Source organism: Grampus griseus, assembly GCF_964374135.1.
Source record: "Grampus griseus genome assembly, chromosome: 15".
NCBI classification, from domain to species: Eukaryota; Metazoa; Chordata; class Mammalia; order Artiodactyla; family Delphinidae; genus Grampus; species Grampus griseus.
Genome location: NC_139009.1, coordinates 61420078 through 61703424, shown reverse-complemented (window position 1 = coordinate 61703424; position 283347 = coordinate 61420078). Strand labels below are relative to the sequence as shown.

The window sequence follows — 283347 nt, the reverse complement described above, 5'->3', positions numbered from 1 at the left end:
TTGGGGCTGGGTGTGGGGCTGAGGGCTGAGCAGATCTGGGCCCATTCCATATGCAGTTTGGGGTGACAGATTCACATTCATCAGTCTGTGTCTTTAGGCGACAGGAGCAGGGCTTCAGAATCAGACATGGGATCATGTCCTGGCAGGCTAGCAGTGTGACTTTGGGCTACCCAGTCGTGCCTTAGTTTCTCAACTGTAAAATGAAGGTGGTATTAGATCTGTCGATCTTATTAGGACTATAGCTGGCTCAAATGAGATGTGTGCATAAAGGCTACAGAGCCCACAGTGGGCTATTTCCCACACTAGCCGGCAATAGCCAGGTTTGTTTGGCACATGAAAGGCAGTTCAGGGAGGTCATCGTATAATGTACAAAAGAGCTGGTTTTCTGAGAATCCAGGGTGTGAGATCATTCATCGCTTTACTTGGAATTCCTCAAACATGCCAGGCTTTTTCACTCCCTGTGCCTGCCCTTCAAGCCTCTCTCCACGTGACACCTCCTTCCGGGTTCCCCCAGTGTCCTGTCACTAACACCCTGGTAGAATTTGTCACTGCTCCCCTGTCTCCATTCCTCTGAGAGGAATGGCCCCTGCTGTAGTCCATTTTACAATAATTTCTCTATATTTCAGTCTACACCAGACTCATGTTTCTAAGGGCAGAGGCTGTGAATGTCCATTTCTGTATCCCTGGTACTGAGCACGTGGCAGATGGTGGGCGATTGTTAAGTGATGAAGTGTTCAGGGAAGGAGCAAGTGTGGTGTGAGTGGTGGGCAGGGCCCAGCGAGCAATGAGTGTGGAAAGGAAGGTTTGGGCCAAGGTCAGAAGGCCTTGCCTAAGGGGTTTTAGATGTTTGCATTTTGTCTAGAAAGCACTGGGAAGCCACTGGGGGATTTTAGATCTTAAAAAACGGGATGACGTCAGACTAGGAATGTTCTATGTCATCCCCCCCACTGCCCACCTCTTGGAGGCAGGGACCATGTCTCTGTGTCACCACTGTGTCCCCAGGGCCCAGCTCAATTGTTCTTGGTCATGACAGGCACTTGCGAAGCTTCTGTTGAATGACTGAGTGAAAGGATATGGGAGTGAGTGGCTGGCTGTCAGCAGCCGCTGGATGAACTGACAGGGAGACTAGTTGTAAACTCAGATGAATATGGATGGTGGTCTGAACTGTGGGTTGAAGAGTTATTCAGGAATCGGAATCTGCAGGTCTTACCAGGAGGTGAGGGGGAGGAGTCAGGGAAGATCCCAGGTTTCTGACTTGAACAGCTGGGTGGTTGGTGGGGCCTCGCCTTTGAGGGGCGGGTCCTGACAGAGGAGCAGGCTCAGGGTATCATGCAGCCAGGGGCTTCCCTGACAGCCCTCCCTCCACCCTGTTCTCCAGCCAGCAGCCCACGCGCTTCAGTAACCGCTGCCTACAGATGATCGGTCGCTGTTGGCCCCACCTCCGGGCCCTGGGGGTCGGGGGTGCTGGCTGTGGGGTGCAGGGCCTGGCATCACTCGGTGAGTCTTTCCTTGGGACTGGGGTAGGGGGTGATGGGAAGCAGGTGTGGATGCAACACTGAAATCCCAGAGGGACTCGGGGCTGCAGCCTGGGTGGTGGCAGGAGGTGACCTGGGGTTGTTTGTCAGCAGGACCTTGCCTCTTCTTCCCTCTTCCTAGCGAGAAACTGCATGCGACTGCAGGTCCTGGAGCTGGACCACGTGTCGGAGATCACCCAAGAGGTGGCGGCTGAGGTCTGCCGGGAAGGCCTGAAGGGACTGGAGATGTTGGTGCTCACAGCCACCCCTGTCACCCCCAAGGCCCTGCTGCATTTCAACAGTGAGTGATGGGTAGCGTGGGGTGGGGTCCCAGTGTTGCCTCTTACCATGTCTTGTCAGCAAGTAGCATAACCGACTCCCTCTCGCTCCTAGTCAGCAAACACCAGCACTGGGGTCAGATTGACCAGGGTTCTAGTCCTGGCTTTGCCACCAGTGCCTTCTGAGGCCAGTGTGGCATTTAAGGCCTGCCAGCATCTGACCCAAATGGTTCAGTGATATGTATTGCCCTGTGCTCTGTCCACGTTGGAGGCATGAGCTGTTCAGCACCATCTACCATCTACCCCCACACGAGCCTCCAGCCAAGGGCAAAGGCAGAACAGATGGGTTCTGGAACTGGCTGACCTAGGTCTCAGTTCTGGCTCTGATTATTAGCTGTGTGACTTTGGGCAAATTACTGTACTTCTCTTGGGTTCTGTATCCGCATCTTTTTTTTTTTTTTTTTTGCGGTACGCGGGCCTCTCACTGTTGTGGCCTCTCTCGTTGCGGAGCACAGGCTCCGGACGCGCAGGCTCTGCGGCCATGACTCACGGGCCCAGCCACTCCGCAGCATGTGGGATCCTCCTGGACCAGGGCACGAACCCGTGTCCCCTGCTTCGGCAGGCGGCCTCTCAACCACTGCCCCACCAGGGAAGCCCTGTATCCCCATCTTTTAAGCTGACTTCTAAACCGAATGAGTGGGAGGATTAATGAGATAATGTGTGAGCCCCCTAGAACAGTTCTCACACACACACCTCCGCTGGCCCCTGCCTCCCTCCAGCCCCCACTCCCCTCCCAGTCATTCCTCCACCTTCATTAAGGACACAGGTACCCAGCTGGGGCTGCACACGCCCAAGGGTAGACCATCATCCGGGACCATTTGGCCCCTGGCAGGACCTCACGTCCTGAGCACTGAAGGTTCCTCGACCTTCTTATCATCTCCAGGATCCTCTTCTTCCCCCAATTCAGCCTCAGGGCCCCGCCCTGGACTAACCACCAGAACTAACTGCTTGGCCTCCAAAATCATAACCTTTAGAATCCTCTCAGCCTCCTGGCCTTCTTGCTTCTCCTCCCCTGACTTCATGGCAACATCTAGTCCCTTAAGCCCTCTGCTCCCCGCTTATTTGTTCCCTGCCTCCCCCCTTCCAGTGCTCCAGCTGAGATCCGTCAGCCTAACCTCAGCCACTCCGTCCTTGTAATTCATTTCCACATGCCCAGACCATAGCATAGCGGTCTCCTCTGCCAGGGAAGTTGCTAGAGCCCCTGCACAACTGGCTGTTGTCCACTCGTCCTCCCAGAGTCCACCACAGCCTCTGCTCTTTGACCTCACCCTCCACCTTCTCCCCTTGCCCAGTTGAGTCCGGGGCAGCATGGATCTGCTCCCAGTGCTTGGCACACGATTGTCTCTCAGAGGGTTCTGATTCTGTTAATTAGTAAACAGATCAGGCATGGGCCCCCATCTTACCTTTTCCCAGGCATCTGCCGGAACCTCAAGTCCATTGTGGTCCAGATTGGGATTGCCGATTATTTCAAAGAGCCCAGCAGCCCTGAGGCCCAGAAGCTGTTTGAGGACATGGTGACAAAACTCCAGGTGAGCAGCTGTCTCTGAGGCTGCCCAAGACCCCCAGTGGCATCCCTAGGTTGGGGTTGGTGACCTGGGTGTTTGAAGGGAGGGCTCCACCTGTCTGCCCTGAGGGGAACTAACGCAGGTTTGGTCCGCAGGCCCTACGGCGGAGGCCCGGCTTCTCTAAGATCCTGCACATCAAGGTGGAAGGCGGCTGCTAACCCGGGTGGGGGGCGGCAGGGCCCCTGCCAGCCCCACACCAGGGCACCCTCTTTGGACCTCCAGAGGGACCCTGATTTGTACTAGACCTTTGGAGGCCTAGTGTTATCCCTGGCTTCCGGGGAGGGGTTGTCAGTCTCCTGTCCTGCTGGGACAGTGGAGCAAGAGGCCTGACCCTGAGCACTGCCTCTCCAGGGCAGGGGCTTGGACAGCTGTCCCCCGACTCCCACCCCAACCCCAGCTGAAGCAGCTTTCTGGGCCCAGTCAGCGAAGAGCTGAGTCCCACCAGCACTTGGTGTCGTCGCCCTGAAGATCTGCAATAACCACCAGTGGCGCCTCGGCCGCTCGGGCTGCTGGGGCAGGCCTCCCCTTTGTGAGGTCCAGCCTCCTGGTCAGGAGCCTCTGTTAAGCTCCAGGCCAGAGGGTTGCTCCACAAGGCAGCTCGGACTTGGCAAGGAGGGCTCTTCTCTTCCCCCTGCCGTGTCCCAGCCTTCTGTGGGGCACCCCCTCCAGGCAGCCCGCTGGGGCTCTGGGTCCGTATTTTCCAGGGATAACCCTAGGGGTCTGGGGATGCGGCCAGCCGAAAGTGAGAGGTAGGGGGTGCAGCGAGGTAGTGGGGTGGGCGTGGAAGGGCAAGACGTTCGTCCAGAACTTCCTCCCAGGACATCGAGACCACCCCTACCAAGGTAGAGAAAACTTCGAGTTTTTATTGCTGTAGAAAAGACAAGATCCCTCCCAGCCACCACATACCCACGACACACCAGAACTAAATTCAGAGCTAAAAGGTGCATGTTTCTATAACTTCCACCAATCCCAAGTCTCTGGGAAACGGTGTCAGCAGTTCCTGTCCTCCAGGAATGTACTTCTAATCCGGGTGCTTGGGCAGGAATCTGATGGTCTTTGGGTCCCCAAGGCTGTGTGAGAGGGAATCACTAGGCTGCCCTCTGTGCTAGGGCCTGGAGGAGTCCAGAAGGAGGGTGGTTTAGTTTGCTTCCTCGTCTGGCTAGCTTGCTTAAAGATGTGGCTTTGGTAGGGAGCCAGACCCATGGGGCCAAGAATGAGGAAGAGCCCCCGCCTCACTGGACTTGCCTCCCTCCTCAATCTCCACTGGCCTCACAGGCTGAGGGCTGTGTTGGGGGTCTTCTGCCAGGGGCAGTGCTGGGACCTGAGCCAGAACCACTGACTTAAAATGCAAATGGGGGCTTTCACCGACCCTTGCACGGTTCCCAGAGGGCTAGGTCCTGGCACTATGGCTCTAAAGACTCAGGTCTCCCCAGTTCCGCCTCTCAGGACTCCCACAGTGGCGCAAAGGCCATGGGTCCTGCCAACCTTCATTTGGAAAGTTCTTTCAAACATTGATCTAGGTCCATCTTAGGGTTTCCTTCTCTCCTGTTACAGGGTGGGCTCTCAGCCCTAATCATTAGGCCACTGGTCCTGGCTGGGGCTGGGCTCCTCTAGTTTCTCAGTCCTTTCCAGAAACCCAACTTTCTGCCGCAACCTGGCACGGACATCAGCCCTGCTCTGGGTTACCCTGCAACGAGGCGTCCAGAGCTGGGACCCCACAGGATCAGAAGTGTACCCAGCTTTCCTGGCTCCCCACTCAGCTGTGTCCTGGCTGTTTTCATTGTTGATGATTTTCCTCCCGTGGCTTGTTCGGGCCCTGCCCTTTGAAGACGCCAAATACCAAGGGTGGCATGTTGGCAGCTCCTTGTCCAGTCCTGCACGAAGCCTTGTCTGTGTGGCATCCCCACCCCAGAGCAGCTAGTTCCATTGGCTCTTACCTCCTCAGCCCTGTCCCCAGGAGTCACGAAGGAGAAGCACAACTTTCCTCTGTTCTGGGGCCTGGGACGGAGGTGGAGGTCCACTCGGCCTGGTTGCCCTGGGTGTGTCTGTTCTGCTTTGCCAACTGCATCCTCCCTCCCTAGCCCCTGCCCCCTGTGACCCCAGGATGTCTCCCGGACAAAGCACAAAGGGATGCCCTGCTTGGCCTGAGCCTGTCCTACTGAGGGGCTTTTTCTGCCCTAGGTAGCCTCCATCCCTGAATACAAGGCTTTGGGCAGTTTCTCCCTGGGAAGATGCCTGCTGGAATGCCTGGCATCAGTTCTGGGAGAGGTCAGGGTGCACAGGCAGCAGGCTTGAGTGGGAGAAAGGTGGTGCTGAAAGGCCTGACGGTTGTCGTAGTTTCCTTCTGTGCAGTAGCGCCGAGCACCACCGGCACTGGGGCAGCAGAGTGAACGAGACTCCCCTCTCCTGCTGGTGGGGAGTTTGCCTCTCAACAAGTATGGCTGTTTCCAGGAAACCTACCAAGCCCCCCGCCCTGTATTTTCTAGCTGAGTGTGTGAGGGCTGTGTGGGGAGCATATTGCACAGGTCCGTGGGAACGATGGGTCACAGCCTGTACCGCTGCACACCTGGGGCTGACAGACTTGCGTGCCCTGGCCTTCATATGTGCCCTGAGAACTGGCGGGTTTGCGGGCTCCCCACCAGCTTGATGCTATTTTTGCCTCTCCTCAGGGGGATGAGCCCTGCTGCTGAGTGGAGAGCTTTTGTTCACTTGGTCACTTCTCTGGCAAGCACACAGCTAGGGCTGAGGGTGGGGAACAGGGATGGGGAGGGCCTGGCCACCCCCTAGGAGCACCTTATCCCTCACTCACCCACAGGAGAGCCCTCTTCCACATCTCACACCTTGATGAGATGCAAAAGAGGAGTATCTGTGAGAGCAAACCAACACAGGCCCTGCTCCAGGGGTCCCAGCATGTGTAGAGGCCCCATGGGTGATGGCCACTTGGTGTCCTTACCACCTCTCCTTGCCAGCCCAGCGCCTGGGAGGCTTGGGGTATTTGGCTTGAGTGTATCGTGCTTTATTCAGGCTGCCTCCCCACAGCACTGGCAGAGAACAAAGGAGATGCTGTATCTGCATCCCTGAGGGAGAGAAAGTGGGCTACCCAGAACCATGGCTTTTCACTGGCCAGGAGACCACCTAAGGACCAAGGCAGCTCATGGTTTCCTAGTCCCATGAGAGTGGAGTTTGAGCCAGTCCCTCAGCAATTGCTGGGGAAAAAAAAAAAAAAAAAGCGCCACCTCCTTCCCAAGGCCTGCTGCTCCAAGGTTTGACTCTGTCCTTTGCCTTTGGGTCCCGCCTGTCCCCCTGGTCCTGGTCTCTAGTCCTCTGGGCTGCCGGTGGGGAGCTGCCCATGCCCCAGTCCCTCTTGGGCGATAAGTTGAAGATCTTTCCAGAGGGACTATTGGTGCCAAAGACCCAGTTCCTGGTGGACTTGGGGTGAAAACAGGAGAGATGGTGACTGGGTGCAGGGCCCAAGTGCCCAGAGGGGTTAACTCATACCAATGGGATCTGTCCCAGCCCATCAGCCCCTGATGAGTGCAACTTCCCTCCCCCAGGGGCCTGGCACTTCTCTTTTTACCCCTGGTGGCTGTGCTTTCTCACCCAGCCTTGTCCCAGGCCCCATTTCTGTATATATTGCTGTGTATTGTGTGTGTATTTATTCCCGGACAAGTGTGTGCATCTACAGCCTTGCCTGAGGATAAGGTTTAGGATTGGGTGAAGATCAGAATACCAGGGCCAACTGAGGCAACCAGCTCCTAGTCTGACCCCAACCCCTTGGGACCCTGGCCAGTCCCAAGACTGCCCCGACAATCAGGCAGGCTTCCCCGCCACAAGTCCGAGCCTTGTCTGCCACTGCTGGCAGGGCCCCAGGCCTCAGCTTTGCCCTGGCAGGGGTCTTGCATGCAGGGGCAGACTCGCCTCATGGCTAGTGCCAGTAGGCCTGGCTCTAGTGAGCCCTGCTGGCGGGGACCTCCACAACTGGCCCCAGGCTCTGCCTTCCCTGCACAGCCAGGCTGCAGTGGGCCTGAGCTGGGAGAATGGAGCTTCCCTCACCCTGAGCACATCAGGCAGAGGGGTGGAGAGCGTTTTTTGGTTTTGTTTCCGAAGTGGCGCCAGTACCTCCAGCCCCTAGGGGGCCTTCCCTGGCCCCACTTTTCTGCCCCACCCACCCAGGCATCACCATCCCAGCACTTTGCCCCACATCATCCGTAGATGCCCTTTGCTGAATGTACCCGAGCGTATGTATTTAAAAGGACTCAGATGGGCATCAGAATTTGTGGCTCTGTATCCAATAAAAGATGGTGAAACTGGAATCGTATCTGCCTCAGGGAAGTAAATGGTAGGTGGCCACATTTCCCAGTCTGTCACCAAACATTCCTTCAGCTGAAATGCACTGAGGCAGGAAGGAGGTGGATGATCTGAATGGCATCAGTGAGGTGAACTGAAGCATTAGGAAGACCTGTATCAGGACAGTAGACATCATTGCTGGAGGAAGGCCATGCAGGTCACTGACCGTGCCATAGCTTTCAGTGTGTGCAGGCAGATAAAGAGCCTCAGGGTGTCCCTTCTGGCTCTTAGCCAGGAGAAGCCATTTTTAAGGGCAACCCCAGCACAAATATAGCAGGAACAGCACACACTTGCCCATCCCCTCACTGGCTTGGTAACCTTAGGATGCTCTGGCCAGCCAATCCGACTTTGGCCTGATGGAGACCAGTTCCCCATCATGGTCTGGCTCAACTTTCCCATTTTACAAAATGGGGCTGCCCCACTGATTTAATTACTCAGGTCTTGAAACATTTAAAATCAGAAAAAAGAACAGGTGTTTAGGCTTAAACTGTGTGTGGCTCTAGCATCAAACAAGTAGAGGAGAACTTATCCCCACAACTCTGAGTCAGCTATTACCGTTATACAGGTAGAAGAGCTGAAAAAAATTTACTTACAGACAATCAAGTTAGGAGGGATGCCAAACTCCGAAGTCTGGACCTGCCACCACCCCCATTCTGCTTTTGAGTTCATCTGACTTGGCTGGAACTCAAGAGATTTTTTAAAAAATCACTTCCCAGATTTAGGGAGCAGAAGCTTCCTATTAATTACAGGTAGCTGCAGGCCAACTCTCAGAACTAGCAATAAACAAGGAGGCAGTCAGACTGCTGATTTTATCTGTGCTGGTTGTTCTAAACTTCCTCTGGTCAGAAGAAAGCAGAAAGGACCACTGGTGGCCGAACTGAGAAGACCGGGTGGCTCCTTCAGCCTCCTCCTCAATGGACTTACTTCTAAGAAGTCACAAGACTTTAGAAAGGATCTGTCCTCTCTGAAACATTCCTCCGAAAGCCCTCAACCTCAAGATCTTGAAAAAGAGGGATGAAAAGACTGAGCCAAAAGAATACGGAAGTAGAAGGGGGTAGACAAGGTAATGTAATGCATTTAACTCAAACCCAGAGAAACCCTGGCAGCAGAGCCAGGCGAGGCCAGGGCTATGTAAGGTGATGTCAGAAGAAAAGGAAGCAACTCCACACCTCCCAGCCACTGCTAGGACTGAGAAAACAACCAAAGCTAAACTTCCAGACAGGGGCTACTCAGGTGGAGCTCCTCCTCCCCTGGCAGAGTGGACCTACACTCTGCCCAACAATGACTAGAGGCTGTGAAGGACTCAGCCCAAGAGGGAAGATGATTTTCTCTTTTCTACCTGTTGGGTGAGTACATATAAAGCTACAATTGTGAACTGCAGTCCAGACATGTATGAGTACAACTCCTGTGCCCAAATAATCTGCAAAATGAATTCTAAGTCTTTTAAGTTTTATTTAAATAACCTCCAGTGAGAAGAGAGTGGGCCAAATACTACCCCTTCCTTGTAATACCATTTCACCAAGACAGAGTGAGCACAGCCTGCAGGCAGCCTGCAGTGAGAGCTGGGGTGCCTCTCAATGGGGGTGGCCACGACCTCGGCCCCGGCCAGCAGCTGGGGGAACATCCACTGTGGAGCGAGGGTTCTTGATGGTTTCATCTACGGACACAATAAGGCACGCAGCCTCAGAGGCTGCAGTCAGGGCATTGATCCGCACCATAGCTGGCTCCCACACGAAGGCCTCAAAGTTGTCAGCAATGTCCTCATTGTTGATGTCCACGCCATACCACATGCCCCCCTGAAAGAGCAGAAAAAGAGGGAAAGTGATATGGAACTGCTCTCAAATTTCTTCTTGCACACCCTCTGAACGACTCGGATTGTTAGGAATCTTCAGGTTCTCTGAACCCGCTGGCATCTCCCTGAGGAAGGTGGCATTACAACAGGAGCCTGGAAGCCTCTTCCCACCCCTCCCCCACCCCCAACCTGAGAAGTGCTGACCACAGAAGACCTCCGGGCCCTCTCCCAGGCAAGCTGCTGGCTTTTAGGGAGGCCCCATCCTCAGGTCACCTGAGGACTGTGTATGTCAAACCAGGCTTTTCAAGAGGAACACTTTCCAATCCCTTATCTCATTTCATCATCTCACTGCTTCCATTAGTCCCGATTTTACAGACAAGGAAACAGACGCAGAGAGTGACTTACTTAAAGTTCTAACACAAGTCAGAAACTAAGTCACTCACTTAATGCTGCTATCACCGCACTGAGCATTTAACAGACAGCATTTAAGAAACATCTCTAAATGAGTATTTGCTAAACAGCAGATGAACAAATTAAATTCTCAGAGAGATCACAACTTGGAAGTGGTAGAGCCATGGCTGGACTGCTGTCAGCAGGGCCCTGGAGTGCTTCACCACCAAGGAACCCAGTACACATGGTATGTGCTTCCAGGCAGAAGGCCACAGGGTTCCTTTGGTTCCCCTCACGGCACCGTGAGGAGTGATCAGACTCTTGGAAGAAGCACTGAACAAACCCTGGAACCACCAGTCCCAGCACTGGTCTTTCCTTCTGACCTCAGAGGAGGCAGGCAGTTGGTACTGGGTTTGGTTCCAGCACTATCACCTGGGCTGACCACACAGAGCTTGAGTAAGCACAACACACACTCAGAATCTAGCCCCGTCCACCCAGTCCCTGGACCCGGAGGAGAGGAATAACCCACCTGGGCGTGCCGAGCCCGCAGCTTGTTGAGGATGTTTGTGGCATCAAAGCCAGCGTTGTCACACAGCTGGCGTGGGATAATTTCCAATGCCTTGGCATAGGCCCCAATCAATAGCTGCTGTTTTCCTGGAATGGTCCTTGAGTAATCTCGCAGGTACTTGGAGAGCTCCATCTCAATGGCGCCGCCACCAGCCACCACTGAATCATTCTGCAGAGACCAGACCCACCACTAAATGCAAGGGGTCCCCAGGTCTAAGCTCCAGCCCTGGCCAAATTAGGCCGTTCAGTCAATAGGCCCTCCAGCCCAGAAAGAGGGCTGGTTCCACATTCCCTCCCTCAGCCCAAGCCCCAGGAAGCCCAGACATGGACCTTGTCTAGCACATCCCAACTTCAATCTGGTGAACCTTATGGTTTCTGACCATCTTCAAGGTCACCTGTAGCTTGAGGGCACTGGCACAATCCCTGGGATGGCTGACTCTATCAGCTCCACAGCTGCTCCCAAGAACAAGTCTTAGCTTTTAAGGCAGCATGACTTATTTTGAGAGACTGAGGCTGTTTCTTTATCATCTGTGAGACGAATCAGGGCCCACATGCCCCACATGGAAGGACAGAAGTTATACAGGGAAGGAATCACCACACAAATCCACGGTCTCATCAGCTCAAGAGGCAGAGTGAGCTGTGCAGGCTGGAAGCTCCCAGCCTAGTACCTTGATGGCCCTTCTGACAATCATGATGGCGTCGTGCAGGGACCGCTCTGTCTCCTCCATAAACTGCTCAGCGCCACCACGGAGAATGATAGTACAAGTCTTGGCCTTGGGGCAGCCTTTGAAGAAATTGTACCTACACCCAGGGTCAAATCATATTTGTGAACTCCTTTCTGCTGCCAACCTGCTGTGTTCGAACCTTACCAAGTCCTCCCAACACTCAGCAGCTGCTCTTCTGTTCCTCACTAAGGTTCTCCAAGCCCACTCTTAAAGACATGTTCTTGGGAAGGTACCACAGGGGCTTGGTTGTACCACAGGGGCATAAAAGATGTGCAATCAGACTTTAGACCCAACTTGATCTTCTTCCCTCCCAAAACACTCTCTATATCTGAGCTCTTTACACCCCATGAGATATAAGACCTCAGAAGAGAATAATAGCATGTGCTATACATACAGCACACCCCAAAGATGGCAGAAGGCCATCAGGCAAGTCTCGTGAGCTAAGCAAACAGGGAGCCCAGGACTACTGCTCACCTCTCGCCTCCAATCTGGGTCTCTTCAAAGACCTGGCAGCGGCCCAGAACATCTGATGACAGAGCGTTCACACTGGTCTGGATGGAGCCTCCGCAAGCCTGAGGAACACAAGACAACATCATCTAGCAGTGAAGGCTCACACGAGGCCAGAAGTGAGCTTCCTGCCACTTAGTCTTAAAGCCAATTCCCATGTTAGACTGCCATGGTGCCCCGGAGCTCTCCTCACTGGATGACCCACTCTCACCCTTGACCTCCAGGCTCCCTCTGGAAGAGGAGAAAACAAAACAGAACTAAGACACATGAAGGGCAAACAAGCCTGGTTAAAAGGAGATGGTGACCCTTTGTTTCACCCAATACCCCCTCCCCTAAACTAGGGTGCTTTGGGCCCAGCGACTGAAGTCAGGGTCAGTGCTTTAGACCTGAAACATCTTTGGTGAGATGCTCAAGAAGAAAGGGAGGAAACCTGGCCGGAAGCATCCAGCCTGGAGTTTAGCCAGCTAATCATAGCCCTACTGCTAGGTTTCCTTACAAATCAGCTTCCCTGACTTGTTTGGTTAGATTAACTCTTGTATACCGAGCATATACACACTGGAACTGGAGTGTTTCATGGCAAAAAGAGTTAAGAAGACAGGTCTAGATTCACATACCAATCACTCCAGTACACCAGGGGTAAGTGAAAACCCCCCTGGGGCCACAAAGACCAAGAAGCAGCCTGTGAAAGTTTGGTTACCATCATTGTCCTCTTCAGGTCCTCCTCCGGCACTCGGCCAGCACAGAACATGTCCCTGTCAGCAAAGTATTGGGTGGCCACGTCCCCAATGGGGAGTTTGGACAAGACGACTTTGGCTCCGGAGTGATGGATCCTCTCTAACTTGTCATAAAGAATGTTCCATTCAGCATCAACGATTGCCTGATAATCCTGAAGAGACCCAGAAAAGGATGAGGGTGCTTTGGAGTGGAGGTTAGCCTATGTGGTATGTTAAAATATAACACACCCCTGCCAACTAAAATATACTGATTTGTTTGGGAATTAACAGGGATAAACAGAAGAGCCTCCTCTCAGTCCAAATATACAAGGACCCTATAAGGTAACCTAAGAGTCACCTAAAACTTTCAAACACAAAGGCAGAAAGTAACCCCAGGACTAGGAGCTACTCCAGAGCTAGCACTTGCTACGGTGCGAGACCTACTTTAGCCCGGCTAAGTTCTAGCTCCTCTGAGGCACTGCACCCATGGAGTTACCAATGACAAGACCCTTTCCCCCAAAGGCCATTCTGTGTTGGGGATACATTTTCCAAGAATACTTGCTTACAGCTGGGTGACACTGCTACCTCCAGAGACAGCCTTGGTGATATCAATGTTGGGAGCACACCTGTCCCTGCAACACGGGACCCAGTATAGAAAGGGCAGAGTTCACATCTGCCCAAATAAGAGGAATCAAAATACTGGGCTCACTATATAGCTGAGAGGCCCCTGCAAGCCCCTTCCCTGGAGCCAGAGGATAGTATTTCAGCATGTTTGCCCTATCCAAACCTCCTCAGGTCCAGGTCACTGAGAGAGAGCATAGAGTGAGAAAAGAAGTGGACCCAGTATTTAGACATTAATATTTAGGGGGATAGGAGGAGAAAGGAGCCCATAAGGTACCTGAGAAACAAAGCTAAGCCTAAGATGGCCACAAAGGCCCAAGGCTATGGCCCAGAATGTTGCCCATTTCCATGCCACTGCCAGCTGGTAGGGCCTACCTCAACTGTGTGGACTCTGATTTCCGCATTATCCTTCTCAGCTTTCAGCTCGAGCTCAACATTTAAAAGGGCAATCATTGGATTATGGTACTTTTTGGGTTGCATTTCAAACCCAGCATAAGAGAAAGTCTTCTTGAATGCAACACCAGCTACAAGCTGGGACTCCTGTTTAAAAAAACAAACAGTTCAACAGTTCAGTACTGGCATGAAATGAAATCAAGTTAGTGGTGTGCTGCACTAATAATGCGTGTCCATTTCTGTGAACCTGAAAGAGTTAACCATGTTTTTATTTCACTGTTGTAACAAAGTTTTTCCATCATCCTAAAAGCTAGGAAAAATACAGAGCATATTTTGGTTGTGTCTTCAGTATAAGGAAAACCAGTTTGCTTGCAGAGACTAAGCATGGTAAAGGCCTGTTTGGGCTGTTCTCTGAGACTGACTTCCAAAGCGGGTGCCAAGGGATGAACTTTGATCCCAACTCCCCACCTCCCAGTCTTCTACACATACGTACACATACCCCTCCCTACCTGTACTGCACACGAGCACACACATACCTGTGTGCTGTAGCCTAGGTGCTTCCTCCTTCCAGGAGATGAAAACAAAAGGTCCTAAGGGTCAGAAATTTCCTGCAGTTCCCAAGCTATCATTGTGGCTATTCCCATCTTGATCCCTCAAAATATGAACTAATACCACTTGTTCCATAACAGAGCTTGCTGTGGGGTGGATTTAATAGCAGGGCATAATAGAAAGCATGTTGCACTTGGGAGTGGCTTCAGCAGTATCAGAAGACAGGTTCAAATCTCAGATCTCTTTCTTACTAAAAAACCTAGTCATTTCCCACTCTGTAAAGAAGGGTGTATTCAGTAAGTGAAGTAAGTCAGAAAGAGAAAGACAAATACCATATGATATCACTTACATGTGGAATCTAAAATATGACACAAATGAACTCATCTATGAAACAGAAACACTCACAAACATGGAAAACAGACTTGTGGCTGCCAAGGGGGAGGATGGATTGGGAATTTGGGATTAGCAGATGCAAACTATTATATATAGAATGGATAAACAACAAGGTCCTACTATATAGCACAGGAAACTATATCCAGTATCCTGTGGTAAACCATAACAGAAAAGAGTATGAAAAAGAATATATACATATATATGTATAACTGAATCACTTTGTTGTACAGCAGAAATTAACACAACACTGTAAATCAACTATACGTCAAAAAAATAAATTTTTTAAATAGTGTATTCAGTTCAACGACCTATATGTTCTCTGCTAGTGCTAATCTACAATACTAGTCTATAATACTGTAGCCTATCGGTGAAACAGATTGCTACATCATTCAAATCCACAGCCTCCTAAAGGGGGTGATGCCTGAGCTGAATCAAGATGGATAAGCAGAAATTAGTCAAACAGAAAAAAGAAAGAGATGTTCCCAAAAGACAGAGGCAGTGTGGTGCAATCGGGATGAAAAGCTACCTGCAGTTGCTGGAATACAAAATAAGAGGACAGGGACCAGTTTAGGAGAATCTTAAAGGCTCTGCTAAGGCCTGACTCTTATCCTGTACACAATGTGGAACCCCAAAATGCTTTACACACAGAGTGTAAACTGGGGAACTTCACGCTGCAACAAAAAATAGAATGGACTTAGGGGATGCAAGACTGGAGGAAGAGTGACCACTACCAGGACAATGGTCTAGTAAAAGAGACAGACTTAGGAAACAACAGATTGGTAGGTAAAATGAAACAACAGTGATCAACAGGTTGGGGGGAATTGGAAATATTTTTAAGGATGACCCTAGACTTCTGGGTTGAGTGACTGAATAATGGTGGTGATAGCAGCTATGTCAAGGAATACAGAAAATATTACAGGTTTGGAGGATGAGATAATGAGTTCAGTAGCAGTGAGATCCAGGAGTGTGAAGCTCAAGAGAGAGGTAAAGGCTGAAGATATATATCAGGAAGTTTTCAGTTAATCCTGAGAACAAGTAAATAATTACTACCACCATTTACTGAATTGTGTGTCAAGTATTGTGTTAAGGGTTTTACATGCATTTAAGAGATGTGGGACAGTCTGAAGAACATATGTGTGGCTTGGAGCCCCTGGCTTTCTCACCAGATAAGATTAGTTCTGACCCCTAGTTTAGTGAATGCCAGTCTAATCTCAAGGGTTTACGGGAGTAGGAAGGCCCAGGAGAAAATGGAATATTGCTATCAAAGCAGTGTGTAAAGACAAAGTCGGCAAGCCATGATGCAAAGAATGGGCGGAAACATGAGTGGTAGTGGGGGCTGAAGATGGGGAATGGCTCAGATGACCTCCAGATTCCTCACAGCTTTATTATATAAAGAGAACCTCATCCCACTGACATGTGCCATGACAGGAGGAAGAGGGAGGTGGACAGAATGAAATGCAATTTGGAGGGGTAGAAGTCCCTCCAAAGACTTCAAAGAACAAAAAGTAAAGGGCCAGGATATAATATTTCAAGCAGGTCTTGTCCTGTCCAAATCACCTCAGGCTGAGGTCACCAAGGAAGAGTAAAGTAAGAAGTAGAGCAGGCCAAAGACTAGAAAGGTCCAACATGGAGACACCAACATTAAAGAAGGTTTCCAGAAAGATACTTCTGTGTTAAAAAAGAAAAAAGTTATAGTTATGCTGTGCAATATAGTGGCCACTAGCCAACATGTCTCTATTTAAATTTAAATAAGTGAAAAAATATGTTGTTAAGTAGACAAAAGCAAGTTGCAGAACACTATGTATTACAAGTGAGCAGTTGTTTAAGAAAACAATATTTACATTTGTACTTAGAGATGCAGAGTACTTCTGGAAGAAGAGGGACATGGACAGGGACACGGGGACACGGACACACACACACACACACACACACACACAGTTAACTGGTGGCTGTATCTGGGGCAGGAGTGGTGTAGGGGACATTTGTTTTTTCCTTTAGGAATTCTAAACAGTTTGAATTATGTATTATCTATTCAAAATTAATGAATAAAAGAAGGGAGAGGTTGGCCATATCACTTGGAGAAGAATGGACTGAAATGTACTTCTCATATATTTATTGAGGGTTTTAGATAATTTATCAGAGCTAGCCCTATCCCCCTCCCACATTAACAATGAGATTCTTAAAATCAGCCAGTTCAATCTTCCATTCTGCTGACAAGTAAATATAGGTCTGCAGAGGTTACAAAATGCACCTACAGGAGAAGCCTGTAGCAGCAGTATGGGGAACAGCTCCAGTCTGCCTTCCAGCCCAACATGCATTCTCTCTGTTCCTGTACCGTGTGCTCTCCTACACCAAGCTGTCTGAAGGGTCAATGTGAAAGCAAGAGCCTCCTAGGGAGGCCACAGCAGGCTCACCTCTAGGGCTCCACCCTGAACCTTCTTGATTCCAATCATTTTAAGCTGCAGCAAGTCATCGAGCATCATCACCGCATCCACCACCATCCTAGCGAAGAAGGCTTTCTGCTGGGAGATCAGCTTGGAGCTCAGAGCAGTCACGGCACATTTCTCTAGCAGCTTCCTCTGCTCCCTGGGACACAAGGGTGGGACCTGCATCAGGCCTTGAAAGCCCCTCTTACCTGACTCTACTGCAATGTGGAGATAGTTTCTGTTCTAGTCTCTAAACTCAGCCCTCAACAATTTCATCTTCTGTATCTTTAGGGCAGATTATCAGTGACAGCCGGTGACTTGCAGTCAAAGACCTTATGAGTGATAGCTTTTAAACTACAACCTACAGCCTCTTTTGTAGTGCATGGGCTGGGGCACAGCCAGAGGTCTAGCAAGAGCCAAATAGCCCCAGGCCATGCAGGGATTCCACTTGCTTCTCCATTCAATTTGGCCACGGAAGTCAACGGTCTGACAAAGTTCACTGCAAACTTACACTTTATCTTCCTTCTTCACAGTGACGGCAATCTCTTTGATCTTGTTAACCGCCTGCCAAGAACACAAGCTGGGTGAGTCTCTCATGCTCAAGACAAACTGGAGATGTGCGTCCCAATCGCTCCTGCTAGTCCCTAATCTGTCTGCTCCCAAATCTCAAGCATTTCTACTCCACAGCTGAAACAACATTTCTAAGTCTTGTAGCTGCCCAGAAAAATATAAATCTCTATAGTTGAGAAAATGCCCAAAGTTAGAAATGTAGAGTAGGTATAGTTCTGAAGAATCATCAGGGTACATCAGGATTCAGCTCTGGATCTGCAGGTAACACACTAAAACAAATGAATGGAAACACACTACGACACTAAATTAGGCCAAATTTTCTGGCTTACAAACAGCACCTGTGACAACTTTTAGCACTTTATATATTAATTAGGTATGTTATATACGATACACATATTTGTATGTTAAACATGGTATCTTTTCAAAGCCATCTTTTTCAAAAGATATCCGTTCATACTTACTTCTCATGTATGATTTCGTTTTAATGCCACCACCCCAAAACAGAGATAGTAACGAGACAAAGTAAGGCATAGAGGAACTGACTTACCCCAGGTTACAGAATGAAAGTCAAAGGTCAATAAAAGCAAGGTCTCAAGATGTGCCATGAAGTACTTGATAAAAACAAAAACAGCTCTCACCAAGAGCTTATTATCATAGTCTATCAGGAAACCTGAGGCTTAAAGAGATTAAGTAATATACCTAGTCAAAAGCTACTGAATGGTAGAACTGAGATTCCTAGGCAGCAGAATTCAGAAAATGTCCAAGGAACCTTGTTCCCAGTCCCTCCACACCCCAATAAAGATAGTATCCTAAGAGAAATACAAAGGTGCCCAAAGCGCCCAAGTTCACCAGCACTCCCATACCAACTGAGTGGCAGTGCGGAAAGCTCGGATGATGATCTGTGGGTGCAAACCTTCCTCCACATAGGGTTTCACCTGCTTCAGAAACTCTGCAGCCAGCAGGGTCACTGAGGTGGTGCCATCACCGACCTGGAAGAGGATGACAGTAAATTCACGTTTTCTCACGTTCAGGGATAAAGCTCCAAAACTCCACTTTTTAAGCAATCTACCCATTTAAACTGGGGACTGTTTAAATGGATATTAAGCCTTTTCTGGGAAGCACAGCTTTTTGCAACAAGTAGAAGAAAGGTGTTGGTGGATAGGTACTCATCCCATCAAATGGTCCTGGGCCACAAAATTAATTCCCCAGCCAGGCCATTCTCCAAAGAGAGCTGATTTGGACAAATTTCCCCAGAATATGAAATCATATATGTATATTAGCCAAGAACTTATTTATTACGGACAAGATACTATGATGAGTAAGACAGTTCCAGAGATGCTTATAATACAATGCTCACATGTCACAAATAACCATAGTAGCAAGAGGTATGAGATAAATATTCTTTAAGGAGCACAAAATACTACAGGAGTTTACAAAACAAACCTCTAAGGACCAGCTAAGGTCCTTTTTATTTTAAACACTATCTGGAATTAGCAGATCACTAGTCTGCTAATCTTTCTTACATAGCTATTTTCTATGATAGGATCTAAACCTTATTTTTAATGAAGGAGGAAAAGAATAAGAGCTTTCTCTCTCTCTCTCTCTCTTTTAAGAATAAGAGCTTTTGAAAAAAACTAGCTAACCTCTGATTTAGAAGATACTTATTTTTTATTCACTTATGTCCACTGTATAATATAAGGGACTTCAGGGAGAAAAAATGGTTACTGTGGCGAAGGGTTTAAGCCACCAAATTCCTGAACAGAAAAGTATTCCTTTGTTGAAAATATTAACCAATCAAATCTATACTCTTCTCACTTTAATTTTATATAACCCATACTGTTTTACAGGCTACTGGGTCCTAATAGACCTTTTGATATAACTTCAGGACATATCTGTAATACTCTGAAATGCAAACTTGCCTCTCTCAACATTTATTATCAAGACTACAGTGTCAGAAATGGTTTTGAAAAAGGCAGACGAGTTAATGTCACTGATTTGCACACGTTAAGATGGTAAGTTCTAGGCGACGTATATTTTACCACCATAAAAATATTTTCTTTTAAAAAGAAAGGTAAACTGGAAACAGTTTCCAGCCCCATCTTATAAGGCAACCAAGAGATTAAAGGTTAATTTATTTACCGAGCAATTCAAATGAATGACAGCACACAGGCCTGATCTTAAGATCTCAGCCACACACAGTGGATCAGCAGGAATTTTAAAAGACTATTAATTCCACCTAAATATTTTCGCAAGCAATTACTTGTGAAATTATAATTTTAGACATAAAATCAAAATTTTTAAAGAAAGGAGAGCAAAGGAGCAAGCAGGCATGTGTTTCACTGAAACACATAGGCTTGATTTTCCTACCTCAGCATCTTGGGATTTGGCAATGTCCACTAAAGTCTTTGCTGCAGGATGGACAACATCAAGGAGTTTCAGAATTGTGGCCCCATCATTAGAAATTGTTGCTTTGCCTTAAAAGGAACAAACACAAAGTAAAAATGTAAAGACCTTTTCTTAAAATCTGTCTTCTAGTTGGACTTGGAGCCCATATACACATTATTGGGATGGGACAGAGGGGCTCATGGTGGGAATGAACTGATCTTTTTACAGAGTTAGCTCTGTGCAAAAAGGGCCACCTAAAATCACACATTCCAAAGACCATGAACTCCTGATTTTCCTTGAAGAGCAAAGAGCACACCTCTACTGGATGTAGAAAACATTTTAAAAAATAAGAATGAATAATCATTTAGATATTCTTAACAGTTGATACCCTAGTATTTCACTTGTGAATTAATACACTAAAACGTAAGGGGGAATTTGTCTTGGCAACATGATCCAATGGGAGTGACCACAGGCAACTCCGGAAGATTCCATAGTGTTTCTAGGCTAAATCTCTCTACAAGGCAACAGGCTCCTGAGCCAGGCTTCTCTCATATATTCCCAGGGGGCTCAGGATTCAGGACAATGTCTGAAAAGAAACTGCTTCACAGTGAGCAATCCTTCAGAGGTCTTAAAAGCAGTGAGATTTCTGGGCTTCCCTGGTGGCGCAGTGGTTGGGAGTCCTCCTGCCGATGCAGGGGACACGGGTTCGTGCCCCGGTCCAGGAAGATCCCACATGCCGTGGAGCGGCTGGGCCCGTGAGCCATGGCCGCTGAGCCTGCACATCCGGAGCCTGTGCTCCGCAACGGGAGAGGCCACAGCAGTGAGAGGCCCGCGTACCGCAAAAAAAAAAAAAAAAAAAGGGCAGTGAGATTTCTAATGCCAACCTCTGCTAGCCCCAAACACTCTGGGGGAGCCTCCTCTTCTGCAACTGGCCTGAGGAACTCTGCAGACTTACCTCGGCCATCCACAATGAGCTTGTCCATACCACGGGGGCCCAGGGTAGTTCTTACAGCCTCAGCAATCACCTGGCAGGCACTGATGTTACTTACAAGCTGGGGGATGCCTTGGGAGCTATCAGTCCCCTCTTTCAACAGGATAACTGGTGTGGGCTAGAGAAGAAAGAGCAATTGAATGGTTTTTTAAAAAAAATAATCATTCATTACATAAGACTTAAGGAGGGAGAGGAAAAATGCTCTCATCTCCCCAATAACAGAAATATATCTGGAGGCCCTTTTAAACCACATTCCTCCACTGTCCATCCACTATATCAATTCCTTAAACTGCCTCTACCTCCAGAGATAGCATACTTGCAGGTGTGCCAGAAAATGGTTTGAGAAGCACTGATTTAGTCAAAAAGAACAAATCAAATAATGTGTTCTCCAGTGCCCAACTGCATAAGCATAGCCCTTTCAACTTCTGACCTTATTCCCTGTTTTAAGGAATTAGGCCACATCACAGGAGGAAGCAGGCCATGCTCAGTGTTCACCCTCCAGCAAGCATTCATTTATCTGCATTAGAGCTTAATCGTAGAGAAGTAGATGGGGCACTGATGCAAAACATGAGGTGCTAACAGCTTCAGATGTTGTTCTGGAGATGCCCAGGCAGACAGCTTTACCAATGATGTTTAGCTGGAGTGTAGGGAAATGGCTAGGCAGAGAAACAAATGGCACCTTTGTCCGCCTCACAAAATGACAACAAATCTAATTTGTACAGCAATGTTTCCCTCTCTCATGCTGGGTCCATAAAGCCTCCTTGTGACTAATCTCCAACCAGATACCCTAAACAAGTTTTTCTCTATTTTGCATTGGTTTCCAGAACAGTCACTGTTCTCGTAGAGGCTTTATCTGTGGAACTGCTTTAGAAACTCTGGGAAGACAGGGATATCTGCTTATTTTAAAGCGCCTGCTTAGGTACCTTTGCTCCAGTGACCATTAGCAGACAGTAATTCCTTAGCTTAGCACACAAGACTGCTTTCTCTCTGCATCCAAGCCTGTGCCTTCAGAGATGAGCTCATGAACCAGGCCCAGTCTTCCCTGCATTTGTGACTGATTTTATGTGTATAAAACAAATTAAGGATAAATACTGTTGCAACATTTTTGTTATGTTAGTTATGCAAGTGCTATTACGCTATGCTTTGAAATTTATTTTTTCCTGTGGGTTACAATATAAAGTTTGAAAATCACTGCCCATGTCCACTCCTAGGGGGTACTTCAGGTGTTTGAGCAGGGAAGGCATAGGAACGCACAGGGCTGTTTCAGCCCAACAAAAAGGAGCCAGGAATTCACACACTACAAAGTCGAGCAACCCATGAGGCTGACTCCACATTAACTGAGCAGTTTCTTTAAAAATTCGACTCTTTTGGCCAGTGTAGCTGGAGGGTAGTGAGTAAGTGGAAGACTGGAATGAGGCTGAAGAAGCAGGCAGGAACCAGGTCACTACTCACTTACAGACTATCGTAAGGAGTTTAGATTTTAGTCCTACAAAGAAGGGAAGCCCTGGAAAGGCTTTTAGCAGAGGAATGGCATAGTCTAATTTACACTGGGAAAAAAACAAAAAACAACTATAGAAAATGGGTAAGAAGAGGCAAGATATAATGTGCAAATGCATAAAAACAGGCTGGAAAAATGTACAACAAACTCTAATGAGTAAGAGTGGTAAGTAAAGAAAGTTTTGACACTTGGATATTTTGTTTTGTTTCAACTTTTTCTAACAAACATATCACACATTACTTTTTTTTTTTTTTAAAGAATACTGGAAGGAAAATTCCTTCCTTTTCATGGTAGAATCCCAGGTTTGGTGGCAAGAAATGGCTTCTCTATACTCTCAGCTTTCCTTCGGGTTCCTCACAAGGAAAGCTGTGTCCCCCAAAAGGCCCCACCTTCTCCCAGTCCTGCTAAATCATTCCTCAGGGCAACCTCAAGTCACCTCTGGTCCAACCCTGCCCCGGATGAAGCCCTACGTTTTAAATCAAAAACCAACTTGAGTCTTAATCCCTTCCTATTTCCTTTGACAGATTCTTTCACCTCTCCAAGGCTAACTTATCCAATGTTTTTATAAACTTTTTCTCCCTCTACCTCCAAATTGTACCCCCACCAACAAGAGCCACACTGCCCCGTTCTACCAAAACCACCTGCTTACCACTAGGCCAGCAATTCCTCAGAGTCTCCATTCTTCCAAATTTTCTCAACAGCCGTTAACATGAGCATTGGGAACAGGGGATCCCAACACTCCCTGCTCCTTCTTGAGCACGATGTTTATATTGCCATCCATCTTAAAGTACAAGCTTCCCAAAGGTAAGGAGTACACTAATCTCAATGTGTAGAATGCCTAGATTTGGTCACATACGAAACAATATACAGAAGCTTTTGGTGCTGAAAATTCAACTGTTACACATCAACTGACCCTTGAAGAGCATGGGTTTGAACTGTGTGGATCCATTTATACCTGGATGTTTTTTCAATAGTAAATACTACAGTATTACACTATCTGAGGTTGGTTGAATCCTCGGATACAGAGGAACCCCGGATATGGAGGGCTGACTAAATCATATGCAAATTTTCAACTGAGTGGAGTCAGACCTCCTAACCCCCGAGTTCTTCAAGGGTCAACTACACTTGAAAATGCTTTATACAAGTCATGAAATAAGGTGGCAGTCAGTTATTTTTGGAAAAGCATCGGCATCACGGTGATACTAAATTCACTGAAAATTCTTAAGTACAAAGCAAGGAGGGCTTGGAAGCAGCTCACCACGTTGTCCCCAAGTTCCCTACGCTTTAAAGGCCCTACATAAATGGCAGGCTGGGTACAGAGATCATTTAAGGAGGGAAAGGTGGCAGGGCTGGATTGAGCCAAGCCAGGTCAATCAGGATGGGTCCTCTTCTGTCAGTTTCCCGGGGGCAAGCACTGCTATGGAAAGCCCAGCTTCTGTCCCTAAGTTACTTTCCAACCGCATTTTTACTCAAGTAAAGAAACAACAGCAGAATCCAGTAATCTGCCAAGGGTACCATGGAAGCCTTGGTAATTTCAGCTTAATAGTCGTCTTCTTCATCCTCCTTAAAAACTTGTATTAAGCATTATTAAGCTTGACGCTCTATAAAACAACAGGTGTTCATATGCTAAGTCATGTAGTGCTCAACACCACAAAGGCAAGCATACATTCTGTACGGCTGTACCAAAGACTGAGCTTTCTGGGGAACCGTTTTACCTCTCAATCCCAGAAGGCTTCCAGAATATCAAGTACCAATTCAATAAGAGCAAGGAGAATTCTTGGTGACTGAAGTTTCACACACCAAAAGGACAACTATAATTGGTCAATACAGCAAAGAAACAGAAAAGATGTCAGTTCAGGAAAAACCCAAGGTGGTGGTCTGGAGCCTCTTGGTGAAGGGTTTTATCACCAGTCAGAAGAATCTTGGTTCTGATCCCCAGTTCTTTAAAGGCCAACCAAAACTCTTATGGTAGCCTTGGCAGGAAGGTGGATTACAGGGACGAAAAGGCAAGCAACCACCTAGCAGACTAGCTAACATGCTGAGTGTTACTACCTGATGGGCACTTCATATGTATTCATTCATTTAATCCCCTTTAACAGACTGAGGGCCAGAAATGTAATACCATGCTCAAAGTCACACACCTAGTAAGTGGCAGAGCTAGTTACGAACCTAGGCATTCAGTGTAGCTCCAAAGCCCTTACTCTCCACTGCTCTACTATGCTGCCTCTGCACACAAGATGAAGATGACTTCAGGAACAGTAACGTTGAAGATGGACTGAAAAAGGCAGTACTAGAGGTATGAAAGGGAGAGGGAATACAGATTAATGCCAGGTTCCTTCTATCTTGGGTACAGGCGGGATTCACAGGGCATTTGGCCACAATGAACACCTCATAAGGGTCAGTTTGACATCTACTAGGTCAGGGATAAGCTGAGGAAGCAGGAAAAGAACAGAGAACTGAGTTGGATTGAGAGGCTAAAATGAACGAGTGAACTGCCAAGTGCACAGGGAGCAGTATCTTAGGGTTTCGCTTCAAACACTTAAAAGCTGACCCTGTTCAACAGCAACTCAGGAGACACCACCGAGGTGCTTTGGGACCCACGTAAGGTATCTGCAGCTGAGATGGAAAAACGGACAACGTGGAAGCGGGGAGGGGAGGAGGGCTACAGAGACACTCCAGGATTCACCAACCTCCCTAACTTAAGAAAACGAGAACCAGAGTTAGGTGGCCAACTAGAAAAGCCGCCTAATGTCACATCTGGAGGCGCAGACAGGGTCGGACTCAGAGGCCGGGTCTTCCCACCTCTGATGCAGTGTCCCCATCTGCCCTACCTATTCTCCTGGCTGAGGAGGTGGACCTCCGACAACCAGCAGAGCCTGGTACATTCAGTAGGTAATAAATATGCGTTTGCTTAATGAACGAGTGAGTTAATTAAAGTACGAGCCGAGAGGTCTGTTTCCATTTACGCAGCAGCAGGCGGGGAGCAGTGGGAGACCACAGTTGAGACCTTGGGCTCGGCCCAACATAAGGTCCCCATGCTGCCTCTGCAGGTTCTAGGAAGCACCCGCTTCACATCCGCATTTTCCAGGGCAGCCAGAGCTTCCTAGGCTGGCCTCGACCGCGTATGCACGATCAACCCGCAGTCATTTAACCCAGGTCATGATTATGGGGGCTCAGAAAACTGGGTGGCCGATGCGGATTCGCGGCCCCGAAGCACCCTGGGATTTGCAGTCCCCAGCCGGGCCGACCAGAGCCTCCTCTTGAGCCCCCCACAACCCTCATCGAGGGCCCCTGCTCCGTGCCCGGGCCCACCAGAGGGCGGCGGGCCGGGATCACCCACAGACAGGGCTCGGGGGAAGGACCGAGGCAGTAGGCTGGCGGGGGCGGTGGGGGGGGGGAGGTCCTACTGGACCGGCCCCGGCCAGGCGGCGCCAGCTACTGACCAGATGGCAGCGGATGGAGCCAGATGCGCAAGACACCACTCACCATCATTTTGGAAGCCTATTCAGTGGCCCGCTGCTCCTCTTCTCTGCGCCCGGGCCGCCCAGCAACCCCACAATCCTCCGCGCCAGAGAAACCCCCAGAAGCTTCGCCAAGCCGTTGCAAAGGGAGAGGAAGGGGATGGGCCGCTTCCGCCACTCTATGGTTCGCTATCACAGAGTCGGCGTAGCTAGAAGGGCCAGAGGCTGGGCTTCCGCCAGCCGTCTTACGAGAAGTGGTGGTAAAGGAACAGTCAGTCGCTGGTTTTCGATGGTGGCATTCTTTTTGAGCATGTAGGATCCTTGCTCGGCCCGCGTCGCCCACTAACTCTAATTCCATTTCCCTTCTCCCCTCAAACGCCAGCCCAAGGAATGCAATAAACGCAAATATTTATTGAGCGCTGACTGCGGAATAGGCTTTTGCTGAGTAAGAATTTGACGTAAGTGAGCTCATTTAACCCTCACAACGCTATCGCGATGGCACTGAAATCATGCCCAATTTACAGATGAGAGAACTGAGGCTGAGAGGTTAGGTGTCCAAAATCACAGTTGTACAGTAAATGGTAGATAAACAGGCGCGGGCACCTGGCCCCAATGCTCGTTTTCTGGCTCGGCACTGGCCAGCGCTTCCTCGAGGGTCGTGTACATCAGTCTATGTCCCCAGAGCCTACTGACTATGAGAGCGCAAGCGCCGGTAGAACTAGGCAGGGGTCGCCGGAGACCACCTGGGCGCTAGACGAATGCCTTCCCAAAGAGGGGATGGGAAGGAGGAAAACACAACTAGGGGAAGGTAAATCGTCGTCTTGCGAAGCGGCCACAGGGAGGATCCGGCCGAGACCTCACGAGCTGATTGGCCAAGACTTTCGGCGGCTGAGGCGAGTCCTGCGGGTCTCCCACCTGCAGTTCTCCCGCCCCCGCCCCAGCCAGCGAGGTCCTGCGGAGTCGAATCCAATCAGAGAAATGTTGGGGCGGGGACGGCAGTTGCAGTTAAGAGTTAAAACAAATTAGCCCTCGGCCCCACTTCTCTCCACCAATAGGAAGTGGGCTAGGGCACAGGGGCGACAAATGTGGCTACACGAGCAGGCGTCAGAACCAATCAGCCCTGGGCCTCGTTCCGGTGCGCCAACCGGCGGCGTAAGCGGGTCTGGGGGCGGGAGTCCAGAGCAGCTGTCAGGCTGAAGTCCGGCGAGCTACGCGCAGCAGGGCGGCTGGAGGAAGCGCGGCGCCGGGCCGGGCCCTGGAGATGGTCCCCGGCGCCGCGGGCTGGTGTTGTCTCGTGCTCTGGCTCCCCGCGTGCGTCGCGGCCCACGGTGAGCGGCAACGGGCGGGGCTGCGCTTCAGGGTGGGGCTGGCGGTCCAGCTTAAGCCCGGCTCGGGCCGGGGGCCACGGGTCACCTTGGGGACCCCGCGAATTCGGAGCAGGGCAGATTCAGAGACGGGCGCCTGGAGTGGGTGGGTAGTGGTTCCCGAGGGACATGAACTGTGTGCGGCCTGAGACTGGGCTGTGAGTCCTCAGCCCCCCACGTCGAAGTAAGACTCCCTCTACCCCCACTAGCGCTGACTTAGGTGGCGAAGGGGGCGAGGAACAAGGAGCAACTAGCGATACTACAAGCTGGAGATACGTGAGCACTCACATACGTAAACGGGGCCACACATTGCTACACGTGGGTTCACAGGCACTAGCACATACGTACACACCCAACTTGTTTGCACCTACACGAGAACATAAACATACACCCATATACGTACGTGAGCACATGTGTATACCTACACTTGATTTACACAGATCAGCAGATGCAAAGGCCAGGCAAAGATGTATGTGGGGAGGAGGGGAAGCTTAGTGCTAATCCAGGAAAGCTTCCTTGGGAGTGTATCTGTACCCGATGGGAAGTCTTCACTCCCAGGATAAAAGGCCATATATGTAGCCCAGTGCCAAGCCAGTGGAGCTCTACCGGGTGGCTGATTTTGGACAGTAGAAAAGGACAGCAAAAGCCACAATCCATCCCAACGCTGGCACACAGTAGCGACTTGATAGTTTGTTGATTGACTAACAGACCTGTGGCAGCAGCTTCCACCTTTTCACATTCCTCAGTCTCTCTGGGCTAAGGAAACCAGGGACTCAAGTTCAGGTAAATCATTAGACTTTGGTGCTAAAGAGATCCACACCCCAGAAATATCTGGTTATTCTGGCAATTCCCTTCCTCAACACAGTAGAGCTGGAAATAGCCGTTCATTCATTCAACAACCTTTTTGAGCACCAACTGTATCCTAGCCACTATGTTAGATAATGTGGATACAGTATTGAATGAAGTTACAAACTTAGGCCCTTGTCCTAGTGCAGGAGATAGACAATAAACAAAAAATTACAAATACTGTATAATTACAAATGATGTTAGAAGTGTCATTGGAGAACAAGTACATTTTGAATGGGCATAAGGGGAGGGCAGTCACAGGGCAGGTTTCCCTAAGTGACATTTAAGTTATGACCTAGTAGATGAATAGAAGTGAGCCATATAAAGGGGTAGAGGTGGGGGTAGGGTGAGGGAACTTGCAAGAAGCCTTGGAGATGTGAAGAAACTGAAAGGAAGGCAGTGTAGCTTGAACATAGGAAGAGATGAAGTTGGAGGGCCAGATCAAGCAGGGCCTTGCAGACCACAGTTTAGATTTTAAGTGCAAAGGGAAGTCGTTGAAGGGTATTGAAGTGGTGACATGATCATATTTGCTTTAAGATGTTTTAAGAAAATCCCTGGCAGTTATTGGGGGAATGGACCGTAGGGAGCAAACATGGAGGCTAAGATAGACCAGTTAGGGCTTCCCTGGTGGCGCAGTGGTTGAGGGTCTGCTTGCCGATGCAGGGGACACGGGTTCGTGCCCCGGTCCGTGAAGATCCCATATGCCGCGAAGCGGCTTGGCCCGTGAGCCATGGCCGCTGAGCCTGCGCATCCGGAGCCTGTGCTCCGCAATGGGAGAGGCCACAACAGTGAGAGGCCCGCGTACCGCAAAAAAAAAAAAAAAAAAAAAAAAGACCAGTTAAAAAGCTGCAACAGCCAGGACAAGAAATGATAGTGGCTGGACTAGGAGGATGGCAGTGGAACCAGAGTCAACTTTTAAGTTTTGGTGAGAGTTGCTTTATACGTAGGCTACCACATCTCCATCTTGAAATTCCCAAGTCTGCTTCAGAGCAAAGATGAATGAATTAACCCTCAGAGAGGTTAACACTGGAGCTATGTCTTCCTGGCTCACCTGTGTAAGCAGCAACAGCAGCAGCTGTAAATCTCTGGGGTTACTAACTCTGTCTGCATCAACTCTATCCTCTCCAGGGCAGAGACCTCTATCTTACCCACCTGCAGGACCCAACTGGCTGAAGCTGGGTCTCTGGGCCCAGACCTTAACCAGCCCCATTGAAGGCATGGGGTCCATGATCTGAACCTGAACCAGCTTTTTTCCCTTGAGCCTTCTCACCTGTACATTTTACCTTTCAGGCTTACGCATCCATGATTATTTGTACTTTCAAGTGCTGAGTCCTGGGGACATTCGATACATCTTTACTGCCACGCCTGCCAAGGACTTTGGTGGTATCTTTGTAAGTTCAGGGAGGCCCCCTCATCTCTGATCCTGTCTCCACATTCCCCGCACTAAGCCGAGGTGACCCTCATGGCTTCAACCCATACCTGAGTGCTGGGACAGAGAAGGGGGCAGAATCCAGCTGTCTTCCAGGGGCTACAAAGCCAGGAATGGCTTCCAGCTATTCCTCTGGGTATAATACAGACCTGGGCACCACAGAGGGAAAAGCTATCTTCTTAGGGACACGAAGTAGTGAAAAACCAAGGGCTCTGCTAGCTCCACCTCTGAACTACATGACTCAAGGCAAGTTACTTCCCCTCTCTGGGTCCATACCAACTTCCCTTCCTATGTCTGGGAAAGGCAGGGTGGGATAGGAGTAGACAGACCTTTGTGAGAATTAAGTAAAAATGCTCAAGTGTCCAGTACACAGAAATCGTTCCTCATTTCCCTCACACTTTGTGAGAAGCTGATAAGATGGGATGGTCAGCCCAGTCCTAAAGCAGGTGTGTCTTCCCACACTCTCACCTGTCTAAATGTCTTTCAGCACACAAGGTATGAGCAGATTCACCTTGTCCCTGCTGAACCTTCAGAGGCCTGCGGGGAACTCAGCAACGGTTTCTTCATCCAGGACCAGATCGCTCTGGTGGAGAGGGGGTAAGGAGCGGACAGGCATGGGCACAAGGGGAAGGCAGGCATAGGGTAGATTCTGAGATCAATGTTGGTGGTGATGCTTTGAAATAGCTGCTTTTAAATAATTCATCTTTTTAAGGGTCTTTAAGAAACATCTTAAGATTATCCAAGCCTTTGGCCATTTACTTGTGAGCCTTTATCAAAAAGCCTCCAAGGTCCTCCTTTCATCTTCCCAGGGTGGTGGTCTGGGGAACGGATAGCTAGGACCCTGCCTTTCCTTTGGTCTCATCACCACCTCTTCCAGGGGCTGCTCCTTCCTCTCCAAGACCCGGGTGGTGCAGGAGCACGGTGGGCGGGCAGTGATCATCTCTGACAACGCAGTTGACAATGACAGCTTCTACGTGGAGATGATCCAAGACAGTACCCAGCGCACAGCTGACATCCCCGCCCTCTTCCTGCTTGGCCGAGATGGGTGAGGGCTCTTTGTCTCTGGCTGTATCAGCACCAAGCTGGGTGCCATGACTCGGGGAGGTCAAGGGCAATCACCAGTCCCTACCCACAAGCCTCATCTTGGGATGCCCTGGTTGGAGGGCCAAAAAAGTCCTCAGGCTCTGGAACTCCCAGAGTGATGGGGACAGTGGGGCAGAATGGGGTGTCAGGAAAGTGACCATCACCACCTCTCTTCATGCTCTCCCAGCTACATGATCCGCCGCTCCCTGGAACAGCATGGGCTGCCATGGGCCATCATTTCCATCCCAGTCAATGTCACCAGCATCCCCACCTTTGAGCTGCTGCAACCGCCCTGGACCTTCTGGTAGAAGAGTTGGTCCCACATTCCAGCCATAAGCAACTCTGGGCTGGGAAGGGGAAAATCCAGGAATTCTGCTGTTTGGGACTTGGGGATAGCATTTGGGGACTGGGGGAGCCAGGCAGAGGAAAAGGGCTTGGGCCTTGGCTAAGTTAAAGGAAGACACACCACTGGCCTTCCCCCCCCTGGGCTCCTAAGGTGTCTCATGCTATGGGAAGAGGCAAGACCCAGGCCCCAGGTCTTATGGGCTAGGGTCTGGAACTAAAGGGGCCAACAGTAGGTGGTCTGAGAGCCATCTGAGACCTGTCACATCCCACCTGGCTTCAGCCTCCCCACCCAGGGTCTTTCACAGCAGTTGCTGGAATGGTATAAGGAGCTGGTGTTTGAGGACTACATAATAAACCCTCACTGACTTTTTAGCAATAAAGCCTCTCATCAGGGTTGTAACTGTGTCCTAGAGTGAAAGTACACAGGGGTGGGAGGGGCCTTCAAACACTTATCTGGTCCCATGCTCTTGTTTTGAAGGGAGGAAACTGAGGCCCAGAGAGGATACATGACTTGCCCAAGGCCCTGTAGGACCAGTGCTCAGATTGCTAATCTTGGATCACAACAGCCTCCTGCTCAAAAACTTGGGAAGCTGTAGTTCAGTCCCTGAGCAAAAGCCTCATCTTGTAGCCTGGTACTGAGGATCCACACTGGACCTCAGAAGAGCCCTGCTCTTGGACTTTAGAAACATTTGCACAGCAGAGTATAGGCAAGACCAGGGATGAACCCAAACTGGGGAGCTGCAGCTCCCATCTCCTGCAGTCACCTGCTCTATCCTATGCACTTTTGCACCACCCATGTGACTGCTGCCTTCCTGGAGCAGCTTGTCAAGCCATTCTCCACAAAGCATTCCTGCAAAGGCCTGTCACCACTCATATTTTATTGAGAACAGTGGGCGGGTGGGGAGGGGGTGCTGGCTACTGCGAAGGATTAAGAACCCAATAGGCCAGACAGGCAGATTCCACCTGGCTCACGATGCAGGAAAGGGCCTGTGGGGCGGCACCTGCCCTCCCTGGGATCCCTCAGCAGGGGCATGTGGCAGCCCCTCAGGAAAGGTAGGCAGAAAGGAATTGCAGGTGATAGGTTATAATTTCCACAGCTTCCAACCCAAGAGTAAGGGGTAGTGCTAATCTGGGGAGGAGAGGGAGAGAGTCAGGGCTAATCTGAGTATCTAGCCTAGCTCTCCTAGGTTTCTGGAAGACTTCAGTGTTCCTAAATGATCCTAAAGATGGAGACTGAGACTAGGAGAGCCCCTCACTGACCCATGCTCTAGAAGATTCTAGGACATCCTAAATTACGGAGCACAGGCCTTTCATCCCCCAGAATTCAGCCATGCTGCTAGAGTCCTCAGTGGGAGGAGGGTGGGAGGAAGGGGTCATGATGTCCCTCCCAAGGGAGGCAGAGACCTCTTCCACACCCTGTGAGGCCAGGTACTGTGCCAGGGCCTGAGAGGCAAGGCATAAGGACAGATTCTGGGGTCTGGGGAGATTCTCTACTCCCCGGATGTCTAAATGGTGGGTGTGGGGAGGTGAGCAGAGGGAGGTAATGCCCCCGGTTCAGTGTCCCCCACAGAAAGCCTTAGGAAGGTGCTCTGGAGGCCCAGTTCCTCCCTCTTGCCTCTCCCAGCTGTGCTAGTGGGGAAGAGGGTAAGGGTGTCTAACCCCCTCTCTTCTTCAATGGAGTCAGGCTGTTCGCAGGTTGCCACTTTGTGACCCAACCACCACCCCCCCAACAGTGAGTTGAGAAGGGTGAAGCCTTAGGTGGATGAGTAAGTGGGGCCATGGAGCCAAGGGGAAGAAACACTGTTAGGCCCTGACCTTGGTTCCAGCCACTTACACCCATACCTCAGGGGGAGGCCAGTTCTGAGAGGCTCAGTGACAGCGCAGAGCCTGAGCCGCTCAACAGCAGTGTCCTGGGCATGAGGTCTGGCGGGAGGTGGAGGGCCTAGGGTCCAGCCTGTCTTACCCTCTGGAAGAAACAGAGCTGGCATGGGGGGAAAGCAGGCAACAGGAGTGGGAGTTCCTTCCAAGCCTCTGCTCTGGGGGAAGGCCCCCTCTTCTGGCAGGGTCTAGGGTAGGACCACTTCCAGGCAGGATGACATCACACATCAGTCATCTCATCCCCCAGCTCAGCATCTTCCGGCTCTCCTTCCTCATCCTCTTCATCGTCCTCCTCCTCAGAGGTCATGTTGGGTTCATCAGCCTCTGCCAGACATTTGGGGCAGGAACAGACAAACAGATAGTTCTCCCTGCAGAGGGTTGGGGGGGATGATGGTGAGGGTACAAAGTCAGGCAGCCACCAGCACGGAGAAGCCCAGAGCCCGGCTTCCCACCACACCCCCAGCTGGCACCTGAGGATCTTGTGGCGGCTATGGCGGCTGCGCTCCCGCTGACAGCAGTCTAAGTAGCTGATGCAGATTTCCTAACGGGCAGAAGAGAGGTGGGCTCTGACAGTCTGTGCTTCTAACAGATGGGATTAGGGCCTCCCCAACCTCTGCCCTATGTCCAACCATTGCCCCATCCCCAGGAGCCGGAGCTGCCCTTCAGCGAAGGCGCAGGTCACCCTGATCCATTCCCCTGTGCTCACAGCAGAGGCCACTATGAGGCTTTCACAATCTGTGTCTGAGACAGGGGGCTATGCTTGGCCTTGGGCCATGGCCAAGGTCTGTGGCTGGGGCAGAGGTTATCTTGGTGTGAAGCTACTTGCCCTGAAAGAAGTTTCAGTCAGGCTCTGTGCACAGCTCTAAGAGCCAGGACCCCACACCCACACTAGTACCCCACAGTCCAAGCCACAAAGGGCCATGTCCTGCTTCCTTAGATGCTGCAGATTCCTTGATCAAAAGATAGCTGGGGACAAGAACTTAGGCACACAGTTGCCTCTGAAACACTGCTCTGACGCTTTCTGGAGTTATTTTTTGAAGTGGGGTGGGGTTAGAGTATACTCATGGGGAAGACTCATGTCCTGGAGCATGTGGGGATTCAACCCAACAGCCTGAACTTGGGACTGTAGCCACTGCTGCTCCCAATTCCTGGAGAGAACCTGCAAGGCCCACTGCCCACCCACCCCGACAGCTACTGGCCCCCTCACCTCTCCTGGCTTAATATCCTCCAGGGCGGTGACATGCAAAAGGAAGTTGTTTTCTGGGAAGGAGGTCTCTGCATTGGGGACACAGCTGTGATTGCCTGGGTCATGAGAGGCAGGTAATGAGGATTGTTGACTAATAAAAGTAACAGCCTTAACTGTGCAGAGCACTGGGTCCCATCTTTCCTTGTTCTCTGATCCCTGCTAGGGCTAGGCAGGTCCTGGGACCCGTTTCCTATATCCCTGTCCAGTGCTCTTTCCTGAAGAGCACAGGCACTAATGCAATCCCGCATCACTCCCCTCCCCTCCTGCCATGACTGCCCCTTCTCTCCTCACTGGTCAACTTGATCCTCAGATGTGTTCCCAGTGTCTCACAAACGGAGGGACAGGGCTGTGAAAGGGATGCCCGTGCCAGGCCACTTAACTCAGTCCTGTCTGTTATTGGATGTCTGGTAACAGCTGAGCCAGGCCCTCTGAGAGCCCAGTTTGGGAGGAGTAGTGTCCCCAGAGCCTGGGAGGAAGGTTTTGCAGTGAGGAGAGCAGAGGGTGGGAGGCTGGGATCTGGAAAAGACAACAGTCTGAGCTGGCTCTGCCCGCTCCATCAGGTGCTGATGAGACTGCCTTCCAGCCTGAGCTCCTCCCGGGCTATCACAACACTCTCCTACCAAAGCTCACAGGGCAGTGGTGGGGCAAAACCCAGGCTTCCCTTTGCAAGAATCAGAGCTCTGTGCCCTGCCTCAGCACTGGGCCTAGCCCACTGCAAGCTTTTATATCAAGGCACAAGAGTCCAATAAATGAATGAAAAATAATAGAAGGAGAAGGCTGAGGGGAAATCCCCAGGAGGCTCAGCCCTAACCCCACTCCTAGACTCAACTCTACCAGCCCAGAAGGGGCCAAGAGAGATGAACTGCAGCTGTGGGGCTACCCCTTCTCAATGCCGGGACTCACAGCAGCTCTGCAGCACAAAGAGGCCAGATCCTTCACAGTTAAGAAACTCACCAGTTGCTGTAAGACAGTAATATGCAGATGTTATTGCATCCACTTTATAGGTGGGAAAAAGAAACTAGGCTAATAAGGACAGGCACTGGCTCCACTGTCTTGCCACCCAATCACTACTATTTTACCTGAAATTGCTTCTCTGAGGCACAAGCCTTGCTTTCCTATAAATGGTACCACCTTACTGTCCAGCCCTCCCCCACCCCCAGCATCAAGCCTCCGCACGGATGGCGGAGCCATTTCTTGTGTATGTCCTGCAAACAGATCTGAAGCTTCCCATAGGCACACAGGAATTACCTTCCCCAACCACGAACTCAGAGCTCCCTGGGGGAAGACTGTGTCCACTGTCTAACTGACGGATGTCTCCAAAGTTGGGTGAGGCCAAGACTCCATCTCACCAACCTGTCTCGATGTCCTTGTACAGCTGGTCAATGAAGGCGTCCAGCTGCTCACGGTCCTGAGGCTTCAGCTCCAGAGCGTCACAGGCATGCACCCACTGGCTCAGGGAGCTGGGGGTCCCAGGCAGCCATGGTTGGAGAGGAGGAGGCCTAGCTCACAGGGCTCCCCCACTCCAAGCAAGTTAAGTCCATTTCTTTCTCCAGGGAGAGGGTGGGGGTGGGTGGGTGTGTCCTTCCCCAACAGACTAAGTGCTCCCAAGACTCAATCTTTCTGACCCCCACCACTGAGTTTAGTCCAGCATTCTGGCCAGAGTCACACCCTGCCCCACCCTAGTCTTGAAAAGAGATGTGGCTACCTTCCTCAGTCAATCTCCCACCCCAGCCCTGAGGGACAAGCCCAACAGCTCTGGAACATTCTCTCCTAACCTGGTCCCAATTCCTTGGCCATTGGTCCCAACAAGAGCAAAGAGAGACCGGAATCCATCCGGAGTGAACCACTGTGGGGAAAAAGGGAGAAGAGCATTCAGGTTACAGCCACTAGCTTTTCTTCCTGTTGAGGAAGTTTGCTGTGAGTCAGTCCCATCCCAACTCCAGAAGACCAGGTCTGCTCTGGCTTAGCTGTCCCAGTAGGAGACGCTGACCTGGTTGCTCCTGGAGTGCTGGAGTGACTGGGAGGCCATTGGTCCCACCTTCCCCACACTCACCTGGCTGAGTGCTTCCTCATAAAGGGCCTCTGTGAAGAGTCTCCGCAGAAGCTCCAGCTGGCCCTGGTTTAGGGGAAGCAGGGAGAGACTTGCATCCCTGGGGATTTCCCATTAGCACCCAGGCAGGGCCCATAAGACCATATAAGGGAAGGAAAAGGGTGAGCTCTGCAGACCGAGCTTTCTCTGGGGGCAAAGGAAAGCCACAGAATCCTTATCTCCAAGAGACTTGGCAGTCTACTGGCCTGTTCCAACCCAGGGTAGCAAACCCAAATTCCTCCCTATTTTCTAGCCCTTGTACCAGCAGGGCGGAGGCAGCCTGGCTTAAAATGTCTGTCCTCACCACCACCCTCCAGGCTCCCTGCCCCAGCCTCCAGACCAGCTTGACCCTCCCCCTCCTTTCCTCAGATTCAGTGCAGGAAGGCCCACCCCAGCGCCCTTTCACACACCTACCTCCACCTTCAGGCAGCTCCTGCATGGAAGTCTGCTATTCTCAGGGAGAATGCATAGTTCTTTGATTTGAAGCAAGTGCTCAGTACATTGGCAACTAAAATTGTTTCACACCGCTCCCTGACCCTGTGGAACCCCCAGCCCTTCACTTTCCATTACACTTGATTCACCCACTGCTATCCTATCATGGGGTCCTGCCTTCCCACATCAGGGCACCCAGCCCTTCTGTCCTCTGTCATCACCCCACTTCCCAATTTTAAGTCCACATTAGGTCATGAAGTTAAATAGCGGCAGGAATACAAGTCTCTGAACAGATTTTTGGACCCAGGCTCTAACTTCTTCCTGTGGCTGGGAAGGCAGCAAATGTGGAGCTTCCCTTAGGTAGCCATGGACATCCCCAGGCTACTGGGGGGGTGGGAGGGTCATGTGGAGAGACCAACCTTGAATTTGTCCCCCAGGAGTTTGTGGACAATTTCCTCCTCCTCATTGGCGGTTTTATTACAGAACTGGGAGAAGAGCCTGATCCAACGATCCTTATCCTTAGCCTGCAGTGAACAAATATACTTCAGGGTCAGGTTCACACATGCTCACGCATGCATGTGCACACATGGACTCACGGACACCCTCCTCTTTACTGCCACTCCTGCCCACGTGAGAGGAGTAAGCTGTCATTCTAAAACCCCTGCCCTGAGAAACACCATCACACATGAGCTTCTAAGTAGACCCTTCCTGCCCACCCTGCCCACACCCAACCATCTTCCCAGCTGGTGCCAAGCTAGCCAGTTCACGACACTTGGGAAAATAGGAGGATGAGGCTGACGAGCAACAACACTAAAGGGGTCAGAGTGGCTTCTCTCGCTTTATCTAAGAGACACAATCCTGAAAAGGTGGTGCTTATATATGAATTGCTGCTGCACAGGAAGTCATCCATAGATCACAGACCACAGGCAAGATGATCCCCCATGTCCCCTGCTAGATTTATGGTTAGCTACTCCTAAGGTTTACACAGCAAGCAGCTCTCCTTTGGGAAGCCCAGAAGGAACTCTGTATCCAAGCCAGAGTGTTAAGGTGAGAAGAAAACTGAGGCCAAGGGTTGAATGAGGCCGGAGTCAGCTTCCCTGAGAAGATCAGGTGGGCTCACCTGTTTCACTGTGGCCACCATCCGGGCCATCAACATGATGCTTGCAGTCTCAGGGGGGTAGTGAACACTCCTGGGGAGAAAGAAAAAGGTTTGGCCTAGAACTTCCCTCCCCAGTAGCTGAATTCAGGGAAGCCCAGTCTGATTACTACAGAGAATCTTTCCTACCAATCTCATTTATAACCAAAGAGAGAAAGTCATTGGCAAGGACTTGGGCAGGATTTTATATCCCTATGGGCTTCATGGGGCTCTTCCTGGGAGTGTGTAAAATACTGAGAATGGTAGGACTGGCGGCTCAGATTTAAGGCAGGGGGAATGGGTGATAGTTTAGTCCTAAGAATGGAGGAAAAATCTAGGGGGTGGTAACTTAACAAAGATGGCTGCATCCACTAAGCGTGGGGATGGCAGGCAGGGAGGGAAGGATAAAGGAAAGAAGAGAGGAAATGCTACCTACCTCCATGCCTCCTGCAGCTTATTGAGAGGATGCAGGGGGTCATCCTGGGAGGGGCCTGGGCACAGGACCCGATGGTATTGCTCAGCTGCGGCTAGCAGACATTCTGTACTGCAGTACGTCACCTGTTGGGGGAGGTGGAGGTCAGCACCCTAGGATCTGGCAGTGGGGTGAGGCACAGACACCCATGTGGTCTCACCTCCTCTAACTGTACTCCTTCCACAAACAGCCCCTAAGCAGTAGTCAGTGGTATTGTGAGATGAAAAAGCATACAGTGCTCTGGAGACATGTGAGAGGGGCACCTGACCCAGGCTTGTAAAAACGTGGGAAGGAGAGACTGCTTCTCAGGTACAGGGAAGGGCCCCTGCCAGGCTCCTAGGAAGAGGGCAAGCTCCCACCAAGCCTATTTTCTAGACAATGGGACTGGAACAGAGGACGAAACTGGCACAGTAATGTCTTTTTCATGTCTTTCCCTACATTCGGGCTCTCAAGGGCCATGACCAAGTCTGTCCTCACTCCTGTCTCCCCAGAGAGGACTTCAGCTTAGCCCCCAGGGATATTCACCTGGCAGTGGGGACAATTCTGGTGCAGGTCCTTGCGCACAGTGCACAGCTCAGGGTGAGGCAAAACCTGGCCTGGTTTCCCAGTCAGTCTCTGGGCGTTCTCCTCTGCCTTCTCCAGTGCCCGAAGGCAGTGGTCACAGGCTGGGGGAGAGAGCCAGATGTTGACAATTAAGTGTCTTGAGAGCAGGGGCCACATTTGTCCTTTTCACAGCAATATGCCCAGAGTTAATATAGCACCTAGCTCAGAGAAGGTGTTCAATAAAAGTATGAGAAGTGAGTGAATGAATATGTTAAATGAATGTATTTCACACGCATTATAGATGATGCCTTCTTCCCTCTCCGGAGTCCCCACTCCTCCCGGCAGACTCTCTCTGCTTCTTGATGGGACTTAGTCTATGGGGTTCCCCACCCAGCCCCCAAACTGGGCTTTCCCCACATTCTGGAGCCGAGTGACCCTCCTTTCACAGATTTTTCTCTAGCCCAAGAAAAGTGTGAAAAAAGCATGTGACTGGCAAAGCTAAGAGCGTCCTATTTGTTTCTGACCCCTAACACAGCCTTTATTGACCAAGGGGCATGGGGTCTCCACTTGGTAGAGGGCTCCACTTTGGCACAGAGCCCTTCAGCACGACATCTAGTACCTTACAGTATAGGCCACACTGAGTTCCAGCAGTCCTCCCCCAAGGAGCACTTTGGAAGAACCTCTCTGCAGCAGGCTCACAGCCCCAAATGGCCTGAGATTAGACAGAGGCATGGTTCTCAGGTGCAGCTCTCCAAGGGAAGACGCACTTTCCTCCCAACACCTGGAGTCCTAGAGATGGCAGCCGGTAGGGATGTACGTACTCTCTTCCATGCGCAAAGGCTGCTGGGCCCAACAGCCCTCAGGAGTAGGTGAGATGTGCTCACCTCGGTAGCGATAAAGTGCATTCCAGAGAAACTGTGCAGCCACCAGGGGCCGTTCGATGAATATGGTCTCCCCCTTCTGGATCGGCTGTGTGGCAAACAACCCCTTTCCCTAAGAGGGCAGAGAAGAATAGGATGGCCATAAGAAGAGACAGAGGACATAGCTTCAAGGGCCCCTCACCCCCACGTGCTTCCCTCTCATCAGAGGCCTCTGCCTCAGGAGGGTTCACGGAGCATGGTCGGCACCCTCCATAACTGCCTCCTCTGGAAACGCAGCTCTGCCCAGTTTCAGTCGCACTTCTACCAGCCTGTCTAGAGCAGAGGGCTTGGGATGGGAAGAGAGCCACCACATCAGCCATGTCAGACTAATCAGAGAATTTTTAGGATGGCCAGAGCAGGGCCAAGGTTCACAGCAGGCTGGAGCCTCCAGTACCAGCAACTGGTACAGGGCGGCCTTCTCTGAGTCACCCACATGCCCCTCCAGGATCCTGGTCGTGATGCTGCTCCTCAGGGTTGCATAGAAATCCTACACCACGGGAGGGAGAGGCCTATGCAGGAGTATATGCCCTTCTTCCCTGGTCAGCTGGGTACTCACAGCACCTAGCATACATAGTACCTGGTACCCAACAAGTTCTCAGGTGTTACACTGAAAGGAATGACTAATCCTAGCACCAGTCCTAATGCTAACTTGCTGTGAAAATTTGAGCCAGTTGCTTCACTTTTTTGCATCTGTTTACCATGTGAAAAGTGGGTATTATAATAATACCTACCAGGTAGTTTCCAGGATGTAGTGATATAACACAGGTGAAGGAATTTCATGAACTCTAGCTCCTTACTACTCAAAGTGAATTGATGGACTGGGCAGCATGGGTATTGCCTGGGAGATGTTAGAAATGCAGAATCTCAGGCCCCACTCCACACCTGCTGAATCAGAATCTGCATTGTTAAAATCAGCTGCAGATACCCAGGCAATTCATATGCACATTAAATGAGAAATACTGGTCTAAAGCACTGTGGATATGTACAGGATGAAGGATGAGAAAACTGTTGAATTGCCATCTCTCAAATGTGCAAAGGGACGCAGGAGACAGCTTCAGAACCTAGGCAGTTACTGGCCCAGCTGGGCACTTTCTCCCACTCTACAGAGGAGTGGTGCCCCTGCCAACAGTGAACTGTCATGAAAAGAGATAGAAAGGAAATGATTGACACAGCAGTGAAATGTCCTGTCACGTTGCCTCCTGGGTAGCTCCCGGTTTCCTTCTAGCACTGGCACTCTGGATAGACAGGGGCACCTCCCAAAATCAGCAGCAGGATGTAAAGACCTGGACAGGCCCTGAGCACCCCGTGAGCCACACATCTCAATCCTGTGAATAACTCTGGGAGCTCTAATATGGTACAGTGGGGCAGCTGGAACAAAACCACTGGCAAAGCCGTGGATGCAGCCTGGTTGTCTTTCTAGAAGCCCACCTCCATGCCTAGTAGCCCCTGGGACCCACCCAGCAAAATGAAAACCTGGCCTTCCTCTGTGGGACAACAAGATATGGACAGCTATCCACATTACTTCTGACAATCTCAAATCTCAATATTGAATAAATATTGATCTCTTTCTCCCTCCTTCTGGAGGACCAAATGTAGGAAATATTTAGTAAAGCAAAGGGAAGAATCAGAGCTGTTCCTCTGTGAAACCACTTATCCCCCAAACATATAAAGTATTTCAAGAAAAACAACTCTAATTCATATTACCAAGAAGACTGGAGAGAACGGAACCTGAATGGAAAGGGTACAAACTATGCAAAGTTTATTTCCAATTTGAAAAGTTCAAGTTTAAAAAAAAAAAAGATTGTACCAAAATATCTAAGACTATGTAGTAAATTAATTCTTTATTAAATTATTTTCTAGAAAAATATCAAGTGCCAAAAGTGAATTCAAAAGGAAGAAAGCCAAGACAGACTTGCAATGCCAGTACCTGCCTGATGTGCATTAGTACAGCATCCTGGTTGACATCTACCATATTTGGTCAGGTTTCTGTTCTGACTGGTCATGTCCCTGGCATAGCAATTGGTAAAATTTTGGAAATCATTCCTGCCAATGTCCACAGAGGCAATAGAGAAAGTGGTCAAAAACTACCCCCATGTGAGACCCCTAGTCTATATGGTTTCATGAGCGAGCTCTCTCAAACCAAATAAGTAATTCTTGTGCTATTTAAACTATCCAATAACAGAGAAAAAATGGAAAGCCTCTCTATTAAAAAACAAACAAGCATAATTTTGATGTGGTAACCTAAGGAAGATACCATAAAGGAAAAAAAAAATCACAAACTAATCTCACTTTATGAATGTAGAGGCAAAAAGCCCAGGATAAGCCATCTTGTCACCAGGTCTGGGTATGTGATTCTTCTGCAGCAGCAGATGATGTAGGCATGAAGAGGGAAGCCAACTCATTCTTCCAGAGCTGGGGTTTTGATAGAAGGCTAGGACTGGACAATTGGGCAAGGAGAGTGGCTGAAGTGATGAAGTAAGAGGGAAGAAGTAAAACAAGGAGGGGCCTGAGAGATAGGGGTGAAGTGAAAGTAAAGGTGAGTATCTCTGCAGGCTAGGAGCGACGGAACTGAGACACCATCAAACTGTGAAGCAATGAAGAGCACTGGAGGCCTTGGGGTAGAGATGGAGTTGTGGGCAGCTGAGGAGGCCAAGGATATGGGAGCTGATTTACCACGGGAAGAGAGGAACACTCCAGATGCCTCTGGAGTGAAAAGAGGACAATGGAAGGTTGGGTTCGGGAACTGGATGAGTAGGATGATGTTGAGAGCAGGAGACAGATGACTAGAAGGCTGACATCTAGGGCAAGGACCAAGGATACACACAGCCACTACACATGACAAACTGTTCAACCTCATTAGTAAACAAATATAAATGAGAACAAAGCGATATCATTTTGCACAAATCAACCAGCAAAGATATCCAAGAAAGAAAATACTCAGTGCTGGTGAGAACAAAAGGATGTGTGCACAGACACTGAGCTCCAATATCTTTGACCTCAGAGATAAAAAACAAGATACAACATAAGGGTCCATAAATGAGCAGTTGTTGAGTGAACAGTGGTCCTCCCATGAAACAGACTATTACTCAACTCTTAAAAATTAATATGTAGCATTATTGATATTGAAATATTTACTGCTGCATCAAAAAGCAGTTTCTAAAAATACAGTTTTAATATGCATATATTTGCACAAATATAGATTCTGAGTGTTTTACCTTCTCTTTCCTTACATGCGCTTTTTTTTCTACAACGAACTTCTAAAACACGATAATAAAACAACAAAATGTCACCCTCTTGATTTAAACCCTTCAATGCTACTACGGGCTTCGGTCCAAACTCCTTAACACTCCAAGCCCCTTCGTGAAGTGTCCTGGCCTTTTCCCTCAACCCCCACCCAAATCTCACTCATAAAGTTCCCTGAGGACCCAGGCCTTTTTGTACCGCAGCTCCCCCTGCCCAGCACGTCCCGCCCAAAGCTCCCAGGACCCAGCAGTAATGTCCCCCGGCCTGGCGCTCCCCGGCCCCACTGGCGGAAAGGCCCGATTCCACGGGGGCAGGTGACGCGCACGGAAACTCAGCGGGCTCGGGCCCACCGCATGACCGCCCCGGAACCCTGCGCGCGGGGACAGGTAGCCCCCGGGCCCCGAGCCGGGAACGGGCCGCAGCGCCCGAGCGGCAGAGGAGCCTCTAGATTCCAGGCATGGGGTCCGGTGGGGCTGTCTCCAAGGCCGGGCCGAGTGGGGGCACCCCGGCACGGTCCGCCGCGGCCTCACCTTGGCGCTGCTCACGAAGCGGACTTCCACGGCTACCCGGGCTCGGCCCGCCACGCCCACGCAGAAGGAAAACACGTCGCACATGGAGGCCGCCATCTTGGGCGTACCTCCGCCTGCTGACCCTTGACCCCGCCTCGACCCGGGAGGCCCCGCCCCTCACTGGCCCCGACCCCAGCGTGAGCGTCCCCGAGGCTGCGAGGTTTTGCGCGCTAGCCGGTCTTAATTTGGATCTTTTTGATTTATGTATCTGTAGGTTAAGTAGTTCGTTTACTGGGTGTAGCTGGACCTGCCTTTGCGCAGTTTTGCCTCTGTCTCTATCTTCGTGGCCAGTACCAGAGCTTGTGTGTGCGTGTAGTTTTGATCTGTGTACCTGTATCCGAGTTCACGTTTGTGTTTGTTGTTTCTGCCACCCAGTGGTCCATCTTGAGTAAAGCGCTCTCTGGACCCAGTCATGGGGTGGGACAGCAACGGGCTGACTTACTGCTATCCTCTCTGGCCCTCAACCTGAAGGGAAGAACTAGCTTACCCCCACCTATCCATCCTACAAAGTCCGGCGCAAGATTTCCTATTTCCGTAGGCAGTCTGGCAGCGGGACAAACTGTCCTACGAAAGATCAAGCTGGACATGTGTCTTCCTCAGACTCTTCAGGGCGTAGGGACCTTGTAGCCTGGGGGTGCTGGAGGTCTAAGGACCCGTGAAATTGTATGCAGAAGTGAGTCTGCAGATTCTCATTGTCCTGACAACAGGAGAGGGATCTATTCTCTTGTTCAGGACTGACCTGAACATTTGTCCCCACAGCCAGGCCTGACCACCATGTCTCAGTTTGTTCTCTCGTCCTCCAATTGATTCCGTGCTACTTGAAAAGGGACCTGTGTCTGCATCTGCTGCGGTCTCATGGTGACATTTAGGGATTTGATAGAGCACAGTAACTGCTGAATAGGTCACTGCTGGTGATTTAAAAAAAAAAAGAAAAAAAAGTGAGCCCATGATTCCCGGAAGAGGCAAATGTAGCTGTGTTCCTTTAATAGAGCTGACTGGGTCCAGCATTAGGAAGGATTTCCCGGAAGACAGGAACAGGAGGGTTCTTGAAGCTGGACCCTGGCCTCCCTCCAGCTGCAGCTTGGTCCTGGAGGCGATGGTCAACTGACTTGGCGGCAGGTGGTTTCCCAAGGCCACCCCTGCTCCCTGCCTTTTCTCCCTCCCTCAGAAAACTCTGGAGAGCAGTGTGGACCATGCCCTCTCTCACCACCAGGTGGCAGGGCAGTCCTCCTTCCACCAGTTCATCTCAACACCCAGAAGTCATTCTGTATTCTAAATGAATACCCTCAACGGAAGCCCGCCAGGGAATGTGGAGTGCTAGAGAAATTAGCTCTGGAAATATTGGTGGCAGGCTTCACAAGAGTAGGCTATCAGCTACGCTTCTTGGAAAGAAACTAAGTAGATTCCTGGGAAGGAACGGGAGCCATGAGAACTGGTTGTGAAGCAGGGGAATAATAATACAGCAGAGTTTATGACAAAATGCTAGTTTTGGCAAAGGCAGAGTTAAATTTCTCTGTATGAAGATGGATAGGGGGTCAAGTCAAGTAGGTAGACGGAAAAAGATGGTGGTCAGGGTAGCATGTCTGCTCCAAGGAGGCAGCTGGGCCTGAGCTCCTTCTGAGAGTGTTAACATTTCAGACAAAATAAGAAAACTTTGGTAAATTCTGGGAGAGGAAATGGGCTAAATGGTCTGCCCTTCCTTCTTTGCTCTCAACTCCACCATCTCCAATGGCAAAGTCTTCTAGGCCCATATACTGATTCAAGGAGGCCCTCTCTCGTCTACAGCCAGGCCAGGCAAAGATTAATCCCTGGAGAAGCCAGGGGTGAGGTATTACTCCCACAGATGAAGGGGGCCTATAAGCCTTAATAGTTACTGCACACTTAGTACTGAGCCTGGCACACTATAAGTGTTTTACAGACATCATCTCAGTCTTGGGAGGTCTACGTTATCAACATACCCATTATACAGGTCGGGAAAAAAACTTCAGAAGTTCGGTAACTTAGCCAAGGACACAGCTGAAGGCCAAAGTCTGTACCCATGACCATTTGCATTATTACAGCTCCCAGGGGTAGATATAGGAAAGGGGGACCCCTGCTTGACAGTTCAGATTCCCCTGATGCCCTTTGACCTGATAAGCTCTTCATTAAAAATTGGAACAGGGAGGTCCAGTTGGTGCCCCCAGGAAGAACTAGCCCAAACAGCTTGGGTTGAGCCTCTGTCCCAGTCCTCAGCTGTCCACTCCTGACTCTGCATCTTCTCTCTGGATGGTGGTGTTGGAGCTGCTGGAGGGCTCATCCGGGGAGGCAGCCATGGCAGATGCAGCTGGCAGTCTCAGCCTTTGCTGCTTCTGATACTTAACCCTGCGGTTTTGGAACCAGACCCTCACCTGTAATTGAGGCAGTGAGAAGAGATCAGAATGTGACCAGCAGTTCCCACTGCTTCCCCCATTCCCACAGTCCCCACTCCTCTCTGGTCAAAATTTACTCTTCATTCTAAGGGAAGCACACCCTTCCCTCTAATGCCAGTCACCACTCATTCACTCAGCAAATATTTATTGAGCTCCTGATATGAACTAGGCATCACCCTAGGTGACGGTGATAATAGTGAGCAGTAGAGGCATGATCTCTGCCCTCATGGAGCTCATAGTCCAGTGGAGGGAGACTAATAACAAACATGGAAACAAATGTATAAACACAAAAGGGGGTATGAACAGGGGTTTGAGCCTCCCTGAAGAACCAGCACTTAAGCTGAGGCTCAGAGGATGAGAGGCCAGCCCGATGGGAACAGAGAAAAAAGCAAGCCAGGGCAGGGGAACCAAGCTTGGAGCGTCTGAGGACCAAAAAGGAGGACAGCATGGCAGGCACATCTGAGAGAGGAAAGCAAAGGAAGGGAAACTGTGAAGGCCATGGGTTAGAAGTGTCAACTTTGAGCTTTTAAGTGGGATGAAACACAGTCCTATTTACATGTCAAGTAAAGTGCACATCTGGCAGTTGTGTGAAGAATGGATATAAACAGATTTGGGGAGATAGCTGGGGAGACTATTGCAGGGATCTAGTGAGAGCTGGGGCTGCACACTCCCTTCCCTGTGTGATGAGAAAAACAGTCCCATTTGGAACTGGGGGCAATGGAGAGAAATGAAATGATTCCAGTTGTATTTTGGAGGTAGAAGTGAAAAGGCTAGCTGATGGATTGGAAGTGGGAGAGAAAGAGGAATCTAGGATGACTAAGTGTTTTGAGCAACTGGGTGGACGGTGGTGCCATGTGTGGGAAAAGGAAGAGATATGGGGAGAAAAAAAAATCAAGAATTGAGGTTCTGACTTAAGTTTAAAATGGCTACCCACAAGACATCCAAGTGGAGGCCGCAAGAAGGTAGTTAGATGTACAAGTCAGGAAAGAGAGGTGGGCTGAAGATAAAAATTAGGGAGTCATTGGCTTACAGATAGTATTTAAAACCCATGGGGATAGATTAAATCAGCTAGGGAGGAAAATTCGAGGTCACAAAGAGAAGAGTTGCCTACAAAGGCAACCAAGAAGAAAGGACCAAAAAGCCAGGAGAAAAACCAAGAGAGTGTGGTGTCTGGAAGCCAAGAGAAGAGTGTATTTCCTAAGAGAAGGAGTGGTTGCCTGTACTGAGTGGTGGGGTAAGATGAGGAAAGGAAAGCATCTGCTGACTTTGGCAACATGGAGGACATTAGAGACCTTGATGAGAAGGTTCAATGAAATGGTATGTAAAGAATTCACAATGCAATGAGTTAAGGAGTAGATGGGAGATGAGGACATACAGAGAACATAGCCAGTTCTTGATAGGTTTGCCTCTGAAAAGAGCAGAGAGATGATGCAGTAGCCAGAGGGGAATATGAGGTCAAGGGAATGTTTATTATTTTTAATATTTAGTCCCTTGAATACCTACTTAATTTCACTGTCAGCTCCTTATTTAGCATGGAGACATTACATTATAAAGTTCTAGATTAACACCATGTGTTGTTTCCATAATGTGATTTCAAATAGGACTATTTTTCTCAACATATAGGGAAGGGAGTGTGCCAGTGGTTAGGGCCTGTCTCCCCCATCGGCATGGCACAGAGGATGAAGGCCTATAAATTCCTCCCAGCCCCAACTCAGGGTCTTTGAGAGAGTAGTATCTGTCCCTAGGTACAGCCCGGGCCCCACAGGAGTCCCTGCTCTCACCTGGTTCTCTGTAAGGTTGAGCTGGGCTGCCAGCTGGGCTCTCTTCTTCCCCACTAGATTGTGCTGTTTTGCAAACACTTTCTCCAACTCTTCCAACTGCTCCAAGTTAAACATGGTTCGGACCCTCTTTTGGGATCTCTCAGTGTCCTGAAGGTCCTGAGCTTGGGCCCAGTTGCGGGGACCCCAGAGGCCTAGGCAGTGAGCCAGCTCCAAGCCTGAAGAGCAATTAGCAGGAGGAGAGGTTAGCCAGTAACCCCCTAGCTTCTCATCTTAGAGGAGAGAGAACAAGCTCACAGCTCCACTGCCCTGTCTTACCCTTGGCCAGGTAACACAGCAAGAAGGCAGGGTGGGAAGAGACTGCGCAGAAGTAAAACAAATGAGAAAGAAGGGACAGTGTTGTGAGACCGCTTCGGGCTCCATTATTCTTCAAGTGAGTGGCATAATCTTTGGCCCTAAGAGGAGCTGCCAAACCTCCATCTCTCCTTTCCTTTCCTTGGCTACTTCAGGAAAACCCTATGGGATGAGCAGAGAAGAGACCTGCTTCTGAACAAAGAGTGAGGGTTCATCCTTTTTGTTCATTCAACTTTTTGAATGTCTACTATGTTTCAGGCATGGTTCCAGGACAAAACAGAAAATCCCTAATAGTAAAAAAAAGGCAAATAAGTAAAATATTGAGTATGTCAGAAAAGGATTAGCACTAGTGAGAAGAATAAAGCAGGGAAGGACAGGGTTAAGTGTGTGGGAGGGGGAGGGGGATAGTTTGTATCTTTAGAAAGGTAGGCACCTCACTAAGTTGACACTTGAACAGGGCCACTATGTATAGCTTGTGCCCTGCACACAGGTACCCAGCTGAGAGGGTAAGTGGAGTCTGAAATTCTGACCACTCTCCACAGGCCAATTCTTCCTGCCTGACAAGGTGTTGTGCCAGCTTGAAGTTAGGGGGTAACCTTTTCTAATGCACACAAGGGTGCTTTTCAGCTCATAGAGCTGTGGGCCAGCAGAGATGGAGATTGGTCTGCCAGAGGGCAGTACCTGAGTCATAACTCCAAAGGAGTGAGGAAGTAAGCCCTTGGGCTAGCTTGGAGGGAAGTGTTCCAGACAGAGGCCTGGCAAGTGCAGTGCTAAGACTGCTCAGCTCCCACTAGCCTTGGGGAGGCTCCAGGGCTGGCAAACGAAACTGCCCCAGTGAAGGGAGTGAGGCCTGGCTGCCCAAGACCCAAACCACTGGGCTCACCTGGCTTACCATAAACATAAGCATTAATAGAAAACTATGAAGAACAATCAATGGGGCCAGATTTAAAATATGGTACATCCTAACAATGGACCATTCTGTGGCAAAGAAGCTCTGCATGGACTTACAAGGAAAAATCTCTGATTCACGGTCAGGTGAAAACAGTAAGGTGCAGAGCAGTGTGTCTAGTATGGGGGTTAGAAGAATGTGTGTGTGTTTATGTATGTATATATATATTTATTCTCACACATATATACGTGTGTGCAGGTATAAAATACCACTGGAAGAATAAAGAAACTGGTGTCTGGCTGCCTGCGGGGTGGGGAGAACCAGGTGGCTGGGGGACAGGAGTGGTAAAGGAAACTCTTTTCCATACTATATCTCAGTTAACATTTTGAAGTTTGAACTGTATGGATGTAATACCCACGCAAAAACTAACTTGAAAATGAGACAACCATATACAAAGTCGTAAACTGCAATTCAAGCCTCAGGTGTGTGGGGATGTTAGAAAAAGGTGGCTTGGAGTGAGGGCTGTGGCTCTTATTCATGGCACGAATTTGGATGGGGTTGGGAGACCAGTGTTTCTCTCCCACATGGTTAGGAGAAATGCCAGCTGAAGGGAGTTGAGGAGATGCAGGATGGGGGGAACCCAGGAAGTAGGAACCAGGTAAAGACTGTCTTACAAGGATCTTGGTATGGGTCAATAATGCTTGCACTAACTTTGCTTCTGTTTTCCTTCATGGGAACCACGCAGATGCATAAACCAGAGAGCCAAAGATGGCAGAAACTCGTGTAGATGGATGTTAATGCTAGAGGAGAAAGTTACCTCAATGGTTAAAGTCTCGCTGGGATTTAAGTGACTGCGCTCCAAGGACCCAGAGCCCCAAGGTACCACTCTAAGAGCTATAAGCAAGCAGGCGCAGAGCCGTAACCGCGTCGGCTAACTCCCAACAGCTCCTCGCTGGAGGGTACCAGCGGCAGCATCCGCTTCTCCCGTCTAAGACCGGGCCCTGGGTTCGCGACGAGAGCCGCTTTGGGAAAGAGCCTGCGCCACCAAGCATTATCCGAAGCGGGTGTGGGAGGGAGCAAGGGCCTCTACCAATCCCTCGTCCAGCGACGCGGGGCTGGGCCCCCTGCAGCCCTGCGCTGGTCCTAGCTGTCTTCCGAGCCCCCTCTGGCCCGCCCTCACCTCCCGCTCCGCACCCGCCTCACCACACACACATTCTCCCACCTCAGCGGCGGGCCGGGCAGCCTCCCACCCGGTCTGGGTCCCTCTCTGCGCCCGGTATCAACGGCAGGCTCAAGGGTCATAGCGTTTCCACCCACTCTAACAGTGTGTGGCTCTCAAACTCGGGGACTTCTCCTCTACCCTGTGCCCACCGTCGCGGCCGTCCGCCACCTCGTACCTGTGACGCCGAGGCCCTGGAGGCCGCAAAAGTGGGCGGTGCGCAGCCGCAGCACCGGTAGCTGGGGGCACCGCTGGTCGAGCCCCGCGTTCAGGTAGGCGGGCAGCCACGTAGCCGGGTACGCGCTGGGCAGAGCCGGAGCGGGAGGCCGGGCGGGCGCGGTCCAGAGGCCCCCGGCAGCGCCGGCGGAGACAGACAGAGAGGAGATGGCGGGCGCACGGCGGTCGGGTCTGGCCAGGATGGCCTCGACAGAGAAGGAGGACTCGAGGCGTCCGGTTGCACGGGGTGGGCCTGGGCCTGCCGAGCGGCGCGGCAGCGCGGGGGACGCGGGCGCGGGAGACGCGGGCGCGGGAGAGCAGCTGGAGCGCGGGCGCTGGACACGGGCGCCCGAGGTAGCGGGCGGCCGGCAGCCTCGCTGCCCGGGGCTGGGCATGGCGCGGCCCTTGCCCGGACGGGCGCAGGGAGGGGAGCCGGGGGCCTCTGGGCTGTGTGGGCAGCGCGAAAAGAGAGTGAGGACACCTGCTTTAAATAAGGGAGCGAGCCTTGCTGTCCAGGAACAACCGCCACTGCCGGCGAGGTCTCTTAAATTGGACAGGGCGGGGCCGGACTGGCCGGGCCTTTTCTTCCCGCAGCCCAGGCACCGCCTCCCGGGCGCAGCCAACCCCGCAAAGTCCCAAAGCTCCGTGTGCCCCAGCGCCCTCCCTCCTTACGCATTAAAAAAATCCCACCCCCAACCCCAGCCCGTGCTGTCGGGTAAAGGACCCTGAGCTCGCTGTGACTTGCTGGTGATCCTGGGCGAGCCACCCTGCCAGTGTAGATGGATGTTAAGCTTTGCCTTCAAGCTTTAGCTCATCCTCTCACTGTCTGTGAAGCAGAAGCCCCTGGCCACACTCACCTGTGACTGCGCAAGCCCTTAAATTAAAAAAAAAAATTAATTTAAATATCTTGTTTAACCACTGTTAAATGTAAATTTCCCACCTTTCCCTGACTGGAGACACTGCTGTAGTTACCAATTTCTTTTGAGTCTTTCCAGGAACTTTCTGCACCCACATTACTTAGGGCCCACCGGAAAAATCTTTCCTGTATTCAAAAAAGTAGAAGGGTAAAAACATTAATGGTTCCAGATTAAGAAATACTAATTTATTGCAAATGCATGAGAGTTGATGTCCTACAAAACCTGAATTATGTAGGTGTAAGGCAGGCATTTGTATCCAGTTTTACAGTTGGATAATCAGTATTTACCCATGTCCTTGGGCAAGTTACAAGTTGCTGTTTGAATTTCTTCACCTGTAAAATGGATAACGATGGTAGGTACCTCATGGAGTTGCTGTGTGATTACATGAGTTAATGCATGTAAATCATTTAGAATTGGCCGGTGAGCACTATGCTGTGATTGCAGAGTTCTGAGGGATCCCTGCCTTCCAGGCTCCCATAGCATTCTGCCTCCCCAAATCAATGCCTAACATTGAAACCACTCTACCAGGTCGAGGTGCAGTTCAGTGGCATTGTCCATAGGTGTCAGCTGTTTGGAACACCAACATGCCCTGTCTGTTCTGCAAAGTAAGGACTGGAGGAACCTTGCTGGGTTCCTGCCCTCCCCCACTTCCTAATTCAGCAACTACCGGCCCTGCCTTCTGAGCAACCCCCCAGGCAGCCTGGAACGTGAGATTGTGGGCAAAATGATGTGCAAGCGTCCGATCTGATCCCAGGTCTAGGCTTACTGTGTTCTGACCAGAGTACGCAGGGTCAGAGATGAGGATACAGGAATGAGAGCCCTAGGGATGGGGCATGGATGGGAAGGACTCTGTCTTACGTGAGGTCAGACCCACTGGGATTTGGAAAGTTCTAGATGCTCCCCCCTCCCATAACTCCCAAATCTTACACACACCATTCCATTTCTCAACGTGTTTCTTTTGGAGGAGCTTTTTCTCCAAGAAGGAGGGGCTGTGTTACCCCCCCCACCCCACCCAGGACCCACCCAGACTGCAGTGCCAAGGCACCAGAAGCAGGCCTTGTGAGCCTGGATACACACACCCACTTTTTTGGGCCCACAAAGACAGCAGCTTATGCAGTCAGGGAACAGTGGAGCAAGATGATGGAAAATGTGGATTTTGGAGTTGGACAAACCTGGCTTCAAATCCCAACTTTGTCACTGAACTTTTCTGTGACTTCAGATAAGTGGCCTATTCACTCTAAGCCTCAGTTTCTTATAAAATGGGAATGGTCTCTTAAGTGAGAAAATCATACCTAATGGGATTCTTACAAGAGTTGAATGAGATTGAGTTTTTAGCTACATGCTAGCTATTATGGGGAGGAGAGAGGCTATTTACAATAACAGCATGCACCCTGGAATCAGGGGAAGTTGACAAAGAACAAGAAAAAGCTTGTAAGATGGAAGGTGTATGACCATTTTGTTAAGTATGTTTGTGCTGAGTTTTAGGTAAAAAATATGGTCACTGTCTCTAGGTCTGGATTTTCCATACATAATTCACTGTATTTCAGTACATAGTTATCTATATTCTGTTGTTTCACTTATTTCTCCTCAAACTGTAAGCTCCTGAGGGTATAGACATTAATATCCTCAATTTACATGTAAGTAAATAGAGCAAGAGAGGTTAACAGACTGCCTAGGTTCAAATCCCCTAGCTATTTCACCCTTAGCAAAATTTGTTTTAATTTACATTTATTTCCCTGAAGACTGTTCAAGTTGAGCATCTCTTCTTAAGCTTATCAGCGATTTGGATATCCCCTTTTGTGTGAAGCGCCTGTTCCAGTGGTTTCCTTATTTTTCCATTGGGTTACTATCTTTTTCTTATTAATTTGTAAGAATATTTATGTATAGATAGAGATAGATATTTTGGAATCAAGTCTTTTGTTAAATATATATATATAAGCAAATATCTTCTTCCACTCTGCGGCCTGCCTTTTCATTCTTTTAAAGTTTTCTTTTGGTGAACAAAATTACTAATTTTAATCAAGCTTAATCATCTGCTTTTGTGTCCTTTAAAAGAAACCTTTGCCTATCCAAAGTCATGAAGATATTCTTCTGTTATTTTTAAAATTCTTTGTTATTTTACCTTTTATATTTAGGTCTGGAATTGATTTTTGTGGAGGTGTTAGAAAAAAGACTTCAAGGATGAGTCAAAATCTGAATCAATAAAGGAAAATATTGATTGATTTAAATACACAAAAATTTAAAAATTAATTATAATAATGGTTTGTAACTGTACTTTGTTTTCTAAATGATTTGAGACTAACACATTTGAAGAAAATATTATTAGTGTGAAAGCTAGTATTACTGTAATTTTTATTTGTAATTCCAAATCTTGTTTTCTACATAATTTGAGATTAATGCATTTAAAATAAGTATTAGCTTATGTTTTGGGGCACACACCATATAAAAATGTAATTTTGTTACATCAACAACTGAAAGAGAGTAGGGATGGAGCTGTGAAGAAGCAGAGTTTTTGTATGTTATCAAAATTAAGCTGGTATAAATTCAGATTAGAGTGTTATAACTTAGGATGTAAGTTAAATGTAATGCCCATGGTAACCACAAAGAAGATAGCTATAGAATATACATAAAAGAAGATGAGAAAGAAATTTAAACATTTCACTACAAAAAATTGAGTAAACACAAAAGAAGACAATACTGTAAGAAATGAGGGACAAAAGCTATGAGGCATACAGAAAACAGCACGATGACAGAAGTAAGCCACTCCTTATCAATAAAGTAATAATCAATTACTTTAAATTACTTTAAATAGATTGAACTCTCCAGTCAAAAGACAGATTGGCAAAATGGATAAAAATACATGAACCAACTATATGCTCTATACAAGAGACTCACTTGACAAGCAAAGACATAAACTGGTTGAAAGTGAAAGGATGGAAAAAGATATTCCATGAAAATAGTAACCAAAAGAGAATAGGAGTAGCTATACTAATATTGGACAAAATAGACTTTAAACCAAAAAAAAAAAAAAAAAGGGTTACAAGAGACAAAGAAGGACATTATATATTAATAAAATATTCAATACAGGAAGAAGTATAATAAACATTTATGTACCTAATGACAGACCATCAAAATATACAAAGCAAAAATTGACAGAACTGAAGGGAGAAATAGTTCAACAATAATAGTTGGAAACTTTTATATCCTACTTACAATAATGGATAGAACAAATGGAGAGAAGATAAGTAAGGAAATAGAAGACTTAAACAACACAATTAACCAACTAGATGTAACAGACAAATACAGAACACTCTACCCAACAACAACAAAAAATGTAAAAATTTTGTACATCAAAATATGCTATAAACAGAGTAGAAAGGCCACACAGGATGGGAGAAAATATTTGCAATTTTATATCTGATAAGGGATTAATATCCAGAATATATAGAGAATTCCTAAACTCAACAACAAAATAGCAAACAACCTGATTCAAAAATGGGCAAAAGACTTGAATAGACATTTCTCCAAAGAATATATATGAAAGAACAATAAGCACATGAAAAAATGCTCAAATCACTAATCATTAGGGAAATGCAAATCAAAACTACAGTGAAGGGCTTCCCTGGTGGCGCAGTGGTTGAGAGTCCACCTGCCGATGCAGGGGACACGGGTTCGTGCCCCGGTCCAGGAAGATCCCACATGCCGCGGAGCGGTGGGGCCCGTGAGCCATGGCCGCTGAGCCTGCGCGTCCAGAGCCTGTGCTCCGCAACGGGAGAGGCCACAACAGTGAGAGGCCTGCGTACTGCAAAAAAAAAAAATTAAAAATAGAATTACCGTATGATCCAGGCATTCCACTTCTGAGTCTATACCCAAAAGGATTGGAAGCAGGGTCTCGAAGAAATATTTACACACCCATGTTCATAGCAGCATTATTCACAATAGCTAAAACATAGAAGAAACCCAAGTGTGCATTGATGGAAGAATGGGTAAGCAAACCGTGGTTTATACATACAATGGAATCTTTTTTCTTTTTTTCTTTTTTTTACTGAAGTATAATTGAAAATGATCACCACAATAAATCTAGTTACCATCTGTCACCATACAGAGTAATTACAATATTATTGACTATATTCCTTATGCTGTACATTATACCCCCATGACTTATCTATTTTATAACTGGAAGTTTGTACTTCTATTTATTTATTTATTTATTTTTATTTTTGGCTGCATTAGGTCTTTGTTGTGGCATGCGGGATCTTTTTGTTGTGGTGTGTGGGCTCTTCGTTGCAGCATGTGGGCTTCTCTCTAGTTGTGGCTGTGGGTTTTCTCCCTCTAGTTGTGGCGTGCGGGCTCCAGGGCATGTGGGCTCTGTAGTTTGCTGCACGCAGCCTCTCTAGTTGAGGTGTGGGAGCTCAGTAGCTGTGGCGCGTGGTCTTAGTTGCCCCACGGTATGTGAGATCTTAGTTCTCCAACCAGGGATCGAACCCATGTCCCCTGCATTGGAAGGCGGATTCTATACCACTGGACCACCAGGGAAGTCCCTGGAAGTTTGTACTTCTTAATCTCTTCCTCCCATTTCACTCGTCTCCCTCCCTCCACTCTGGAAGCCACCAGTTAATTCTCTGTATCTCTGAGTCTGTTCCTGTTTTAAGTTTATTCATTTGTTTTGTTTTTTAGATTTTATATATAAGTGAAATCACATGGTACTTGTCTTTATCTGACTGACTTACTTCACATAGCGTAATACCCTCTAAATCCATCCATGTTGTTGCAAATGGCAAGACTTCATCCTTTTTTATGGCTGAGTAATATTCCATTGTATATGTATATATACCACATCTTCTTTATCCATTCACCTATGGATAGACACTTAGGTTGCTTCCATATCTTGCTATTGTAAATAATGATGCAATGAACATAGATGTGCATATATGCTTTCAAAGTAGTGTTTTTTTTACTTCAGAAAAATACCCAGAACTGGAATTGCTGGATTGTATGGTAGTTCTATTTAAATTTTGTGAGGAATCACCATACTGTTTTCCATAGTAGCTGTACCAATTTCATTCCTACCAAAGCACATGAGGGTTCCCTATTCTCCACATCCTCACCAACATTTTTTTTTTGTTGTCTTTTTGATAACAGACGTTCTGCTAAGTGTGAGGTGATATTTCATTATGGTTTTGATTTGAATTTTCCTGATGATTAGTGATGTTGAGCATCTTTCCATGTGTTCGTTGGCCATCTGTTATGTCTTTTTGGGAAAATGTCTATTCAGGTCCTCTGATCATTTTTTAATTGGGTTGTTTGTTTTATTGCTATTTAGTTGTATGAGTTCTTTGTATATTTTGGATATTAACCCTTTCTTGCATATGTCATTTGCAAATATCTTCTCCCACTCAGTAGGTTACATTTTCTTTTGTTGATAGTTTCCTTCACTGTTCAAAAACTTTTTAGCCTTATGTAGTCCCATTTGTTTATTTTTGCTTTTGTTTCCCTTTCATGAGGAGACATATCCCCCCAAATATTGCTATGTCAAAGAGCATACTGCCTATGTTTTCTTCTAGGAGTTTTATGGTTGCAGGTGTTACTTTTAAGTCTTTAATCCATTTTGAGTTTATATTTGTATATGGTGTGAGCAAGTAATCCAGTTTGATTCTTTTGCATCTAGCTGTCCAGTTTTCCCAGCACCATTTATTGAAGAGGCTGTCTTTTCTCCATTGTGTATTTTTGCTGCCTTTGTCATAGATTAATTGACTGTAAGTGTATCGGCTTATTTCTAGGCTCTCTATCCTGTTCCACTGATCTATGTGTCTCTTTTTGTGCCAGTACTATACTGTTTTGATTACTGTAGTTTTGTAGTATAACTTGAAATCAGGGAGTATAATACTTCTAGCTTTATTCTTCATTCTCAGATTGTTTTGGCCATTCAGGGTCTTTTGTGTTACTACAAAAACTTTAGAATTATTTGTTCTGGTCTGTGAAAAATGTCGTTGGCATTTTGATAGGAATTGCACTGAATCTGTAGATTGCCTTGGGTAGTATGTCATTTTAACAATACTAATTCCTCCAATCCATAAACGTGGTATATCTTTCCATTCGTTTGTGTTATTTTCAGTTTCTTTCATTGATGTCTCAGTTTTCTGAGTACAGGTCTTTAACCTCCTTATTTAGATTTATTCCTAGGTATTTTATTCTTTTTCATGCAATTGTAAAAGGGATTGTTTTCTGTATTTGTCTTTTGGATACTTCTTTTTTAGTGTACAGAAATGCAACAGATTTCTGTATATTAATTTTGTATCCTGAAACTTTGCCAAATGCATTGATGAGCTCTAGTAGTTTTCTGGTGGCATCTTTAGGATTTTCTATATGTGGTATCATGTCATCAGCAAACAGTGACAGGTTTTCTTTTTCCTTTCCAATTTTGATTCCTTTTATTTCTTTCTATTGTTTGATTCCTGTGGCTAGGACTTCCAATACTGTGTTGAATAAAAGTGGCAAGAGTGGGCATCCTTGTCTTGCCTCTGATCTTAGGGGAAATGCTTTCAGCTTTTGACCATTGAATATGATATTGGCTATAGGTTCATCATATATGGCCTTTATTATGTTGGGGTATGCTCCCTCTATACCCACTTTGTTGAGAATTTTTATTATAAATGGATGTTGAATTTCGTCAAGAGTTTTTCTGCATCAGGTAATCATATGATTTTTATTTTCAAATTGTTAATATGGTGTATCACATTGATTGATTTGCAGATATTGAACCATCCTTGCATTGTGGAATAAATTTTACTTTATCATGGTGTATGATTCTTTTAATGTATTATTGAATTTGATTTGCTAGTATTTCATTGAGGATTTTTGCATCTATGTTCATCAGAGATATTGGACTGTAATTTTATCTTTTCGTGGTGTCTTTGCCTGGTTTTGGTATCAGGGTGATGCTGGCCTTGTAGAATGAGTTCGGAAACATTCCTCCCTTTTGAATTTTTTGGAGTAGTTTGAGAAGAATATGTGTTAATTCTTCTTTAAGTGTTTGGTAGAATTCACCTGAGAAACCATCTGGTCCTGGACTTTTGTTCATTGGGAGTTTCTTGATTGATGATTCAATTTCATTACTGGTAATTGATTTGTTCATATTTTCTATTTATTCCTGATTCAGTCTTGTGAGGTTGTACATTTCTAGGAAATTATCCATTTCTTCTAGGTTGTCCTTTTTCTTTTCTTTTTTTTTTTTTTTTGCGGTACGTGGGCCTCTCACTGTTGTGGCCTCTCCCGTTGCAGAGCACAGGCTCCGGACGCACAGGCTCAGTGGCCATGGCTCACGGACCTAGCCGCTCCGCAGCATGTGGGATCTTCCCGGACCGGGGCAAGAACCTGTGTCCCCTGCATCGGCAGGCGGACTCTTAACCACTGTGCCACCAGGGAAGCCCCTAGGTTGTCCATTTTATTGGCATATAATTGTTCATCGTAATCTCTTATGATCCTTTGTATATCTGTAGTGTCGGTTGTAACTTTTATTTCTGATTTTATTTATTGGGACTGTTCTCTTTCTTTCTTGATGAATCTGGCTAAAGGTTTATCTATTTATTTAGCTTTTCAAAGAATCAGCTCTTAGTTTCAGTGATCTTTTCCATTGTTCTTTTAGTCTCTTTTTATTTATTTCTACTCTGACCTTTACTATTTCTTTCCTTTTATTAACATGTTTTATTTTTTGTCTTTCTTTTTCTAGTTCCTTTAGGTGTAACGTTAAATTGTTTATTTGAGATTATTCTTGTTTTCTGAGGTAGGCTTGTATCACTATAAACTTCTCTCTTAGAACAGCTTTTTTAGTATACCATAGATTTTGGATCATTGTGTTTCCATTTTCATTTGTCTTCAGGTATTTTAAAAATTTCCTCTTTGATCTCTTCAGTGACCCATTGGTTGTTTAGTAGTACTTTGTTTAGCATCCATGTGTTTGCATTTTTTGCAGTTTTAAAAATTGTGGTTGATTTCCAGTCTCATACTGTTGTAGTCAGAAAAGATGCTTGATATGATTTCAAGCTTCTTAAATTTATTGAGACTTGTTCTGTGGCCTAGAATTTGATATATACTGGAGAATGTTCCATGTGTGCTTGAAAAGAATGTATATTCTACTGCTTTTGGATGGAATGTTCTATATATATTTATTAAGTCGATGTGGTCTAACGTGTCATTTAAGGCCATTGTTTCCTTATTGATTTTCTGTCTAGATCATCTGTCCATTGGGGTAAGTGGGGTGTAAAAGTCCCATACTAGTATTATATTTTTGTTAATTTCTCCCTTTATGTTTTGTTAATATTTGCTTTATATATTTAGGTACTCCTATGTTCGGTGCATATAACTTACAACTGTTATATCTTCTTGTTGGATTGTTCCCTTGATCATTATGTAATGTCCTTCTTTGTCTCTTGTTACAGTCTTTGTTTTAAAGTCTATTTTGTCTGATATAAGTATTGCTAACCTAGCTTTCTTTTCATTTCCATTTGGATGGAATACTTTTTCCATTTCCTCACTTTCAGTCTGTGTGTTGTCTTTAGATCTGAAGTGAGTCTCTTATAGGCAGCACATATATAGGTCTTGTTTTTGTATCCAATCAGCCACTCTATGTCTTTTGATTAGAGCATTTAATCCATTTATATTTAAAGTAATTTTTTTTGGTCATGCCGTGTGACTTGCAGGATCTTAGCTCCCGAAACAGAGATTGAACCCATGCCCCCTGTAGTGGAAGCATGGAGTCCTAACCACTGGACCACCAGGGAATTCCCTAAAGTAATTATTGATAGGTATGCACTTATTGCCTTTTTAATTGTTTTATGGTTGTTTTGTAGTTCTTTTTTGTTCCTTTCTCCTTTTGCTCTCTTCCCTTTTGATCTGATGACTATCTTTAGTATTATGTTTGGATTCCTTTCCTTTGTTGTGAGTGTCTTATGGGAGTTCCCTTGTATATAACTAGTGCTTTTTTCTTGCTGCTTTTAAATATCTTTATATTTATGCCAATTATTTTATATCTAAATATAATTATCTTTAATTATTGCCATTTTAGTTACAGCATGTCTTGGTGTGGACCTCTTTGGGTTCATCTTGTTTGGGACTCTATGCTTTTTGGATCTGAATATCTGTTTCTCTTCCCAGGTTAGGGAAGTTTTCACTTATTATTTCTTCAAATAAGTTCTTTGCCCCCTTTTCTCTCTATTCTCCTTCTGGGCCCTTGGATTGTGAATATTACCATGTTTGATATTGTCCCAGAAGTCTTTTAAACTATCCTCATTAGGCACTTCCCTGGTGGTGCAGTCATTAAGAATCCACCTGCCAATGCAGGGGACATGGGTTCAAGCCCTGGTCCGGGAAGATCCCACATGCCGCAGAGCAACTAAGCCCGTGCACCACAACTACTGAGCCTGCGCTATAGAGCCCGCGAGCCACAACTACTGAAGCCTGCGGGCCTATAGCCTGTGCTCTGCAGCAAGAGAAGCCACCGCGATAAGCCTGCGCACCGCGACAAAGAGTAGCCCCCACTCACCGCAACTAGAGAAATCCCACACAGCAATGAAGACCCAACACAGCCAAAAAAACAACAAAAAAAAAATCAAAAAAAAAAACCTACAGGAAGAATTATATTTCAAAATGACACTTCAGAAGTAGCCCTAATTAAAGTCAGGAATAAGATGTATACCCAGTATTGTAGTGTCTATTTATCATTGTACTGGTGATACAATGCCATAAGACACAAAAAGAAAGATGTAAGAATTGGAAAGGAATAGATAAAATTACTCCTATTTGTAGACAATATGACTACAGAGAAAATTCAAGCAAATTCACAATGAAACTATTAAAACCAATCAGAAAATTTAGTAAAGTTGCTGGGTATCTGATCAATATATAAAAATTGGTAAATGTAAATATTATTAGCAAATGTAATAGAAAAATATATCTCATTCATAACTGCAACATAAACTATAAGGTACATAGGAATGAACTTAGGAGATATGTGAAATATTTAAAGAGAAAAGTAGAAAACAGTATTGAAGGACATAAAATAAGACCTTAATAAATGAATGGGAAAACTCAAGGTCAAAAGATGACAACTATTCCCAAAATTATCCAAAAATTAAATGCAATTAGAATTTTAAAAAATCCCAATTATAGAGCTTGACATACTGATTCAAAAACTGTAGAACAAAACACCAAGAGTATCTAAGACAATTTGAAAAAAGTGAATAAGGTAAAGGAACTTACCTTACCCAATATCAACACTTCTTATAAAGCTATAGTAAAAATGTGGACATATTATTTGGTTATGAATATGGAAAAAGAAAAAAGGAGATTTCATTTTTCAAAAGGCATAGTTTTATGACCTCAGGATAAGGAAGACTTGCTTAAATACAAGAAACACAATAAACTTTGATACATTCAAACTTAAAACTTCTGTACAGTAAAAGACACCATAAACAAAGATAAAAGCCAAGTCACAAACTGAGATAATATATGTACAACCCCCAGAGCTGACAGGGTTCAATCAGAGAATCCAAACCACTAGGGGTGGCATGCCATAAGGCATTTATTATGGAAATTTGATCTTATGTAATTATGGGTACTATTTAAACAGTTCACGTACAGCTATTGCTTCTGCATCTAGTACTGAAGCCTCAAGTAGGCAGGGTAGGCAGTGAGGAATGAAAAGTGAACATGAAGTGGGGAGGATAGGGATCGCTGGAACCTTCGAGGAAGAGCTGAAGCTCTCAAGAAGAAACTGGAACTCACTTCTTTCTTTCACTACCTCCAAGCCTCCAACTTCCATGATGCAGGAGATCAGTAGAAGAATCTGGTGTCTTTCATCCCAGAGCTAAAAATGCACCTAGCCCAGGAGTTGAAGAAGCTGAAGGAGGAGATCCAATGAGAGCTGAAAGAGCTGCAGACTTGGCTCTCGCCTCACACCAATAAAGTGAACCAACAGGTCCACAACACTGTGCTTGAACTGCAATAACACCTGACCCTACAGCGACCTTCCAAGTATAAACATAGCTGCTTCACTTCTACCTTGCAAATATCATGGAAATTTCTCCTGTGGCCAACCCTAACCTAGAACCATAGAGGAAAGGGAATTCTAGGAAGTATGATTCCAGCTTAGTTAAGGTGATACAGTCCAAAGCCATCACTGCCCACCCTTTGTCAACTTGGCATCCATAAATACCTGTTTTCACCAGACGTAACTTTCAAATAAAGTTTGAAAGCAAACTACAGCGAAATTCTGTTTCTGCTTAACATGATATACCTATCCCTGTACAATGAAAATATGTCGGATCAAGTGGTTATCCATGTGGAAAAAGAAAAAGTTCATTTCTAACCCTCCCCTGCCAAAAGAAGATACAAAGTCTGTAAGTTCATAGTTTTCATAGTTTGGTGATGTTCACTTCTCTTCTAGCTATGTCACACTGCCCCTGTGATATCCTGTAACAATTACTGATGAATAATGTTAAAAACTTATTTAGACAGTAGAGGGATGGGAAGCCGAAGGGAAATTTTGGTTAAAACACAAAAATATTTACATTGAAATAAGAAGACATTTTCGTCCTCATTCCTGCAACTGGTTGTGTTGTGTTAGCTGATATTTAAAAATACGCTTCCACTCCCCATTTCATATTCCCTGCCTGATGGGGTGACCCTTGTTTCTGCCAATAGCACTCCTTCCTGCATTAGTTTGTAGTAGTTTTGCTGTCGATTTTAATCACAGGAGGTGAGAATACTTGGTAAAGAGACTCCCCATTCCCCCCTTGATTGTCAGGACCAACTACCCCAGGCAGTACAATAACCTTCTTTGCCTGTTGATTCACTGGCAAGAGAAGCCCAAAGTAGCCAGGGCCAGTCTCACTTTACAGCTCAGTGGGACCACTGCTGTGTTTCCTGTGGAAATATTTCTCTTTGGGGAACTAATACTCTAGATTAGCATAGCCCAAAGTTTCAGAGACAGAAAGCAATAATTCTGCTAGAGAAGTACTGTGTGTTATCTCATTTATACTCTGTTTCCTGACTCACGAATCCTTGCTTTGGGAGAAACAGCACCCTATGTCAGTTGCTCATTTAGAGCATATCCTTCATCCTGAAGGGCATTACCCAAGCCCTCAAGGTGTTGCCACCCAGCTGGAACCATAACTGAGTCTTCAATAGACCATTCTACTGTTCTCTCAGGCCAGCTACTTTAGAGTAATGGGGAACATGGTAAGACCAGTGAAGACCGTAAGCCTGAGCCCATTGTTTCTCTTCATTTGCTGTAAAAGAAATTCTTTGGTCAAAAGCAATGCTATGTGGAATGCCATGACATACAGATAAGGCATCCTGTATGTTCACAGATGGTGATTTTGACAGAAGCATTGTGGGCAGGAAAAACAAATCCATGTCACAGTTACTGGATATTCCATTGAGAACAAAGCCCTGCTCCTTCCTTTGTAAACAACCTGCCACCATGTGGCTGATTGACTTCCAAATTGGGAACTCAGTGTTGGCTTCTACTGTTGGCAGGTTGGGCACTCAGCAGTGGCTGTAGCCAGACTGGCCTTGGTGAGTGAGAATCCATGTTACTAAGCCCACACATGACCTCTATCCCTCCCACCATGGCCACATTTTCCATGAGTCCATTATAATAACAATACCTACTTTGTCTTTGGTGATTAAGTACCATTACTTGGTCCCTGCTAACCTGGGATTTCATCATCCCCATTGAATGTGGGGAGCCAGATTCAATAGTGTAAATTCCTACCATTATTTTTGGCCTACAGAGAATAGCCACCACAGAGCTCTTCAAGGATATCAGGGCTCTCCTTGTGAATGTGCTTCTCACAGCCTTGGGGAAAGGAGTGTCCTCTGGACTTCCCTGAGCACATTTTTAGGAGGTAGGTAAATAGGTCTTATATGATAAACCTACTGTAGCATTCCAATCTTCCTTAGCCTTTGAACACTTTCCTCTACTGTATACCAAAGAAGCTTTGGCATTCTAGCTTCCAGATTTCAAGCAGCCAACTGAGCAAATGGTTGGAACCACTCAAGCTAACACACTGAATCAGAAATTTCTACACTAATAAATAAATGTAGCCTAATCTGACTTTATATTCCTTCCACCCCGAGTCTGCACGTTAGGGATCCATATCTATACATTTCCCCAGGTTTCCGTTGATATAAATTGGCAAAGTCATGAAATTATTTTGGTGTGTATCACACCTTCTCTTGGGTCATGCTTTGTACTTCACCCTTTGGAGTCTGTTTGGACTTGAGCCTATAAGCAATGGAGGTAGCTCCTGAGAAAAATCAACACTTCTACTTCAGGGAAGGCCACTACAGGCCCCACAGGCAAGGGAGACTTCCTCACGTAGGGGTGGAAGGGCCATTTCTACTGAAAAAAGTGGTTCAGCAGAACTTAGGGACTCAAGGTCCCCAGGTTCACAGGAATCTGTCAATACATGTCTCCATCCTAACTTTCATGGTCCCACTCCTTCCCCATCAACTACCTAATTTTAACAGAAGAGAATTCTGAGGACACAAGCTGTAGTCCCTACATGGACCTTGAGATGGGAATGTAAAGCCCTGACTCATCATATTCTTTCCCCAAGTTCTTCAGGGCACTTTAGCAACATACCAATCTCATTCTAATTGTTATGCTCAAGCAAATACTTGGTCAAAGTATTGACTTCTATAGGCACTTGATTACGATTGTCTACAGGTGATTTTTTTTCTTTCCTTCTTTCTTTTTTTAAAAAACTTTTTGGCCATGCCACAGGGCATGCAGGATCTTATCTCCCCAACCAGGGATTGAACCCACTCCCCCTGCAGTAGAAGCACGGAGTCTTAATCACTGGACTGCCAAGGAAGTCCCTACAGGTTACTATTTTAAAACGTTTTCTCCTGTTATATGCCATGGAGTAACAGTGATCCCTTTACCCCTGGTAACCCTTGGTGACCCTTGGTAAGTGTCATTTATGCCTTTAGATCTAATTAGATCACAGAATCAATTCTAGACAATTTAGACCAAATTTAGAGAACCCATCACTCACTAAGGTTCTGTTCTTCTTGGAACTATGTCTGCTAGCAAATTCTATTCCAGTCAGGATCCAATCTGTGAAGCAGAGCCACGAGGAGTGACATAGGATAAGGGATTTATTATGGGAATTTGACTTTATGCAATCATGGGAGCTGGTTATAGACTCTATGTGAGGCTGTTACTTCTTTTTCTGGGTCTAGGGACTGAAATCCCCTGGAAAGGCAGTCGAGAAGGAAAGATGGATATGAAGTGGGGAAGCAAGGACGAACCAGGATCCAGGAGGAAGAGCGAGAATGAGCTGGAAACGGCCTCCATCTCACACCCCCTCCAAGCCTCTAACGTCACTGATGTAGGTGACCTGCAAAAGACTCTGGTGTCCTTTGTTCTAGAGCTAAATACATACCTAGCCCAGGAGTTGGGGAAAGTGAAGAGGGTCTGGGGACAGATAAAGGAGCTTTGTGTCCAGCTGCTGCCCCCACCAGCAAGGGGAGCCAGCAGCTCAGCCGCGATGCGTGAGCCACCCCAGGGCCTACCTCACACAGTGTGAACGTGCTGCCTGCAGCGTCACTTCTGCCACATGAGTATCATGCAGATTTCTCCTGTGGCTGAACCTAGCCCAGAACCATGTAAGGAAGGGAATTCTGGGAAATGTAGTTCTAGCTTAGCTAAGTTGACCCAGTACAGAGCCACGAGCCTATTTATATAAAAAGGTTTAAAACATGTATAAGGTAAAACATAAATAAGTGGTACAAGTATAAAGACATTCTTGAGCATGGTAAATATGACAATTAAAATAGGGATGAGCTCCGGGGAAGAAGAAGGGAATGGGACTAGGGAGGGGTACATATACTGTTAATTTTCTGTAATATTTCTTAAAACAACTAGAGTAAAAATGTTTGATAAAAGTGGGTCGTGGTGGGCATATGGATATGCTTTGTATTAATTCTCTATACTTGTCTATAGGTTTGACATGTAGAGAGCAGGAAGAGGGGGAAAATGGTAATCATAATGATTGCTAATACTTACTGGTCGCTTAAGCTTTGCACTTGGATTATCTCACTTAAGTAGAGAACTAGTTTCTTTCTCTGGACTGAGGGAAGAAACATAGCTGTAGACACCAATATTCTGAACCCTAGTCAGGACCCCAGGGCCACCGGGGACCGAGGAAGTTGGAGAAGGCATGTTGGGAGACCCCTTGGCTCCCCTTTCCTCCAACACCCTCGAGAATCCTTGTCCCTTTTCTCCTTTTCCACCTTCTCTTTTGCAGAGTCTCTCCTCATCCCTCTTTCTCTTTCATCTTGCCAAAGGGAGACTTTTTCACCCAGAAGAAAGGTGCTAACTAGGGAATATGGTGGTCATTGCAGCTGAGATGCAGGGCCCACACACATCAGTCTTCAAGTCCAGCCTACAGGAAGAGAAGGCCTGAGGGCCACCTCGGGGGAAGCCCTACACCTCCTCCCCCTGCCCAGCTGTCTCAGCTCCCCCCACACCTGCTTCTCCCCTCATCTGCCCCTCCTGCACCCCCTTGCACCTGACAGGCCAAGAGCAAACAAGTTGTTGTTTGTTCCTCTCTCCCAGGAATGCACAGTGACACAGAAGAGGCACACATTGCTAACACACATTGCACTTTGCAGTTACCTACTGTTTCCTAGCTTTTTCTTATGTATGCTGCTTTTAAGACTTTCTCTGAAATCCTGTGCTCTTTAATTAGACTGAAGTCAACAAACATCTATTTGTTTGAGACCTATTTTATGTCCTGGGTTTATGAGGGGTGCAAAGGAATGAAGACTACCGTTTCTTCCCACTGGGAACTCACAATCTCATTGGGGGAGATTCACAACTAAGTAATGCGACTGTCAAACTAAAAGGGCAGATTCTATGTGAGTATGAAGGACAGAGATTAGCTATAGCTTCAGAGATCCAGGAAGGCTTCTTGGGGGAGGCTTTCCTCTGCAGATACTTCCAAAGAGAGGATAGCCTACAAAGGCAAGGAGTGGGGGAGATTATGCAAAAAGAATGTGCTGTGAGAGAAGAGAGAAGGGCTAACTAGTATGGACCCGTGTGGACTCCCAGCTTTAAGGAGGGCCAAAGGCAGGGGGAAGAAACAGTGATCAGAGAGGAAGTGTAAGGACCGGGGCAAACAACCCTCATTCAGTGCGACTAGTATGTTTTCTACCCACTTAGAGTACTTTAGAGCTGGTTGGGGCCTTCGCAGCCAACTAGTCAAAGCCATTTGTTGTACTGAAAGGAAGGACATTGAGACTGAACTAAGTGGGGAGAGATTTGCACAAAAGGCAAAACTTGGTCCAGGACTCAGCTTCCAGCTCACTGTACACCATACCCCTGTGACAACCCCAGACCCAGGTCAGCAGCTTCTTTGTCATGTTACCCACCAGCCACGCCTACCACAGTACCCAGCACACAGTAGGTACACACATATTTGCTGAATTGAATTCTATTTCTCCTTTATTCCTCCAGTTTCTAAAGAAAGGAACAAGAAAGAGGGATGGGGGGCTTCCCTGGTGGCGCAGTTGTTGGGAGTCTGCCTGCCAATGCAGGGTACATGTGTTCGAGCCATGGTCTGGGAAGATCCCACATGCCGCGGAACAACTAAGCCCTTGAGCCACAACTACTGAGCTTGCGCGTCTGGAGCCTGTGCTCCGCAACGGGAGAGGCCGCGACAGTGAGAGGCCCACGCACCGTGATGAAGAGTGGCCCCCGCTCGCCGCAACTGGAGAAAGCCCTCGCACAGAAACGAAGACCCAACACAGCCAAAAATAAATAAATTAATTAATTAATTTAAAAAAATTTTTTAAAAAAAGAAAGAAAGAGGGATGGTCCTCTACCAAACCACTATTTATACCACAGGCTCTGGGTAAGGGGTGTATCTTGTTGATCCCCATGATTCTGCTGTTATTCCCATTTTATAGATGGGGAAACTGGATCTTGAAGAGCTAAGATTTGTTTTGCAGCTAGTGAACTGTAAGAATTCAAACCCAGGTCCATCTGACGGTAAATTCCACACTAAGAGTATCAACTTAAATGGCTGAAATTGAATTTAATTGAGTTAATTTCTCCTCTGTGCCCCACAGCCCTTCAAGGGGGAAGGATTATTTTTTCCCTTTGGGGGTGCATGGGGGATAGAGCTGTAGTAGAAGGGTGTATGTGTGTGAGAGAGAGAATAAATCCTTTTAAAGACCAACTTGTTTCAACTACTCATAACTGACTGAACTTCCAATACCAGTAGAAGAAGTGAACAAAGGTATTGGTTCTTTTTAAAAAGTCACTGACAGGTTCAGCCCGTCTCTGCATCATCACATTCAAACCTGGTCTGAGGGTCCAGAAACTCAGGGGTGTTGTTGAAATGGAAAAACACAGAAAGAGTTGGGTTATCATGTGTGTCATCTCTCCAAGTGTCTTGTAAGCAGATGGTGTTCGAGGGGGAGAGGATGAAAGAACCACCTAGAAAGCGGTTTCTGTGTTCAGAAGAAAGGAAAATAGAGATGACGGTGGTGGTGATGGTGTGTGTGGATTGCAGGCAGGTGTCAGGGGTGTTGGGCGGGGAGAAGAGGACAGACTTGTCACGGGCCCTCACACCAGCCCAGACCTTCCCTCATGCCCTTGTAACCTTTTTAAGGCTCTTCCACAAGTGGGCTTCTGGGGTTGTCACCAAGCCTCTGCCATCCCCTACTAAGGCTGAGGAGGTCAAGTCTGGGGATGGGGAGAGAACTGGGTGGAAGGGGGCACTGGAAGTCCTGGGAAACCTCACTTTCCAGGCCAGGTGCAGAGGCTGGTCCTTGCCACCAGCTGGGGGTCTAGGAGTCGGGTGGGGGCTCTGGCTGCCTGTTTGTTCAGCCCTGAACTGAGGTTCCTGTTAGGAAGTTACCTTATTTGTGTTCAGACTGATTTGTTTGCTGTTCACACTCACATGGTGAGCTGCCCCTTGGAGTCCTGGCTTCAAACGTAGGGGTAGGCATGGGAAGTGGGAATGATGGCCAGACTCAGAGCCTGCAGGGTCCAGAGAGTACTCTGGGAAAATCAATGTCTACAAGCTCCTGATGAGAAGGTGGGTTGGACCCCACTGGAAGCTCAGCCCTGGCTCCCTGCTTTCCAGAGGAGAACCACATGGGGCTCACCCAGTGAGGAGTCCTAAGGCAGGAAGCCTCGGAGTTTGGCTTCCTCACTCACCGGGGGAAGTGCCTAGTGAGGAACAAAGTATCCTAATGCCAGGCTCCCACCTTGAAATGCTGATTTAGTTGGTCTGTGGTGTGCCTGGGGCACCGGGACTTGTACAACTTTCCCAAGTGATTCCACTGTGTGGCCAAGGTGAGAACCTCTGTTCTAGAGTCTACTAGCTTCTCAAACTTTAATGTGCATACACATCACCCAGGAATCTAGTTAAACTGTAGATCCAACTCAGTGGGTCGGAGTTGGGTCCTTACATTCTGCATTTCTAACACATTCCCGTGTGATGCTGGTGCTGTTAGTCTGGGGACCATTCCTTGAATGGCAAGCCCCTATACCTGCTTTCAACTTCTCCTTCCAATTATCAGGGGGAAGGGGGTGGGGCCGTGTCCCCAAGCTTTCTGCACCTGTTTACTCGGCCCACCCTTTCCCCACCACCTTGCTTGGTAAAGTGATCAGCACACTTCACAGCCTCTCTGGCCAAGGCCAGTCCTCTAGTCATTTTCAGAGTCTAAGTGGACAAAACAGATCCCTTACCCTACCTGAGACCAACCAATTCAACTGGCTCCAGCTGGGGAGTGTGGCAGAGGCATGGAGAGGGCAGCAGCAAAAGCAGCAGGCGCATCCTTCTCTTGTCCTCTTGGGAACTCAGGCCCTATGGGCAGATAGGACACAAACATTGAGTGGTAGGGTATGTGTCCAAAGATGGCTTCCTTCCCGTATGCTCTGTTTGCAGAGAGGCCTTGCCATTTCCCTATCCCCTCTTGTTGGATCCGGGCTAGCCCTATGACTTGTTCTGGTCAGTAGAACATGAAGAAAGTGACACTGTGTAACTTCTGAGGCAGGACCCTATGATCTGAAGTTTTCCCTTTGCTATTTGGGGTGCTCGCCCTTGGGATCCAGCTTCTATGTGAGGAAGACTAAGCTAGTCGTGTTGAGAGAATGAGAGAGTCCCAGCCTCCCAGCCAACCCTGCCAAGACACTAGATTTGTGAATAAAGCTATCCTGAATGTTCCAGTCCCAGCCACCATCTGACTGCAAGCCAGACCAGCTACATAATTTGTGGAGTCCAGTGTAAAATAAAAACATAGGGTCTATTGTTCAAAAATAGTTAAGAATTTCAAGACAGCAAGAGTAGAGCATTAAGCCAGTTGCAGAGTCTCTCTCAGCGTGAGGCCCTGTGCAATTGCACAGGTACCACGCCTATGAAGCCAGGCCTGATTGCAACCTCATAAGAGGTCCTAGTTGACACCCTGTGAGGAAGAAGCACATCCCAACCGAGCCCTGCCAGATTCCTGACCCCCAGAGTTGTGAGCAGGTAAAATAGTTGTTTTAAACCACAACGTTTTGAGGTGGTTTGCTATGCAACAGCAGATAACCAAAACACATTGAATGGTTTACTCTGGCAGAATGGGAGACTCATGAGAGGAGGATGGGGAAGGTCAATGATTTGGGAATCTCATGGGTTAAGACCAATGAAAAATGATAATGCTTGTTCACTAAACGCACAGATCTTTGAAGATGAAGACCGCTTACAGAATGCAACAGAGTCAAAAACTAACTACAATCCAGTGTTTGAAGGTGTCATTTCCCCACAATATGCTGACCTGACGAGGGCAGAGGAGGGCAGGGGTAGGACCCCTCTTGCTTTGCCTTTTCTCTGGGGCAGGCAGTGTGGAGGAGCTAAAGAAGAAGGGTCTTTGGAGTCAGACAGACGTAGGCTCACATCAGGCTTGTGCACATTCAAGCTGTGAGAGTTTGAGGAGCCTCCCACCTCCCCATCTGTCCCCATCCTGCTCCCACTACAGCCTTTCCCACCCCAGAAAATGGCAACATCATCCTTCTAGCTGCTCAGGCCAGAAAACTTGGAATCATCTTTGGATCCACTCTTTCTCTCATCCTCACATCCAGTCCATCAGCATACTTCTCATAAGGCTCTACCTTCAAAATACATCCAGAATCTGACCTCGCCCAGTCACCTCCCCTGATATCACTGTGGACCAAGCCTCCTGTCTCTTGCTAGGATGACTGCAATAATGACCTATCTGCTCCCCTGCTTCCACCCTTGTTCTTCTACAGACTTCAACTCAATGGTTCTGGTAAACAGGGTAAGATCATGTCACCCCTTTTCTCAACTCCCCTGACTCCCCAAGTCACCCCAGGTGGGGGCTGACAAGGCCCTCCACTCCCCTTATTTCTCTAACCTCATCCACGACTGTTCCCGAGTCTCACTCTGCTCTAGACACACTGGCCTTCTGGTTTTCCCTTGACTAAACACACTCCTGCCTCAGGGCCTTTGCACTTGCTATTCCCTCCTCCTGCTTGTCCTTCAGCTATATGCATGGTTCATTCCCTCACCTTCTTGCAGTCCTTGCTACAATGTCACCTTTTAAAAAAAATTTTTTTTGTGGGGGGAGCTGCGTTGGGTTTTCGTTGCTGCGCACGGGCTTTCTCTAGTTGCGGTGAGTGGGGGCTACTGTTCATTGTGGTGAGTGAGCTTTTCATTGCGGTGGCTTCTCTTGGTGTGGAGCCCGGGCTGTAGGTGTACGGGCTTCAGTAGTTGTAACGTGTGGGCTCAGTAGTTGCAGCACGCAGGCTTAGTTGTTCTGCGGCATATGGGATCTTCCCGGACCAGGGATCGAACCCATGTCCCCTGCATTGGCAGGCAGATTCTTAACTACTGCACCACCAGGGAAGTCCCAATATCACCTTCTTAATGAGGCCTTCCCTGCCTTGTCCTACGCTCCTTATTTCCCTATACAGCTTAATTTCTCTCCATAGTACTTATTACTATCCAACAAACATATATTTTCCTTATTTATTTATTTTTATTAGCTCTTTCAACAATAATGTAAGCTCCCTAAAGAGCAGAGGTTTTTTATCTGCTTTGCTTACTGATTTTTCTCTTGGAGCCTAGAACTGAGCTTGGCACAGAATGGTCAGCCCACAAATATTTGTTACATGAATAAACCAATGAGTGAGTGAATGTTACTGATGGTATTAACTTCACCTAATACAGCCCACTTTGTTGGGTTTACTGAAATCTAAAACACGTACTAAAGATACAGTTCCTGGCACGGAACAGAGGCTCGTGGGATGTGAGCAGGGCAGGAACAGATAGATCATCAGCCCAATCAATGTCTGCCCCTATGGCCAGGTGTCCCTCTCAAGGGCTCTAAAGGAGCCAGGTGAGCTGCCACCAGCCTGAGTTTCTGGCCCAGGATTACCAGGGCTTCAGCTTTTACTTAAGGAATTTGGGATAGGGATTGATTTAGGCAAATACATTGCCATATTTCTTCAAATGTCCCTTTTCTAAGCAAAAATAAATACCTGATCTCAAGTTCCTGCAAGCTCTTCTTGCCATCTCTCCAAATCATCTTATAACTAACTCATCATTTAATCCATTGCCTGTCAACCTTTTTTCTGAATTTGGGAACACTTTTCTTTTTTAATGATTTTTTTCCCCTTTTGGACCTCAGGAGCAGAAGGTTGAGGTAATCTTTCCTACCTGTTCATGGCCATTACTATCTGAGGTCCATACCAGATCCCACTCTTCTTTTTGTCTGTCTTTTCCTCTTTATCCTCATCCCCTTGCCAATTCCCCTGCTACCCTAATAAACCATTTGTTATTGACTATCTATGGACACATGTAAAATATGTAGGGCTGTTTTGTATATATGTTTTAAATTTACATAAATGGTAAACCTTTCTTTTTCTTTTCCTCTTTACTCAAAACCATTTTAAAGTTCTCTCTTTGGTGCTCTATGGATAGAAGTTTCATTGCTTCTAACAGCTGTTTTCTAGTATTTCACATTGCAGATGAAAAGTCTGCTGTCAGGTTGATTTTTATTTGTAGAAAACCTTTTCTAATGTTAAAAAGCTTGGAAGATCTTTTTATTTATCATCAGCATTCAAAGATTTCAACAAGATGTTTAGGTATCTATCTTCTCTCAACTTGCATGTCCTTCCAGCTGTGGGCTGCAGGCATTTGGAGGGGGGTACTTTTGGCTGTATTGAGGGTGAGTTTTCTGAGAAGTATTCCAGTGGGGACATCTGACAAGAAGTTAGGTAAGAGAAGGTGTCTGGGCTGGATTTGGGAGTCATCTGCATTTGGGTTCTAGTTTTAAAAGAAAAATATGGATGGATGAGATCAAAGATGGAGGAGAATAGGTCAAGTGGGGAGGTGAGTGGGTGGGGCTGCTGAAAGCAGGGGGTTATCATAGGGTCTATTATTAGGTAAGCAATTGTTTTCTTCTCCTTTTTTATTACAATAAAATATTTCAAACACTAAGAAAGTTATAGATAAAAATATGATAAATACCCAAGAACTCAACATCCAACTTTATAGACTGCAGCTTTTGCTACGTTTACTTCAGTTTTTGTTTTTTTAAGTAAAAGTACATTACGGACACATATGTAGCCCCTTTGCACCTCTCAGCAGTTCCATTCACTGGAGTTAATTACTATTCTAACCTGGTGTTATCATTTCCATTCATGGTCTCATACAATTGCTCCACAGTTACTTACCCATAAGCAGCATACAGCATGAAATGTTTTGCATGCTTCTAAACTTTATATATGTGGCATCATACTGTACTTGTCATTCTTCAGCTTGTCTCTTTCACTCAGCACTATGTTTGTGAGTTTTATATACGTAGCCAGTTTATTAATTTTCATTGCTATAGAGTATTCCAAAAATGAATAGACTACAATTTGTTTTTCCATTATACTGTTAATGGACATTTATGGATCATGTGCTATGTGCTGGATATAGCAAAATTGTAGCAGTGAATCCGCATCTCAACCTGTGAAAAATCACGTATGCTACTTTACAGATAAGGAATATAAGGCTCAGAGCGGGTAAGCTACTTATCCAGGTGACACAGCTAGTACATAGTAGAAGGGCACCCTCTCCTCCCTCCAGGATCCTCTGGCCCTGATCTTGCATTGTCTCTTCTTCCCCAGGGAACTCATAGCCTCAGCCCTGGGGGAGGAGGTGCTTCTGGAGCTTTCCTGAGCTGGTGCTTTTCTGTTGACTGGAAGCACACCTGGACTTGGTACTGGGGAGGCCCTTGTCAGTGCTCATCACCTGGGTAGGCCCAGCCCAGTGACAGAACAGGTACACTCACAATGCTGGCCCCTGGCCTGTGTGGGCAGCTGACAGGACACAGAATCAGTCCTGCTCCTGCTCTGGGGCTCTAGGTTTTTGGAAGGCAGGACCCCGTTTTCTCAGCCTCCTCAGAGCTCCTCATACAGTGCCCTGGAGAATTTAAGCCCTCTGTTCCCTCAGTGCTTTGTAGAGGTCTGGACATACGGTCAGGAAATGTAGGCTCTGCTCTGCCCTGCCCCTGTATCTAACTTGCGTGATGTGATGCAGCAGGCACTTAGGCCTCCTCTGAAGTGGGATGATAGCCTCGGGGACACCATTTTGCTTTTTAAGTGCCTGTCCCTCCTGGGCTCTGGCCTAGCAAGGCCTGGGGAACGCACGTAATAGGAGAGGTTCGGGGTCGGGGGCGGGGTGTACTCGGCACTCAGGGACTGAAGGGCCAAATGGCCGGGCCGATGGGGAGTGTCATTTCTCGCGGCGGGCAGCAGGGAGCGCGCGCAGACCGTGTGATGGGGGCACCGCCTCCGCTGGCCGTCCCCTGCAACCGCACCTGCGGGGTCTCAGCAGCCCCGGCAAGGGCGCGCGAGGAGGCTGTGCGAGGAGGGAGAGGCCCCTCACCCGCGAGGCTAGGAGTTAGGGCCAGCTTGTTGTACACACCTCTCAGAAGCTCCGGGAAATGAAGCCCGATTCGGGAGGTGGCGCGCGGCGCTGTGCTCAGAGGGCAGTAGAGGGGGAAGGAAGGACGTTAGTTAGGTCGGGTGCCTAAGATCATTGCTCTCTGGCTGGTGGAGTCAACGCTTCCTAACTTCGGGGTAGAAACAAGCATGCCCCCCTCCTCCCAGTGGGAAGAGGATAGTCAATTGCAGGAGATTCCCAAATGTTAAAACGAAAAAGGCTACAATTTTCGTCTGGTTCCCTTCCAGACCCTGGGGCGGGGAGGTGGGGGGTGGGGTGGGGGACAGAGGGGGGGTTACTAGGAAATCCACCCTCCTCCTACGCAGTCACACCTAGGAGGTGGCTGTGTGTCGGTGGGACCCATCTTCCTGCTCCTAGACCACAACCCTTGCCAGCCTCAAATGTGCTTCCAGCCAAGACCCTTCTGTCCTGACAAGATGGGTCCATAGACTTATTTTTCTTTTCTGATTCCAAACATAATATATACATTTTGCATAAAAATTAAACAATACCAAAATTACCATTAAGAAAATGAAAGCCCCTCCGTAATCCCCTAACAAAATTACCACCTTTTTTCAGGTTTACTTCTATTCCATACATATACTAACATTTATTATAATGATTTTTACAAAAATCATTGAATCAAAGTATTTTAAACTGTTTTTAATCTTGCTTTATTTCTCACTTAATATATATTGGACACGTCACTGTGTCAGTGTATATACCTCCACCAAATTTTTAACAAATGGTTGCACAGCATGCAAATAGTTAAGCCAGCCCACCACTGATGGGCTTTAAGATGGTTTTCCCTTTCCCCTCATGACAAGCATCCTTATAGGCGCTGTGCTCCCTGCAAGTACTTTTTAGGAGCGATTCTTTTTTTTTTTTGACTGCGTTGGGTCTTCGTTGCTGCGTGACGGCTTTCTCTAGTTGCAGTGGGCGGAGGCTGCTCTTCTTTGCTCAGGCTTTTCATTGCGGTGGCTTCTTTTGCTGCGGAGCACGGGTTCTAGGCGTGTGGCCTTCAGTAGTTGCGGCATGCGGGCTCAGTAGTTGTGGCACATGGGCTTAGTTGCCCCGCGGCATGTGGGATCTTCCTGGACCAGGGATTAAACCCGTGTCCCCTGCATTGGCAGGCGGATTCTTAACCACTGCGCCACCAGGGAAGTCCCTAGGAGAGATTCTTAAATGTGCAATTCCCGGGATGAGAGAGAGGCTCATTTGAAATGGCTGATGTTGCTGCATTGCCCTCCACAGGCTGTACTGTCTATCTGGTCAGTATATCCACCCATGGTGAGGGCAGGTTCCTTGTGGGTTTAGCCACAACCTCTCTTGAGGTGAGGGCTTAACCTCCCAAATCTTGGAGCTTGCCTGAACTGGTCATTTCTGGAGGTTTCAGCAGCTCACTAAGGACCTCATGAGAGGGTGAAAAGGAAGCTTGTTTGTTCAGTTCAGGGGTGTCAATAGCAAGAGAAAGGACTTCATAACCTTTCTGAGAACAGGGGTGATTACAAAGTGGCCTTACCTCCCAAGGGATCATGGTGGGGTGCAGGATGGAGCAGAGGAGCCAGTCAGAGGAGTGAGGAACTGGGTGGGGTTCCCTGGAAGAGAAACTCTGTCACTCCTAAGGGACAAGGGCCCTCCTGGGCACAAGTGCCTCAGGGACCAGCCCACTAACCTTTTAAGCTCCAGCTGTCTGGAGGCGGGGGGGAGGGGGTGTGTGTGGGCAGATCCTGTCCCTGGCCAAAACCACTCAGTTCCAAGAGAACATATAGCCTGACTTTGAAGAAGAGAGAAGGCCAAGACCCACCACAGAGGGATCTTTTTTTTTTTTTTTTTTGCGGTACGTGGGCCTCTCACTGTTGTGGCCTCTCCCGTTGCGGAGCACAGGCTCCGGACGCGCAGGCTCAGCGGCCATGGCTCACGGGCCCAGCCGCTCCGCGGCGTGTGGGATCTTCTCGGACCGGGGCACGAACCCGTATCCCCTGCATCGGTAGGCAGACTCTCAACCACTGCGCCACCAGGGAAGCCCAACAGAGGGATCTTGAGATGGAATCAGATGCTAAATTGGTTGAAAGAGCCTCTGAGCTGGAGCAGCCCTGGAGGGCTTCCTGGAGGAAGAGGTTGGACACTAGATGTGCCTTGGTAGGTGGTGAGGATTTGGACCCTCCCAGAAACCTGAGCAAAGCCATGTTTGTAGGAATAGTCAGTCTGCTCAGGGAACAAGAAGCAGCACGGACTGAGGGTGAGTTGTGGAAGGGCAGGAGGAGCTCTAGCTGGGGATGTGGCAGAAGCCAGTGTAGGGGTGAACCCTACAGCTCCCAGGAGAGGAATTTGTTCTGGGGTCCTTCTGACCTCTGAGTCCCTGGAAACTCTGGCTTAAGAGTCTGAACATGTCCTCCAGGGCTCCTGGAGGCCTATCAAAGGCTCACTTCCCAGGGCAGAGAACTCAGACCTAGGGCGGCGGTTAGCGCCGGGCAGCGCGGTCTCCTGAACACCAGGAGGCGCCATCCACTGCCGCGCGGGTCCGGGGCTGCTCCGCCCAGGGACCGCTGGATTTTCCGCAGTGCTGCTAAGCTCCCTGGTGTTCACTCGGGCGAGGGGCCCACCACTCCCACACCTTCACCTTTGCCTCCTTTTCCTTCCCCATCCCCAACCGGGGGCTCTTTCCCCTCGCCTCACCAGGCAGAAGGGGAAGTAGGGGTTTGAGGACGAGGGTTTGAGCCAGGCCTGGGGGGCGAGTCATGGAGGGTCGAAGGGACTGAAGGAGACCGCGCCTGGGTTTCCTCCATTCGCCCTCCCTCTTTCCCTTCCCCCGCCCTTTCCTCGTCCTCCCGACTCCACCCAAGTCCTGCTCTCTCTCCCGTGCCCTCCTTCTTTTCCTCATTCTCCCACCATGATCTTTGGTACCAAGCCAATTTTTACGGGAGTTGGTCCTCCACGTGTAAGCTCATTAAGGAAAAGATGCAAAATTCATAAATATTTGAAGGAAGAAAAAAAAATCCATTGCTTCCCCCGCCAGGTGCCAGTCGGCCCTGCTAGCTCAGCGCCCCGCCCCCGCCCGCTCGCAAGCCCAGGCGGAGAGTCCCCTGAGGCGGGCGCGGAGGCCCTGGGCGGGGTAGGGGCCGCGGCCTTCCCAACCCGCGTCCGTGCGTCGCCGAGTCACGGCCCGGCCAGCGTCGCCGCGGGCGGAATAGAGGACGGAGGATTGAGGCGGCCGCCGCGTGTTTGTCCAGTGCCCGCCCCCGCCGCCGCCGGCCCTAATCTCCGATACACTTGCGAGTTGGCTTGCTGCCCCGGGGCCCCCACTCCCCGAGCAAACAGGGCGGGCGCGGCGCTGCATCCGAAATGTGGCATTTGAGCAGCGCAGCGGACGAAATCCGGAGCGCGGCCGCTCGGCTGTAATTGCCCTTCCCCGCCCTAATCCTCCGGCCCGGCCCCGCCCGCCGGCTGCGGCCCATTGATTGTTAGCGCAGGAGCCGGGGTCTCGGCCCAGCTCCGGGAGGGGCGCCCCACCCCCTACCCGGGGCCTAGGAGGCAGTCCGGACCCACCTACCCGTCCCCCATGTCCTATCCCTGGCGCCTCTCTCTAGCCGAGGTCAGTCCGGACTTGGAGACGGAGAATGTCCTTGGAAAGGACATCGAGGTTGCCAGGGGTAAATGGGGGTGGGGCGAAGAGGGGAATACCCGCAAACTTGACCCGGCCTGCCAGGCTGAGGGAGGTGAGATCCTAGATCGCGCCGGCGTTTGTTAGGTGAGGCAGGGGGTGCAGAGGACCCACAGGGCCCTCGCTGGGCTTGACCCCCTGAGAGCCCACTATGGAGCTGGGGGTTGAGAGGTCCCTGTGTGCCCCCAAACCACCCCGTAGACCCCAGTGCTTCTGCAGTGGCGGGGACCCACTTCCTGGGGTCTGCCAGAGTGGCCTGAATCTCACTGCAACCGCATTCAGTCATTCTTCACTGAATATGGGGTGCAGAGTGCCAAGTGCTCCAAGCTGGGAAATAGACATGGTCTCTTCTACAAGTTCTTAATGAGAGACGTCAGTGCCAGGGGAAGAGAGAAATAGCGTGATATGGGAGCCTTTGGGGGCAAACCCACTGAGGCCAAGTGATGGCGTTACAGGGAAAAGACTCTGTTCCTCGCTGGGGTGAGTTTTCTTTCTTCCCAGCCTCCCATCCAGGCCCCACAGTGCACCCCTTCCCCTCCCAGCACAGCCACCGCAGGCCCGGGAAATTGAACCTTGGCCTTCTGAGCGACCTCCCTGGGCCTAGGCCCACAGTTCAAAGCTTGGCTTCTCTGTGCGGTCGGCGGCAAGCCTCGGTGCTGTGGTGGTGGTAGTGGGGGGGTTTGGTGGGCAGGGAGCAGGGGCCTTCTCTGACACCCTGAGGCTTAGGGAAGGAAAGCTAGGGCTGGGGCCAGAGGCTGGGCCAGGGTAAGTGGAGGTCTATGGAAATGGAGCACAAAAACAGATATAAGAGAGAAATCAGGCTGCGAGGACTTGATAGCTAGAGGCTCATGCCTAGATGCCTCCCCTTAATGCCCTTGAATGGGGCTGGGATGAGGGTGAGGCAAGTGAGGCACCACTGAGGGCACAAATTTAAGGAGGCACTCCCTTTCAAGGTCATACACTCCTGAGAGGGAGTGTCTCCTTGCTTCACCCTAGTCCCAGACCTGCCCTCATTGCCCTAAGTGAGCGCTCCCCTGTACAGTCATTGCCCATTACCTGCTGATTTGCCTCATAGCCTGACACCACCTTGATATCATCCTTACTATTCACTTGGTTCATACTGACAGTCTCTCAGCTGGAACAGAAGCAGCATGAGGCAGGGACCTCATTCCTCAAAGCACTAGGTAGGCAGTAGGTGCTGAATAAATAAATAGTTGATGGATGAATAAATGACTGTATCTCCTACCCTCCTTGCCCCCAAGTCTGAATTCTTCCCTCTGGACATGGCCGGCTGCAGTGGCCACCCCGGGGTTTCTTGTTTTACCTCGAGCCCCGTTTAATCCTCAGGCCCTCTGCCTGAGAGTGAATTTGCACAATTGGTGTGTGTTTGTTCTTCCATCCTCTGATACTAAGCCCTGCTTCTCTCTCCAGCCTGACGCTGACTCTCTGAGGACAGGGACCAAGCCTGGCCTGGAATTCCTTATCTGCCCTGCAGCACCCAGGCCGGGGTGGCCCTCAATATATGCTGTATGATGAACACCCAGGGCCCTAACACCCATCTGAAGACTTTGTACAAGTCCTCCTAACGCCTTATTTCTTGTTGTGGAGAGGGTGATCCAGGTCACATGTTTCTGCAGTGACAGAACTGAGCTAAAGCCAGAGTCCTGCATCCCAGAAGCAGTGGAATTTCCTCCTCCTGTTTCGTAATTTCATCAGGCAAATTATGAAGGTACAATGCTCTCCGCCTCATGTATTTAGGTGCGGCCTGGTGGGGGCTTCTCAGCTTTCTCATATCATACCAGGTGCATGGCCACCAACTGTAATAAATGTGACAGAGCACGTGTGAGCAGGTGGGCTTGTATATAGTATCTGTTGGGGGTGTGTGTGTGTGTGATGTCTGCTGCGTATGAATGTGTGTGTGCCTGGGAAAGTGTGAGGGTGTATATAGATTCCGTCAGCAGAGGGTGTATACAGCTTCTGTTGGATATGAGCATAGGTTGGTGGGGAGGGTGTTGGCTGGGTGTGTGTGTCTGTTGAGTGTGGGTGTGTGTGTAGTATCTCTTGGGTTGTGTCTATGTGTTTGTAGTGTTTGCGAAGGATGAGGGTAAGTGGTGTCTGTGGGGTGTGTCTGCGGAGTGTGTGCTGTGCTGGCTGGGATGTATGTATGTGATATCTGCTCTGTGTGCACGATGGCTAGAGTGCCTATAGGCTGTTACATGATGCTGCCTTCCAGAAGCCTCTGTGCAAAATGCCTGATGATATCCCCTGACCAATGACCCTGTGCCTGGCCAGAGGCTGCTGCCTCTAGGCCTAGGCTGGCTAAGGAGCCATGCACGGAGTGTCTGGGGAGTCCAGTGTCTCAGGAGGTCAGGAAGCTGAGAGACAGCAGTAACTACTGTGAGCAGGGGCATGGAGACCCAGGCAGGGACAGGAGCTGGCTGCAATAAGTGGACAGAGGCCAGTCTCGAATCCCGTTGAGTATAGATGGCAAGGCCCCACACACCACACAGATCCAGGATGGGGGAGGGGAGCGAACACATCAATCTGGGTCTCGATCCAGTCAACACATTCAGGCTTAGGACAATTCAGAAGAGCCCGGGGAGAAGGCTGAGCTCAGATGGTTAGGGAAGGTGGGACAGAGAAGTGAGTCAGCTCTGAGCGCTAAGGAAGCAGGGGCTGGATCTCAGCCCCACTGCTGACCTGACCAGTGCCCTTGTACAATGTACAGTCTGCCCAAGTGCACACAGTGACCCTGGACCTTGGCCTGGGAACCTGCAACTTTTGCTTACTCTGGGGTAGAGAAGAAGAGGACGGCTTTCTTAGGCTTTGAAGGTGGTGGAAGGCCTGGCTGGCTGAGGAGGGGATGGCTTTGGGGCAGGATAGCTGGAGGCCTCTTGGCTGGGCACACTGACTCCTGGGTCCTGGGCTGACCTTCACAGGGAAGGCAAGGCAGAAGGCACCAGCAATCCAGAACCTCTCTGCTCCACAGAGGGCCAGAATGGCCACTCATTGCCCACGGAAGAGCTAAGACAGGGAATGGATGACAAAAAAGTAGAAGGAGGGCTGACCAAAAAGGGCATTCAGAAAGGAGTTTGATAAAGGAGAGGAGAGAAGCCTCCCAAACAGTAATAAGAGTCACCAAGATGACCCACTCACTGGATTTGCAACCCCCAACTGCTAACTTTTGTCCTCAGTTTTGTCATCTGGTTTTGGGGGTTGAACTAAAACAATTTTAAGGTTCATTTCCCTGTGACTCTAACCACAGAGAACTGGCCTGGCCTCGGCCTGACCCAGTGACGGCTCACACTAGCTCCTGCCCTCAGTCACGGGGAAGCTGGGAGAGTGTGTGCCGCTCAGTGGAGTGGAAACCCAGCCCAGGGCCCAGATCTCGCTGTCTGGAACACCGTGCTCACAAGTGAACAAAGACTTGAAAGGACAGTTACAAACTTTTAGCTCCAAGGAGGGCTGTGTCTTTCTAACTCAATTCTAGAATTAAATTTGGAGCTCACATCTTTAAGACTTCCAGGGCTGAGATTCTGGGAAAGTCCAGCCAAACTCCAGAGCTAATGTGAGTAACCTGCGACCATGTCTTTGGTCACTGAGGCCTTTAGGACAGAGAAGGGCAAGAGGCAGAGAACACCAGACCTTTGGAGGTCGGGAGAACTTGGTGGGAGAACGTGGTGGAGGAGGGAGCCGGCTGCCTCAGCGCTGAAGAGGGAGGGGGGAGTGGTGAGTGAGACTTTCCATCCCTTCAGTGAAACAAAAAAAATCATTTCTCCTATTTCCTTGGCTGAGATTAATGATAAACTGTCTATCCCCTAAAAGAAAATGATAAAGACTCTAATTTTACTTGGAGGCTCAGAAATGCCATTTCTACGCAAAACAGGGAGCCCATAATCAGACTTGAGCGGGGCAGAGCTTTGATAGAAAATGTTTTCCTCTGTCCCTCTATTTCTTCCCCTCCTTTCCCTGTGAACCAAGATGCCCGACAGCTAAGAACAATGCTCAATAAAGTGAAATAATATTTTAGTCAAAATAGGCCGAGACTGCTCCCAGCCAACTGTAAATTAGCATTTTGAGGGCAAATATGCAGACAATTTGAGATAATGAAGCCTGATTATTCAATCCAATGAATGTTAACTAGGGAGCAGAGGCTCCTCCGCCTTATCTCACTCTCTTCGATTTACTTTTTAATCGTTTCACATTGGAACTCTTTATTTGTTTCTCTTTTATGTGCCCCCTCCCTCCCTCTGTCTCTGTCTCTGTCTCTGTCTCTGTCTCTCTTTCTCTCTCTCTCTCTCTCTCTCTCACACACACACACACACACACACACACACACACACACACACACACTCAGTGTCCCTCCCGTCTCTCCCCACCCCACTCCTGCCCAGGCTGCAGGAGAGGACCATCGGAGATGGTCAGTCTGTCCCTCCAGTCCACCTGGCCTTCACGTTGGCTCAGCAAGCCCCATGGAGCACCCACCACGTGCATGGCTCTTTGTGGAGTTGGCAGGGTGCGGGGGACCAGTGTGCACTAAACAGTTGATACAGCCGCTGCTTCTCAGAGCTTAGAGCAAGGCTGGGTACAGGATATGGGAGAGTCACACGCACTTATAGAGGAATATACTGGGGGCTTGTGAGGTGCAGGAACCCAAAACAACAGGAGGAATTCCTTTTAAGGCCTTCAGTCACCCTCCCTGAAAGGTCCGTGGGGAGCCCCCACCCCAATCCCAAGGAATCATGGAAACCTTTCTTAGATTATTCTTCATGCCAGGCAGGACTAACTTCATAATCTGTGGGCCCAGTGCAAAGCAAAAATGCAGAGACCCTTGTTAAAAAATTATTGAGAAATTCAAGGTGGTGATGGCTGAGCACTCGCTAAACCAAGCACGGGGACCTTCTTCTGAGCACGGGGCCTGGGCAACTGCACAGGTCATACATGTAGCTGGCCCTGGCTCCAGGAGCTCCTGGTGGAGGTAATCCAAGAAGGCTTTCTGGGGGAGGAATAAGGCCATTCTTAAGCAAGGAGTGCTGTTCCTGAGACCCTGGGGAGGGTCCCAGCTGACCAGGGCTAGCCCTGGGTGGGTGGAGGGGACAAGGCAGGAACCCCCAGCTTCTGAACAGCTGTCAGCACGGCTGTATTTCCCCTTGGCAGTGCCTGTTATCCAGCCCAGAAATGATGCTTACTTGGTGGTGGAACTAACAGCTCCCACCTGGGCAAGGCTGCCCCCATGCTCTGTTGCTCACCTGAGCCTCGGCTTCCTCCTTCGACCTTGAGCCCGCTCTTTCCCTCACCAGTGCCTTCCTCCAGTTCCTGCCCCTTTCCCCATGGGCTCCTGCCACGCAGTGCCAGGCCCTGCAGCTCCCCTTCCCTCTGTGCTCAGCGAGTGTCCCTCATGGTGTGTGCAGCAGGCAGTCTCCTCCCGAGGAGCCCATGGTCCGCCCCTTCTCCACCCTTCCCCTAAGCATGCCCACTCCCTGCCAGACCTCCTGCTCACTGATGCCCGTGTCCAGCACGCTCGGACACCTCAGCGCCTCTGTTCATCTGGCTTCCTCACCCGGAGGGTCTTCCTTCAGCCCCCTCCCACCTCCCATCTACTCTATCTTCATCCCCTTCTTCATACCCAGCCAAAGAGCTTTGGTGTCAACCAGCCCTGGTTCTATGCCCTATTTTGCCCTTTACCTGTGTGTACCTGCCCCTCTTGGGCAGGCTGTTTAACCTCTCTGAGCCTCCGTTTCCCTGTGAGTAAATGGGGATGTACTAAGCCCTGTCTTATGAGGTAGGTGGGAGGATGGAATGAGCTGTGCAGGGGGCTGGGCCTTGTGAATGTGTGAATATGTTAGCTTACCACTCTGGGAGGCCATAAGGTGAGCTGCCCTCTCAGAACATCTGTACCACTTGGAGTCCCCATCACACTATGTGGCTTGCAGTCTTGTACTGTTTCCTCCATCTGAGTTTCCTACAAGTGGGGTGGTGGACACTGAGAATGGGCTCCCCCAACCTCCCATGTCTCCTCCCTCCTTTTGGCTGGAGAGGCTGGAAAACTAAAATCTGCATTTCCCAGTCTCCTTTGCAGCTAGGGCTCTAGAGATGAATAGGATTCCACCAATCAATTACATTTGTGACATCTGGAAGGTGGATGTGAGGCCGAGGCTGTTTTCTGTCTCTGGTTGTTTCTGGGTATTTGTTTGTTTTCTACAGCAGCTTCACATGGTCCCTTCTCTAGCTTCTGGATGTCAGGAGGCAAAGACAGTGGTGACAACGTCAGTAGTGACTTGATTCTGGTTTCTTGATCTCTGTATTTTAGCTACAGTGGGTTTGAGCCCATTCAAAAGATGAGACCAATAGAGTTTGTAGTGCCACTGGGGTCAGTTTAGAATTCTTCTGGAAATCATGCCTGGGTGTTCAGTCTCAAATTTACTATTCTGGCCCTTCCAACAATTTGGAAAACACCTAATTCTCCATACTAAATCTCTCCTTGGTTAAAATGTCCAAAGGGTTTTTCTACACAGAACCTTGACAGGCACAGGTGCAAACCAGGACTTCTCTTTATCCTGCATACTCACAGCGCAGGAGCTACAAGGTCTCTGCCTCTCAGAGAAAGTCTCACCCTTCACACCTGCAGAGCCAGCACCACATGGGCTTCACGTGCTGGTCATTGCTCGTTTGTACTTCCATTCACCTCCTGCCCTTCCTCTGCTCTGCCCCATGTGCAGGGAGCTGACCCTGCAAATTATGTTTCCCAAGCTGCTCTGTCCATTGGTTTCATGCTGGGTTCAACCAACGTGAGGCACTGGTGGGAGACTGGAGGGTGGGAGGAGGGAAAAGCCCAGAGTATTTCTCATCCTCTCTCTGCTTCCAGTGGCATCTATTCTGTGTAGCCAGCTTCTGCCAGGCACCACCCTCCCCCAAATGGCTCCAGCTCCCAGCTGTTGGCCCCTCGGAGTTGTAGCTCTCACCTGCAAGCCCCAGCCTCTGGCTCTGGTCAATACCACCTCCTCCCCTGATGGTCCAGCTCCGGGGTCCTAGTAGGTTCCTGCAACAGTTAATCTTTCAGTTGCCTCGCCTTCCCCAGTTTTCATCACTTCCAACACTCCTGTAACTGGGTTCTTGAATTAAATCCCCTCTGGAGTGAGCAATCTGGTGTGAGTGGCTTTTCCTGACTGTAACATCATTCCCCATACATGCCAGTAGTGGGGCTGAGGGCCCCGAGCCACATCTTCCCTCCTCAGGGACACAGCCTGTCTCTGGGGCCTGCTTGGCCAGCTTGTCCCGGTCCAGGCTGCAGATGCTTCTGGGCAGGGTCCTGCAGGCTCCCCTTCCCTAGCTGGAGTGGGGGCTGGAGGAGGAGCCAGGGTGAATGGCAGCTTTCGCCAACACCTCACTCTTCTCTTCTTGACATGTTTACTCACAGGCTGTCTGGAAAGTGAGAATCCTCTCTAATGGATGTTTCCCCCAATTAAATAATTAACTCAGAGTGTTGCTGGGCACCCTCAGCAAAGCATCTTCCAGTCCTGGAGGCTCCCCCATGTCAGGCCGTGGCTGCTGCCAGCCAGCGTCTGGCCATAGCAGAGACTAGGGAGGCTGGTGGGTGGAGCCAGAGGTTGGAGAGGGGAGGGAGCCCCAGATGTTTCAGGGCCAGGGTAAGGGAGAGGAGTGCACTGGAGAGAGAAGGGAAGAGGAGTGTCTAGAAGAGGGAGGCCAAGGCTCATAGGAGGGGACAGCCGACAATAGGGTAAGGAACCTACAGGCAAGAGGCTAAGTTTGCTGTGGTTCATTCATACCATGGAATATCACTCAACCCTTAAAAGACATGAGATAAATTTATAGGTACAGACAGCAAAAGATCTCTATGATATCATAAGTGAAAAAAATGCAGAGTTTAAGTACACACAGTTTAATTTAAGTAAAACAATGTGCCATGTGCACATATATACCTGCCCGTCTATGAAAGAGGGGCAGTGAGGTGCAGCACACTGTTCTGGGGTGACCTCTGTGCCTGGGAGTGGAGTGAGAAGAAGGCAAGCTTCTTGTTTTCCTCGGCACTCCTGAAATGCTTGACTCTTACAACCAGAATGTATTCTTATATAACTTCTGTAATTAAAACGAAAAGAATATAGTGAAGAATACTGTTAGGAAAGAAACTAAGTAGCTATATTTAAAAAAAAATGGCACAGAGGAGGATGTAGGTGTTAGATAAATTGAAGAAAATAGATACTTAATCCCAGGAAGTCTAGACTCTCGAATCAGTAGATTTGAGATTGAAAAAAATCATTTTGGCCTCATGTCATAGTGAGAAATAGGTTTTTAGCAGATCCCAGTACACACATGTATATATATCTGAAATTCCACAAAATGATATTTGCATTTAGTACATGTCATACACCATAGTATTTTCTATTCTTTTAAAAATTTCCCTTTAAAACTATTGGTTGTGTGGGCTTCCCTGGTGGCGCAGTGGTTGGGAGTCCGCCTGCCGATGCAGGGGACGCGGGTTCGTGCCCCCGTCCGGGAAGATCCCACATGCTGTGGAGCGGCTGGGCCCGTGAGCCATGGCCGCTGAGCCTGCGCGACCGGAGCTTGTGCTCCGCAATGGGAGAGGCCACAACAGTGAGAGGCCCGCGTACCGCAAAAAAAAAAAAAAAGAAAGAAAAAAAAAAACTATTGGTTGTGATCCTCTAAATAGATTTCAAGCATTAATGGGTTCCAAACTGCAGTTTGGAAAACACTGTCTAAACTGATGGGGCTCCTGGGCCCTCTTAAGAGAGTCTTGGCTCTCAAGAGTCCCGCCAGGTCTGGAGAGGAAGCGAGGAGATTTTTCTGTTTCAAGTCCCTGAGGGAACTGGGAGAGATGTTCTCTGCTGGAGTGACCACAGGGTGGCAGCGCTGGCTGCATTCACTACCAACTCAAGCGTCAGCCCAGAGGTTTATCTTTAAAACAGAATTGAACCATCGCCTATGCTCACCCCTACCTCCCAAGGGGCCCCTGAATCGAAAGGCATTACAGGCAGGCCCCCATATAGAAAGCAAAGCAAAAACTCAAAACACTCCACGGTGAGCAGCCCAGACTCCCCCTCTCCCCGTTGGTGTAGCGAAGTCTTAAGAATGGAACCAAATCCCACCCAAGTTCAAAAGTGGCCTTGGGCAAGTTCCCTAACCTCTCTGTGTCTCAGTTTCTTCATCTGTAAAATGGGCATAGGTAATAATACCTCCTTCCCTCAAAGAGTTTCAAAGATCAAATGAGTTAATACATATAGAGCCCTAAGAACAGTGCCTGCAGTCAGTAACTGTAAGCTATTATCACACTTCTTTCCCTCCGATTGCTCCCACTCTGGAGATGTGACTGGCGGGCGGGCAGCCCTTTAGTGGTCAAATAACTGCAGACATGAATGAAATCCAGGAGAGTCTATTTCCAGCCTTTCCCTCCGGCTGGGCAATGGGCTGGAGCAGTTGGTCGGGGTGAGGGGTGGCGGAGCGTGGCAGGCACCGATGAGGTTGATAAGCCACGAGTCCCGCTCCCTTGTGACCCAGCCTGGGGGGCCTGGCCGCCGACCCCTGACTCCTCCCCCCCCCCCCCCCGCCCCAGGCAGGCCTATCTTGGCCAGCACTGCCCACCCCCCTCCCCTAGCCAGTGGGGTGGGAGACAGACACGCCCTGCAGACCTGGAACGAGTGTGCCAACCTAAGGTCGTTTGGGAAGGTGGGAGCAGCCCGCCACTTCCCTCCTGCGGACTCTGCTCCTTCTCTCTACCACCAAGCTCACCTCTCCCCAGGGCTTTCGTCCTCAGGTCAGCCTCCTTCCTCTCTTCTCTGATCCTGCTAAAAAGCATGCTTAATGCACCTGGCTCCCCAAAGCCCTTTCCCTGACCTGGGTTAAGCCAGGCCCATCTCAGCCATCACTGGCCACGAGGCCAGCACCTTCAATTTCTTCATCTTTAGAAACCTGAAAAAAGCATTCAAAAGGGCTGTGTTTGTTTGTTTTAGCTGTCTTAATGGAGACAAACAACACAAGGGTGGAACAAAGAAGCACCAGAGAACTAGCCCCAGCATTTAAATTTGAATAAATTGAAATTTTTCTCTTTCTGGCATATAGTTTTATGGGTTTTGACAAACGCAGAGAGTCCTGTGACCGCCACCAAAATCAAGATATGGAACAGTCTATCACCTCCCCAAATTTCGTCCTCCCTCTTACTTTACTCAGCTTCTCCTCCACCCACCCGCTTGCAGCAACTCATTTGTTCTCCTTCCCCATAGTTTAACTTTTCCAAAAATGTCATATAAATGGAATGCTAGAGTATGTAGCCTTTTAAGCCTGACTTCTTCACTCAGCATAGCCCATTTGAGATTCAGTCATGTTATTGCATGTATGAATAGTTTGTGCCTTTTTATTGCTGAGTAGTAGTCCATTCTATAAGTATGTCACAGTTTGCTTACCCATTACAGGTGACAGACATGTGAGTAGTTTCTAGTTTGGGGCCATAATAAATAAAGCTGCTATATGTACGTTGGTGTACGGGTTTTTGTAAGAACTTAAGTTTTCATTTCTCTTGAGTAAATACCTAGGAGTAGGGTTGCTAAGTCACAGGCAAGTTATTTCAAAGTAAAGAGAACAAATCTCCTTCCCAGTCCTCTAGCTCCCCAGGAAGCCTCCATTACATTTTTCTTTGTATTTGGCCAAAGATGTGTGTGCGTGTGTGTGAGAGAGAGACACACACACACAGAGAAAACATATAATCTTTTTTAAAGAATAGAAGTGATCAGATAATACACATATTTTGCTTTTGTTGCCTTTTTCACCTAGTGGATCTTGAAGATTATACCCTCTTAATTCATATAACTCTGTCTTATTCTTTTCTATGAGTACTGGATGTACCATACTTGACTTAACAACTCCGTATTGATGATTTCTGATTTTTTTTTTTAATTACAATGTTGTAACAAACATCCTGTACAGGTTTTCCTTGCTGTCTGAAAGTAAAGTGTTCTTATGAAACCTTTTATAAGCTGAAATGGTGTAAAGTGAAGAAGCGTATACCTTAGGACACATCTTGCTAACAGATGCACAAAATAAATGGAGATAAAGCAAGATGCTCACGGACACAGTTCAGAGCGATGGCAGCTGATGCTGAGATGCTGAGAGTAGTTCCCAGGGGAGGAGTTTGGTGGTGCCCCTCTTGCTGCTGAGGGTGCGAGCTGCCTCCAGGACAGCTCACTGCAAAACAAACGCGGAAGGCTATTTTCGCTTTTCACCGTAAAAGGGAAACTCCTCTTCAAATTTCTTTTGGTTAGCAAAAACAGTTGCCAATGCCCGTCTTTTTTAAAATCGTAAGATCGAAGCGGCATGGGGTGAGCTTTTGAAAAGTGGGGGACACCCGTATATGCTTCTTGAGCTGTGGTTTGAGCACGACTACAGGGTAACTCAAAGGTGGAGTTCTTTTTTTTTTTGCGGTACGCGGGCCTCTTACTGTTGTGGCTTCTCTCGTTGAGGAGCACAGGCTCCGGACGCGCAGGCTCAGCCGCTCCACGGTATGTGGGATTCTCCTGGACCAGGACACGAACCCTTGTCCCCTGCATCGGCAGGCGGACTCTCAACCACTGCACCACCAGGGAAGCCCAAAGGTGGAGTTCTTAAAAGAATAGTGTACATCCCAACTGCCAGTTGCCGCCTGCCTCCACTCCTGCCTGGCCCATAGCAGTTTGGCCAGTGCCCCCAGCACACCAGTGAAATGGCTGTCACCAAGGCTAGCACTGGCCCTTCACACTCATCCTCCTCGATTTCTCAGAGGCCGTCAGTGTTGCTGACACCACCCTTCTGTTTGAAACATTCCTTTCGGGGTTTCTGGTCTCTCTTAGGTTCCTTACTTGTCTGATGATCTCTTCCACATTTCCACTTCCTCCCCACAGCCCTTGCAGACATTCAGCATGATACACTCGGCTCTCTCCTGCGCCCCTTGCATCCCACCCCCATCTTCAGCTGCACTTGCTATCAGGCAGCTCCTGCTTTAAAGTCCACAGTTCTGAGCTCTGTTCCCAGCTCTAGTCAACTTCCTGCCCACATTGTGAGCCCAACATCCCAAACCTGACTCAGCATCTTGCTGCCCCCCACAGCTGTTCCTCACTTGCCAGCCCTGGCTTTATTTATGCAGCTGCCATGCTTCTAGGAAACTGGAGGGCTTTGTGTCCCCTCACTCTCTCCTCCTACTAATTAGTCACCCAAAGTTGCCCCTCGCATGATTCTTCCCCTTCTAATTCCACGACCAATCACTCTGAGGCTGGGCTTCCCTTCACAGTAAGGGCTGACTCTTGCTGAGCATTTGCTGTGTCCCAGACATGGTGCAAGAATTACCAAGTGGGGCTTCCCCGGTGGCGCAGTGGTTGAGAGTCCGCCTGCCGATGCAGGGGACACGGGTTCGTGCCCCGGTCCGGGAAGATCCCACATGCCGTGGAGGGGCCCGTGAGCCATGGCCACTGAGCCTGCGCGTCCGGAGCCTGTGCTCGGCAACGGGAGAGGCCACAACAGTGAGAGGCCCGCGTACCACACACACAAAAAAAAGAATTACCAAGTGACTGTAAACCTCACACAGCCTTCAAGAAAGATTCTATTAGCTTTTAAAGCTCAGATCCAGTAGCACATCTAGGAAATGGTGAACCCAGGATTTGGTCCCGAGCAGTCCAGAGCCTGTGCATGCGACGACATCATCACACCACCTTACTCATTGAGATTGTTTTATAACAGATTGTCTGGCCTCCAGACCTCACCATATCCAACTGATAGTCGGCTCACAGATTGATATCCCTAAAGCCTTGCTCTAACTAGGCCATAACTTGGATCAAAACCCTTCACTGCCTCCAAATAAAACCTTGATGCCAGGCTTGCCATACAAGGTCCTCCATGCCCTGGGCGCAGCCTGCCCATCCAGCCTCCCACATGCGCCTGAACCTCCAGTTGTCTGGGTGTGTCCTCCTCAGTCCCACGTTTCCATCTCGGCTCACGCGTTCCTTTGCTGGGAGTGCCATTGTCCCCCATTTCAGCCAGGTCAAATCCATGCCATCCTTTATGGCTCAGCTAAATGTTACCTCCTCCACAAAGGCTCCCACTTCACAAAGTAAATAGTGGCCATAAAAAGAGAATACCTTCAACTCAGACTTCTCTCCTCCTTACCAGCCTCTGTACTCCCACTCTAACCAGTGCTACCTGCTCAGAGGTCTCTTTTAACGACTATGCTGGACTGAAACCAGTTTGATGGAAAAAATTAAAAAGGATATTCCAGAGTCATTTAAAATTCATTTGTTTATTTTTGGATAACAAATAGATTTATATTGTTAAAAATTCTGCAGATAGAAAGGGTACGAAGTAAAATTCTCCCTCTCATCTCCCTGCCACCCAGTTCTTACGCTCACAGGAAACAAATATTATTAGTATCTTGTGCATTTTTTTTCAGAGATAGTTGGTTGTGGTAGTTTAAAAATGTCTAAAAATTCTTTGATACTCCTCCTTTGAGTGTGGGATGGACTAATTGACTCACTTGTGGTAGTGGGTAGACTTCCAAGACTAGGGTGTAAAAGGCATTGTGGCCTTCTCCTTGTTTTGCTCTAGTGGATCTAGCTGCCATGTCATAAGGACATTCAAGCAAGCCCTCTGGAGTGGCCTGCATGACAAGGAACTGAGGCCTCCTGCCAACAGCCATGTGAGGGAGGTGTGTTGGAAGCAGAACTTCCACTCAGACAAGCCTTCAGATGACTGCAGCCCTGGCCCATGACTTGACTGCAACTTGACTCATGAGATACCCTGAGCCAAAACAACCCAGTTAAGTACCCAAATTTCTGGCCTACAGAGATTATGAGATAATACAGTTGATTGTTATTATTCATGGCAGTTATGTTCTATAAAGTCACCAAGAACACTGAATTGTCATATACTAAACCATTGCTCCTAGGGCAAATATAGTTAGGTTCCTGCAAACTTCTGGTCACATTTTCATCAACTGATCAATACATAACCTGTTTTATTTGTGTTTCTGTTTAAGGATACCTTAATTTAACATATATTGTTGATTCATTATCACTGAATTTATGGCCAACAGCACTGCAACTCATGTCTGAACAAAGCTTCTCTCACACATGTGCTTTCTCTGTAAAGCACATCACAGTCTTCTTATGCCTAAGGGGGCCATTTCAAACAGTGAAATCACCAAAAAAAATACAAAAAACATGGCACTAAATAGACCAAGAAAAGGACACTTGTTTACAGTATGAAAGCTGAATCAGAGCACCTTATTCAACCTCACCTGGGAATATGCCCACAGGGCAACTCAAATTTTTGCTGCTCTGTATACACACACACACACACACACATGACCATGAAAGCACTTTGAGTATTGATTTGGGGATTATAAATTAATTTTCATGAGTAGGTGAGTTCACAAATACAGAATACACAAATAAGGAGGACTAACTATAAACATCTTTTGTTTTAGTCCACTAAGAATTGGGATAACATACTCTGCAGCAGGAGATCAATAATATGCATACCCTAATATGTGCACTATGATCCCAGTTTTTGCCGAATAATGATAAACGCGTAGAAGAGGATCTGGAATTAAAAATGCCAGTATAAGTATCACTCACTTTGGGTGAGTGATTATGGGTGTTCTTTAAGTGCCTTCGTTTCATGGCATTTTCTGATTTTTCCTGAAATAAGTATGTATTTCTTAGTTATAAGAACACATAACAGAGACTTTCCTGGTGGTCCAGTGGTTAAGACTCTGCGCTCCCCATGGAGGGGGCCCAGGTTCGATCCCTGGTCAGGGAACTAGATCCTGCATGCCACAACTAAAGATCCCACATGCCGCAGTGAAGATCCCACGTGCTGCAACTAAGACCCGGCACAGCCAAATAAATAAATAAATATTAAAAAAAAAGAAAACATAAGAAAAGAAAACATTTAAAATTATATTGTTAGATGTTGTGTTTGTTCCAATTAGTTACCAAGTTTTAGACGAATATTTTGCTATAAATCCCATATTATTAGACATTTATCTGACCTAAACAATCCCTTTTTGGATATTTAAATGATCCCATCCCATCTCAAACCAGATTACTTTTGGCCAGATTGTTTGGGGCCATATGTTATGTTACCTATTCTATCACCAATTCTTGTCCTTTATCTTCAACTTTCTCTCCCTGATTTCCCAGACCCCACTCAGGTTTCTCTCACTAAGACAAACAGCACTCTTCTTTCCCCAAGAATTCCTACATTCGCTGCTTCCCCTTCCTCACTACCAAATTCTCCGTCCACTGCAGTGCACCTGCTGCCTGTATCCACTCAGCAAAACCATTCCCTCCTCCATAGTCTCCTTATGGCTAAGTCCTAGCCACTTCTCTGTACCTTTATTACCCTAGGACTTCCCACTGTTGCCCCCTTCCTCTTTCTTGAACTACTCTGCCTGGGTTTCCATGTCCACACACCTTCTCCCTACCTGTCTGCCCACTCCTCTTTCTCAGGCTCTTCAGAGTAAATGATCTTGGGGCGTCTCTCTCCTTGGTCCTTTTCTCTCCTCACTCTACACCCCCCTCTCCGGGGAGCCCACTCACCATGGCCGCAGTTACACCTGTATGTTGAGGGCTCCCATCAGGTCCTATGAGCTCCCTGCTGTCACGTCATACCTGAGCTCCAGCCTGTCTGTCAGCTGTCTGCTGGGCAGCTGACGTGGAGGTCTCACATGCACCACGCACTCAGTTTGTCCCATTATCTTCCTCCTCTAGCTTTCTAGTCTGTCCTTTCCACTTCCCGGTTCCAGATTCTCACACTAGGTACTTGGGAGTTCCCCCCATCCCCTGCCCCCCTTCTTCAGACTCCACACAGTGTCCAGCACTCAGGAACATTCAATTAATACTCATTTAATGATTTTAATCAACCACCAAGTCCAGATGATTCCACTGTCTGAATGACACTAAGACCTGTTGGCCTCCCTCCACCATCTTCTACTGCCTGTTATTTGTTTGTTCCTCCATTAGACTGTGGGACCCATCTCGGAGGTGGCAGAGCTGTGAACCCAGGACACTTTAATAAGATGCTACAGGAGAATGAAATCCAGCCTGCTCTCAGGGCACCAAACTGTGGGACCTGGCACAGGGCTTCCCCTTATGCCTCCCTGGCCGCCACCCTCCATCCAAGGGGAAGGGGAGCTTTTAAATCTGCATGTCCTCAGAGTTGCATCAAAAGGGGCAGCTCTTTCTCAACACTCAAAGGCGAGATCCATCCACGCCCAGAGTCTGGTCCAGCAGGCTGCATATCCAACTAAGCCCAAGGAAAGCAGGGGACTCCTGCTTCGGGGAGGTCCCACTCTTGGGTAGCCAGGAGAGGTGGGAGGAGGGGAGGGGAAGGGGCAGAGGGGCGGTGTGCCTCGTGGAGCAGTGGGTGCAGTGAGGATGGCCTCCAGCTGGAAGAGGGGGGAATGAGCGACTTCCTCCCTGCTCGCAGACCTCCCTGGGGGCGGCCTTGCTGGTTGGGGCAAAGCAACCAAATTCAGTGGAGAGATCCAAGTCCAAGTCCAGAGGACTCAGGGAGCTCAGCGGCTCGAAGGAGTTGTAGTTCTTCAAACTACCAGCAGAGGGCGCGCTCAGTTCACCTCTGCTCCTTGCGGGAGGAGTGTGCCAGGCAAGATGTAATGGGAAGGTTCTGATAAACTATTGAATGTGGGAAGCAAGTGCGAGAGAGAGAGGTGAGCTGACTTCCACGTTTCTCGCATGTATAACATCCGAAAGTCAGGAATACAGGAGAGGAGCAGTGTGGTGGTAGTCAGGGAAAGTGAGTGGGGTTCTCATACCTATGGAGTATGAGGTCCTGAGGGACACCCTGTGGCAGATGTGTACTAGGCAATTGATATACAATTCTGGAGCGGGGAGAGATTTGGGGTAAACATGCAGATTTGGGGTCATCATTGTGTACGCAATGGTGCAAGATCTGAAGTGGCTGAGATTGCCCAGAGAGCATGAGAAAGAGACAGTCCAAAGGCAAAGTCCTGGGGAGCCTCAGTATTTAAGGGGCTGGGAAGAGAGGGAGTGGATATATCAGAGAGGTTGGAGAATAACCAAGGGATAATGTGGTAGATGCAAAGGATGAGACATTTTAAAAGTAGATGAGTGTCCCAACTGCTAGTCCTCTAAAGAAGAAGCTGCCAGCCTGGTCTCAGGATCTTTTATGATGTATGGCCCAGAGAGTGAGAAAAGAGAGACAAAACCAAGAGGCTGGAGGGAAGGTGGGACCCTTAGCTTGAGAGGCTAAGTACCTAATAAAAAGAGTACGTTTAAAAAATTAGAGAAAGAAAATCCATGCAGGGTGGCGGGGCGGTGTCACTGCATTGGTGCTTAAGAAAAGCTTTGGGTTTGGGAATGTTAAGGTCTCCAGAGTAGCTCCAGGGTAAAAGAAAATTGGAGGAAGGAAAGAAAAAGGGGCTCTTGGAAAGTATGTTCTTCTAGTAGAATACAAATAGAAATTTCTTCTTGATTTCTATTTGGAGGCCAGATAACACATCTTTGAGTGAAACACATCTTTGAATCACATAGGATCTCAGCTTTATTAGAATTCATTAGACTTTAGCAAGCTAGAAATAGAAAAAAATATTCCTTTACACAACAAAGGGAAACTACCAGAAATCAATAGCATACTTAATGGTGAATTGTTAAAAGCATTCCCATAAAACATAAGACCAAGACAAAAATGTCCATTATCATTGCTATTACTCAACATTGTACTGAAGGTCCTACTTTGACAAGAAGATACAAAGAAAGTCTACTTTTTGGAAAGGAAGAATCAAAATATTATTATTTGCAGATGTTGCTATTATGTACCTAGAAAAGAGAGTTAACTGAAAGACTATTATAATGAACAAGAGAATTAAGTGGCCAATACAATATCAACGTACAGAAATCAGCAGTTCTCCTACAGACCAACAATAAGTGATTAAAAAACATGAGTTAAAAGATACCATTTCTGGCTTCCCTGGTGGAACAGTTGTTGAGAGTCCGCCTGCCGATGCAGGGGACACGGGTTCGTGCCCCGGTTCAGGAAGATCCCACATGCCGCAGAGCGGCTGGGCCCGTGAGCCATGGCCGCTGAGCCTGTGCGTCCGTGCTCCGCAACGGGAGAGGCCACAACAGTGAGAGGCCCACGTACCGCAAAAAAAAAAAAAAAAAAAAAAAACAGATACCATTTCCAATAGGAACTAAAAACTGAAACACTGTATCATGACTTCCCTGGTGGTCCAGTGGACTCCACGCTTCCGATGCAAGGGGCAAGGGTTCGATCCCTGGTCGGGGAACTAAGATCCTTCATGCTGTGCAGTGTGGCCAAAAAAATCCCCCCAAAACTATAAAACACTGTGCATATACACCTTGAAATGGTTAAAATTGGTAATGTTATGTTATTTATATTTACACAATAAAAAATAAAAAACACTATACCTAGGATTTAAATTAATTAAAAAAAGAGCAACACCTATATGAAGAAAATTCTAAAGCATTACTTAAAAGAAGAAAAGCTAAACAAATGGAGAGATACACCACATTCCTAGATACTATTGTTGTTTAGTATTTTAATTATGTTTTTAAGCCACACAAATTAGACATTATTAGAATTATTTTATACAGGCAACATTTGTTTAGCTACATGTTTACCAGTTTCTTTGCTCACCATTCCTTCTTAAATCTCTGATGTTCCTTCTTCCTGAAAAAACATTCTTTAGTACAGGTTTATTCGTGCAAAGCTCAGTTTTTGTTTATCTGTATATGTCCCTAATTCCTCTCATTCTTCAAAGATAGTTTTGCTGAATATATAATTCTAGCATGACAGCTATTTTCTCTTAGTCCTTTGTATATATTATTCTGGTATCTTCTGTTTCCCACTCGTTGTTGAGCAATCTTTGTCAGCTTAATTGTTGTTTCTTTGTAGGTGATAAGACTTTTATTCCTGATTGCCTTAAGAAAACATTTTTTTTTTTTTTTTGTCCGTACCACGCAGTTTGTGGAATCTTAATTCCCTGACCAGGGATTGAACCCAGGCCCCAGCAGTGAAAGCGCCAAGTCCTAACCACTGGACGAGTAGGGAATTCCCAAAAAAACTTTGTATTATGGAAAATTTCAAATATACCCCAACGCAGAGAGAAGAATTTAATGAACTTCCACATTCCCAATACCTGGCTTCCGGAAGCATGTTTTGTTTTTGCTGGAGCACTTAAAGAAAATTCCAGATTATATATGGGTTGGCCAAAAAATTCGTTCGGGGTTTTCCATACGATGCTATGGAAACATCTTATATGGATATACGGGTCAGATTGTGTCTTTTTAAAAATTATTTATTTATTTATTTATTTGGCTGTGTCAGGTCTTAGTTGCTGCATGTGAGATCTTTGTTGCAGCATGCAGGATCTTCAGTTGAGGCATGCAACTGTTAGTTGTGGCATGTGGGATCTAGTTCCCTGACCAGGGATCGAATCCTGGGCCCTCTGCATTGGGAGCATGGAGTCTTAGCCACTGGACCACCAGGGAAGCCCCCAGATTGTGTCTTTGATAGATAAGGACTTTTTGCTTTACTTTAATGTTAATCTCTTAATGTCATCTAATTCCTCATGCATGTTCAAATTCCTCCGTTCCAAAAAGGTCTTTTACAGTTGGTTTGTTTGACTCAGCATTCAAAGTCCGCTGTGCATTTGGTTTATATGGCTTTCAAGTCTGTTTTCATCTATCATAGTCCCACTCCACCTCCTTTTTTATGTCATTTATTTGTTGATAAAAACAGGGTATTTGTCCTATAGAATTTCCCACAAACAGGATTTGCTGATTACCTCTTCATGGTGTCATCTCACTTGTTCCTCTAGCCCTGTATTTCCCATAAATTGGTAGTTATATCTAGAACCTTAATTAGATTTAGGTTAAATTATTTTGGAAAACCTGCATAGGTGGCACTATGTAGCTCCTGGTGCATCATGACAGGAGGCACACTGTGTTTGATTGTTTCACTTTTTTTTAAGAATTGGCTTTTTATTATTTTTTATTTCACTTATTTATTTTTGGCTATGTTGGGTCTTTGCTGCTGCGTGAGGGCTTGCTCTAGTTGCGGTGAGTGGGGGCTACTCTTCGTTGCGGTGTGTGTGCTTCTCATTAAGGTGGCTTCTTTTTTTTTTTTTTTTTGTGGTATGTGGGCCTCTCACTGTTGTGGTCTCTCCCGTTGCAGAGCACAGGCTCCGGACGCGCAGGCTCAGCGGCCATGGCTCACGGGCCCAGCCGCTACGCGGCATGTGGTATCTTCCTGGACTGGGGCACGAACCCGTGTCCCCTGCATCGGCAGGCGGACTCTCAACCACTGCGCCACCAGGGAAGCCCACGGTGGCTTCTCTTGTTGCTGAGCACGGGCTCTAGGAGCGCGGGCTTCAGTAGTTGTGGCACGAGGGTTCAGTAGTTGTGGCTCATGGGTTCTAGAGTGCCCGCTCAGCAGTTGTGGCACATGGGCTTCGTTGTTCCGTGGCATGTGGGATCTTCCCGAACCAGGGCTCAAACCCATGTCCCCTGCATTAGCAGGCAGATTCTTAACCACTGTGCCACCAGCGAAGTCCCTGATTGTTTCACTTTGATGTTAAATTCATCCGTTACTGAATTAGGGAGTGCAAAATGGCAATTTCCTTTAATCTGTCATTGCTTCTCCATTTATTAGCTGGAATTAATCTAACAGAAGCTTTTCTTCATTAACTACTTGATTGAAATGCAGTTGATGTACCCTCAAGGTGACTGATGCGGGGTGTGTATATGTGGGATTATGAAATTATGGAAGTTTCTGTATTCCATGTGCTTCAATATACAGTCATTATTATTTATTATTTTTGATGCTGAAATTATTCGATCTTTAGCCAATGTCCCTTCAAACTGCCTCCCATGATCTTTTAAAAATTCCTCAGGTAGTTGTTGACAACTTCTTTACTTTATGGTTCAATAGAGCTCCTAGGTTCAACTTGAACGTTTCCTGCCCTAGAGCGGGAATCATTCTTTTCTCCAGGGAGCCCTGGTTCCTTTTTGTGAGAGATGGTATTTATAGAGCAAAGTTTGGTCACTAAAGGTGCTTATTGCTACTGAATTCTCATTTCTTCAGAAGACAGAGCTGGAAAATACATGTTATTTTTTTTAAAAAGTAAGCCCTGAGTTCATATTGATATTTCCAATTCAATTTTAAGATTATAAGATTTTTAACTAAACTTAAACAAATTTTAATCTCTGGCTGCTTTTACAACTCGTTCTTTGTCTTTAGTATTCTCCACTTTCCTTCCAAGCATCTAGGGGTGGATTTCTTTTTATTTATCATGCTTGATATTATGCTGTGCATCCATCCTGTATCTGTGTATTCATATACTTCATCAGTTCTGGAATACTCTTCCTCTATCTCTTCATATATTGCTTCTCCTATAGTCTCTCTATAATGCCCTTCTGGGATTTCAGTTAGACAACTGAATATATACTCTATATTATTTTTACATAATATTCTTTTTCATATTCTTTTCCATTATGGTTTATCACAGGATATTGAATATAGTTCTCTGTGTGGTATTATTTATTGATGGAAAAACTGAAGGAAGATTAAATTCCACCACTGGGGAATGTTTAACTAAATTATTATATGTACATAAAATGAATATTATGAAGTCATTTACATGGTATTGATAAAGTTTTAAAAATAGTGTACAAAATTATCTTAAATAATTTTTTTTAAAAGGGCTTCAAATGCTTGGCTTATTTATTTATTTATTTTTGGCTGTGTTGGGTCTTCATTTCTGTGCGAGGGCTTTCTCTAGTTGTGGCAAGTGGGGGCCACTCTTCATCGCGGTGCGCGGACCTCTCACTATTGCAGCCTCTCTTGTTGCGGACCACAGGCTCCAGATGCGCAGGCTCAGTAATTGTGGCTCATGGGCCCAGTTGCTCTGTGGCATGTGGGATCTTCCCAGACCAGGGCTCGAACGCGTGTCCCCTGCATTAGCAGGCAGATTCTCAACCACTGCGCCACCAGGGAAGCCCTATATTAAATAATTTTAAGCAAAAAAATCAATATATCAGTTATATACACACTTATCTCAATTATATATAAATTATGCACAGAAATAAAAGTGTGATCCACTTTTGGAAAAATAGACAAGAAAGATAGACAAGAAAGATAAGAAAAATAGACAAGATTGTGGTCCTTGCAACACAATAGAGCAGTGAAAAATAAATGCAATATAGCTACACAAATCAACACGAACAAATCTCATGACCATGAAAAAGCAAATCTCATGACCATGAAAAAGCAAACTACAGAAAAATACATGCAGTATGATTTTATAGAAAAGTCAAGACTAAATGAAACAACATATTGCTTAGAAGTGGGTACCAGTTGGGACCATGTGGAATTGCTTAATACATATGTGGTAAAACTATAAGGAAAAGTGAAGTGAAAATTCAAAACACCTTAATGTCGTTGGGAATGAAAGGTCTGGGATCTGGGAAGGGCAGCAGGGATTTCAAAAGTTCTGGTTTATTAACTGGGTGGTGGATCCACTGATGTTTGCTTTGTTTTTATTCCTTGTATTTTAAACATATGTAATAAATATTCTTTTATAATTATTCAGTATTTAATAAGACCATATATTTAAAAGAATAAAAGGAAATATATCACAGTGATATTCATTACTGCATCTGGGCATTTTGATTACGTGTGATTTTTTTCCCCTCTTCTATATTTTTATATGTCATTAAAATTTTATACAGCAAGAATGTATTACTTTTATGGTCAGAAAAAAATCTCCTAGTTAAGTTGGAAAGTTGGCAGGAAAAAGAAGACTGTTTTTAGAAATGAGCCTCATGGACTTCCCTGCCAGTCCAGTGGTTAAGATTCCGTGCTTCCAATGCAGGGGACAGGGGTTCAATCCTTGGTCAGGGAACTAAGATATCACATGCCATGAGGCACAACCAAAAATAAATAAATAAATAAAAATTTAAAAAAAAAAAAAAGAAATGAGTCTTCTATTGGAATGTTAAAAAAACCCCGAAAATTTAGGTGCGATGTTTTACTGTCCCTCATGCATAAGAAGAAAACAACATGTATTTTTGTTTTTTGCATGATGGCAATAATATGTACCTCACAAGATTATTGCAATGTTCTCAAAGTGATGACACTTAGAGAATGTTACACAGTATTCTACAAGTATTAATTACTGTGAAAAATGAATTAGAAAGACTAAGCATAAAATTGTTCATATAGAATTTTTTATTTATTTATTTATTTTTTGCGGTACGCGGGCCTCTCACTGCTGTGGCCTCTCCCATTGCGGAGCGCAGGCTCCGGACGCGCAGGCTCAGTGGCCATGGCTCACGGGCCCAGCTGCTCCGCGGCATGTGGGATCTTCCCGGACCGGGGCATGAACCCATGTACCCTGCATCGGCAGGCAGATTCTCAACCACTGCACCACCAGGGAAGCCCTGTTCATATAGAATTTATAAAGCATTCTCTAACAGTAAAACTTGGGAGATTTTACAAATGTTAACAAGATAAGTATAATATCTTTCTCTAGAGATTTAAAAGTAATTTATTATGGACAATTTCAAACATGCCTGAAAAATGGGGGAGAACAGTTTAATGAATTGCTATATATCTATTACCCAGATTCAACAATTATCAAAATTTTGTCAGACTTGCTTCATCTTTTCCCCTTGTGTGTGTGTTGATGAAGTACTTGGAAACAAAATTTAGACTTAATGCATCTCTAAAATATGTGAACTTTTTCTTTCATAGACATAATGCCATTATCACATTTAACAAAATTAACAATAATTCCTTGGTATTCTCTAATATCAGGTCATATTCAAATTTCCCCAATTTTCTCAGAAATGTCTTTTCATAGTTGGTCTGTTTGCATTAGGATCCACATACTACATTTAGTAATTGTGTCTTATAAATTTTTCTTAGTCTAGGGCCATCTCTCCTTTTTTTCTTTGTTGTTTGTTTTTCTCGTGACAGTGACATGTTGAAAAAATTGGATCAGTTGTCCTGTGGAATGTCCCAATTTTTGTTTTTATCTCTGACCTTCCTTGTGGTGTGGTATCGTTTAATTTTTTTGTTTTTTCTGTCCTGTGTTGCTGTAAACTGGAAATCAGCTCTGAAGGCTTGATCAGCTTTGGGTTCTTGTTTTGTTGAGACCACTTTGTACAGTGGGCTGTGTACTATATATTGCATCACATCAACATGCTCATATTGTCCATTTGTTCCATGTTCACTGTTTTCTCACGTTAACAATTCCATTTTTCTTTTCTAGAAGCACTAATTTTTTCTATTCTATTTTGTCCTTTTTAAAAAATTGTATCTATGTATTTATTTTTTTTGGCTGCACTGGGTCCTCGTTGCTGCGTGCAGACTTTCTCTAGTTGCAGCAAGCGGGGGCTACTCTTCGTCGCGGTGCGCGGGCTTCTCATCGCGTTGGCTTCTCTTTTTGCGGAGCACGGGCTCTAGGCAGAGCGGGCTCAGTCATTGTGGGCTCGGTAGTTGTGGCACGTGGGGCCCAGAGCTCGTGGGCTCCAGTAGTTGTGACGCATGGGCTCAGTAGCTGCAGCTCATGGGGTCTAGAGCTTGGCCTCAGTAGTTGTGTTGCACGGGCTTAGCTGCCCCTCGGCATGTGGGATCTTCCCAGACCAGGGATCAAACCCGTGTCCCCTGCATTGGCAGGCGGATTTTTAACCACTGGACCACCAGGGAAGTCCTATTTTGTCCTTTTAAATAGTCTCTTTTCTCTTGCTCATTTGTGATTCCATCTCTTATTTCCTTAAACACTTCATACATAGGAGTTTCCATTATGTAGCTGATAATTCCACTCTAATTGAGAATCTACATCTGTTGTTTGTTGTTTCTGCTGACTGCCACTCTTCGTGGTTTGCGTGGTACTCTTTGACTGTTTAGGTGACTAGGGATGCTTTCCTCCAGAAAGGGGCTGGTTTTGCTTCCAGGAGAAACTGTGGGCACCAGGGCATGGAAACACCTTGGTTCCCTTATAGAGTCCTGGCCTTGATATTGAGCCCCAGGCTCAGGTGCCCACCTGCTTCAGTCCTGCAGATTGATCGAGGGCTGCTGTTGGCATTTGGCTCAGGCAGCCCTGACTTGAATTCCTATCATTTACCTTTCTGGTTTCAGCTTAAGGTTTTTGTTTCTTTGTATTTTGTTTGGTTTTGTTTTTCTTTTCTTTTTTGAGATTTTTCTTGTTTTTAGTGAGCTCAGAAAAATTTCACATTTTATGTAACCTCTAGTTGTTTTGTAGTGGGAGGGCCCTTCATAAGTATCTAGTAAGCCACACTCTTGCAAGGAAGTGGGAGCTGACAGCACAGTTTGTAGAATTAAAATGTGGAAACAACCTGAATTGCATCAGTAGGGTGACAATTTAATGAATTATGGAACATTGCTACAATGGAACACTATGGAATAGTTTAAATCAAGAAGAGATGGGGACTTGGCAGTCCAGTGGTTAAGACTTCAGCTTCCAATGCAAGGGGTACGGATTCGATCCCTGGTCGGGGAGCTAAGATCCCACATGCCTCATGGCCAAAACACCAAAGCATAAAGCAGAAGCAATATTGTAACAAATTCAATAAAGACTTTAAAAATGGTCCACATCAAAAAAAATCTTAAAAAAAATAGAAGAGACGGATCTACCAACAATTCCACTCCTGGGAATATGTCTGAAGAAAACAAAATTTGAAAAGATATATGCACCCCAGTGTTCATAGCAGCATTATTTACAATAGCCAAGACATGGAAACAACCTAGGTGTCTATCAACTGATGAATGGGTAATGAGATGTGAGATAATATATATATGGAATATTACTCAGCCATAAAAAAAGAATTAAATTTTGCCATTTGCAACAAAATGGATGGACATAAGTCAGAAAGAGAAAGACAAATATTCTTATGTTATCATTTATATATGGAATCTAAAAAATAAAACAGACGAGTGAATATAACAAAACAGAAACGGACTCACAGGTATAGAGAACAAACTAGTGGTTACCAGTGGGGAGAGGGGAGGGGAGAGGGGCAAGATAGGGGTATGGGATTAAGAGGTACAAATTACTATGTACAAAATAAGCTACAAAGATATGTCATATAGCACAGGGAATATAGCCAATATTTTACAATAACTTTAAACGGAGTATAATCTATAAAAATTTTGAGTCACTGTGTTGTACACCTGAAACTTACATAATATTGTAAATCAACTATACCTCAATAAAAAAAGAGATGGATTTATGCATAATGACTGGAAAATCTCTTATGCATGTTGTTAATGAAAAAGCAATGTGGCATTATCCAATTTATATACTAGAAAAAGTCCAAGTCAATCTATATGGAGGTAAATAACTTAAAAAAGCCCTTGCAGAAGCCACAGCAGTCTGTTAATAAAAATTACCTCTGGGGCAAGAAGAGGCAGGGGTGGAGGCTAAGGCTGAATTTTACCCTTTATATCAGTATGGTTTTGATTTCTTTTTTCTTTTGGAATAATAGAATGTACTTACATAGTATTTGTGTAAATTCCCTTTTAAAAAGGAAGTTTTCTGCTGTGTCAATTGCCTCAGAGAGGCCAAGGAAGGACTGCAAAGTATCTACTGAATTTGGCAACTTGGAGGCTACTGGTAACTTCAGGACGAGCTGTGGGTGAGGTGGACTCCAGACGGCAGGGGTGGCGGGTGGGTGGGGCGGGGAGGCAGGAAGCGCATCTGTGAAAGAGTGAGACAGGCAAGGAAGCCACCATATAGGAGCAGAGTAAGTAAAGGTTCTAATAGGTTCTAATAGGATGGAGCCTGAGAGGAAAGACAGCAGGCCGAACAGGAGTGAGGGGCAAGGTGTGGTCCTAAACAGGCAAACAAGGAACCAGAAACTGGAAGTCTGAAGGATTAGAAACAGGCTGGGAAGGGTAGATGGCTCAGGATGATTTGTTGTGGAAGCTGTGAATATTATTCAAGGGTGTTACTGGCTCGTTTCTCTGAGTGTATGTGCTTATGTGTGATGGTCGGGGACTGATGGTGTTGGTGCCTGATCAAAGGACCCTTTCAGAGCAGGATTGGGTTTTTGGTTTTTTTTTTTTTTTGGCTGTGCTGCGTGGCATGCAGACTCTTGGTTCTCAGACCAGTGATGGAACCCATGCCCCCTGCAGTGGAAGCACAGAGTCCTAACCATTGGACTTCCAGGGAATTCCTTCCTAGCAGGATTGTTGAAGTTGGGTGGTAGACCTTGTTTGGGGCAGGTGCAGTGGAAGTTTGAGGGGTCAGGTTGAGAGTGATGCTCCTTGGAGCATCCAATAGGAGGGAATGAGGAAGGAAAGCACCTAATACTATACCTGGCACATAGTAGATACTCAGTGAATACTGGTTGTCAAGGGATAGAAGCCTCAATAAGACTGAAGAGCAAGCATTGAGAGACTAAGGGTACAAGAGTTGGAGGGGTAGCAGGTTGGTGTCAGAAAGTGGGATATTGAGAGGCTAGGGTTTCAACAGTGGTTTGGTGTTGGCCATGACAATATTTTAGCTATGGCTTGATGGAATGGGGTGGAAGATAAGGTCTTTTGAAGAAATCACAGGATAGTGAGGGTTTTTGAATGCTGGGAGATCTTAAAATTTGGAGTGCCCTCCTTTGCCTACCAGGGTCTCAGATGTCCAGGCTGTGGTCTCCGATCTCCCTACTCACTGGTCTTTGATTGTACATTCTCTGCCTGTGCCTTCACTCAGCCTCTTCAGTTAACTTCCTGGCTGAGTGGGAACCTGCCTGAGCCCCTGGGTACCCCAAGCAATGACAACAGCCCAGTTGTGCTCTTCCATATGCCTCAGGATCTGCTGTCACCTGACTCATGGATCTTCAGCCTGTGCAGGAGCTTGTCCTCAAGTCCTGAGCATGCTGTGAGGATGTGAACACATCTATTTGCCCACTCAGAGAGAAAAGGAACATCACAGTTAGAAAGATTATGTATTTTACAATTGTTCAGACGCTATTGATTTCCAAAACTTTTTTATAAGCACCATTTTTTCTACCCCTCACATTATCCCAGGAAGTTAAACTAATATAGGAAATGTGAGCAGAGGGAGTCTGGTGGTGGGGACAGGGCATGGCACATGACCATGGAGACATAACAGGCCAGGTTCTGAGCCTTAGATTTGCTGAACCAGACACTTGAATTTTGTGAGGTCCCCAAAGTGAGCATTCTCACCAGGACTGATTCACACTGGCCAAATTGATAAGGGATTAATGTACAAACCAGATTTAGAATTTTACTTACAGTAAGGAGTATATTTTTCAAAATATACTCCTGTATCTATACAAAATGCCTCCTCTATTTATATTCCTTCCCCAGAGGATTGCATCCAGACTCATGGCTTGAAAAACCACCTATGCCCTGATGACTCAAATATGTATCTCTAGCCCCAGTCTCTCCCCTTACTTGTCTATCCAACTGTCTAGTTTACCTCTCCTTCGAATTGACTAATAGACATCTCATGGCTGCCCCAGTTCCTGCCAAGATGGGAATTCACTTGAGCAGCTGGCTCCCTCCCTGAGCTGAACACAGGAGGAATTATAGAGAGAAATATGAAATCCTGGAAATAGCAACAAAGAAGAAACCACTGGGGAGCTAAACAGCTACTTAGAATTGGACTGTGTGTTTGTGGTTGTGTGTGTGTGTGTGGGTGGAGGGTAGTTACAGTCCAAGGCAAGGGTAGCTGTAACCATAAGGATAAAAGAAAAGTGATTGACTTTTTAAAATTCATTTTTTGCTTTTTTTCCATTATAGTTTATTACAAGATATTGAATCTAGTTCCCTGTGCTATACAGTAAATCCTTGTTTTTAATTTTATTTATGGTAATGTGCGGTTTAATCCCATACTCCCAATTTATCCCTCTCCCCCTTCCCCTTTGGTCACCATAAGTTTGTTTTCTTTCTTTTTAATCTTTTCTTTATTAATTTTTATCGGCGTATAGTTGCTTTACAATGTTGTGTTAGTTTCTGCTGTACAGCAAAGTGAATCAGCTATACGTATACATATATCTCCTCTTTTTTGGATTTCCTTCCCATCTGGGTCACCACAGAGCACTGGGTAGAGCTCCCTGTGCTACACAGTAGGATCTCATTAGTTATCTATTTTACACACAGTGCTGTATCTATGTCAATCCCAATCTCCCAATTCATCCCACCCCCCATAAGTTCGTTTTCTATGTTTGTGAGTCTGTTTCTGTTTTGTAAATAAGTCCATTTGTACTATTTTTTAGATTCCACATATAAGTGATATGATATTTGTCTTTGTCTGACTTACTTCATTTAATATGATAATCTCTAGGTCCATCCATGTTGCTGCAAATGGCATTATTTCACTCTTTTCCATTGTGTGTGTGTGTATATCTATATCTATCTATCTATCTATCTATCTATCACATCTTCTTTACCCATTCATCTGTTGATGGACACTAAGTTTGCTTCCATGTCTCGGCCATTGTAAATAGTGCCGTTATGAACATTGGGGCGCATGTATCTTTTCAAATTAGAGCTTTTGTCTTTTCTGGATATATGCCTAGGAGTGGGATTGCTGGATCATATGGTAACTCTATTCTTAGTTTTTAAAGGAACCTCCATACTGTTTTTCACAGTGGCTGCACCAATTTACATTTCCACCAACAGTGTAGGAGGGCTCCCTTTTCTCCACACCCCCTCCAGCATTTATTATTTGTAGACTTTTTGATGATGCCATTCTGACTGGTGTGAGGTAATACCTCATTGTAGTTTTATGTGCATTTCTCTAATAATTAGTGATGTTGAGCATATGAGTTTTGGCCATCTGTATGTCTTCTTTGGAGAAATGTCTGTTTAGGTCTTCTGCCCATTTTTTGATTGGGTTATTTGGTTTTTTGTTACTGAGTTGTATGAGCTATTTGTATATTTTGGAAATAAAGCCCTTGTTGGTCACATCATTTGCAAATATTTTCTCCTGGTCCGTAGGTTGTCTTTTCATTTTGTTTATGGTTTCCTTTGCTGTGAAAAAGCTTATAAGTTTGATTAGGTCCCATTTGTTTATTTTTGCCTTTATTTCTATTGCCCTGGGAGACTGACCTAAGAAAACATTGCTATGATTTATGTCAGAGAATGTTTTGCCTATGTTCTCTTCTAGGAGTTTTATGGTGTCATGTCTTATATTTAAGTTTTTAAGCCATTCTGAGTTTATTTTTGTATATGGTGTGAGGGAGTGTCCTAACTTCATTGATTTACATGTGGCTGTCCAGCTTTTCCAACACCACTTGCTGAAGAGACTGTCTTTTCTCCATTGTATATTCTTGCCTCCTTTGTCGAAGATTAATTGACCATAGGTGTGGAAAAGTGATTGACTTTTTGCTCTTGCCTCTCCCACACCTTTGCATTGGACGGTCATTGCTTGTCCTTCGCTGCAGAACTGCAGATGCAGTGGCTCAGACCGCTGGTCAGGGTGTCTCTGGGGATGAATTCAGGGCAGCATAAAGCCCTGCCAGTGTCAAGAGTTGATAAACTGGGGGAACAACTGTTTTTGAGTAATCCCTCACTCCTCCACCCTTTGTCCTCCAAACCCCCAGGCTGGCCTTTCCAATCAGTAGAGGCAGCTTCCTTTCAACACAGGGTGGAAAGTGAAAGCAAGAACCCAAGGAGTTTTGGGGCCAAATGCCAACAAGCAGGAGTGATGACCTGTGACTGCGTGATGCCTGGGGTACTCCACTCGAGATCTGAGTCCCTGTCCTCTCCTTGAACTTAACAGGCTAGCAGACACTGAGTGGCCTTCTGTCCTTCCCCCAAAGTCAGTGTAGGACAGAGCAGCCAATACGCCCAGGGAATATGGGCTAACAAGCCAAAATGTTGAGATACTCAAAGAGTAAAATTAAACCAAAAGAAAAATAAAATCACAACATGTAAGGTCAGAAACAGCAGGACAGAAGCAGAAATATTCATTAGTACAGATGGGCCAAGAATTTCAAATCAGTTCTATAAATACACAGAAGAGATATTAGCAGTGTAAAACAAAAACAAGAAGAAATTTGGAAGAATCAAAGGAAAAAGATAATAATTGAAATAAAGAAAACAATAATTGAGATATATAACAGATAAAAATAGATCAATTAGTCAGAATATCATATTGAGATGTGAGTCCAAGAAGGACTCATTGAAGAATGAGGAGATAAAAAATAAAAGTTAAGAAATAAGGAGGAAAGAAGTAGAACGCCCACATCCACATAACAAGAATTCAGAAGGAGAAAATGAAACTGAAAAGAAGAATATATTTGAAGAACAATAGATCTACATTCTTCAGATTTAAAAAGAATGAATGACCTCAGATTGAAAGGGCCATAGAGTGGAAAATAAAAGAGAGAAGGGAAAGCCCACGTGAGATAATGGATGTCAAAATTTAAAAATGCCAAAGAGAAAATTCTAACAGTGTTAAATTGATATTAGACCTCTCAGTCACAGCATTGGGCACAGAAGACAATGGAGTAATATTTGTTAAGTACTAAAAGAAAATAACTTTGAACCTATAATTTCATATCCAGCCAGCTTTTCTTTCAAATGTGAAAAGACTTAAAAAAAAAGTCTCAGGAAAGGGAACCCTCCTGCACTGTTGGTGGGAATGTAAATTGGTGTAGCCACTATGGAAAACAGTATGGAGGGTACTTAAAAAACCAAAAATAAAGCTACCATACGATCCAGGAATCCCACTCCTGTGCATATATCTAGGAAAAAAGAAAACTCTAATTTGAAAAGACACATGCTCCCTAATGTTCATAGCAGCACTGTTTACAACAGCCAAGACATGGAAACAAACCCAGTACCCATCAACAGACAATTGGCTTAAAAAGATGTGGTATACAACATACAATGGCATATTACTAAGCCATAAGAAAGAATGAAGTATTGCCATTTGCAGCAACATGGATGGACCTAGAGAATATTATACTTAGTGAAGTAAGTCAGACAGAGAAAGATAAATATATTATACCACTTATATGTGGAATCTAAAAAAATAATACAAATGAATCTATATATAAAACAGAAACAGACTCACAGACATAGAAAACAAACTTATGGCTACCAAAGGGGAGAAGGAGGATAGGACAAATTAGGAGTACAGAATTAACAGATACAAACTACTATACATAAAATAGGTAAGCAACAAGGATTTACTGTATAGCACAGGGAATTATATTCAATAACCTGTAATAACCTATAATGGAATATAACCTGAAAAAACCCCCTGAATCACTATGCAGTATGCCTGAAACTAACACAATATTATAAATCAACTATACTTCAAAAAGAAATTCTCAGGCAACAAGGCTTCAAAAGGCTTGCTGTACTAAGAGCCACATTAAAAAATGTCTCTGGGGGGACTTCCCTGGTGGCGCAGTGGCTGAGAATCCACCTGACAATGCAGGAGACACGGGTTCGATCCCTGGTCTGGGAAGACCCACATGCTGCAGAGCAACTAAGACCCATGTGCTACAACTGCTGAGCCTGCACTCTGGAGCCTGCAAACCACAACTACTGAAGCCTGTGTGCCTGGAGCCCGTGCTCCGCAACAGGAGAAGCCACTGCAATAAGCCCATGCGCCACAACAAAGAGTAGCCCCCGCTCACCACAACTAGAGAAAGCCCGCATACAACAACGAAGACCCAATGCAGCCAAAACTACATAAATAAATAAGCATCTGCCTGCCAGTACAGGGCACATGGGTTTGATCCCTGGGCCAGGAAGATCCCACATGCATGGGGCAACTAAGCCTGTGTGTCACAACTACTGAGCCCACATGCCGCAACTACTGAAGCCCATGGGCTCTGGGGCCCTCGTGCAGCAACTACTGAGCCCGCATGCTGCAAATACTGAAGCCCGCACACCTAGAGCCTGTGCTCCGCAACAAGATAAGCCACTGCAATGAGAAGCCTGCCCATTGCAGCGAAGAGTAACCCCTGCTAGCCACAACTACAGAAAAGCCCGCACACAGCAACAAAGACTCAGCACAGCCAAAAAAATAAAAGCTCAGTTCCAGAACATTTCACTGGTGAATTCTATTAGATAATTAAAGATGATATAATATTATCTTTCACAAATTCTTTCATAAAGCCGAGGAGAAAGGAACACTCCCCAACTCATTCTATGAAAACAGACAAATATCTCTTATGAACATACTTGCAAAAATCCTTAACACAACATTATCAAGTAAAATCCAGTAACATATAAATAGTTAGTGCAAGGTTGGTTTAACATCTGAAAATCAATGAAGGTAAATCACCATATTAATAAAATAAATGACAAAAACCATAATGTCATTTTAGTAGATGTGGAAAAAACATTTGACAAAATCCACCATCCATTAATGATAAAAGCTCTTAAGCTAGGAATAAAAGGGGACTTTCTCAATGTGATAAAGTGTATCTAACTAAAATCTACAGTCAATATATATATACTTAATTTATTTTAATTTTTTGGCTGTGCTGGGTCTTCGCTGCTGCGCACGGGCTTTCTCTAGTTGTGGCGAGTGGGGGCTGCTCTTCATCATGGTGCGCGGGCTTCTCATTGTGGTGGCTTCTCACGTTGTGGAGCACAGGCTCTAGGCGCGTGGGCTTCAGTACTTGTAGTACACAGGCTCAGTAGTTGTGGCTTGTGCGCTCTAGAGCACAGGCTCAGTAGTTGTGGCGCATGGGCTTAGCTGCTCCACAGCATGTGGGATCTTCCCGGAACAGGGCTGGAACCCATGTCCCCCGCATTGGCAGGCGGATTCTTAACCACTGAGCCACCAAGGAAGTCCCTACAGTCAATATTAAATGTCGTGGTAAAAGACTGAATGTTTCCCTATAAATTCAGGAACAAGGCAAGGATATCTGCTGTTGCCATTTTTTTTTCTTTGTTTTTTTTTTTGAGGCTGCACCGGGTGGCATGTGGGATCTTAGTTCCCCAACCAGAGATTGAACCCATGCCCCCTGCAGTGGAAGCACAGAGTCCCAACCACTGGACCTCTAGGGAATTCCCTGTTGCCACTTTTAATCAACATTGTGCTGGAGGTTTTAGTTAGTGTGATAAGGCCAAAAAGTAAAAAATAAAAATGAAGCAATTCACATTGGAAAAGAAGTAAAACTGTCTTTATTCAAAAATGACATGATCCTGCTTATAGAAAATGCTAAGAAATTCACAAAAAAACTACTATTGTTAAGATGATTATACTGCCCCAATTCATCTACAGATTCAAGGCAATCCCTATCAAAATCCCAGCTGTGTTTTTTGCAGAAATTGACAAGCTAATTCTAAAATTAATATGGAAATGCAAAAGATCTAGAATAGCCAAAACAATCTTGAAAGAAAAAAGTTTGGAGGACTCACAATTTCTGATTTCAAAACTTACTACAGAATTACAGTAATCAACACAACATGGTACTGGCATTAAGATGGACATATAGACCAATGAAATAGAATTGAGAGTCCAGAAATAAGCCCTCACACATAAGGTCAATTTAGTTTTGGCAAAGTTTCCAAGGCAATTCAATGGGAAAAAGATATTCTATACAAGTGTTGGCAAGGACGTGGAGAAACTGGATTCCACATACATTCGTGACGGGAGTGTAAAGTGGTACAGCCACTTTGGAAAACAGTTTGGCAGTTCCTTAAAAAATTAAAAATAAGCTTACAAATGAAAACATATGTCCACACAAAGCGTTGTACATGAATATTCGTAGCAGCAATACTCACAATAGCCAAAACTAGGAAATAATCCAAATGTCCATTAACAGCTCAATGGATAAACATAATGTGATTTATTCACGCAATGGAACACTACTCAGTGATAAAAAGGAGTAACTACTGATTACTGACACACACTATGACAGAGATGAACCTCAAAAACATTATACTAAGTGAAAGCTAGACACAAATGACTGTATATGATATGATCCCATTAACACGAAGTATACAGAAAAGGTAAATCTATACAGATAGAAGTAGATTGGTGGATGCCTGGGCCGGATTTAGGGGTGGGGATTGACTGCAAAAAATCTGGATTGTTGTCATAGTTGCATAACTCTGTAAATCTACTAAACATAATTGAATTATGTATGTACTTATATAATTACAATGGGTGAATTTTAGAGCATATACATTGAACCTCAGTAAAGCTGTTAAAAAAAAGTATCATAGGTTTAGGGCCCAGAGTATTGGGATAATTTAGGGACATTATTGTAGCTGGGGGAAAATCTGAGACAGGTTCAAATCTGAGGGCTATATTCAACTATATACCTGTGATAAGCTGAATAATGGCCCCAAAGATATTCAGATACTAATCCCTGATACTTGTGAATATAATTTTATACATATAGCAAAAGGGACTCTGAAGATGTGACTAAGTTAAGGATCTTGAAATGGGAAGATTATTCTGGATTATCCACGTATGTGGGCCCTACATGTAATCACAAGTACCCTTATAAGAAGGAAGCAGGGGTTGATTTGACTACAGAAGTAAGAGATGTGAAGATGGAAACAAGAGGCTGGAGGAAGGGGTCAGGAGCTAAGGAATGCAGGCATTGCCAAAAGCTCTGAAATGCAAGGAAGTAGATTCTCCCCTAGAGCCTCCAGAAGGAGCACAGTCCTGCTGATGCCTTGATTTTAGACCAGTAAAACTGATTGCAGATATCTGGACCCTAGAACAGCAAGGGAATACATTTGTGCTGTTTTAAGTCACAAAGTTTGTGGTAATTTATTGTAATGGCTACAGGCAACTAATAAAATATCCAATCTCAAATGTATTTGATTTATATTTTATAAACTTTGAAATTGCTGCAAACACTAAAAACTTTAAAATTTCATATTATAATCTGAATTTTTTTTTAATTGGAAAATTAGGCAGCACAATTCCCCATCAATATGGCAGAACTTACTCAAAACTTACCCGTTTCCTGCATCCCATCCCCACCCAAGAACACCATCAGTGTACCTCCCAATGTCTGGATTCATCTGTCTGAATTATAGCTTGTGCACAGCCTCACAAAACAGCCCCACAAATGTGCTTTGGCACTGCCAGTGGGGGCTCCTCAGCGTCTCCATATTGAAGAGGAGATTCGCCCTGGAGTACTTCTGGCTGCCTTCCTGGCTCTCCTCCCAATTTCCTGTGGGTAACTGTTTTGACTAGTACATACCCACACCCTTGCCCAAAACTCTGGAGACTGCCTGGTCTGAATCATATTTGTTGAAAATAAACGTTTTCCTAATCCACAAATAGTTTTGCATTGCCCTTAGTAGAAAATCCCAAATCCTTAAAGTGGCCCACAGGCTCCTGCCTTTCCCTCCTGCCATCCCACTCCATACTCAGGCCACACCAGCCTTTTCTTAATGTCATAAAAGTTCCCAGCAATTCCCTACCTTGGGCCTTTGCACAAGCCCTTTCCTTTTTATGCAAACTCTTCTGGGATTCCTTTCTGCTTCTCACCTTTCTTGGGTCTCACCTAAGGCAATTTCCTCAGGGAAACCTTCCCTGACCAACCAAAATGAAGTCTAGCTATATTCCCTATACTATAGACTCCTACATATAAGCCCCCATAATACAGCCTCCCATATCCTATGCCATCCCTTCCCAGTGCTTACTGAAGTTTTCAGTTTTGTATTTTTGTGGTTAAGCATTTAATAACTGTTCCCTCGCGAGAGTTTCTCCCTCCGTGAAGACAGCTTCTTGAGAGGCTGTGTCTGTCCCTCATTTGTTGAATCAATACATGAATGAAACGGAACCATTTACAAAGACACTTTTCCCCTCCATCCTCGGCAATATAAAATATGCAGAGAGTCTTACTGTTTTAAACCTTTTTTATTTTAAAATAGGATGTTGGATATATCTTTATAATTTGCCTAACTAAAAGGCCTAGGGCTTAAGTGTTTTTCTAAAAATAAATGAGAAGTTAGTCACCAAAGCTGAAGTCTAGCAGTATAAAGAAACTCTGGCACTTGGAGACCACAACTCATCCTGGATGGGACTGAAGGTCTGAGTGACCCTCAGACTCTCAGCACAGGGCCAGTGAGACTACGGCTCCCCTTTCCTCAGCAGCCTGCAGCACTCATGGCCTTTTCTCTGATATGCTGTGACTTCATCTCTATTAATGGATATTTAGGCTCCATCCCAAGTGGTTTGCTGTTTTAAAGCAGAAATGAACATCCTTTTACAATGTTCTCTGTACATTTATGTGAGGATTTCCACAGTGTAAATTCCTTGAAATGGACTTGCCAGATTATAGGGATAACTTGTTTTAAATTATTGATCGATATTGCTGAATTGGTCTCTAAAAAGGCTTTGCCAGTTTATACTCACCCCAAGGGTATCCTTTTGCCCCCCACACTGGGTATCACTTTGTATTCATTTACAATTTTAAGCTACCAGTGAGGTTAAACTTTTTTGCATATGTTAAACTGCCCTTTGTATTTCCCTTGTGAACTGTTTATTCAAATTCTCTGAGCAGTTGAGATGCAACCCCAAATATAAAAGTAAACTCCTATATTTTATTCTATTACTTGAGTGGGGTTTTTAATGTGTAGATCTTTATCTGACATTTTTTTTATGAGCTGGAATTCTACCTTTGTATTTAATATTTATGACTTTTTTTTACAAGTGGGAAGTAAAGTTGTCCTTTTCTTACATATTTGAGATATCATCTTTATCATAGATTAAATCCTATGCACATGTAAGGCTATTTCCGGACTTTCTATTCTGTTCCTTGTGTGGCCTTGCATTCATGGCCATATCCACCTCCTCTGCAAGGGCATATGTGACAAACCCGAAGCCTCTGGAGCGCTTGGTGCTTGGATCCCTCATTACCACACAAACTGTGAGCGCTTCCCATCGCTCAGAATGGCTCCTCAGAATGTCATCGGTTGTTTCAAAGCTCAAACCTCCGATGAAGAGCTTCCGCAGCTGTTCGGGCTCTTTGGGAGACCCTGACTTAGACATGACGGCAGTGGAGGGGGGAGACATCAACGATGCTCACTTGGCGGCATCCATGGGCAGAAAGCCGTCAAGTTATTTTAAAACCCACTGACTTTCAATTCTTTTACTTTCAAACTCCTTGAGCATTTTTATTTTAGGCATATCTTTTATTGATAGCATATATTTTCATTAAGTTTTTAAAAACTGTATCTGAAAGTATTTTCTTTCAGCTGGCAAGTCTCTCCCATTCAATTATTGTTATGCAGATAGATTTAGTTGTGTCATCTTTTATAGATTCAGATTGCTTTTTAATACCCCTTCGTTTTCCCTCATTTTGCTTTCTGGTCTGTGTTTTCTTTGTTGTTTCTCCCCAACCCCAACAATTTGAAAAATGTATAATTTTTAGAAATTAATCTTTATCTTTTTACTTACAAATAAATATCCTTAAGCCTGTGTAACTCCAAAGTCACTCCCCTTAGAAACCTAGATACCAACAGAACAAGACAAAAATTAGAGATACTGATGATCTAAACAATACAATTAATAAATTTGATCTATTAGGTATAATAGAACCCTACACCCAACAGAGAACTCACACTCTTTTTGAGCGCCAGAAGAACATTTAAACTGGCCGTGAAAGAAGCTGTAATAAATTTCATAGAATCAATATCATACAGACCATGTCATCTGCCCCTAATGCACTAAAATTAGAATAACAAAAGTCGTGCTTAAAAACATATGCCTCTTGCATTTTGCTGGTTCTGCTGTCCCCTCTGATCTCTTCTGCCTGCCCCTCCCTCATGGATTGCTAGGTGGCTGTGGGAAACTTGAAATTCTTCTCACTCTACACAGCGATTCAGGTTCTCTAGCCTCTCCTTGAAAACTCAAACCAATGTAGCATTGCCCCTGTGGACAGCAATGAGAGCCTGTGGTAAGGAGATTCTGCACAGCTAGGGAGGCCAGGCAAGGCTGGACTGCATGAGAGATGCTGAAATGATATCAACAGAGGAGTAGGAGTTACCTTGGCAAAGAGGAGGAAAGAGTGTGCCAGGGAGAGGAAATAGCAGGTGCAAAGCCCCTGTGGCAGGAAGGAGCAAGGTAAAATACAAGAGATGGAAAGGAGGCCGGCTTGACTAGGCTACTATGAGTCAGGGAGAGGCTGTACAGGTAGGTTGGCACAAGGTCATTTGGGCCTCACTGGCCAGGCTGAGGCTGGCTGCCCTTACTCTAAGAGCAATGAGAAACCATTATGATTGTTTTTGTTTTTAATTTGTTATTGTTAAATATAACACAAATTCAGAAAATCATATAAAGCAAGTGTATCATTTAATTAATTACTGTCAAGTAAACATCACAGGTGGGAGGAAACTAAGGCGACATGATGACCAAATGCAATGTGGGATCCTGGATTGGATCTTGGAAAAGAAAAAATGATGTTAATGGAAAAACTGGTGAAATCGGAATAAAGTCTGTAGTCTAGTTAATGATATTGTACCAAATGTTGGTTTCTTAGTTTGGATGAATGTACCTGTAAAATGTTAACATTAATGGAAGCTGGGTTAAGGATAAATGGGAACTCTCTGTACTAGTTTTGGAGCTTTTCTGTAAACTTAAAATTATCCCCAAAGTTAAAAAAAAAATTAAGTTGACAAATACCAAAAACCTCAAATCCAGAAAATAATGTAATTTTAAAAAGCTAACCACCTCACATACTTCTGTAATACTTTTCTCCTGCTGTTTTTTGGTTTCATTTGACCATGTCTTCACATAACAATGATTTTGTAATATTTTCTAAAGATAGAATAAAAGTCTTTTCTCCTTCAGACTGTGCTACAAAGCTACAGTAATCAAAAGAGTATGGTACTGGCACGAAAGCAGAGATGTAGATCAATGGAACAAAATAGAGAGCCCAGAAATAAATTCATGCACTTACGGTCAGTTAATCTACAACAAAGGAGGCAAGAATATACAATGGAGAAAAGAGAGTCTCTTCAATAAATTGTGCTGGGAAAACGGGACAGCTACATGTAAAAGAATGAAATTAGAACATTTTCTCACACCACATATAAAAATAAACTCAAAAGGGATTGAAGATCTAAATGTAAGGTCAGAAACCATAAAACTCCTAGAAGAAAACATGGACAGAACACTATTTGACATAAATTGTAGCAATATTTTCTTTTTGGCTCTGTCTCCTAGGATAAAAGAAATAAAAGCAAAAAATAAATGGGACCTAATTAAGCTTAAAATCGTTTGCACAGCAAAGGAAACCATCCACAAAACAAAAAGACAACTTACTGAATGGGAGAAAATATTTACAAATGATATGACTGATAAGGGGTTAATATCCAAAATACATAGGCAGATCATACAACTCAACATCAAAAACAAACAAACAAACAACCCAATTAAAAAATAAGCAGAAGACCTGAACAGACATTTTTCCAGCGAAGAAATACAGATGGCCAACAGCCACATGAAAAAATGCACAACATTGTTAATCATCAGGGAACTGCAAATCAAAACCACAATGAGATATCACCTCACACCTCTCAGAACGGCTATCATCAAAAAGACCACAAGTAACAAATGTTGGTAAGGATGTGGAGCAAAGAGAACCCTCGTGCACTAAATGTACAAGTGAAAAGGTAAGTTGGTGCAGCCACTGTGGAAAATGGTACGGAAGTTCCTCAAAAAACTAAAAACAGAACTACCATATGATTCAGCAATTCCACTCTTTGGTATATATGTGAAGAAAATGAAAACATTAATTTGAAAAGACATATGAACTCCCAGTGTTCATACAGCATGTTTACAATGGCCAAGGTATGGAAGCAACCTAAGTGTCCAACAATATACATACAGTGGGTGCTTGCTTCGGCAGCACATATACTAAAATTGGAACGATACAGAGATTAGCATGGCCCCTGCACAAGGATGACACGCAAATTCGTGAAGCGTTTCATATTTTTTAGACATTTCTCCAGAGAAGATATACAGATTGCCAACAAACACATGAAAGAATGCTCAACATCATTAATCATTAGAGAAATGCAAATCAAAACTACAACGAGATATCATCTCACACCAGTCAGAATGGCCATCATCAAAAAATCTACAAACAATAAATGCTGGAGAGGGTGTGGAGAAAAGGGAACCCTCTTGCACTGTTGGTGGGAATGTAAACTGATACAGCCACTATGGAGAACAGTATGGAGGTTCCTTAAAAAACTAAAAATAGAACTACCATACGACCCAGCAATCCCACTACTGGGCATATGCCCTGAGAAAACCATAATTAAAAAAGAGTCATGTACCACAATGCTCATTGTAGCTCTACTTTCAATAGCCAGGACATGGAAGCAACCTAAGTGTCCATCGACAGATGAATGGATAAAGAAGATGTGGCACATATATACAATGGAATATTACTCAGCCATAAAAAGGAACGAAACTGAGTTATTTGTAGTGAGGTGGGTGGACCTAGAGACCGTCATACAGAGTGAAGTAAGTCAGAAAGAGAAAAACAAATACCGTATGCTAATACATATATATGGAATCTAAAAAAAAAAAAATGGTCAGAAGAACATAGGAGCAAGACGGGAATAATGATGCAGACCTACTAGAGAATGGACTTGAGGATACAGGGAAGGGAAAGGGTAAGCTGGGACAAAGTGAGAGAGTGACATGGACATATATACACTACCAAACGTAAAATAGATAGCTAGTGGGAAGCAGCCGCATAGCACGGGGAGATCAGCTCGGTGCTTTGTGACCACCTAGAGAGGTGGGATAGGGAGGGTGGGAGGGAGGGAGATGCAAAAGGGAAGAGATATGGGGACATATGTATATGTATAACTGATTCACTTTGTTATAAAGCAGAAACTGACACACCATTGTAAAGCAATTATACTCTAATAAAGATGTTAAATATATATATATACACAATGGAATACTACTCAGTTCTAAAAAAGAATGAAATTTTGCCATTTGCAACAACATGGATAGACTTGGAGGATCTTATGCTTAGTGAAATAAGTCAGACAGAGAGAGACAAATACTGTATGTTATCACTTATATGTGGAATCTAAAACATACAGCAAACGAGTGAATGTAACAAAAAAGAAACAGACTCACAGATATAGAGATCAAACTAGTGGTTATAAGAGGAGAGGGAAGGGGTAGGTGCAAGATAGGAGTCGGGGATTAAGAGGTACAAACTACTATGTATAAAATAAATAAGCTAAGAGGATAGATTGTACAGCATAAGGAATATAGCCAATATTTTATAATAACTATAAAAGGAGTATAAACTTTAAAAATTGTGAATCACTATGTTGTACACCTGAAACTTATATAATCTTATAAATCAACTATATCTCAATAAAAATAAATAAACGAATTAATTTTTAAAAGGTCTTTTCTTCAAAATAACAGGTAAAACTAAAACCTAGTGTTTAAGGATCGCACTTGGGGGATGTGTTAGGGATGTACACGGCTCAGGTCCCCTCAAGGAAGGACATGTCTCATAAATTTCCTCCCACCTCTGATGGTTATCATGACCTCGACACTTTTGAAGGGTCCTACTCAGGTATTCTGAAGGATGCCCCTCAACTTGGATTTGTCTGTTGTCTTTCTCTTGTTTAGAAAGCAGCTATGAGTTTTTAGAAAGGCACAGAGGTGAAATGCCCTTATAGCGTTGGGAACATGCTAATCAATATGATTTATCACCAGGGATGTTGATCTAGATCACTTGATTAAGGTGATGTTTGCCAGGTTTTGTCACTGTAAAATTTCCATTTTTCATACTCTATTCTTTGAAGGTGAGTCTCTGAGTCCAGTCACACACAAGGAGAGGGGAATTAAGTTCCACTTCTTGGAGGGGGCAGTATCTATTAGAATTCTTCTGTAAGGAAGAATTTTCTCTTCTCCTCATTTACTTATTTATTCATTCAATCATTTATTGATATAACTTTAGACTCATGGATATTTATTTTATTTTATGGGTTATAATCCAATACTATTGTGATATATTGTATTACTCAAATTGTTCCAGCTCTGGCCACTGGGAGTTCTTTCATGTTGGCGTCTGTGCTCTTTTGACACTACCCTTCTACTTCCCCTGCTTTTCTTCCTGAGGAGTTCCTTGTTTTCTGGCTTTACAAAATCATACAAGCTCATCTTGTATTTTCCCTGCCCTAGTCCTAGAATCAGCCATTTCTCCAAAGAAATCTCCAGGGAAAGTCTGAGGATTGAAAAGAGAAGAGGGCTGAGAAATAAACCAATGTTAAGAAATGGGGGAGGAAGAGAAGCCCCTGAAGGAGACCTAGAAGTAGTGAGTGGAGGAAGAGGCAGGAGTAAACGCGTAGAAGAGCCCAGGGACTTCCCTGGTGGTCCAGCGGTTAAGACTCCCTCCGTGCTCCCAATGCAGGGGGCCTGCGTTCGATCCCTGGTCAGGGAACTAGATCCCACATGCTGCAACTAAGAGCCCGCATGCCACAACTAAAAGATCCCGCATGCTGCAACTAAAGATCCCGCATGCTGCAACTAAGACCCGGCACAGCCAAATAAATAAAAATAAATTAAAAAAAAAAAAAAAAAAAAGAGCAGGCCCAGAGGCAGAGAGTGGGGTTGAGGGAGTTTGGAGAAGGGAGTGATTAATGCCAAAGAGAGGTCAAGTAAGATAAAGCCTGAAGGAGGGGCCTAGAATTTTGCAATCACAGATGGGGTAGGAGCTTGGAGAGCCTGGCTGCTGTGGTTTGGGGTGTGAATGAGGAAGAAGGGGATAAAGACGAGGAGGGTAAATCATCTTCAGGAAACCTGAAGGAAAGAAGGACATCGTACAGACTGATAGAGAGGGAGAGTTGTTGTTTTCTCTGTTTTTATTGGGAGAGACGAACATATTTATATGATGAGATGAAGGAACCAGTGGAGAAGAAACATAGAAATGAAGGAGGAGATGAAAGCTTAGGCTGCCCCAAGGCACAGAGAGGAAAATGGAGCACACAGGAAAACCTCTTTCTCTGAGATAGGAAAAATGCAGGTGCTCATAGGTTTGTAGGTTTGAGGTAGGAATCTGGGAATGAATATTCATGCACACTTTTTTTTTTTTTTCCGTACGCGGGCCTCTCACTGTTGTGGCCTCTCCCGTTGCGGAGCACAGGCTCCGGACGCGCAGGCTCAGCGTCCATGGCTCACGGGCCCAGCCGCCCCGCGGCGTGTGGGATCTTCCCGGACCGGGGCACGAACCCGTGTCCCCTGCATCGGCGGTCGGACTCTCAACCACTGTGCCACCAGGGAAGCCCTTTGCACACTTTTTATGTAAGACGCATTTTTCATTTCTCTTGGGCATATTTCTAGGAGTGAAATTGCTGGGTCATATGGTAGCTCCTATGTTTAACGATTTGAGTAACTGCCTAAATGTTTTCCAAAGCAGCTGTACCATTTTATATTCCCACCAGCAATGTATGAGGGTTCCAGGGTCTCCACATCCTGACGACACTTGTTATTATCTGTCTAGAGGGAGTGAAGTGGTACTTCATTGTGGTTTTGATTTGTATCTCCTTAATGAATAATGTTTTTGATACCTTTTCATGTATGTATTGGCTATTTGTATATCTTCTTTAGGGAAGTATCTATTCAAATCATTTGCCCATTTTTTAATTGGGTTGTCTTTATTGTTGAATTATGAGTTCTTTAAATATTCTGGATACTAGCCTCTTATCACATATATGATTTAAAAATCTTTTCTCTCATCCCATAGGTTGTCTTTTTACTTTCTTGATGGTGTCTTTTGAAGGACAGGAGTTTTTAATTTTCATGAAGTCTAGTTTATCTATTTTTTCTTTGGTTGTTTGTGCTCCTGGTGTTGTATCTAAGAAGTCTTTGCCTAACCCAAGGTCATGAATATTTACTTCTGCATTTTCTTCAAAAAGCTTTATAGTTTTAGTGTTTATATTTAGGCCTATGATCTATTTTGAGTTAACTTTTGTGTATGGTATAGCAAAGGGGTTCAACTTAATTCTTTTGCATGCAAATATCCAGCTGTCCTAACACCATTTGTTGAAAAGACCATTCTTTCCCTATGGAATGGTCTTGGCACCTTTATTGAAAAATCAGTCAGCCGTAAATACAAGGGTTTACTTCTGGAATCTCAATTCTATTCCACTGATCTATGTCTATCCTTATGCCAGTACCTCATTGTCTTGATTTGTAGTAAGTTTTGAAATCGGGAAGTGTGAATCCTCCAACTTTGCTTTTCGTTTCCAAGACTTGTTTGGCTATTCTGGGTCCCTTGCATTTCCATATGATTTCCTGGATCAGCTTGTCAATTTCTGCAAAAACAGCAGCTGGGATATTGATGGGGAATGTGTTGAATCTGCAGGCCAGTTTGGGGTGTATTGGCATCGTAACAGTATTAAGTCTTCCAATTCATGAAAGTGAGATATCTTTCCATTTAATTAAGTCTTTGTTAATTTCTTTCAATGATGTTTTGTAGTTTTCTTTTGTTATACTTCTTTTGTTATATTCTATTTATTTCTAAGTACTTTATTCTTTTTTATACTTTTATAAATGGAATTGTTTTAATTTTTCATTGCTAGTGTTTAGAAATACAGTTGATTTTAATACATTGATCTTGTATCCTGTAACCTTCCTGTACCCATTTATTAGTTCTAATAATTTCTTAGTGGATTCCTTAGGATTTTCTATTTACAAGGTCATGTAATCTGCAAAGAGATAGTTTTACTCTTCCTTTCCAATCTGGATAGTTTTATTTTGTTTTCTTGCCTAAGTGCACTAGCTAGAACCTCCAGCACAATGTTAAATAGAAGTCGAGAGTATGGCTGTTGTTTGTAAAGATGTCAATTTTTCTCAAAACAATTTCTCTCACAATTGCAAAAAGCATTAGAGCTCATGTGGATGAATACACAGGTGAGAGTAGCTATAAAAATCTCTGAAGAAAAAGAAAGAAGTAAAGATTTTCTCTTCTGCTGTATAAAGCATTTAAAAAGCAACAATAATTAAAACAGAATAGCACTGACAAAAAGATATAAATCTCAGTGGACTAGAGTACAAAGTTCAGACTCTCTCTATAGTATGTATATAAAAACTTACATGAGAAAATCAGTGGCAAAGGGATAGGGTTTTTCAATAAGTATTGGGAAACTTGGATAGCTGCTGGGGAGAGAAGGTTAGATTTTCACCTCAAATCATTCACCAAAATAGTTTCTAGAAGAATTTAAAGAGAATGAAAGAACAAAGAAAAAGCCAAACAATTTAAAAACTAGAAAAACTATGAATGGATATTTATTGGACCTGTGAGTGTGGAAGAACCTAAGCTTGAAACAATGGAAGAAATTCAACGACTTGACTACTTAACTTATGTCAAAACATATTTGCAATAAATATAAAAGACAAAGTGTTATTATTAACATAGAAAGGGTTAATATAAGTGAATAAGTTAAGGTTTCAAAGAAAATGGGCATAGAAAATAGACAATTCAGAAAATAGACAACTCACTAAAAGAGGAAATATAAATGACTAATAACTGAAAAAATGTTCAATCTCATTAGCAATCGAAGAAATGCAAATCAAACAATAAGGAGGTACAACCTTTTGCTTTGAGCAAAGATTTCTAAGATGATATTACTCATCACTGCTTACAGTATGTTGAGATAGCTCTCATGCTAACATTATGAAGTGATTTCCCATTATTAGGCCCATTTTATAACGTGGAAACTGAGACTCTGGGGTTCAGTAATTTGCCCAATCTCATACTGCTAGTAAGTCGTGGCACGAGGATTTGAACCCGGGCTGTGTGACTCTATTACAGTGAAGGGCCTAGAAAACAGATGTGGGAGGGAGGGCGAAGGACAGGAGGAAACGTAGCTTGAAGAGTCAGGCAAATATATTTGAAGTGCCTGTCTGGAAGGGTTATGATATTGCAGAGGGAAGCAATGAGTGGAAATTACACAAAGGACCACTCTTTCAAAGCAAGAACTGTCCCTAACGGACTAGAGAGGCCCAGGGAGGCGGTGAACACATCCAGCCCTGGGGAGGAAGAGGAAGTAGGAGGGTCCTCTCTGTAACCCTCACATCAAACTGCAGTGGGTGGGGATGGGTGGTCTCATCTTCCAGAGGAGAAAACACCTCTAGGTAACCAAGACCTCAGTGTCTTCAGAGTTTCTGCTCTTTTCTCAACTGCAGACAGCTAGCAGAGCCCGCCCTTTCTCCTAGGGCCAAGTGACCTGCAGGGGAGCCCTTCCTGGCCTCACTGCCCTCTTGCAACTGCAATCTCAGGTCAGCAGGAAGCCTGACCTTGCCAAACTATGAGGGCCAGGGCAGGAGGAAGGAGAGCGGGAGTAGCCCATCTGAGTTCTCTTTTGCCCGTTCCTGGAGCCTTGCTACTCCATGGGGGAGGCAGAGGGAGGCGGGAGGGAAGAGGCAGTCTGGTCATGTTGAAGAGCTAAGAAACAGATGAAACAGAACCATTAAAGGACAGTGACAAATATGTTAGCTGTGGTTTGGTAAAGATATCTTCATTTGCAAAGCCCCTGGGGAATCCATTCTCAGGGGCTTCATCCTGACTCTATAATCTTGGGTAAGTCTGTTAACCTTTTTTGTACCTCAATTTCTTCATCTGTAAAATGGGTATGACAACATTTCCCGCTTTATTGACTTCAGATGATGTAGTGCTTAGGTGACCAACAAGCTAGTGTGAGGGCAGAGTACCAGAGGCAGTAGAGTCACTCAGACCTGAGTTCAAGTCCACTATCTGCAATTTTCCAGTTAGAAACTTGGGGAAAATCACCCAAACTTTAGCTGCTTTAGCTTCCTCATCCGTGAAGCTGAGAGTAGCAACAGCACCTGCCTTAAATGGTTGTCTTCAGGGGTAAATGAGATAGTACACATAAAGTAGATGCTAGGACCAGGATTCCACAGCCCACAGGTTTAATCATTACAGTACAGTTGCCTCACAACCATAATGCATATAAAACAACAACATATAGTGTAAAGACTGGAAAGCAATACAACAAATTGTTAACAGTGTTTATTTCTGAACAGTGATATTCGAATCTATTTTCATTTCCTTCTTTATATTTTTCTATATTTTCCAAATAACTTATAATCAGAAAAAAAACTATATATGAATTTCAGATGCTTTGAGATCATTTGTGATGGTTTCCACTGTGTTAAAATCTTTGACAATATTTTCTCATGTCATCTTCTCAGCAACTGTTTCAAGTAGGAATCATCATCCCCATTTTCTAGATCAGGAAAGAAGGCTGAGAGGTTAGAGAGCTGACTTAATCTTCAGGTCTTATTGCTGCTAAGTGGCAGAGAGCCAAGATCCTTAGGCAGATCTGGCTGTCTCCAAAGCTAGGTGCTGTCCACAGGGATGCTGGGCTATGGGGCTCAGTGTGGAGAAATCCTCCACCCCATTTTGATCACAGTTAAGGTGGAAGGTTGTTAGGATTGAGCCTTGGTGCATATGCTCCCATGAGTCTCGGGTGCCCGGTGTACAACCATATTCCTGGTAGGGGACATGGCCCGGAAAGTGGGATTTTGGCATCCTCCTTTCACAGCATAAAAAAGTCAAGAGGTACTGTGGAGAGTCTCCCCAAGAAGAAATAAAGGTTTCCACTGTCAAGGTATCCAATAGAGGAACTAAAAAAAAAAAAAAAGCATAACTACATAGGATTGAGGGAGGGAAGTGGGTGTGAGCTACATCATTATCTATCATAGGAGGAAGACAATAGATAATGGCCAGTCCTGAAAACTCTAGATATAGTTATGTAAGCATTTTATGTAGAAATATGGAGGTAACTACCAGGCCTGAAAACACAAATGGCTTTAAGTGGTTATCCCTGGAATGAGGGGTGGAAAGGGAATTTTTTGCTTTTCATCATAAGCGTTTCTGTCCCATTTGATTTTTTTACTTTATTTTGTTTTTAGCTGTGTGTTACATGTCTTTTTAAAAATACTATTTTTAATACAGGCTCTGAAAGTTAAAAAGAAAAGTACAGACTTTGGGGTCATCTGTGTGGATTCACATCCCACCTCTGCCAGTTACGGATCTTGGGCAGGTTAACCTCCCTAAGCTGCAACTTTACCTTCCTGAAAATAAGGATAAAAACCATACTTACCCCACAGGGTTGTTTTGGGGATAAAATGAGGTAACGCATGTAAAGCACACGGACCAGCATTGACCGAAATTCAGCATCTGTAATTATTAACCATTGTTATCATTATTAATAATAAACCAAGCGTGCAAGTAATACCCAGGGCTTTGCACATAGTAGGCACTTAATGGGTGTAAGTAATTGTTTAAAACCTCCACCAGAGCCTATAATTTCCCCCAACTCGTGACGCATAAGCCCCAGCGGTCCGAGGGAACACTTAAATACTGATGTGGTTACTCATTTGTTCATCACTCTGTTCTCCGCCGCAGTGTCCGCAGAGGGCGAGCCCTGCTCCCTGGACTCCCGCGCCAGGTTCTGGCTGCACACGTGATTCCTCCCGCGCGCGGAGGAGGGAGACAGCGGCAGCTCACCCGCTTTCAGGTCGCTGATGCGGGGCCATCACGTGGCGCAGCGTGAATCACTTCTGGTTTCACGCAGGCATCTTCCCGGGCAGGGGCGGGCTGGAGGAGGGGGAGTGCCGCTCGAGACTGGGGAGCGGCCCTGGTCCGCATCGCTCCCACTGGCCAGCGCCAAGGGGATGGCCATGCCGGGAGGGACGGGGCGGGGCAGTTTTACGGCGACAGCTTTCCGGAGCAGGGACGTCTTGAAGGACGACTTGGGATTGGCCGGGAGACGCGGAGCGGGCATTTCATACCCGGCCGAGGGTGCCGCGCTGCCTGCAGGCGAGGCGGGGTTTCCTGGGGACCAACGCGGGAGCCCCCCCCCACCCCCGCGGAGGCCTTGCGCCCCGCCCACGGTCCTCGCGGCGCTCAGCGACCCTCCAGCTCCAGGCTGGTCTGCAGCAGACGGGGCGAGGGCGTGCGGGCCACCATCCCCAAGCTCTGCCGCACCTCGGCGCGGGTACGGGTTAGGTCGCGAGTCGCGGGACGCCGGCCGCTAGGCGGGGCGGGAGGCGGGGCGCTGACGTCGCGGCGCGGCCGGCAGCCGGGAGGCGGGGAGGCAGCGGCCGGCTCGGCCCAGCCCAGCCCGCAGCTGCGGCGGCCGAGCCTGTGGGCGGCGGCGGCGCTCCGAGCCGGATCCTGACCGCCCTCCGCCGCTGCCCAGTTTCTCACTTGGTCCGGGTGTCCACGCCTGGTTCGGCCAGCCCTCACCCGTCGCCGCTTCCCCCGCCATGGCCCTGGTACGGGGCGCCGAGACGGCGGCTGGGCCCTCCCGCTGGCTACCCACGCACGTCCAGGTGACTGTGCTGCGGGCCCGCGGGCTGCGGGGCAAGAGCTCGGGCGCGGGCAGCACCAGCGACGCGTATACGGTGATCCAGGTGGGCCGTGAGAAGTACAGCACGTCGGTGGTAGAGAAGACGCTGGGATGCCCCGAGTGGCGCGAAGAGTGCTCCTTCGAGCTGCCGCCCGGCGCCCTGGACGGCCTGCTACGGGCGCAGGAGACCGACGCGGGCCCGGCGCCCTGGGCCGCGGGCTCCGCCGCCGCCTGCCAGCTAGTGCTTACCACCATGCACCGCTCGCTCATCGGCGTCGACAAGTTCCTGGGCCAGGCCGTGGTGGCGCTGGACGAGGTCTTCGGCGCAGGCCGCGCCCAGCACACACAGTGAGTGAGGGGCGCGCGGGAGCGGAAACGGTTAAGGGCCTCTTGGGGCGTGGCTGGGGAGACGCAGGACCCCGAACCTCGGCCTGGGCGGTGCGACCTTTTGCCTAGCGCTCAAGGGCATAAACCGACAAGTTGGTTCTTCGCATAACGGAATCTCCTTCCGATTCCCAGATGTGCGCTGGGCTGTGCTTGGCCGCTGGTGTGTCCTTGGAAGGCCGGGGGGAGGTGAGAATGGTGGCCTATTGTTAGGAGTAGATTGTCAAGTAAAGTTAGGAGTGGGATCCAGAGGCTCTTGGACTGTGGGAAACTCAAGAAGGAAAATCTTGTGGCCATTCCCAGGGCCTCCGGGCGTGTTTCACTTTCCTCGAAGGGGAGGGAACTGCCTTCGGGCGCCTGTTCCACACCAGGCCCGCAGGGGAATGGGAAGGCCCTGCCTCGCCCTGTGGGGGAAAGAAGGTGCAGTGTTGTCCTCGAGGAGGGCAGAGGATGAACGGAGACGCCCCACCAAATCTAGAGGCTGCAGAGGGCATCTGCTTCTTGCTTGGTACTGGGATGCCCTCTGTTGCTTAGAGACGCCCCCGATTCTTCCCTTCTGTGTCTCTGGTCTGAGAACAGGAGACCCTTTCAGTAAAGGAAGGAAACGCTTTAATCAGGCTTCAAGCATCTTGACTGAGGTGGAGGCAGCACGTGCTTAATGGACAGCAGGAGACAATCTCCCAGTCAGTTAAACCTAGAAGGGCCAGAGGGTTTACCAGTGGGTTTTAAAAAATCATTTATTTTGGCAGCGTTTAACTTTCCCTGTGTTAAGATCAAGGCTTCAGGCTTGGAGCCTCATTTCCTGTTTTGGGCTTGGGCAGGATCCGGAAGCCTGTCCGCAGGGCTGACAACCTGCCCTGGGTCACTCAAGTGTTTAACTGGGGTGACGCCACCCCTAGACCCATGGGCCCTGGATGGGGAGGGTAAGGGGTTGGTGACAGTTGCTGGAAAGGTTTACCCAAGTGGAATGGCATCCAACTGAGTAAATCTAGGAAGGCTTGCTGGAGAAGGATGAGCCTGGTACAAACCCAAATGAAAGCAGGATTTGGATAGAAAAGGATCTGACCTTGAACATTTCAAAAATGTGGGTAGAGAAGGCCTTCATGGCTCTTTGCAGCCTGGGGTGGGAAAGGGGTTAGCATAGGGCAGGTTTGGGCAGGGCTGTGACTTAGCTCCATCTCCCCCTCCCCTGGCCTTCTCTCCTTCCCTCATGACTTGCTGTTTGGTTGCTGGGTGTGGATCATGTGGTATAGTTTGGCCCTTGTTTTGTTTTTTTCCTCCCCTTTTCTGTCCTTTCCCTCTTGCCTGGCTCAGGGAGCCCAAGGGGGTGGGGGTGAGGCAGAAAGCTCTCCTCTGGCTCTCGTAGCCCTTTCTTCTTCTGAAGAGGCTCCTGTCCCCCAATTCATTCCACCCCTTTCTTTCCCAGTCCTTCAGTCTCCACCTCTCAGCTAATCTGACCCGACTGGTAGATAACACATCTCGGGCTGGGGGTGGGGGGCACTAGAGGGGAGACTAAGGGGCAGACAGAAAAAGTCTCAGCTTGTGGGGAGTGGCTTCTGTGAGGTCAGTGACTTGCACGGGGTGGGGGAGGGGCTTTGATTTTTTCTTCAGTTCCTGCTCTTGCTTTCTTCTTGGCCTCTGGCTCTTCCTTAACTGAGCTGTCTATGTCTGTCGGCCCATGTGCGCCTGTTAGCAGCCAAGGACAGTCCCCTTGATCTGAATGGGAGCCTTATTTACTTTATAGAAGTCATCTTTTCCACCAGGATCTTTCCACACCCACCTGGCTGCCTTTCCTCTGATGCATTGACCTGGGTTATTTATAGAACCTGGAGGGGGCAGGAGGAGGGGGACTTGTAGTGGGCAGCAGGAAAGTCTGTGAAATCAGCCTGATCTTTTAGTTTACTGGACCAAACAGCGTGCCCACTGACAGAGGGTGAGGGCTGCTGACGCCACTCCGGTTTGCACCTTCCACCTCTGGCTCTCATGGCCACCCTTGGTGGCCTTTCCTGGAGCATCTTGGCGTGAGCTGCTAAGATAGTGAGTCTGCACATTTTCCATTGGGGAGAGGACTGGGGTGTGCCCTCCTCAGCTTTGGATAATGGTGGCAGAGAACTCCAGGAGAGCACATCATAGCCCTGTGTTGCCCAGACAGAACTCCATTGGGGAAAGGCAGTCTCACGGTTAAGAGGAGGGGCCTGTGGAGTTGCAGATTCCCTTCCAAACCTGCCACCTTGTGGCCAGTCAAGTAAACTCTTGGTGCCTCAGTTTTCTCATCTGTAAAATGGGGCTAATTTATACCTTGACAGGATTGATGTAATGGATGAAATGCGTATGTAATTAGAGCATCTAGTGCAGTTCCTGGATATGCCTGGTGGTCAGTGAACAGCAGTGATGGTGGAGTGAGGTTTTAGTAGCCTGGTAGCTGTGATCTGGGAGATGTCCCCTGTCTCAGAGGAGCCTTTCATGTGATAGGAGGAGGTAATACAGAACTTAGCGTAGTCCTGGAAAGCCCCAGGACTGTGGTGGCAGGGTACTCACAGAAGTATGAGAGCTCCTCATGAAATGAGCTGGCCCTTCACAGCCCTCCACTACTCTCTTTGCTGCCAGAGTCTTGAGAACTGGGGCTAGTCTTGTGAGGCCTCTGCAGTTCTGAAGCCACACTCAGATCAGCTTGCCAGCTCCGCAGCTGTCCTCCATGGCAGGGCAGCATAGTGTTTAAGAACGTGGAGACTGAGGTTTCACTCCCAGTTCTATCACTTACTAGCAGGCAAGTTACTTAACCCGTTTCCTCGTTTCTGAAAAGGTAACCCATGATAACAATCATAGAGTTGTACAAATTAAATAAGACAGGATCTCTAAAAAACTTTAGTATCATTTTAGACACATAGCAGGCTTTCAAGATATTAGTGTTGGGTTACTCTCAGGGCCCTCGTTATGTGAGGGTGGTGATGATGGGGGCTGGGGTTCTAGGTGCCTCAACAGCCCCCAAAGCTCCTTTGTTAGTGGGGTGCTCTTTGAGGTGAGGGATTTCACTGGAGGCTTCCAACTGATTGAAGAGAAAATTGTCAAAACAACATGTAATGTAATACACAAGGAAACTAGTTATAACCGTCTCCCTCAGTAAAGCCCTAGTGGATCATCATGGGTCTCAGAATCCCAAGAGCTGCTTCTTTATTGATTTGGCCATGCTGTGCTGCTTGCAGGATCTTAGTTCGCCAACCAGGGATCAAACCCGGGCCCCTGCAGTGAAAGCGCCGAGTCCTAACCACTGGACCACCTGGGAATTCCCTCTTTAGCTTCTTTAGATGCGTCCTTTCTGATTTTTACTTCACCACCATCCATAGTACTCCCCAGTGCGTGCTCGTGTGGAGTGAAGTGGTCCCTTCTGTAAGTAGCCCCCTTCCTGGGCCTGTTGGATGGATGGCTAGAGTCTGGCCCCTTGGGAAGGCCAAGTCTGTGGGCTCGGTTTGGGTTAAAACGTGACCATGGGCAGGCTGCAAATGTGGCCCCCTAAGAGGCTCTGTCAGCCCTGGTCAGACCTGTCTCATTGATTTTATAAGGGCCTATGGGAGGCCTGTGGCTGAGGATGACTTAGGTTGGAGACCAGAGCTTTCTGCCTGGCTGATGGTGGTGGCCTGAGACCTCTTCGAGGAGGGCGGGCTTGGGGGCAATGGGAGAGGCAGCTGAGGCAAATGCAGCCTGCTGGCCTAAGGTACACCTAAGGTGGGCATGGTCTTTGAGGGCCTCCATCTGTCCCTTAGCCTCCAGATGGCCTGTGTATTGCTGTTGTAGGTAGATGGTGCGTGACCCACAGCCTTATCATGTTTGCAGCTGTGACTGCTCCCCAGGAAGCAGCTGAGGCCGCGAGGATCCTTGGCTTTGGCTCCTGCTCCAACCCCTGACCTGGCTGCTGGGCAAGTCTGCTTTGGCCGCAGGAAGGGTGTGGCTGTACTTAAAAGCAGCAGTTAGGGCAGAGGCTGCATCTCCCTGAGTTATGGGGCAGTTTTTATCTGGGGTTGCTTGAGCAGCAGTGTCTGGGGAGTGGGGAGTGACTCTGCCGTCAGACTGAGCGGCTTCCCCTTCCCTCTGCATCTGGCCCCATTCTCCCCTCCCTGCAGGCAGCCAGGGACAGGCGCAACTCAGCAGAGCTCCATCCTAGCGACCTTGAGGGCTGTCCCTTTCTTCTGATGGGGGCTGTCTAAACTCTTTTTATTGCTGCCAACCTGGTGCTGTGACGCGCTCTCCAGCGATGCTAAACGGCTGGTCTGGCCTCGTCCAGATGTTTCCCCTGCCTTTCCCACCCTGTGCTGGGACAGATAATTAACACAATGACAGGAGCTCTGTATGCTCTCTGGGAATCAGTACCCTATTTTTTCCTGTGCAGGGCCGACCTCTGCAAAATAGTGTGGTCATGAAGAAGCTTTGCCCTTCCCCACAGCCAAGTAATAAAAATAAGTCCGCGATGTGGGTCCTTTATGCACCTGGCAGTCCTGTTAAGGAAGAGTCTGATGGCTTTGCCCTTACTGAGTTGGCCTGTGGGGGTGGTCCTGGGCCCAGGTCTCTCTGCAGTGAGCAGAATAAGCAAGTTCAGCTCCCAGGAAGCAGCGCTACAGAGTTGCCGGGAGGGGCTTTGTCACGGGCCACCTTGACCTTCAGCTGACCCTGGGGGTGGCGAGGAGAAGCACAGCCCTTAATCATGGAATTCTGATGTCAGAACTGGAAGAGTGCTTAGAAGTGTGGAAATTGAGGCTGGGGAGGGAGAGTGACAGGCTCTCAGCTACTCTGCAGTTAGGGAGGGTGGGGCTCTGTGTGGTTTCTCTTAGGCCCTGACAGCCTGAAGAGCTGTCAGATTTGGGATAAGGAAGAGACGGCATTTGGGAAGCTGAGTGCATCCCAAGGTTTCTGTGGAAGTGCCTGAGAGGTTTTAGGGAGAGAGGGACATTTCAGCTGGGAGGGGGAGGGAGCCTTGGGGCTTCTCTGAGACCCGGAAGGACGTCTAATCCACAGGCCTTTCTGCCTGGGCAGAGGACGAGGGAGGCCACTGGTTGGGTGGGAAGTTCAAAGGAGGGGAGGACATGGACACAGCAGCCCGCATGCCCAGAGGGTGCAGTCTTATTAGGGGGACAGACCCCCACATTTGGAGGAAGGGCCATAGCCAGCTGCCGTATTTTGGGGCCTAGCCAGGGAGCACTGGAGATGTTCAGAGCAGACGGAAGCCCTGCGCTCAGCTCTGGTCAGGGAAGGCCTCCCTGAGGAGGAGATGTACACCGGGCCTGTCAGGCTGGCCATCAGAGATCCTGGTCTGCCACCCCACCTTCTCTGAGTTCCCATATGGACGGCGTGTAGCACTCCATTTTGGAGGATTGTCATAGCCTTCTTTGTCTAGCATATCATTTATTAAGCCGTTTTTAGGTGCTGGCACTGTCCTAAGGATTTGACTTACATCAGCTTATAGCAACCCCTTGAGGTGTAGGTACTGTTACTGTGTTTAACGAGTGAAGAAACTGAGGCACATAGAGGTGAAGTGACTTTTTGTTTTAAAGATTGTTTTCTTTTGATGTGGACCATTTTTAAAGTCTTTATTGAATTTGTTACAATATTGCTTCTGTGTTATGTTTTGGTTTCTTGGCCGCAGGGCATGTGGGATCTTAGCTCCTCGACCAGGGATCGAACCCGCACCCCCTTCGTTGGAAGGCAGAGTCTTATCCACTGGACCACCAGGGAAGCCCTAAAGTGGCTTTTCTAAAGGCACACAGTACATGGCAGTCAGGATTTGTACCGAGACAGCCGGGCTCCTGATTCTGTGCTCTTCGCCACCATGCTGTAACACCCATCTTGGTCCTCTCCCATGTCTCCCAGGGTTCAGCTTTGCATGGAAGTTGGTGCTCAGCAGCTGCCCTCCTTAGGGTTCCTCTCTCCTCCCCAAAGCCCATCTCTTTGGTTAGGCTTGGGGGCTCTGGAAGCATGACCTGCTTCTCCTGTGTGAGGCCTTGGCTGGTAGGGGTAAGTGCATTTAGTCTGCAGCTCCGTGTCTGGTTATATCTTTCTCAGGGGATGGGGGTGTTGCCTGGTGCATTGGGAAAGAGGGTATCACTGCCACTAGACTGTCTCACAGGAGCCGGGGGAGGCCTGAAAAGCTCTGCCTTGGCCCCGGGCATTGCCCCCCCCACCCCCCGGGAGGTTTGCTCCCATTGGCTTGTGCAGTAGAGCTGGGCTTGGGATCATCAACAGATATAAGACTTCCTGACCTTTCCCAAGAAATCACATGCTGGTTTTACTGTGACAGAACGCTCTGAGCCATCCATTCCTCCTCCTACAGTCATGCAGTCGTTTGCTTTTTTTTTTTCCCCCTTTCTTTTGTTCAACATCTAGGAAGCAATTACTGGGCAACCACTGTGCCTAGGTCAGGGCTTTGGAGGAAAGATGAGAAAGAAAATATAAAGCCCTTTCCCTAGAAGGGCAAAAATATGTTTGAGACAAGACTTAACACAGGAAGGATAATTAACCAACAAAGCAGCATATACAAAATATGAGAGAAGGAAAGGGTCAGAAGAAGGACCAACTCACCAGGGTTGGAGTGATCAGGGTGGGCTGCCTATAGGAGGCTGGACCTTGAATGACAGGTGGGGCGTGGTGGTGGCTGGGTGAGTTTCTGGGAGGGAGACCCAGAAGGGAGGGAAGGAAGGGAAGGTGGGTGTGGTGGGGCTGAGCCAAGAGAGGGAGTGGAGGGGAGCCAAGCTTAGTTTCCTATGTGCCTCTCTCAGCAAAACAACCTGGCTTTCTTTACTTCTTATTTCTTTTTGAGTAGTTTACCTGGTTCAAAATTCTAAAGATACATAGGGTTCACAGTGAAAAATCTCCCTTGTCCCGACCTTGAGTCACCCAACTCCTCTCTTCAGAAGCAGTCAACATTACCAGTTCTTATATGCTTTTAAAAGCCAGTGCGTTATAGATTTCTTCTCCCTCTCCCATTGTGTTTGCACAAGTGCAGCCTTCTTCACACACACAGGTCTGTACCTATGATAAGTCTGGCTTCCCCACACAGGGGTATTATTGCTTGTCTCCACCTGTTTCAAGTCTGAACTGAGACCCTGGCAGGAAGACAGCCACTACTTAGTTTTGTCCTCCGTGACTCAAGACCCTGTTTGGGGTGAATATGGGGTTAGGAGCAAACTGGGGAGGGGAGTTTGGTTAAGTAGAATTTCTTCCTTATTCCCTTGTCTCCCCTGGGAGAGGTCATCCTGCTGATTTTCTCCTTTCTCTTGGGCGGGGTCATCACTCTTTGGTCCTGGGCCACCTCGCTCCCAAGGGGCTGATGACAGCCTATAAAAGGCCCTGACAGACAATAAACCCAAATCTTTACGTGTGGGTTGGCCTACTTTTCAGAGTGCTTTCCCAGCACCTCACTTCCTTCTTCCCTGAGGGCAGGGAGGGTGACCCCCATTTTTACTGAGGTCAAGACTGGGGTCTCAGGAGTGGAATGACTGATCCAAGGTCACATGATTCATTAGTGGCAGCCAGATTTCTAACCTCCTGAGCCCAGTGCTTTTTCCCTACATCATGCTTTCAACTATACATACTTCTATTGCTGTGTGGTTAGACTTGGCTCCAAGCAGGCGTGGGTCCCTGGCCTCTGTCCGAGGCAAGCTGACAAAGAGATAAACCTTTGGAGCCTACAGCAGCAGGAGGGATGAGGACTGGCTGAGATGTTTGTGCCCAGGAGGGAGGGAGGCTGGTCCTGGCTGGGCTCTGAGGTTGAGCTGAGCAAGCCATGCCCATGGAGCCAGGGGTAGCTAATGAAATGATGGTTCTGGGCTCCAAGGACTGTCGGTGCCGGCACAGAGCCAGAGTAGGTGATAAGAGGCCTGATAAGAGGCACTGTCCTCTCCTGCAGTTGTGCCTGGCTTGCAGTTTTACCATCGATACCAAATCAAAGGCAGGATGAGGTTGTGAGTGTTGGGAGCCATCAAGGATTGGCCCGCGGCCCACGCGTCTCCTCTCTGATCGTGTGTGAGGAGGACTGCCTGAGTGGGGGATTTGGAGAGGAGGGAAGGCATCTAGATGGAGGAGCCTCTGGGGAAAAGGCTTTTCCAGCCGTCTCTTCAAACTCCATGTAATACAGTTTTAGTTGACATTTCTCCCTGCCCCTAACTGGCTTATTTTATCACCCTTCTTTGACAGAGGTGAAGTGGGTGGTTGAAACCCACTTTGTAAGTCAGATCCAGGACTAGAACCTGGGTCTCCTGTCTTCCAACCCTTGCGTTTTTCCACTATTCCTTTAAAATAATTTTTTTTCCACTTATTTTTGGTACTGAAGCTAAGCTCTGCCAATGCCATCTCATTTATCCAGCAGGTGTTAGAAGGTATTCCATATACCAGGCCCTTTCCCTGGGTTGGGGGGCATAAAAGGTGAGTAACATTTTGTGCAGTCAGTAAGCAGTGAGAGCACAGGTGGAGTGGCTCTGCCTGAGTGCCACTGCAGGGGACGAAGGGGGCACTTGGAGAAGGGCACTCTGGCCCCTCCTACCTTCCCCATTGCTCCTGTCCTAGTTTAGGCAGGTTGTTTTTTTTTTTTTTAAATCTCCTCTAGACTGTTAGCATAGCTGCTACAGCATTTTTGTAAGCCAGAATGCCAATTTATTAATTTATGATGAGAAATAACTGCTGAGGCACAAGGAGTTGCCTGGGTCGGCCTGGCCGTGGGACCTGTCCTGGGTTGGCTGGCTCTGTGCTGGTTTCTGCTGCCTTGCCCCTCTGCTGCCCCTTTCCCTGCTGTCCTTTGCTCTTCCTACAGCACAGTAGCCATAGGTTTTATCCTTGTTTCCTACCCTGTAGTGCTCTTCCAGGCCCAGAATAAGGCTATAGCTCTTTAGCATGATGTTTGGGGCAGTCTTCTCTGCTCCAAAGCACCTTTTTACCCATCTTCACCTCTCCAGCCCTGGGCATCTGTGTATTCTTTTCCTCCCACCTGGAATGTCTCTTCACCTGCCTCCTTGCCTCCTGACCCATTGTTCAAGGCCCAGTATAAATGTTACATCTGTCAATGAAAATCATCAATAAGCAACCTATAATAAGGATAGAAAAGAGTTTTCTTTGAGCCAAACTGAGGACTAGCCTGGATGCCCACTTCCCAGATTACTCTGAGAAACTGCTCCAGAGAAGCATGGTTTCCAGCACAGTTTTATATCTTCTCAGAACAAAGAACATTAAATAAGTCAGGGATACTGTACATTTCAAGAAATCACACACACGCACAGAGATCAGCATCATGTACACAGCAAGTCAGCATGACCTTGCACCTGGGAAAGGAGTCTTATCAAAGGAGTACCAGCATTGGTGTCCCAGGAAGATAAGCATTTAATCTTTACTTTTAAAGAATGGACATTCTTTACTTTTGGTCACTGTGTCCTTTTCTCTAATAATTAAAGCAGATGTACAATGTAGGTTTGATAGGCCACAAACAGTCTATTTTAGTTAGCATAAGATTCAAGTTAACTCACAGATAAGCCAGAATGACCTCCCTATATCTCAATATGTGAAAATTTCTTTTATCATGTCCTTCACTACTCCTCCCAAAATTGTCTTCTCTTTAACCTTCCTGTGCATTTTATTTGTGCATTTTTGTGGTGTTAATCACCTTCTTCCTTTATTTATGTAGCTATCTTATTTCCCACCAAGATGTAAGCTTCTCGAGGACACTCCCTTTCTTATTCTGGCAAATACTTGGGAAACGTTTGAGCCTGGCTGAGGCCTTCTCTGGTTGGTTGGGATTTCAGTGGCGAGTTCCCTGTGCCTCTGAGACTTTGTGAGTGTCAGGATGAGCTGTCAGGATCTCACACGCCACGCCCTGTGCTGAGGCTACTGAGATGAGTAGATAGTTAGCACAAGGCTCAGGGATTCAACCAGGAGCAGGGCTCAGTCATAGGACAGGGAGAAAAAAGCCTGTGTCCTGGCCCAAGGCTACCCGCTGACCTCCACAGGGATCTAATAGAAAGACCCTGTTAGTCTCAAGTGGGACCAGAAGGGGAGTATAGATGAGTCAATAGGTGTTTCTAACCATCTCCAACAGATGCGGGTGCTTATTATTATTATTTTTTAAATAAATTTATTTATTTTATTTTTGGCTGCGTTGGGTGTTCGTTGCTGTGCGCGGGCTTTCTCTAGTTGCGGCGAGCTGGGGCTACTCTTTGTTGCAGTACGCGGACTTCTCATCGCAGTGGCTTCTCTTGTTGTGGAGCACGGGCTCTAGGCACGCAGGCTTCAGTAGTTGTGGCACATGGGCTCAGTAGTTGTGGCTCACGGGCTCTAGAGCGCAGGCTCAGTAGTTGTGGAGCACGGGCTTAGTTGCTCCGTGGCATGTGGGATCTTCCCGGACCAGGGCTCAAACCCGTGTCCCCTGCATTGGCAGGCGGATTCTTAACCACTGTGCCACCAGGGAAGCCCCACGGGTGCTTTTTAAAAAACATAATCATGATGCTTGTATCACACACACAAAATCAACAGTTCCTTAATAACCATCCAATCAATATCCAGTCCATATTTAAATTCCCTTAATATCAGAACTGTCTCTTCATAGGTGGTTTGTTGAATCAGGATCCAAACAGGGCTCCCTTCCATACTGTGCCTGGCTGTTAAGTCTCCCAGGGTAACAGTTCCCTCTTGTTTCATACCCTTACCTGATGGAGGAGCTGAATCACTTGTCCTTGAGAACATCCCACATTGTAGCTGATGGGTTTCTGCCAAAGCAGAAATTGAGGGGCCTTGGGAGCCTGGGGAAACGGGGACAGGGTGAACAGTCTCTGAAGGCTTCAGGCCTTTTGAGAGCAAATGATTTCATCAATACAGTGTTGCTTGAAGTGGCTGATGGCTGGCTGGCCTGGATTTTAGGAAATTGGGTTAGATTGTTATGTCCATCAGAATGTTATGGACAGATATCTTGGTGTCTTCTCCTAGAGTTTTCCCCAGCATCTACTTTCTGAGTTGCAGTCTCTTCCCCTCTGGAACCCTCCAGCCCCTGTTTGTACTGACTCCCTAGAGAAGCTGGATGGGGAGAGTGAGGCCAGGAAAGGAGAAATGGATCAGTATGTCTTTCCTTCACGTTGGTTCTTCACTTTTCATTCTAGAAGATTCTCCAGCTAGTACACTGGGCAGCACAACTGTCTTCCTAGGGCCTCTTGGCTTCCTTTGTCTTGGGGTGGGGTTCAATTCCTACAACTGTCAGATTTGCAAGCCCCTCATCCCCAGCATGGTGGGAGCTGTTCCCTAGCCTGAGGTAAGACCTGTCTCTGAAGAGGCCAGGGCAGCCACTGCCAGAAGAGAGAAGCTGCAGACCTGGTGGGCGGTAGCCAGAGCAGGTAAGGCTCAGGTGAGCACCAGCCCAGTTACGTTGGAGATTGTGGTATTGGGGACATGAGGAAAACAAGCTACAGGAGCAGCCTGCTCCCTGACTAGCAGGTGCACCCAGCTGTATTTGTTTCTCCGGAGTCACCTTCATTGGCATGCAGGGTGTTTGAGGGTCAGACCGAGCACTGTGGCGTGACGCCCGGGAGCCGCAGGGCCTTTGGCCAGTTCCTCGCCCCTTACCGGCCCCTGCAAGGCCCTCTCATACCCAGTGGGACATGAGGTGCAGTATCTGTCATCTGATTTGGATCTCAGCCTGGGAGCCGTGCGTTGGGGCCAGAAGGGGAAGACATGCACTCAAGTGTGTGTTTTGCAGTGAGCCTTACAGAGGCAGCGCATCCCAAGCAGTGAGAGTGGCACCGCCCAGCTCCTTCTCTGGGAACTACATTCAGCACCTCACATCAAGCCCTCGCCTTAGCTTTGAACTGTATCTGTAAGCATCTGTGCTTTATCTTTATTTATTTTGTGCATCCGTTAGCAAGATGTGTCCTAAGGTAACTGCTTCTTCACTTTATGCCGTTTCAGCTTATGAAAGGTTTCATAGGAATGCTCCACTTTTGGATAGCAGGGGAAACCTGTAACTTTAAAGTTCAAAGTAGTGATGAGTATAAACAATATTTTGCGACATCTGCAGCAACTGTAATGTGGCATGAAAATACTGGTTTCTCTTGGTGACATATTCATAGGTACTGCTGCTATACCACTACTGTTGCAAAAATTCATAATTGAAAGAAATACTAAATTTCAGTTAGAGATTAGGGGAAATAAAGATGTAATTTTTCTCCCGTCTAACACAGACCCCCTGTTTTAGAGAAATCCTTTGGTTGGTCAGGGACATGGGGTTTCTGGGCCCGGTGTGTGGTGTATTGCACTTGCAGAGGGAGGCATTCTAGTGCAGTGGTCAAGGCCGGAGGCCCTGGAGACAGGGAGCCTGGGTTCATATCCTGATTCCCTGTGTACTAAAAAGAAGCATCTGACTTAACCCTATGCACTTCTCTCTGCCCTAGTGTTTGCATCTGCTAAAATATATAAGAACTAACACTTGTGTGGCGCTTCCTGTGTGCCAGGCCCTGTTCTGAGTGCTTCACCTGTAATCTATGCAATTGTCAGAGTGGTCTTGTGAGGGGATTGGACACCCATTACCCCCATTTTATAGGCAGGTGTGGAAATGCATAGAGACTGGGTGACCCACTCCAGGTCGCACAGCTGGCGTGTGGTGGGCTGGGGCTTACGCCAGGCAGCCCTGGCTCCAGAGTCCATGCTGGAGCCACTCTGAGGCCTGCTTCCCACACCTGCCTCCTGGGGCTGTTAAGAGGATGACTGGGATCTGATTTGGTGTGTTGAGTGCTTAGTATAGCGCCTGCATACAGTAGGTGCTAAAAGAGAGGTATGGTTGTTAATGGTGATGAGATTAGGGCCATAGTGATGGGCTAGAGTGGGGTCAACACCCGACCTCCATTCAGGAAGTGGGCACTTCCCGAATCTGGTTGGTGTATTCTATCAGGGAAGTTACTGAGATTCTTTGCTCAGGAATGGGGGATGAGGGCTTCAGGGTTAAAGAAGGTGCCCTTTTGGAACTGTCTGTCCCCATGAAGCCTGGCACGTGGCTCCTTCCTCAGGAGGCTCTTTTTGGGGACAGGGGGCACCCTCTTTGCTCTGGGAGCTTCTGGTCTCATGGTTAAGACCTGTGGGTTTGTGATGATAGAAACATTACACAGTTGTTCAGTTGTGAACAGGGACAAACAAGTTCCTAAGTTAATTCATAGATTAATTTGTTAGTTCATTGAAAATATATTTGAGTGACCACTCTTTTAAGTCTGGTGACACACAGATGAGCAGAATAAAGTTCCTGCCTGTAGAGCAGCGGAAGACAGCCATTAAACAGCCGTGTATACATACATCATTTTACTGTGTGGGATACACACACACACACACACACACACACACACACACACACACCCTGTGTCAGGTAGTATTAATTATGTTAAAGAAATAAACTGGGTAAGGGGCAGCTGTAGTTGGGGTACTCAGGGAAGACTAAGGAGATTCAGATGAACTGAGACCTGATGTGAGTGAGTAAGTGAGTGAACTGTGGCCTGAAGATCTGGGCCTGTGTCTCAGGCAGAGGGAAAAGCAAGAGCAGTGGCCTGGAGATGGGAACACTGAAGGCCAGTGTGGGATGAGAAATGCAGAGAATCAGAAGACCCGGCACCCAAAGGATGAGCCCTTTCCGCCATGCTGAGGAGTGGGGTGTGATGTGCTCCAGTTTCACCTGCCTGCTGGGTGAAGCATGGATGGCAGGGAGGCAGGTGAGCAGGGAACTGTAATGTTCAGCAGGGAGATGTTGGTGGACTGTACTGTAGGGTGACAGTGGTGAGAGGGGTTGAATTCTGGGTATAATTGGTTGGTAGAGCTAAGTTTAGATGTGGGGTGTGAGGGGGAAAAAGAGACAAGGATGGTTCCTGGGTTAGGAGTGTGAAATAAATGATGTGTGGAGGCTTAGGAAGGGGCACCATTATTTGGGTCTTAAGCTGAACTTTGCACTGATAATGTTACCGAACCGAACTCAGGTCTGCTTGCCTGACGTGTAGCAAAGCCAATCTACTGACACTGAGTTGTGGTGAAGGAAAGTACAGTGTTTATTTTCAGGGCACCAAGCAAGGAGAATAGCCAGCTCATGCTCAAAAGACCTGAACTCCCTGATGGCTTTCAGGCAAGGATTTTTAAAGACTGTGCTAGGGGAGAGGGTCATAGGATGCCTGATTAGCTCATGGACCTTCTTCTGGTTAGTTGGTGGTGAGGTAACAGGATGATGTTTTGGGAATCTCAGTCATCAACCTTCTGGTTCCAACCAGTCTGGGGTCTACATGCTTGTGGTCAGCAAGTCGTCACCATCCTCTACCAGATTGGGGAGGGGTCTTAGTTTCTGCAGAACATCTCACAGATAGGCATCAGATTGTTATCTACATCCCTTCTGGAGGAACTCCTGAAGTCTTGCAGCTCTGTCGTTCTAATCATTAACTACTTGAGTCTGCTCTTTGGAACTCAGCGAAGGCCTAGGAGACTAAAGCCTTTTTTTCTTCTACAAACAAGAAACAGGGGACACAGAGGGGCTTTTGTGTCCCAGAAGGCCCCGCAGAGTCCTGCTTGGTTTCAGTTTCTCTTTTTCTTTGATACTCCTCAATCCTGAGGGGAGCAGGGGCAGGACAAGGAAGGGAATAAAGTTTTGAATAGAGAGATTAATCATAAACTCAGCAGGTTAACTCAGTTTTAAGGGGACCCATTTCAATAAGAACTGGAGACAGGTCAGGTGTGTGCCTGGGCCTGTGGCTCTCAAGGGCCCAGCACCCCCAGAGTGACAGGAGCCACCCTGGCACTTACATGTGTGTGTTTGACATCTGCCCTAGGTCTGCTTCTCAGAGTGTTGAGATTTTTCAGTTATACTATGTGGCAGCTGTTAGCTAGCCCGGCTCTGTTTACTGAGAAATGGGTGGAGTGCTGGGTATGGTGGGCCTGGGAGCCCCACTAGCAGGAATAACTAGGGCCATAATCTTGGTTAACAGGTGAGGCAACTACCTCCTCCCTTTATCCCCCCTTTGTCTTCTGCCCCTGCAGAGGGTGGGGGTGGGGCTGGTCCCGCAGGGTAGGAGGCTGAGGGCTCCTAAGTCCACACTGGGCCTGCTGAACTTTGTCAGGCAGAGGGAGCCTGGGGGAGGTACGGCGGCTGAGCAAGGGCCCTTTTAGAGCTTTTCTGTGGTTCTGCATCTGCTGGGGGAGGCTTGACTGCTCTCAGACATGGTTTTAGTGGCCTGGGGACAGGACAAAACCCCGAGGTTCCCTTAGTGACCTTTCAGGGCTCCATCCTCCTGGGATTGTGCCAACGCTTTGAAGGGGGTTCCGGCCTTCATACGCCACCTCCTTGCCTCTTTGGGCCTCTGTGGTGTACCTTTTCCAGCCTCTGTCCTCTCAGGGTGTCTGGAGGCCCAACGTTTGCATTCAGCTTGATGACAAATGCTGTCCGTCGAAGGTTAAGAACGTGGGCTGGGAGTCAGGCAATCTTCATGTTCTAGTTCCGACTGTATCACTTACTAGCTGTTTGACCTTGGGCAAGTCACAAACCTTCTCTGTAACTTAGTTTCCTCACCCACATAGTGGGGATGATGGATCTCGTCTCCTGGACTGTGTGGATAGTAGAAGAGGTACAGAGTCTGGCACACAGTGAGCATGCAGTAAGTCTAGCTCTGCCGATTCTATAGCACCCGTCATTTGTCCTGCCTCTCAGGTGTGGTCCACAGGCCAGCAGCCCTGGCATCCCCTGGAAGCTGGGTAGAAATGGAGCCTCTCAGGCCCATCTGCACCCATTGCATCAGAATCTGCATTTTTACCAGACTCAGCGATCCTTTTGTACTTTGCAGTTTGAGAAGCGCTGTTGTATGTCACTCCTGAAGAGCAGCGTCTGTAGCGGCACATACCTCTTACATGCAAGGAATTTTCCCTTACTGCTCCTTTCCTGATGGAGCATGTCTTGGCTGCAGTCATACCTGGGACAAGTCCCAGATAATGATCATCTTTGTCAAAACCTGTTTCCTGAGCACACGCTTCCTGGGCTTTGGGGAGTTCAGGTGCTCAGACAGTGCAGGGGTTGAGGTGGGTGCCATGTAGGTGGAACAGTTCAGTACCTGCAGTGAAGGATGTGCAGGTTGTTGTTTTACATTCTGTAGGGGCTGAAGAATCTAGGCTTTGAGAGCTGAGTGCGTGTCAGGGAAATTGTACTGGGGCAGAATCACTGTCCTTCTTCCTGTCCTGGTGAGTGCTGTTTCAAAAGCAGCTTTGTGGAATAGAGGCCTTGTTCATTTTAGCACTCTTTATTCATAGAAAGTACTTATTGATGCCTGATCCTCCCCCATGTATGTGTTCCTTTGATAATTTGTCCCGGGTTGGGGGGAGGGGGAGAGAGATGAGGGTTTCTAGGGTCAGTTCTCTCGGAAGAAGTGGGTTCAGTGGACTTTGGAAGGCAAGCCTTGGCTGGGCAGGGGAGAGACGCAGGTTTCTTCTGTGTAACAATTGAGTGTCCTTGATGATATACCCAGGTGGAGGGAAAGTTGGCCTCTGATCCATGAAGTGATGTAGAGCAGGCAGGGGACTGTCCTACTGTGGTTCTCACACTGGGTCTGATGAATTCAGTCACCTGAGGAGGTACTCCCTTCCACCTTGAAATGTAGATTTCTAGGCCTGGCCTTTCTAATTCAGTAGGTTTTAGGTTGTATCTTAGTATGAATAGATAAAAAAGAAATCCCGCACTGATAGCCACCATCTAGATATGTGCTGGGGCCGTGGTCAAATCCTAATTGGTTTTGGCCAGGTCTCAGCCACGGATGGGAGTGACAGACCTTGGTCCACAAGCTGTTGGTTGTGTGGCCTTGCCGTCACCATCTCAGCCTGTCACACTTCTGGGAGAAGCCCTGCTCCAAGTAGCTGGCAGGGTCCAATGAGTCCTGCCCCTGACTGATAGGGAGACAGATGGCAACAGTGACTGAGGGTCCAGAGGCAGGTCCCAGCCATTCTCAGCCTCACTCTGCTCTGGATGGGGGAATCTCAGAAAATGGTGACGAAAGTCTTCTTTTCCCTCCTGGCCTCCCTGAAAAGCAAGTCCAGAGAAGAACCCCAAAATCCCTGGGGAAGAGCAGGGGAAGCAGAAGTGACCTTATGGGTAGGGGGTTGGGAAGGGCGGGGGACAAGGATCCTTTGGGCCGAGGACCTGAGCCTCAGCTGGGCTAGTAATGTAATGCATCCTCTTTCATTGAGGGGTCGGAGGGAGAGGCGAGGAGCCTATTCTGTCTTAGCCAACTGAGAGGATAAGATAGGAACGGGAATTTTCTTTTGTTTCTTTTTCCTATTACGACAGTAATATATGGCTCTTATAAAAAATTCAAACAGGACAAAAGTAGGCAATGCGGGAAGTGATAGTTCCCTGCAACCTCACCCCGCAGAGATAACCAGTGTTACTGCTGTGGTGTGTGGAGTGTGACCAGCTGGGGCTCAGGACCCGTGACCCTTATGCCCAAGTGAAGGATGTCTGTACTTGCGGATTCCCGTCGCTCAGGGCTTGGTGGGCCTGCAGCTGGAGTCCATATACTTCTCTTTGCCCCACCTCCCAGAATCTTTCTGTGCTAAATGAGGCCTGGTCCAGGTTTGGCCAAGGTGACTTGGCCTTGAAAGAGTTAAGGGGTCAGGCCCAAAGTGGACGTTGGGTTGGGAAAGCAGGGGTGTGAGGATGTCGATGCTAGCTGGTTTGTCTTTCTATTAAATGTCTCCTCGTGCCCCCAGACACATCCTCACACGCATCCCGTCAGTCTGTCTCTCAGCTCTCTTCTCCGCTCCCTGCCCCTCCTCCCCCATCTTTCCTCCCTGTGCCTACTCATCACGAGAGCGGCAGGTAAACACCCACACACCCTCTGAGTGTAGCCCTCCGCCGTCCCTGCTTGTGCCGCCGTCTGTCCTGACCCAGCCTTAGTGGGAGTGGTCTCTCAGGTTTGGGAGGGAAAACCAACAGCCCAGGTTCCCTTTACTTAGGCCATCCAGTGGTCCCCAAGCAGAGGCTGGATGCATAGCCCGCAGTGGACACCTAAGAGGTTAGTCATGGTGGACTCTTCCAAAGGGATGCAATTGGAAGTGTCTCTGGGAAGACCTTTTCTTTTCTTTTTTTTTTTTTTTAAAGTCACAGCATTTAAACCCACCACAACCACCAAGCCCTTGCACTGACTTATTTCTGGACATTTGGATGTGCAGGGACTTTCATACAAAAGACCTCCCGCTTAATGTCCGTGAGAAGCTCAAGGAGCTGGTGTTGTGGGGTGAGCGGATCTTAGGTGGGAGATGACCACCACAGCATGGACTGAGGCGTGTGGGGTGTGGTACAGTGTGTAGTGTTTGTGTGTGGTGTGGTGTGTGTGTCCTCTGAGGGACTCGGAGCCCTTCAGTGACCAATCTGACCGCCTCCACCGGGCTTTATTCCACGTTCATGCCTGGTTGGCTGAGTCCAGAATTCTATGCTGGAAGCTTTTCCTTCAGAATTTTGAAGGCATGACTCCAGATGGTGCCCAGTGTTACTGATGAGGACCTGATGCTATTCTAATTCCTGAATGTACAAACCTGTCTCCCCTCTTTGGAAACCTTCAGGGTCTCCTGAATGTACAAACCTGGTGCTCTGAAACCTTGCAGTGATACCTGCTGGCTGGGTCTTTCCTCGTTCACTGTGCTGCCTGCTTGTGGGCCCTTCTGTGCTGGTGCTCATGTCCTTCAGAAGAACTTTCTTGTATTGTTTCTTTCATGATCTCTTGCTCATTGTGTTCTCTGTGTGCTCACTGTGTCTTCTTTCTTTAATTAATAGAGTTTAGTTTTAGTTTTAGGTTTACAGAAAAACAAGTGGAAAGTACAGAGAGCTCCCGTATATATTCCCTCACACCCCCTCCTGCTCTAGTTTCCTCTATTATTAACCTCTTACATTAGTGTGGTACATTTGTTATGAATGATGAGCCAATAGCAATACATTATTATTAATTAGAGTCTCCTTCCTGGCTGCTTGTTCTTGGATAAGTTACTTCACCGCAGAGCTTTGACCTCCTGATCTGTAAAATCCCAGGTTTGTTGTGAGGTGTAAATGGAAGGGAGATGAGCACCCCCGCATTCCTTTGTCACACACGGCAGATGCTTACAGATGAGTGAGTGCTCTTTCCCTTCCCTGGGTCTCTTGCTTAAGGCCCGTTTATGCCTTCTTGTCTGTTCCTCCAGCTTGCAGAGGTGTTCCTGGCAGGGCTTGGGGTGAGTAAATGAGCGGGTGAGGTGTGTGTGTGTGTGTGTGTGTGTGTGTGTGTGTGTACATGCACTAGTGTTCCTGGCCCTGGGCCTCTGGGTGAGCTGTTCTTTCCTGGACTCACTGGTGGCTCAGAGCAGAGCTTAGGCTGGGACTAGCCAAAGGAGATGATGTAAATGGGAAAATGTGGGTAGGTGTGTCTGTACCTGGGGCCTGGAGTTGAAAGGGTTCCTCTCAGACCCGGCCTTGCTGCTCTGGGCCTCAGAGTTTCAGATGTAGGGGGCTGGGGCAGGGGAGGTCTCTGAGCTCCAGGGAAGGTGCCGGGTCAGGAGGGTCACTTGGCTGCCCTGCCTGGTAGTGCCGAAGAGCTTCCCCCACGTGGGATGTGGTTTCCTTCATCACGGAAAAGTTGTGGGTAGTTTCTTAGCTGTTCTTGTGGCCTGGAAGGCGGCAGGGCTTATGTGTCAGAGCAGAAGCCTGTGTGGGGAGGCTGTCGTGGCTCCTGAAGCAGAGAGGGGCTCTGAGACGTACCTGTGACCGGAGCCCCGGCACCCCCTTCTCACAGGTGGTACAAGCTGCACTCAAAGGCAGGCAAGAAGGAGAAGGAGCGTGGAGAGATCCAGGTCAGCATCCAGTTCACGCGCAACAACCTCAGCGCCAGCATGTTTGACCTGTCCGTGAAGGACAAGCCTCGGTCCCCCTTCAGTAGGATCAAGGACAAGATGAAGGGCAAGAAGAAGTTTGATCTGGAATCCGCCTCTGCCATCCTCCCAAGCAGCGCCCTGGAGGACCCCGAGCTGGGCAGCCTGAGCAAGATGGGCAAAGCCAAAGGCTTCTTCCTCCGCAACAAGCTGCGGAAGTCTTCCCTGACCCAGTCCAACACCTCGCTAGGTTCGGACAGCACCCTGTCCTCAGCCAGTGGGACCCTGGCCTACCAGGGCCCTGGGGCCGAGCTCCTCACCCGCTCGCCCAGCCGCAGCAGCTGGCTGTCCTCCGAAGGGGGTGAGTGGGGAGGGGGGAGGGGAGGGGAGGGGAGGGGACGGGGGCAGTGCGGGCTCTCCCCTCAGGTGTAGGGAAGGCCGGGCCGGGCAGCGGGCTTCTAACTCGGCGTGTGCTTCCTTTCCAGGCAGGGACTCGGCACAGTCCCCCAAGTCGCTCACCCATAAAAGGACGTACAGCGATGAGGCCAGCCAGGTGCGAGCCGCTCCTCCCCGGGCCCTTCTTGACCTTCAGGGCCACCTTGACGGGGCCTCCCGCTCCTCTCTCTGCGTCAACGGGAGCCACATTTACACTGAGGAGCCCCAGGGGCCCCTGCGGCACCGCAGCTCCATCTCTGGCCCCCTGCACACTGTCTCCTCCCGGCCCTCTGAGGAGGGGCCGCGCTCTGCGGATGACTCCTGGGGCAGAGGCAGCCGCCGCACCGGCAGCTCAGAGGCGGTGCCTGGACAGGAGGAGCTGAGCTCGCAGGTGCTGGCCGTCGGGGCCCGCTGCTCTGGAGAGGAGGAGGGGGCCTGGCCCTCAGAGGGGAGGCCGGTGCAGGTCGCCACACCTATGGTGGCCTCCTCTGAGGCTGTGGCCGAGAAGGAGGGAGCCCGGAAGGAGGAGCGGAAGCCCCGGATGGGCCTTTTCCACCATCACCACCAGGGGCTGAGTCGGAGCGAGATGGGGCGCCGAGGCTCTCTGGGGGAGAAGGGGGTTCCCACTCTGGGGGCCTCCCCACACCACTCGTCCAGTGGGGAGGAAAAGGCCAAAAGTAGCTGGTTTGGCTTGAGAGAAGCCAAGGAACCAACTCAGAAACCCAGGTACGTCCTTGGCAAGACCAGCTTTGATCCCTGGGGTGGATGCTGGGGTATTTGCACCGAACCCCGGGGCAGGGAGAATGGGGCAGGATGGGACCCTTGGGCAGGCTGCTGGGGCTCTGGCTTTGCATGGTTGAGCGGGGAACCCTGTCTCCCTAAGCCGCGGCTTGTTGTCTGCACGTGGACGCAGGTGAGTTGAAGGGCACAGCGCTCTGGGGGTCCCGTGGGCCTCACTTCCTGAGTTGGCACACCCATCCCCTGCGGGAGGGGGAGGAATAGGACAAAAGCAGGAAAGGCCGTTTGTATGAATTCTTTGCTTCCCAACCTCTACCTCTTGCCCGCTGGCCTCAAGGTCACCAAGCTTTGGCAGGTAGAGAGGTGGGGACCAAGGACTCACCTCAGACTTCCCCCACCCTTTCCGAAGCTAGATGGCTTCACACCAGCCGTCCCAGCTGTCTCTGTGCTCTCTTCTCTCTGAGAGATGGGAGTTGAGTAATTGATGTGTCCACCCCCTCCCCTGTACACTCACCCCCGGTTGCTCCCCGGCCTTGGCCGGAGGCTGTGGGCAGCTCCCCTGAAATCTGTGACCTACCCTGTGTCCTTAGAGACTCCTGGGGCTCTGGCCCTCTCTGGTGTCTCTTGGTCTTGGGGTATGGCAAGTGCTGATGGCGGCTGCTCTGTTTTGAATATGCTGAGTTCCACCTGGGAGAGGAATGCAGGAGTCCTTCAGCCTAGGCCTGGGACAGAGTCCCTAGCCCTCACCCTGGCCCTCTGATCTCCTCCTAAGTTGGAGCCAGCGGAGGCTGCTTCACTATCCAGCAGGGCCCAGGGAGGGGCTCCGGGCTTTGGCCAGGAGCAGGTGTTCCCCCCTGCCAAGGGCCCAGGGCCAGCCCTGGACAGGAGCATCTGTGACAACCCCAGCCAGTGTGGCAAGGGCGGCTGTTACTGTCCTGTCAGCAAGCCTGCCTGTCCCCATCAGTGGCTATGTGGGCCGGAGGCGGGGTGGGAAGAGTGGGTGCAGTGGTAAAGGGCCAGGAGATAGGGCAAAGGGAGGGGCCCTAAACCTCTTCCCCAGCAGAGGGGAGAAGACTCCTGAAGTCCTGGTTCTTTTCTTGCCCTGTGAAATTCTGAGTTTGCTCAGAGGACCAGGGAGAGAAACGCAGGGCCTTTGAGGTTTGAGCCCTGGCCGCCTGGCAGCTCTCCGTACAGCCTCATCGATGGGTGTGTGGGGTGGATCAGTCTCTGGGTGATGTCTCCCCTGCTTAGGAGAGCTTCGGTTCCCTACTGCCCAGCCCTCCTCACCGGAGCCCAGGGGAACTGCTGGCTACCTGCAGCCTAGAGGAAGAAGGGGATGCCCAGGCTGAGCTGGTGGCCCTGTGACAACTCAGAGATTGTAGGTGGTGTGGTGGAGGGAGGGGCACAGACCGTGGGCTCAGTGCTGTTGTCCATGGGGTGTCTCTGGGCCTCTTCCAGGGTGGGATGGATGTGGGGGACATTTCTCTGTGAGGCTGTTTCTAGGCGAGTGCCAGGCTTTGGGCTCGAGCTCTGCAGGCCATGACAGTGATGTTGCGGTTGCCGTTGCTGGTGCTTACAGCCTCTGTTTTCCTTGTTTCTCCATGTCTCCTAATGGCCTTTCAGAGGCAAGAGAAGTTGGGTGATGGACGAACATAAGGGAGCTGAGGGTTTTGCCCTTCTCGTACTTGAATTCCGAGCTCGTCCTCTGCAGGTTGGAGGGCAGATGGGGCCTCCTGCCCTCCCTGGGACCCATTTGCTTATAGTGGCTGAAGGGGCAGGCTCTGTGGCCTTGCCTCCAGGCAGGGTGGGAGGGACTATTCTTGGGGTGCAGTGACCTGGCCTGCAGAGGTGTGAGACCTGGGCATTGAGCCCTGTCAGCATCACGCTGGCCCTGTGTGCCTCGGAGGGAAGGGCTGGCCTGGAAGAAACCACCCTTGGTGCTTGCCCAGAGGTCTTGGGGCCTTTGAGGAGAGAATAAGAGGTGAGCTGACTTGCGGCAGGAAGCCATAAGTTGGACACCTAGAACTGGAGTGACCGAATGTAGCTGCGAGACACCCAAGGGGATCCTGTCCACAGGTCCAGAGGTTTGGGTGCCTCTGCCCCGGGGCTACCATTGCAGATTGCTGGGTGTTCCTCACTAGGCAGGGCAGCAGCGCCCTCTAGTGTTCCCACATTGCACTGAGGCCCCGTGCAGAGGCCAGAAGCAGTATGTGCTGTGCACAGTATCCAGAGAAAAAAACTGTTGCTGTTGGAGAAGGCAGCAGCTGGGAGAGGCCAGGAAGATGGTCCTCCTGTTCCTCCTGACCTGTCCCTCATCTGCCAGGTCCCATGACTGTTGCACTAGCCCCCACCAGCATGTGGGCGGGGGGCTGGGGAATGGCTGGTTGAGGTTTGGGCCACAGATCTCATCCCTGCTCACCAGCCCTGCTGTGAGCCATTCACCCTGAGCTGCAGCACAGGTCACTTTAGTGTGTGTTTAGGACCGTCAAGACCGTGTGTGTTGAAACCACCAGTGCCAAAACGAATTGTCTTTGTGTCTGTCCCTTTCTGACCCTTTTAGGGTACGTATAAGCTTTCTGAGAGCAGGTCATCTCAAGCTCCTGTGTTCCCTCCCCTCACACTAACCACAGAACTTTGTGCACAGTAGGAGATCAAGTGTTAGATACAGACATTTTTTTAAATTGAGGGTAAGCATGGCCCAACACAGAGGCAAGTGTATCGTGGTGGCCTTCAGCAGTCTCTGCATCTGCCCCAGCCCCTCACCAGGTGGTGAGCAGTGAGGTCCTGATGAGCCTGGAGTGTGCGCTGGCTGCCGAGAGAGCTCGGGGTCTCAGCGGCGTTCGCAGTGGTATAAACGTGTAACTGTGTTGTATGCCAGTGACTTAGAGTTAGTGTGGCCATAAATCCTGTTTGTGCCTGTTTTCCTGGCATAGTTAGTAGTGCCCCTTTACTCTATTAAAAACATTCTGGTTTGGAAGATAAATTATATGGTCTGCCTACTTAGAGCATGCAAGGCCCCACTGTGTCACCTCACTGTGCCCAGATGAAGGGAGAGGATGTGTCCAGTCATGTTTCCTGGACATCGGGGCACATCTCAGGCAGACACCAGGAGATGGAGCCTTAGGAGGGCTGGCTGAAGGCATTTTGGCTGGGGTGGGTATGCCTGAAAGGCTGGCTTTAGCCTTTTCAGGGAGTGCCTGTGGGAGAGTCTTTGCAGATCCACATGCCACCTCTGGGACCAATGCATGGAAATAACAAGGACACATAGCTCATCTCAGTCTAAGGAAGAGCTGTTCACCAGTGAAACCTGGCCCCTCGCTACAGAGGTGTCCTGGTGTAGTGAGTTACCTAGCAACGGCTGTGTTTAAGAAGAAGGGGGGCTGTTGGAGGGAACAGGTGATTGCTGTATTAAGTGGCAGGTTCATCCAATTGCTCTAAGGTTCTTAAGCCACAGTAAGGCCCTGAAGTTTTATTCTGTCAGGTCAAAGGGGCAGAGACATTTGGACTTCTGATTTCTTTCCCCAACTTTTGGTCCTAAAAGAGAAGATAAGTCAGCATATGTTGTAGCCCCTGCTGCTTGGCGGGGGGACAGCAATGTGCTGGGCTAGCATGGTGGGTTCTGTCCTCTGAGCATACCCTGCAAAGATAACCACACATGGGAATGTGTCTCTGATCTGATCTGTGCCAGGTGGAATGGTAGGCAGGGGAATTTTTTTTTTCTTTTGGCTGTGCTGCACAGCTTGTGGGACGGTAGTCCCCTGACCAGGGATTGAACCTGGGCCCTCAGCAGTGAGAGTGTGGAGCCCTAACCACTGGACTGCCAGGGAATTTCCGGGAGGGGACTTTTTAAAGTAAGAACTTTCAGAGTGTGCGCCTGGTGTTGAGCAAGGGTGAGGGAGGCATGGGGACAGGGGGACGTGTTACTGGGTAGGAGGGATGGACAAGAGGCTCTCAGAGGTTGTGCTGGCTCTGGGGAGGCTGCCAGGCCTGGCCCCTGGGGCACACCTTCCTCCAGGGAAAGCCCTTTGCTGGTTCCATACCAACGGGTTTGTGTGCACCTGTGGGTAGCCAGTGCGGGGAGGGTTGCCAGCTGAGCCTGGGGCTCCCAGCCCTTTCCCTGCCCTCTCCTGCCCTGCGGTTCTGACAGTCAGCCAGATTGCTGCAAGACTGTAAGAGTGAGTGGGGCCAGGCTGGGGCTGAGGGGTGTAGAGCTAAGCTTGGTGCTATTTAATGCTGATGGGGCTGCTTCCATCAGACCCCTCTGTCCACTTGTCATACAGGGCACTGGGGAGAGACAGCTCAGAGTCCCCCAGCCCTGTTCCTGGGGGCTGAGTCCTGCCGGCAGGGTTGGGCTGTGTCGGGAGTGGGTGCTCCGATGGTGGGGGTGGGCTGAGGGCAGGGTCTTGACCCACATGGTGGTGGTACGTTGCTCTCCTTGGTCCCCAAGGTAGATATATCTCGATGAAGGGAGAAAAGGGGCCTTTGGAGGTGTTGGGACTCTGGGCTCAGGATCCTCCCTCTTTTGGTGTCTTTACCGTGCCTTGACCGCAGAGGCAGAGCTGTTCTGGGAAGCCCTGGTGGGGTGGGAGAGGATGGGACTTTCTATGCCCGCCCTGGCCGGGAGTTATTGTTGGGCAGAAACAGGATTAGGAGAGTCTCTGGAAGCTAGATTCTTAAGAGAAACCCAGGGGTGGGGACCTGGCTGTGTCTTGCCTGTGAGGCTGGGCTCATAGACTCCAGCCTGTCTGGGTAGCCCACCTGTGCTGCTGGTTGAACTGGACTCCTTCCCATTGCCTGCCCCCGGTGTCTGCGGATGAGCTGGCCCTGCCTCTGCCCAGCTCTGTGTGGGACCTGCTCCGTCTGGCCCCTGGGTTCCCGGAAGAATCCTGGCTCCAGACTTCTGGGCCTCTTTCCATAGGTGCCCCTCCTACCCCAACCATCGTTCCTCGTGGGCTGATTGGTGAGGCCTGGCTTCTGGGACCTCAGGGCTCGCCCCGAGCATTTCCCCGTGGGAAGAAGCAGCTTGAGTGGAGAAGGTGGATGTGTAGGAGTTCTTCAGGATGTTTCCACCTGGGCTGGCAGGGGTCAAGGAATGGGGGTCTTGGGGCTTAGAGGGGGGCTGAAGGTGGGGGTCAAATAGCAGGCAAATCCAGGCCACTGACAGGCCCCTGAAGTCTGGGCTCAGCTGCAAGGAGCCTCAAACCATTGTCAGACTGCTGAAAGCAGGGGTGTTGGGTCCCCCTTTCCCCCTGCACTGTCTTTCTGGACTTCTGTCTGTGTCCGGGGGTTGTCCCGGGGAAGCCAAGAGCTCTAATTTTAGAGTCTATTCCTTCCCATTCCCCTCACGTCAGCTGCATGCTGTAGATAAGGTACAAGTGCAGGACATGCCCCCTCCAAGAAGACCCTGGAGGGGACACCTGAAGGCCAGCACGTATCTTGGGGAGTGTGAGTGTATTATCAAGGAGTGGATTTCCCAGGGGGGCCAGGGATCTGTGTGGGGGACCCTGGGAGGCCCCTGGTGACATCCAGAGTTGCTGCTGCTGCCTCTGCTGCCACATCCCAGCCTCTGTCTCCCCAGCAGCGTTGCTTCCAAGGCTGGCCCGTGGGTGCCCTTGGTGAGGGAGGCTGCCTGCCATGTGCCAGGCCAGGTGGATGCCTGACAGCAGACATCCTCAGCAGTGTCTTGTCCTCCTTGGCCGGTTATGGTACCCTTCCCAGAAGCGAAAAGGCCACGTCCTCTCCAGCTGACACCTTGTCCTGCCTGTTAACAGCCCCATCATTACCTCTCATTTGTGCAAGGGTTCAGGAGAACCCAGGCTGTTTCAGGAGTCAGAATGTCGGGCACCGGCTGGGTTCTGTTAGTGCTGGCTTCATCCAGCCAAATACCTGGGCCTTGCTTTTCTCTGGTCTCTTTATCCTGTCCAAGCCAGCTGGTATTTTCTTTCCTCTGTCTCAGTCCATAAAGGGATGTCAGGTGCTTTCTGGTTGGTTCTTCAGGTGTCAGTCTGGCCTCGAGTAGTCGTCAGCATGGGGTAGTAGTTGGGATCACTCCTGTTAAGTGGGATTCTTGCTCCTCGTGGTTGGTGTGAGGACCGGATGAGCTCTGCCTAGAATCTTCATCCTTGGGTGATGCCTCGTCATGTACACATCGGGGTCTTCCCTCTGTCCCCTGGCCCACGTGCCCGAGCCCAGCTCGGGGAGCACGGTAGCACCTCTTCCCCAGGCAGGTGGCGGGCAGGGGTGTGGTGTTCAGCAGGGGCGTTTCCAGTCTTGGCATTAACCAGGAGGCTCACGGTTTTGTCTCCCTCCACAGCCTGGACGTGTCTCCTCAGGTAGAATCTGACCCAGCTGCTCTTCCTCACCACGTCCCCTGCTCCCCCTGTGCTCCGGCCCCCCCACTCCTGCTCCCACCTCTGCTCCTATGCTAAGCACTAACCTTTTTGCAGCCACCTCCCCCGCTGTTGCCGCTGCTGCCGCTGCCACCGCCATCCCTGAAGCCACCCATGGGGATTCTTGGGTCTTACCAACCCGTTCCTCTCCTCCCTGCAGAGCAACCCTTTCTTCGAGGAGCTCGTAGCCGACATAGCACTAAACTCTCCTTCACCTGCTCCCTCTCTCCCCAGTGCCTCGAGGGCCAGCCCCACTCCCCTGGCCTCCCCTGGGAAAGCCCCGCCTGAGTGGGACGACACCTTCAACATCTTTGCTGCCAGCAGGCTGCGTCCAGAGGCCAGGAATGAGATCCTGGCCCCAGCAGGAGTGGGGCTGGAGGTGACTGGGCAGCAAGACCCAGGCCCTGGGGCCGTGACAGTGAAAGCAGCTGAGCCCCAGGGGGACCCTGGGGGAGGAGAAGGAGGTGGGAGCAGCCTGTGGCTGGAGCCCAGAGTTCCTCTGGACTTGGGACTGGACCTTCGGAGCAGGAGTGTGGTTGACCCGGGGCCCCTCGGGGCGGAAGGGGCCTGCCTGCCCTCCGCGTCAGCCCAGCTGCACCTGAGAGCCTCAGACTCTGAAGCAGACAGGGAGTTGCCCGCCCCAGGAGGGGAAGCAGGGCAGAGTCTGGCAGACAGTGCGACGTCTCTCTTTAGCTCCCCAGAAGTGATCAGTCTGTGGGAGAGGCTGCCTGGCCCAGACAGTGCCCCTGAGGGCCAGGACGAGGAGGCGTCCCGAGATGGCAGCCAGCTTTTCCATGAGCTCGACACAGTTGACGATTCCTGGCCATGGGATGTGGTCACCGTTTCTCCTGCAGCTGAGGCTTCCTCACCAGTCCTGCGGGGAGAGTCCGATGAGCCGCCCACTCCCCAGATGCAGCCAGAGTCGCCAGAACCTGTGAGCCCCAAGAGGAGTGAGGGGCTTCCCCCACTGGAGCCGGAGTCAGAGCCCGAACCTGAGTGGGTGTCGAACGAGGGGCTGCAGCCCAACACAGCACCGCCCAAGCCACTGCGTCTCCTCATACCCTCAGATTCCCAGGAGAAGGAGGCAGCGGTGGAGGAAGAGAAGGAGAAAGCGGCAGGGGGGCTGGGTAGCAGGGGGTCAGAGATGGGAGGAGAAGATGTCTTCCCAAGTGCGTTGATTGCTGGTCCCCAGGCGGCCGAGGAGGAGGAGGAGGGCGGCGAGAAGCCGGAGTCAGAGTCTGACAGCCACTCTGGAGCCATGCTGGGTGGGCCAGGCCTGGAAGATCTAGCAGAGGATGCCAGCCCTCCTGTGTCTGGGCCCTGCCTACCTCGGCCCACCAGCTGTCCTCAGGGTCCTGCCCCTACACCCTCAAAGACCTTGGCTCTTCAGAGTCAGCAGATCTGGGCGGCTCCAGAGAGAGGAGAAGGCCCTGAGGCTCCTGAGGCCCAGACCCAGGAACCAGTAGGAGAGGCACATGGGTTCCTGTCAGGCAGCTCTCAGCTTGCTGACTTGTGGGTCTCGGAAGAGGATGCCTTGAACCCCTTCTTGCCTCAGGGGAGCCAAGATCCCCCCAGCCTCCCGTCCACATCCCTTCCAGGGTCCAGGGACCCTTCCGTCCACTGTGGTCCCGAAGAGCTGCCCACCCCCGCAGAACCTGCCTGTCCGCGGCCCCCTCTCCCACCCTGGGCCAGCCGCCACCACGGGGGGCCCAGCCCTCCGTGCTCGCCCCTGCCTGGAGCCTGGCCCCTGACCTCTTCCTCCCCGCCCCCCGGGGAGCCAGCCTCCCCCACTGGGAGCTCCCCCCCTCCACTTGGGGAGGACCACGCTGCAGTCACCCCAGCCTCCCCGCTTGCGCTTCTGCCCTTGGAGACACGACCAGCTGAGGAGCCACATCCCAGTGCCAGGTGAGCAGGCGCCCAGAAACCAGTCTCTAGGAGGAAGGGGGGCGCAGAGCAGCTTCAGCTCCTCCAGGGGCCGGTGAGGGGTTCCTTCACCCCAAGGCAGGACGGCGGAAGCTTTGGAGACATGCGCCTTCCGTGGTACTGTCTCTGAAGCTGCTTCCTCTTGGGACCTTGGACCAGCAGGTGTCCCCATAAGCCGGGGGTTTGGGGGATGATGATGATGAGGTGTAGGGGGTGAGGAATGAGGTGGGGAGAAGTGATATGGGCCAGCAGGGAAAGGGGGATGTGAGCTCGGGTTCTCAGCACAGGAGGGGCTAGGGCAGTGCAGCTTGTCAAATGGCGGCCCTTGGGGGAGCAGACTGTGGAAGGCAGAGAGCCAGAGGGGAGGGACTGGTCCTGAGGTCAGAGAGGAGAGCCAAGATACCTTTAGAGGACAAAAGAAAAGCTAAGATGCTCCCCACATACATGACCCTCAGAAAAATGTTTTTTTCCTGACCCCAGCAGGTGCCTCATCGGTTTGCATTTGTGCCTTTCAGGGGGTGGTCCTGACGTGCTTAGGACTGTGCTGAGTGGACAGAGGATGCCTGTGTGACTGTGGTCACTGTGGCATTGGTCTCTTTTGGAAGAATTATGAGGCCGTGACCTCACCGGGTGGCTGGTGAGGGGTGACCAGAGCTGAGGCCCGGAGAGACAGGTCACTGTGGGGAATGGCGTACGACTTAGATGGGGCAGCAAAGCCCAGAGGGAGTCTAGCACTTCAGGAGACCTGAGTGAAGAAGTGGGGCGTGGGGAGGAGCAGAGGGGCACAGGCTCCAGCACTGGCCGGCCTCTGGGAGGCCCCCAGCCCACCAACTCATACCTTTGGTCATCCGGATTCACTGAGTGTCGACTGTGTGACAGGCACTGAACAGAGATGAAAGACACGGTTCCCACCGTATTCCCAAGGAGTTCCCAATCCAGAGGGGAAGATAAAAGTGAACCGGGGAAGGGAAACCCCAGGGGGCCAGTGCTGATAGGCGAAAAGTGGGTGGGAAGGAGCCTGGGCTGCTCCCGACTGCTGTTCCAGTGGGAGGTGGTGATGCTGATCCCAGAAGTGAGGGAGAGGAGGTGGTTAGGGCTTCCTTGCTCTGATGACAGCATCCTCAGCTGGCCCTGCCACACTCCAGCACCACTTCTAATTATACTCACCACTTTCTGGAAGTTTTATTCTCCTCAGAGTTGGCGTCACATCTGTACTTGGCATGTTCCTTCCATCATGACGTTGATGGGCCAAGTAGAGCTGTCCCCATTTATCAGATGAGGAAATGGAGTCTATGAGAGCTGCAGGGTCCAGGGTCCCTCAGATGTAGTGGGGGGGCAGTCAGACTGAGAGCCCAAGACTCCTGGCCCCCCATTCAGGGGGTTTTTATGCCGCACTGGTATTCCTGCCCTCCCTCAGCACAGCCCAAAGGTGGCATGAGAGCTGCCTTTACATCCTCACCCTTAACATAAACTCCTAGATGGGCAGGAGGGGCTGGGATGTGTTCTTTTCCCTACCGTCTGCTCCCGCCTGGCTCTCTGCCTCTCCTCCCGGGTTGTGACCCTGAACCCACAGCCCTGTCCTGAGTATCAGAGCTGGCTTCTCTGGGTCTGGGTGGGCCTCCCTTCAGTGGTGTTCGGGGGCCTTGGGATAAGCTGTTTTGCTTCCTCCTCCTGAATGGTCCACTTCCTCTGTGAAGTAAGTATAAATTTAGGAGGTCCTCTAGAGGCAGGTTAAGTTGAATTGGAAGCTGATGCTTACAGTTTGGGTACCCGTGACAGGTACAAGGTGCTGGGGGATCCCAGAGGAGAGTCACCTTAGTCAGCGTGGGGGAATCAGGAAGGTTTCCTGGAGGAAGTGGACTTGCACAGCTTTGAAACATGAGTAGGCGTTAGCAGGCCAGCAGGCAGAGGGGCAGTGTTCCAGACAGCAGCAGCTTTGACAAGAACCTAAAGATGAGAGCGAGCACGTCTTCCTCTGGCTGGAGTGAATGAGGGAGTAGGGGGTCAGGAAGAAAGGGCAGCGGCCCGGTTGTGTTAGAGATTGTGTTTTCTTACCTTGATAGGGAGCTGGGGAGGTGAGACCCTTGTCCCACACAGAACGGAGGAGTGGTTGGAGGTGGGCAAGATTGCCCCGGAGGAGCTGATTTAGCAGTTGGGTGTGGCTGGAAAAAGGTTTACTCAACGCTGGCTTGGAGAGGGGGGGATAGTGTGAGAGAAGGTGAGAAGGCAGCAGGGCTTGACGTTTGTCAAGGCTGAGGTGGGAGTGGGGGGCGTTCCGAGGGGTTCCTAGGTTTCTGACTAGAGCTGTACGAGGCTAATGGTGCCTGGCGCTCACCATGAGGGAGCGTAGGAAAGGGCAGGCAGGCCGGGGGGGAGTGTGGGTTCCTCTGGAGCCAGCCTGCAACTGTCTGCCTAGGTCTAGAGCTCAGGGGTGAGGTCTGGGCTGAAGATGGAGATCAGAGGTGGAGGGGAGAGGACCCAGGGGCAGACCCTCAGTTGAGCCTGGGAAGGATGTCAGGTGTCAGGAAACCAGACAGAGGTCTTGAGGAAAACCAGGGAGGAGAGCAGTCCAAAGGAAAGAGTGAGTGAGCAGTCCAAGGGTCAGTTCTGCAGAGAGGTCAGTGAGGTGAGAACTGAGGGGTTGGTGGCCTCAGCAGGAACACTTGTGACGGGCCGGTGGGGGCCACTGTCCTAAAGGGTTGAGGAGTCAACGAAAGGTGGGAACTTGTAGAGACAGAATGTGGTCCACATGCTCTGGAGAGGCTGGGTGAGAAGGAAGAAGAGGTGGGGATGACTGAGGGTGAGGGCTAGGCGAAGACAAGGCCAAGGGAGGGTTTCTCAGGCCTCTGTAAATGCTGATGGCAAGCAGCTGGTAGAGGTGGGCGAGTGACCAAGCACCCCAGTCTGCTCAGGTCTTCCTTGGCTTTAGCAGCACTGGAAGTCCCACATCCTAGGCATCCCCGGTCCTGGGAAAATTAGGAAACTGGGAGGATTGATCATCCCCCTAGAGAAACGTTACAGTAGAGAAGAGGAGGGAGGGGGGCTGGCTGGAGGGGGTGGCTCTGGCAAAGACTGGGATTAGGTACAGAGAAGTCTGCAGGACGGCCTCTGCTGTCCCTGTGAAGGGGGTGCAGCGGGGAGGGGCAGGTGGTGGAGTGAGGAGAGCAGTGAGGGCAGGGGCGTTGGGGGGCAGTCACCACCAGGTGGTGAGACCTGCTGGCCCCACAGAGAAGGTGGCCCCTCTTTTCCTTGTGCCACCCATCCTTCCCCATAACGCATCTCCTTTCTGTCTTTGCAGTCCCCACCCTGTGAAGCCCCTCAGTGCTGCCCCAGTGGAGGGCAGCCCTGACAGGAAGCAGTCCCGCTCTAGTCTGAGTACAGCCCTGAGCAGCGGGCTGGAGAAGCTCAAGACCGTCACATCTGGCAGCATTCAGCCTGTGGCTCCAGCCCCCCAGGTTGGCCAGACTGTGGACGCCAAGAGGCTGAAGGTGAGGCCCAGCAGGGTGCCTGGGGCGTCAGAGCAGACGTTTGGTGCTGTGAAGAGACGTCAGGTGTCTCGAGGTCAGGGGCCGGGTGCTGGGCAGGGTGGAGCAAGGAGCAGGCCTGGCCCCCCTCACCAGAGCCTTGAAGCCAGTTAGGCTGTCCCTGGCATTGGGACAGAGGCAGCTCCTAGGGCCTGTGTGGGGAAACTGGGGTGCAGGTGGGCCTGAGGCTGTCCTGCTCACTCTTACTCCCTCTGGCCTCAGGACTCTGGTGTGCTGGACCAGTCGGCCAAATACTACCACCTGACCCACGACGAGCTCATCGGTCTGCTCCTGCAGCGGGAGCGGGAGCTGAGCCAGCGCGACGAGCACGTGCAGGAGCTAGAGAGCTACATCGACCGGCTGCTGGTGCGGATCATGGAGACCTCGCCCACACTGCTGCAGATTCCCCCTGCTCCCCCCAAGTAGCCCTCTTCACCCCCATCCCCAGAGGCTTGGCGCAGACCCACTACCCAGTAGGGCTCGCACCCTCCCTCCCTCCCTCCCGCTGAACTCTCACCTGGGTCTGGGTGCAGCCTGTCCTCTGTTGTCACCCCTTGTTCCCGCTCTCTCCTGCCTCAACTGGGGCTGCTGGCAAGGGAGCCCTTTGGACTCCCATTGGCGCCATCAAGTTCTGTGTACAACTTGTGTCTTTGGGAGCCCTGAGTCTTTCCCATCTGCCTATTTTCATACCCCTTAGCTTTGGGGGCTCCAGGGAATTGGAGCAAAGAATTTCGCCCTCAAGAGGGAGCAGGGGTGAGCTGCAATGCGATGTGGTGGTATCTGGGACATACTTTATTACCCGCATTTCTTCCACGGCTAAACCCTTGTCTTCTCCACCTCCCTCCAGCCTCTGGAGGTCTCCTGGTAGTACTGGGGCTGTGGCAGGGACCAAGCGCCCAGTTCTCTGTGAGTTATGGGCAACCAGGGCACCTACTCTTCAGCCTCACGTCCAATTTCCCTGGGAGCAGGGAGCCTGTATGGTCTAGTCTGCCGTGTCCCAAGTCTGACTGCTTTCAGCTGTTTGCCGAGCGAGTGCAGCGTAGATGGCGGGAGATGATGGGGGCCGCTCCCCACCCTCGTCTGCTGACTTTTGCATTGAGTGTCATGTGTGAATGCATGGAGAGCTGGGACAGGAGTGGGGAGAGCCCCTTCTCACCCACCTCCAGGCTTTGGGCTGCTTATGTTTGGGGATCAAGCCTCCAGCTCTGTTCTCATTGCCTGTCCAGATGCCAAAACTGTGCTGCTGCAGGGTTTGAACTTTTGGAAACCAATTAAAATGTGCCTTTTGTGGGTAGGGTCAAAAGCCTCCGGATGTAGACCTCTCCCCCTAGTTGGCGTCCCCCTCCCCTCCTGTTGAGCACATGGGGTTGGATCTTTTGGGGCCCTGGGAATGGGACAGGAGGGTGGGGGCAGCCCTGCTGCATGCTCTGCCCCTCCCCTAGAGTTAATTTCAGCTAAGGTTCCGGCCAGGCTGCTGCTGCTCCCTCAGCATCCCTGCCATCCTCTCCTCCTCCCTCAGCACAAATTGAGGAGGGTCCTAGGATAAAAACTACATTCTGGGAGTGGGAGGTCCCCCTCTGCCTACACTTAGGAAAAGCCTTCCTTGCCCTCCCATTCACCCACTAGCTGCTGACCAGACCGAAAGGGTCTGCTCCATGTCCTTGCCTGGCTTGGCTGCAGTGCACTTTGAAACAAAGTGTCTGTCCTTTGGCCCGGCCCCTGGTTTGCTTGCAGAAAACATGACAGACTTGCCCATGGTATCTGCAGGGAATCTTTGGTGGCTGGGGGTACTCTGCCTTAGCATTGTGCGGTGAGGAGGTGCTGAAGGGGGATGCTTTTGGCCCACCGAGAAGGTGAGAGCTCCTCTGTGACTACCTCTTCTTCATGAGACGGCCTGTGGGGTCACTCGGACAGCCGTGGAAAGGGATGTGCTCTCCGGGTCATGTCTTCCTTCTGCCAGGATGAAGCCGAGGAGTCCCACACATGGGGGAAAGCCCCTGTCATGTTATCTACCTTAAGAATCACTCGTCAGAGCTGAGGAGTGTTCACAGGTGCTCAAGACTTTGATCATGTTTCGGGAGGGTCATTGGGGGTTGGATGGGTGTCTCTTCAGGAGGAAGGGGATCACTCCTCCACTAGGTGTTCCTCTGGGCTCTATTCAGTCTCAGTCCTGATCCTGGTCTTCCACTCGCCCTTGATTATGGGCCTCCAAAATGCCCAGGGCAGGGATGTCTTCAGAAGAGTTTTGAGCTGAAGCCCGGGGTTCTTGTGGCTGTTTTTGCTCCTAGCCATAACTTGGAGGAGAGCTGCAGGTGGGGTGGGCAGGGAGCAGGCACAGTTCTGCTTTGCTGTTTGTCTTCCTAGTTGTAACGCCTGTTTATAAAGAGCTTGTTCTTTATGTTTTGAGCACTTTATGAAGAATAAAAAATTAACATACTGCAGGTGGCTCTGTTGTGTTACTGTTTTGATAAGTGTATGAAGGAGGCTTCCGTGGGGGAGAAAGCAGCCTTAAATCAAGATGATGCGGTTCTCGGATGATAACCGCCCCTGCCCTAACCTCAGGGGCAGCAGCACAGTGTTGCTGAGTGGGCCGGGCTCTGTCTTTTCTCATTCCCGGGAAACCCACATTTACCGAGTGATGTGGGGCATACAGAGGGATTTTAAAAGACGTGATTCCTACTCTCAAGCCACTTAGTCTAGTAGGGAAAGATAAGATACAAATCCAAGATACAAATGGTTTCTTCACGGCCAGCTAGACTTTCTCCAGCTAGGAAAAGTCCATTTCTCGTGGTTCGACATGGAAGAGGAACTGACTGCTACAGATCATGCAGTGTCCAGAAGGCATGAGCCAACCCAGCACTTCACCATAAGCCTAAGGAGATTCACAGTGCGGGCGTGGGGGGAGGGGTGGGGTGGTGGTTAGGTTCCCAAGGTCAAAAACCAAACATTTCTACTGTCCTCTTGGGCAAAACAGGCAGCTGTCCCTCAGTCATTCCCGTGGCCCTTCCCCCCAGTCTGGCTCACTGACCAGATATTTCAGCTAGGAATCTGCTACTCTAATGTGCATGGGTGTTTATTATCCCTGCTAGTGCCTTGCTCTACAATCTGCAGTACTTCCCCTCTTACCTAAAGTCCTTGTAGCTGGTGCTTGTTAAGCACTTCTGAAACCCCCTCCCCCTCCCCCCATCCCAGTTCTCTTCCAGCCCAGGAACTGGGCCCCGGGAGAGATCTCCGGTTGGCCAGAGGAAGTGAAGGCTGCCAAGGCTCTTAAGTCCTTGCTGTTTAACTCATACAGCAACAAATACTTGAGTTTCTGCTGTGAGCCCTCTCAGCTAGCACTAAGGACTTAGCAATGAATCCAAAAGTCACAACTCCTGCTCTGTGGACCTCACAGTAGGAAAGGCAGATAGTCAAAACCACAAATAATTATAAATTGCAAGGGCTTGCGAAAGGAAAGTGCTGGCTGCTATAGGAATATGTAGTGGATTTTGCGGAAGCAGGGCGAGGATTGGCAAATGCAATATTTAGGCTGAGACCAGAAAGAGTCAGCATCAGGCTAAGATTAAAAAGTTAAGGTCTTTTGGGCCAATGGCGCGGCAAGCGCCCAGCATGCGCCAGGAACTGAGTTGGAGAGCAAGGGACGAGGGGCAGGGTGGCGACGGAAGGACCTGCATGAAGATTCTGCAGTGCAATTCTTTGTACAAAGTTTTCCAGGATTACCCTATTGTCTGGAGTCCTTGCCCATCTGGTCCAAGGGTCGGACCCACTTCAGTAGGGCTCTTCTGGGCTGCATGCAGCTCCAGGAGCGACGCCCACCGCAGCAACTCAAACTTCTAGGGGCAGGTAACCAGCGAGGGGTCGCTCGATGGCCCCCTATCGAGACCTTAAGAGTCGTACACGCACACTCCTCCCGGACTGCCGACGCCTGCAAAATTAGCGGCGGGAACCGAGACCCGGTCTGAGTCGGTGCAACTCTCCGCAGTCTAGGGTTGTCAAGCTCCGTGACAAGAAAAACTACATTCCCCACAACCCCTTGCGCCTCCGGCTTGCTGCGGTTGCTTACGGCCAATCGGGAGAGGCAGCTGTGGCGGGGGCCGAGGAGGGACATTTTAAAAGGGCCGGAGATTGCGGGCGTCAGTGGCCATGGCGGATACAGCGACTACAGCATCGGCGGCGGCGGCGGCTAGTGCCGCTAACGCCTCGACCGATGCACCGCCTTTCCAGCTGGGCAAACCCCGCTTCCAGCAGGTGAGGACCGGGCTGTGGCTTGAGGGTCGGTGGGTAGCATAGGGAGGGCGAGCAAACTCCTCTCCAAAATCCTCTTTAGCCCTAGGGTCTCCGACCCGCGGCCACCAGGGAGCCTGCAGCTACTGCCTGGGGGAACCTCGGCCACAGCCGCCTTTTTCCCATTGGTCAGCGGTGTGGGCGAGGGCTCCCACCTTGGCTCCCTATTGGCCATCGGCGCCGTCACTCCCCATCCGCCCGTGCTCTCCAGTCCTTCCCGCCCGAGGCTCTCTGTGATTGGCCACTGCCCGCCGCGGCCCGGGATCCGAGCTCCCGGGTCCGAGCCGCTTCTGCAGGGTCTCTTGGGCAGGGCAGCCGTCCGCTTCTGGCGGAAAGTTCGAGTCCGGCCCTGGGTGAGAAGTTGGTGTGGCCCAGATGCCTTCTAACTTATTCCCCAGGTGGTGACCGACAGACATTCTTTCCGAGCTGCCCGCGGAGCCTCTGGGCAGCATCCGTGCCCCGCGGCCCCGCTCCCAGCCCTCCACCCCAAGCAGGGTCCGCGGTGGGGATGGGTGAGGGCCGCGAGCCGAGGGGTACCCGCCGCCCGGCGACCCCTCTCCCCTCCGGCGGGGGATTCACTGACGTAGCGAGTCGGCCGGCTGGTGCCCTGCCGGAGATGGAGCGAGGACGTTCGGGGAGAGCCGGGGTGCGGAGGAAACGCTGTGTCATCCCAGGGGACCGCCGGCCGCTCGGAGGGTCCGCGTCCCCGGGAGCCTGCCCCAACCCCCTACCCCGCTGCGACCTCCACGGAGCGCTCTTCTCTGTCCGACCCGATATGACTCTTCGGGGCACTGTGACAGTCGTCCTTTTCCTTCGGAACCCCAGACAGGGCGTCTCTAACTCGCCCTCGGCCCAGGAGACGGGGATAGGGTCCGCAGCCGGGACGTGCGGCCCGGGCTGGAGGCTGGGAAGGGCCGTTCCCACGCCGCATTCCCGGGTCCCCGCTGCCTCCAGCGATGAGGAAATGGACTTGGTTAGGAAAAGGGGCAAAGAGATTCGGCTGAAGTGAACCAGGCTTGCCGGGGGTGGGGGGCAGTGGAGGCGGACGGAAAGAAGTTTGCAGGAAGAAAGGAAATTGTACAAAGGTCGGTGCAGTGGTTGATTGGTTGGTTGTTTTCATGATGGTGGGAGAGGGACTCGTTCCAGCAAAGTGGTGCACTGAGCTTTGCTGATATTAAGGAGTTGCGCTTATGAGCCTTTTGAGAAAATGTCCCCACTGTTTTTAAACAGGACTTTAATTCCTTTAAAAAATAAACCATCTCAGCATGTAGATATCTGAGGCGAGACTGGTGTCATCCTGTCAGTGCAGGGTGCCACCTGGAACTGCCTGTCAGGGGTTCCTCTGCCTGGACTTGAGTGACACTTCATTAGCTGACCCCCTTCTCCGCCCTCCACACACATTCTGTTGTACTGGTCCTTCAAGACTCAGGCCGGCCTCCTCCCCTAAACACTTCCTCCCTTCTTCCCCTTACCCCCTGGTGGGCCCAGGTCTCAGACTCCCTCCTGCCTGCCTCTTTGGCCACCCCAAGTAGGATCCTCAAAGGTCAGCCTTTACAACAGTCTGCCCTGTGGTTCTCTGTGTGATTACTTGGTCTCCTCGACACTTGTGAACACCTTTTGAGAGGAGGGGCTGATCTTGCCCTTCCCTTGTCTCCATCCTACCCTGAGGTGGGGCTTGGCACATAGTAATGTGCTGAATAAAGATCTGTGGGTTCATTTTTTCCCAGTACCTGTCCTGGGACATTCAGTCACACAACAGATATTTGAGAACCTCCTAGTGGCTTTAATGACTGAGCCCTTTGCTGTGATCACCGCTGGAGCCATAAATGCACCTTTGAGGCTACTGTTCAGGCAGCCATTGCTGGTACCTCTTTTTGGCACCACTCCTGAGGGCAGCTAGTGTTTGTTGTATTTGCTTTTGAAGCACCTCTCCCCAAGCATAGTGACCTGCATAAAGCACAGTGAGTGTGATATTCATTCATGTTAAGGAACTTCCCTTTCCTCCAGATCTGCTCCTCCACACGATTCCCTGGTTGTGCAAGCAGCCCAACCTGCCACCCAGATGACTCTCAAGACTGGGAGTCACCTGTATACTTGCCTTCCTCTCCTTCACCCTCTAAATGCAACCAGAGGCCCAGGGTTCTCATCTCAGATAGCTCTCAAATCCACTTATCTCCACTGCTGGAATCCTAGACTGAGCCCCCATCATCTATCTCCTGAGCCACTGCAGAAGCCTCCTGACAGGGCTCCCTACTTGCTCTCTGGCCCCCTTCCAATCCCTTCCTCTTCCGCATGGCAGAGTCCCAACAATGCAGGTCTGATCAGGTGACGCCCCCCCCTCTCGCCCAACACATATGTTCTTAAACACCTTCCAGTGGCTTCCCCTGCTTCTGAGATAAAGACCTCTGTTTGGAAGGCCCCAAAGGCCTGCACAGCCCACCCCTGCCGGCCTCTTCTTGCTCCAGAGGAAACTCCACGCATCCCCTTGAATCCTGCTTCCCACCACACTGGCTACTTTCAGCCCCTTGAACTCTGAGTGGTTCATAATCCAGGGCTCAGTCCCAGAGCCCAATCCAGGGACACCAGTCTCAACCCCCAACCAGTATCACTGCTTTCTGCAAGACTAGGCAGGATCTTTCCTTACTCCCTGGAGTCCCCCCAGAACCCTTCTTCCTTTCATTCCTCAAGGATCTCCCTGTGAAGGGGGCAGGGGGAGGAGGGCCACTGAGCAGTGTCAGAGGGTGGAGAAAGACAGCTTGCCTCGATGGGCTTTGGTCTGTTACCGTCTTTCTCCCCATAAGATGATAATGCTAGCCAAGCATCGTTCTAACCTTTTTGTGCATTGACCTATTTAATTTTCATAACGACCGTGTGAGACAGGTACAGTTATCCCATGTATTATAGGTGAGAAGACCGGCACACAAACAGATTCAGTTACTTCCTAGGCAGTCTGGCTCCAGAGTCTACGTTTGTCTGTTTATTGTCAACTTTTTTATTATGCAGGCTTTCAAACACGCAAAAGTGGAGGCAATTGACAATGAACTCCTGTGCACCCGTCACTCAGTTTCAACAGTTGCCAGTGTGAGGCCCACCTCATTTCACCTATATGCCCCCACCCCAACCAATGAATTATTTTAAAGCAAAGCCCATTATTTCATTGTACGTGCTGTAGATATCTCTCAAAAGTAAAGACTTTTTTGGTTAGCTTTTCTAAATAAACTTTAAAATTTTTGAAATAATTTTGTGTGTACAGAAGTCAAGTAGCAGAATTCCTGTATAACCTTCACCCAAGTTTCCCCTAATGTCATCATCTCAGATTACCACGGTACATTTGTTAGAACTAAGAAACCAGCATTGGAACATTACTATTAACTACACTCCAGACTTTGCTGGATTTCACTATCTTTTACACTAATGTTATCTTTCTGTTCCAGGATCCCACATTCCATTTGGTCGTCATGTTTCCTCAGTCTCCCCTCGGATCTATGACCGTTTCTCAGACTTACCTTGTGTTTGGTGACCCTGACAGTTCTGAGAAGTACTGGTCAGATATTTTATAGAAGGTCCCTCAATTTGGGTTTGTCTAGTGTCTTTCTCATGGTTAGATGGTTATGGGTTTTAGGGGGAGAATGTCACAGAGGTGAAGTGCCTTCTTTTTCACATGGTATCAGAGGGTTTTTTGATTAGTTTTAACATAACCATCATACCACTAACACACCTAAAATAATTATTTCTTAATATCATCAAACCAGTCATTATTTGTCTTAGTCTGTTTGGGGTGCTGTAACAAAATACCATAGATTGGGTAGCATATAAACAACAGAAATTTGTTTCTCACAGTTCTCGAACCTGGAAGTCCAAGATCAAGGCACTGGCAGATTCACTGTCTGAAGAGAGTCAGCTTTCTTGTTCATAGATAACATCTTCTAGCTGTAACCTCCCATGGCAGAAGGGAGGAGGGATCTTTCTGGGGTCTCTTTTATAAGGGCACTAATCCTAATCATTAGGGTAACCTCATCACTTCCCAAAGACCCCAATTCCTAAAACAGTCACCCTGGAGGTTAGAATTTCAACATATGACTTTGGGGGTAGGGTGGGGACAAGCGTTCAGTCCATTGCACTATTCACATTTCCCTGATTGTCACATCATTTTAAAAATAATTGATCTGTTTCATTCAGGATCCCACAAGGCCCACACATCATATTTGACTGATAGGTTCCTTTCATCTCTTCTGATCTATTATTGGTTCTTCCCTCTTTCTTTCTATTTGTTGAAGAAACTGCGTTGTTTGTCCTGTACAATTTCCCTATTCTGAATGTGACTGAAGGTATCTCTGTGGTATAAGTTAAGATGTTCCTCTGTCCCCTGTTGTTCCTGTAAACTTCAAGTCCATACTTTTTTTTTTTTTTTTTTTTTTTTTGCAGTACGTGGGCCTCTCACCGTTGTGGCCTCTCCCGTTACGGAGCACAGGCTCCGGACGTGCAGGCTCAGCGGCCACCGCTCACGGGCCCAGCCGCTCCGCGGCATGTGGGATCCTCCTGGACCAGGGCACGAACCCACGTCCCCTGCATCGGCAGGCGGACTCTCCCACTGCGCCACCAGGGAAGCCCTCAAGTCCATACTTTTAACCACTGCCCCATATTGCCAGGTGAAGGGAAGATGGCAGGAGTGCCTGGGGGAGCTCTGTGAACTGACTGCTCCCTTTCCTCCTCCTTTTCTGCTCATTTCCTTTCCTGAACCCACTCTTTTCTTCCTACAGGCCTGACACCGTTTTTGGCAATTTGGGGCCCCAGGACAGGAAACAAACACACATGATTCTTCCCATTTGTGATTCAGTCTATCCAGAAATAAGTTTGCTTTATTTTTTTTTTTAAACTTCCTTGTTTCTTCTGAAATCTCACTTATCTGCTATGACGACTGGGGGTATGGGTGTGCTGTGTGTGTCCTGGGTCCAAAATCCACCAAGGCCTACGGTAGCAGAGCAGGTGGGTTGCATAGGGCTCTCTCTGGGGTCCAGGGAGCTTGTGGGCAGGAAAATGCACTCTTCACTTCAAGATGGAGAGGTTTGTGTGGGCTGAGAGTCAGGAGGCAATGGGGAAGCTTCTCATATAGTTTGCCTGAAATAAGTTCTAAAGTGAAAATGCCTTGCAGGTAGTTACACATTTACGTTCTATAGGCTAGAGAGCGACTGTTTCCCAGGGTTGGTCCTGGGGCTTGTTTGTGCTGTGGACACGGTCAACACCTTCCAGTCCAGTGGCTCTCAACCCCTGCTGCACAGGAATCACCTGGGCAGGTTTCTAAACAGACACCGATGCCTGGAGCCCATCCCAGGCCAATAGCATTCGAATCCTTGGGTATACAGGCTGGATTTTAGAAAACCCAGGTGATTCAGTGTGTAGCCTCGTTGAGGACTACTGAGCTGGTCCAGCCTTTCCGCCTTTGGGCTGCAGGTTCAGTGATTTAGAGGTCTGGGTGCAGGCAGACTGTCAGTTTCTTCTCAGGCCTTTGCCCACAGCTGCTGCTCCCGAGGCAGCTCTCTGGCTATGCTCTCCTGGGCCAGGCCCCAGAGTTAGGAAGGCAGCAGGCCTTGAGCCCCTGTTGAGAATTAGCTGACTCACCTTTCTTGTGAAGGGAAACGGAAGGAATTACTTGGCTGACTCATTTTTCCAGTGAAGCAAAAGGGAAGGAAAGACACCCACTGATTATCTGATGGGGTAAAAGTAGGGTCTGAATTTTGGAGGGCAAAAAAAGTCATACATATTAAACTATTGAGAAAGTAATAAAAACTAATTAGGCTGAGAAGGTAGAAACCTTCCCTGCTGTGTCCTGCATCAGGCAGGGAGGACAGACACATAAAGGCAGCTATAAAGAAGAGTGCTTCTGACTAGGGCCTGCTCAGCCCTGAGGTATCCCAGCCACCTCCTTCTTTGGGGAGCCACTCTTTCATACTCACTGAGAAATCACATTCTCCAAGGTCATAGATTGCCAGAAACTTTGCTGTTTAAAATGTATCAGTAGTGTCGACTTAGAAAAAAACAGACACAACGTTGATTCTTTTGTTCTAGTTCTGTGAAAAATGCCACTGGTAGTTTGATAGGGATTACATTGAATCTGTAGATTGCTTTGGGTAGTAGAGTCATTTTCACAGTGTTGATTCTTCCAATCCAAGAACTTGGTATATCTCTCCATATATTTGTATCATCTTTAATTTCTTTCATCAGTGTCTTATAATTTTCTGCATACAGGTCTTTTGTCTCCGTAGGTAGGTTTATTCCTAGATATTTTATTCTTTTTGTTGCAATGGTAAATGGGAGTATTTTCTTAATTTCACTTTCAGATTTTTCATCATTAGTGTATAGGAATGCCAGAGATTTCTGTGCATTAATTTTGTATCCTGCTACTTTACCAAATTCATTGATTAGCTCTAGTAGTTTTCTGGTAGCATCTTTAGGATTCTCTATGTAGAGTATCATGTCATCTGCAAACAGTGACAGCTTTACTTCTTCTTTTCCGACTTGGATTCCTTTTATTTCCTTTTCTTCTCTGATTGCTGTGGCTAAAACTTCCAAAACTATGAGACACAGACCTACTACAGAATGGACTTGAGGATATGGGGAGGGGGAAGGGTAAGCTGTGACAAAGTGAGAGAGTGGCATAGACATATATACACTACCAAACGTAAAATAGATAGCTAGTGGGAAGCAGCCGCATAGCACAGGGAGATCAGCTCGGTGCTTTGTGACCACCTAGAGGGGTGGGATAGGGAAGGTGGGAGGGAGGGAGACGCAAGAGGGAAAAGATATGGGAACATATGTTTATGTATAACTGATTCACTTTGTTATAAAGCAGAAACTAACACACGATTGTAAAGCAATTATACTCCAATAAAGATGTAAAAGACAAAAACAAAAACAAACAAAAAACCCCCACAAAAACACAGAACGTAAGAACTGTGAGTTGATTTATTTAGTGTCTTACTGAGGACTATAGTCTGGAAGACACCCTCTCACAGAGCTCTGAGAAACTGCTCTGAAGAGGTAAAGGGGGAGGTCAGCATGTATATGATCTTGGCAAAGGGTACTTGTAATCAAGCACACATCTCAGGAGAAGGTTGCTGCCACGCATGAGGAACAGATATCTTAGTTAATGGTTTTAGTGCTTTTCTAAGTATGGGAAGATGCAAGAATCCATGTTCATAAAAGATTTGTCCTGAAAATGTTTAACTCTGAAGGCCTGTTCTGCCAATTTTCCCAGAGCACAGAGAGCCTCCTTTCTGATCTCCGCCCTGAACTCTGCCCTGAACTCCTTTCAGGGTGTCTTGAAGGTTAGAGACTGCAGCGGCTAATGGTTCAATCCTTGTAGAACCAGGTAACAGTGGGAATGACACATCCCCCTTTTGACTGGTGGGCCTGTGGCACTTTGACTCAGAGAATCAACGCAAGTGCAGAGCTTCAAATAAGGAGCTTTAACTTTATAGTTTTCAAAAAAAAAAACAACCCTACGTCTACTTCTCAGTCCAGACCTATGTGGACCCCCTTCCCCACAGCCCTGCTTTGCTTCCAGCCTGTTAATGTACTGCTTCATTTAAATTTTACTCTACCTTTCCCCAGAATTCTGCACTAACTCAGTTTTTTCCCTTTGTTTGACAAAATGCCTTATAGTTCCTCTACTTTGTGGCCTCCCTCCCTTACTGCAGTGAGTCAGTAAGCCTGACTTTTTCCCAGGGTAGTGGGGGAGGTTAGTCTGATTGGGTTAGGACGTGTATGCCTAGCATTTCCAACTCAGAACCCCTTTCTTGAATCTCAGGCCTATATGTTTAAGTGTTTGTTGAGAGGTTACATCTGGAAGGCCCTTTAAGTATCACAAGTTTACGTGGCCAATCCAGAACTGTTATCTTCCTCTCCACTAAATCAGTATGCTTCTTGCTTTCCTTATCCTGGTTAATAAGCATTAGTGTCTGACTAGAGATCTAGGCATTACCATGACTGTGTTATTCCTCATTCCCCTAGTCAGTTAACCTTGCTCTACTCCCAGGACCTAGCACAGTCTTAGGCACACAGTAGGTCTTCAATAGCTATTTGGTGAATGACTGAAAAAACCACAGGAGCCTGGTGCAGTTTCTGACCCGAGCCTGCATGCCTTTGAGCTCTTGCTGATACCCTTCTCTGCTAGGTAAACGCATCCATCCACTCATCCCAGCTCCTCTGGGAAGCTTCCTGACTCACTAGGGAGGAATAAACTGTGTCTCCTGTGCCCATAATGATGCCTCATTTAGGCAGGGATCACAGTGTTGGTTTTTGTTTGTTTGTTTGTTTTTTTAGAAGATGTTGGGGGTAGGAGTTTATTAATTAATTTATTTATTGTTGCTGTGTTGCCTCTTCGTTTCTGTGCGAGGGCTTTCTCTAGTTGTGGCAAGCGGGGGCCATTCTTCATCGCAGTACGCGGGCCTCACTATGGCGGCCTCTCTTGTTGCGGAGCACAGGCTCCAGACGCGCAGGCTCAGTAGTTGTGGCTCACGGGCCTAGCTGCTCTGCGGCATGTGGGATCCTCCCAGACCAGGGCTCGAACCCGTGTCCCCTGCATTGGCAGGCAGATTCTCAACCACTGCGCCACCAGGGAAGCCCTAGGGATCACAGTGTTTTATAGTTATCTGTTTACTTGTTTGTCTCTCTTGATGGTCTCGGCTCCTTGCGGGCTTGTTCGTCGTGGTGTTCCCTCAGCTAGTCCAGTATGGGTTTGTAGGTATCAATGGAGCCGAATGTCTTACTTAGGACTCTCTCCCAGTGGCAGTGGTGGAGAGTAATACGAGAGGGTTAGCAGGGCCGGGACAGGATGAAGGCAGTGACAGACCACAGGGCAAGTCAGAGGCTGGATGTTTGCACTGGATCATCTTCAAGAAGCTGCTTCCCTCAGGCCGTTCTCCTTCAGGCCTTCACCTCTGCCCCTGCTGATCCTCTTCCCTCCTTGGGCTGCTAACTGCCGGGCATTGGCTGTTCACCGGCCCACTCATTCATTCCTGTGGCCAGTGTGTTTGTGGAGCCTCTTCTAGGTGTGTAACACAAGACCAGGAGCCAAGGAAGATAATACAGAAAGAATATCCAATAGCCCACATCCTTCAGGAGCTTATAATCGAGTAATAGACCAGTTTGTATTTTAATTTAAATATATATTTAAAAAATAGAATATTACTTATTTATATTATACATAATACTGATTTTTTTCATTTTAAAAGCAATATAAAAGATATGGAAATAAAAATCCATAAATAAAAATCTGTTAACATTTTAATATATTTTCATCTAGCTTTTTAAATAATATGATTTTGAAATCCTAATTTTGAAACAGTTTCAGTCTACAGAAAAGTTGCAAGAAGAATACAGAGAAATTCCATATACCCTTTGCTTAGATCCACTAGTTTTTAACATTTTGTCACATTTCCTTTATTATTCTTTGCCTACAGATGATCATAAAGTCCAGAAACATAGCAAATATACATGTTACCAAGAACATCTTCAATCTGTAAACAGAATAATAATGCCTACATTTCCAGATTTTATTACCACCCTGTATATTTACACGTTATTTATTTATTTTAATATTTATTTATTTTGGCTGCACTGAGTCTTAGTTGCAGCACGTGGGATCTTTAGTTGCGGCATGTGGACTTCTTAGTTGTGACATGCATGTGGGAACTAGTTCCCCGACCAGGGATTGAACCTGGGCCCCCTGCATTGGGAGCGCGGAGTCTTATCCACTGGACCACCAGGGAAGTTCCTATACATGTTATTTTTTCTCAACCATTTGAGAGTAGATTATATTCATTTATCCCTTAATACTTCAGTGTATCCTTAAGAACAAGGACATTCTCTTACATCTCTTAGTCTGTTTGGGCTGTTATAATAAAAATACCATAGACTGGGTGCCTTATAAACAACAGAAATTAATTTCTCCCAGTTCTGAAGTCTGGGAAGTCCACGACTAAGGCACTGGCAGATTCAGTATCTGGTGAGGGCCTGATTCCTGGTCATAGACAGCTCACTGTGCTCTTACATGGTGGAAGGGGCAAGGGATTTCTCTGGAGTCAATATAACAGCATTAATGCCATTCATGAGGGCTCCCAAAGGCCTCATCTCCAAATACCATCACCTAGGGACTTAGGATTTAACATATGAGTTTTTTTTTTTTTTTTAAGGGAACTTTATTTTTATTTATTTATTTATTTATTTTTGGCTGCATTGGGTCTTCGTTGCTGCGCAGGCTTTTCTCTAGTTGCAGCTAGCGGGCGCTACTCTTCATTGCGGTGCGTGAGCTTTTCATTGCTGTGGCTTCTCTTGTTGAGGAACACGGGCTCTAGGCATGTGGGCTTCAGTAGTTGTGGCACAAGAGCTCAGTAGTTGTGGCTCACGGGCTCTAGAGTGCAGGCTCAGTAGTTGTGGTGCACAGGCTTAGTTGCTCCAAGGCATGTGGGATCTTCCCGGACCAGGGCTCGAACCCATGTCCCCTGCCTTGGCAGGTGGATTTTTAACCACTGTGCCACCAGGGAAGCCCTAACATATGAATTTTGAGGGGACGCTAATATTCAGTCTATAGCAATAACCACAGTACAGTTATTCAGGAAATTTAATTTGAGTACACTACTTTTATTAATCTATAATCCTATTCCAATTTTGTCAGTTTTCTCAGCAATGTCCGTGAGCGCATTTCCCCCTCTAGTCCAGGATTCAGTCGAAAATCATGCGTTGCATTCAGTTGTCTTGTCTCTTTAGTTTCCTTTAATGTGGGGGCAGTTCTTCAGTCTTTCTTTGTCTTTACGACATTGACATATTTGGTGAACAAGGCCAGTTATTTTATGGAATGCTCCTCAGTTTGGGTTTGTCTGATGTTTTCACATGATTAGACTCAGTCCCTTCAGAATACTATGTGAGCACTAGTGGAAACTTCTCAGAGGCACACGACGTCCATTTGCCTCTTGCTGGTCCTTTGAACATGCCCCATCATTTTGGGATGTGGCACTTCATTACTTTCTAGCACAACAATATGTGCCAGTCTCATCGTGTACCTTCCCTGCCCCAGCCCTGGAATCAGCCACTTCTCTAAGGAACCCTGGTTTATTCTAGTGGATGTCATCCCATCTCTTTGCTATCCATTTAATATCTATCTAGCTCTATTTATCTCCTGTCTATTAGGTTGGAATCATGCATTTTACATGCATTTCACAAATCATAAGCATTTTTGCATGTCATAAACATTGTCTGAAAACATGATTTTAAATGGCTGTGTAGTGTTCGATCATGTAAATGGATCGTCATTTTAACAATCTGCCTCTATAAATAATGCAGCAGTGAGTGTCCTCAGCATATACCCCTGACCACACCTCTGAACGTCTCTGATTGAGCATCAAGTATAAATTGGGAAATGGTTTAGGCCATTTGAGTTATAAGAGGTTAGAGAAGCAACTGTTTTAGTTAGGAATGCTGTGGAAGCTTGATGCGTCTGTGAAAGGCTGGGGGTGGAAAGGCTGCTCCATACAGGGGGTGCCATGGTGAGCAGAGAGATGGAGGTGGCATGGGGCCTGGTGTGTGCAGGGGACCTTTTGGTGACCCGGGTCCTTCTGTGGTCTTTATTGGGAAGCGGAAGGAGCAGAAATCGGCTGCAGGGTCTGGTGCCCTAGTGAGAAGGGAAAAGAGTGTGGAGGCTTCTTCCTCCACTGAGCGGAGGATGAGCTTGGAGAGCTGTGGGGCTCCAGGGAGGATTTGGGACACAGCCTGAGTGTAGTGAGGCATGAACTCCCGGCGTTTGCAGCTTTCCCCTTTGTCCCCTAGCTCTGTGCCCTCTCTCCTCCCCTTGAGCTTGGCTTTGCCAAGCTGGCCCTGTCCTGAGGGCAGAAGGCCCAGCAGCAGCGTTGCTTGGTTTCTTTTCATTGTGCTCTAATGCCTGTGGCCTGTTTAGCACAAAGCCCTCCTTTTCCAAGGGCCCTGCTCTGGGGCAAGGATAGGGGAGCTGGCCCCTTGTCCTGGGCCTCACAGCAGCAATGGGGCTATGGGGGAAGGAAGGCCTGAGGGCTGCGAGCTGGGCACCACCGTGTTTGAGTTCCACCTGGGGGCAGTGCCTGTGCTGGACTTTGGGGAGGGACCCTACCTCACTCGAGGGTCCTAAGTAAAGCAGAGAGGCTGTGCTGGGCAGGAGAGACTGGGAGAGGGCTGGGCACCAGACCTCCCCTCCAGTCTGCGTGCTCAGTGGTGCCCGGGAGCTGCTGAAAGGCTTGGCGTAGATCTCAGGGCATTGGGAGCAGAATGGGAGGCACGTGGAAGAGACATTGGGACAGTCACTGAGTGTCTTAATGGTCTTTCTGAGTTGACTTTAGAAAGCCCTCAGACCTGGGAAAGCTGCCCTCAGGTCACTGAGAAGTAAGGCCTCATTGGTGTTCCTCACCCGCTTGGGGAGTCCTGGGGACTGTGGGACACTGGCAGTAAGGATGAGCTGTGGGTAGTGTTCCCCATTGTCTGGAGGACGGAGTACAGAAACTCATCCAGTCTCCTCTCCCACCCCTTCTCCAGACATCCTTCTACGGTCGCTTCAGGCACTTCTTGGACATCATCGACCCTCGCACACTCTTTGTCACTGAGGTGAGTCATGGCTGTCACTCTCGATGGAGACCCCTTGGCCTTTATACCTTGTGACTTTGGAAGGTCCATAGGTCATCTGTGTGTTTGCCTTATACACATTATCTCATTTCATCTGAATCTCACCACATCCCTTCAAGGTAGATATATGTCATTATTATTATTTCAAACTTCCATAAAATTATTACCAAGTACATGGATTGTATTACAAGAGTTCATGCAGTTCAGATGCATTTAAGTAGAACAAAAAAGGATCCTTCATACCCTCTCCCTACACAGTTCCCTCCTCGGATAGGTGAGGCTGAGTATAAGGTATAGTTTACCTTTTATGTGTGAACCATCCTATGAGTTTTGACGAACATATTGAGTCGTGTCCACACCATGATGAAGATGTAGAACGTTTCTGTCACCCTAGCACATTCCTCATGCCCGTTTATAATCCATCTCCCACACCCCATGCTGAGCCCCTGGCAACCATTCATCTGTTTTCTGTCCCTGCTGTTTTGCTGTTTCTAGAATGTCATATGAGTGAAGTCCTACAGTATGTAGGCTTGTGTGTCTGGCTTCTTTCCCTTAGCATGGTGCTTTCGAGATTCATCTATGTTGTTGCATGTATCAGTACTTCATCCCTCCTGACCACTGAGCAGCATTCCATTGAGAGGATGTTCCAGAATTTGTTTATCCATCCACTTGCTGATGAACACCTGGGCTGTTCCCATTTTCTGATTATTATCAATAAAATTGCTCTGAGCATTCTTTGTGTGGACGTATGCTTTCATTTCTCTTGTGTGAATAACTAGGACTCGGATTGCTGGCTCATACGGTAAGTGTGGTAAGTAAACGTTTAACCTCGTAGGAAACTCCCAAACTGTCATTTAAAGATTGCTGTACATTTTACATTCTCATCTACAATGTTCTAGTTGCTCCACCAGTCCTTGATATTATCAAATTTAAATGTATTGTCAGATTTATTTGAGCCATCCCAAGAAGTGTGTCTTTATATCCTTTGTATTGTATTTACAGATGTGTACAGGAATGCTACACATGTAAAGCAGCAGATATTTATTAAGCATTTTCTGTGAGCAAGGCAGTGTCATAAGCACTTTACATGTAGAAGCTCGTCAGATTAACTCAAAGCAACCCTATGAGGTAGATTCTATTCTAAGTTCCATTTTACAGATGAGGAAACAGACAGACAGAAGTTAAGTCTCATGCACATGGTGCTGGCCAGTGATGGAGCCAGGGTATGAACGCAGGTATGCTTGTCTCCAGAGCCCTTTGCATTCCTGTTCAGGTAACTCAAGTTTAGGGAACCCTCCCAAGATTACTCAGCTGGAAGAAGGCCTGAGCTCCCACTCTGGGTCCCCACATACCCTGAGGCAAGTCATTGAGCCTCTGAGTTATAGCCCCCTGAGTAGACAGCACTTCTCTGCTCATCTTCTCTGTGCTGGGCATTGGCTTGCTTCAACTCTTGGAGGGAAAAGAAGCACACGGCCTGCTAGGTACCTGGACCTAGAACCATTCCCATCGTTCCTGGGAGAGCAGCCCAGTACTAGGCAATGTGGGAATTACCCTGATACGTGATTTCCTCCTGTATCTCAGGAAGGATGAAGGACTCAAGCATTTAACTGGCTGACCTTACCTCTGGATGTACTGCCTCTTAAGGGCAAGGCTGTTGTACTTCTGGGCCCTGTCTAGATTCTCCTAAGGAGTAATCAAAGTGATTCCATAAAAATTTGGAAGAGCGCCCAACTAGAGAAACTACTTACCTAGCCTAGGTTATGTGTCTTTCTTGAAAGCTCCCAAACGATGCACAGCTAGATAGAGTTGCAACACAAATCCCGACATAAATGCCAGCTGCTTGATGGAGGAGGCAGTAAAGGCCAGTGCTTATTAAGGGTGGACTTCGAGGCACGTTGAGAGATGGTGGAGGGAGCCTGGGGAGGTCCGGAGGTTCTTCAGGGCTCCCCTGATTAACAGAAGCAGGCAGGGACTTTGGGGGTGGATGGGCAGCTGCAGAGCAGCACACCGCCTGCGCTGTTCACAGGCACCTCTCCAGTCCACCCTCCTCTCATTCCCAGACCATTTCATTTTACTGCTCGCTTCCTGTACCACATTTTTGTCTTCAACTCTTGCATTTTGAAAGGTCCCAGCATTCTTATATATCACTAAACCATCTTTTCCCTATTTCACCATCAGTAAATTTAAAAATCTCATACATTTTTTTTTTACTATTAATTGAAATGTCAAGGAAACTTAACTATTTACTGACTAGGAAATAACCAGTGCAACAGAAATTTTAGAATAATTTTCAAATTTCACATGTTTCTTCCCCTTATCAAAGATTCTGATAGGCTTCCTGGAAAGAACTAGACCTCTCCCTCCTGCATCCCAGCTGGGAACTGTTTCCAATACTACTTGCTGGCCTTTTGGAAATTTTCTGCCCACAGAAGATCTTCTAGGCCCTAAAAAATCTGGAAGGGCCATGAGTGGGCCCTTCATGCCCTCCCTGGTTCTAGTCAAGGCAGGTTGCTTAGCAAAGCCATTTGCATGGAAACAATGAGAAATTAGAGGCACCAAGAGGAAAGACTCTCTTACCTGAGCCCCTCCCCACAAAACTATGGTGCTACCAGGAGGGCCAGTTCCCCCTTCTGCTGGGCTCAGTCCACAGACCATGGCTTATGTCTTCAAAGCACTTTCTCTCCCAGGGCCCTTGGCTGGTATCCTGGGAGGGAGCGTGGGGTGGTGGCTGCCCAGGGGGAGGAGATCTGGACAGGCCTGTTCATCTGTGAGGATGGGAGGAGAGTGGAGAACATGAGGAGGTGGCTCTGGAAGCCAGAGTGTCCTGAGGTGGAAAGATCCTGGGCAGCTTGAGCCTTCTGGTGACCCGGTTCTGAGGGGCATTAGCTGAGTCAATGGATAGACGCATCTTGAGAGAGTTTTGCAGCTACTTGTTTGCAATTTATAACAGACCAAGCTTCAAAAAGATTCCAACCCTTGTATGTGTAATGAGGTGGAGCAAATTTTATTCACCATAATTTCTCTTAGAAAGAAGGCTCTCATTGTTCTAAGAATGTCTTGAGCAAGGCTTCAGAAAGGGAGGAGGTTGCCTGCTTGACAGAGGAGGAAGAATTGTGCTTTTTGATCCTCCCAAAGAGAGGAGAGAGAAGGAACAAGAGGGAAAAACAGTGGGAAGGAGAGCGAGTAACCACGATGAACTGGAAGGCGAGTGTCTGGGGGCCCTTTTGAGATCGGTCATACATGCTTGTGAAAGTTGCCGTCCCCTCCGCCATCATTCCTGGGATATTGTCATAAAATCTGCCTGGTTCCTGAAGTCCAGCAAGAGTGAATTCTTTGGAGGGATCTTGAGGGGCTGTGAGTCTACTGCCAGGGTGCCGTGTGTGCAGGATTGGGCCTGAGGAAGGAAACCACCGGGACCTGGCAGAAGCCCTAGCTTTGTCCTTCCACATAGGTCATGGAATTAGATTTAGATCCCTAAGGGCAAGGCTATACCAGCTGACCTCTAAGTTACTTTAGATTATGAACTGAAGATGAAAGGGGTTTGCTATTCTGAATTCAATAATTATTTAAGAGAATGAATGGTTGGCAGATTATCATTCTGAAGCACATAGAAAACCAACTGAAACAGTGTTAATAACACCAACTCATTATTAGTACTGGGGTAGTAATCTGAAACTATTTTGGGTGTATTGTAGGACAGAATAAATCGTTATACTGATGTTGGGAACCAGGGTTCTCACCATGGGAGTAGGGAGATACAAATATGGAGTAGGGGAAAAGACAAAAACTATGTGATGTTGTATTTGAGTTGGAGGTATCAATATGAACTTATGATTTACACACACACACACACACACACACACTTACATTTATATTTCTCAATTTCCTGGCTCTGTTCACTGAAAGGTCCATGATACCCCAGTAACAATGAACACACTTAGCACTCAGATCTTGGTTTCTAAATACCATTACTTACAAAAAGGACCCAGGGCTTCTTGGAGAGATGGCCAAATCCACACCCAAGGCAAAGAGACTTGCTGCAGAAAGTAAGAAATTGTTCATAGACTGATGGAGACACAGGAACAGGAAGTGGCTGCATCCCACTAGCCACATTTGGGACAATTCGAACATTAAGAAAAAGAAACAATGGATTATAATACATTGAATAATAATAAGAAGAATCCATGAGTCCATAGTAAAATTAAAACTGTGAAAGAGGGAAGCTCATATTCACAGAAGAATGTCAGCTAATAAATGTAGAAGGAAATAAACATTGTGTAATCCTCAACGAAATAACTGATTTTGACAAGGATCATTAGTGGATGCTATTTTCATGAGTAAAAGTTGTTGGGAAACAGGATATTCTTATGCTTTCAGGTAAGTATCACCTCCAAATATTATTTAGCAATTACTAAGGGGAAAAGGTACCTCTACAGTGGAGAGCTTGGAGGACACCCCTTTAACCAGGTTACGAGGCAGCATCACTAACCATGAAAACAGCTGATATTGTGGGCCTCTTGATGTGATGTGGGTAGTAATCTCTAAATATTAAAGTCTAAAGAAGAAAATAAAAACTGCTCAGTATCTCACCTGCAAGAAATAATCACAATTAACATTCTGGTATATGTATATGTACAAAATTAGGATGGTTTGTATAATGTGTATATAGATATAGATATATATGTATCTATATCTCACTCTCTCTCTGTACAGACAGTCCCCAACTTAAGATGGACTTTATGATGGTATGAAAGCGATACACATTCAGTAGAAATCATACTTCGAATTGTGAATTTTGATCATATCCTGGGCTAGTGGGTACAATACTCTCTCATGTTGTTGGGCCATGGAAGCCACAGGTCCCAGTCAGCCACGTGATCACAAGGCGAAACCACCGATACACTTAGAACCATTCTGTACCCACACAACCATTCTGTTTTTCACTTTTATTACAGTATTCAATGAATTACATGAGATATTCAACATTTCATTATACAATAGCCTCTGTGTTAGATGATTTTTCCCAACTGTAGGCTAATGTAAGTGTTCTGAGCATGTGTAAGGTAGGCCAGGCTAAGCTATGATGTTCGGTGGGCTAGATGTATTAAATGCTTTTTCAACTTCAGATATGATATTTTCAGGAATTCCCTGGTGATCCAGTGGTTAGGACTCCGTGCTTCCACTGCAGGGGGCACAGGTTCGAGATGATATTTTCACTTATAGTGGATTTCTCGGGATGAACCCCATCATGAGTCAAGGAAGATTTTTGTGTGTATTACGTATATATATGTATACATACATAAATATATATATATTTAAAATCGTATGTGATATATGTGTACATGGTATATATTGGTTTTTTCCATGTAGCATATCATGAGCATTTTTCCTTGTCATCAAATGTTGTTTCAAAATGTGTTTAATAACTGTATAGTAATCCATCATGTGGCTATTCTCTAACTTAATCATTTTCTCAATTGACCATTTGGGTAGCTTCAAGTCTTTTGCCATTGTAAATAATATTGCAATAAATATCCTTTGTACGTAAATCTCCCCATATTTCTCTTTACTTCCTTTGGATAAATTCCTGAAAGTAGAATTTCTGAATGAAAGGCATTTTAAGGCTTTTGATATATATTACCAAATTGCCCTGTAAATTGTACCAACCTGTACCGAGATTATATCAGTTTATGCTCTCAGTAGCAGTAAGTAAGGATGTCCACTTAAATGCATTCTAGACAGCATCAGATAGTCTAATTTTAAAATTTTTAATGGAATTTTTAATTTAAAAATTTCCAAATGTCAGTACCCTTATACACTTCAGGTTTTTGCCCATCTGTATCCGTTTTTGGCATACTTATTACATTGAACACAGACTTTTTATTTGCTTTTATCATCAATTTCCAGGCCTTTATAATTTTGGGAGATCATGTCTTATAGTATAAATAACCATCCCTGTTAGACTTTTAGGTCTAACAGGTAGGTTGTTTCCTACCATTTTTGCTTTCCTGCAAAAAATAGTCTCCGGCAAATCATTTTTCATCTCTGCTAAATTTATTTTTTAGAAAAAAATTCCCAAGGGTAGGGTATCCAGGCTGGAGACCATGATTGTTTTTATAGTTCTTGGGGTAGCTGGACAGATTTATTTTCTAAAGGTCTGTACCACCTGTTACACTGCCAGAATTATATGGGTTTACCTCACATCGGTGTCCTGAAGGTGATCAGAGGTCTGCCACAGGGAAACAGAGCTCTCCCCATGTGTCCCTGGTTTCCCCTTCCCTTGGGCCTCCCAGAGGGTAGCTCATGGTTGGCGTGAGCCAAGAACCAATCTCAGCACAGATAACCCCGTGGGTCCCCGGACCGCTGGGAGGGAAGAAGAGAGAAGGGCTTGAGACTCTGCCTGCACAGAAATTATTGGCTTTGGCCCCCAAATCCCACTGCTTGGGAGCCACAAAGAAATGGTTTAAGCTGTGGTTGCAGACAAGGTAAGCATGCGCGGCCCTGCCCTTGTCAGGTGCAAGACTGGCCCAGGTGAGAGCAATCAAATACTCAGCGATCAGGGCAGGACGGGAGGTAATCTGCAGGCCCCGCCCCCCGCCCCCGCTGCCAATTCATTCTCCCCTGACACTCCCCTTCCTTCCTTCCTCCCTCCCTCCCCCCCTTTTTTTTAAAGTTCTGCAAGCTTTGAGACTCCCAAACTTTTGACTGCCTGAAATGACCATGTTTCAATTGCACCACTTTCGCTAAACATGCTCTGCAATTTCTCTGTGTGCAATTTCTCCTTCCCTTTCCTATCTGGGGTGCCTGGCCCCAGTAGGCATCAGCTTTTCAGGATGCAGGCGTTGCTGTGGTTTCTGTGGGAGACCACCCCTCTCAGTTACCGACTGTCATGAGGACAGGAGGCTCTTCTGTGTTCATGTCTCATAGAAATGGCCCAGAGCTGGGATTGAGGGGACTTGTTGTTCCTAGGTGCCACCCACCCACTCTGTGACCCTGGGTGCCAAAATGCCCTTCCCGCTTGGGCCCCAAATGTCTCAGAGAAAGGAATGCCTACGTGGTTCTGTAATATTCACACACAGGGGTATTCTCATTCACATCCTGTGTGAACTGGGCATGCATGGCCTCTTGGAATCCCAGGATTCTGTAAAACCAGCATCATCACTGACGGACTCTGGCCTGCTGCTTTGGAACCTGGATCACTAACCCTGACCATACCCTTCACTTCTCCCCGCCAACTGTCTCAGTCATTCATTTTTGTTAAATGCTCATTATGTGTGGCCCTGTGTTGGTGATGGGCTGGGGTAGGTGTGTCCTGCAGTTCTGCAAAGATACCTAAAACCAGTCCCTTGCTCCCTGCACCTTGCAGTCTCTGACAGATAACATGGGCACATGCTGGTAAGTGGTCGGGGACCTCAGAGAGGTACAAACCAAATGCTCTCTGGCTGTTCAGAGGACGGAGAGAACATTTCTGGAAGATTCCTGGAGAAGATGGCCCTGAGCCTTGAAGGATGGTTGGGGATGGGGATGGGTGGTGGTGGGAACAGTGTGGGCAAGATCAGGAGGTGGGAACCTGCAGGTACCACCTGGGGAGTGGGTGGGTCCTTTATCAGAAGTGGGGGTGAAATGTTTCTGGGTGTTCCTCACATCCTGACCAGGTGCTGTCACTCCCATCCTATATTTTAACATATTAAATATTATAATAAATATTCAAATCATTTTGACATCCTCCCTAGACAAGCATGGATTATACTCAGTCTGCATTTAGCTTGGGTATGGGCTACAGGGTACCCCCTTCCCTCAAAAAAAGATTAGCTTTGCTTCTGATGACTTACCTCATCTTTCTTTTTTGTGCCTTTCCTTCCTGTGTCCCACCACCCCCATTCCTGTCCGGTAGGGTCTCCTGCCTCTCTGCCACCACCCTAACACTCCATGCCTGCCCTTTTGCTTCCTTCTTCCCCTCAGGGCCTTGGGGTGGGACCTCTGTTCGAATTCTCTGCCCTGAAACAGACCTCCCAGGTGCCTGTTTCCTGAGGGAGTTTCCGGAGACCATGCCCCATCAAATACACGTGCTGTGACACTTTCTGGCAGTCTGGTGATGGAGTCTGGGAAGCAACATTGGGCCGTCCCTCCCCCAGCCCAGGGCTCCAGAGAAGGGCCTGCAGCCTTGTCTCCAAGCCAGCTGGGCCCCTCACCATCTTTGCATTGAGGGCCTAGCTGCCTGTTTGTTCCTGGTTGAAAAGACCTCCTACAAAGTTCACCCTGCCATTGACCCCCAGCTTTCCCCATCCCTCTCGAGCGTCACAATGCACTGGGGTGGGAGGAGGGTTTAAAGCAAACCTATCCCTCAAGTCTCCCTGAAAACCATCCCCTTCTCTGCTGTGAGGAGTCCAGCTCCCAGGACAGCCAGCCCTCAGGGACCTCTCAAGACAAGTGGCCTGGGGCCTTGCCTGTCCCACAGAGGTGCTAGGAGCCCCGACCCCTCAGCCTCTGACCTGGGGGGCCAAGCTGAGGCTTAGCAAGGCCCAGAGGCAGAAAAGCACATTCCAGCTTTCCCCAGTCGTGCATTCACAGACTTGTCCTGAGAAACTTTGGATTTGGTTCTTTCTCAGTGCATGCCAAGATCAGGGCTCTTTGCAACTTACTCCTGAGACAAGAGGCCTCCCTTTGATGACCATGTCAAATGAGATGGAATCTGGCCAGGTTCTTAGAGGAACTCGGGAGAATCCCTGGAGTGGGAAAATAATGAGAAAGCGGGGCCATTCACCATTCAGGGTGGAAAGTAGAGCATTCATTGTCGGGGCAGAGGCTGAGGCTGGGAGGAAGCAGGCTTGGGGTGGGGAGCTGGCCGCATCACTAGGAAGTTTTGGGGGGTTGCAGGGACAGCAAGGGTCTGACTAAACTCTGGGCTCGAATACTAAACCGCTCACTTTCCGTGTGACCTTAAGCAAGTTAAAACCAACCATCAACATGAAAAACAAATGTATTAAGTCTAGAAGGAAAATCATCACTTTGCAAGTGGTATGTTTACAGGTGATTAAAATTTTTTTGTGTGCTTTCAATTTTTCTGCCATTTTCTCTAAACAGCATGGATTACTAGTATAACTGGCAAAACAAAAACAAAAAACACAAAGCTATCTGTACTTTGGAAACAAACAGATTCTGGGAAAGGACTCTGGAATTCAGGGATTGAGATGCATATATTTGAAAGGGGAGAGGCAGTGCTTTCTAGCAGTCAGGCTACACCCAAGTGAGACATTTTCCTGGCCCCCTGACAGCCCGGCTGGCTTGTCTGGGCTGGCAGTTAGTCCTGCTGTTTCAGTACAGGAGGTGGCTGTTCATTTCCCATCCTATGTGACCACTGTCAGCCTGCTCAGCAAATGCCGCACGGGGTGCCCTCCCTGGGGCTGCATGCTGCCTTTAGACCAGGGGCTTCTGTTGAGGTCTCTCTGTACTCCCGTCCTTAGCCAGGTTTGTCCCTTGGTCAAAGGGGAACACGGTGGCTTCCCTGGGTTTCTTCCCCCACGATGAGCATCCCTGTTGCCTGGGTTCCTCATCCGACCTTGACATAGGCTGCCTTCTCTCACTGTTGTCACTGTTTATTGCTGATTTTTTGAGGTATAACATACATACAGGAAAATGCACAAATCTTAAGTGTATGGCCTAATGGATTTTGACATGTTTATACCATGTAACCACCAGTCAGATCAAGACATTGAACATTTCCATTATTCCAGAGGGTTCCCTCATGCCCTTTCCAAGTCAGTACCACCACCCCCCCGCCCTGCCCCAAGGTAACACTGTAGTGACCTCTACCACCATAGGTGCATTTTGCCTGTTTTTGAATTTTATATATACTTTATTTATTTAGGCTGCTCTGGGTCTTAGTTGCGGCACGTGGGATCTTCATAGTGGCATGTTTAGTTGCGGCATGCAGGATCTTTAGTTGCGTTGTGGCATGCGTGTGGGATCTAGTTCACCAAGCAGGGATCGAACCCTGGCCCCCTGCACTGGGAGCGTGGAGTCTTACCCACTGGACCACCAGGGAAGTCCCATGAATTTTATATATACTTTTCTGTGTTTGCCTTCTTTTGCTTATCATTATGTGTATCAGCCTTCTATTATTATGTAGCAAATCACCCCAAAATTTAGTGGCTTGAAACAACAAAAAGCAATTCTTTTGCTCACTGATCTTCGTTTGGGCAGGGCTTAGAGGGGATGGTTTTTCTCTGCTCCATGCAGCTTCGGCTAGGGCAGCTTGACTGGGGAAGGTCCATTTCAACTGGCTCACTTTCATGGCAGGCAAGTTGGTGCTGACCATTAGCTGGTGGCTTAACTGGAGCCCCCAGGCCCTCAGTTCTTATCCACATGGGTCTCTCAGTAGCCTGCTTGGGCTTCCTTACACTATGATGGCTGAGTTCCAAGAGAGTGAGCATCCCAAGAGAACAAGGTGGAAGTGCAAGGCATTTTTAGCCTTGCATACCTAGCCTCAGAGGTCACATAGCCTCACCTTGGCTATACTCTATTGTTGAGGCAGTCATAAAGGCCTGCTCAGGATCAAGGGGAGGGGACATAGACTGTACCTCTGGATGGGGCATGTGGGAAAGTTCTAGAAGAACATGGGGGATGAGAGATATTGGGGTGCCAATCTGGGGAAGATTCATCCACATTATAACATATATTTATAGTTTGCTTTTTTAAATGAGGTATAATATTTCATTGTGTGCATATACCACAGTTTACTTATCTTATCTATTACTGACATTTGAATGGTTTGCAGTTTGGGGCTGTTTGAAGAGTGTCACTATGAATATTCTTATACAAGTCATAAGGGCTGCCTTCTCTCACTGTTGCTGTCTCTTTAGCTTTTAAGGTTTTAAAAATCATAACAATTCTATCCTTTTATTTTTTTCTTTCCCCATCAGTTACTGTGGCCATATGTATTTTAGTATGTAAATCTCTGCTAGTGTTTTTTAAATGTTGGGAAGAAATTATATAAGTATTTCATAAATATGTTCTCTTTATAAAAACATTGAATATTACAATTAAGATTAAAGTTCCTCCCGACACCGCCTGCCAAGTTTGAGCCCTTTCCTCCTACCCCGAGGTAACCCCTGTCACCAGTTTGGTGGGTCTCCTTCTAGAGCATTTCTGATGCATCTTCTCACATAAATACTCTCATAGGAAATATTATTTTCTATGTGTGTGTGTTTTGTTTGTTTGGTACAACGAACGGCATCATACAACTCTGCAACTTGCTTTCTCACTTAAAAAAATATCTTGGAGATACGGCCATGTAGATCTACTTTACTTTTAAACTGCTGAATAATGTTCCATAGTATTATTATGCCACTGCCATTTAGCCATTTCCCTATGAAAGGACATTTAGGCTGTAGCCTTCTTTAATGTTTTGCGTGAGTCCCACGAACTGGAGGGCAGGCCTTGTACACTGTAAATATAGTCAGTGCTTGATCAGTACTGATGCACCCCTTCAAGGAGAGGGTTGCCGGAGCCCTGGATGTGTGTCCCTCAATGTCCCTTTTCTTTGCCTGCAGAGACGTCTCAGAGAGGCTGTGCAGCTGCTGGAAGACTACAAGCATGGGACCCTGCGTCCGGGAGTTACTAATGAGCAGGTAACTCTGCTAGAGGTGGGGAGGGAAAGGAAGGTGGCAAATTCACCACCCCCTCCCTGCAGCCAGAACCACTTCTCTTCCCTTCAGAATCCACTTCTACTGCTGCTACATCCCTTGTGGACTTCTGGCTTTTTGGAAGGGATATTCAAGTCTCTCCTGTAACCTGGGTCTGGTAGGGAGGCTGATAAGGCTAGAGAGGCCTAAGGCAGTAGTTTGCTGGAGCTAACGTGTGCATCTTTTCCCAATTCCACATTCAGTGACATCACAGTGATGGCTTGAAATCATCCACAATAGGAGAATTTACACCATGGAAATTGGCAAATACTATAAATCAGGACTTTTTTCTCAAAGAATCAAGTATTAAACATTTACCAGCATACCACTACCCAAAAGTTCAGATTGAGGGTGGGAAATATGGGGGAGGATGGTGGGGATGAGGCTAAAACACTGTAATTTCATTTTTTTAAAAAATTTATTTATTTTATTTATTTATTTTTGGCTGCGTTGCATCTTCCTTGCTGCACACGGGCTTTATCTAGTTGTGGCGAGCGGGGCCTACTCTTTGCTGCGGTGCACTGGCCTCTCATTGCGGTGGCTTCTCTTGTTGCAGAGCATGGACTCCAGGCACGCGGGCTCAGTAGTTGTGGTGCACAGGCTTAGCTGCTCCACGGCACGTGGGATCTTCCCGGACCAGGGCTTGAACCCATGTCCCCTGCATCGGTAGGCGGACTCCCAACCACTGAGCCACCAGGGAAGCCCAATTTCATTTTTTTATATCCTGTAGGAACTTGAATTAGAACTAGTTGAAATGTTGATGGTTTTGTTTAGTTTGGGGGAAGGGTAGGGAGATGTAGTTTAGAGCGCAGCTCTAGAGCTCTAGTGACTGTAGAGACAGATGGTTGATGTGCTGAAGTTTTTCTTTTCGTTCATAAGCTTTATTTTAAAATCTATTAAAAATTAATTTCACAGTTTTTTTCAAAGTAATCTATGTGCATAGTTCAAAAAGTCAACTAGTACTAAAACACTTGTAAGGAAAAATAGTATGTTGCCCCATCCCTCCTCAATTCCCATTTCTATTCCCCAGAAGCAAATACTGTTAGCTGTTTCTTCAGTTAGAAACCTATATTTCAAACTAACATGCTTATCTATACCGCTGTTTCTCAAGTAGTTCTTTTGTATTATCTATTACGGTAGTTGAGGGTTCAGCTCTCTTATTATTCACTCCCATAAACACATTTCTCTTCCCTACCCTCATCACCCTCCCCAAATAGTTGTCATAGTTTTGGGGTTTATGGGTATTCAATATTCACATTATTACAATTATATGAATAATATTACAACTTTGTTGTACATGATTATGTTTCCTCTCCTTTTCGACTTTATGTTTTACCTGGATTTAATAATTGCCTCATTTTTTCTCATTAACATAGTTTTCCTTGTACCATCTCAAATTCTTACTGCACCCTGTAGCAGCCTTTTGATATTTTCAGTGCCTCCTTTCAATCTGAAGACTCCTGTCCTTCAGTTCCATTATTTTTCTCTGAAACTTTCATTTCTGGAGACGACGTCCCTCCAGGCCTTCCTCTTGGTATTCACCTTCATTTTGGTGGAACACCTCTTCTGGTGGCTTCCTGAAAAAAAAGGCAAATGGGAAGAAAATTTTGAATCCTTTTAGATCTGAAAAAAAGGTAATTTGTAATTGTAATTCTGCACTCAGCTTTAACTGACAGTTTGGCTGAGGAGAAAATTCCAATTTTTAGGTTGATAACCATTTTCCTTCAGGATTTTGAAGACATTGCTCTTCTGGCTTCGGGTCTAGCTGTTGAAAAAGCCAATGCTATTGTATTCCTGATTCTTTGCAAGTGACCTGTTTTCTCTCTTTGGGAATACTTAGGATCTTCTCTTTATCTATACAGTTTATTTCTAAAATTCCACAATGCCATCTCTTTTAAAATTCATTATTTTGGGTTCCTGGTGACCTCTTTCAATCTGAAGACTCCCATCTCTCAGTTCTGGCAACTTTTCTTGTACTGTTTCTTTGATAATTTCTTCTCATTCTGGAATTCCTATTAGTCAAATATTCAACATCTTAGATTAACACTCAGATTTTCTTTTCCTTTTTTTCTCTCCTATTCCTTCACTTTGTCCCTCTGCTTGGCTTTACAGGAAATTTCCTTGAGTTTATATTCAACATGTCTATTGAATTTCTAACTTCAGATAGTATAATTTTAATTTCTGAGAGCTATTTGATTGTTTCTTTTCTTGGTTCTTTTTAACAGGATCCTCTTCCTGTTTTGTAAATACAGTATCTTCTCATTGGTCTGCATTCTGGAAGCCAAGTAGGGGAAGGAGGCTGGAGTCCCAATATTCACTTTGCAGATTTTCATTAATTTCCCTGCTTTTAGCCTCACCTGCTCCCGCTCTCCACTGGGCTAGTGTTCCCAAGTCTGGAGTCACTTGGATTCAGTTTCTCCAGAAGATTGATAAACTTCCATTGTCTGGGGGATACAGGTGAGGGCGGTAAGAGTCACCTAGCTGTGTGGGGAAGGCCGAGGGGTTCTACTGCTTTGAATACAGATTTTCAACCAAATCCCTGTGTTTAGCCCTATGATTAACTCTTTGTTCCTGGGGTTCTTGGTCCCTCCAAGTCCTGAACTTTGCTGGTGCCCTGGGGGTGGTGGCCTGGCTTCTTTTTATTTTAAGATTTTTTTTTTTGATGTGGACCATTTTTAAAGTCTTTATTGAATTTGTTACAATATTGCTTCTGTTTTTATGTTTTGTTATTTTGGCCACGAGGCATGTGGGATCTTAGCTCCCCGACCAGGGATCAAACCCGCCACCCCCTGCATTGGAACGTAAAGTCTTAACCACTGGACCACCAGGGAAGTCCCATGGCCCAGCTTCTTAAGTGTGCCTTCTGCGGGCATTGAGGGGAGGCTTCCTCCTCTCTGCTGGATCAGTTACTAAAACTCTACTCATCCTCCATCCAAAACATGTTGCTGTCCCTCCTCTGCTGTTGTCTTCTCTTCTGTTCCGTTGGTGACTCTGTGAGACACCGCCCCTGCCTTCTAGCACCTTTAGGTGCAAAGCCCAAGCTGAGGCCCTGTGCTGCCACATGACACACTAGTACCTGGTGGGGTGTTCCATAGGGTGGGTAGCTAAGCCGTCAGCCCTCCCCAGTCCAGTTTGTTTCACTATGTATTTATGGAGCACCTACAGGCCAGTGTTGGTGCTAGGGCCTGGGGAGAGAGGAGGGGAAAAGCTAGAGGAGGGTCCTGCCTCGTGGACTCCCCAGAATCTAGGCAATGACAGTGAAAACACATGATGCTGTGGGAGAGCAGAGGGAGGAGTAACCTGCCCAGACTAGGGGAGTCTGGAAGAGATTTCTAGCCTGAGACTTGAGGGATGAGTAGGGTCTGGTGAGGAGGAGATGGTGGATAGGAGGAGTCCAGGCGAGGAAGCACATCATGGACACAGAGAGGATGGGGCCTCCAGAGGAAGGGACAGGCGAACGTGCTGGACTGCAGCCCACAACGTGGAGGGAGGGCAGAGGTGCCAACAGAGGCAGCCCCTTGGCCGATGTCCTTGTGCGGGGCCCTGGAAGTGACGTGAGCTGCTGCAGTGCTGGTAAGGCAGGGTCCATCTTCAGGTGTCTGTGTTGCCTGCTGAGTTGGGGGCAGCCGTCAGCAGGGAGGGCAGGCTGGGATCTCCCCATTCCTGAGCGTGGTGCTGCCCTCTGGCCGTGGGCACTGAGGAGCCTGGGTGGTGTGACCTGACACGCCCCTCTCTAGGCCAGAGTAGTCCTCAGACTGTGGCAGTTCCTCGTGGACCTGTCAGGGGTGGTCCAGCCTCCGGGTCCTTCCTGATCCTGTGTCTGCTCCCAGCCCAAGCTCCCCTCTAGCCTGTCTTCACCCCTTGGGACTCCTTCCTGCTTTCAGAGTTTGGGGAATGAGGCCATGTTTCCCCTCTTTGCTCCCTTCAGTAGCTTAAAGCTGCCTGTCTTGTTTTCTGGGCCTCCTTTGTTTTCTATCCTGAAAGCCCCCATGTGCCTCCAGGGAGCTGGGAGGAGGGGAGAGGGTGGGGGGGCCCTGGCACTAGCTGTACTTCCCGGTTCTGGCTCACGTTGGTAATGCCTGCAGTGTCCATCTGGAGGCTGGGTAGCACAGCGCTCTAGGTGTGAGCCTGCTGTTCAGTCCCCCAATAAACAGATTGCCCGTCCCCCGCCCTCCTGGCTCCCCAGAGCATTGGGATTGGGCTCTGCTGCAGATCTCACAGTGCTTCCCTCCCTGGGCTTCATCTGCAGAGCCACAACCCCTCTGGCTTCCAGAGCCACAGGAAGAAAGGATGGGTGGTGACATACCAGCTCAGGATCTGGGGAAGCCTCAGTGGTTGGGAATTCATGAAGTCTCCATTCCTGGTTCAGGCTGGCCCTGCTCAAGGGTCATGCCTGTGCTGTCTGAAGAGCACAGATCAGATCATTCTGTGCCAGGTAGATGGGGATGGTTCTTGACTTCATTGTGGAGAGTGGCCTTTTGTGTTCTGGGCTCTGTGCCTGCCCTGATGTCCTTTTGCAGGTGTGTGAGTCAGAAGCCCGTGGCTGTGTCTTGATGCCTGTGGGCCTGTCCTGATGTCATGGGCACCACTGGGTATCCTATGCACTATTTTGCTATCTAACCTGCCCTCCAGTTACAACATCCCACCAGGGGGTTCGTGCAAGCAGATTGATAGTTTATTCCCCCCTGATGGCCTTGGTTAGCAGGTGACTGATATCTCCTCCAGAGACTGTTAACTTGTTGAAAAGTTGCTATACCGATGAAAAATTAGTCCTGAGGATAAAATAAAAATAAGTATAATTTACTCTTTGGGCTTGACAGGTAGAAATTTGATGGGCTAGGAACCCTAATAAGGACTGCAGCTATCAGTTAAACAACAAAGCCATAGATGGGAGCAAAAACGTAAGCCCGGGCAGCTAAGTTTCTGGATGTTTGCTGTGCTGTGTGCATTTTATATGCCAGGACCTTGCTGGAATGGTTTGACGTGGATGGAGATGGGTGGGGTTCAATATGGAACGCTCCCCCATGGTAATGAGGCACCACTCACTGTGAGCTCACCAAGGGCCAGGAGCCGTGTTAATATTTGCACTTTACAAGTACTAACTCAATTAATCTTCACAGAAACGCTGTTTGGTAGATGCCTATATTAACCCCATTTTAAAGGTAAGAAAAGGGAGGCTCAGAGAGATTATATTACTTACCTCAGGTCACATAACTAGTATGTGGTGGGACAGGAACGCTAGGCCTGGAAGATCCAACGCCCATCTCTCACCCACTATCTGAAGGTGGATTTGGAAGGGAAGGCGATACTCTGGAGTGGAATGTGTATGCTAACACGGGGCAGAGTGAGTCGGGGGGGTAGGGGTGCTGTCAGAGGAGCTTGGTGTGTGTGCATGTCTCGCAGCCCTAGTCACACTGTGCGGTTAACCCTGCCAGGCCAGGTCATGGGCATCTGCGGGGCACCCGGTACGTGAAAGGCGCTGCGGCAGGTGGGCGCGGGGCAGGTTCCTGCCCTCACGCAGCTAGCTCCCGCGCAGGTGCACAGGTAAGCAGGCGCCTGGAGGTAGGCTGGTGGCGAGGCAGTTTGGAGTTACGCTACGGTAGAAGGAGTTCAGTGGTGAGAGACTCCTGAGAACGTAGGTGCTGAGGAAGGGCTTCGTGCAGGGGAACGCAAGCGGTTGGATGTAGAATGTAGGGAGAGACCCAAGGCCTGGGACGGACGTCCCCGTAAGTCACAGACAAAGGCCGAGAAGTAGAGTGAAGAGAGAGAGAGCGTGATGAGAGAAAGAGAGAGAGAGGGAGAGAAGTTGAGAGAGGAAGCTGGGAAGTTTCGGGCCAGGTTGTGAAAGTTTTTGAAACCCAGAGAGTTTTTGAAACCCAGCCAGCATGGCTGTGTTGCACTGCAGCAAGGGAGATGCAGGACAGTGGAACTGTGATCGGATCATTCTGTGCCAGGTAGATGGGGAGGGGTAATTGCCGATAAGGAAACCAGCTTGGGAGCGACTGGGGTGGTCAGGAGTGAGGGGGGCAGGTCTCTGGGAGCCACCGTAGGCTTCTGAGCGGCTGTTCTGGCCCCTCATTACACATTCCCCAGAGGCTGGGAACCCGCCCACCTGACTCCGAGCCCACGCAGCACCCAGCATAGCATATTGGTTGCTCAGAGGCCCCATGTAGGATGGATTCTGCCTGCAGCCCGCCAAGAAAGGGCAGCAGAGATGTAAGAGATACTGCCAGTCTCCTCCCCTGGCAGAGCAGAAATGGGGTCAGCTGTGTTTGGGCTTTGCTGAAAATAGAAGAGAAGATACTGGAGAGTTAAAAATACTTGCACCCTGAATCTTCTCTGGGTATCTGCAGGATTGTCAGAAGCTTGGCTGACATCCCCCTCTTACCCTGACCCCTAGCCAGAGACTTCTGGGGTCCTGACCAGCACCCAGCCCCTCTGGGGCAGCTACAGGTTGGCCCTTATCGTTAGCACAAAATAGGCAAGTGATTAGTATCAGCTGAAGCATGTGTATGATGTGCTAGGAGTTGTACTGGGTGCTGTAGACTCATCTCTTGGCTGGGTCATTGTGGTGGCCTCCTGGGTGGTCTCCCCATTCTGCCTGGGCCCCCTCTGCTCATTCCCAATATAGTACTCAGAGTGATCTGTGAGAATATACATGACACGGTTCTCTGCTCCAGGGTTTCTCGGCCTCAGCACGATTGGCATTTGGGGCTGGATGGTTCTTTGTCGTGGGGGCTGTCCTGTGCACTGTAGGACATTGAGCAACACCCCTGGCTTCTACCCACTGGGTACCAATTAATGACAACCAGACATTACCAGATGGCCCCTGGTGAAAAACTGCCCTCCTGTTAAGAACCACAGCTCTAGTAAAAACTCAGAGTAAAAGCCACAGTCCTTAGCACAAGCTGCAACACCCCAATTCCTCTCTGATTTTGTCTCCTACTACTCTTTCCCTTATTCAGTCCACTTCAGTCACACTGGCCTCCTTGATGTCCCTCAAACATGCTGGGGAGGCCCATTCTGCCTCAGGGCCTTTGCACTGGCTGTTCTGCTGGACAGAATAATCTCCCACCAGATATCTGCATGGCCTCACTCCCTCCTTCAGGTATTTCCTCCAAAGTCACCTCAATGAAAACTACACTGACCACCTTACTATACATCATCCTACTTGAGAATTTCTCCAGGGAAAGAAAAGTCAAGGGAAGCAAAAGAAGGAGCCACTAGGGTCAGAGGCAGGACAAGAGATGGAATTTTGGGGGTCCATGGCCAGTGGGGGGGATCCAGGGACTAGAGGTGCTTCTGGGGGTGGGGGAATGCAACCTCAGTGTCTCACCCTTCCCTCTACCACCCCAGCTCCAGCCCTGGTCTTTTCACCCCTCTCCCCTATGACAGGAGCTGTGGCCCTGGTCATGTCACTGTGTTCCTGTGTCCCCTGAGTATTCCCCATCCTTCACCCCTCCTTTTGCGAGGACCCTACTGCAATACATTTTTTAAAAAATCCATCCTTGCTGCTAGTACACACTCCCTATCCTTACCCTGTCCTACTTTCCCATGTTTCTTGAAGCCCTCATCCTTCTAACATATGAGAAAATTTACTTTTTATTATTTTTATTGTTTGTCCGCACAAGCATGTGAGCTCTACAGAAGCAGAGATTTTTGGTCTCTGTTTTCACTGATATATTCTTAGTGCCTAGAGCAGTGCCCAGCAAATAACAGGTGCTCAATAAATATTTGTTGGATAAATGAATTTTCTTTAATCGTCACAAGAACCTTGAAAGTAAGTATTCATATTCCTATATCACAAATGAGGAAATGGAGGCTCAAAAAGATTAAGTAAATTGCCCCAAATCACAAGTAGGAGATTTGGAATTCCAATTCCCAGAAAATGGTTTGACTGCAGGGTCTGGCCTCTTAAGAGACAGAAGCTGTGTGTACACGAAATTCGCGACTGCTAATGTGTGTTATGTAGCAGAATGAGCGGGGATGTTCCTTCTCCTTTCATCTGTAGAACTGGGGAGTACCTTTGCCCCACATAGATATGCATTTGTATCTATTACCTGGGAGTAACCATGGCAACAAAATTAATGGTGAGGAATAATGGGATTGGCCCAAATGATAAATTAAGAAGATTTCTTGTTGTTTTATGGAGGCATCCTCTGCCTTACAGAAGGATCCCCTTCAGGCTCTGTTTAATTACCTTCTGGAGGTTGTTTTAAATAGGCTCTGTCTTTGCTGCTTCAGAGGTTTGGAGAAGCAGCTTGGAAGGAACCAGACTGGGGAGGGGAAGGAGCCAGACTGGGGACAGGGCCTGGGCAGTGACTCCTCCATCTGGGGTCTGGGCACTAGAGGTCTCTGCCCTGAGAAGGCAGGGCTTCTCCTCCTGAAGCTTGTTTGGGGCCCACTCTCTACCCCTCCCTTGGCTTCTACACTGGGTTTCTAATAGGTTCAGATGGCAGCTCAGCTGAGACTTAGGCCATTTCTGAAATCAGCAAACTTCTGCATTGTTCCAGCAACCTTTCACCCAACTGTTTCCCCACACCCTCTGTGTCCTCATTCTCCAAGTTGAGAAATCAAGAAAGGTCCAAAGTCTCACATCCACGCTGGTTTGTTGCTGCAGCCAGTAAGTTCTAAGGGATCAGGGTTGCACTTTTTAATGTTCAGCCAGAGGCACAGGGAGAGATGGCTGAGCCCAAAGGAGATCAGGTCACACTGAGGAATTGTACTTTAAAGCGGAGCTGCTTTGGTGGGCTGACAGAAGACAGGGGGGTCTCCCTGTCCTAGATTCTCAATGTGGATGGACTGTCCATTGCATCTCCTTTGGCCTCTCATCAAATGCTTTACATTCCAGGACTATCCTTGCTTGTAACCTGTTTGCAGGGCTGGCTCATTAAACTGCAAACTAGCAACCAGCTCTTGGCTTGTGGGTGGTGTCTGCTGCCATTTCTGCATCCAGCATCTGCCCCATGGGTCCAGCAGGTCCCAGGGAAAAGCCCAGACCCGAAGAGTCAGACCCGAGGCCTTGTCCTGGGATCTCTGTAAGCTGGGCCAGGCATCATCAGACGAGAAGGGACCCTGGAGGGACTAGCTTCCACCTCCTGTATGATTAATTCAAAAAAACAATGTAAGGCTAAGGAGTAAGGTGACTGGCACAGGAAGACCATGTGAGTTAGTGGCTAAGCCAGGCCCCAGATCTGCGACCCTGACTATTGTTGCTGCAGCCTGGAGATGGGATGAACCCAAATGAGATCAGGTCGTGACTAGGAAGTTTAGTTTAAAATGGAGCTGTCCCTCCCACCTCACCCCAAAACCTCCTGAGATGGGAGCACTGCCAGATGCCATGAGAAGAGCCTCAACACTACTTAGTGCTCCTTCCTTCCTCCCTCCACTGGAAAGGCTTCTCTGACATCATGGGAAACAGTTTCCCAAAACCCCAAATGGGTTACCTTAGTTAGGGCTATACTAACTGCTGTAATGAAATGATCTCAAAACACACCAGCTCAAATAAGACAGACATTTATCTCTCTCCCATGCAATAGTTTGAGTTCCAGGTGGGCAGGTGGCTCTGCTCCACAGGATCATTCAGGAACCCAGGCTCCTTCCATCATGTTTCTCCACCATCTCCTTGGGTCCTCCTCTCTGCACAGCCCAGGCTGCACTGCAGCCACATCCTTGCTCTGGCTCACAGGCAGGTGACAGCAAGTATAGGCTGGGAGGTGCTAGCCAGGCAAAGGCACATCTCACTTCCCCTCGGATGCCACTGGAGGACTCAGTCACATGGATAAGCCTAACTGCAAAGGAGGCTGGGAAGTGTAGTGCAGCAGGTCAGCCACCTGCCCGCTACCTTTCTATTACTGTGGACGAAGGGGCATAGGTTTTGTCGGAAAGTTAACAGTCTATGCCATAGAGGTCAATAAGGGGCTTGGAAGTTGTGCCTGCTATTTCTATTTTTCTAGTGGTTACTCTTAAATTTTTAACAATCATTTTTGAGTAGGTAACACGTGAACAATCTACGGAATTCTAAAGCTATCAAAAAAGTATAGAATAAAAAATAAGTTTCCGCAAGAGGGAAGAGATATGGGAACATATGTATATGTTTAACTGATTCACTTTGTTATAAAGCAGAAACTAACACACCATTGTAAAGCAATTATACCCCAATAAAGATGTTAAAAAAAAAAAAAGTTTCCCTTTCCCTGTCTCCCAGTTTCCCACTTCTCCCTAGGGTAACCATCAGTTTCTTCTGTATCCTGCCAGAGATATCTGCATACATTTATCCTTTTCCTTTAAGTGCTAATGATATAACAGTGATAACTCCAGGGACATTCAGTGGAGCATGGTTGTAATAGCAAGAAATGGGACAGTGACAAAAGGACAAATATTGTATGATTCTCCTTATATGAAATATCTAGAGTGGTCAAATTCACAGAGACATAAAGTAGAATGGTAGTTGCCAGGAGCTGAGGGAAGGAGTACTGGGGTGTTAGTACTTACTGGGTACAGCGTTTCAGTTGGGGAAGATGAAAAAATTCTGGAGATGGTTGGTGGTGTACAACAATGTGAATGTACTTAATGCTACCGAACTGCACTTAAAAATGGTTAAATGGTAAATTTTATGTTATTTATATTTTACCACAATAAGGAAAAGATGAGAAGTAGCTTAAAAGTCCACCAATAGGGTGCAGTTTACAATATATTCATTCAACGTTTCTGTTAGGAAGAATAAGGCTGCTCTCCATGCTGTGATGTGGAAAGATCTCCACATATATATACTAGATGCCTAAAGGGACAGAACAGTGTGCACTGGTATGCTAGCATTTAGAGATGGCGCGTGGGGATTCAAGAGTGGGGGTTATGGAACCAGACTGATGGGGTTCAAATCCCAGTGCTGCCGTGGGATTGTGGGCAAATCACTAAATATCTCAGTGCCTCGGTTTCCACATCTATAAAATGGGAGATATACTGGTCCCTGCCTCATAGGGTTGTTGAGGAGATTAATAAGTTAATATGTACAAAGCCCTGAGAAAGGTATCTGACACGTAGCACTTATTCACTAAATGTGACTGAATGAGTCTGCGTCGCAGGTCACGAGCTGTAGTTCTGGCTCCACCTCCGAGACCCTGGGTGTGGTTCTGAGCTTTACTTTTCTCATCCGTCCTATGGAAACAGATTTCTGAGTGTGGGACTCAAATAGTTAATGGGACCATTGCCACTTATCTGTGACACTAGCCTGCCTGGGCCGTGTGTGGAGGTGTCATCACGGTTGGAGAACACGCCTGTGAGCTCTGGGCTTCTGGCCTTGCCTGCTCCCACCCCTGCTGAACTTCTGCCTTTGCTGCTGAGCCGGTGCTGCCTGAGTCTCCATCACTGCTCTCTGGGTGGGGGCGGAGAAGGCAGCCCTTGAACCTGAGGGACACAGATGCAGCTGTGGATTACAAGGGCTGCTTGGCTGGACTTGGGCGGGAGGGGAGGAACAGGTGCTGGGGAGGAGCGTCTGCTGCCCGGCTGCAAAGGGAGGTTCTGGGACCTCAGATGATGTCAGCCAAACTTCTTCCTCTTCTCGTGCCTCAGGCCTGGCTGTCACCCTGGCCAGACCAGACATCGGTGTGCTCCAGAGGGCCCCTGGAGAACAGGGGGGACACAGGTCTGGAGGCAAGGAGGCTTGGGTGCCCATCTCCATCCTGCCACCAGGCCCCTGGAACAATGGCTGAGTCACTTAGTCTCTCTGAGATGAGTTGCTTTGTCTGAAAGTAGTCTACCCACCTCACAGGCATGTTGTAAGAATAAGACAATAGAGATGAAGTTATTTTGAAAAATAATTAAGTCCTTTTAAAAAATACTGCTCGGGCTTCCCTGGTGGCGCAGTGGTTCAGAGTCCACCTGCCGATGCAGGGGACACGGGTTCATGCCCCGGTCCGGGAACATCCCACATGCCGCGGAGCGGCTGGGCCCGTGAGCCATGGCCGCTGAGCCTGCGCGTCCGGAGCCTGTGCTCCGCAACGGGAGAGGCCGCAGCAGTGAGAGGCCCGCGTACCGCAAAAAAAAAAAAAAAAAAAATACTGCTAATTTGACTGACTTCCCCTCTATGTTAGGCATTTATGGAGCATGATCTAGGGGCCAAGTATTTCAGCTATGCGTGTTTCAGTGAACCTCTGTATCAGTCAGTATAAGCCAAGTGCTTGTAACAAACAACCCCTGGATTTCAGGGACTTATACAGTAAGGTCTGTTTCTCACTCATGTCAGAGTCCAGTGCAGCTCAGGAACTTGGCACATGCCGTTGTCCAGGAGCCAGGCTCCTTTTACCTCATGGCTTTACTGTCTTCTAGGGCCTCATTGCCCTCCTCTGGATCCTCTGTGGGAGGCTTTGGGGCCAAGCCTGGAAGTGGTGAACTCCACTTCCACCCACAGTCCATTAGCTAGAACCCGGCCATGTGAGGCCATCTGACTGTGGGGGAGGGTGGAATGCATAGACTTAGCTGTGTGCCCAAAGTGAAATGCCAGCTGCCAGGAGCACCAAGCATAGTCCCCGCCCTGCCCTTACAGCACCCCATTGTACTAATGGAGAAACTGAGGCATGGAGGCAAAGTAATTTGCCCTGGGCCACACATCCAGTAAGTGATTGGAATGCAGGCTGCCTGGTCCTAACACCTGCTCTTTACACTGTTCTTTAATGTCTTAGATCAGTGTTTTCAGCCCAGGCTGTTCATCAGAATCATGGGGATTTTTTTTCTTTATTTATAAGAATTGTATGAAGAGATCTTGAGTTTTTTAAAAAAATAAATAGCTTTAGATTTGCTGTGTGCATGGCTCTAGGAGATGGTGGGGGCTGGCACTCAAAGGCAGGCCCCTGCTCTGAGGGGCTGGACTATGACTGTACAAGGTGAGGGGACCCGGACCCAGGAGATTCTGATTTGGGGTAGAGAGCGTGGGGTGTTAGGAGTCTGTGCCCAGGGCCTGGGGTCACACCTGGGATGATGCTGGGACGTGGTGGGATGCACTGCAGAAGGCACTTTCTGAGCAAAGAAAGATCAACCTTTTATCATTTTTTTTACCTCTCTGCTGTTATGCTCTCACATACCGTCTTTGGCTAACAGTGATTCTACATTTGGTTTTTCTTTCTTTAGTCCCCTCTGTTCCTCAAATATAATTAAGAAAAAAATCTACTGCCTCTAATCTTTCTGGGTCTGGAATAGCAGACAATCAAATATGTTTGAAATGTATCTAAAATCAGAGTGATTAGGCTGTGAATTAGGCTTAAGGGACTGCTGTTAGTAAAATGCATAAACTTTAATACAGATGGTCCTTGACTTATGATGGCTCAACTTACAATTTATAGACTTTATGACGGTCTGAAAACGATATGCATTCAGTAGAAACTGTACTTTGAATTGTGAATTTTGATCTTTTCCTGGCTGGTGTTACGTGGTCTGATACTCTCGTGATGCTGGGGAGGCAGCGAGCCGCATTTACCAGTCAGCCACGAGATCGAGAGGGAAACCACCCATACGCTTAGAACCATTGTGCACCCACACGACCAGTCTGTTTTTCACTTTCAGTGCAGTATTCAATGAATTACATGAGATATTCGGTACTATATTATAAAGTAGCCTCTGTGTTAGATGACTTTGCCCAACTGTAGGCTAATGTCAGTGTTCTGTGCACATGTAACGTGGGCCAGGCTAAGCTATGACGTTTGGTACTTTCGGAACGTTAAATAATTTCAACTTACAATGGGTTTATTGGCACATAACCCCACTGTAAGTTGAAGAAGATCTGTATATCAATTTTATAACTCTATTATTGCTACCCAGTAGCATTCTGCAGCTTACTTTATATCGCAGATGACAACATTGCCGTATAAATGAAACATAACTATTCCGTTATAAAACTTTAAACATCAGTGCTGACCACGTCTCCCCTCTTACCTCATACCCTTCTTGCTCTGTTAAAAATGCACTGGCCTTTGGTTTGCCCACAATGTAAAATTTTACTTGCTATATTTTCTTGATTCTAAAAAGGCTATTTTATCACATTTTATCATCTCTTAAATGGGATGAATCTTTTAACTGATGGACGTCTTGGCGTTATGCCACCGTTTTCTTTTTTTTTGGCGGTACGCAGGCCTCTCACTGTTGTGGCCTCTCCCCTTGCGGAGCACAGGCTCCGGACGCGCAGGCTCAGCGGCCATGGCTCACGGGCCCAGCCACTCCGCGGCATGTGGGATCTTCCCGGACCGGGGCACGAACCCGTGTCCCCTGCATCGGCAGGCGGACTCCCAACCACTGCACCACTAGGGAAGCCCTTTTTTTTTTTTTTAATTAATTAATTTATGGCTTCATTGGGTTTTCATTGCTGCATGTGGGCTTTTCTCTAGTTGCGGCGAGTAGGGGCTACTCTTTTGTTGCGGTGCGGGGGCTTCTCATGGCGGTGGCTTCTCTTGTTGGGGAGCACGGGCTCTAGGCACACGGGCTTCAGTAGTTATGGCACGCGGGCTCAGTAGTTGTGGCTCGTGGGCTCTAGAGCGCGGGCTCAGTAGTTGTGGCACACGGGCTTAGTTGCTCCACAGCACCTGGGATCTTCTGGGACCAGGGCTCAAACCCGTGTCTCCTGCATTGGCAGTCAGATTCTTAACCACTGCGCCACCAGGGAAGCCCCATAGTTTTCTTTCTTAGTGGCACATAATAGTATGTCTTAGGATCAACGATGTCTTAGAGTCAATGGAATACAGTATTTTTATCATTTGAAGGAATTGACAAATTGTTCTCCAGCCCAACCCCATGCTGTGCTGGAAGAGACAACCTCCTCATTCATCTGAAAGCACACAACTTTCTTATAACAATAACAAAAATAGGAATAATAATATCTACAAGATTTAGCACTTGTAAAGTACCTACTATGTGTTCAGCACTGCTCCAGGCACTTTTCATACGCCTCTTCAACAATGTTAGAGCACACCTATTAACCCCATTTTACAGATGAGGAAATTGAGGCTCAGAGGTAGAAGTGGCAAATCCAGGGATCCAGGCAGTCTGTGTAGCTCTGAAAAGTTATGCTGTGCTGCCTCTAGTGATTCTGGGAGACAGCTGAAGTATCTTCATTTAAATCAGGGCTTCTTACCTGGCCACACCTTAAAATGAACTAGGGAGCGTTAGGAAAATGTTGGAAGAATTCTTCAAGTAATTTTACGGCACAACCAGAATTGAGAACCCTCGGTTTAAATAATCTGTTTGAGGGGCTTCCCTGGTGGCGCAGTGGTTGAGAGTCCGCCTGCCGATGCAGGGGACACGGATTCGTGCCCTGGTCCGGGAGGATCCCACATGCAGCGGAGCGGCTGGGCCAGTGAGCCATGGCCGCTGAGCCTGTGCGTCCGGAGCCTGTGCTCCGCAATGGGAGAGGCCACAACAGTGAGAGGCCTGCGTACCACAAAAAAAAAAAAAAAAAAAAAATCTGTTTGAGATCCCCCAGCTGGATCTCTTGGTTAGAAAATGTGGCTTTGAGACCTTAAACTGATACGTGCTTTTAATCTTTGTTTTTTCTTTTCTTTTCCTTTCTCTCTCTCTTTCCCTTCCTTCCTTCCAGCTCTGGAGTGCACAGAAAATCAAGCAGGTAATTCAATTTTGGATTCTTTTCCTTCCTTTCTGCTGTTCTCAGAGACCCTGCCCTGCCCTGCCCTGGCCCGACCCCCCTTCTTTCATCCCCAGCACCAGGGTCTGAATTTCTGAAGACTAGAGCTCAGGTCAGCCTGCCTTTCCCTGGGCCCCCTGACCTCCTTCCCCATGGGCTCCTTCCACAAAACCCTTATTGTGGGCCTGTTGTGTGCGTGGCATGGGGGACAGAGGGCCTGCAAGGTAGACACGGTCGGCTCTGTGCTGCATTCAGCTTTGAGCACTAGTTAGGAGGAGAAGCTCTGTTTATGGCCCATGTTTGGTTTTCTCTTGCCCCGAGTGGTGGGAAGGATTGACTGGCCACAAGGCAAGGTGGGATACAGCCATTGGCCACCTAAGTCTTCCTGGGGGAGCTGTCCTCCCCCTCCCCCCTCCCATGTCCCATCTCCCTCCCCAGCTGTCACCCTGTGCTCTGTTCCCGGCTCTTGCCAGGCTATTCTACACCCGGACACCAATGAGAAGATCTTCATGCCCTTTAGAATGTCAGGTAAGCCCTTGGGAACCTCTGGTTCTGCCTAGCCTGGGCCAGTTACAATGGTCACAGCTCCAGGAGTGTCCAGATGCGCTTGGCCTGAGGGACGTACAGAGCCTGTTACACACACAACCACACTCGCACCTGCATGGTCACTTTGGCTCCACTGTACAGGACTGGCCAGCCTATGGAGCTTTTAAAATGTGCCCGTCTGCCTTTTCTGCCTGAGCAGTTAGGGTAGAATCGGGGCCTCCACAGGTGAATCTGGTGCCCCCAATGCCAGGTTACACCCCATTCACTCAGCAGCAGCCCCAGGGTGACGCCTTCTAGGGCAAACCCTGCCTTCCATGAGCCACTCCTCTCTTACCTGTGCACACTGAGCGCCTTCCTTCCAAGCCCTGCTCCCTACTCAGCCTTTTCATGCAGTTAACCCCCAGACTAACTCCCTTGTCTCTGATCCTACTTTTAGCCTGCCCTTCTGAATGTATGCACTACATTTGTACCACTACACACACAGGGAGGCGGATTCCTGTTCTGTGGAGACCAGTGGGTAGAGAGGGTAATGGAAGAATGGGTATAAGATCCCTGCCCTCAGGAAGTCCCTGCCCTGTGGTCACTAGAGGGACAGCTCTGTTACGTAGAGCTTAATGGCCTGGAAAGCACTCGCCCATACACTGGCTGGGGCCGGCGTGGTTGTCCTGCCTACGGTTCTGAGAGGCTAAGGGCTTTGTCCAGAGTCACACAGCGGAGGTCAGACTCACACCAGCATGCTGATGCCTCCTCCATGCTGTTTCTCAGTGCTACGGAGTGTACCCCCCACCCCTGAGTCACAGGGCGGGTGGGAGGGCTGGTGGCTGCTGCCTTGGGAAGCCCTCAGGCGGCTGGAGGAAGGGTCCCTACCAGTGGGTGTTCTCAGTCCGGGAGGTTAGTCAGCCCCCCGACCCGCTCAGAGAGCCTGAACTCACGGGGCTGAGAGAACAGACAAGCACATGTCATTGTGCAAACGGGCAGTTAGTGCCCGGTGACCCTTGCTTTGCCGTAAGGAACTCCAAGGCGGTGAAGGCTCTTGTAGCTGCGGCTGTAGGTCCTCCCCAGTGCCTGCGTGGGGCCATAGCAGGCTCTCCCCCCGAGACTGGCTTATTCTGCGATTCTCTGATCAGTCTTTGGGCCTCTCCCTGGAGGGGTGCAGGTAGGAGAGTGGCGGCTCATGTGTACAAATATGCACACGCAGGACACCAACCTTTGCTCTAGACGTAACCCGTGCAATTGTGGTTCCCTGCTGCTGGGCCACCAGCTGACTGGCTGCTGTAAGTTAGTGGCTGGGACAGGAGGATGCCCGCCTACAGCAGTGAGGCTGGGGGAGGGGCCTTGCCACAGTCTGGGGGCCCTGAGCCGTGGGGAGACGGCCAGGGCCCAGCTGCACTTCATGCCGGCCCTTTCCTGCTCTGCTGAGATGTCCAGCCAGGGCCCTAGAGATTCAAAGAGCTCTGGCACTTAGAGGCACACATCTCAGGTGGGTAGGGAATGCCCTTTCCAGAAATGGTCATGAAGCTGGGAAAGTAAGGGTGTGTTTTAGAAAGACAGGCTGAGGGAAGGAGGAGGACGTCCCAGGGCCTCCAGAGACATTGTGGGGAGGTTGGTGGGCCTTCATGGCTCCCGGAGGAAATCGTGGGAGGACCACCAAGTGCAGAGTGGCGGCGCCCCGGCCACGGGCGCCTCCTTCGGGAATGGGCCCCTGGCTTTGGGGGCGAGTGAGGACTGAGGGGAACAGAGACAAGGAGGTTGGGGGACACAGGGGAGCCCTCTGTCTTGGGGAGGGCTGGGCTGGGAAAAGGTCTGGGGCTAGAGGTGCCTCCCGCTTAACTGACCTGAGCCCTCTCCCTGGGGCCACTGCCAAGGCCAAGGCCAGAAGTCTCTCTGGCCTCCCAGTTGAAAGGCAGGTGGGGCAGAGTCAGATGGGATTATAAAACCCAACTCTTCTCTCTGTCCTCTCACAGGTTACATTCCTTTTGGGACGCCAATTGTAAGTATTACCTTCAAAGGGTTTTCTTGTCTACAAAAATTTTTTAATGTATAACTTTACATCGCTCAAATAAATATTTGAGTTGTTGATTTAGGATAAATTCCTGGAGCGGACTCACTGGAGAAAATATCATATATTTCTTTTTAATTCTCTTGATGTGTATTGTCAGACCTCTTTCCATAGAACGTGTGCCAATGTACACCCAACAGGGCCTCAAAGTGCCTGCATCCCTGTATATTTCCCATTTCAAGTATTGTCGTTAATTAGGACATGCTGGTTTGATTACAGGGAAGTTTTCCCAGAAAGCTTGGGAAGTCGGAAAGTAAGGGTGCCTTCTGAAAACTGGAAAATTCAGCATTATTTTTGTTCTGTTTTGAAATCAGGATTAAGCTTACTGTTAATCTTTTTATATTGGAGTAAAACAAATGTACAGAAAGGGTGCATTTGTCATAAATGTAAAGCTTGATACGTTTTCACAAAGTGAGCTCATCTAAGTAAATATCACTTAGATAAAGATATAGTGCATTACCAGTGTCTCAGATACCTCTTATGTACCCCTCTGAGTACTAACCTCACAGGGAACCACTTTTCTGACTCCTTCCTTCATTATATTCTCATTTTGCCTGTTATTGAACTTTATATAAATGGAATCACTTATATAAGTGTACTTTTTGGGGACTTGGCTTCTTTCACCCAATTGTTTATGAGACTTACTGTTAAATGTAGTATTAGCTTATTCTTTTTCATGGCTGTATAATATTCCACTGCTATAACTATATAGAAATTTCTTTATTCATCCTACTGTTGGTAGACATTTGGGTTGTTGCCAGTTTGGAGTTTACAACAACATGCTTTGAACATGATTGTACAAGTCTTTTAGAGGATATATATAGAGATACACACACACACACACACACCCCTACACACATCCTCATTTCTCTTGCATTTTACCGAGGAGGCTAAAGAGATAACAACTAAATGTGGGATGTGATCCTAGAATTGGGATTGGGATCAGGGCAGGTGTATGTGGAAAATGATATTGCAGTTTCTTATAAACATACACTACAATGTGAGCCAGCAATCCTACATTTAGGTATTTACTTCAAGAGAAGTGAATACATATGTCCACACAAAGATCTATATATAAATGTTTATAGTAACTTTTTTTCATCTTAGCCAAAAGCAGGAAACAGACAAGAATGACCAACAGATGTTAAAACCACTAAGTGAAAAACTGATTGGGAACAGGATATTTACCTAGTCTGAAAGTTTCCTATATATTTCATAAATATCATTCATTCTATGTTTATTAATTGGCAGCCTCCTGTAAATAAGGGTCTTCCCTTCTGCCTCCCATTTTCTTGTTTTTTAAAACTATCAGTATGGTCTTGTATATTTTTTGTATTCAGTGGATAGTAATTTACTTTTTTCATTATTCATTTTTATATACCAATTGTGCCAAATTTGACCAATAGAAACCCTTTAAAGCAATTTCAGTGTCCATTTGACATGTCTTTTTTATGCTATGAGTATGTACGTCAATACTTTCTGGCACAATGTATGGATATTCCAAACTCATCTTGTAGTTTCTCTGCCCCATTTCTCCAAAGAGCCCTGGTTCCTTTCAGAGGGGAATGGTATTTAGGAACCAAAATCTGGATAGTTAGGTGTGCTCATTGTTACTGGTGTGTCATTGTTTCTAGGCCCTCTTAGCAGACAGAGCTAGGACATACAACTTTTTAAAAATCATGACTACATACTAATACCTCTAATTCCAATCCAACATCTCAGAGTTCTTCCCCTCCTTCCAGTCCATATCTACATCTTCCTTCTCCCTGAATGAGAATACAACAACAATGTATTTATTCAGTTACTAAATCTTATATATACAAATAAAAGAATTTCAGAATTGCTACATTAATGCTACTCAAACATGTATTAATCCCCCCCCCACCAAATGTATTAAGTAAAGCTTGAGATTTCTTTGAAGTTCTTTTTGTCTGTTGAATAGATCCTACTGAGAGTATATAGTCAGAGAATTGTGTTCGAAAGTTATTTGAATTAAAAAAAAAGTTATTTGAATTAATTATTTTCTTCTGTGTGTATATGTTATATGATATACAGTTAGGTTTATTCATTTCTGTTGCCACTGAATTTCAGATGTTTCCCCATTCTTATTGATTTATTTTGGGAACTATATAAAATGTCGACATAGTTCAGAAGTCAAAAGCTATGTAAAAAAGGCATAATAAAAGCCCCATTTCCCTCTCTATCCCTTCTACCTCCTTCCCACCCAACCTCTCTAAGTAAATAATTTTATCCTTCCTATTTCTTTTTGTAAAAATAAGCAAATACAAATACATTTCCCTTTCTTTTTTCTATAAAAGGCACCATATTATATAACCCTTTTGCGCAATGTTTTTTTTTGCTTAATGACATATCCTGGAAATCACAGTGTATCAGTTTATAGCAATCTTCCTTATTCTTTTTTTTTAAATAGCTGCATAGTAGTATACTACATGGAAGTACCATAATTTATTCAACTATTTTCCTACATATGGACATTTAGACTATTTCCATTATTTTTCCAATATGAATAATGCAAGAATAGATAGTCTTGTGCATGTGTTTTGATATTGTTGGAGATATATCTTGAGGGTAACTTCCTAGCTTCTATGTAAGAACTAATTAAATAGACATTTCTGGCAATACTGGGCAAGAAAAAAGAGAGAAGATACAAATAAAAAATACTAGGACTAAAAAGTATAATAATTACAGATGTAATAGAAGTTTAAAGGATCAAAATGCATTGAACAATCTGGGGCAGGAAATTTGAAGACTTAGGAAAACATGGATACATTTCTGAGAAAGTACAGGTTACCAAAAACTGCCTAGCAAGAGGAAATATAGAATTTGAAAAGACCTGTAAATAGAAAGAAATTAGATCAGTTGCTTAAAATATATGCACCAAAGAAGTAACAAACAAATCAAAAATTACCACTAGGCTCCCATGATCTTTCAGGTGACTACACTCAAAGGAATAGCCAAACTCAATCTTTACAAAACTCTTTAAAGAGAATAAAAAAAAGGAAATATTCCCCAATTCATTTATGAGGCACTTTGAGACCAATACCAAAGAAGTTAGTATGAGAAAGAAAAATTATAGGCCAATATCACTTACAAAATTACACATAGTCTAAATGAAATAATAGCAAGTTGAATCCAGCACTGTATTAAAATATATCAAAAAAGATTTACCAAGGGGCTTCCCTGGTTGAGAGTCCACCTGCCAATGCAGGGGACGTGGGTTCATGCCCTGATCCGGGAAGATCCCACATGCCACGGAGCGGCTGGGCCCGTGAGCCATGGCCGCTGAGCCTGCGCGTCCGGAGCCCGTGCTCCGCAACAGGAGAGGCCACAACAGTGAGAGGCCTGCATACCGCAAAAAAAAAAAAAAAAAAGATTTACCAAGAATGGTAATAGAGATGTATTAATATAGTTCATCACCTTAACAAATTGAAGGAGAAACATGATGATCTCAGTAGATACAGAAAAATCATTTGATAAAACATAACTCCATTTATAATCTTTTTTAAAAGAGAAGGTTAGTTAGGTCTAAAAGGGAGCTTCATTAACTTAATACAGTATCTGTCAGAAAAAAAAAACAAAAACAAACCAACCCCATAGCAAGAACCATTCTTAAAGATGAATCAGATAAAGGTAAAATCTTAATGTCTGGGACAGGGTAAGAATGCCTGATAGTAATGCTTCTATCCAGCATTTTCCTAGGAGACTAACAAGTACAATAAGACATGAAAAAATAAATGACCAGTATTAGGATTGGAAAGGAAGAAACAAAATTTTTCATGAGAATAGGCAAACTATTGGAACTACTATTTTATAAGATTTCTGGATGTAAGACAAGTATACAAAATAATTGCTGTATGCCTATAAACCTATAACAAACATCTAGAACATGATATTTTTTTAAAAAAGAAAGCATTTATAATAGCACTTAGAATGATAAGTTACCAAAAATAAATTCAAGAAAGGATGTGCAAGATCTTTATGGAAAAACTTATAAAACTTTATTGAAGGACATTGGAGATCTAAATAAATGGAGAGATATATCACCTTGGGTGGGAATATTCATTATCATGAAGATACCCATTTTCTTCAAATTATATTTAATTATATTCAATAAAATTCCAATCAAAATCTCAGCAGGATTTTTCATGGAACTTGAAAAGTTGATACTAAAAATGATATGAACAAGCTAAGGGCCAAGAACAGCCAAGACAATTTTCAAGAATGAGGTGGTGGGACTTCCCTGGTGGCACAGTGATTAAGAATCCGCCTGCCAATGCAGGAGAAGTGGGTTCGATCCCTGCTCCGGGAAGATCCCACATGCCACGGAGCAACTAAGCCCATGTGCCACAACTAATGAGCCCACACCCCGCCGCTACTGAAGCCCGCGCGCCTCCAGCCTGTGCTCCGCAACAAGAGAAGCCACCACAATGAGAAGCCCGTGTACTGCAACGGAAACCCAACGCGGCCAAAAAAAAAAAAAGAATGAGGTGGTAAGAGGAGAGTCACCCTACTAAGTAGCATAAGACAGTTTGGTTTTGGTTTGGAGATAAGCAAATAGATCATTGCAACAGAACAGAAAGTCTGGAAACATGCCCATGCCCATATGGAAACTTGATATTTGACAAATCAGTGGAGAAGAAGGATGGACCATCTAACAAATGGTGCTACCTATATGAAAAAGAAATAAAATTAGATTTCACCTCATACACAAAACACATTAAATATGAAAAGAAAATATTTGCAGCACTGTTTATAATAGCAAAAAGAAAGGGAACCACTGAAATATCCATCAAGAGAATGGATAAATATTCATGATTTAGTCATGCAATGGAATACTTAACACAGGAAAGAAAATAAAGGACAGGGCTACATTTATCAATATTGATAAATCTCAAAAACAATGATGAATGAAAAAACAGTAGCAGAGTAATAATACTGTCTGATGTCATTTATATAATGTTTTAATATGCAAAGCAATATTATATATATATATATTTATGGGTGTATTTTTCAAGGATCCATAAAACATTCATGGGAACAGTTAGCAACAGATTCATGATACTACTTACCTCTGGAGAGAGAGAGAAGGCAATGGAATCTAGCAGAGCAGGAGGTGCTTCATTTGTATCTGTTATGTTTCATCTTTTAAAAAGATAAAATTTTCACAAAAATTTGACAAAATGATAAGATTTGGCAGTATGTGGATATTCATTGTAGTATCCTCTAGACTTCTCTGTATGCTTGCAATATTTCATTTTATACATATATTTTAAATATATATCAACATGTATAGGGAATATCATTCTCATCACTATCCTTTTGTAGTTTCCCTGAAACTTCTACATTGTTCTGACATATTCTGAGAAAGTATTATGTTTTCCCCACTGTAATTGTGTGCATTTAATTTCCTTGCATTTCTTATAGTTTTGGCTGTATATATTTCAGTGCAGTGGGGTTTGGTGTGTTCATGACATTTTTATCTTCTTGATGTTATAATCTCCACCTTCCCACCTCTCTCACTTTCTTACACACACACACACACACACACACACGAAATATCCCTGTTTCATTGAATATTGTTGTCTTGAACTCTACTTCACCTCATATTAATATTTCTATTCCCATTTTATTTGCCTTGTAAATTATTGCCTACACATTTATATCAGAGTGATATTTAATTTCTGTGTATATGTCACTCATAGACAAAATTGAGCTTCATTCTACTTTTTTTTACCCAGTTTGAGAAACTCTGTCTTTAATAATTAATGGAACCCATTCATATTTATTCTGCCACTGGTTATTGTGAGCACTTATCCCAGCCATCAAGTAGCTTGTTTGTTGGTTTGCTTATCAAGTTTGTTATTGTTTTCATTTATTTTCCTGATTTGTACTAGAGTGGTAATTTTCATCGGTCCTTTTGATTTCTTAAGTGGTTTGGAAGGGGAGCATCCTAATCCTCTCTAATTACCATTCTCCTATTATTTTTTTTGTTTGTTTTTGCGGTACGCGGGCCTCTCACTGTTGTGGCCTCTCCCGTTGTGGAGCACAGGCTCCGGACGCGCAGGCTCAGCGGCCATGGCTCACGGGCCTAGCCGCTCCGCGGCATGTGGGAGCTTCCTGGACCGGGGCACGAACCCCGTGTCCCCTGCATCGGCAGGCGGACTCTCAACCACTGCGCCACCAGGGAAGCCCCTCCTATAGTATTTTATGGAGAGATTTAGCTGTATCTACCTTATTAATATCAATAATTGAATAGTAAATAGGACCTCCCCAACCCTACCCATAAAGGAAGAGACTTTTAGCATACCGTTTTACCCTACTCTCTACTCTACCATTTCACCCGTACACACCTGTCAAGATTTTGGAAATAATCTGGAATCTCACCAGTTTTTTGAATCCTTGCTTACCACCTCTATTAAACTTCACAATTTTTTAGGCTTTTCGTGTGTGTGTGTGTGTGTGTGTGTGTGTGTGTGTTCTCTATGTTTTGCTAGAGTACTTCTTTGAGTAATGTTGAGTGTGTGGGCAATACTTTCTGAGTCCTTCCATATCTGAAATGACGTTTTTTCCCTCTTATACATGAACAATACTTGGCCTGATTCTCATTTTCTTTATTGGTAAACCTCCCCCACTCCCTTCGGGAGCTTTTGGTATTTTTTCTCTTTATCTTTGGAGTGCAGAAATATCCTTAGGATTAAAAAAAACCTTCTCCATGTATTTTATAAAATTATACAAGTAATACATGAATATGTTCTTTGGAATTCAAAAATATCACCAAGAATATTTTTAAAGTTATACAAGTAATACATGAATATGTTCTCTGAGCTCAGAATTCAAACAATGCAAAAAAAAAAAAGTAAAGTTCCTCTGACGACCCTCAACTCCAAATCTATTCCCAGAAGTAACCTCTGTGAGAAGTCTGGTGTGAACTTTCAGGCTTTTTTCTAGGCATTTGCAAAGATATGAATCATCACTAAAATTTTGTTTTTAGATAGATATGTTTTATAAGTAAAAATACACTTATTTATCTACAAATAGCTTAATTACACTTAGCAGTTTGCCTACATAAGGATCCCCTCCCTCCCTCCCTCCCTCCCTCCCTCCCTTTCTTCCTTCCTTCCTTCCTTCCTTCCTCCCTCCCTCCCTCCCTCCCTTCCTCCCTCCTCCCCTCCCTCCCTTCCTTCCTTCCTCCCCTCCTTTCTTCGTTTTTCCTGCTGAGTAGCATTCTTTCCCATAGTGATGGATTTAGATTGTTTCTGATTATTTGCTATTAGAAATAACAGTGCTGTGAAAAATCCTTATAAAGTTCTTTTTGCACAAGTATGATGATTTCTTGAGGGCCCATTCCAGAAACTGAGTTTGCTGTGTAAAAGGCAATGCACATTTCCCTGAACACCAAAAAGATCTCACTTCTTTTCATATATTTATTGGCTATTTACATTTCCTCTTCCGTGAATTAGCTGTTAACATCCTTTGTCCATTCTTCCATTTGCTGTATTTTCCTAATTGATTTGTAAGCATTCCTTATATATTTTGGATATTAATCCTTTGAATTATATATATTACAAATCTCTCTCCCAGCTGTTCTTCCTTTACTCTCTGGTGTCTTTGTTGTAGAAAAGTTTTAAATACTGATTTTTAAAATATAATGATCTTTCCTTGGACTGAGTTTTGAGTCTTGTCCCCACTTCTCACCTCCATCTCCTTTATTAAAATAACGAGATTTGTGAGAGTTGTGTCTGGGAATCAGCTCTTAGATGTATCTATCAATTCTTCTGTTTTCATTTTCTAATTTATTCATTTTTGCTCTTGTTTTATAATATCCACTTTTCCTCTTTGATTTGTTTGTGACTGGTTTCTTAATCTTTTGCCTTGAATTTATTCTTATCTATTCTCATTCTTTCCTTCTAATGAAGCTGTTTAGGGCTCTGAATTTGCTTCTGAGTATATCGAATACTTGGTTTTCATATATAGTGATCTATGTTTTTATTTTCTAAATAAGTTTGAAATTATAGCTTTGAATCCTCTTTAGTCTGTTAGATAGTCAGAAGAATGCATTTTAAATTCCAAGTGACTGGGTTTTAAAAGGATATATTCTTTTGTTATTATTTTCTAGTTTATCTCATTTTCAGAGAGAGTGACCACTACAATTTTGCCATTTGAGATTTATTATGGTTTTCTTTGTAGCATAGTATATGATTATATCAGTTAGGAGTAGGACCACTTGTATATAACAAAAAGTTCGAAATAACAGTAACTTAAAGAAAATAATTTATTTCTCTCTCATACCAAAGAATTTTGGAGGTAGGCAGATCCCCACAGTCATCAGGAATCCAGGCTTCCATTTTTCTACACCATTCTCAGTGCTGCCTTCTAGTGTCAGTCACCTCATAGCCCAGAATGACTGCTGAAGTTCCAGTCATCACAGCCACATCCCAGGGAGGAGAAAGAAGGGAGAAGTAAAAAGATGTACCTCCTAGCTGAGTCATTTCCCTTCAAGTAGTCTTCTTCAAAGTGTCACAGAACAGTTCTGTTTATATTCCATGTAGAACTTAGCTGGATATATAGTCAATCCCTAATTATAGGGATTCTGTTAGTGAGAAAGAAGTGAAGAATAGCTATAGGTAGGCAAACAAGAATCTGCCATAGTAATTTTAATAAATATTCCATCAATGCTTAAAAATAAAAAGATATATCTTTCGGCAGTATCATCTCTCCCAAGGCAGAGAAGTTGAGTTTGGGGCTTATTCCTCATAAGAGGCCAACTGGACCCTTTCAAGATTAATGGCTGCCATCAACTGTGATAAACTAGCTAACCCAAGGGATGCCAGCACTGTGTCTAGTTCACAGGTGTTATTGAGGACACCCCATATTTTTCCACTCTCTCCTCTTTGTAAGACCAATCAATCACTTCAGGGTCACTATGGCCTTCTAGGCACCATGGGAACTTGGGTGCTGATCCACTCCCATGTCGTTCAGGGCTTTACTGCTGAAGTAGACGCTGTGAATGTCCTATCAAGACCAGTCCTCTTCCAGCCTGGAGCAAACATCCCTCTGTGGATAAATGTGTAGGTTGTGAGAATAGGAATCCCTGGAATCTGAGATCCTGTATGAACACTTGACTGAGGCAAAGGGGCAGCATCACCTGGGATGGCCTCAGTGGCAGCCGGAGCCAAAATGACAGGCTTACCTGGCCTCACTGCCTAGCCCCGATTAGTTGTTTTCCGGGATTCGGAACAGCTGGGCCAGAGGCCAGGTCCCAAGAGGGGCCACTGGTCGTGGACAACCTGTAGCCTTCCATCCAGGCACTTTGACGTGGATAAGCAATGTGAGGACTCGTTGGTTCCACTCCCTCCCGGGGCTACTGCCTCGCCCAGTAAGGAGGGAGCACTGTGGCTGTCCCGGCACTTCCACCCGAGGCCTGGCTCCCACCAGCCACATCAGCTCCCCTAGGACCCTGCTGTCACCTGGTAGCACTGAACATCTCAGCAAACGCCTGGTCTGAAGGCGAGCGAAGGTTCCAGTCCATGCCTTAGGGAAGCCCCTGCCGTGATAGAATGGGTAAGAAATATACACATGCAGAAACCACTAAAATGCTTACCAAAATAGAAATGGGGTGCCAGCGAATGTGCTAGAACTGGGTCCCTGAGTGATAAAGGGAAGGAGTGAGCAAGGCTGGCAGGTGCCTCGACTAAGATGCTTCTGGAAGCAACATCTAAACTGCCTCCTGCCCAGGTGAGCATCCCTGACTTGAACCCCCACGCTGTTGTCACCTTGCCTGAGAGTAACCCCGCCCCTACCCTGCTCACTCCCAGAGCTCAGGAGAAGCGAGCTGGTTTTTTCCCAGAAGCTGGTGCCAGTTTAGTCAGCAGATTTCACAGATCTACTGGCACCCATGTAGTGTCTTATTTTAAGCTTAACATTTGAAGATGGAAACTTTTCCCCCTTTGATGTGTGGCAAAGAGATCCCAATTTATACATAAGCATGGCGGCTAAGCCAGTGCACCACCAAGGCTGTTCCCAAGGCTGGTGCAGTTCATGGCTCCCCCTTTTCAGGTACCTTCCCAGAAGAACCCCACCAACCGTGGTCACTTCTTATAATTGGCATCTCAATTCCCATGTTTCCACTGAGAGGTGTGCAGCCCTGTCCTTTCCGGGCATGTGTGGCTGGGGAGAAGCAGGGCCAGGGTCCCGGCCCCCATCCCGTCCTCTCTGCATTTCCCCAGCTGCCAGCCTTTACCCTTGGCTCCCATAATGTCTCAGGGCAGGGAGCTGGGTTTCTCTTGTGGGCCTGAGGTTCTCCCAGGTGACGTCGTGCCTCCCCTCTCAGCCCTGAGCTCCCTGACGCTGCTGTCCTCCTCTCCCCTCCCCCTGTCATTCTGGAAGTCTCAGAACTTAAGGCCAGAACCCTGCTATCCAGCTGGGAGACTGAGGAGGGCAGACCAGGAGCATCCTGTCAGTGAGTCCAGAGGCCTTGGGTTATGTCCAAACCAGATTTCTGTCTTGGGACGTTTGGAGCTTGGACTCTACTCAGAACCCTCTCATTTTAACACTGCAGATGACTGTGTGGACTTAGAAACCCCATTTCTCCAAAAGTGCTGGTGTAAGCAAGTCATCTCTGTGGGGAGGAAGGGTGGACCATGGAGGGTTCGCTTATGTGAGGGTTTGGCTGAGTCCCAGCCTTTCTGACACCTTCCAACCCTCCTCGTCCCAGACTTGGATACCAGTCATTTTGGCTTAGTTTATACCATCCAAGAGTTGTTGCTCATTAAGCTGGAATTGACCAGTCAGGGACAAACATTCATTTGACAAAAGATATTTTCTTTAACTGGTTAGGATCCTTTAAATAGCAGCACCCCTAACGCACCGAAGTGTTACTTTTCAGATCATTAGCTGTATAAATCAGAAGGTGGAGACAAAGTAGAAGGAAAAAACAGGCAAATTGTTGAGTACTGGGGCCCACGGAAGGTCTTTTGAAAAGTAAGAGGAACGTTTAGAATTGAGTGAGTCAGTGTGGAGGAAAAGGGTATGATGCCAAAGGACTGTTGCTTTGCCAGCGAGGACTCCCAGGTATTTGAGAAGTGAATGTCATATGGTCTCACCCCTCTGAAGCTTCTGGAAGCTCTCAAGGAAGATAGAATTTAAACAGATATTTACTACTGAGATGAATACTGCAAAGAAGGCAGGCAGGGTGCTGAGAGAGCATATAATCTAACATCATGTTGAGGGCCAGGGAAGGCTTCCTGGAGGAAGTGACAACTAAGCTGAAACCTGGAGGATGAGGAGGGATTAGCCAAATGGAGATGGGGTGGAGGATGGGAGGACCAGTTATTTCTGCCGTTATCTTGCCAAGCAAGGCGATTCTGTGCCCTGTGGTCTTCCCCTGACTTAAGTTTCACCACCCAGTTGTTTTGGCACACACCCTGTTTCCCCTCTGGATTTTTTTAAATACTTTTAAAAAGTTTTCTTGGGCTTCCCTGGTGGCGCGGTGGTTGCGAGTCCGCCTGCCGATGCAGGGGACACGGGTTCGTGCCCCGGTCCGGGAGGATCCCACATGCCGCGGAGCGGCTGGGCCCGTGAGCCATGGCCGCTGAGCCTGCACGTCCGGAGCCTGTGCTCCGCAACGGGAGAGGCCGCGGCAGTGAGAGGCCCACGTACCGCAAAAAAAAAAAAAAAAAAAAAAAAATTTTCTTTTCCTTATTGCTTAAGTCACTTTCTTATGGGGTAGGGGGTTGCTCAGTTCTGAGTCCCAATATCACAGTGCACAGAATTGTGACCAGCGGCCTTGCTTCCTTGTCCTTGTCTTCAACTGTTCGTGTCCCACTTCTGGCCAAGCAGATTGAGATATTTGGTGGTGCCTCTCTCTCACGCTGAGACCTCATCTCTCTGCAGAGGTTAGAACACTCTGACTGCGGAGGCCTGAAGTGAAGATGTGATTTTTCTCGTGAGCCAGTTGCCATATGGGTGCAATTGGCCCCATTCTTGATTCTGTCCTGAGACGAGGCTCAAACACAAACTTCCCTTCTTCCTGGACTAGCCGGGGAGGCCGCAGAGGTGGGCCAATGGTCACCAGGTGGAGTGGGTAGATAAGCTAGGCTGCTCAGGAACCAGTATCACTAGGGAAGATATAATTCAAGGTGCATTAGTAATGGTAAAGAATGTTTCTCAGGGAGGATAGCATATTCACTCTTCATATGTAGTAATCCCTGTATCAATCACCTCTTGCTACTATAGTGCTGTGTAACAAACATCCACAAAATTTCAGTGGCAGCCATAAGCGTTCATTCTTGGGGATCTGCAATTACCCAGGGTTTGGCTGATCTAGACTGGGCTTGACCGAGGCAGTTTTGCTTCTCACTGCAGGTCTGGGGTCAACTGGGAGTCAGCTCACCCAGGCTGGACTCTGCTCCTCACATCTTATCCTCAGATTAGGGCACTAGTCAGGGCATGTCTCCTCTTGGCAATGTTAGGAGCACAGAGGGCCAGCAGAAACATATGAGGCCTCTGACGCCTGGTCTTAGAACTGGCACACTGCCACTTCCTCCCACATGCCATTGGCCAAAGCAAGTTATATGGCCAAGCAACACCAAGAGCATGGAAACAAATTCCTCCCCTGGCATAGATATGGATGCAGGGAGGAGTGAAGAATTGGGACCAAAACTCAATCTGCCCCCCTCTCCAAAGGCCAATAGCCTCATGCAATCAGACTTTAACAAAAGGACTAAGGAAGAGATGGGTGATGGTGGTCATTGTCACAATCCATCATGGATCTTTTCCCTAGCCGAGAATGAATTAATGTTCTTAATGATGAATTAGCAATGTTCTTCCAGCGTGTGGTGTGGGCCCAGCTTTGTGCTGAGTGCTTTGGGGGACATCAGAGAGAAAAGCCCTAATTCTACCATCAGGAACTTACTATCCTTTATGGGATAAGCCTTGTGTTCAAAGACAAGATTGGGGCTAAATGATGCTCAATTGTGAATGTAGACTGTGGAGTTCAGAGAAATGAGAGACCAGCAAAGGCTAGAAAAGAATGAGGTAGAAGGAAAGGGATGATACTAACATTTAACACCTAGTGAGCACGTGCTGCGTGCCAGACACTGTGCCGAATTCTTTCCACGCCTTACTTCCTCTCTTGATCATCCAGAGAGGTACCAGGATTGTCCCCATTTAACAGATGAAGAAACAGAGGCACAAAGAACTCAAGTAACTTGTGTGTGGTCACATAGCCGGTAAATACTAGAACCAGGATTTGAGTCCAGCTCCTCCCACCACCAGAGCCTGAGCGTTGATCATCAGGGCCCATGGCCGGCCACCCAAGGGGAAGGGGAATCAAAGGCAGACAGATGTGCGGAGAGGACAGCTGCCCGGGGTGGGAGCTGTGGAGGGGACCCCAGTCGTGTTATGAACTATAAATGGGAGCAAAGATAGGATGTGCGATTTGGCCGAGGTCCTGCAGCAAGATAGGGTGCAGGCTGGGCTGGGAATTCTGGCTGTTGGCTCTCCTTCTACGTTCCCTGGTCCCAGCCGCTTTCTGGGCTCTCTCCACCCGCCACGCGGCCACGCCTGAAGTGTCTCCTTGGAAGAGGTGCAATCCACTGGCATTGAAGCCGGCGGACTGGCTCCCTCTCTCTATTCATCTCTTTCCTCCTTTCCCCTGCCATGTTCTGGAAAGGGCAGCATGAGGGAATGTGGGCAGGTTGCACCAGAGATATACATCTGAGAACTGAAGGAACATTTATTTTTAATTTAGACTTAAAAAGAAAAAAGGAAATTATAAAATATCTGCTCTTGCTCCTGGGATTGTGCAGATGGTGCTGCGTGTTGCCTAATAGGGAATGGGGCTGGCACCTGTGCGCTCGTGGCCCCACCAGCCTGACTGTAGGACCTGGAAGGCAGGATCCCTGTTCCTCTTGCCTCAGCCTCAGATGGCTCCCTGGGACCCCGTTTGGCCAATGTGGCATGGTGGTCCGCTGCCTTCTCACCTCACCCTCCCCGGACTCCCGTCTGCTGATTTCCTGAACATCCTCCTTCAATGAAGCCAGCCTCTCAGCTGTTCCTACTCGCATGAACACACACACGCACACCTCAGCTCCATCCTGTCACCCCCTTTGGCAGATAGCCAGACCTCTCCCTTCCTGAACTCCTGCTTGGATGTTAGAATTTATCAGTTTGACACACATCCAGATACCTGTTTAAACCATCTTGTTATTTTCATGCCCAGGAGTTATAAAGGACATTCTCATATATTTTCCTGTTTGGTCCTTGTGTTTATTGTGGTTAGATGCTATATATTCCTCTCTTCTGGTAATCTCCACTGGGAGCGGTATGGGACTCAGTGCATAGAAGATGCTCGAAAAGGGGCAGAGAATGTGACTCTTCTTTTGTATTCAGGCGGGTGATCTGATCTGGAGAAGGAGCCCCTAAAATCAGAGAGTTGGGGCCCCCAAGCCAGGAATCAGGAGACCTGACTCTTTCTCTAGCTTGCTTTAAAGCCTTGGGCAGATCACTGAATTTCTCTAAGTCTCTGTTGCCCCATTTGCAAAATATAGAAAGTAATCTATTTTGTCTGAGCTCCAGAGTTATTTTTTATTTTTTTTAGGGCATTATCATTTCTTTTTTTTTTTTTTTAACATCTTTATTGGAGTATAATTGCTTTACAATGGTGTGTTAGTTTCTGCTTTATAACAAAGTGAATCAGCCCTGGAGTTATAATAAGGATCATGGCAAATGACATAAGGAGAAGTGCTTAGCAAAATCAGTCAATCAATTCATCTCTTTAAGAAAGCATGCAGAGTCAGAGGTGCCCAGCATGGACATCAGGCCCGTGTTTGGGCAGAAGTTAGGGACAGAAGGCTGGTCAGGTTGGCCAGCATGGTGAAAAACTCACTGGTTACACTTTGTGTGTGTGTGTATTGCATAGCCTGGGTATTAGTTTGGTTTAGTTTAGGGCTACGGTTTGTTCTGAAAAAAACTTGATATCACATAAAAAAATGCATGCCACAAGAAAAAACAAGTAAGGTGACCTGGCCTGGGCATCTTGACAGTCAGTGCAAAGAGGGACACAGTTGAATGCCCAGTGTTTGCAAGACAGATGCAAACCAGATGTTCAGAAGTATAAATTTCTGATCCTGAGATTAGAAAAATTTCCTCCGCGTGGATTCATAATGGGGTCCAATGTAATGAGCAGTGAGTGTCCTGGACAACAGCTGAAGGGTAAATACGAATCCCATGGGCCACATCTTATGACAGTCCTGGTGAGCCAAGCACAGTTCAGGGGGTGCAAAGGGGATTGAGGGGGAGAATACAATGTAGTTCATAACACACCAGTTTTATATAAACCAACGGATTAGGGGGAATGATGTGCTGAGTTCCCAACAGTGGAAAACAGCTTTTATATCCTCAGGCTTTGTGAGGCAGTCAGACATGCACATGTTTATACATACATCCACATGCATACGAATGCACAAACACAAATTCACACACACACACACACACACTCGCGGGCTCATGCTGTCTGTTCCCAGCTTTAGGCCTCTCTAGGCTCAGCTTCCTCTCTATGGTCTGGCTCCTGACTGGGGCGCTAGGATGAGGCCCTGGGTCCCCTGGGATTACTTCTTGGCAGGACTGGTGGGAAAATTCCCTTTAAAGACAATGGGACCATCTGTATTGACTTCACACCTACTACCTGGAACCTGAGAATAGAATTTAAACTAAGACAGGACCTCCAAGGTCAACCTGTTCGCTTTATAGGGGAGAAAGCTAGAACCCCAAAGGGGCATGTCTTCTGCTGGAGATCACACAGGGATGGAGCCTAGGCTAAGACCCAAGCTCTCCTGACTCTCACTCCAGCACTCTAAGCTGTCATTGCAAAGAAAAATCAAGTTGGGATCTTATTTTGGGGAGAAAAATATCATAAGGTAATTCTTCATTGGACTATGGAATTAATTTACATTATGTAATTTTATTCAAACTGATACGGGCCAATAAATATAACTGTGTGTGCGTGTTTGCTGTTTTAAAACATTTTAATGTTTAAAACATGATTTACTAATGCTGCTAAGGATGTCTAGAATTTGATTTACTGCATAGAATTGAATGTTTACACATTCCTTACAGAAATTCTTGCCAAAGAGCCATTTTATCTACAAGAATAATAAATAAGTCAATATGTGGATGGCTGTGCACATTTTTTCCATATACAGCAGCACTTGGTAGATGTTATTTTGCACACAAGCACTCAAAAGGTAAATTTGAGAGACACACATGGATCCCCGAAGTCTAAGATTTGGTCAGTGTCAAGATCAGGCAATTAATCTTGACTTAAACCAAAAAAAACAAAGTCACTGAGTCTAGGTCTTAGGTGATATTTGGGCTTTGGGACTAATGGATCCACACTTATGTAACCAGACTTGGTCGTATGTGTGTATTTGTTCATTCATTCGCACATTCAACAAATACTTATTAGATATCTATGTTTCATTCAATAGCTTAAACATAGTGTAGGTGTTGCTTCATGGGGGCCCAGAGATAATATATAAATTTCCCTACTTGTCTTTGTAAAGCACTTAAGGCCTTTGAAATGATTCTTATTGAATCCTCACAAAAATCCTATTGGAGGGCTTCCCTGGTGGCGCAGTGGTTGAGAGTCCGCCTGCCAATGCAGGGGACACAGGTTCGTGCCCTGGTCCGGGAAGATCCCATGTGCCGCGGAGCGGCTGGGCCTGTGAGCCATGGCCGCTGAGCCTGCGCATCCGGAGCCTGTGCTCCGCAACGGAAGAGGCCACAACAGTGAGAGGCCCACGAACCGCCCCCCACCAAAAAAAAAATCCTATTGCATGGCTAGGGTGTGAAGGAGCCAGGTTAGCTGGGTGGAAGTAAAGGCGTTCCTTTTGTTTGCTGGTTTGTTTTTATTGTTCCCCTGCCCACCAATTACAAAAATATGCATGTCCACTGTTAAAAAGAACACAGAAATATTCAAGAAGAATCTGAGAAAGTACCACGTAACCTGACCTCCAGGGACGTCTACCTGCCGTGCTACAGATTTTTTCATGCCTGGAGATATGTATATGTATGTGTATTTGTGTATGTGGGTATATCTCGTGAGATTTTTTTTTTCTTTATAAAACTGGGATTATGTTGTCATATAATTCTGCAACCAAGTTTTTTCATCGTACATCATCTCACTGTGGGCAGTAGTTTGAATATACCTATCATACACATCAGTTTGTACAGATCTAGCTCACTTTTGTTCGTGGCTGTGTCATTTTTCTTTGCAAAAGCATAGGGCGTTTCTTTTGCCTTCTTCAGCCTTTTCTCTCTCTCTCATAGGTGGTTGGTCTTCTCTTGCCCAATCAGACATTGGCGTCCACTGTCTTCTGGCAGGTAAGAGTTTCCCTGCAAGCAGAGGGCTCCTGAAGGGGGCACCCAACAAGTGCTGGTTGGAACACCCTGTCCCAGTGTCTCCTCTCCATCCAGACCCCTCGGGGAAAGTCACCCCACTTCCTACTCCTCCCTAACCCAGAAGCCACTGGGAGAAACCCCAGGACTTCGGGCCCGCAGCCCAAGTCTTGGGCCATTATAGGTGCTCTGACTTTTGCACAGAGGTGATGAGGGCTGGCGGGTGCCCTCACCTGGTTGCTTGTCCCATGGCCAGTGACCTTGAGCCCTACAGCCTCATTTTGACATCAGCCTTACCCAATCTGTGGGGAAGGTAATCCACCCCCAACTCCAAGGTAGTAAGGTGGGTGAGAAAGCACCACGGACCCTGGTCTCTGCCCTTGGAGACAGTCTGGGGCGTGGCTCTCTGAAAACAGTAGAAGCTCGGTATGTATCTGTGTAGAGAGAGAGGGGCAGGAAGAAAAACCTGTCTGTCTTCAGGAGAAAATGTCAGAGTCTTCCTGAAAAAAGAAAAGCTCCTAATAATGTCTGTGTCTGGGCTCTGCAGGTGGTGTAGGGCACTGAGCTCTGTGGGTGGTGTAGGGCACTGAGGCTCAGACCTGTCGGGCATTCCAGGGGCTTAAGTGTCCACCTTCTGTCCAGTCGTTAGTATAAAAAGGGTGATGTGGCAAAGGCAGTGGGGCCCATTTGGGGCAGTGAACACCAGAATTTTGGGAGAGGTGGCCATCTCTGGACTGAGATGGATAGCTGGCCTGGGTGGGACCAGTGTCTTGGTTTGCCAGGAACTGAGGGGTTTCCCAGGACTGGGGCCTTTCAGTGCTAAAACTGCGCCGTCCTGGCGAACCAGGATGGTTGCTCATGCTTACTCAGGGGATGGATGGAACTACCGTGAACTAGACACCCGTGTCTTTCTGGAGGGGTGTGGCCTCCCAGGTCCAGGCCTGCTTCCAGGGAGGTGACCACACCTTTCCTGACTTCTCCTCTCCCCGCATTGCCTTTCAGTGGCTGAACCAGAGCCACAATGCTTGTGTCAACTATGCAAACCGGAACGCTACAAAGGTGAGCATCGCAGACCACCACCCGGTGTCAGGCTTCAGGCTGGGGTGACCCTCTCCCTCCCTACAGTGTGGCGTGCCACCATCAGGGCTTCTCCTCTCGGTTTTACTACCAGGCCTTCAGGAGGGGCCCTGCTGGGGAGGGGCTGCTCACGTGAAGTGACGAAGGCCCGGAACGTGGGAGTGTGGCGCGCGCGGCCAAAGGGATGAGCTCCGCTGGCTTCAGAATTCCCCTTGGGCAGCGCTTATACCCAGATCTTGGATCAGGACAGCATCAGCCATGTGGGGACTGACTTCCTCTAAACTTCCTCCAAGCTTGCCTGGAAGCTGCCTCAGTGCCCTAGGATTGTCAGCTGCAAAGCTAAAGGGCTGCTCTTGAGGGTGAGGGGTCTGAGAGGACTGGCACGTCCTCCCCAAAGTCCCCTGCACTCCTGGGATGAGCTCACAGTGGAGGTCCAGCCACCCTTCTCTTGTCTAGGAAGGGGCTGGGCGCCTGCCTCGCTGGCAAGGCTGCCTTTCCCCTTGGTCCATTCTCCCACATTTCCGTCCAAAGGCAGCAGAGGAGAGGAATCTAGTTCCCCTTGGGGGGCTGTCAGTTTGGGGAGGAGAGGGTCTGGACATTTATAACTTTGGTGGGGAGTGATAGGGGAGTTATGAGCTGTCCTGGATGGTAGGAACTTCAGGGCCTGATACTCTGAGGACCTTCCCCCTCCTCCCATCTAAACCTTCGACCCACGCCTTGCTCATATGCTTCGCACACAGACATCTCTGATTAGATGGCTCCCATTCACCTTAAACCAAATATCTCCAGAATTGCTGTCGTAGTTCCTCAGCTTTTCCTTAATGTTTTGTGTTGCAACTTGGGATCCATTTTCCCGTAGAAATATTTAGCAACTGTCTTCTACTGGCCTGGAAGCCCTGCATGGCTGACCAGGACCGTGAGAGCCAGCCAGGCTGTGGCCACCTTGACACTGCCATGTCCCCCGAGAAAATGCTCTGGGTGCCCAACAGCCCGCTTGCAACATTTAGCCTTCCTAAACTGGGTCCGCTTGCCCCAGCCGTAAACGGCCCACTTTGGCCCTTGCTATATTTTACCCGCAGCCAGCAGTGTCTGCCAAGGGCCTTCCTAGAGCAGGGCAGAAGGCCCTTTGGCGTCTCCCCAGACATAGCTGCCCTGTGTTTCCATGTGCGGAGCTGCGCTGAGGGAGGCCTGGATCCCTTTGGCTTCCAGAGGCCTTCCTCCTTGCCTGCCCCTCCAGGCTCGGGGGCAGGATTGCCTCTTGCCGGTTGGGGCCATTTGCAAGGGTGGAGGGTGGGAGCTTGGGACACCCAGGGGACCTGAAATTCTGTCTCTGTCTTCCAGCCTTCACCTGCATCCAAGTTCATCCAGGGCTACCTGGGAGCTGTCATCAGTGCCGTCTCCATCGCTGTGAGTAACCCCACACTCCCCGCCCCCTGGGCGTCCTCTCCATCTTGCTGCTCTGTGACTGCCCCACCCAGCATCCAGGCCAGACCTTATCTGAGGGTCAGGGCTGGGCAAGGGGCATGGGAGACAGGGTTTCTGGGTGGGGGCCATCAGGGCCGTCTTCCTAGGCGGAGAAGAGTAGACCCTGGTGACGCTTTCATAGAGGGGGAGCACAGGGCAGTGCTCCAGGTTTGGGAGAGCAGGCGGGGAGGTGAGGCAGTGCCTGTGGGCCACACGAAGGGCTGCACACTCCAGCCGGGGGCAGGATGTCTGCCCTAGAGGGGCCCGTGTTTACCCGACACCCTCCTCAGAGGAGCTGGTCTTCATAAAGCCGATGCAGGAGTGGAGGGTCTTTTGATCCATCCCCAAAGTTGGCTCAAATGTCAGCTCCCCTTTGCCCTTTGCCTGAGTTCCCTGGGTCCCCTCTTGGTGGCCTCAGTCATGTGGTCACAGGTCTAAGCCTTCCTGGAGTCCTGTGAATTCCTCAAGACAGGGGCAGTAGGCTCATTTTGAATCCCACAGGGTTTTGAGAATATAGCAGCTACTAAGTAGGGGAGGTTTATAGACTGACTGTGTGAGGGTGTAAGGATGTATCCCAGGTGACACAGCAAGGGGCCTGGGCCAGAGCCAGAAGAGAAGCCCAAGCTCCCGAGACCTTGGCATGTTCATCCCACCCTGTACCTCCATCTGGTCCTCTCTCCATCCTGGCTGGGTGGTCTCCTATAGCCCACTCCAGAGGTCAAAAGTCGCCTCACAACTTCATTACACGATAAATACATGTAATTGGTAAGAAAAGTAATTAGGAAATACAAATTAAAAAAACATTCACATATAATAAAAAATTCACATCTAATAATCTTTTTGTAAAACCCACTTTCTCATCTTTCCCATGTCATCAAATAAATGTTGTAGTTGTTCACGCCTGTGTACTAACCCATTGTACCTACTGTGTACCATCATTTATTTCACTGCTCTCCTAAGACAGGGATTTGGGGCTGTTCTGAGATGGCCTCGTTTACTCTGCTCCCATGTGGACCAGGTTCACCTCCAAACAGCTGTTAGGTGGGGGGGTCCCCACTTCATGCCCAAGATCACTCTCCTTCCCTGAATCCTTATGTCTTACCCCAAGCATGAAGCCAGAATTACCAAATCTATTTAGATCGTTCATCAAGAGACTGCTGGGCTTCCCTGGTGGCGCAGTGGTTGGGAGTCCGCCTGCCGATGCAGGGGACATGGGTTCATGCCCCGGTCCGGGAAGATCCCACATGCTGCGGAGTGGCTGGGCCCGTGAGCCATAGTCGCTGAGCCTGCGCGTCCGGAGCCTGTGCTCCGCAACGGGAGAGGCCACAACAGTGAGAGGCCCGCGTACCGCAAAAAAAAAAAAAGAGAGAGACTGCTAACCCCACCCTGGTGGTCCTGCAACCCAGCATGAGACTTCATTTGAGGGTCATACAAACTGGGGACCTCTGATTCTGGGGGGTTGCTGGCCAGCGTCAGGGGCTCTTGTGAGAGAGGAGAAAGGCTCTGTCGCCTCCTTCCTGCTCCTTATGGCAAGAGGAGCCCATCACTTTGCCTAGTTTAGCAGCTTGAAAATCCCATGTTCCTTCTTTGAGATTTAAGGGACCGTGTAGAGGAGCTGGGAGGGGGAAGGCCCACGGGGAGAATCCCGAGCGGCCTTGGCTCCGACGAGCTTGAGTGGAGGGGATGACCGTCCTGCTGGGACATCCTCCTCCTGCAGGCCTGGGGCTGCGGGGACACGGCTTCCTCCCAGGGCTCCGGGCTCTCCGCTTCCGCGGTCCTCAGTCATTCCATCCCAACTGCTTCATAAGGCCAGAACCAGCCCAGATTGTGGGTTGGGGGTTCTGATGCCCAAGCTGCAGAGTTACTGGGGGCTGGGGGCCCTCCAGGGCTCTCAGAGCCACGGTCTTACCCGCAGGGACAGGGACTCACGCTGGGCTGTCATGGCCCCCAGAGGGTGTGCCTTGCTGGGGACACCCTCCTTCCCCTTCCCCACCTAGCTGCGGAGCCCTTCCAGGAGGTGTTTCCCCAACCATGCCAGCCCCAAGTCGTAGAAGCTTCTGTCCTTCTCATGCACTCGCTCAGTTACGCCCCATGTCCTGTCCACTCATTGTTCTACTGGATTTCAAGTTAACCAGGGACAGGCCCTGTGTCTTCTCCCCCACGGAGGAGGGTGGGGAGCATTGCTCCATAAATACTTGTTAATTAGGTTGCTGATCGATTGCTGGCCTCAGGAGGCCCCTCTGTGCTCCATCCGCCAGGGGCTGCGTCCCTCTGCCTGACGTCTGCGCACAGTAAGGGTCTAACTCCGGCAGATGGAGTGGAGTTTCTGACTTGGAAAATTTGCAGCTTGCTTGCTTTTCTTTTGTGTGGGTAAATCACAAAACCTCCAAAGAAAGAGGCTTTATTTTATTTTCCTTTCCCTTGTTCTCTGGAAGCCCAGGCCCTGCGGCCTCATTAACTGATCTCTGCTTCAGTTAGTGACAAATCCTCCCCCCAGGGTGAGCCTGTTAGGAGGAGATGACCTGCAAACAAGTGTCACGGCCCCAGTGGTTGGCCCAGTTCTGGTATTAATTAAAATGAGCCCCTACAAGCAGGTGGCGTGGATGGGGGCTGACAGGCCAAGGGCAGATCCCAGGGATTGAGGACCCGCTGGAGTAGAGGCCAGGCCCTGGGAGTCCAGCCTCCTCTCCGGACCCAGGAGAGCCCTTTCCCCTCTCAGAAGAGCCCCTGACCTTGGGCAGCAGCCCCAAGAGTCAGGGGTCCCCAGTGTGCATCCCTAAGTGCAGGCTCATGCTGGTGGCAGGACCACCGGCAGGGGGTTAGCAGGCTTTTGGTGAACCCTCTAAATAGATCTGGCAATGTCTGGTTTCTTGCTCGGGAATAAAAAAGAAATTTCGTCTTAAGTTATTTTTGAAATCTAGCAGTTTGCTGTCTTTTAACAAAGGAAGTTCTGTCAGCGCTTGCTGTGCTTTAGTTCGGGCTTTTGTGTTGAGCACTTCTGTGGTCAACCCCGCTGAGCCCTGACTACCAGAGGGAGACCCATTCTCTCCCTTCAGGGGTGCACCTGTGCCGGGCCCTTTGCTGGTGCTGGGGGGGTGTCGCACAGACTGGTGTGTCCTTCAAGATGCCGAGAGGGGAAGCTGAGGAAACTCTGTGGTGTCACCAGAATTATGATGCGGTGACTTGGGTGAGGGGGGACTCAGGGGAGCGCCCCCTAATTCACACAGGGCTGACTCTTAGAGGACAGACTGGGGAGAAGTGAAGGCAGGGTCCGGTGCTCCAGAAAGAGGGCACAGCACACAAAGAGGCACGCAGGAGAAGGAGAGCATGACAGGTTCCGGAAACTGTCAGAAAGTGAGTGTGGCTGCCACACCAGGAGTGATGGCGACCGGGTGATGCGGAATCGGGAGGGGGCGGGGTAGTGGGGGCTGGTCATAAGTCATCACGGGTGCCTTGTCAGGTGTTAGGAGAGTCATGCCAGGAACCCCTGCCTGGGCTCAGGGACCCTGGGGTGTTGCAGGGGGTACAGGCAAAGAGGGCTGGGGGGGAAGTCGTGGGGGGGTGGCTGGCCCAGCAGATGGACCACCCTTGTGGACACGGGGTCCTGGATGAGAGTGGACTTGGGGCTGGAGAGGAAGGCTCAGGGCTAAAGTCCCACATGAACCGTCAGGAGCTGGATGGTGGAGCCAGAGTATGAGAGTCGCCTCCTCAGGTGCTTCACCTTCAGCCAGGTCCACGCTGGCCGAAGACTTGCCCTGTTGGAGAAATGCTGACCTCTATTCCTAAAGGGCTTGCACCCTGGAGGGTCCTTTCTGTATAGGATGCAGTGACTGTGTGTTACCCTAGACATCAGGGCACAAGGAGGTATCCCAGGGGATCCCTGGGCTGAAACCCTCCCCCTCCCAGCTCCCATTGCCTAATGGAGCTCCATGTCCCTGTGATAGTCAGGCTGGCAAGTAATCAGAATGGCTAACACTTGTGGAGTGCCTACAATGTGCCAGGCACCGTTTAGATGTCCATCTCCTAAGGCATACCCTGAGCTACACCCTCAAGCACAGAGTGAGCCAGGTGCAGTCTTGCAGAAAGCCCAGGAACCAAGTACGAAGGTGGGTGGAAGTGCAACCCCTCGTTACTCTTAAAGGGCCCCTCAAAAATGTTCTCCCAGTCCCCACTGTTCTCAGGGTACCTGGGAGGGACTTGTTTACCGGAGTGCATGGTAACAGTTCCTCCAGCTGGAAGCCAAGAACACTGCTTGGCTTTTCCCACCTTCTCACGCCACAGGGGAGCAGGAAGAAAAATGTGTCCTTTGTCAGCAGAATAGTGTCTGATTAAGCCAGCTCTGTCACTGACTTCACCTCTCAGCGTCCTCATTGGTGTCCTCACCTGGTGTCTTCTGTGGTCCAGGGTGTAGCTCATGGTGCCTCCGTGGTCCAGGGTGTAGCTCAGGCCCAGCTATTCTTCTCTGAGCCTGATGGAGGTAGGAGGTCAACAGCCTGAGAATCCAGACCAGACTGTAGTCTCACTGCTTTCACTCTGTGGGGCTGCCAGGTTGGAGGGCCCATGGTATGGACCCTGTATCAGAATCTGAACTGTTCCAAAAGCCTGCAGATGGTGATGCTGGCAGTGGCAAGTCTGATGCAAATATCGGCTTCACATCTATAATGGGGAGGACAAGTTGTTGTCCTTCCTAGATGGAAGGGGTCTGATGTAATTGGCTTTCTAGCAGGTAGCCAGCAGGTTCCTATGAGGAATGGTTCAGGGGTCAGTGTTGGTCACTATTGCTAGCAGAGAAGCCACACCGCTGCAGCTGGAGCTGAGTGGTGTGTGAACCTGTGCATAACTCTGTCCTGGCTACCTTGGCCCTTTGCTCTTGAACCAGTTGCCAAGTGAGTCTGGTTGGGGTTTCAGGACGGTTGACCTCCATAGAGGGTCAGGGTCCACTGGTTGTTACCAAGAGTTTATTCTACAACACACGCCCTCTGGTGGGCATTTTTGGTACCTCCCAGATTCCTTGACCTGCCCCAGCCCTTGCTCCACCAGGGCCCACAAAAATCCCTGACCACATAGTTATATTATCCGCCACCCAAGAGTAGATCCTAAATTCTGACCTCATGCCATCCCTCCTTTCAGATATGCCCATTCCATTGCTCTCCAGGGCCCCTTGGACCCCCTTATGGCAGGTGCCAGTAGAGTCTGCAAAGCCAGCTGCAGACAGCCTGGTATTTCATGCTTCTGAAGCCTGCTGAGTCCCCCTCCCTTCTTACCTGGCTGCGTCCTACTCTCCCTTAGGACTCAGTTGGGCATCCCCTTTCTCAGAAGCCTTCACAGCCCTGGGGGCTGCCCCCTCAAGGCCCCTCCTCCTGGCAGAGTGGGTGAGCCGTACGCTCAGGTGACCTTAGACCTGTGCACGCAGCATCTAGCCCCAGAGAGCTGTGCCTGCTGAGGTGGACGGCAGTGGCTGCAAAAGGCATCTCCTTCATGGCTCTTTTTTTTCCGCCTCAGAAATCAATCAATCGCTTGATTTATCTAGAAACATTTATTAGGCACCTACTCATTTCGCCAGGCACCAGAAATTCCGTGAGGAATAAGAGAGTATACACGGTCCTTGGGCCCAGCACTTAGAGCCTATTGGGAGAGATGGATATTTAGTAAAGAGTCCACAGGCAAAAATACTTCTGTGCAATTCTGTTTCTCATAATATACATGCGTTGCTTTGATTCCCAACATTTTAAGAAGTAAATGAATATACTTAGGGACTGTAATGGGTACATGGAAAGAAGAATTCCAGGTTCTGTGAGAGGCTGCAAAAGGAGAGCCCCGAGTGAAGAGGAGGCCTCTTTGAGGGCTTGATGTTCAAGCTGAAAAGTGAGGAAGCCAAGGGACAGCAGGGCTTGAGAGAGAGGGAGGGAGGGAAGGAGAGAGGGAACTGGCTTGTTGGAGAGGCAGGGCGGCGGCAAGGTGGCTGGAGCCTCGCAAGCACGGCCTGGAGGTCATGCAGGGCCCTGCGGGTCTTAAGTGCAGTGAAGCCACTGAAAGACGAATGCACGTTGGTGTCCAGTTTTGGAAGTCCACTCTGGCTGCTATAGATTATACAGGGGATTAGAGGGGTCAGGGGTGCGAGTAGGGGTCCCAGTTAGGAGGTGGGTAGCTGTCCAGGGAGAAGCGATGGGTGCTTAAGCTAAGTGGTAGGAGCAGAGAGAGAGAGAGAAGACACTGAGTAGCTCGAACAGGGAGCTCTGCCCTGTGGACTGGATGTGGGGTGGCAGAGACTCCTGTCCAGGTAGACTTCTAGGTTTCTGGCTTGAGGAGCTGAGCTGGGAGTGGGAGAGGCAGACCGGGTGTGGCTGAGGAGGAGAAAGATAACCTTCATTTGTGGTGTGTGCAGGTGGAGTGCCTGAAGTCCATCGAGACAGAGGCATCCCGCAGGGGACCAGATATGTGGGCTGGAGTGGAGGACACAGCCTGCGTGATGCAGGCATTGCCCCAATCCCATCTGAGGTCTCCTCTCAGGCCTTGCAGAAGCTAGGCTGGTGTCGGCCTGGAAGGACCTTCATACTCAAGGAGACAGTTATCAGCCATGTAGCACATGACACTGAAGGTCTTGTGACATGGAGCTCCCACCCCACCCCAGTTCTTGGTACTGGTCAGCACTTATCTCCACCAAAGCGGATGGCCAGGGAGCCAGTCCTCCCTCCTCTTCCTCTGACCTTCTCAGCTGCCCATGGCAAATTTACCCGCCTGGGAGCCAGAGCTTGGAAAGAGGTAGCCAGAGAAAGTCCACTGCTTCCTCCGGCCAAATCTGATGTCCCATGGATCCTGGGCTCTGGCTTCTCCCAGGACCCCCGTCTGCTGGCCACATGGGGAATTCTTATGAAAAATCTGCACCCCGTTTGTGTTCCTCTCCACCAAAATACAGCCCCTGTTTGGTTAATTTCTATTTTGTGGCTTATCTGGAAGCTGTTAAAACAGACCCCGGGGGACCCTCTGCAGTGATTGTTCCATATCTCATTATCTTTCCTGAACCCGATTGTTAGCTCAGATTTTTCTGATCGCTAGCTGCTGTTCGTGATGAGTTGTGTGCCATTAATGCCAGCTGGTTCCCTTAAACAGGACCCACCATGCCAGGGAAAGTGAGCTGGCATTCAGAGCCACCAGCCACTTGGCTTTTTAATTTTAATGGGCTCCACCAAATGTTCCAGGCCAAAGGGTCCCCAAGGAACCAGAACAGACAGGCTCCCAACCCAGTCAGCAGCCCACCCTGGTTCCTTCCCAGGCTGTGGCCATCCCAGCTGTTGGGACACTAAGGTCTGGATTGGGGGCCTCCCCTGTATTCATGCCTTCTTGCCACGAGGCGCATCCTTGATGAGTGGACGGCGTGACCTCAATGGCTCCTAGCGAGCTTGCAGCCACACATGTGCCTGGGCCTTCCCCCTACTTTGCTGGTCCCAGCCCCTTCCCACATGCTCAGGCATGTGGGCTGTGCACTAAGAAAAGTGTGTGTGCCTCACTAAATCTCACCTGTCCATGTTGGGAAGACCCTGGTGGCTTCAGGGAAGGGGAGGCCAGAAGAAACCTGGGACCCAAGAATTGTTTTTCTCTTCTTTCCTCCTCCCTAGCCTGGGCTCCCACCTAGAGTGGGGGAGACAGGCTGGGTCATCACTCTGGGCTGTGCCAATCCTAGCCGGTGGGAAGAACAGCCAGCCAAGGAGGGGAAGGCTTGAGGGCAGTGGGCATGTCTGAGTGTTTGCTACAACCAATGATCACTATTCCTTCCTGCCCTCCCACCACCCTCCAGCCTGGCCTGCCCTCAAGAGGCTGCCAGGGAAGGGTTCCAGCTCCCTGCTGGCTTCTCAGAGGACTCCTGCTTCCCATCCCTCCAGCACTTCCTGCATCCTTCCAAACAAATGTGGAGGGTTTTGAACCCAGACCTTCTATATTCTAGCTGCCGAGGGCAGAGGTGGCTCAAGACCCCTATCTCCTCTGCCTGGAGCTGCCTTCCAGGCCCCTGGGCCCCAGCCCCAGGCTGGTCTTTTCAGGGAGGCTTTTGCTTTGCAAACAGCCAGTTTTAAATGGCTTGTAGTAATTTTAAAAAATGGCCTGTCAGACATTCCTCATTGAGATGGAAGACAGTTGGAAAGTAAATAGCACAGTGGCTAAGAGCAAGGCTTTGGAATTAGCAGACCCTGGGTTTGAATCCTAGTTTCACCTGCCTTGTAATAGTGTCTGTCCTTGGGCGAATTACTTAACCTATCTGAACCTGTCTGAACTTCTCTGAATCTGTTAAAAGGGGCAACACGCCCTATCTAGAAGCCTGCTAGTGGGGATTTCATTAAGATGTTTCACACGGTGTGCCCCGCACTTGGCCTGGTATCTCCACATGCCCCTTTCCTTTCCCTCACGGCTAACGCCCGCCTGTGTGTCCTCTGGCCTCGCTCCACAATGGCACCTTGTAGGAACATACTCCCTGGTATTTTGGGGGGTTGGGGGAACCATTTCTGAGTCACAGAGGTAGTCACTTACTGCTGAGAGTGGGGAGACCTGGCCTTGGTGAGTTCCATCTGAGCAGCAGGGGCAGCCTGGAAGCAGGGCCACAGGGCCCAGGGTGGGCGGGCAGCACCCCCCAGCCTGCCCCCACCCCCTCCACTGAAGTGTGTCCAAGTTGCCGCACGTCTCTGTGCCTCCCTGCCTCCACTTGAGCAGGCAGAGAGGATACGAATTTGACTCTGACCACCAGCTTGAGGCTTCAAATGGAGGCCAGGCACCTGAGGGCCCAGGCCAGCTTTGCCTGGCAGCACTCTGGCTCTGCGGGGTCCTGGACTGCCCGGGGAATGGCGGGTTGGCACTTCTTATCTTCCCAGGCCTCACAGTTATGGCCTGGGCTGGGCCATTCGTGCCATGCCTGCCCTGATTTGACTGCTGCGGGCACCCTGCAGTCCTGGAGGCTTTCCCAAGGTTCTTCATCTTCCCCAACAACCCAGAAGGTTGAGGCCAGAGCCAGGGTGGCCTGCTGAACCACCAGGTGTGCCAGGCCGCGAGCAGGCTGTCCCCAGCCCCATCAGGCCCACAGTCCCACAGAGGAGGGCTGGCCCTGGCCTCAGTTTGGGGGAGCAGAGGCCTCTATACACCCATCTTCCGGTCTGGCCACAGACACCCTCTTCTGTCTCCCCGTGCCTGTGCGCATGCGGTTTCCCCACCGAAACGTCCTTCACCCCAGCCGAACTCCACCTTCCTCTCCTCCAAGAAGCCCCTCTTCCGGACTTTGCTGATCTCTCCATCCATTCACTTCTTTGTTGTTTGTTGCATTTATTCCTCAGCCACTGCTTTACTGAGCATGGACTCTGTGCCGTCCCCTGCCCTAACGGCCAGGCATACAAAGATGAAGAAGGCCCAGTCCCTTCCTCTCAGTCCAGCGGGGGCATTAGACGCACAAACAGGGTACTGAGTGCTGGGAAGGAGGGGCTGGTGATGTGCAAGGGAGGGACTTTCTGCCTGGGAGAGGTGACGTCATTCTTACATAGATTCATTAATTGAGACCTCTTACATGCCAAGCTCGTGCTAAGCACTGTACATACATTCTTATAACAGCCCTGGGGTGCTGTAGACGTTACTGTCCCTTTTACAGATAAGGAAACTGAGGCAGAGAACGGTTAAGTGACTCCCAGTGTTAAAGGCACTGGGAGGTGGCGCTCAGAGCTGGGCCTTAAAGAACAGGCATAGACTGAGCAGGGGAAGGAAGGGGTTCGGGGCATAGAGACCAGCAAGGGCAAAGACCCTGAGGTGGGAAATGCACATAACGTTTCAGCTGACTGGACTCATGGAGAGGGAATGTGGGTGCTGGGGGAGTGGGGAAGGGAGGTTACGGAGGCCACAACTGCTGCAGGGAGGAGACTCACCTACTTGCACAGGCCGTGGGGAGGAGCTGTCATGCCGGACAGGATTGGACCTGTGTTCTAGGAAGACGAGGGTTGGCATGGGGGATGGACTGGAGTGGGAGTGCCCAAGGCAAAGGCGAGGGGGGCCCAGGTGTCCTGCGCTGGGTGAGGGGAGCTGCAGTCTGAGTGAAGACGGACAGAGAGCCCAGGATGTCTGATGCACTCCCGTCCTGCTCTGGGTGGCTCTGCTTACCTCTCCAGTCACCTGTGAGTCCCCCTGTGCTGAGTCCTCCCTGTCTGGCCAGGCCCATGCCTGGGACACCAGGAATGTGGTAGTTAAGAAGCTGGGTGGGAATGAGGGGCATTCTACACTTCACTTATTTGCAGATTATAGATTCTTCTAACAGCAACCTCCCCACCATCCCTTTTCCTCTCCCCAGAGAGGCTATAGGTGTGCACGTGTGTGCGTGTGCGTGTATGTGTGTGTGTGTAGCTGATGCTTTTCCTCTCCCTCTTTCTCATGGGCCGGTTAAGTGGGACGACTGGGCAGTGATGCTTTAAGGAGCCACACTGGGGCTCGGCAGCATGAGGTCATGCTGAGGATGTAGGGTCTGGAGTGCAGTTCCAAGGCAAGATGGTGCCCCTCGCTCTCTGCTCTTCCCCCAGCCTGCCCCTTCCTCCCATGGGCCGCTGCAGCACCACACACTCTTTCTGTTTTCTCTTTCTAAGGTGGGCCTTAATGTCCTGGTTCAGAAAGCCAACAAGTTCACCCCGGCCACCCGCCTTCTCGTCCAGAGATTTGTGCCGTTCCCCGCCGTAGGTAAGCCTTGCACAGTGAGGAGTGTCTGTGCGTGTGTGCACAGGCATGCATGTACCACCTGTGGGCGTGTGGGGCGGCCGGGCTCTGGGGGAGCTGGACGGCCCCTCCACACCTCTCCTGACACTGGGTGGGGGGTGTCTCCTGGCTGGGGCGACTGGAACAAAATGTGTGTAGGTAGAATAAAGGGTGACTGGGGTGCCACTGACCAACTCTGTGCCTGAGATTCTGTTTTTAGCACAGAGATTCTTAACCGGGGATCCCTAGACCCCCAAGGGGTCAGTAGATGGAATGCAGTAGATCTCGTGGACTTGGTTGGGGAAAATATTTATACTAACCTCTAACTGAAATTTAACATTTCCTTCCATTATGAATGTAGGCAGCAAATCACAGTAATAAGCAGGACTTGTGTCTGTCACCAGTAGAAATCACAGATATTTTCATGTCACATTACAGTTGTTACAAAGATCTTAAAATATCATTTATGCTCAACACTAATTCAAAATTATATTTAATAGATCCACCAGTAGATCTTGTCTTTTAATTAGTTTAAAATCACATCTATTACTGTATCACAATTGAAAAAATATTTTGATAACTTATTTCAATATAATCCCTTTGTAATCTTACATATTTTGTTTTATGCACTTAGAGACATTATTTGGGGAGGGTCGCATAAGGCCTCACCAGCCTGCCACAGGGGTTCCTAACACACAGGAAGGTTTAAGCCTCCCGCTAGTCTGGTGCTCCAAACCCTTGTGTGGTGGGCCCTTTACGTTTCAGGGGTCTCCAATCATATTCAGGTAACTGTGCGTGCACGTGTGTGTGTGTGTGTGTGTGTGTGCGTGTGTGTGTTTGTAGGGGCTTTCGCCTGCTTTCAGCAGAGTCTTTGCTGGTCTTGGAGCCCTGAGCTTACAATAAGTGTCCCAGGCCTGGGCCCTGAGATCCTACAAAGCCCAACCTGGCTCTTAAGAAGCCTACACCTTATTTGGAGAAAGGGCACAACAATGAAAATAATTTTTTTTTTTTTTTTTTTTTTTGTGGTACGCGGGCCTCTCACTGTTGTGGCCTCTCCTGTTGCGGAGCACAGGCTCTGGACGCGCAGGCTCAGCGGCCAGGGCTCACGGGCCCAGCCGCTCAGCGGCATGTGGGATCTTCCCAGACTGGGGCATGAACCCATGTCCCCTGCATCGGCAGGCGGACTCTCAACCACTGCGCCACCAGGGAAGCCATGAAAATTTTTTTAAAAACTAAAAAGAAATACACAACACTGACACTGAAAGAAACACAAGGCTGACCACCATTAGTCATCAAAAGAGAAGGAGAAGCAAGTGCTTGAACCATGACACTGAGTTCCCCATCTCATGCCAGAAGACAAAGCTGGAGCAGGCCCAGGAGGGGCATGAGGTCCCATTACCTCCCTGGTACCAAGGCTCAGCCTGAAGAGCCAGGCATGAGACCCAAGCTCATGGTCCCAACCCTGTTCTTCATCTCCAGGGCTCAGCTTCCCCATCTGTAAAATGGGGGCACCAGTACCTACCTTCCTACAGCCTTGAGCTGAGGATCAAATGAGACCACAGACCAGTTCCATTCCTAGGAAAGTGCTTTGAAGCACCTGAAAAGCCCCTGTGAGTAGGTGGGAGATCATTATTGAGCAGCCCCACCTCCTCGTGGGCCCAGAGGCTAATGAACTCCCAGGACCAACCACCTGGCTGATCCTCAGTCAACCCAGATAATTGCTATAGCAACTCCACACTTCTAATGAACTCAGCTATTTCTGGTGTGGGCCATTAATGGAATAACTCTTTAGATCTGACTTTGTTAAGGGGCCTAATTGAGTGAACACAGCTGCCGATCTTGCGTTCCTAGCCATCCTGAGCTGGAGGGTCAGATGCAGCCTGAGGAGGGGGCAGCTCTCAGCTGCACTGGACTGGATTTTGGTCTCAGCTGAGATGTAATCTGTCCTTGAACCAAATTCAGATAAGGACTCCACCAGGGTACCATTCCAGCCTTGCTTGGCCAGACGTCTTGCTGTGTGACCTTGAAAGTGGTCTTAACCTCTCTGGGGGCTCTCTCAGGAGGAGGGCCCCTGCTTTCAGGTTTGACCCATTCTGCCCCCCCCCCCCGCCCCCGCCACCTGAGACTTTCTGACCTGTCCCTCTTTGGGCTCCAGTCGATTCCTCTCCTGTTTTCTTGTCAGGGAGGAGCTGCAGCCCCTCACGCTGGTCCAGCCATTATGGAGGGTCTTGCAATCCTGCATATCCCTAGACAGTTGCTCAGGGTATACATGGTGTGGTTTGCAGCCCTGACTGTCCTTGCTCGCCAGGATCCTGAGAGCAGTAGGCCCTTTCTGGCTGCTTCCTCAGGCCCACTGCCCAAGTCCTGGCTGTGTGCCTGCCTGCCTTCCACCCACTGCCCCTGTCTCTCCTCCTCCACATGCGGGCTTCCATCTCTCTGGCCCCCAGTGTCCATCCCAGGCCCACCTGCAAATGGGCACTTGCCAACCCCCTGGCTGGACACCGACACAGTGGTGTACAGGGGGAACAGGCATGCACCTCACCCCCCAGGGGCTTAAAAGCCCCCTGGTCCTCTCAGGCCACTGACTAGTCCCTGCACTTGGCCTCTCTGCACCTTATCCCCCAGGGCCTCCAGCCGACAGAGCATCTGTTGGCCCAACAGCACACTGGCAGGGCCTAGGTCCCTCCAGGTGTCCACCTCTGCTTCCCATGGCAGGCGAGACCAGACTGCACCAGGCCACCATTAAGGCCACTGAGAAGCCTGCTCAGGACTTGCCTTACCTTGTAGAGGGTCCTTTGGCCCTCTGGCCCCCTGGCCTGATGGAGAGACAGGACTCACGGAGCCCTGAGTGCACACGGGGAGCAGGTTGATGCAAGTGCAAGTGATCAGATGAAGCCCTGGTAGTTGGGGGTGGGGGTGGGGGGGGTGGAGCAGAAGGGGGTCTTCAGTTCAGGGGAGAGCAGGTCCTGGAAGGGCCCGTGTGCCCTGTGCTCAGCGGCCACACCCCTCCGCCCTCTCCCCTGGGCGGGCTGGCGCTCAGGATCTGGGGAACAAGGAGGCTTCTGGGGTCAGCTACTTCTTCCCGCTGCTCTGTCCTGTCCTGCTCTAGCTTGAAGTCCGGGAGGTGCCGCACTGCTGCCCAAGAGAGAGGCTCGAGACTTCTGGGCACAGGATGCCTGATTCCTGCACCTGATTCGGCCACTCCGCCCGCTCTCTGGCCTCAGACCAGACCCTGTTTCAGCCCTTTCCAACGGGGGCCTCTGTGAGAGTGGCTGCGGGCCTCCCGCGGGTTTGCAGAGCCCGGTGCGTCAGCGGCCCACGGCTCTCCGTGTCTCCTCCGGCAGGCCTCTCTTCCCCCTCAGTTCTCCTCATTCTCTCTCTGGGAGGACCCTCTGGCAGAGTGAGCCATCCCCGTTTTCCAGAAGAACAGACAAATTCAGGCTTGCTGAAAGTTACCCTTAGCTGGCCAAAGCCCAGGCCTCCCAGGCTCAGGCCAGGGCTGCTTCAAGTTCACCTGGATACCTCCTTCACCCCTGCAGGGAGAAACTAGCTGAGGGATGTGGCCCAGGGGCAGCTGGGGCTCGGCACCCACCAGGAGCACTCCACCAGTCGGCCCCTGGCTTTTCAGTTGGGGCTGTGTGCACGTGTGTGCGACTGATGTGTGTGCATGCGTGTGTGCTGAGTACCTGGGAAGCCCCGAGGATGCTCACTGCAGCCAATTCTCTCCCTCAAGGTGGTTTCAGAGCCTTGCTGTGCCCCGGTCTAGAACAGCAATCATGTGGGAAATCTCAGTTTCTATTTATACGTGGAGATTTTAGGAAAGACGGTGAGCCCAGGAGCATGTGTGCTGGCGTTGGAATTGATTGGGGACTGGTAATTAATCTGTTTAGACCTTAATTAATTCTTCAGTTCTTTCTTATTTGTGGACTGTCACGCTTAATTGTGTTCAGGAGTTCGAGCTCCGAGCAGGCCCTCCATTAATTGATGTGTGGTTGCTGTGAGGTGGAAGTTAATGGTTTGGGGAGCTGGGCAAACAGTGTAATTAAAGGTCAATCGAGGAGGCATTGGAAAAATACCCCTGCCCCCAGGTCCAGCCACCAGTCTCCATGAGCGGAGTCCATTCCAGGGGAGGCAAGCTCCACAAACAGCCTTCTCGGGAGGCCTTGAGGTGGGAGCTGGAGGAGTGGCAGGCAGGATGGAGCGGCAGGTCCCAGGTGCCATGATGGGGCACCAGGGAGAGGCACAGACTTATCTTGTGAGGCATGGGCAGGGCGGGGGCTATGAGCTGGAGCTGAGGGCACGGCTGGGTACCCAGGCCTGTCTGTGCATGTGGCGGTGAGGGCCGGACAGGAAGCTCTGAAGGTTGCCCCCAGGCTGCCTGGCTGGATCCACGTGCAGCAGAGGGCGAGCCATGTGTGTGCTAATAAAGAGCCCCATCTGGGCCTGAGCTCCCGGCGGGGGAGGCCTGAGCTTCAGCACCGCTGGCCAACTCCTTGCACAGGGAATAACCTTCCTTCATGGACCGGAAATGGCAGCCTCATCATCCCTTTGTGGGAAGTGACTTCACCCTGCGCTGTTGGCAGCAGTCCCTTACATTAAATGTCACAGCTCACTTCATCGCCATGAAGGAGTCTCTGTGTCCAGAAGTGAGTCTGCTCCTTGGGGTGTCTGGGCAGTCTTTGGGAGAGGTCTTCTGCTCGTTCACACCAGTGTGCCCCATCTCCACGCTTTCCTTCATGCCCAGGCCATGGGTCTTCCTGGCATTGATTCCCCCTTCACTTTACCACTCTGCCCCTGGTGCTCAATCCACCCTGCTTTCTTCACCTGGGAGGTGGCCCCGGCAGTGTGCCTGAGCCTCAAGGGTCAGTCCCCAGGCCTCACCTCCTCCACCCTTCATCCCTGTGGTTGGAAGACAGCAGAGTGCACCTGTGTCCGCTGTGTCCTGGGCCTCGTGATTTATGCTCCTTCTGTCCAGGTCAGTGGTACTTAATGTGGCGTCCACAGCGCTTAGGCCATCCTGGAGGCCCTCAAGCTGCTTCCTGGACCTGGCCTGGCTCTTGCTCATAGCCCATCACACTATGGTCGTAGGGTCAACGTTGTGACCTCCCTCCTGCCCTCTCGCTGGGCCCCAGGCCTTTGCACAAGGCCCCGCTTGACTGGAGTGCCCGCTCTTCCCCACTACCTCAGTTCCACACTCTGCCTTCTCTTGGCTGCCAGGCCTTCGTTTCTCACTTCAGACATCACCTCCTCCAGGAAGCCCTCCCTGGTAGCCCCAACCAGGGTTAGACCACAGCACCCTGTGTGCCTATGTCTATCCTGGAACTACCCATTTTGTCTCCAAGTCTCCCTCCCTCATCAGATTCTGAACTCCCCAAGACAGGGACTAGACCTCATTCATCACCAACCCCCAACCCCCCTCTGTGCTTGCCACCCAATGTTCAGTGTGGGTTTGTTCAGTGAACAAATGAATGCTTTAGTAGAAATGGTTTGAAATTGGGCGTCCCGTAGTAAAACCCTACCCTGATGGCACTGGTGACCACATTCTGTGGCTGCTTGGACATTTATTCTGGTATTTTTTTTTAATTGTTCTTTGAATGTTCTGTTTTCTTATACAAGTTTTCACTATCACTGTCATTCACTCAGTCAGCAGGCCTAGGGTGGATGACCAGGTCATCCTGGGCACATTCTTCGGCCTTTCTGGGTTGGATCTGGAAGCGTAGGCTGGACTGGGTGCCAGAATCAGGGGCAGCCCGAGAACTGGCCTGGGGCCCCGGTGTGTGTCAGGCTCCAGGTGGACAGGGCCAGTGGGACCAAGTCAACCAGAGGGAAGTCTCCAGGGGTGTGTCCTAGGGCTCTGCCTTCAGTCTCGTCCCCTTCAGTTATTTTACAGCTGCCTTGGTCAGAGGAGGCCTACGGGTCAGACTCAAGGAACAGGGGTAGCAACCTGGCAGTGATTATGAATTCACAGGCAAGTGTACCAGGATCCAAAAAGATCTCACAAGGTTTGATGTAAGGCTTGCTGTTCAAAAAACGCGGCTGCAAAAGTATAGAGGTGCTGAGACCTGATTTGACCAGAGCACTTAGGATAACGATCCAGAGATTGTGTGGGCTGTATGCTCGGAATAGGTCTGCCGTGTGGTGTGTGGCTCTGAGGCGCCCTCTGACCTCAGCTGCATTATTAGAGATAGAGTGGCCAGAACAAAGGAGTCTGTTTAGTTCTGGATCCCACACATCCAGACTAGCACTGATACGTGGAGCCAAACAAGAGTAGCAGGATCTTCTGAAAGACTGACCGTCTGTGAATGGAATGAGCTGCCTGACCCCTGGGTTAGGGAAGTGTCTGAGTAGTAGCCTGGTCCAAAAGTCTGAGAGGGGCACTTATGTGTGAGCAACTCACCTGTTCTGGGCAGCTTGCCCAGGACCTGGCATACACGTAGTAGGTCCTCAGAGAATGCTTACTGAATGAATGGCCTTCCAATTCAGATATCTTATACTTCCTGAAATACAGAAGGCAGAGAAGTCCAGAGTCGGAGGAGGTGGAGAAGCACGAGGCAGGGGAGGAGGGCTGATAAATGTGGAAGGAGCAGGCCTGGTTGGGGTGGGCCAGGCCTGCTGGGGAAGGGGGAGGGGAAAGGGCATGTTGGGGCCTTGAATACCCACTGAGAGTTGGAGCTTCAGCTTATGATTAATGGGGGACCATTGAAGAATCTCCAGCTAGGGAGTAGCTGTGATAAAAGGGTGCTTTGCAGAAGATGAATGTGTTAGCAGGAATCTTTTATTCGGAGATCCCTCACTTCAGAGTCAGCCTATACCTACATCTACAGGCTGATTTTTTTCAATCCAGAAATTCCCAGTCCTGAGTTTGTGACACTTCAGTATAGGTTGTGAAACTCCCCCCAAATTCTCAAGCTATTTGAAAGAAAGTCTGTGCCCTATAGCACTGCCTCTCAGGCAGAATGGTGGAGAACATCATGAAATCACGGAAATATTAAGGTGTACATCCCCATCTGATAACCATCACATCCCTAAAGGCAGAGGGGTTATATAGTCTGGTGCGATTCGAGTGTGTGTGTGTTTGTGTGTGTGTGTGTGTCTGTAAGGTGATGATGTACATACATGTCAGCTTGTAAATACATAGACCGTGTCTGGCAGGGACATGAGAATCTGGCTAGAGTGGTTGCCTCAGGGAAGGGGAGTGAAACTAAATTGGAAGGAGACTTTTTTTTAAAATAAATTTATTTATTTAATTTATTTATTTTTGGCTGCATTGGGCCTTCGTTGCTGCGCGTGGGCTTTCTCTAGTTGCAGTGAGCGGGGCTACTCTTTGTTGCAGTGCGTGGACTTCTCATTGCTGTGGCTTCTTTTGTTGCAAAGCACGGGCTCCAGGCGCGTAGGCTTCGGTAGTTGTGGCTTGCGGGCTCTAGAGCGCAGGCTCAGTAGTTGTGGTGCATGGGCTTAGTTGCTCTGCGGCATGTGGGATCTTCCTGGACCAGGGCTCGAACCAGTTTCCCCTGCATTGGCAGGCGGATTCTTAACCCCTGCGCGACCAGGGAAGCCCAATCCTAACCTTACTTTTTATTATTTACCCTTTTATGTGATTTGGATTGTTTATCGATGTACTTGTTACCTACAGAATAAAAGAGAGGGAGGAAGTGGAGTCTGGAGAACTTTGTTCAATGTCAACCTGGAGGCAAGGTGGGAGCTCAGGTCTCCTGGGGTCCACTAGAGTGTTTTTGTTTTTGTTTTAATAAAAATCATTCTATTTTTTTTTCTGATAATACATGATTGTGATATAAGTTAAACAATTGCCCTCCTCTCCCCAGAGATTAGTTTGGCATGTAACCCTCCAAATTCAAATAAACATCTAAAAGTGTAGAAATCTCTGCCTAGTTATTGTATCTATCTATAATATAAATATGCCTCTATAAATATATATCTAATACAAATGAGATCATACTGTGTATACTGTTTGTAAATCACTTTTTAAGCTCACAGTAAATTTTGGATGTCTTTCCATGACAGTCATAAAATCCCAACTTATCCTTTTGACAGCCACAGTAACTCATTCTGTGGCTGTTTTCTAAAGATTATGAAATATTATTTCAAACACATGGAATATTATAGAAAATAGAGAATACATTATTAGATGTACCCAAAGCCTTCTTTGCCCTCTGCCTTTTTGATTCTGGTTTCCTCCTTCTCTCTTGAGGAAGGCTGTTGACTTGCATCTTCCCCATTTGTGTTTTTATATTGTATATTATGTGTATATACCATAAACCAGAAATTGTATTGTTTGTGTGTTAAGTTTACATTAACTGTGTTGTGTTGTACATATCCTTTTAAAACTTGTTCGTCATTGTAGTTTTGAGATTTATGTGTGTTAATACATATGCATTCATCTCAGCTGCTGTAGGCTGCGTGAGTCTTCCACAGACTAACTGGGGACATCTAGGTTGTTTCCAGTTTCTCACTATTATACGTAGTACTGCACCAGACAGCCTTATACACATGTCTATGTGCACATGAGTAGGAGCTTCTTCAGGCCAGAGGTTTTCAAACAACCACCTGGGGAGCTTTAAAAAGAAATGCAGACATCTGGGTCCTACCTCAGATTTGGTTCCAGTTGTGCAGCCAGTGTTGAGAATCAACAGTCTAGGGTCTGTACCTAGAAGTGGAATGACCATGTCAGTTGGAATGCCCATCTCTACCTTTACCAAATGAGGATACTGGCTTTTACTCTGCTTGCAAGGTTTGGATTTTTGTTTCCCTACATCCTCTTCAACATTTGGTACTATCAATCTTTAAAAAACGTTTGTCTATCTGAAATGGTTCTTTTCTCCTTTTAATTGGCATTTTCCAATTCCAACCATTTTCCATTTTCCAACCATTCCCAGTATGGTTGAGAATCTTTTCTTAACTTTATTGGGCATTTGGGTTTCCAAATAGAAGAGACAGAGAGAGAATAGATTCCTTTTCATACCGTCCACAAAAACAAATTCCAGATAGATTGAAGACCTAAATGTGTAAAGTAAAATATTAAAGCTTCTAGAAGGAAATATAGATGAGCACTGGAGTAGAAACATAGTTTCTTTTTTTAATTAATTATTTATTTATTTTGGCTGCGCCGAGTCTTAACTGTGGCATGTGGAATCTTCATTGCGGCAGGCAGGATCTTTAGTTGCAGCATGTGGACTTCTTAGTGCGGCAGGTGGACTCTTACTTGTGGCATGCATTCGGGATCTAGTTCCCCAACCAGGGATCGAATCCAGGCCTCCTGCACTGGCAGTACAGAGTCTTACCCACTGGACCACCAGGGAAGTCCCGGGATAGATGACAAAAAAAGTATATACCAGAGAGGAAAGGATTGCTTATTTGATAATATATGTACATTAAACTGTATGACAGAAGACACCACCAACCGTGAGAAAACAAGCCACACGCAATTTGTAAACCATTAAACCAATAAGGATTAGTCTCCAAAACATATAAAGAACTCCTGCAGATTGATTTTTTTTCTTAGATTCAAATATCAGTCTTTGACTATTAATAAGTTCATGTTCATTGATTTTTAGAATATTTTAAAATATTTCTTTTATGAATTTTTACTTGAATATTTTTTGGTGATTTTGATCACTGTATCTTTTTCTTTAATTTTTGTTCTATATTGGAGTATAGTTGATTGACAATGTTGTGTTAGTTTCAGATGTACAGCATAGTGATTCAGTTATACATATACATATATCTATTCTATTTCAAGTTCTTTTCCCATTTAGGTTATTACAGAATATTGAACAGAGTTCCCTGTGTTATACAGTAGGTCCTTGTTGGTTATCTATTTTATTTTTTAACATCTTTATTGGAGTATAATTGCTTTACAATGGTGTTGGTTATCTCTTTTAAATATAGCAGTGTATACATGTCAACTCCAAACTCCCAATCTATCCCTTCCCCCATCCTTCCCCCCGGTAACCATAAGTTCGTTCTCTAAGTCTGTTGATCACTATATCTTTTTCTTAATAATTGTTAAAACTCTTTATGCATTTTATGATTGTTTTTGGCTGAAAGTAACAGAAACCCTCAACTCAAACTGGCTTAAATAATAAAGCCTCTCTTACTACTTTACAGAGGTCAAGCCTCCAGTGAGGCATCCAGGGCCATTCCTTCCATCTCTATGCTCTGCTAGGGGCTTCATCTTCAGGCTTGCTCCCTTCATGGTTGTAAGATGGCAGCCTCAATTCCAAACATCAGATCAAAACCCACCACTGCCCAGAGGAGAGGAGGCTCTGCCTGCCACCTCTGCTTAAGTGGGAGGAGACTTTTCCCAGACGTCCTGCAGACATCCCTCACTGGCTAGGATCAGTTACATGTCCCTTCCTAAATCAGTCACTGGCAAGGGAGGGGTTATTATAATTAGTTTAGACTAATCTTTTGGGGGTAGAATAGCTATTGGGAGTCAGTCTCCATGACCCTCCATAGATTAATATTTGTAGCCCTTTGTCATATATAATAAATATATTTTTAAAGCTTCCCATTTCTTATAATATTGTTCATAAATAGGTATCAAATGCCATGTCTCTCAATTCTAAGATACCTCAGTTATGAGGCATTAATGTAATAACCTTTCAGAAGAGGAGAGGACTATATTTCACATTCATTTGAAGGAATAAACAAATGTTCACTACACATTCACTCCAAGTCACTTTTTTCAATACCACAGATTCTGAATCTCAGCCTTTTTCACATTTTACAGTTCTCTTTTGGACTTGATCGTTAAACACAGCATCATGGCCATCACTGCTTTTCGTAATCTCTGCCTGTAATCTTGACTGTTTTAGCCCCTTTTAAATTGACAGTATAATTTCAAAACATATGAAAGATTATTGGTATTATTTTCATTTCCTACTTCGTTATACTTGTGGTTTCATTTTATTCTTTACTTGAAGAAAAAAAATATTCTTGAAGTTAATCAGCTTCTTCAGGAAGTTTCTGAAACAGATGCCTAAGTGTAGGACCCATGAATAGGTCACACCAACCCCTCCTGGCTTTAAAATTTTTATGATCTACTTCAAGAAGATTGGCATTTTCTTTTCAACTTTTAGACAAGTAAAGCATGGTTACATTCTCATTGTAAAAATGCAAACAGTATAGAAAAATTTAGGGTAAAAAAGTGGAAGTTCTTCAATAACCCCTAATTCCCAAATTTGGTTCTCTTCCCCAAGAAGATTACTCGGTGAGGTGTGACCCTTCTAGAACATTACCCAAGGATTTATGCACACACGTGTGTGCACCGGTTGTGGGGTTTTACGTTCAGTAAATCATCCTGTACATACTCAATAACTTTGTTCACATAAGTTTGTTTTGGCGATCTTCCCACGTGAGTTCCCTAATGGTGGACATTTAGGTTGTTTCTAATTATTTGCTGTTACAAACAGTGCTATAATTAACATCCTTGTAAATGTCTCTTTGTGCATATGGGCAAGCATTTCTTTAGGGTAGCTATCTATGGTTTGGCAATTTCTGCTGCCTTTAATTGCATTGCCTGGTATCTGGCAGACGATCTTCTGCATGTACAATAACTTTTCGTGTCCATGCTCCATTATAGTGTAAGTTTTAAAAAGATGTTTTAGGCAACAATTAGGAATCTAAGTTTAAGTTCAAATTCTGTGTGGATTGCTGTGGGCAGCTGAGGTGACAGTTGCATGAACAGATACCTCTACACGTGGCTAAGTTCATCCATGCACAGAGAGTTGTGATGAAGAGCAGGTAAGGTCCCCCTGCAACATGCATTGTAAGGCACATGGTGATTTTTATAATGTTAAAATATGCGTAAATGCCTCTTAGAGCAGATGAGTTACGGTATTTGGTTTTCCCAGATGAATAGCCCATTGCTCCACCCCGTACTTAAATGGCCCTTTCCCTGCAAGTCGATACAACTGCATTAACACAAATTCATTTCCGCTACAGCTGGGGGTGTTTCTGGACTATTAACTCCATTGATCTATGCCTCTGTTCCGGTGCTAGTTCAAGGGGTAAGCCCCCCTGTAGTCATATTTTTGAGAACTTACTTGCACACTTGTCTTTCTATCTACTGCTCTTTCTTCCTCCCCACACTGTACTTTTCACACAGGTGCTTCATTAGCTCTTCACAATCTGCATGATTTTGCATCATGATGTGTCTGATGTGAGAACATCTGCAGCAGGCAAGAGCATATTTTCCTCAGGCCTTGACACTGAGTTTGCCATCAGCATGAAGCAATCTCTGTCTCTCTCTCTTTCTCTCCCTCTCTCTCTCTCATCCACTGACATCTCCTAGCATCACTGCTCCAACATCAGTTATGCTTGAGTCTTGAACTCAGTCTGAGTTGAAAATGTGCCAGCTTTCTTATCATTATCACTAACAGACTGCTTAATTAACCTGCTGATATTGTCAATAATGTATCTTGCTGGTGTGCTAGAAAGGAGACCCATAGCCCGTGTTTGGTCTCTCTCTCTCTTTTCATTTACTTAGTCTCTCCGTGTCTATGTCTCTGGAGTTGGACTGTCCAGGAGTGAGATGAGAAGGACCTGGGAGGGTTTGAAAGCAATACAGCGGAACTGAAAGTTCTGGAAGAGATCATGGAAATGAAATCACTAAAACAGGCTGGCAGTCTCATTGCTCAATGGCAGGGATGGCTAGCACCCGGTGCATACAGCAAGTGCTTAATAAATGGATAACCACTGTACACAGTCAACAGAAGAGATTACAGGGCATGTGTTGTCTGTGTAAGCAGTAAGAACTGTGGGTGTTCCAAGGGAGGAGCCTGGGGTTGTCATCTTCTGAGGTGGCTTTCAGCTTTTTCTCTTTCTTTCCAGCCAGGGAGCTCAGATGAGAGGGGACATTGTCATCCCCAAAAGCATCCAGGAGGGGAGGGAGGCTGGGTTTTCACTTCCTTTCATGCTTTGTCTTTCATCTCAAGTGGTTTTGTGTTTTGTTTTGTTTTTTTTTTTTTTGCGGTACACGGGCCTCTCACTGTTGTGGCCTCTCCCATTGCAGAGCACAGGCTCGGGACGCGCAGGCTCAGCGGCCATGGCTCACAGGCCCAGCCGCTCTGCGGCATGTGGGATCTTCCCAGACCGGGGCACGAACCCGTGTCCCCTGCATCGGCAGGCGGACTCTCAACCACTGTGCCACCAGGGAAGCCCCCTGTTTTGTGTTTGAACCAAAGGCCTGCTCTGTCCTTCTGAGGCCACATCACACATTCGGAAATTTCAGAGAGCAGGAGAGATGCCACCATGAGCCTGGGGCAGCTCCATCACCTCGAAAACCATGCTCTCTCCTGTCTTTGTCTCCATCACATACACACACACACACACACACACAGTCAGGCTAGATATGTCTCAGCCGCCCCTGGCTTCCCTCTACCTGGAGATCCTGTAAGCTCAGACAGTACCCAGAGATCCCGTGGAGACACTAAATGCAGCCCCTCCTTTTACACTTGGGAAGCTGGGCAGGGGGTGGGGTTTGCAGAGTCAGCTGTTGGCTCCTGGCTTTAAGCAATTGCTCCTCCCCTGGACTACATTCCTGTGGCCTTGCCTTTCCTGGAGTGGTGGTGGTGGTGGTGGTGGAAAGGATTCTCAGAGGGCAGAGATTGATGCCTTTCAGGGCAGAAAACCCCAATATTCTCTCCAAAGAGAGACTAATATTGGGTCTCCTGGGTACTGAGGGCCTGGCCGTCCCAGGGGTGCGATGGGTGTAGTACATTCCTGCCACCACTAGAGGGCGAGTCACTAACACCCAGGCCAGGTGCCCCTTCCCAAGGCCACTCTGGGGGCCCTGGGGCTGTCAAGAGCTCACCTCTGAGGGCGGGGAGGGGGAGATGCAGAGTCAGGACTGGAACCTAAGCCCAGCTGGCCTGAAACCCAGGCTCCCATTCTCTCTTCCTTTACCTCAGATTCACCTTCCTAACTCTGTCAGTCTGGACGTGTGTTAAGACGAGGGTTTTTCAACGTCAGCACTACTGACACGTTGGGCTGGAAAATTCTTTGTTCTGAGGGCTGTCCTGTGCATTGTAGGATGTTTAGTCATCTTTGGTCTCTAGAGATCACACTAGATGCCAGTAGCAGCCCCCCGTCCCCCAGGTTGTGATCATCAAAAACGTCTCCAAATATTGCCAAATGTCTCATGAAGATGGCCCCAGTTGAGAGCCCCTGTGTAAGACAGGAGAGCACGCCTGCTGTGGAGACAGGAGGAACTGGTGCCGAAAAGGTCTGCGCATGGTTCCCACTGCTCCTGTGTGTCGTGTGGAAACACGAGCTACTCAGAGATGGCATATGTGCTGTAAATACATTTCGAAACTGTATTTGGTCTCCTGCTTTTCTTCTCCAAAGACTGCAGAGTATCTCAGTCTTCCTCTCTGTTTATTCCACCTCCCCACTTGACTGAAACAGGAGATTGAGGCTCAGAGACCCCCAGGGCCTCAAGCCACCCCTCACCTGCAGAATCCTGTCCCCCAGCTGCAGGCGCCCTGGACCGCTCTGCTCCCCAGTGTTGGCTTGGGTACCAGGAGCATCTGTGGTCCTCCTCCACCTGCCCACTAGGCCCTGCCGCCCTCCAGCTCCCCAAACCCTGGTGTCCCCCCCCCCACTGGAGGGAGTGGGGAAGCAGCAGGTGTTGATGCTAATCAGCGTTCACAGCCCAGAACTGCAGTCGCTCCCAGGCTCACACACTCCCCAAAATTAAACACTCATTATACAAAATTAATTGACATTAATTAGCAAAAATTAAAACTTTAAACACAGCAAGGCGCTTTTGGGGGAGGAGTGGAGCAGGCGGGCTCCAAATTTGTCACCCCCCGAACTCCCCACCCTCCCACCACCCCCAAGTCCCCCCACTTCCATCCTGGAACAGGGCCGGAGGAGTTCAGGCGAGGTCAGCACCCACACCCGGCCCTGAGCCCAGGGCCAGCCACGTGGATCCCAGGGGGGAGGAGCTGAAAGAGGCTCCCTGTGCCAGTCACCAGCTGATGGGTGGCCGCCCAAACTCTGACACACAGTGCTGAACTAAGGAGCCAGGAGCCCTCCCCTCAGCCCAGGTCCCCGTGATCTCAGCTGACGTGGGGAGGCATGGCCAAAGGAGGAAACCCAAGCACGTGGAGCAGGAACGTAGAAGGTGTGCCTTTAGCCGTGCCTGACCCCCACCACACCCCGCCCCAAACCCTTCCATCTCCTGGGTACCCGAAGGATGAGGCACTGTAGCCTTTCAGCTCTGTCCCGCTTTGTTGTGTGACCTCAGATAAGTCACTCCCCATCTCTGAGCCTCAATTTTCCACCCATATGATGAGGGGGCGGTGCCAGGTTAGCACTGAGGTGCCTGCCTGCTCTGGCACCTGTTGTCCGGGAAGCAAATCTCTGGGAACTAGATTCATTCTGAGGAGTGAGGGGCTAAACGTGGGGGGCTGGAATTCAAGAGGATGCCCGGAAAGGCAGCCCAAGGGACTGAGGTGCTGATGGTGGAGCATCAGGCACCAGTGTGGGCGATGCGTCTTCAAGCCCGAGAGCCCTCCCAGGTGGGCATCCACTTCGCCTGCCCGTGGGGCCTGCGCCTGAGGACAGAAAAGCAGCGTTCTTGATCACTGGCCGCTCTCTAAGCCCTGAATAGTTTCCCTTTCCTTCCTGACACTGGTTATTTTCCACCTTTGCTCTCCAGGTTCCCAAGGGCCCCCAAATCCTTCACCAGGCTGTTAGGCAGCAGAACCACACCTTCGCCCACTGTTTGAACAGACGTGGCATTTATTCAAAACCTTTGTTGCTTGGTGCGGGTGGAGCCCAGTGATCTCCTGCGCAGGGTAGAATGCCATCCGCCCCCCTCACGCCGGCTCCCTGCCACCCTCTCTCTCCAGCCAGCGCCAACATCTGCAACGTGGTCCTGATGCGGTACGGGGAGCTGGAGGAGGGGATTGACGTCCTGGATGGTGATGGCAACCTCGTGGGCTCCTCCAAGATCGCAGCCAGACATGTGGGTCGTCTGGGGACTCGGGGGCTGGTAGGGAGGCTGTGGTCGGTTTTCCCTAGACACTTTCATTCCCCAGGGGCTTGTGTCCTCAGCGCCCTTGCCTTGCCCTCTTGAGCTCTCCTCGTCACCCCACTCCCACCCCCACCCCCCATTGGTTTGAGCCCCAGGCCTCAGGTCTGGCCCCAGCCACACCTGCCCACCAGACACCCTTGCTTCTCTCCAGTCGCCTCATCACTACTGGGAAACATCCCCATCTCTTGTCCCAGCCCCTCTGGACGTGCTTTCTCTGACCTCTTACTTGGTAAGGGCAGAGGAGGCCCCCCCAGAGCTTTCTTTCCCTTCCCCAGGACCTAGGGCCTGGGGCCTTCATATCCTCCCGACGCATAGAAGCTGATGGTTTGTGGTTGTGTGCTAATAAGCACTTCTGCAGGTGATAGTCACTAGGGAGTGAGTGCGGTTGAGGTGGAGGGATTTGGGGCTTGCAGGAAGCCACGGGCGTGGTTTGGAGAAGAATGTTTTGTAACAAGAAGGCCCTCTTTCACTTCTGGTTTCACCAGCCTCACCCATCTAGCAATTGTAATTAAAAAAAAAAAAATTCCTGTCCACTTGTATATCTTCCTGTGCTTTCCAGCCTTCATCCTAATGGCAGTTAGTGGCCTGTCCTGCTCTGGCCTCCAAGTGCTGGGTCCCCTCTGCTCCAGCCCTGTCCCTTATGAGCTCCCACATGGCCCCCCACCGCACCCTGTCACTGAGGCCTTCTCCATAAACCTCTGAGGTAGGAAGACGCTTCTCTTGTCCTGGTCCTTCCCTCCCCACTGACTGATCTCAGGGAAAGTAAGTGTCTGTCCAAGGCTTGTGAGGGGCAAGGGGCTCAGGGGTGCCAGTGCCAACACTGCATCCTCTGCTTCCTGCACTGGCTCTGGGCCCCCTGTCATCCCCACACCTGTTCAGAAGACTGGAGGGACCTCTCCCAGGCCTTCCTGAGGCTGGTCATGAAGAACCCAGGTTCCTGGGAGAAATGTTTAGCCCTGAGCCCATCATCAGAGGGGATTTGGCCTCCATTTCCTACATCACCCTACCCTCCTATCCAGCTCTATCCTCTTCCCTACTTGCTGTGAGGGAGACCAACTGTGATAACTCCTCCTTGTGGTCCAAACAGCAGGGAACCCCAAGCTCTTCTGCAGCCCTGGGCTTCCCTTCTCCTGGCTATATCAGCCCCTTGCCATTTGGGACTCCAGGGACCCGTGGGCTACAAGCATTCCTTGAGCCTTCTCTGAGGGCTGGGAGCCCGTGGGGTTAAAGGAACTCATCACAATGACCATCAGGGTGCAGAACTGCCACTGAGCTGTGCCTTGACCAGCCCCCCCCCAGGAATCCTGAGGGAGCCCCCAGAGCAAGGCCCCAGGCAGACCCATATGGGGACAGCAGACACTCAGCAGAAGCTTTTCCCACTTACAAAGCTGACCTCTTGTCATTAAGAAAGACTCTCATCCAGAGCCAGGAAGTGGCAAGATACTCCAAATCTTTGTCTTTAACGGAGAAGAAAGTAAGTCCCAGAATCCCTCTTCTTGGGCACCAGGAGCCTCAACGCGGCTCAGCAGGCCACAGCTGTTTGTTCTGGCCCTTCCAGTGCCTGCTTTGTTTTTAGAACATCTCAGGTCCTCCATATGTTTCCTCCCAGCCGCTGTACCCCGCCACCCGGTTCACCTCCCTGGGCGCAGGCCCCTTGTTGGGGCCGCTTCTGGGTTGCCTCCACTCCCCGACATGTGGCAGGTGATGCGGATCTGCTATGGGAAGAGGGGGTGGCTTTTTTCTGTTGTTTGGAATATGGCTTCGTGAGGGATTCCATGAATGATTCCGTTCAGCCAGATGTGCTTAGCAGTGGTACCTACACCTAGGGGCTCCAGGGCTGCTGCCCCGAGGCTGTCCCACCCCCGCCCCGCTCACCACGGCCTCTGCTTGCCCCTCAGGCCCTGCTGGAGACGGCGCTGACGCGGGTGGTCCTCCCCATGCCCATCCTGGTGCTACCCCCGATCGTCATGTCCATGCTGGAGAAGTGAGTTGGGGCCCAGGACAGAGGCCATCGTGGCGGAGAGGGTGGGGGAAGGGGGACCTGCTGGCCCAGGGCAAGGTTCCTGGTTTGTTCGAACTCTCCCTGGCAGGGCTGCTGGAATCATCCTGTGAGAATTAATGGACTTTGGCTACTCAGGACCCTGTGCTGAGTTCTAGGAGGGATGTCCCGATGGACATGGCTGGCCCTGCCCTGGAGCTGGCCGTTCTAGGTTGTGTGTGTGTGTGTGTGTGTGCACGCACGCGGTCTATTAGTGCACATCACAGGACCAGTGGTGAAGAGAGTCTGAGGACTATGGTGGGAAGACTAGGCTTGGGCCCAGCGCATCCCTTTCCGGCATCTGCCATGAGGCAAGTCACCACCTCACGGAGCCTCAGTTTCTTCATTTAGACAATAATTGTACTAACCTCCCTGCCTCCCTCAGAGGGATGTTCTGAGAACACATGTGTCCTGACCATAAAGAAATAAGGAGATACAATAATAAGAACAATGATGGAGTGATTCTATTAATTAATGAGTGTGAAATTGAATCACAAAGGCAGGAATGCTGCTGGAAGGAGAGGCTGAGGACAGGAGGGAGGAAGCAGGGCTGGTTTGGGCAGGCCCTGAGGGTTGGGGAATATCTAGGAGGAAGGCAAGGGGCAGGGAAGGGTTCCAGGTGTGGGGAGCCAGATGAGCAAAGGCCTGGAGGTCTGGTGCAGATAAAAGTGAAGAGGTGATCGCTTCCTCCTTCCCGGGGGCCCAGCCTGGGAGGGGCACCTCAAGGCAGTGGATGGGCTCGGGGGCACTCCCTCTGGGGCTCTGGATCAGGGGCTTCTCCCCAATTTGGGGACCTTCGTAGTCCCAGAAAACAAATTACAATAACAGCTAACACTTAACAGCTAAGCACTGGCTGCATCCCAGTCCTCTCCCAGCCGGGTCCCCGCCAAATGCCATCTCCTCAACGAGGCCCTCCCTGACCACCCCATCGAGATTACAGCCACCAGGACTTCTTCCCCCACTACACTGCCTTATTTTTACTCACAGCCCTTATCGATAGCTGAGATTCTTTATTTAGTTATATGCTATCTGTCTGCTTCATTAGAATGTCATCTCCATGGAGGCAGGTCAATTCCTTTGTTTACTGCCCTGCACAGTGTCTAGCAGAGTTCCTGGCACGTAGTGATGCTCAGTGTTTGTTGGATGAATGAATGATCTCATTTAACCTTCACAACAGTGCAAAGAGGTGAGCATGATGTCCCCATTTTACAGACAAGGAAAGGAAGGCAAAGAGAGGTTGTATCATCTGCTTACAGTCACACACTAGGAAGTGGCAGAGCCAGGCAGGGCCCAGGAATACGGCTGCAAAGCTGGGCTCTTCCTACCACACTGGCTGCCTCTTGGATTTTTGGATCACAGCACATAATCAGCCTGTCTTTGGAATCCACCCCGCATGGAGACAGGAGAGGGGCAGATTTGGGGAACTGGCCTCAGAAAGCCTGTGTTTTGATAAGGGCAGGACCCACACAAAAGTCAGCTGCAGGTGGGTCCCGGCAGTGTGGGAACAGGGTCAGGGTGACCTTGAGGGGAGGGCTGGTCCAGAGGAAAGGGGCTGCAGCTGGCACTGAGAGTAAGACAGGATTTTGGTGGAAGGGAGGGCTTTCTGGGCAAGGTGTGACCCTGTTGCGTGGACCTTGAAGAGCCCAACCCAACAGAAGCAAAGCACGCTCTCTCATTGTGCCTGCTGATAAGGGGCCCTGTGTCCAGCTGAGGGGATGATTTCTTCATCCCCTGGAAGAGTGGGGGAGGTGCATAGTGGGCGTGGCTACCTGAGCAAGGGATGGTGTGTTGAACACTGAGACTTAAGAATATTAATCTCCTCTGGAAGTTGCAAAAATAAATCATGGGAAGCGATTCCTTCGGTGCCCCTGATCCTCGTATACGCCGCTCTCTGGTGAACTGAGGCTGTTCCCAGATACCAGCGACTGCAAGTGCATACAAGGACACCACTGGGCAAATGAGGAAGGGAGGGCTTCTGTCTTCAAGGCTACTGAATCTTGAACCTGGAATTTGCTGGGGAAAAATGTGGTCTGTGATGCCTTCTGGGTGCCAATCTGAGCTGGGTTTGCAGAAAGTGGAGTGACGGTTAGTGTCCCATTTGTTGGGGGCTTAAACTTAGCTTTGGGAGGCTTGGGAGGTGAGGTGGGATTGTTCTAGTTCTGACTGTCCCAGCCTGGAATCAACCTGGACTGCGGGTGCCCTGCATCTGGCTCAGCTCAGGGTCAAAGGAAGCCCCTCGGGTAGGTAGAAGAGGGTTAGCCATTGGTCTCCTGGAAGACTTGTATTTAGTTGGTCCTTCCCTGAAGCTTGTGGGAGGGTCTCTGAGGAGGAGAAAGAGTCCAGCCTGGGTTCCCCCAGGAATATCAAGACGAACAAGACTCAGTTTGCACCCTCAAAGACATAATTAACCTCATATACATGGGGCGGGGGGGGGGGTGGGAGCTGCCAGACTGTGAGGTGGGGGGCAGGGCAGGTCCGGCACCAACTGAGACTCCTGGCAGGAGTCCCGGGGGGCTGGTCAGTTTCCCACCTGGAGAATGATGTCACTGCCCCCCTCACCACCTTGTCCACTAGAGCTTGGCACTTTGCACCATCCAGCGGGCCCCTGGCTCTTGGCTGGGGCCCCCCTGCCGGACACCCCACGGCCTTTCCATGCAGGGTGCTAATGGAAGGGCCTCTGCTGGGGAGGCTGATGGGGGAGGCAGCCCTACCCTCGACCCTCGGGAGCCCCCGGTTGGGTGAGGGAGTCAGGACAGCCAGGGAAAAAAGACAAAAGAACACTTACAAAGCAGCCTGCTTGCAAATTAATGGAGCGCAAAAGTAAAACTGCTCCAAGTGCTGAGGGAATGCACGGCAATGGGGAGACAAGCTGTTGTGCGGCAGCGAGGCTGGCTTGGCCCCGGCCTCAGTTTCTCCTCTCTGGGAGGACCCTGGCTTTCCTGCTGGGATAGCAGAGGTGGGCGGCGTCTTCAGGTGTCCCTGTCTCTGAGATGAAAGGAAAAGGGTCTCCCGTCAGAAGCTGAGAATCCTCCACCCTGCCGAGCAGGGCCTCTCTCTGAGGGGTGTCGCCCCACCCCTCACTCTCCACCGGACCTTCCCTCAGGCCCAGGGCTCCACTCCAGCTCCACTGTCCTGGGGAGGAAGCTGGTTTGGGACTCAGGGCCCGGAGAGTAGCCCCGCCCCCCAACTCGGAGGCAGCTGTGGGGGGGGGGGGGGTGTCTCTCCCCCAGCTCTGCATCCCTGGCCCTGGCCCGGGCCTGGACTTTTCTGCCCTCCCAGGCTGGGTCTCATCTTGGTCAGGGTTCAGGCCACACCCTCCACGGTAGCTCCTGAGGCCGCTCCCCAGCCTCCCTCATTCCCGGGGATCCGGGTCTTTCCTCTCTCCCAGGCATTCGCACATCTCTCCATCTGCATATTTTAACTCCCCCAGCTGCCTTTCCAATTCCTCCCTGCCATTTCCCTCTCCTCCTCCCCTCCCCCTGTCCTGCTGTGTTCACTCTCCCGCCTGGGCTGGGACTTCAGAGGCTCCTGTTGGCTGCTGTCTGAACCTTCCTCCTTCCTGAGTGGGGAGGACAGGCCTGGGACTTTCTGGATCCCTTTCACAGTGGGGGCTTCAGCCAGCCACCCGGAGAGAGGAACCAAGGTCGCAGCCCCACGTAGAAGGGGTCTGTCCAGTGTCCCCACCGAATGAGTCGATGTCCTGCCCCTCACCTGCCAGGGAGGGAACCTCCCTCCCGTGATCCTCCCTCGGGGCTGTGCCTCCAGGGACCACACAGCCTCCTGTCCCCTCCCCTCTGCTCTGGCCACCCTCAGGGACTGAGGTCCCAGTCGCTGCCACGGGAGCAAGAGTGCCCACCTTCTGGTCCTGCTGGAGAAGTTAATCTGAGTTGAAAACATCTCAGGACCCATCTCAGCCTTATCCCAGCCCTCCATGACTCCCATGGAAGCCCAGGAGGCCTCAGGCTGAGTCCGTGGGGAAGAGGGGGGTAAGGCTCACCTGGAAGAGAGGGAGAAGATGGGGGCACTGGACCAAGGCAGAGGGGATGCCAGAAGGGCTTGAGTTTGATTTGGGCACCTTTGTCCCCCTGTTCTTAATCCTGTGGAAATTCTCCTCCCCAATAGCTCAGTTCAGGCTTAATTCAACAACTGGACAGATCTTGGAGTCTGGGCCAGTGGGAAGGGCTGGAGGACAGCCCAGCCACCAGGATCCTCCCTCCTTCCTGCTGGTAACAAGGGCAGTAACAGCAGCAATACTAACACAGCTCACTGAGCACTTACTGTGTCCAGGTCTTTTACTTGCACAGAATTTACGAGTAATTGCATTGTTATTGGTACCTAAGTAGGAACATCCTGGGCCGGAGTTTCCCAGAAGTGTGGTCTGGGGATCACCTGTTTTAGACTCAGGGAAGGTTCCCAGGTGTAGTACCAACTGAATCAGGATCTCATGGGGGAGTCTGCATTTTTAACCACTGCCTAGATACTAAAGTTTGAGAACTGCTGCTCCCAGTTTTGCTGTCGCCTTAGAGCCAGCTGCTTTTGGGATTCATGTGTCAGGAGGTGAAGGTGGTGCGGGGTTTGCCTGCCCCAACACTGAGGCGCTGCCCCCAGAAGAGCCTCTCCCCTGCCTGTGGCCACAGCAGCGCTGCTCCGGGAGGGGAGGGGCAAGAGCCCTGGTTATAGCTTCTTCACACCAGGAGCCAGTCTCAGTCCGGTGGAGGCTGACGCTGACCCAGGGCAGCATGTGTACCCACCCAACATCCCTTGGCGAATAATCCATCTTGCTGACACACGCCACCTCAGGCCTCCCCAAGTGGAATGCCTGGTGGATTATACAGAGCGAAATGTTCTGATGGACAACGCAGTGAAGGTGGACCCGCCAGCTGCTCTGCCCTCCACTCTGTCTGGAGAGGCCGTTTTGTCATGGGGCTGGGGGACCCAGGGCCCTGGAGCGAGGCTTTCGTACCCCTCTCCTGCCCAAGAACCCCAGCTCTTTTGTTCACCGTGGGGAGGGGTGCCAACTGTGAACTGGTGATGCAGCGGGCAAAAGGTCCTTAAGGCAAGAGCCAGAGCAGCTCAGTGACAGCACTTTTAGGGAGTCAGAGGAACCCACACAGCAGCCCTGCCTGCCTCCCACAGACTTGGTCTTGGCCTTGGGCAAGTCACTGTGGCTCTTGGATCGAAGGTGACAAGGTGGTCAGCAGGGTGTGTTCTGTTCCCATACCCAGAAGAGGTCATCCTCTCCTGGCTGTGCGCGCGCGCGTACGCATGCTTGTGCGTGCATGTGCGTGAATGCGTGTGTGGTTTTTTCACTATTGCAATATGTGCTGCCTTCAAGGCCCATCTTCCTCCGCTGTGTCCCCGCGTGGGCCCCCCACCCCCTGCACAGGAGCAGGGGCCGACAGCCTCCTCTATCATCTACCCCACACGTGGCCTTCTTTGCGCAGGGCTGGACGCACAGGGGGGGTGGGTGCCCCACAGGTGCTCATTTATGATTTATGGTTGAGAATTTAAACAGCAACGTCCTTCAGGGCAGGGCCTGGGGAGAGGGCTGCCACCGGCGGACGGTCCCAAAGGCAGAATTCCTCCACAGCTACTTAGCTATGGGCTGGGCCTGGCCCCCAGACCCAGCGGGACCCGGCATGGTGGTTAATGGCCAGCTCACCCTGTCTCCGGGTCTCATGGGCGCCCCTCTTCTCTCTCCCCAACAGGACAGCTCTCCTGCAGGCGCGCCCCCGGCTGCTCCTCCCCGTGCAAAGCCTCGTGTGCCTGGCAGCATTTGGCCTGGCCCTGCCGCTGGCCATCAGCCTCTTCCCCCAGATGTCAGAGGTCAGTGGAGGGAGGGGCTCAAGGGCAGGACAGGGAGGGTTGCCGTTCGGTCACTTATGAACCAATACCTACTCGGTGCTGACACCTTAGCACTGTGCTAGCTAGGTACTGGGGTTAGACGGTGAATGAGACGGGCCCAGGCTCTGACCTCTCAGGGTCAAGGGTCAAGCAGTGAACACAGCGATGAAACGGAATAGCAAGTGAAGGGTGAGCAGTGTTAAGATGGGAGGAGTTTGGCCATGGGAGGAGACAGTAGGGGCCCAAACAGAGCTTAGAGAGAAGTGGCATTTCATGGGGGCCTGAAGGATGGGCTAGAGTTGGCCAGGTGTGTAAGAGGTGAGGGGACACATAGGCTGAGGTCACCTGGTGTGAAGGGAGGCGGCACACAGCTGAGGAAAGCCTGCCTCTTGGGCAGAGAGTGGGGAAGATGAGGTGGGCCAGGTACGGGGCCCTGACGTCAGCGGGTGGCGGGAACTTGGAAGCCAGCGCAGTGGGTAGACGTTACCAGAAGAGCTGGGCAGAGCAGGACCACAGATTCCTGATTTTGAACGGTCCCCATGGCTGTATGGTGAGGCTGTGTTGGAGCTCTGGAGAAGGAGCCTTCAGGAGGCGGTGGCGGGAGTCCAGCGAGAGATGATGGCGGCTTGCACCAGGCTGCTGGCAGCGGGCATGGAGGGAAGTGGGTCCTTTAAGAGAGAGTTAGGAGGCAGCTTCATCAGGATCTGATGAAGAACTGCGTGTGGTGGGAGGACAGGGAACCGGCAGGATGTGCGCCCGGCTCTCTGGTTTTGAACAACCCGGCAAGACGGAGATGAGGAGGGGCCGGCGTGCAGGAGGACAGCATGTAGAGCTGGATGCATACGTGGGGTTTGAAGAAGAACCTGTGGAACTTGTGAACAGAGGTGCCCTGTGGAAGCTGGCTTTGGGTCTAGAAGCCAGGAGAGAGGCCTGGGCTGGAGGGACAGAAGTAGGAGCCCCCAGCATAAAACAGTGATGGAAGCCAGAATGGTGGGTGGGATCAACCCAGGAGCGTGTGGAGAAAATAGGCCCTGGGGAGGGGAGCTGCCCAAGGACAAGTGGCCAGGGAGGTAAGGACAGAGCCAAGTGAGACTGGAGTTGGGGGGCATCCACAGGATCAGACCCTCCCGAGAGGTCAAGCTCCGTGGGGTTGAAGAGCGTCCATTGGTGTCTCAGTTCGTGAAGGCAAACCCCATCCCGAGGGGTGGAGCCCAGCTGGGGGGTAAGGAAATGGGTTGGCAGGCTGACCGCTTGGTCTAGAGGCTTGGTACCGGGGGAACAAAGAGAAGCAGACCCGGAGCTGGAATGAGATGTGGGATCAAGAGAGGCTTTTATTTATTTTCACTCTTTTAAAATGGGAGAGACTGGAGCTTGTGTAAATGCAAAGGGAAGGCACCAGGAGAGAAGAAGGACACTGGAGGAGGAGGACAGAGAGCAAAGTCCATGAAGTGGGGGAGTCAGAACGCAGACAAGGGGTTCAAAGGATTCGCCTGGGTGGGGGAGACCCCTCCCCACTTTAGCAGGGGGAGGCAAATGTTGGTTGGGGGGGTGGAGTTCGGGGGTGGGGAGGTTAAGGAAGTTGATCTGATAGCTCCTGTGTTCTCATGACTGAGCAGAGAGGAAGGAGGTGGGTGGGAAGGGGGAGGTCAAAGGTCAGAGGACCATGGATAAGGCTGGAGACCTTCAGAGGGGAGAACGGGAGAGACAGCGGACTAAGGAAGTCAGAGAGCCTGGTGGGCAGTGCCGGGGGTCAGAGGAGGGGACGGCTGGGGGTGGACACAGGTCTGTGGGGACGGCCAGGGCCTGTCTACCCAGAGGTACGGGGCCTGCTCCAGTTTCGTCTGGTTGGGTGAGGCATTCGGGAGGCTGGTAGGAGTTCAGGAGGAGCAAAGGACCCCAGAATCTTAGCTGGGTGGGGGTGAAGAAGCATGAGCAAGCCGAGAGGGAAAAGCAAGGTTTGGTGCAGAGGCAGACCCAAGGAGGGCAAAGAATGACCATGGTATTTGGAGTTACAGAACTCATGGGAAGATGGGGGCTGTGGCTGCAGATGGACGCTTCTGAATCTGTGACCGCAGGACTGACCCTGCGGGGCGGGAGGGGTGCAGGTTCCTCCAGGGGAGTTGGGGAAGGTGGAAATAAGGGTCCTGGGGTGTTACACTGGGACTGTGAGGACTGGAGACCCAGGGTCTTAGAGTAGGAGGTAGTGACCCAGCCTCCAGGACCCGAAGAGGGTGAGGACAGGAGTCACTTGCCTCCACTGAGCCCCAGAGTTTCAGGAGGAAACTATAATGGGATGGGGCTCCTATGTCGGGGGCCAGGCCAGTGCACACAGGATGGGAAGCTCAGCAGTACCCTCACACCCACAGGGCCCAGGCTTGCCGTGGAGCAGGGATACGCCTCCCCATCCTTCCCCTCAACCCAAAAGCTGAACAGCTATATCCTGATGCTTGGGGACTCCAAATAGAGCTGGGGGCTCCAGGTTGACTGGGAGCTCAGAAGACGAGAGGGCAGGCACTTCTCGGCGGTCCTGGCATCCCTGTCTGGAAGGCCTGGGCCCGCCACTCCCCAAAGCCACTGACGGCATCTCTTTGTAACAGCTGGGCTGAGTCTGCAGTTCTGGGCAAGAGTCAGAGTGCCCCAGGCGCTTGCAGGTACCACTGTGTTCAGAAGCTTCAAGTAGCCGGCTCCCATAGCTCTACCTGTCTGCACAGGAGAGGGAGCCAGGGCAGAGAAACCCCATGAGCCTGTCCCCCTGGAAGGATTTTCAAGGTCATCCAGTTTACCACCCTCCTGGCTCTGCTGGGGCAAATGGAGACCCAGGGCAGCCAAGGGCCCGGCCCAAAGTCACAGAAGCCATGTGCAAATATGGAAGGACACCCCAGAGGCTCACTCCCAGTCCAGAGCTCCCAGGAGATGTTGCATCTGCTTGTCCTGTAGGATGTTCTCTTCTCACTCTTTTCCCTTCACCTACCCTGAGACAGTGTAGAGAGGAGGAAGCTGGGGCCTCCCTCTGGTGGGGAAGAGTCTAGGAGTGCTACGGGTCTAAGGGCGGGTGTTCCTTTGGGGCAAATAATGGAGAAATGGCCACAGTCCCGCCACTCGGGCCTCCAGCTCCGGCTGCAGAGAGGTGTTCTAAGTGAGCAGCCCTGGCCTAAGTGAGTCAACGTCCAGGCTTCTCCCTTCCCCCATGTCTGCCACAAATAGGCATGGAAGTTAGTTCTTCTGGGTGTCTAACCAAAATCCTTCTCGTTGCAACCCAAGCCTCCTTCTCTAGTTGGAAAGAATATAGTCATTTTGTAATAAGTCTGTTCTCTGGGAAAGGAGGGTAGGGACGTGATCTTCAGAGCCCCCTCCTCACCTGCATCACACCAACAGGATGCGGGCGGGCCTGTGCATAATGGGGTGTTTGGCTGAGAGGACCTCATTCCCCCATTCTTCCTCCCAATTAATTCTAACGATGCGCTGCTTCTGCCATGTGGGGATCATGTCTCACATCCCAGAAGCCAATGTGATTTGCCACAATAAGTCTGGACCTGCTTGGGCTGACCCAACCTTGCCAAGAGCCACCAAGGTTGTCAACAGGAGTAATCACTGGAACGCTAATTAATTAATTAGGTGACCTGGAGATGGAATTTAGGAACTGGTTCCTAGAATGGCTGGCCTGCAGTGACTGGTGTGGTGTTTCCAACCCACTAACCCCCGAGGTTGAAGAAAGAACTTCAATCCCTGGGAGAGAGTTTTGGGGGTGTTTTTTAAGATTTTTTTTTTTTTTGATGTGGACCATTTTTTCAAGTCTTTATTGAATTTGTTACAATATTGCTTCTGTTTTATGTTTTGGTTATTTTGGCCGTGATGCATGTAGGATCTTGGCTCCCTGACCAGGCATCGAACCCGCACCCCCTGCAATGGAAGGCGAAGTCTTAACCACTGGCCCGCCAGGGAAGTCCCCCTGGGAGAGAGTTTTGTCCGCGCTTTTCAAATTAGCATTTCTGCCTATTAAAATGGTGCTAATTTTAAAACTAAAATTGCAAATAATAATAATACCTACCATTTGCCAAACACCTACTAGGCCAGGTCGTATGCCGGGAACTCTGCATGCCTTGTATTAAATCTTCCTAATGCCCCTCAAGTCCAAGGTATTACTGTTTATCAAAGGGTGTTGCCTAGACAGTTAGATGTGTGTGTCTCAGGCTCTGGGGCGAGATTTTGGCTGGGGAACAGGGAACCTTTGATGCATGGCGGGGACTGAAGTCCTGGAAGGGTTGAGGTCTCTGTAGAAGGAAGAAAAGCTGTTAAAAGAGGGCAGGAGCAGGCAGGGAAGAACCCTGATGAGCAGTTTCATGGACGCTGAGGACAAGGGCATGTCGAGGAGGAGGGGGCTCCCTGCAAGTGAGCTGCTGCCCAGGGCACTAGGAGTTGACAACAATGGGGGGGTGTGGCTGGGCGAGGCAGTCTAGGAGGCAAAACGGCAGTCAGGTTTCTCTCTTTGTTCAGAGAAATGAACTCAGGGATGGGAAGCCATTGGAGCACAGCAAAGATAATTTCACTCACTGGTGTTCTGTGAGATGGGGGGTTGCGGGCCTGGAGAAAAGGCAGTGATGGGGAAGCAATCACACAGCCCAGGGTAGAAAGGCATGGCCTCCAAGAGGTCCTGGGGTCCAGTAAGTACAAGGGCCTGGTTGACTGTGGTGGTAAAATGTGGACCCAGAACATGACAGTCCTGTGAGGTTCGTACCAGTTTTATTCCACGTTTACAAATGAGAAAACTGAGGCACATCAAGGTTAAGGACCTTGCCCAAGGTCCAAAGTTGGTAATGATGGACTAAGCTCTGTACCCACAAAAGGATTCCATAACCCTCCTCAGCCCACCCCCATCTCGCTATAAAATGAGAAGGCCCAAGTCTGAGCCCCAGATGGCTCCTTGCTCATTTATCGGTAGGAACGTTCCAGTGCCCTCACCCAGCCCTCCTCCTTCATGGGGAATCCATGTTCAGGTTCACAGGGACCTTCTGAAGCAGGTGTTTGTGCCTTTGTTCTCTAACCCAGAGCTGAGGCAGGAGGCGGGGGTAGGGGGTCTATGGGCCAGCAGTTTGGGTAGGGAGCCTCCTTAGGAACTTGGGTGTGAGGACAGGGGAGCAAGGTCTGGCCTCCCTTCTGAGCCCCGGTCCTGTTGCCGGGAGTGTGGGGTCTGCCCCGGTGGACGCTGTGACCTTCAGATTAAGGCTGTAGGGCATTGGCCAAGGCCAGCTCAGCCCAGCATGGACGGGCCCATCTGCACCCAGATACTGGGGTGATTTCCCCTTTTTCTTGTAACTTGGAGGGCCATGTCATAGCCCCCTGCTCTCAGGGAGCCTCTGTTTTGGGGGTGCAGACAGAAGCCAAATAACTGAGGAATGTCAGGTGATGGTGCAGCTATGATGGAAAGGAGAGGGCTGTGTTGGAGCTTGCCCAGGGCTGTGCTGGGTCAGGTGGGTTGCAGAGGCCTCCCTGTGGCATGTGGGGCCTGATTTGTGGTGACCTTTCTGGCCCTGCCCTCTCTGGAGATTGGGGCTCTGGGCCCCAGGCCAACGTGGTCATCTCTGTCCTCCCTCAGACATACACATGCATGTGCGTGCGCGCACACACACACACACACACAGACACACACACACGTATGCTGGTGTCTCAGCTTCCTCGAGGGAGATGTCCAAGGTCCAGTCTCTGGGCCCATGGGCTTGGCTGCCACAAGAGGCTGGACCTGGGGATGGTGAATGTCCCTCCAATTCTGACAGCCGGTGTTCCCCACCTGGGAGCGCTTCCAATCCCATTTAATGAACCTCGTTAAGGTTCAAGAAGCAGTACCTTGGCCAAGTACCCTGCCCATGGCCCTGCCTGTTTCTCTCTCTCTTTGTGCCTCTCTCCTTCGATTCCTCTGGGCTCTCCCCCACCCCATTCCCCTCTCTTTCCCTCGCGATTCCCCCCGGGAGCTCTGGGAGGGGGGGAGGCTGGGGAACTGGGCTGCACATACAAGCCGGTGCCATTGTTCGACAATCTGTTTTTGTCTTCATCTTGTTGGCAGGCGGCAGGAGAGGAGCAAAAGGTTAATGAGACACTGTGCAGCGGGATTACCGACGGCGGGCGGCGGGCGGGCGAGCCAGCCATGGTGACAGGGAACTAATTAGGAGCAGTTTAACAGGAGGAAAAAGTGAAATCTCCTCTTCACCAACTGTCAATAATTAGCTGATTTGGTGAGGTTGAAATGTGCCCACAGGAAAAGTTGGGGCTTTTCTGTGGATGAGTGAGGCTGTGGGTACGGGGGCCCCAGGCGGCTCCGCCCTGTCCCTAGGTGGGGCTCAGGCCGGGGGCCGCCACACATGCCCCAGGTCTGCCCTCCTCCCATCTGGCTGGCACCCCCTGGCCTCAACTCTCTGTATGACTCGGTCTTCGCCCTAAGGACCTCAGTTTCCCCTGCCATAAGATAAGGTGTTGTATGTAAGCTTTCTCCTGGTTCCGCCCATGAGGATTCTGGAAGTGAAACCATGAGACTGGCCCCTGGTACTAGAGCAGGGAGAGCCGGTGGCGGGCTGTGTGGCCTTAAGTCAGCTGCAGACCCTCGGGTGCCTCTCCGGCAGCGTGGCTGTGCCGCCCTCTCGGGCCAGGTGTGGCTTAGGGATGGTGCTGAATGCTGAATGGGCAGAACCTTCCTCAGAACATGCCTTCCAGCCCCTGGACCCTCATTCAGCTCCTCTGTCCTCCCAGCAGCAACAGGGGCTGAGGTTGGGGCACAGGCAAGGTGGGGCCGGGCTGCTGCCATAGGGCTGGGGGCTCCTCGAGTGTGTGTGTGTGTATCTCCCCCCGGCACCAGTTTTGCGGGGTCCACATGAAGCCAGGGAGTCAGGTTCACTGGCAGCGAGGGTGGTTGCCCTGCAGTTGTCTATTGTCGGCTGTTGGTTTGCTGGCCCCTGCCCTTTGGCCTTCCCTGACACCTCAGCAGAGGACCCCCTCCCCACCCTCCCTCTGCCTCTCCAGCTTCTGCCAGACACCTTGACTGGAAGAAAAGGCAGCATCTGAGCCCCCCAGGGCTTGCTGCTCAGAGCCTCCCCTGTCAGCCCTGCTGACCCCCCAACCCCCTCCCTCTCAGCCCAGCCCCTCCTCACCTCAGCCCCGGAGGGTCCAAAGAACCAGAAACCTAGGCCCTCCTTATGTCCTCACACTAGTCACCCTGGCCCCAGAGGTTGGCTCTTAGAGGTCACACGCGTGCTGTAGATGAGGTTCCTGAAGGTCCAGCTCAGCCATGCCCTGGCTCACCCCACTACCTCTTCCAGCTCCCCCTTCCAGCTTCCATAGTTACGAAACAAAGAGGCACATCATCCCTGTATGGGGAAAGAATGTGGGTACCCCCAGTGGGCACCAGAACCTCCACCATCTCTCTCCCCATCACCAGCCCTGAAGAAAATGGTAGTTTTGATGAACCAGCTTGGCCGGGAGCTGTGACTTAGCAGAAGCAAATGTCTCCCCCAGCTTGCCTCCGTTTCTCCGAGAAAGCATTTGAACTCCCAACCAAGAACAGGGAAGAGTTGGGAATGAGCTCAGGTCCACATTCAAGCTGTTCTAGGAGAGGTCCCTCCTCCAGGAAGTCCTCCGTGATGAGCCCCCCTAGGATCTGTCTCTCCCCACACATGTAGACTCTGGTCGCATGCGTTTCCTGCGTCCCATCTCCCTCCCCAGGACAACAGTCCTTTCTCCATCCCTTGACTCATAGGGTGTCCCTAAGGCTGAGAACTGGCACTATTTATTAACACCTAATACAGAGCGTGGCTCACCTGGGCTCACCTTGACTTCATTGCTTCCTGCTTCTCCCACTCTTCCAAGGCTGATATGAGGCCAGAAGCAATGTCTAGGGGGTAATGTGTCCCTCTTGAGTCCACAGAGATTCACCATCTCCCAGAGCACGTGCCTCCTCCCCTCCAATCTCAAATCCTTCTCCTACTTTGCTTGGAGATGCTTGTTTGGGGCTTTTCTCCTTTACTGCTTTAATCAGTCCCTATTGAACTCTGAAGCGGGCTATTTTTGCCATCAGAAATCTGCCGCCTCCCTGCCCGCTGCTTTCTTGGAGTTTGCCCACAGGACCCCCCAGGAGGGACGGATGGGAATGGCAAAGCCGCTTGGAGCCCAGGAACGCCAACGCCACCTGTCACGTTGCCTGTTCCACACACCCCCACCCCAAACCTGCGCGTGCACGCAGGCCCACACACGAGCACGTGCACGAACATGCCCCGGTGACAGGCCTCAGCAGGGCCACCTCTCAGCCCATCCCTCCCCAGTCCTTTCTAGGACCTTCTAAAACACCTAGCTGAATAGAGGACAGGGAGGGAGGAGGCTTGGTTGTGCAAAGCTTCTGCTGAGAGGATTAAACGCCTCAGTACGTGTGAAGCATTTAGAACGTGCCTGGCCCACAGCAAGCGCTCGGCCCTGTGCGCCACGAGGAGACACAGGCGAGCAAGACCCGGCCTGGCGGTGGGATAGCCACGGGGTCCTGCCTTCCTTTAGCAGGTTTTCTAAGCCTCCAGAGGGCCTTCTCATCCATTTCTTGGTAATATCCACATCCCAGCCCCAGGAGTAGAAAAATCTTTCCACCTCCCATGTGGGGAAACTGAGATCTTGAGAAGGTGGAGGACAGAGAATGATTCTGAGTTTGGTCCACCAGAGGGCACCCAGGAACAGTGCAAAGCTCCAAAATGGGGGGAGGGGGTGGTCTGAGCGTTCCGTGGGTGCCATCGCACGGGGGGATAGGAGGTATAAGATGAGGATCCCTGAACTTGGGGAGTGCAGTTCAGTTTGATTCCACTTTTACCGAGGGCCGACTATGCACATGGCACAGGGTGACTTGAGCTACCCTGAGTGGCTCACGCTGGGGTGGGGTGGCGGGGGGGGCCCTGTATTCACAGCTGGCCTGCCTCTGGGGGTGTAATCGGCCGGGGGCACCGGAGGAAGCAGCAATGGATTTGGTCTGAGAAGATCAGGGGAAGCTTCCTGGAGGATTAGGCCTCCAAGCCTACTCGTACAACGTACTGGGCGTGAGAGCAGCCAGTGGGTGAGGAAGCTGGAGAAGGTCGCGGAAGACCTTGAGTGTCCAGCCAAGGAGTCTGACGTTCACTGGGAAGGCAGTGGGAGCCCAGAGCCAGCGCCCGAGGCCTGCCTGACCCACCGATCTAGGCTCAGGCCTCAGCTGCTCCCCAGCTCCGGCCTAACACTTCTGTCCTCCAAGGACACTCAGGACAACACTCAGGCCTGGACGTGTGTATCTGAGCAGGACCCGAGGCCTGCCTAGCCCTGGTGACGGAGGGTGGTATGTGGCCGCCCAGTAGGCAAGTTGGTTCCGGACCTGGCAGAGGCCTCAGGCACACAGGGTCAGCCAGGTGCCGGCCTGGGCTTTGGACCTGTGTCAATGTCGCCACCACCTGCGGACCCTCAGAGGCCCAGACCCCTGGCCAGGAGCAGGAGGCCGCTTTGAGCCATGTCACAGGGTCACGCTGAACACCCCACCCCCCAGCCCAATGCCTTTGAAAAGGAGGCAGAAAAGCCACCAGAAGAAAGGCAAGTAGGAGGAACTTCTTTGTAGTAGGTAAAAGCCCCTGAAAGTGGGGCACAGGCCGGGGATCCAGTTTCCTGTTTATGTCTCGGCACCTTAGCTCCAGGTTCAAATATGTAAACTATCTGCTGGCTGCTGGCTGCAGGTGTGTGTGTGCTCTGGGGCTGCAGAGGCAGAGGTGATCCCAGATGCATTCCTGACTCTGGCCCCCCACCCAGGATGAGCCAGGAGACAGAGGCAAATAGCTCAGGGTTAACCCTTCCAGCGCCACGAAGGAAGCCCTTCAGGCTGCTCTAGGGGGCTCTGGGGCCAGCTGGGCCTGGGGGTGCTCCGGAGAGGCTCGTGCTTTGTGTTTGCTGCCTCTGACCTTAGATGCAACCGGAAATCTGGGGCTATCTGCTACAAGGGGCAGCAGGCTCTGAGCTGGGTCTGGAGGCTGGGGTTGGGGGCTCTGATAGGGTTAGGGTTAGGGTTAGGGTCTGAGAGGGGAGGGCATCCGGGTGAAGCTGTCTGGGAGCCAGGGTGCAGGTTCTGCCTGGGAGTCAGGGAGTGCTAGCAGGGCAATACTGCTCATCTCATGGCAAAGCGAGCTGTTTCCAACAGGCCCACGTCTTCTGGGCACCCCCATTTCTGGGGCTGGAGGGTACCATCAACCAGTGCTGATTGATCACTTCAGCCAGGGCTCTGGCTCCCCATACCAGACCCCGCCTTCCCTCGAGGTCCCCTGCTGACTGACCGTCGGGCGCCTGGGGAGGAGTTCACCAGATGAATGGAGGGACACACAGGTTCCTGCCGGCCCCCCACTGGCTGCCTGGACTGGGTCACCCCTTCTCCCTGTGGCCACTCCTTGCACAGCCTTCCTTCTCCTTGTCACCTTCTCCCCAGAGGAGGCCCCTCAGAGCTTAGCTGTGGTCAAGCCCCTGCCCTTGGCCTACTACCCTGGGGCCCTAGTCTTTTCTGGGCTGATGATAATGACCCCTCCTTGCCGCATCCACTCCTCTCACTGGGCCTTGGGACCTCCCTCTGTCCACAGCCCACCTCTGAGCCGCTGTGGCCACCACACCATTTGTTCTGCTGCTGACACAGAACACGGAGCCGGCTTCTGCTTCTTCCCTTACCTCAAATAGCAGGGGGACCCCAAGGGAACACACACCCTGTCCCTAACTCTGGGACCCTGAAGCTGGTTAGTTGCCCTCACTCAGTACTTGAATCTCATTCATGTACCAGCACAGCCCTGGATGTGATTTCTGTGGAGGGGACTCAGGCCCCCCACACCTCAGAGGGGTGATCTCCATGGGGTAGGCAGCATGGGGGTCCCTGCCCCAGCTTCCTCCGCTGAGCCCAGTGGTGAGGACCCTCAGTGGTCCCGACATCCGTGAGCCCTCGAGACGGTGAGCCATTGGCTCAACCCCCAGCTATGGGCAGAGAACTAGAGAGGTCTTAAGGAATGACCGGTTGAATTGGCCCAGGATGGAAGTGAGAGGCGGAGTGAGGGTTAGGAAGTCTGGACTCTAGGGGGTCACCAACTCCCACCAAAATCCCTCTGCCAAGACCAAAGACCAAAGCCTCTCAGCCCCCACCGGGGCCGCAGGAAACTCTGTCTGCCTGGGGTTGCCATGCTGCCTGTTGTCTGTGGTGCCCTCCGTCACTGCCACCGCCCCTTGGGCCGGTCCACCAAGGCCGCCATCATGGGCTTGTTCCCTATACCCGCCCCTCAAATGTGCCTGTTCCCCAGGCCTGGCGCCCTCCCCTGCCATCTGCTCTTCTGGGCAACTCCTCCACTCCAGGGCTCTGGCTGTGCTCACGTATCCAGGGCTCACTCTTCTGCCCAGGCCCCTGCCCAGAGCTCCTCCCCCAAGACCTGTCTGCCTCACTGGCTTCTCAAGCTGGGGGACCCAGGCCTACCACCCTCCCACCCTGACCCACCCCCCCATATTCCCCTGCCTCTGAGAATGGCGTCACCAGCCACCCAGGCTCCTGAGCTAGAATTAGGAATCATCCAACGCACAGTCATCCTCGACACCTCCCTCTCACCCCCACATGGAATTGGTCATCAACTCCTGTGGATTTCGTCTTAGAAAGGATCCCCAGCACACCCTCCTGGCAGCCCCCACGGGCAGCATCAGAGGGCAGGACTTGCCACCTCTCTCTGATTCCCTCAGCTGCCCCCTCACTCACCTCTCCAGCCCATCCTCCATGCTCACCACCACCAGCAAGACAGGGATCTTGGACCACCCCTGCTCAGGATCCTTCCGTGACTCCCCATTTCCCTCGAGTAAAATGCTGACACCTTCACGTGGCCTACGGGGACCTGCCTGCCCCAGCCCCACCTCCATTTCCTGCCACATTCCCAGCCTGCCCAGCATTGCCCACACCAAACGTGCCATGCTGGCCAGCTTATGCTTTTCTCTTCTCCAGCAGGCTTTTCCTGCCCTCTCTTATCAAAACCTTCTGTTTCTTTCTGGCCTCCCTCCTCTGAGAAGTCTTCCTTCCTTGTTCTTTCATCAATGCATGGTAACCCCCACCCCCTCCCAGTTTCCATGGCACTTGGTTTGTCTCTCTGGGATCCATCTGCTTGCCTTTCTGACTCCTTCCCTAGACTTGAAGCTTCTCAAGGGCACGGGCTGCTCTGGTCCATCTCTGTGTGCCCAGCCCTGGTGTATGGAGTTGGCAGCTATAAACATCTGCTGACTTGAGGGCCGATGGAATTGAAATGAGAGGAAAAGGCTTAGATGCCAGCTCTGTCCCTAAACGCCTGCTCCTGAGTGGAGGGCCTCGTCCACTGCCCTCCCCCGCAGCCTTCCCATTGCCTGCGTCTCCCCACCCTGCTTCCCTCCTACCTGCTGCCCTCAGCACAGTTGGGAGCCTGGGTCTGCAACAGCCCCGCTGGGAGGGGGACGCCTTGGTCTCCACCAGGGCCAGTGCTCTCCAGGGAACGGGCCGAGTAGGCCGTGGCCCTGGCCCGTGGTCCTCCACTGTGGTGGTGAGCAGCCTCTCCGATTTTAATGCGGGCCTCAGTGCTTCAGTGAAAGCCGGCATGGGAAGTTGCTAATAATGGCACTAAAATAAAATATGCTACATCTGTTATGGGTAGCAGAACAAAATTAGCTGCTCACACCTCTGACATCCAAGATGTCTTAACTTAAAATACTCCTTGGCTTACTTTACATCATTTACTGATTATATTTAAAAGAAATACAATTTTGCAATTACTGTTCTTTCCAGCGTGATATCTATGCATCATTTTCCTTTTATGTTTATATATTTCTCCTTCATTAGTGCAGTCTGAAGGGTGATTAGGATTCTTCAAACATTTTACAGAGGTTAAACGTTGATTAAGATTTAATTATTACTGTAAATAGCTTGGAATGACATATGGTGCAAAAGCCTGACATATGTGCATTTGAATAAATGAAGTGCTATTTCCCAGGATGCCTCAGTAGCTGTTTAACAGCTTTCCCGAAGGGTTATGTTACACCTCATGGTAAGATTGCTGGGATGTTATATTTTGTTGGTTTTTGCAGCTGAAAGCTAAGAACAGTTTTCCAGTTTTTTAAAAACATTGAATATTTTAAATACCTAAATTGTTTTGCACAAATTTTTGCTAATTTGTCTAACTAGGTTAAACATTTTCAAAAGCATTTAGATTTTTAAGCGTGGGCGCTGTGCATTGTGTCAGTGGCAGCATGGGGACGAGGAGAGCTGGTGGGGTGGAGGGGACTCGGAGGCCGGCAGGGGTGTGGAGGGAGGAGGTGGTTTGAGGAGAGGGGGTGGGGAAGAGGCCTGGTCCCTGAGCCTCGCTCTTGTCTCTTTGGCCCTCTCAAGTGGCCTGGGTATTGGGGTGCCAGGGACTACAGGAAGAGGGTCCCCCTTCTCCAGGAACTTCACCGGGCCCACCGGCTGTAGCCCACACTGAATCCCCTCTTGTCTGGTCTCGGACATGACCGAGTTCTCTAAAAGCCCGTCCAGTCTATGGCACCTCCCGCCTACTACCCAGAGTTGCCACGTCTTGATGTATAGCAGGTACCTGGGACCAAGCTCAGAGAGCTGAGTTTCAAAGGCCCGGTGCTCCCTTGACTCGGTCCAGGGCAGGTGTCAGGCTGGGGCCCCCCACAGAGGGAGCGCCTCCCTCCCGGCTCCCTCAGGTTTGAGGGCTCAGGTGTCCCCACCAGATCAGTCCCTGGAGCTGCAGATCAACATCTGGGCGGCTGTGGAGCCTCCAGGGGGACCCCAACCTCCCAGTACCCTCTGCCTCTCTTCTTTCCGCTCACTGATTCAACACTTATGAACACCTACTGTCTCCCGGCACTGGGCCTTGAGGATGCAGGATGAACAAGATCACACCCTCGCTGCCTCATAGAGCTCGTGATCTAACGTGGAGAAGCGGGAGATGAGTGATCGGGCAGCCTTGAACCACATGCTACGACGGCTATACAAAGTGCAGGGGAGGGTGGGGCTGGAGAGGTGGCCGTACCCAGCCTGGATGAGAGAAGACGTCTAAAGCTGAGGGAACTGGGGTTGGGGAGGAGAGGAAGTGGCAGAGGGCAGCTCAGGCGAAGACTCGGGGTGGGAATAACCCAGTGTACCTGAGGCACGGTGATAAGCGGGTGTGCCGTGTCTCCAGTCCAAGGGACTGGGTGGTGAGGGGGAGGCTGGGGCTGGATCTTGAGGGATCCAGGGATCCCACTGGGTCCCTGAGGGCAGTGGGGCCAATGAGCCATTTCATAACAAAGAGAGGCATGGCCAGACTTGCAGCTGAGAAGGCTCCCGATGGCTGTGATGGGGGAGGGACTGGAGTGGGTGACACCTGAGGGGAGGGAAGGAGAGTGGAGGTCAGGAGGCCCCAGGGTCTCTGGCCAGAGCACCATTGGGTGGCGGTGTGGTTAGCAGGGGGCGGAGGGGGGGGGAGGAGATGAGGAATTCTGTTCTGCTCTGGATGGGTTGAGTTTAAGTACCTGTGCGGCTATGTGCAGGGAAGAGGAACCCTGAGACCCTGAGAAGTGTCCAGTGGGTGTCACACAAAGGGAGCTGGCAGTAACCTTGGAGAGGAAGATTGTTGTGGAGCGTGGTAGGAGCAGAGGCCAGATTTGCTGTGGGTTGGAGAGTCAGTGGGAGGTGAGGAGATGGTGCTGGCCAGTGTGGAAGACGCCTTGAAAAAATGTGGCCATTGGAGGGGAGAGAGACCCGGTGGTAGCTGGAGCATAACAGAGGGTTAAGGGGAGGTTTTATGGGATGGGAGGTTCTCTGCTGATGAGCAGGAGGCAGTGGGCTGAAAAGGTGGGAAGGAGGGAGGGCAGTCCAGCGGTGGTCTCCAGAGTGGGGTCTTGGGAGGGAGGGATAGCCGCAGCGGGGCAGCTGGAGGGCAGGTCCAGAGCAGAGTGTGGACACAGGTAGGTCGTGGGTTTGACGAGAAGCTGAGGGGTGTCTTCTGATACCTTCTGTTTTCACTCCGTCCGAAGTAGGAAGATGAGTGCGGAGCTGAGGGTGGGGATGGCTGAGGACAGCAGAGGAGGTTTAAGGTGGCCTCTGCGGAGAATGGGAGAGGGAGTTGACCGGCCATGTGGCCCAGGGCTGGGGACTGTCTGGCTGCTGTGAGGGTCCAGCCAAAGTCAGGGGCAGTGAATGTTGAGTGTTCTCTGCTAGGTGGTCAGGTTTAAGTGGAGAGAAGGGAGATGCATAATTGGGTTCCTCCAAAGCAGGGCTTCTGCCAGTCAGGCCAGAAGGGCCTTGCAGCTCGGAGAGGCTGAAGTGGTTGGCCCTTTGCGTCCAGGTTGGAGGGGGAGGTTGTGAAGACTGAGCCGTAGGGAGTCTGGGGCTGGGGTCTTGGTGGTCCGAAAATGGATAGGGAGAGTGAGTGGGGTGCTGGAAGGACAGGGGATGGTGGGGTCCAAGAGGGTGGGGTTTGGATTTAAGGAGTCTGGATGGAGCAGCCCTGGGGCTGACCAGGCCCAGGGTGTGTCCTGGGAGTGGTCTATGCAGCACTGGGGACAAGGTCCTTGGAGATGAGAGAGACATAGAGCTCAGAGGGTAGGACGTTCCCCAACATGGATGTGCTGGCAGAGTAAGAGGCATGACCTGGGCTGGAAGGGGTATCGTGAGCCCCTGGGCCGAAGAGCAGTAAAGAAGGAAGATGTATCATTAGGCAGCACACGTGGGCCCTGGCTGGGGTGCCGGGGGCAGAGGGGAGAAGTGTGGGCACCAGGTGGTCCAAACTGCTACTCCCAGCTCCCCACTCACCCCTTCCCTCCCATCCCCCTCACCTTTCCTCTCTCTGTTCTCACTCTCTTCTCAGATCGAAACGACCCAGTTAGAGCCTGAGATTGCCCGGGCCACGAGCAGCCGGACAGTGGTGTACAACAAGGGGCTGTGAGCGGTGGCCGGCCGGCCTGGGGGACGGAGCGTTGTCCAGGCCGGGAGTTGGGGGCAGAGAAGGAGTCCCGTGGGCTGCACCTGCAGGGAGAGGCCAGCTGACCCCCCAGTCCTGGGCTACCTGCGGGAGCCCTCCCCGCACAGTGGTAGGGAGACTAATCTATTCACACTTTAACATAAGGGACAGGAATTCTGACACATTTACTACGAAAAATAATCAAGTGCATTTCTGGGCCTTATGTGGGGTTGTCAGAACTCTACTTAGCACAATTATGTGTGAAGCTGAAAAATTGTAGAGTGCCCACGGGGTAGGATTAGGATCCTTTTATACTTTGGTTTCTTTTTTCTTTTTCTTTTTTATCAGAATCAAGCCTTGGTTGGAGCTGCCCGGATGCAACAGGTGGTGGGCGGAGTGGGCCTGGTGGCCTTGGTGGCCTGGCTGGTAGATTTAAGATATTACTGTGGCCAGGCCCGATAGCTCCCTGGGCTGTGCTGGGCTGTGCTGGGCTGGACTAGGGAGGGGAGGGGAGCCAGTCTACACTTCACAGGATGAACCAGCTGTGACTGAGGTCCTCAGGAGGTGGCCCAGGAAGTCAAGGGGCACTGGAGGCCTCTAGAAGATTCCTTGGGCAGCTGGCTCTGAGTGTGACCAGCCTTCATGCCACACCTACAGAACCAGTTCCTCTGCATGAAGCCCAGTGACACACTGAGGCTGGTGTCACCCTCCACGGAGCCCTGATCCATTTGAGACCTGGAGATGACCCCAGCTCCAGGCAGGAAGTCCTAAGAAAGAATTATGCTTGGCGGGAACCGTGGCCTGCCCTCTGCCCTCTGCGGGAAGATCTTCCTTCCAGGCACAGGCTGGAAGCTGGGCGTTGGGACTGAGGGTAGGGCTGGAGCCAGGCCGACTGCTGTCCTTTCCAGCCACCGGGCCACCTGCCCCAGCCCACCATTTCCTGAGCAGGAGGGTCTCGTGCCTGAGAGTGCAAAGCCCAGATCTCTAGGCATCTACCTGAGAGCATCAACCCAGGAACAGCAGGCCCCAGCTCTGGCACTGATGGGCTGTGTGACCTTGGACGTGTCCACTACCTTCACTGAGTCTCCACTCCCTGTCCGGAACCAGAGGACTGGATTGAGGGGTTCCCCACCTGCTCTTCCAGCTAGACTTTGTCTTTACCTGTCCTGCTCAGATGCTGGGCATCCCAGGCATGTCCCCAGCGTGGACACTGGACTGGGAATGGGGCAGGCTCCCTTGGAAATGGCCAGCTGTTGGCCTCAGAACCTGGACCTCGCCCTTCTGTATGTGAACACACATTCCTGGAGCACTTGACCTTTGCCAAACACTTTACAGGTCTGAGGGAAGAGGCAGCGTGCATGCCTGGGCCTGAGTGTAGGCCCACATGCTCGTGCCGCTGCCTCTCGCCCTGCATGGGCCTCCGAGGCCCGTTGCCGCTGGCTCTCATTTGCAGGCCAGGAGAGGGGAGAGTGCTCAGGAGCTTTGCAGAGGAAGCAGGGCCTGAGGTGGGGGTGAACAAGGTAAGCCCCCTGACCCCCATCTGAAAGGCCCAAACAAAGCGGAAGCCTGGGCCTCCATGCATCCCTCACCTGACCCCAACTTGAATGGAGCCCTTGATATGCAACCAAAGGGCCTCTGCTTCCCTGGCGACTTCATCTGGGGAGAGACCTGGCTGGAGATGAACACATGCACTTGCAGGAAAAGGCTATTGCAGGATGGCAAGGGCGTGGCCATGGGTGGCTCTTGCCATCTTTAGGGCAGGGTAGTTGTGAGGTGCATTGATACCATGCACTCCTCAGAAGCCCCTGCTGCCCTCACCACCCAGGCAGGCCGTGGTGCCCCCCAGCTAGCTCTGCAGGATGCTTCCCCGAGGGCTCCCCACTCTCCTAAGGAACAGCCCACCCACTGCCCATCAGGAAAGGGAGACGGCAGAGACAGGCACAGAGGACACAAGAGCAGAGGGGGTACCACAGTGTTGGAGGGGCAGGTCGTTTTTAGCTAATCCTGCCATAATGTGAATGTGCCAGTGACTGGGGGCTGGGCATGTCTGGGTCCTCTTTTGAAAAGCTCACTTCAAACTCACCTTGCCCCACCTCTCATAGGGTCTTGTTCTTTTGCACTTTATACCTTGGGACCAAAACTGCTCACCCCAGCTCTACTCCCACCCCATCCAGGGGCCTGGCAGAGATGGGGTCTTTCCAACTCTGCCTCTGTGCTGGTTGCCCCTGCCCAGCCCCACCCCTGCCCAAGCCTTGGGAGCCCTGTGGCCTCGACATCTCATAACCTACTTACTTTGTCTCCTAGATGCTTTCTGGTCATGCTCCCAATGCAATTTCACATGAGCTAAGGGGGTTTCTCCTGGGGAGTGGGAGGGGTGGGTGGCAAAGAATCCTTGTAGCTCAGGGTAATTGTGACAGAGGTTCAGGCGGCCATGCTGCTAAGTCCTGGCCTGGCTGCAAAAAATACCATGAGGGGAAGCTTTTGGCCAACATCCATCCTCTACTCTGCTGAGGACAGAGGAAGGGAGGCCTCGTGGGCAGATTGGTTCATAACTAGGGGTGATGGGAAGGCTGAGCCAGGATCCACTGAGGTCTGGGCCTGGCCCAGCTGTGCCAGAAGACAGGGCACACCTGCAGCTGGCTCTCTCTCTAGCCCTGTGTACCCTCCTCTGGTCACTTCAAACATTCCCTCAGGCTTGGGGATGCCCTTCTCCTATTCCAGAGAGCAATCTTAGAGCACAGGAACTAAAAGCCCAAGATGTCAAGATAACCAACAGACCCCTTTTCCAATTCCAGACTGTGAGCCAGCTGGTCTCCTGTCCTGGGCCTCTAGCCTGGGAGCAGGGTGACGTCCTGAGAGGACAAGGGCAGTGGACAGAAGCAAGGTGGTTTTCTAGCCCTGGGCCAGTGTGAGTGAGACACCAGCACACACGCCTTGGCCACTCCCAGGGGACTTTGCAGTGTCTTTTTAACCTTCTCAGAAAATTTCTCAATCTCTGTGATTTATGTAATACTAATGAGCTGTGGGCAATAAATGATGGATTTAAAGCATCAGGGCTTGGCTTTGTGAATTGTGGGTGGGAGAGGTAGGGGTTGGGAAACAGTGGGAACAAGCCAAGTGCTGACTGAGGATTTTGTGAGAAGGGCCCTGAGGAAGGTGCAGACCCAGGCTCCAGGAGGGGTCAAGCCTGCTAGGAGGCCCAAAGGGAAAGAGACAAAAGGACGGTGGGGCATGTGAGGGCAGGAAGCAGGACAGAGCGGTGAGCTGAAACTCTGCAGAAAGACCCTTTACAGAGTGGTGGCTGAGGGAAGGGCTCACTAAGGGCCCCACTGCAAAGAACTGAGTAGAAGAGGGATTTTGGTAGATTCTTGGCTACTGATATCCAGGGGACTGGGGGGAGGCATGGGAGGGACATTCTGGACTGCCTGGGGGCCCGGAGGGACTTCACAGGGAGAAGAGGTTTGAGCCCGGTGGAAA

General features: G+C 49.0%; 7 protein-coding genes and 1 long non-coding RNA gene across 14 annotated transcripts in view; 4 read left to right on the top strand and 4 right to left on the bottom strand.

Annotated features, from left to right (window-relative positions):
* Positions 1–3586, top strand: part of FBXO41 (F-box protein 41) — a gene marked incomplete at its 5' end in the record, with an annotated part of 9379 nt that extends 5793 nt beyond the window's left edge. Inside the window, 4 exons of the mRNA XM_082672451.1 lie at positions 1379–1497; positions 1657–1815; positions 3266–3381; positions 3513–3586. Of these exons, the coding sequence (XP_082528577.1) occupies positions 1379–1497; positions 1657–1815; positions 3266–3381; positions 3513–3575 (457 nt within the window). The 3' untranslated portion in view covers positions 3576–3586. The remainder of the gene's footprint in view (positions 1–1378; positions 1498–1656; positions 1816–3265; positions 3382–3512) is intronic.
* Positions 3587–9202: 5616 nt separating this feature from the next.
* CCT7 (chaperonin containing TCP1 subunit 7) lies at positions 9203–25908 on the bottom strand. The gene is made up of 12 exons (XM_082672805.1): positions 25771–25908; positions 20751–20904; positions 19778–19884; positions 18274–18399; positions 17352–17404; positions 16829–17000; positions 13455–13619; positions 12443–12631; positions 11713–11810; positions 11182–11314; positions 10476–10682; positions 9203–9560 (listed from the first exon to the last, which is right to left on the bottom strand). Exons 1-12 carry the CDS (start codon positions 25774–25776, stop codon positions 9339–9341), a joined length of 1632 nt encoding a protein of 543 aa, XP_082528931.1. The 5' UTR covers positions 25777–25908; the 3' UTR covers positions 9203–9338.
* A 950-nt stretch (positions 25909–26858) lies between these two features.
* PRADC1 (protease associated domain containing 1) lies at positions 26859–31444 on the top strand. The gene is made up of 5 exons (XM_082672176.1): positions 26859–27073; positions 29246–29346; positions 29872–29981; positions 30262–30429; positions 30655–31444. Exons 1-5 carry the CDS (start codon positions 27007–27009, stop codon positions 30773–30775), a joined length of 567 nt encoding a protein of 188 aa, XP_082528302.1. The 5' UTR covers positions 26859–27006; the 3' UTR covers positions 30776–31444.
* A 263-nt stretch (positions 31445–31707) lies between these two features.
* Positions 31708–43408, bottom strand: SMYD5 (SMYD family member 5). The gene is made up of 13 exons (XM_082672839.1): positions 43301–43408; positions 39492–39600; positions 38590–38729; positions 38029–38150; positions 37578–37647; positions 36877–36981; positions 35990–36052; positions 35712–35782; positions 35290–35396; positions 34840–34896; positions 33898–33992; positions 33161–33231; positions 31708–33058 (listed from the first exon to the last, which is right to left on the bottom strand). Exons 1-13 carry the CDS (start codon positions 43394–43396, stop codon positions 32911–32913), a joined length of 1254 nt encoding a protein of 417 aa, XP_082528965.1. The 5' UTR covers positions 43397–43408; the 3' UTR covers positions 31708–32910.
* A 2159-nt stretch (positions 43409–45567) lies between these two features.
* On the bottom strand, positions 45568–50598 carry NOTO (notochord homeobox; the record flags this gene model as incomplete). Its single annotated transcript, XM_082672588.1, has 3 exons — positions 45568–45726; positions 47529–47743; positions 50166–50598. The coding sequence occupies 3 exons, from the start codon at positions 50596–50598 to the stop codon at positions 45568–45570; spliced, it is 807 nt and encodes a 268-aa protein (XP_082528714.1).
* A 25225-nt stretch (positions 50599–75823) lies between these two features.
* Positions 75824–78788, bottom strand: LOC309833941. Its single transcript, XR_014297825.1, has 3 exons — positions 78691–78788; positions 76660–76735; positions 75824–76305 (listed from the first exon to the last, which is right to left on the bottom strand). It is a non-coding gene; the product is annotated as an uncharacterized lncRNA (long non-coding RNA).
* Positions 78789–129031: 50243 nt separating this feature from the next.
* On the top strand, positions 129032–164899 carry RAB11FIP5 (RAB11 family interacting protein 5). 3 transcript variants are annotated; one of them, XM_082671962.1, is made up of 7 exons: positions 129032–129561; positions 149376–149812; positions 149937–150160; positions 150314–150612; positions 157248–158918; positions 162235–162424; positions 162683–164899. In XM_082671962.1, the coding sequence occupies exons 1-7, from the start codon at positions 129131–129133 to the stop codon at positions 162884–162886; spliced, it is 3456 nt and encodes a 1151-aa protein (XP_082528088.1). In that variant the 5' UTR covers positions 129032–129130; the 3' UTR covers positions 162887–164899. The 3 variants fall into 3 exon arrangements, with proteins under 3 accessions (XP_082528088.1, XP_082528087.1, XP_082528089.1); XM_082671961.1 differs by having other exon boundaries at positions 149937–150612; XM_082671963.1 differs by lacking the exon at positions 157248–158918 and having other exon boundaries at positions 149937–150612.
* A 1687-nt stretch (positions 164900–166586) lies between these two features.
* Positions 166587–282904, top strand: SFXN5 (sideroflexin 5). Of its 5 annotated transcripts, XM_082672040.1 has the most exons (14): positions 166587–166708; positions 179303–179371; positions 190942–191019; positions 206654–206680; positions 207172–207226; positions 209209–209234; positions 226653–226706; positions 227724–227780; positions 229140–229205; positions 239864–239954; positions 255848–255963; positions 257931–258016; positions 263779–263896; positions 279778–282904. In XM_082672040.1, the coding sequence occupies exons 1-14, from the start codon at positions 166604–166606 to the stop codon at positions 279853–279855; spliced, it is 1026 nt and encodes a 341-aa protein (XP_082528166.1). In that variant the 5' UTR covers positions 166587–166603; the 3' UTR covers positions 279856–282904. The 5 variants fall into 5 exon arrangements, with proteins under 5 accessions (XP_082528166.1, XP_082528167.1, XP_082528170.1 ...); XM_082672041.1 differs by lacking the exons at positions 255848–255963; positions 257931–258016; XM_082672044.1 differs by lacking the exons at positions 255848–255963; positions 263779–263896.
* The last annotated feature ends 443 nt before the right edge of the window (positions 282905–283347 follow it).

Excerpts from the sequence above, each read along its gene's own strand:
- RAB11FIP5 (XM_082671961.1), top strand. The coding sequence starts at position 129,131 with ATGGCCCTGGTACGGGGCGCCGAGACGGCGGCTGGGCCCTCCCGCTGG. Across the intron at positions 129,562-149,375 it reads GGCCGCGCCCAGCACACACA|GTGGTACAAGCTGCACTCAA; the intron begins GTGAGTGAGGGG and ends CCCTTCTCACAG. Across the intron at positions 158,919-162,234 it reads GAGCCACATCCCAGTGCCAG|TCCCCACCCTGTGAAGCCCC; the intron begins GTGAGCAGGCGC and ends CTGTCTTTGCAG.
- SFXN5 (XM_082672040.1), top strand. The coding sequence starts at position 166,604 with ATGGCGGATACAGCGACTACAGCATCGGCGGCGGCGGCGGCTAGTGCC. Across the intron at positions 209,235-226,652 it reads TTCCTTTTGGGACGCCAATT|GTGGTTGGTCTTCTCTTGCC; the intron begins GTAAGTATTACC and ends TCTCTCTCATAG. Across the intron at positions 263,897-279,777 it reads TCTTCCCCCAGATGTCAGAG|ATCGAAACGACCCAGTTAGA; the intron begins GTCAGTGGAGGG and ends CTCTCTTCTCAG.
- CCT7 (XM_082672805.1), bottom strand. Across the intron at positions 13,620-16,828 it reads TTCAGGGTGGAGCCCTAGAG|GAGTCCCAGCTTGTAGCTGG; the intron begins GTGAGCCTGCTG and ends TTTTTTAAACAG. Across the intron at positions 11,811-12,442 it reads ACCTGAAGAGGACAATGATG|GCTTGCGGAGGCTCCATCCA; the intron begins GTAACCAAACTT and ends TGTGTTCCTCAG.
- PRADC1 (XM_082672176.1), top strand. The coding sequence starts at position 27,007 with ATGGTCCCCGGCGCCGCGGGCTGGTGTTGTCTCGTGCTCTGGCTCCCC. Across the intron at positions 29,982-30,261 it reads ATCGCTCTGGTGGAGAGGGG|GGGCTGCTCCTTCCTCTCCA; the intron begins GTAAGGAGCGGA and ends CACCTCTTCCAG. Across the intron at positions 30,430-30,654 it reads TTCCTGCTTGGCCGAGATGG|CTACATGATCCGCCGCTCCC; the intron begins GTGAGGGCTCTT and ends ATGCTCTCCCAG.
- SMYD5 (XM_082672839.1), bottom strand. The coding sequence starts at position 43,396 with ATGGCGGCCTCCATGTGCGACGTGTTTTCCTTCTGCGTGGGCGTGGCG. Across the intron at positions 36,982-37,577 it reads TGGTGGCCACAGTGAAACAG|GCTAAGGATAAGGATCGTTG; the intron begins GTGAGCCCACCT and ends TGTTCACTGCAG. Across the intron at positions 36,053-36,876 it reads TCCTGGGGGACAAATTCAAG|GGCCAGCTGGAGCTTCTGCG; the intron begins GTTGGTCTCTCC and ends CCCCTAAACCAG.